Source organism: Castor canadensis, chromosome 12 (genome assembly GCF_047511655.1).
Source record: "Castor canadensis chromosome 12, mCasCan1.hap1v2, whole genome shotgun sequence".
Classification (NCBI taxonomy): domain Eukaryota; kingdom Metazoa; phylum Chordata; class Mammalia; order Rodentia; family Castoridae; genus Castor; species Castor canadensis.
In genome coordinates, this window is record NC_133397.1 from 33411604 (window position 1) to 33699961 (window position 288358).

General features: G+C 37.5%; 2 protein-coding genes and 1 pseudogene across 9 annotated transcripts; 1 reads left to right on the forward strand and 2 right to left on the reverse strand.

Annotated features, from left to right (window-relative positions):
- Positions 1-1366: 1366 nt before the first annotated feature.
- On the reverse strand, positions 1367-43893 carry Cdkl4 (cyclin dependent kinase like 4). 3 transcript variants are annotated; one of them, XM_074049554.1, is made up of 10 exons: positions 43693-43893; positions 35629-35847; positions 32591-32709; positions 27753-27825; positions 21940-22030; positions 18357-18554; positions 16182-16264; positions 13857-13913; positions 9998-10132; positions 1367-7661 (listed from the first exon to the last, which is right to left on the reverse strand). In XM_074049554.1, the coding sequence occupies exons 2-10, from the start codon at positions 35794-35796 to the stop codon at positions 7560-7562; spliced, it is 1026 nt and encodes a 341-aa protein (XP_073905655.1). In that variant the 5' UTR covers positions 35797-35847; positions 43693-43893; the 3' UTR covers positions 1367-7559. The 3 variants fall into 3 exon arrangements, with proteins under 3 accessions (XP_073905655.1, XP_020017564.1, XP_020017563.1); XM_020161975.2 differs by having other exon boundaries at positions 9982-10132; positions 32591-32712; positions 43693-43891; XM_020161974.2 differs by having other exon boundaries at positions 32591-32712; positions 43693-43890.
- Positions 43894-47440: 3547 nt separating this feature from the next.
- Positions 47441-217916, reverse strand: Map4k3 (mitogen-activated protein kinase kinase kinase kinase 3). 6 transcript variants are annotated; one of them, XM_074049546.1, is made up of 35 exons: positions 217518-217913; positions 165795-165852; positions 142725-142815; positions 132587-132651; positions 127702-127757; positions 126449-126496; positions 123529-123571; positions 122046-122118; positions 110646-110777; positions 110408-110470; positions 110241-110322; positions 110040-110150; positions 103405-103483; positions 99749-99807; positions 98450-98512; positions 90399-90457; positions 88826-88858; positions 84682-84720; positions 84405-84458; positions 82940-82982; positions 81506-81665; positions 80669-80781; positions 79830-79871; positions 68721-68805; positions 67180-67259; positions 64197-64257; positions 63315-63432; positions 62902-62960; positions 61684-61787; positions 57951-58122; positions 53825-53893; positions 53650-53742; positions 52240-52310; positions 49616-49671; positions 47441-48874 (listed from the first exon to the last, which is right to left on the reverse strand). In XM_074049546.1, the coding sequence occupies exons 1-35, from the start codon at positions 217611-217613 to the stop codon at positions 48787-48789; spliced, it is 2718 nt and encodes a 905-aa protein (XP_073905647.1). In that variant the 5' UTR covers positions 217614-217913; the 3' UTR covers positions 47441-48786. The 6 variants fall into 6 exon arrangements, with proteins under 6 accessions (XP_073905647.1, XP_073905648.1, XP_073905649.1 ...); XM_074049547.1 differs by lacking the exon at positions 88826-88858; XM_074049548.1 differs by lacking the exon at positions 98450-98512 and having other exon boundaries at positions 217518-217912.
- LOC141415350 (small nucleolar RNA U109) lies at positions 200983-201101 on the forward strand (annotated as a pseudogene).
- Positions 217917-288358: the final 70442 nt, after the last annotated feature.

Below are 288358 nucleotides of genomic sequence, written 5' to 3' on the forward strand. Positions count from 1 at the left end.
CAAAACCTGTGAGCCAAATAAACCTTTCATTCTTTGTAAGCTGACTTATCTCAGGTGTTTGCTATAGTGATGGTAAGCTGAGTGATACACAAATCATTCCAAAACTTAGTGGCCTAAAACAATCATTACAGTCCTATGGGTGACTACGCTTACCTAGGCAGTTATCTATTCTGCTTGGTGCTGACTTGGAAAACTCATTTGTCTACATTCAGCTGGTGGCTGCACTGAATTGGAAGGCCCAGGAATGTTCTCTCATGTGTCTGGCCTCTTGTATTCCTCCAGGGATCTTGTTCTCTCCATGTGGTGTCTTAGAGATCCATCCTAAGCTCCTTTGCAGCATGGTAGCTGTTCCCCAGGGACAGGAAGCAGACACTGCAGCATCACCTTTGCTGCATTCTCAGTGACTCAGGAGGTCACAAAGCCAGCCTGGATGCAAAGTTCGAGGGATGAAGGAGTGGCCAAGTATCATTGCAAGGCATGCAGGATGGGAGAAAATGCAGAGTCATGTTGGAAAGCACAGGGCACCATTAAAAATAACGAAAGTAGAAAGATTAGCTTGAGAGAAAATAATTGAAGGATATTTCACTAGTGACCCCATTTTTACTAATTGTTTTTCTCACTGGTCTGAGTTTGGTCTTGAGACCTTTTCACTTTTTAAAATCCACAGCAGAAACTACTATGAAAGCCTGGAATTGAAGATACAAGAAAATTTCTTATCTTGTAGCTTAAGTATTATAAAGGGTTGGAGAAATACTTTCATAAATTGAAATTAAAGGAATCTTACAGTCTGAAAGTAGTGTGAAAAGATATTCTGAGTATTCAGCTTGGAGAGGAGTTCATTGGTTTTGCCATTTGTAAAAATTCCAGTCACAGGGGCAAAGAATAGTTTGCCACATCTGCTGTTCAGATATTCCAGCCAGTAAGAAACTAAATGACAAGTTGTGGAATTTACATAAGAAGGTGACAGTGTTTCTCACTTAAGTGCAAAGTGTTAGACAGTAGACTATAAATTGGGTTGAACAGAAATTAGGAGACAAATATTTTTAGTTTTTATTAAAATGGGCTAAAGAACATAATCAGGTTAAGTTATATATACAAATAGAAAGTCACCAAATATATAATCCTGTATGTGGGTTTTCTAAATATCTTAAGCTACATTTAAAAAACACCGTATTATGTATATTTAACATAATTCAATTAAAACTACTTTATAGCAAATTGTTTTAATAGTCTAAATTACCATTATGCTAATTATCAAATGCTAATAGTTATAATTTTAAGTGATTTGAAACAGATCTGTTTCTACATAAATACAATCTGAAGTAGACACACAACATCTTCAATGTGACAGTATTTAGAGATATGGTCAGTGAGTGGTGGTCACAACAGAAAACTTAACTTTCTTTTGTTGTTTTTTTTTTTTTTGAGACAGGGTCTCTCTACGTAGCCCAGGCATGCCTCAAACTCGGGATCTTCCTGCCTCCCTCCTGAATGCTGGGATTGTGGATATGTACCAACATGCCCAAAAGAAAAGAAAACTTTTAACTTTAAAATTACAAATCAAGGCTGGTCATGGTAGCTTAAGCCTGTAATCCTAGCTACTTGGGAGGCTGAGACTAGGAGGATTACACTTTAAAGCCAGCCTGAGGAAAATGTTCTTCAGACCCCACCTCAACCAATAGCTGGGTGTGGTGGTGTGTGTCTGTCAACCCAGCTACACAGGAAACACAAATAGGAGGATTGAGGTGCAAGCTGGCCCTGGCATAAAGTGAGATCTTGTTTCAAAAATAAGCAACACAAAAAGGGCTGGTAGAGTATCCCAGTGGTAGAGAGCCTACTTAGTAAGCACAAGGCCCTGAGTTCAATCTCCAGTATGATCAAAACACAAACCAACAACAAAAAACCCCCCAAATCATATCTAGGTGTGATAGTTCATATCTTGGGAGGATGAAGCAGGATAGCCTATGCTATATATTGAGACCCTGTCTCCAAAAAAAAATCCAAACCAAACCAACAAAATCTCCAAATTATGTATGTGCCTGGTAGATAGGGTTACCAGTTCTTAGCTTGATTAAATTACAGGTTTAAATAAAAAGTTGACTGAGCCCAAGTCTCTGCTTCTAAAATATAAAATATGTATAATTCATATATATTTATAGAATTTAATTTATAATTTAGTAAGTTGTCATTTATTGAAATTACTCAAGTGTTTGCTAAAGTAGAAATTTACTAAATGTCCTTTGCCTTGATGGGTATCTTAATATTTTACAGCACATGTGTTACTTCTAACCTAATTAGAGTTAGATTAAAACATCACAGAATGATTACATATTACTCTGCACTTAAAAGCACACCTGTTTTGATACCTTAAAAGCAACTGAGACCAATAGGAGAAGGGGACCAGGAACTAGAGAAAAGGTTAGATTAAAAAGAATTAACCTAGAAGGTAACACACACGCACAGGAAATCAATGTGAGTCAACTCCCTGTATAGCTATCCTTATCTCAACCAGCAAAAACCCTTGTTCCTTCCTATTATTGCTTATACTCTCTCTTCAACAAAATTAGAAATAAGGGCAAAATAGTTTCTGCTGGGTATTGAGGGGGTGGGGGGGAAAGGGAGGGGGTGGGGGCAGGAGGGAGAAATGACCCAAGCCTTGTATGCACATATAAATAATAAAACAAACAAACAAAAAGCACACCTGTTTTATTTACAAGAATTAAAACCTTGTAAAAATTAGCTTCAAAATCTATTTTTGTTCGTGAGATCGATTCTGTTTAATGGCTGTCTGTAAACTGCCATTGTCTTGATGGGACGAGGGTGCACTAGTGTACATGTTTGTGTGAGGAGTGTGACAGAAAGCCGGGCGCCGGGGGGAGGAATGTGGATGGGCAGAGGTACCTTCTGGCTTCTGGCTATATCATAAACACCAAGATTTTACATTGGTATTGGTAATGAAAACATCACCTCTAAAAAGCGTCTTTCGGTGAGAGGCATGTCCAGGATACAAATGCCTTGTGCCGTGGAGAATCAGAGAATCACACAAATTTAGAGCTGCTGGGGGCCTACCCTCTTATTTTACCAATGAAAGATGAAGGCGCAGAAAATTACATGCTGTGTCAATGCTACACAGACCTATCTGTCCGAACTCCCAGAGCAAAGGACCTAACTACCACTTTTTAAAGACCTTTGGTCTTCTTTTAAAACAAGAATGGCCTTGTTCAGTTAATCATTTTAATAGAAAACAAACACATACCCAGCACATTAAGTTGTAAGTGAAAGTTGAAAGTTTTTATCTTTATTTCTAACTACATGCATTAAAAATCTGTATCTTGTGCTGGTGGAGTGGTTCAGGTGTTAGAGTTCCTGCCAAAGAAATGTGAGGTCCTAAGTGCAAGCCCCAGTACTGTCCAACTCTCAATCTGTATCGTTATGATTAAACTAACACCTGATATTCACGCCTTAATTTGTTTTGGTGGTACTGGGATTTGAACTCAGGGCCTCATGCTTGCTAGGAAGGTGCTCTACCACTTGAGTCACTCTGCCAGCCCTCCAATTTTTCAAGATATTACTGTTTATGGAATTTTAGGATCACTCCTCTTCTTGTTTGTTTTTTGATGGGATTGGGGTTTGAACTCAGACCTTCATGCTTGCAAAGCAGGTACTGTACTGCTTGAGCCACACCTTCAGTCCAATCATTCCTTTTCTTGAAGCATGTTTTTTGTTTTTGGTGGTACTGGGGTTTGAAATCAGGGCCTCACACTTGCTAGGCAGGCACTCTGCCACTTGAACCACTCCGCAAGCCCTGTTTTGTGTTGAGTATTTTCGAGATAGGGTCTCTTGAACTATTTGCCCAGGGCTGACTTCAAACCGAAATCCTCCTGATCTCTGCCTCCTGAGTAGCTAGGATTATAGCAGTGAGCCACTGGCACCTGGCCTTTGAGGTATGTTCTAATTTAAAAAAAAAAAATGGGTTAAGCAGAATGGGTGAAGTGAAGAGCAAGCATGGGAGACCCTGAGTTCAAACCCCAGTACTGCCCAACCAAAAAAGAAAAAAAAGACTTGGGAGACAGAGACAGGAGGATCTTGAATTTGAGGTCATCAGGGCAAAAAGTTAGTGACACCCTGTCTCAAAAACAACAAAAAAATTAAAACAAGGATTGGTGGTGTAGGTTGAATAGTAGAGTGCTTGTGTGAGGGCCTGGGTTCAATTTCCACTATTGCAAAAAAAAAAAAAAAAAAAAAGCAAGAAAAACTGCAGGTGGTGGTGGTGGTGGAATTCTGTGCCACTCAAGTTGTACCAAAATCTGGACTGGAAATAATTGTTGATGACAAATGATTAAGAAGGTGCCAACTTTTTGAAAATGTATACTACTATGGCAAGTAAGCTAAAGGAACATAAAACATCTTCAGAATATGAAATTTTAAAAAGTAACTTGTTACTGTTCTGATGTCTTATAGTTTGGAAAATGTGCCATGGGAATGAAGAGCAGTGACATAGCTAACTCAGAAGGAAGAAGATCTACTTCAACCCTGTGTTCCCTAACTGAAAGCTTTGTTTTGCCCTTTTGTTCATCATTTCCCTAATGCCAAGAATTGAAAAAAGCCCCTTGATCACAATTTTTTAGTGATTCAATCTACTTAAAATAATCCTTAAAAAGGGTGATGGTTGGGCATGTGGAATGACTACATTCAAATTTCTCCAGGATTGAAAAAGAGACTAAAGACAGTCCATGCACTTAGTCTTATAGGACTGAGAGCATTCTATGAAGCTCTAAGAACAAACAGTCTGCATTTTGTATAGCCTGTAAAGTGTGCTGAAAAAAAAAAAAGAAAGAAAGAAAAGAGAAGAGTCTGGAGACTCAGATACACGTGTTCTGGAAAGTTTGGGGAAAGCAGCAGAGAAGGAAGAGGTGGAACACAGAGGAACATTCAGGTGGCATCTCTCACCCACGATGGCACAGTGTTGGACAGTAATAAATGAAAAGGCTTGAAAGTTGGCAGGGGTGAGACAAGACCCAGGTGAGCCAGGAATTGTACAAGACTCTAAAGAAAACCCATGGCCACAGAATCCAGCAGGTTTCTGTGAAGAGCCTGAGCAAGACTATTTGCTGAAGGTCAGTTTTACAACAGTCTTACAGTCTGTAAGTGCCACTGAAAGTGGGCACTAGATATGAAGGTGCAACTGTCTTCCATGGGCTGAGAAGTGTCAGGAAACCTGTGCAGTACTGAGGGGAGAGATCTGTACTTGAAAGGGAAAAAAAGCTATAAGCTTGAGGGCTGTGTTCCCTCCCCAACCCCCAATGATACAGGCGCAGCACTGCAAGGTGGCCTGGGTCACCTAGGGACAATTAAGCTGGCAAATGTCATCAGAAGATTATTTTTCTTTATGGTAATATGACAACATGACCGAACCAGAACATTTTTCTAAGGTTAGATGCTTTTTTCTTTCCCCTTCCCAGTGATACCCAGCAACAGATTTGTCTGGGAGGAAGGAGGAAAGGTAAAAGAGAAATGATAGTTTGAATTAATTCTTTTCTTTTTTTGAAACAGAACACACAAAATTTATTATGTGCCTCAGACATGGAATATTAGATTTCTGAAATATTTAAGTGCAAGCAAAAATGGGGAAGATGGTCTTCCTGCCTGAAACCCCATCACTGTTAGAAACACAACTGCAAGCAAAATAGATAATGGAGCCACATGCTGCCTTCTTATTTTCTGCATTCGTGTGCACACTGCATTATATATGGATACACATGTATTATATGTATATATATTTAGGGGATCTAGAGTAGTTTCAGTGGTTTGTTAATAAGAAGGCTTAAGCAGGAAAAAACCCACTATGAACACCAAAAAGAAACCTATCAGTAAAGTTGCCTTTCACTTTTTCTTCCTTTTCCTTGCATCTGTTGTATCATCCTGTTAGAAATGCAAGACATGTAAATCTGAAGAGGCACACTCTTGACAAGATGAAACTAAGAAGACCCCAGCAGTGCACATTCACACTAAGAATGTGAAGTGGCCCAATAAATCCAGTTTTTAAAAGTTCTTGCGTAAGTAAGAAATTATCATTCAGATGCTATACTTCCTTAGTAAGTGGATTATCCAAGTAAAAGAATGAGATTCTCTGGAAGTTTACATAGCCATGTTTATAAATGTAATAGACATTTAGAGATGAACAGAGGGTGTTACTGTCTCATTAATAACACTATATGCTGTTGGTGCCAGACAAAAGAATTTCTGGAATATGTTTCTGCAAAATTTGACAATATTTAGGTAATATTTCAGGAGCAGAAAAGAGTTAATGAAACCTTCTTAATTGTAACTGATGGAAACATCACTGTTTTGTGCCTTTTGTCAGACAGGAATAGACAGCTCTGTGCTATTATTATACATGAATTCCTTGTTAGCAAACTGAAAGTATTTTAACCACTCTGCTTCATTTTAAGATGTCTGAGACAAAAGGCATCAAAATTTACAATTACGAATGTGTGTTCGCATGCGCAAATGGGTGTCAAGTTTACTTAGGAAAATATTCCAACATAATTCCAGATTACCTACTGAGGTATTTGCCTTATTTTTTGGTAGGAGACCCAGGATTAAATTAACTGAAAGATAATCTTCCTGCTTTTGTAAGCATTTACAAACCCAGGATGGTTATGATATACTCAGTAGTTCAGGACTTTACAAGTTCCATCCATAGAAATCCATGCATCCTCTATTGCATCCATGTAGGTTACGAATGCCAATACTCTGGAGAAAGTATTTGCAATGAACTGTTCAGACAACACTCCCAATAGGGAGATGAGTTAGCCAGGAGAAACGATAAGAACTCACGAGGTACCAAGGACAGCATTAGAGTTGGCACCAGCTACTCAAGGGCATCATTGAGGATGGTGACTCCTGTTATTTGCCTACTATTTGCTATGTATGGATTTTGCATGGAATTTCCTCTAGCTACCTTTAAAAATAAAATCGTCAATGTTTCATGAGACAGAGCAAATAGAGTCTGCCCTGGAATAAAGGCATAAACCTAGACAACCTTTAAGCTGCCCTTCCTGCACCAATATAACAACATGGAATAAAATGCCAGCATTGCTCAACAGTCCTGGTCACAATGAGAGTGAATTATAATGTGGGAACATAAAGTCATGCCCTGCTCAAACAGCAGCTAGTCAGGAGATTTGATATTGTTTTCAGATATTATGTGGTCAGCTAAAGCAAGATGATCTATGTAAGTCTTTTTCACAAAGTTCAAGCAGATGAATTCTCAATGTAAATTGTCTAAGCAGGGCTGCTCTGATGAAATTGAAAATGTCTCCTCCATATGTGCAGTTTCAGGCCTTAATAACATTTAAAGAAAATGTTCTAAAAGAAAAAGTTGGCATGTAAAAAGCACAGGGAAAGGAATCAGCAATGATCAGAGCAAAACAATTCTAGAAGGCATCTTAATTTTCATATGGCTCATTTGCATTTGAAACACTGAGAATTCCTATCTTGACTGTACAAAAAATATGTACATATTAAATTACTTTGCACTTGAAAGAACATTTTTCCTAAATGTTTGGAAGATGATCAAATTTTAACTGGAGGACTTGTTTTCTTCCATCAGGTGTGGGGGAGATGTAGCTTCCTGGTATGAGAGGCAACAGTTGATTCTAATAGCAGAACAAGACAAAAATAAGAAAGTAAATTGAAAACAATTCCTATAGGTACAATTTGAGTTAAAGGTGGTAAAACAAAAAAAGATACATACAGTACAAAGATGTCAAAAGACATCCATTTTAAAATTATGTTTGGTTACCTTTCCAAAAACTGTGATCCTCTGATACTTGAAAATTAGGTTCTATGAGTTATTCCAGGATTCTCATGGACATACTATTACTTATTTCAATATACTTATTCCTGAATATATAGTCAATATTTGAAAATCAGATATCCACCAGCTATTAAGCAATAACTTCAGGAAGCAACATTCTACCCATAGCAAATTTTTAAAAGCTAGGATATTGGCTGAAGGGCAAAGGCTTGGAACCTCTTGCCTATCAGCTGTATACACTGGCTTTAAAGAAGTTGTTCATCATTCACTCAGAGATCTAGAAGCAGAATCTAGGTAGAAATTTTTTTTTTTTTTTTTTTTTTTCGGTGCTGGGGACCGAACTCAGGGCCTTACACTTGCCAGGCAAGTGCTCTTCCACTGAGCTAAATCCCCAACCCCTAGGTAGAAATTTGAGTTTACAAATACACTGAATGAAAAGATCTTTCTGTGATTTTCAGTTTCTTTTCTGATATGGTAAAATTTCTAGGAATGTCAGAAAGATTAGGACTTGAAAGGCATTCCTGTCCTCCTCTTGGCCTTGCTGTTGGTAGGATTTCCTTGTGTAGAGTGGGCTGGGCCTGGTCTCTTGGTGAGTGCTACATGGGGCCCCCACCATGTACAGGTGGAGAAGATGCAGTTTATTCAGGACACCCACCAGAACATGAGGTAATCTTGATAAATGAGATTATCTAGTGCACGTCGCACTTGGTGTCTTTTCCTTCAGTTGTCCCTGGGTGTTTGGAAGTCCTTCTGTAAAGTCCTTGGTTGGTATTGGTCTTGCCCAGGCTAAGGAAGGAGTGGTACCTCTATAAGCCTTAAAGAGTGAGCAGTGCCCCGTCCAGGCCAGTATGAGGATAGATTCCTAAGTAGAAAGTGAATTAGGAGGACAAGGGGGGCAGTGATACTGTTGCCCCTCCCAGGCCTATGGTAGGGATTGGGAGAGGTACCTTTTATACACTAGTCACACTATATTTCAGATGCTGCTTTGGACTTAAGCCCTAATCTTTTTGTTATTGAAGTGGAAGCTGCATTGGGTTTGATTTGCAAAAGATTAACAGTGAAAGATAATAAAAATTTGGATTCCCAGAGATTTGATACACTGAAATAAATTAACATTTTATTTTTCTGATTAATTTGATCTTTCTCTTCCAACTAACTTCTGTTTTAACTATTAGGAGAGCAGAAGAAAAAAAAAGGACTGCTCTTTTCCTTTATGGAAGACATGCTAATGAGCAGATAAATGACCAAAAATTAAAGGTGGAGGATTAAGCAAGCATGAAATGTGACAAGTGTTGGCCTCTGATAAATTGAAAATTACCATCTTGGTTGATTAATAAATAATGCTCACTTATTTGGATATTAAGCACCTTCTACATGTAGGATATGGTTTTAAGTGCTGAGTTTATCAGAAAAAAAAGAACAAGCCTACTTTCATAGAGTTTATGTTTTAACTTCAAAGCCTTCTGAAACCAAGTGAAGGACAGTCCACCTGATAAACTGCAGAATTAATATTTATTACAACAGTATTGTAGTATTGGCTCATTTTAAGATAGGAAATGGTTCCTAGGTGTCTGGTTTCATCCCTTTGTATCTGCTAGAGCTTCTCTTTGGTTTCCAGGAAAAGCCTAGAAAAGGCAGATTTAGCTGCTTCCATGGGTGAAAAAATGGAAGAGTCAGGTTTCCTTTATTGTGTATCATGAGACTAAAGAAAGGGACAGGGATTCTTTTGTAATGGTGGCAAAACTCAATCCTATTGTAATTGAGGTTTTACTATATGAGGTGGTTGTTTTCTGGGCATGTAGTCTAGTGGGTGGCATATCCAATCAACACATGATCAGTTCAAGTATAAGGTGGGTATGTGGTACCCATGCAGTCCCAGCTACTTGGGAGGCTAAGGCAGGAGGGTCACTTGAGCCCAGGAGTTTGGACACCAGCCTGGGCAACACAGTGAGACCCCGACTCAAAAAAAAAAAAGTGTAACTGCAATAAGATTTTGCAACAATTTGGATATTTTCATAGTTCTAGGTTTTATTACATCAATCAAGAATATTTATAAAGATAAATACAACTTAACCAGAACAAAAAAAAAAGTGTTGGTGGTCACCTTGTTTCACTTTGAAAGCAGAAAATGAAAAAAATATCATTTTCATAGCACTAACTTTTGAACAGAGGTACCTGTGGACGCTTTCTGTTTCTTCCCTCATTACGTGCTTTTCTTTTCATTTGATCTTCTCGAAAAGAATCAAAGTAGGTGCTCTCCAAGAGTTGGGCACAAGTTAGTCTGTCATCTGGATTCATCTTCAGACAACCCTTTGGAAGAAGAGAAAAGCAAAACAAATCTTAAGAGAGGGATTTTTGTCACTGTGTCCAAAACTCTGAGTAATAACTTGACAGAGTAAACATGAGTTTAAGACATTGAGGGTCTGTTATCAGGTACTTGGAAATAGCCACAGCTACTTTTCTTTTGCTGCCTCAGACTTTGGAGAATAGAATGATGGGCACTCAGCGTCTCTGGAGGGGCCACATGTAGATCAGGTGTTCCCCTCAAAGACAGCTTTCATCACTGGTTAAAGCAAACCATTTGTATAAGTCTTCAGTGTGGTGTTGCTAGATTACAGGCATCAGCATTACCCAGGAACTAGTTAGAAATGCCAATTCCTGGTTTTACCCCACACCTGCCGAATGGGAAACACTGGGACTGGAGCCCAGCCATATGTGGTTCACAAGCCCTCAGGATGGTTCTGATAGCTACATGCTCAAGCCTGAGAACCACTGGTTTAAGGAGATGGTTGAGGAAGTGCAAACGTCAGTAGGAAGAAAGAACCTCACATGGGGAGAAATGAAATATATTTTCATATAAGGGTAACTAGAGGCTGAAAGGACAAAGTGGCATTAGGATACTTTATTCAAGGCCATTAGAAGCCTCTAGGTTTGCAGCCAAGAGTGTGAGCACTGCAGAGGGGCCAGCGGCAGTCCTGACACAGAAAGTTTTTCTCCAAGAAGCTCTGATATTCTGCCCAGAGCATGGGGCTTTCCCATCAATAAAACAGCTTACAGTCCACAAAGCCTGACACAGCTTTACAATACCTGGCACAGATGACCTGAAATTTCTTACCTTTGTTCCTAAGAGAGAAACATGGAGCTTTCAACATGACCAGTGTTTTAAAGCATTCCCATGTCCAGCCAGTTGCACTGCCTGAGGCTGCCCAGCCATGTAGCGTCTGCTCCTCCCTAACTCCAGCTGAGCTCAGATCTTCGAGCCCCTGAGAATGCTTCCTCTTTCTAAGCAGCATCATTTGCCCTTTGGAGCAGTATCTGCTTACTCCTGTTCTTCCAGAAACAACCTGCTAACACACCCACACTTATTTGTCCTTCTGTGTCTATGATCTGCTCCCTAATTTATTATCCATTCCATATATTAATGCAACAACTGCTTCTGGGAGGCAGTCTCCTCAAATTCTAACATTGTCAGGGCTCTAACCAGGAGAAACAGTTTTGAATACAAAAGTCTCTGTCCTCTCCTCTCCTCTCTCTTCTCTTCTCCTTCATGGGACTGGAATTTGAATACATGTCTTTGCACTTCTAAAGCAGGTGCTCTACCACTTGAGCCACACCTCCAGTCCATTTTGCTCTGGTTATTTTGGAGATGGGGATCTTGAACCACAATCCTCCCAATCTCAGTCTCTCAAGTAGCTAGGATTACAGGTATGAGACACTGGCAGGCAAGCTTCCAGAGCTTTATTTTTTGGTAACAGGATTTGAATTCAGAGCTTAGCATTGGCTAGGCAGGTGCTCTACCATTTGGAGCTACTTTTCCAGCCTTATTTCTTTCTTTCCTTTCTCTCTTTTTGGAATTTTTTTTTTTTTTTGATACAGAGTCTTGCTACTGTAGCCCAGGCTGGCTTTGAACTCTTCATCCTCCTGTCTCAGCCTCCCAAGTGCTGGGAGCATAGGCGTGTGCCACCATGCTAGTCTACCCTATTTCTTTATTACCTTCTGGCTTCTGACTCCATCATTCCACCTATTTGGCTCTAGTTGTTAACACTCATGGGCCTCTAAATCCAGTGGGCATTTTGAGCTCTGGTCTCAATAGTATTAGACACTATTGACCAGGTCCTCCTTAAAACTCTCTGTCTTCTCTGTTACCTCACTTTCTTCCTATCGCCTGACCATTCTTTCCAAGCCAACCTTTTCTAGTTTACTTTCTCCACAATAGTTCAATCCTGACTTTCCCTTTTTCTCATCTAGTTTTAGTTTCTACTGACCTCATTGATGTCCACTGAGCTCATTAACAGATTCAATTATCAAGATTTACCACAATTTCCACATGTATAATTCTATCCCAGATCCTCTGAAGTCCAGACACACATATGCAATTGCCTGCTTAATGTCTCTTCTCAGTCTTAAGGGCAGTTTTATGGGTTGATTTGTACTCCCCACCCCCAATATATGTTGAACTCCTAACTCACAGTACCTCAAAATGTAACCTTATTTAGAAATAAGGTTTGTGCAGGTATAATTATTGAAGATGAGGTCTTAATAGTATAAAGTAGGGCAGCCTTCCTAATCCAATTATGATTGGTGTCCTTATAAGTAGAGGGAAGATAGGCAGAGCAAAGTGGCTCATGCCTGTAATCCTAGCTACTCAGGCGGTAGAGATTGGGAGGATCATGGTTTGGTTTGAGGTCAGCTGGGGAGGAAAGGTTTGTGTGACTGACTCCATTTTAACCAATAAAAGCTGGGCATGGTGGTGTGTGCCTGTCATCTCAGCTACATGGGAAGCATAAATAGGAGTGCAGTCCAGGCTGGCCCAGGCATAAATGAGAGATTCTATTAAAAAAATAGCTATGGCAGAAAGAGTATGGCCATAGATAGCACAATGCTTAGTCACACAGAGAACAGCTGGGTCTTAGGTCAACACTGTGGTCTAAGTCAAGGAGCTGAATAAGAAATCCATCTTTATGTAGGAATCTTGGGCATGTAGAATAGGGCACTTCACATTTGGACATGAGGACTGAGAGCTTGTCCTATATCTTAGTGTTTTTGTGCCCTGGAGTTGCCTTCCAGGAAGTTTTCAGATTACTCTGAGGAATAACCATAGGTTGGGTCCAACTCCAACCTGAGAATGAGTTGGGTTGACCCCTCTCCTCTGGAGCTTTTGCCAAATTGCTGGTGGCTCAGAACAACCTGTCAAGAACAAGGGCAGGGAATTGTGCTTTTAGGTCAGGCAGGGCCTATAGATGCTGGATGAAAGCAGGCTAGAGCAGTGAGGCAGGGCAGACAGCAGCAGAGGATCGGGGGGAGCAGTGGAAAGAGCAGTCTTGGATCCATCATCCTGGAGAGCACAATGATAGCGACCAGTACAGAGAACAAATGCTGGTCTACAAAGTTGACTCTGGGTCATATAAATGGTTCCACTGCCTCAATCAAATGGGTCTCAAACTGAGTTGTTTACCATAAATCACCTACAGAGATGTTTTGTGACACTATTCCAAGGTCCCACTCATGGAGGTTCTTCTGTGAATCTAAGGCTAGATATTGGGATCTGTATTTTTTAAAAGCACCCAGATCATTCTGGTGATTAGTCACATTTGGAAACCACTGCTATAGATAGAAATTAACTGACTGTTAAAGACAGTCTGGTTTCCTCATACCCATCCCCCAAAGGCTTTGAGTATCCACGATGTATGAAGTGCTGCACCTTCTACTGTGGCCTCTATTGGTCAGGCATGAATGGAGTTATTCTGTCTTTATTAAAGTTTGTCTTCTGTTTGACAACCTCTCTTAGGCCTCATGTATGGGATAGATCTGGTACCTCCATGCTTCTGACTTTGCCTGGTCTTCTACTAATTTTAGTGGGTATGTTAGAACTGTTACTACATTTAGCTGTGATCATTTTATAGTTCCTTATTATTTTCATGACTGTATCTTATTTTGACATTATTCATTTCACTGTACACCCCTCCTCCCAGAATTACTAGCTTCAACCACTCTAATTTGTAGTCAATAATAGTTATAATTAAATCCAAAGTACCTTCATGAAATTCAAAACCACAGGATGAGCATCTGAGAACTTTTCCTCAAGAGTTTCCTGGAAAACAAAACAAAGAAATGTTACAGCTGGGCATCAGTGGCTCATGCCTGTAATCCTAACTACTCAGGAGGCAGAGATTAGGAGGACTGTGGTTTGAAGTCCTATCTCAAAAAAGCCCATCACAAAAGAGTGGAGTGGCTCAAGGTATAGGCCCCGAGTTCAAACCCCAGTACCACAAAAAAAAGTTACATAAAAAAAGAAAGTATATTTTGCACATATGAACAATAACAACACTTTGAAGAAATACCCCTTAGTATGTCAGATAATTTCTTTCCAATAATTTTTAAAATAATGTTTTTACATAATGTTTTTTCTTGGCAGCACTGGAGTTTGAAACTCATGCTTACTAGGCAGGTGCTCTACCACTTGAGTGATGCCACCAGCCCTTTTTTGCTTTAGTTATTTTTCAGATAAAGTCTTGTGTTTTTGCCTGGGCCAACCTGGACCTTGATCCACCTATTTATGTCTCCCATGTAGCTAGCATGACAGGTGCATGCCACCACACCCAGCTCATTTGCTGACTTTGCCTGGGCTGACTTTGAACCACGGTCCTCCTAATGTTTGCCTCCCAAGTAGCTGAGATTTTAGGCATGAGACACAGTGCCCAGCCCTATTTTTATAAAATTTTGTATTATAGTGTAAACATCAGAAAGACACAAATCAAGTTATTTTCTTAATTTCATGATGACTTGCAATTGATGCTAGTGATTTTGGGTGGGGGGGAAGGGAGAGGGAAATTTCAAATCTGAAGCTGAAAAATGTCCCCATGTGAAATCCTCCACAGGGCTATATCTGTGTCTAACCTATTTATAGGGATGCTTTGAGCATTTTTAAAACACAGGAAAATATGTTGAATTACATGTGTAAGAACACTACAGAAATCAGCAGAATGCTAAACACAAAATTCAGAATAGTGGAGAGGGAAGGAGATGGAGAGGCTTCACAGATAATAGTAACAGTCTACTTTTTTATGTGGCTCCCAGACTCCTGTGAGTTATTCTTTAAATTAAACGTGTTATATAAATATTCCTTTGTAACTTTTAACTTTGTAACTCAACCTCACATGTTAACTATTAAAGGCTTAAAATACAATAAAAAATAAGGCCAATATGTAAGTCGAGGTATTACCTGAAATAAATCAACTTAAAATGAGCAGGGTGTCTAGAGATACATAGGGCACTGGCACCTTGACAGGTTCTGTTACAAGACAAATCATGATATGACTCTTCAGACTTTCCCCAGCCCTGTGCTGCTCTGGCTCCCAGAGAGCTGGACCATGGATGTGTGGATGCATCTTCCCCTGACATCCTTTCCTTCCCTCGGCAGATTCTAGACCAGATGCAGTTGCAAAGGTTGCACACTGATCTCAGGCAACAAGACAGGAAAGCAATGTAAACAGAGGGCCAGAGAGTCACTTGGTCTTTCACACATTCCCAGATAAAGGCAGAGACCACAGCAAGAGCTTACATAGATGGTCACTGACTTGGAGGGTAAAGGACACAATGAGAGTCGTTTTGTGGAATGACCTTCCATGGGGAAATACAAGTTATCAGAAAGGTTTTACTGATTTAAACTTTGTTTCATAAGCTGAAAAAAGATAATGAACGTCTTCAAAATAAATAAGACTACTTAAGTACTGTTTATGAGAAAATAATTATTATAGGAAAAGTTAGCCTTTGTGCTTTGACGAAAAAGATCAAGGTATTGGGTTAAGATACTGGAATACTTTCATTTTAAATTTAACATTAGTCTTTGAACACATAGGACATTTAATATGCAACTTCCTGGCACATTTTAATGAATTTTTTTTGAGACAAGGTCTCACTGTGTTGTCCAGGCTGGCCTTGAATTCTTCAGCTCATGTTCTTCCCCCTTAGCCTCTTGAGTAGCCAGGACTACAGGTGCATCCACTGCACTGGATGAATGGATTGTTTTTCTTTTTTTGTGATGAGACTGGGGTTTTTAACTCAGGGCTTTGTGCTTGCAAAGCAGATACTCTATGGTGTGGAGCCATGCCTCTAGTCCATTTTGCTGTGATTTTTTTGGAGATGGTGTCTTGTCAACTATTTGCTCAGGGTGGCCTTGAACTGCAGTCCTCCAGATCTCAGCCTCCCAAGCTAGGATTATAGGCATGTATTAGTTCTTTGATCTGTGTCAGCATTTCATATTGAAAACAGAAGCCAAAAGCACAAATATTAAAAAAGAAACTACTCTTTTAAAGAAAGTTGCAAGACAAACAATAAAATCCAAAACAAAGCAGTTTACCATGACTTCTGGTTCAGGTATACTAATGCCGTGGAAAAACTGGTTACTTTTAAAGATAGACTGATGTCTTGGGATTAGTTTTCCTGGAAAATACAAACCACATAGCGTATGATAAATTTGGTTAAAAAATCATAATGTTAACTGAATATGTATTTTCCTGATCTATAGCTTATTTTTAATTTTGTTTTTCCTGTCTTTGGACGAGCAGAGTTTCTTAATTTTAACTGTTTGTTTTCATCCAATGATGAATAAATAAATAAAATGAGCATAATATTACTATCTAACTTACTGAGTTACATAGTAACCCTTTAGAGTTATACAGTGATAAAAGGATTGTTTAAAGAATAAGGTGTTTTAATATGATATGTAGGACTAATTTAATTACTCTTTAAAAGCACATGCTTTTAGTTTTTAATTGAAATGTCTTCTTTTGGAGTAATTGAAAGTTCATAGGTAGCATCTCATAAAACTGCTGTAAAATATCACAACCTTTTTCTCTATATGTAAATCTTTAAATTGAACATTATTTCAATGTCTCTTTACATAAGATCAACGTAAAATTAAAAAAATCATAATGTACAGAAATGGTTAACTTCTAAGATTTAGGAATGAACAAAATACTGTGCCTGATTGTTTCTTCCAGAGGTGGGAGGAATGGACCTGTGAAAGGTGTGTCTGCTCTGGCAAGGTCAATTCTCCCCTACAGCTCTCTTTACTGTGTGTGGTTTGGCCTGCCATTCAGCCTTCACCAAAGGACAAAGTGAGAAAATGGTGCTGAGGGCTTTACACACATTATCTCATCACTTTCTTAACACTCTCACAACAGTATTGTTATTTTTAATCTTGACTGCATCAATGAGGAAATGAGGCTCAGAGAGGTGAAATAGCTTGTCCCAAGTCACATGGCAGTTGACGGTGTCAGGATTCAAACTTAAGTCTAATGTCTACCTAATGTCAACTTCCAGAATCCTTTTAGGAAGTCAATCAAACAAGCAACACACACTTAAGGTACAGCTTGTAGTAATATAATAACCCACCTCACATTTTCATGCTGCTGAATTCCCTGAGAGAAAGCGTTGGAGACAAACAGGGAACTGTTCAGCAGCCGTGCAGCCCGGAGGGGTTCTGGGGAGGAAGTCGCATCTGTTTATCCCACATGCATAGGCGTCATTTTCTTTGCACCTGGGCTCCCAGAACGAAGCTGCAGCTAACATTTGGATCCTGTGCTCTTCTAGCCGGGGGAGGTAGACAACTACAAGACTCCTGGGGATGCTGAAACATGTGAGCACTATCCCATTCTAAGTCTGCACTTAATGGGATGTATGACATTAGGCCAATCATGGAGGCAACCTGAAACTGTTTCCTTCTTTATAGTAGGCACAACTAAACATGAAGCTTTTCTTGAGACTGAAAGGGCTCATATGTGTGAAAGTAATTTAGAAATTCTTAAGCACTATACAAATGAGGTGTATGTTGCTGTTTTAAATTCTAGTAGCCACTCTCAACCTGGAAATAAAACCAGACTGTTAAGCTCTAGGGCAGGGGTCTGCAAACTAAGGCCCTCAGGCCAAATCAGGCCCACTGTCTGTTTTTGCATGGCCTGAGACCTAAGAAGAATTTAGTATTTTAAATGGATTAGAAAAAAATCAAAAGAATAGTATCTTGTGATATGTGGAAACTACAACAAATTTTGTATGGCTGCCGTTTGCATGCCATGCAGAACTGAGGAGTTGCAACAGAGACTATATAGCCTGCAAATCCCCAAGTACTTGCCACATGGCTCTTTCTAGAAAAAAATTGCTCTAGAGTGAAGTAGGAAGCCTCTTCTACAGTGGGCAGAAATAGCATGTGGTCAAGTTCTCTTAGGTTAAATTCCAGGCAGTTGACTAGATCTTGCCCGTCTTATCCTGACATGGAGGGGATGTACAGCTTATTCCACTGCTAACTACTTTCCTTGGAAAGGCACCTGAACGTGCACTGAAAGCAGCTGTGGCTCCACATCCCGAGGAAAGGATGAGCTTTGGCTGCTACCCAGAACTTCACGGCCCATCCTGAAGAGCCTCTGGAGAAGCAATCAAGCTCTCTTTTCATGGCAGTTAACATGTGACTACTACACTGACACCAGTACTATTTACTTTAGCTTAGAGTCTGTGAGTCAGAAAATGCAGTACATACCCAGTGTTCTGATGATCAGATAAAGTTGGTCCACATCTGATTTGCCAGGCCAGAGTGGCTGGCCAGTCAGGAGCTCTGCGAAAACGCAGCCGACAGCCCAGACGTCGACGGAGGGCCCATACTTCGTATCTCCCACAAGAAGCTCTGGTGCTCGGTACCACCTTGTAGCAACGTAGTCAGTGTAGGCATCTCCTGGAACTGGAAAGGAACGCAGGGGAGCCAGGTGAGCCGAATCCTCGCAGCGTGTGGCCCTGCACCCTGCTGCCCAGCAGGGCACTCAGGCTCCTGTAACTTACAGAGGCCATGATCCTGCCGAGTTAATGGTGCGGGTGCGAGGTACAAAGTGAGTGAACAGTCACACTATGCACTGAGACAGTAAACTCAGCTTTCGAGAGCATGTTAGCTAGTTAATATCTGCATCATCCCAAACACAGAGGATGATGTAGATAAGAGGATAAGAATTTCTCTACTGCAACTTCAACTCTAAACTACCTATTGTTTGTTTCCACTTCCCAAGTGCTGGTATTATAGATGTGCACCAATATGCCCAGCTCAGGAGTAGTATTTATTTTTGTTTTTCAAGAATATCATTTTAATATACATTTCTTTGATATCAGTGTGGAGAATTATTTCATGTTTATTAGCCTTTTGTTTCTTATGCGAGTTGTCTGGTAGTATCTTGCTAATTTTTCTACTCAGCTTTAATAGTTTACTTTTATTATCAATTTACATAAGCTATTTTATATAACCTATTAACTGTCAATTTTGAAATATTCCTCACCTTGCTTTAAACATTTTGTCTCTGACCAGATGCAGTGGCTCATGCCTGTAATATTGGGGAAGTAGAAATTGGGAAGATCATGGCTTGAGGCCAGCCTAGGCAAAAAGTTAGAGACCCCATTTCAATGAAAACAAAAAAAGCTGGGTGAGGTGGCATACACCTGTCAGTTTGGCTGTGCCTTGATCTAGGCTGGCCTGGGCAAAAAATGTGAGACTCTACCCCAAAAATAACTAAAGCAAAAAGTGCTGGGGATGAAGCTCAAGTGGTAGAGTGCCTGCCTAGCAAGTGAGAGGCTCTGAGTTCAAACCTCAGTACTGCAAAAAACATTTAGTCTCTGTATATCTATATTATGTCTATCTACCTGGAGATTAAATTTGTTTTGTGATAAAAATATACATATGTAAGTCACCATTTTAATCATTTTTGGTGCACAATTTAGTGGCACTTAAGTACACCCACACTTGTGCAACCGTCACTGCTATTCACACCCAGAACTTTTTCAGCAGCCTAGCCTGAAACTCTATATCTATGAAACAGTACCTCCTCATTCCCATCCCCAAATCTCTGATAACCACTATTCTTTTTTTTTATCTCCATGAATTTGACTATTGTAGGTACTTCATAGAAGAGAAATTGTACAGTATTTGTCCTGGCTTATTGTGTCTGGCTTATTTCACTCAGCATAATGGTTTTAAGATGCATTCATATTGTAGCATGTATCAGAACTTCATTCCTTTTCAGGGATAAATAATATTCCACTATTTGTATACCCCCAACCTATGTTTATCTACTCATCCTTGATGGACATTTGGATTGTTTCCACCTTTCCACTATTATAAAGCTTCTGTGAACATGGGTATACAATCATCTTTTTGAATTCTGGCTTTCAATAGTTTTGGGTATGTATATATACATGGAATTGCTAGATTCTATAGTATTCCTCATCACCACTTTTTTTTGGTAGGACTGGGATTTGAATTCAGGGATTCACATTGTATAAAGCAGGTGCTCTACTGCTTGAGCCACACCACAGTCCATTTTGTTCTGGTTATTTTGGAGATGGATTCTTATGAACTATTTGCCCAGGCTGGTCTTAAACTGTGATCCTCCCAATCTCAGCCTCCCAAGCAGCAGAATTAAAGATGTGAGTCACCGGCACCTGGCTACAGGATCTTAAGTTTTTATGCAGTTAAGTCTGTTGATTGAGTCAATGTTAGAATTTTAATACATAGCATTAAGGACATCTTTTGTCAGCAGTGACTCAAACCAGCACTAATAACAGCTTGAGCCATACCCAGTGGCTGGGCTCCCATCCCATGGAGATTCTGGCTAATGTGAACGAGTTGGCAGTGCCTCCCACTTTTGCTTTGTTTATAATTGCACACTAGAAGCTACTGTTACTGGAATTGCCATAGTGGGTCACCATCTGAGACTTTGCAACGTGTTCGTGCAATAGAAATTTCTGAGGCAGTTGACCCTAACAGTGTACTCAGCACTGAGGTTCTTCATTCAGAGAAGGATGACTGTTGCTACAGGAAGACTCAGCAGGAAAGCAAGAATGCATACTCACGAAAAATCAAACACATTTGTATTTTCTGCAGAATTGCCAGTTGAAAAAGCCTTGTCAGCCCACGAAAAAAGTCTCCAAAAGGACCATTTATGAGGTGACTGGTACATGAAATGTTTCTTTTATGTTCTTAATGTTTACAATGGCATATATATATAGTTTTCTTCATTTATTTTTGTGACCAAATTGGTATCTTTGTAGTATGAGATGGATTTCCAGGAAAACCTCCAAGTCTGACATTGCATTTAAATGTCATACCAGGTGACTATTACACACTTAATTTCCTAAGGGTCACATGTACTCCCATCATTTTTTCCCATGAATTTCCTATATAGTTGAGATCATACTGTATATTTAAGTTTTAGCTTTCCTTTTCTGCTTACCATGTCTGAAACATTTTTAGTAGCACAGAAAGCTGTGAACATCACTTCTGATGGCAGTCTAATCTTCCAGGATATGATGTACTTTGTGCAGAGGTCATAGCTCAATAATCCTGTGTTTGCTTACTTCTCTTTTCAGCCATATGGAAAGGGACAATTATCATTAGGGTCCAATAGGTTTACACCACAAAGCACAGCAGCCTTAGAACACCTTTACCAGGTTTCCCAACTGACTCTTGCCAGTGGATTGTTGGTTCACTGCATTTGGATCCCGTCAGGATTCTGATTATGGCACTCCTGTACTGAGAAGTGTATGTTGCACATTCTGCCTGCTGCCCACTCCTAGATTCAGGTAGAAATAAGTATTTCTATTGTTTCCAGCCTGCCTGGGTTGAGTTTTCTTTGCAGTCTCTGAATTCTCGCTCCTTAATTTTCAGTTGAATCTTCTGGTCTCACCAGCTCCAAGAAGTTTTTTTTAATCACACTAGCCTACATTAATGACTCCCTCTGGGGAACCACCTGCATCTTCATATTAATACTTTTTGCCAGCCATCCTGCATTATTCTTTTGTTTTGTTTACTTTAGATCATAAGTGCATGGAGAGCAGAAGTGCATCTTATAATTGTTTTCCACCCCTATGGGGCAAAACACATAGAGATGTCATCCAATAAACTCTAGCTGAGTGGAGTGGAGAGGAAATGTCAACTAATGCACTAAAAAGCTAACGTGAAGTTTTCCTTTTTGAATAACAACAATAAAACATTTAGCAGACATTCAGTGTCGAGTAAGAATTTAAACTGCATGAGTTTATAATCATCTGAATTGGATACAGTGGGTAAAAAAATTGCGACTTACTCAGAATTCGTGCAAATCCAAAGTCACAGATCTTGATTACTCCTTGCTTTGTTATTAGAATGTTTTCAGGCTTTACATCTCTGTGGAGGCACTGTAAAACAATATTTGATTAATTTTTGGAGCCATCAAGATGACAAGAATAAGCATTAGCTCCTAGTTTAAATGATGGATACATAGCCTATGATAGAAAAACAAATATAGAGTTCCTTCATTTTTCTAGAAAAACTGAAACTGGCAATTTTCAGTTATAAATCCTGTCATAAAAGGAAAAAATATAAATGTTGTTACATCATTGAAGAAATTAAACTGCAATAGTTGCATGTAAAACTGTCTTTTTTTTGAAGGAGTATCATACAACAATTTCCTTCACTTTTTACTGGGCCTCTTTAAACTGTATGAACTAAAACACTAAATGAGAACAGACTTATTTAGAAGCACTCATGTGCCTCTACTAAGAATCACAATTTAGGTTGAATGTTGCAGATGTGAGAATTGGAAAAACATTTGAATGGTAATGAAAAACATTCATTTATAATTTGAGTGACCCTATTATCTGCCACCCAAATCAGGACACTTTCAGGTGAGGGACTCTGTTAGTAACCAGGCCAGGACAATAGGCACAAATCAGAACCGCCCAGAGTAAGGTGGATCGCATAGTTGTTCATACATTGGATTGGAATTTCCCCCACCATGCACAGACCTGGAATGATAAGCGCCACTGGAAACCCTCCCAGGAGGGCAGGACTCCACCTGGAGGTGCTCTCACCTCAGCCAAGGTCTGCTATTCTTTTTTTACATGCACCTCACATTGCTGCATTGTCACAGTGATCCAACAGGACACAGGTGCTCCTTCTGAACACACGAAAAGCTAGGCTAGGGGAGGGCGAGGGCTGGCTGAACGAGCCCAAGAATGGTGATTTCAGAAGTGGCTTGACATGTTGTGGAGGTGCTGTGAGAGAACAGCTCAGACCTGCTCTTCAGAGCTTTGTCATCTTCTCCATGGTGGCCCTCATAGAGAGCTCTGACTCTTCAGAGCACTCTGTCATGAATTATTTCATCCTTGCAGCAATCCCTGGATTGCAGGTGGCCATTGACAGTCTCTGGATTGTTGCAATAATTAGTTTTGTCTGCCTCACTTCTCTGCCATGCAGTAAGTCTCTAGGGATTCTTGTCAAATTGAAAATTCTGAAATGCTTTTCTTTGCTTCTACAGAAGCTTTCCAGGAAGTAAAAGCTAAACCTTAAATTCATTTTAGGGCACAAAATAAAAGCTAGTTTCTACTTAGTCTCAATGACTATCAACTTTTTTATAATTTGTATGGCTAGGAGTTAGAAGAAAATGTTTCAGGCCTCTTACAAGTTAAGGCCTTAGATATTAATTTTAAATTACATTATTGGGCTAGAAGACAAAACTGTCTTGATATACCATTTTTTAAGCAATATGTTTATTCAACTTACACTACTACTCCAAGTCAAGACTACTCATAGTAGCTGGTGACTTGATTAGAAGGGTCATGTACCTCAAATGTGTTTGTATCAAATTCTGTATTTTCTAGACTATGTGTGGCATTACAAAGTAATGATATTTTTCTGATGGCCTATTTAAATATTTTTGGCTCTAATGCATATGCATGTGAAATTTATAGCACTTATTTTTTAACCAAAAATTATAAAGACAAATGAAATATTGATACATATCAAGAAACAAAAAAATTTATTGGCATAGTTGTAGGTAAGAGAAACTACTGATAAAGATGGGCTATTGAAGAAGAAAAGGGGAATGATAAGAGCTGGGACAGTAAAAGACAGAACTGGAGGACAGAGACACTCAGACATACAGCATCTGTCTTCTCCACAGCCAGGCCACTCTTTAGTGCAAACTCTGCATCAGCTCTTGTGTGAGGGCTCTTGCAATTAGCTTATTTTCCACCAAAGAACAAGAAACATGCAAGTATCCTTAACAGAGAATTTTAATAATTTTTTTTGTTGATACTGGGGCTTGAACTCAAGGCCCACACCTTGAGCCACTCCACCAGCCCTTTTTATGAAGGTTTTTTTTTTTTTTTGAGATAGGGTCTTAAGGAACTATTTGCCTGGGTTGGCTTTGAACCATGATCCTTGTGATCTCTGCTTCCTGAGTAGCTGGGACTACAGGCGTGAGCCACAAGTGCCCGGCACAGATGGGTTTTATACACTGCTTTATACGTTGCTCAGGCTGGGTTAATACTGGTTCACAAGGTGGCATGAAGAGGTATATCTGTGTTATTTTTAACTTCACATTCAGTCTTCAGAATTAATTTCTGGAAACATCCACATCAGAAATTGTTTCTTATATGCCATGACTGAGCACTCGGTTTCTGTTGTCTGAGAAGGTAGTCCTCTTTGAGCTCTTGATACTTACAAACGAGTAGAGAAAAGGGGCCCTCCTGACAACCAAAACATGAACAGCAGCAAGATGCTGACGGATGCTGCAGCTGGGCATGCCCACAGCTTGGAAATAGCTGTGGCTTTACTTCTTTTTCTTTAATCAATGTATCGAATATAAAATCCATGGGGTCATAATGAGATTAAATTGATCACTTCACTTTACAAGGTGAAGCCGAACAAAGTGAGTAGGTATTTTCTTAAATCTATTGCTTCTCAAAATTTAATGTGCACCCTGATCACCTGGAGCTCTTATTAAAATGCAGACTCTGCATTAGCAGACTTGAGAGTGGGCCTGAGATTCTGCATTTCTAATGAGCTCCCAAGTGATCTCTATGAGTCACATTTTGAGTAGCATGGCCTCACGTCTTATTACTTTAACCTTCATTGTCTTGCTTAAGATCATGACTCTGGAGATAATAAGGTAAACATGGTGTCCTAGGTTGAAAGCTGGGAGTCTTCGGCAACACCAATGGATCAGATTGCCTTTTTTTATTTTTTGAAAATATCATGAGAGTTCCTTTAAAAATAAGGAGAGTATTAAGATTTCAGACATAGTATTGTAAATCTTTGAGTTAGATTTTTCTTTTGTATGCACTTTAGCTAATAGATAAAAAGGTACAAAAAGGCTTACCATAGCATAAGAAAATGAGTAAGTTCAGAAGTGAAGGAAGTTTGTCTAAAGATTATCCAATTTTAACTGAGGTCATAGATTGTCAATGAGAAGTTTTCAATATTTTAAACCTTAAGGTAAAGAATGTGAAGTTCTAAGCAGAGAAATGATGGCAACTGTATTGAGCTACAATAATATTCAGGTCTGCTGGAAATTATGTTACAATCAGGTAGGTAGGTTGGTTGATTGATTCATCTATTTATTTATCCACCCACCCGTTCTTCTGGTTATTCAACAGATATTGACTGAGCATCCCTTATATAAAAGTTCCCTACTAAGCACTGAAGTGATACAGGCACAAATAAGTCTCAGACATTGTATTTGATAATCTAATATGCAGGAGAGTGCCTGGTTCTATTAGAATAAAGCACAAATACTCATGGTAAACAGTATTTTAAAAAAATTTTTAAAAAGGTGGGTGCAGTGGCTTATGCCTGTAATTCCAGCTGCTCAGGGGGAGGAGTTAGAGAAAATAGCAATTTGAGTCACCCTGGGCAAAAAGTTAGCAAGACTCCCATCTCAACCAAAGCCGAGTGTGGTGGCATGCGCCTGCCATCCAAGCTACATGGGAGGCATAGGTAGGAGGACTGTAATTTCAGGCCATTCTTGGGCAAAAAAATGCAAGACCCTATCTGAAAAATAACTGAAGCAAAAAAGGGCTGGGTGACTCAAGTGGTAGAGTGCCCATATGGCAAGTATGAGGCCCTGAGTTCACCCCCAGAACCACCAAAAAAATTTTTTTTGCAAAAACTATCCATAAAATTCCTACATCAGCCTTAGGTGAGCTTGTTATTTTCTATAGCATGGTGGAAAGCAATAAATATATGGATTTAATTCAGCATCATCTTAACTAAGAATTTGAAAGCACAATTTGCACAAGTTTAGGTAGGTTGTGAACAATATCCCTCTACATTAATAGAAAATGAAGGTTTTTGACTTATTTTCATGAAACATTCACTGAGTTTCTTGAAACTAAAGAAAGCTTCCCTAAGTATTGATATTTAGTTCCATGATCTTGTATTTTCTTTCTCAGCAATCCTAGACTATCATGGTAGACATTCTGCTGGCATCAATACTGACCATATGGTTATCTGAATTGCTGTCTCTACACTCTCTCAATCTAGGCACCAACTCAAAGGTCTACAGCTATTTTTTAAAAGCTCCCATTCTATTAAAAGCACTCAAATCCAGGAGCCAGTGGCTCATGCTTGTAATCCTAGTTACTTTGGAAGCTGAGAATCAGGATGATCACAGTTCAAGGTCAGCCCAGGCAAATAGTTCTCGAGATCCCATGTCCAAAATAACCACAGCAAAATGGACTAGAGGTGTGGCTCAAGTGGTAGAGCACTTCCTTTGCAAGCCTGAAGCCTGAGTTCAAACCCCATTCTATCACACACACAAAAAAAGAGCACCCAGAGACAACTTGAGTAAGCTCCATAGGCCTAAGATGGGAAAACTTGAACACTTGAGAAAATAATTCCAAAGGATTGCAAACATCAAATACATAAAATTCATGTTCATAATAGCTGCAACCCCATCACTGTTCTCTGTTTGAGGATGCTGAGATAATTATCCATCAATCTTAAGTTATTGACTCATAAAGACATCATCATGCATTCATCTAACTATATTTTACAATAGTCAGAGCCCATGAGGGTAAGTCAATTTCCATACAGTTAAAATGCAGAAGGAATAACAGACTGGAAAACTGCCATTTCTTAATTGTAATGAAATACTAGATGCAGGCAATAATCATCGCTGGATGCTAAAACCATCAGGGAAACTGATAATGGAGGGATCAAACTAATAACTCCTGAGCTTACTACTAATCAATATCAACGTTATCAAAAGTAGGACAACCAGAGATAATATACCTCGTGATGTTGATGTGATAAGTGTACCACACCACATATGAAATATCCTTGTCTACAAAACTAAACCTGAATATGGTCAAGCCTGCAGATAGAAATATCAACTTACAGGAAATACGATGAAAAAATGAGTTAAATCACACAGGAAACCACCATCTGAAATGATTTCTTTAACACAGTAGTATTCAATGTGTGCTTCTTAGACTAGCAGCTTCAGTATCATGAAGGAAATATGTGAAATGCCAGTTCTCAGGTCCTACCACGGATATATAAGTCAGAAAGTCTGGGGGCAGGACCCAGCAAGCTGTGTTTTACCAGGCCCTCCAACTGACTTTGATGCATGCTCAAGTTTCAGAACTATGGCATGAAAAATTACATTTTCGAAAAAGTGTGGAGGGGAGGGGGAATTTACAGAATAAAAACTAAACCAAACCAAGGGCTGGATTTGTGGCTCAAGTGGTAGAACACCTACCTAGCAAGCATGAAGCCCTGAGTTCAAACCCTAGTACGGCAAAAAAAATCCAAACCAAGTGCCATAGTGGATCACAGTACTGATATGCTGAAAAATTATTTTAACCTAATTTAAAATATTAATAGGAATAATTAGTATTGTGGCAAAAGGAAACATTAAGTTGATACAAACTTTTAATTTACAAGACATTGGTAACTTGATTCTTACAGAAATTGGAAAAGGGCCATGGATAATGAATAGCTTTTCCTCATACCTGTAAAGGTATGTTTTGCTCTGCTGGTTCTTTCTTTCCTTTCACCCGTAGCCCTTCAAATAAATAATTAGGAGAGTCATTATGAAGAAATTAATAAAAACATTAGAACAGTGTTACTTACGTTATGTTTGTGACAGAAATTAAGAGCTTGAAGTGTTTGCCATAATACACTTTTGATCACTCCATCAGAAACTCTGGGGAGGGAAAAAAGGAAATGAAAACTCCAGGGATGAGGGTCCAGGAGCAAGGGAGAATAGAAGTGGAACAGGTCAAAAAGCATAGTGCAGAGGAGATCCCAGAACTGTTTTTTTTTTTTTTAATGTTTTAAGGCCAACTGCGATGATTCCTGTCTGCAGTCCTAGCATTGAGGAAGTTGAGGCAGGAGAACTGCAAGTTTGAGGCTGGGTGGGCTAGATATTAAGACTTTGTCTAAAAAAACCAAACAACCCCCCCAACTTTTAATTACCTTTCTTTATTATAATTATGTAATTTTCTTTTGTAGTTTGAAAATTTACGTGTAAAATGAAACATGCTTAACATGAAAATGTGCTGACTCTAATCTTGATACCTCAAAATAATTGCTGTAATTTAGTATGATTGTCTCTTCAGGCTTTTCTATTTTTCTGTCTGTCTGACTCTCTGTATCTGCTTTTAATTTTTAACTTTAATTTTAAATAAATATGTTCAAAATTATGGTTAAAATTTTAAAGTATAAAAGTATACCCATGAAGTCTTCTGACACCTGTTAGCCACCCATCTATCCTTTGCAATTCTACCCTGTCTCTTTCAGAAGCATTGAGTGCATACAGGTACAAATACTACCATGTACACATATTATTTCAGTGGCTGTGGGAAGCCTCATTTTATGGATGTCTTATAATTTACTCAGACCCCATTGATCATTGATGAGCAGTTAAGTCATTTTTTTTTTCTTGGTGGTACCGGGGTTTGAACTCAGAGCCTTGGGCTTGCTATGCAGGAGGTACTCTACCACTTGAGCCACTGTGACAGTCCTGAGTCAATTTTTATTTCTAAAAAAATTCCAGTGAACACCTGTAATCATTCATATTATTGCATTAAACAATTATCATCGCAACATAAAATCTAGAAGTGAGATTTTGGGGACCAAGGGTAGCACGTTACACTTTGATCCTGTAGGTACAAACTTCACATAGACCTTAGACGAAGTATTGCAGAAAAAAAAAGAAATTTGGAACAGTGGTAAACACTCAGGCATATGCTAGAGTTAATGTGTAATATGCATACATCTGACAAGCAGGTAGATTTACAGCCAAACAGGAGGCCAGGGAAAATAAAGGTCCCTTAAGAATGGGAGACTGAGAGCTTCTTGTACCTAGGAGAATCATAATTCTGTATAGAAAATTTTGGAAAGTACCACTGGCAGAACAGTTTCTATTGGAGAACGGAGATCTGGGAAACTTCTGTCTGGGAGCATTCTACTTTATGTAACCATCTCTGCAAATTCACTTTGATTTTTAACTTTCTGTTGGTGTCTTTCCATAACTCACATCACCATCCATGATGCCTTCATATTTGCATACTACCAAGCTGCCCTCTCTAAGGAAGGTAACAGCCATTTACACCCCCACCAAACATCTATGCAGATAAGTCCCTATCTGTATATCATCTTGCCAAGCTTTGATTTTTGCCAATGTTATATTTGCCAGTTTGTGGTTAGAATAAAAAACTATCTCATTTTAGTTTTTATTTGCCTTTCACTAATTTTTAGCAATTAATTTTCACATGATTATTGAACATTGCATTTTTCTTCTTTTGTGTATTTCTATTTCAAACTCTTTATCCTTTTTTTGGATTTGTCTGTTTACTCTTTTCTTACCCATTTACAAAGACACCATGTATATTAGTCTGTTAGGTGCTGCATATATTTTTCTTAGTGTATTGTCTTTCAACTCTGTTGATGCAGATGGGGTTGTTATGGCATATTTAAAAAAACTGAAACACAGGGTTTCTTTTACTAAATGTCTACTGTAAGGATTCTTTAAATTTTTAAAATGTAATTCTCCAAACATATCCATCACTCAGACTTAATATTTTATTGTAGTTGGGAATTTAAACCATATTAAGATCACTTTTGAGAAACTGAACTCAGGCAGACGTAGGTGGATTTATAGCACTCAGCCATGCCTGCACATGACTCAGTTATGGCACTGAGTGCCATATGATAAGGTGCTTCACCGAGAGCCTCAATGTGAGGCTGAAGCACATTCAGAGAAACCAGTACAGGGGTGCTTTTCTCAGAACATTTTCCTTATCTTGGGTTATAATTATGACACCAGGCATCTGGCAGCAACCCTTTGACTACAGTTCTTCTAACTATTAATATTGTGAAAGCACCTAATTCTTAGTACTAAACCTTTTCCCACTTAAAATGCTTATTTCTGTTTCTTCACTGAATTTTGATATAACTTTCTTCTTCTCCCCCCTTTACTGAGTGCCAAACTTGAGAAAACATTGTTTAAATATTTTTAAAAGAGGCAGAAAGAATATAGGCATTTTGAGACAGACTCTGACAGACTGCCAGAGTTCAAATCCCAGTGTGCTGCTTCCTAGTTTTATGTGACAAGTTAGCTAAGCTTCAGTTTTCCTCATGTGTAAAAATGGAATGATAATTCATAAGTTATTGAGAAATCTATTGCCCGAACACCTCGGCTTTAACACCCACATGGGTCCAAGAGATGAGGGTCTGAGATCAAATGAGGCCAGTAGAGGGGTCTGAGACACTGCTCAAAGACAAAATAGGCCCAAAAGGATAGAACAAGTGAGGAGAACAGGGAGTGTGGGGGACAGCAGGAGGCCATCATGGCTGAGGCATAAGTAACATGCTGAGAGGGTTCTTCAAAGCTCGCAGGGCTTGCTAGTTCTAGATCTTGGTCAGCAATCTGGATTCTACTCTAAATTCAAAGCCATTAGAAGGAATCAAGCAAGGATATGATATGAGAATGGATTTCTGGAGGCAAAGTGGATGCAGGCAGATTAATTAGGACGCTAATTCAGCAATTCCAGTGAGATTTCATGATTAGGACTAGGGTGATAGTGGTGGAGAGAAAGGAGAATGGTTTCAGTCCTTGGGAAGGACTGCAAGGATAATACCTGGCCCTATCCATGTAAGAACAGGAAGCTGAGTAGGATCTGAAAGACTACAGGTGCCAGAGAACTGTGAAACAAGGCAGGCCTTTGGGTCAGAACCCTGATTAGGAGCATTGATAACATGGCATCAAGCAGAGTTAATTCGACAGGACAGTCTTATGGAAAAGGATGTTTGAAGGCTTCTCACTGAACGTCATGACTCTCCGTTCAGTTAGCTCAGATTAAGGAGTTAGAGTCTATTCTTGGCTAAACACCATCTGTACCAAATAACAATTATGAACATATGTCATTGATCTTATCTCCAACAAAGGTGAACTATTAATCATTTCACTATTTTAGCTGTTTCTATATTTTTATTTTAAAAGTAATATATGCTCATTCACTACAATATTGGGAATATTCAAAATAAGTTTTCAATTATACTTAACATTCTACTGTTACCTTATTCTTACATATATATCATTTCATGAACATTTCTCCAGGGTATTAACTATCCTACAGCATTCTTTCTAATGGGCTAGATGCATATTGTATCATTATTTGGGTATACCAAACATATAACCATTTTTTCCCCTTCCTTTTCTCCTCTCTTCCTCCCTCCTTCTTTCCTTCCTCTCAGTTATTCCCCCCAATCCCTGCCTTTCATGAGACAAGATCTCACTATATATCCCAGGCTAGTCTCAAACTTGTGATCCTCAAGCCTTAGCCTCCCGAGTGCTGATATTATACGTGTGCACCACCATACCCAGCTTCTTTTTGAGTTTCAGTTATGGTACTTTTTTGACAAAGGCAATCTCTAAAACTACTGTGAGGTTGTTTTTTGTCAAGTTTCAAAAAAATTCCATTGGTATTCTGTTTAAAATTCTGTGCCATAAGCAAATAAGTTGATAAGGGCTATATTTGTATAATGAATATTTCTATCTAGAAACACATTGATTTAAATAAAATCTTTTATGTACTTTAGTTTTGTAATTGTCTTTATATAGAGTCTGAACAATTATTTTCATCTTTATTCCAAAGCATTTTTTGTTGTTATTAACATTTGAATGGGGTCCTTTATCATCAGATTTTCTAAAATGAGGATTTCCTAAAAAGCTTAAAAAAGCTATTAATTTTTGAGTATGGAATATGTAATGCTATAGGGATCCTATACTGAATTCCATTTGTTTTAGTAACTCTTTAAGTGATTCTCTAGATTTTGCATAGCAATAATATCATACAAATAATGACAATCTTATCTCATTTCCAAAAGCTATATTTTTATTTTTCTTATTGTATTACATTGGATAGAGCTCTCAGAACAATGTTACATTATAGTGGAGACAACTGATGTCCCTGACTTGTTTTTTAATTTAATGAAAGCTCCTTTAGTATTTTACCATTGAGTATAAAACAGGCTTTGTTCTGAAGAGGGTTTTGTGTGCATGTATATAAGAAAGTATTCTTTAATCCTGTTGTTAAGGTTTTTAAAAAAAATTAGAAAAGTCTGCTGAATTTATCAACATTTCATATTTTTAATCAATCATATGTATTTTTATCCTTTAACTTATTAGTGAATTATATGAATAGACTAATATTGAACCATGGTTCACTACTTGAATTCAGATGATCCAATATATAATGTATCCTCAAAATGCATTGCAATCTGTATTTATAGTATATTTGTCTTCCTAGGTATATTTCCTCTAGGTTATATCTGATTGCCCTTTGAGTACATCCTACCTGAGACTAGACAGAAGGGAGAATGGTGAATGGAATTTGAAATTGGTTAATTTCACAAAGAAGGAAACAGAGAACTGGTCACACAGAAGTTCAATCTAGATTACTTACCCATTTGGGTTTCTTTCCAGCTCATTTAAAAGTGTATGATCACAGTATTCAAAAACTAAGTGCATTTTCCTTTTTCTTCTGAACACCTCAATGAGGTTCACAAGATTTGGGTGTTTTAACTGCTGCAAAGAAATTGAAATGCACGGCTTAGTGATGCATTTTTATTAATAATTTTCTCTACACCCTCCCTTTACAATTTGAAGAAAGTCAGGTCTTTTTAAATCACTCTGTGTTCATTTCTTGTGCAGAATTTTATTATAGTTCCTTATAAAAGAAACTGATCTAAAAATCATAGAAACTCCAAGTTGGAAGAAATTTAAGAATTTATGTAATGACTATCAATCAAAGTAATTAAACTGCTTGAATTTCTTTGGTGATAACAAATAAAGTACATAGGTTAAAATACAAGCATTAAAATAAAAAAATTATGCATTTTATGGAAACTCAAGCCATAAACTAAACAAAAAATTGAACAAATAGAATTATTAAGTAAAAGATCATAAAAATCATCAATACCCACTTAGCTTACAGAGTGACATGGATTTAACGTAAATGCAACCTGGATTTAACTCAGTCTGAGTTCTAGTGTTGGGTCTCAGCAGTACTATCTCCTCACTCTTAAATCTGGTTAAATAGCCCATTCTAGAGTCACCATAGTCTGTTTAAAATTTTATATTTTATACTTTAACTCTGTTCTCTGATTCTGTTCTTTGCTCTTATGCTGAGATGTTTTGTGTGTTAAATTCCATTCCCAAAGTGAAGCATTTCACAATGCAGCTTCTGTTTAAGACTGTAAACCAAAGAAAAAATGATGATGAAATTAGATAATCTATCACTAGAGTGACTATTAAACTTATCATCCAAACAATTTAACAAGTAGGAGCCAGGGCAGTCCCAGGCAAAGTAGCATATATGGTCACCCTGCCTGTGGTGACCATACATTTTAGCACATACACCGGGGCACTTTTGAAAGTGATGGGGATGCTAACCAGACAAGACACTGGGACAAAAACTATGAAACAGGATTCTCTCAGGCAAACCAGGATATATGATTTCTCCTATTTATAACTCATTTTCCTTGTTGTTTTCCCAGTATAGTATACAAATCAGCTTTCTTATCTCATTTACCCAGAAAGAAATGTGAAGAGAGAGAACACAGTATTTTTGCATATACTAGCAGCTCAATTAATATTTTTACACATAGCATTGTACTGAGTACAGAGTCTTAGGTACATATAGGCCTTATACTGCATGCCTCTGTGTCAGTGTCTATAGCAAGGCTTGACATGGAAAAAAAAAAAAAACAGAAAGAAAGAAAGAAAGAAAGAAAGAAAGAAAGAAAAAAAAAAGGGTCAACCTACAACTGTGTGCCTTCTGCTCAACAGTTTCAAAAATGAGAATCTACTATTTGTGAAAAATGTGCTCAGAGCCCCAAATCAATCTGCTTTCTATGAAGCCCACTACCTTAAAGAGCAGAAGGTGAAAGAGTGGCAGAGAGGCAGAGACCAGGCTCAAATGAGCCAGCTACTTTGTGCTGTAGCAGAACCCCAGGATGGATGGAAAGTAGCTTCCCTACAAAGCAGGTGAGGGGTTCACAGATGCTATAGCTCAATTCAATGTCCACATTTAATCTGGTCAAATCTCTGAGTAGGCCAGAGATTTATATCTGTTTTGCAAATGAAGTTCACTTAGTCTAGATAAACAGTGACCTGCCTAAAGTAGAAGAGGCAGCATTGAGGAGGCAGCAAATCAAAGTTAAAAAGCAGGACTATTTGGGAAAGGAAGGCCCATTCATCATGGAAGGAATGTGTTCAGGACTTGCATGGGTGCAGCATACCCAAAGCAGGAAAGCTCATCCTGAGAGCCATCACCAGAGACCAAGCTGATTCCATACTCGAATTGGGCAGCTGTAACCTACAAGGGCCCACCTGAGCATTAATTTCATTTGAAAAATAGGGAGGGAGAAGAAGGGTAAAAGCATAATTCTTATTAAAAATACTGCCTGGTTCAGACCCACCCTGTTCCTTTGCCTAGTGACGGGAGCCAGAGCCGCCTTGTTCACCAGCACCCTCTGCTGGCTAAGAGGGAAAAATGAACTATCTTTATCATGAAAGATGGGCTGAAAATGGTCAAATTATATTTTAAACAAAACCCTATAATGTATTAGATAGTAAAACCTGCTGAAAATGGCCTTTGAAAAGAAGAAATAATATAATTATATATGCTTACAAACTGAGTTTTTTGGGGGTTTCCTATAAATGGAAGACACACTTTCAAAGTGAAGGTTGACTGTGTATAATTGAAGACACAGGGTCTTGTTAGTTAACGTGTGGTACACCCACCAACAGCTTCTCCACTCTCTAGGAGCCTGTTAGACATTCAGAATCCCAGGGTCCATCCCAGACCCACCCCAACTCCAAACTGCATTTCAACAAGATCCCCGGAGGATTCCTAGGCACATTCATGTTAGAGAAGCACTACTGCTCTAGATCTAAAAAGGTAAGAAATTGAGGAGAGGAAAAAATTTACATTGAGAACTCTAATTCTATCAGAGTAAAAATAATGATAACAAAAGCCTTTATGCAAAAAAAAAAATCTCTCCACCATATGGGGTGGTTTAAGAACCAGGGCAATACAGGCAGGTGGTCAACAATGTCAGTGTTTCCAGGGGCACTGGCACATTCCTGTGAGCAGTTGCTGGTTTGTTGGGAAAGTGTGTGGGGCCAATGTCCACAGGAGGGAAGGGCAGGAGCTGGGAAGTACTACTAGGGTTGAGAGAGTTAGGACAGCCTGGATATTTACCAACCACAATGGAAATAGTTTGGTATTTTTACCAACCACAGTTGTGCTCATATTTATCAGATAAACATCAGAGTGGCCAAAATCCAAGGTGATGGATGATTACCTTATGTCTCAGAGTGCAGATATAAAGGAATTTAAGTCCAATTGAAAAGAAATAACTTAAAACTTATTGGTAATTTTAGTGTATGTATTCACTCAATGCTTTGATAGTACAGACACATATAAAGTTAACCTACCTTCAACATACGTATTTCTCTTAGTGCTATTTTCTTAACAACAGGATCATCTTCAGATTCCACAAATTTTTTAATAGCTACTATTTGTCCAGAGGATTTGTTTCTGCATTTGAATACAACCCCGTAAGACCCTTCTCCAATCTTAGCTAGTTTTTCGTATTTTTCCATTATATTTAAAGTGACTTGAATTACTGATTGATATGCAGTATAATGTTGCACCTGGAAAATAAGATCAACTCATCTTAATCAAATTATAAAGGACAACACTGTCACAGCTTACGTACAAACAATTTGTCTGGGTTGCCAAAAGTTTATTTGCACTGATTAGTTTTAAATCCATTTAAAATTATTTTGTTAGTTTAGTTCTATGCAGTTTTTTCAGCTATCATGAGGATTTCACACATCATTCTCCACTTCCTTTCTCTCTCTCTCAGGGTAATGGAGTTTGAATGCAGGTCCTGTTTGCTAGGCAGGTACTCTGCCACTTGGGTCACATGCTCAGTCCTTTTTTTGCTTTAGTTAGTTTTCAGGGTCAGCCCCAGACCATGGTCTTCTTGCCTATACCTTCTGTATGGCTTCTGTGTGGCTACCAAACTTGGCCCTTTTCACATATGGATCTGTGTTTACCACAGTTGAATTAAAAGAAATTGTGGAAAGGAACCTCATCCAATTTATTGTTTTCATAATTCTCAAGTAAATTATTAAAACATGTGGCTATAAAATGCAGCTGAAAGAACATTTCATACTTTTAAATATGGTGTTCATCTTTTCCTTCTTAATTCACATGAATACCACAATGAGCAGGAAGAGCTGTGTAACAAGACATAGTATAAAATGCTATACTTCCCCCTGGTGGAGAAGAGAAACTGTGGGCTGCTGAATAAAGTGACTTTAAAAATAACAGACTCTTTTCAGGGCACCACTTATTGCTCTTAGCTTTTATTTGTGTAGGGAGTTAATTCTTAGATTCAATGAAAATAATGATAATGCACAATAAAAGGGCTAGATTTCTTTAAGTCTTCCTGAGTGTTTTCATAGCCATACTGATTTCTAAGGAAATACTAGGCTTAATTTTTCTGACTTGCATCATTCATTCCTGGTTATTTTTGTAAACTGGTTAAACATGAAATGCTGAATAAGGCCAGCATAATTATATCAGTCTAGGAATTAAAAACAAACAAATTTTAATTAGTCTAAAAAATCTCACCTTTTTATCCAGCAGAATCTTGTGAGTACAATCTAATACAATAGTTACACTAGTTAGCACTTAAATAACATTGTTCTGTTTACATAAAATTGGCACTAATATTCTATGAAGCAGGTATTATTTTTATCCAATTGTACAGATGAGAAAACTGAGGTGTGGTAAAGAATTAGAACCCAGACAGTCAGGTTTCAAAGATCACAATTTTAATCACTACACTATGCAGCCTCTCAGTTAATTTACCATAATGCACAATTTGAACAACCATTTTATTTAGGTGTTGGTATTAATAAAATGTTAAATGAAAGAAGTGACTGCTTATAAAATTTGTTTCAAACCAGTATACACTTTAAAAAAAAATTCACTAATATTCAGCCTTTTCCACAGATATCTCAATGGGGAAACAAACAATCCGTTCTCACTTGCTACCAAACAAATATACAATAGGGCCAGGGATAGAAGTGCATGCCTATTTCTCAGCATACTGAAGGCCGAGGCAGGACCACGAGTATGAGGCTAGCTTGAGCTACATGGTGAGACCCTGTCTCAAGACATAAAACAAACAAAAACATACAGCAGGGAATAGTATTTACCTGGGTAACTGATTACTGACATACCATTTTTAATGATTTTTAAAAAGTGGATTCTATTTCCTTATTAAAGGCAGAAAATTAGGCTGGGCACATGGCTCAAGTGGTAGAATGCCTGTCTCGAAGTGCAAGACCTTGAGTTAAAAATCCCAGTATCACCAAAAATAAAGAGAGAAAATTCAAGCTAGTAACACAGGGAAAATCTAACACAAATTAAGTTTTGGAAACCCTATTAATATTAATTATACTACATATTTACATAGGCATTAATATCTTAAAGTTTTTTAGAAATAAGTATGCATCCATTTGCCTTTCTCTAGTAATAGGTAGCTGGAAAGAGAATAAGAAAAAATAGAAGTTTGCTTGGTATAGAACTTCATAAATTTATGAATTTAATATACTTGATAAGTGCTACTATGATAACTGGGACAATCTATGAATATGACACAAAGCTTAATTATAAAGTTTTAGTCCATGTGTTATTTTCACATTTCCCTGAGGTAGTTATTCGATCTGGTGATCTAATTATCTATGCTTTTCTTTTTTTTTCCAACAGATTCAATAATGACTGGTTCCTCAGACTAATCAGATCTCTTGGTCATATCAACCAAACTGCTGAATACAATAAAATAAAGCTCCAGAAAACAGTACTTTACCTCTCAATAGTTCTGCTTTCTGGAGTCTGACATGTAAGCCAGAAGGTAGACAAAGGCAGGAATTCCACAAAGGAACTTATGCCTCCAATTCTAGCTTACTAGGACTCTAACAGAATTTTTAGACGTAGTAATTCCTACTCTCTTCCCTGAGGTCCAGGCCAACTATTCAACCACTCAGTAAACATCTCTACATGAATGAATGGGCAGAATCATCTCCAAATGCTCTAAACCAAAAGCCTTTTCTTCTTCTGTATCCATCCATATTCCTATCCGAAGTACATGAACATGTCTACATTCCACCTAAATGACTTGTCAAGATACATGTAGAGTGGAACTTAAAACAGGTAACCGACCAATTGTCTACATCTAATCTCTTTTTGAAGCTTACAAAAAACTGTATGAATCAACCCAAACAAATAAAACAATGTATATCCAATGCCTTCACCATAGTAGGAAGACAGCGGACTCTACAAATTTAAACACAAAAGCCCAAATTCTGGAAGAGATATTTCTGGAGCTCCCATTGTAAAGCATCGCATAGAACAAAGAAAAGAGTTGGGTAAGAGCTGTAAAAACTTGTGAGGAAGAATACAGAGGAAAGAGGGCCTAAGATAGACTCAAAATCACCCCCTAGAAAATAAAATGCATCACAAGTATATGTGCATGGAGGAAGCATTGGTCAGTGTGGCACCACTCTCCTGGGGGGAAAGAGAAGGATAAGAAGGAAGGGAGAGACTCCTGCTGGAGACTGAAGAGTGAAAGGAAAAAGAAGCACGTGGGACAAATTTAGGATCTTGCAAGACAAAGAGAACCCTGTAATACAAGGACATGCAAATCCTTCCCTCATAACTAATATAGAAAGTGTTCTGTTTTTTGGTCTTTCAAATGACCAGTATGAAAAAGAGAGAAAAGAATGAAGATGAACAGAGCATCAGAGACCTGTGGGACAAAATCAACAGTGACAACATACATCTAATAAGATTTCTGGAAAGAAAGGAGAGAAAAAGGCAAAAAAAAAAAATTGATGAAATAGTGGCCAAGACTTTCCAAATTTAATGGAAAACATCGTTCTACACATTCAAAAAAGCTAAAAAAATTCTAAGTAAGATAAGTATAATGTGATTCATACCTTGATACATCATAGACAAACATCTGAAACCAAAGATAGAATTGGGGTTTGAATTCAGGGTCTCATAGTTGCTAGGCAGGTACTCTACCAAGAAAGCCATGCCACCAGCCCTTTTATTGTGCGTCAGTTATTTTTGAGATAGGGTCTTGTTTTTTGCCCAGGTTGGCTGCAAATTGCGGTCCTCCTGATCTCTGCCTCCTGAGTAGCTAAGATTACAGGTGTGAGCCTCCAAGACAGAAAGTATCTTGAAAACAGCAAAAGAGAACTACTCAGTTATAACAGGACAACGGTATGCTTAATAGCTGACTCCTCATCAGAAAAACAATAGAAAAAATGAGTAAAAAATTTGTTCTTTGAAAGAAACCAAACTGATGTATTTTTAGAAAGACTAAGAAAAAAGAGAAAAATTCCTGACCACATTACAGACATTTTAAAAAATTCAAAGAGAACATTCATTATAAACAACTTTGTGCAACTACATTAGTCAAGTTGGCTGGACAAATATCTATAAAGACACAAAATACCAAAATTAACTCATGAAAAAATAGAAAATTTGACAATACCCATAACAAGTAAAAAAATTGAGTTAATAATTAAAAAACTATGCCCAATGAAAAACCTATGATCAGATGGCTTCACATGGGAATTCTACCAAATATTTAAAATATAATTAATACCAATCCTTCACAAACTGTTCCAGAAACACAACATTTCTGAATTTATCTTATTGGCCCAAGATCACCCTGGTAAGGAGTCAGACAAAGAAACCACAAGGTCAATATTATCATAAATATAAACATAAGAATAGTCAAACAAAATAATTATCAAGCCAAACACAGAAATATATTAAAAGGATTACATACCCTGACTACATGAGACTTAGAAATGCAAGGCTGGTTTAATACCAATAATGTAAAACATATGAATAAAGACAAAAATCACAGGATCATCTCAGTAGACACTGAAAAAAGCATTTGAGAAAACCCAATACTCAATCATGATAAATATTTCAACAAACTAGGAATAAAAGGGAACTTTCTTAAGGAAAAACCTAGCTAGTATCATGCTTAAAGGTGAAAGATTGTTTTACCCCTAAGATTTAGAAAAATATGTTTGCTTTCATCCTTTCTATTTAACATTGTATTGGAAGTTCTTGCCAGTGCAGTGAGGCAACAAAAATTAAAAGGAGATGATTGAAAATGACAAGTAAACTGTCATTATTTGGAAATGACATGATACTATAAGTAGAAAATACTAATGAATCTACAAACAATTATTAGAAGTAATGACTAAGTTTGGAATGCAGTAGGATGCAAGATCAGTCTATAATGATCAATTGTATTTCTATATACTGGCAACAAGTACCTTGAAAATACAATTAAAACAATTCTACTCTCAATAACATAAAAATACTTATAAATTTAACAAATGATGTGCAAGACTTACACACTAAAAATTATGAAACATTATTCAGAGAAATTAAAGAAGATGAAAGGAGAAAAATGCTATGTTCATGTATGGAAAACTCAATGAGACGTCAGTTCTATATAAATGTACCTATACATTAAATTGAACCCTTGTAAAAATTCTGATAGCTTTAAAAATAGAAATTGACAAGAGGAGCCAAAAATTTATATGAAAATGCACAGGGCCCTGAATAGCCACAATAACTGGAAAAAAAAGTTGAAAGATTTATATGGCTTGACTTGAAACTTTACTAAATTTATGGTAAGTCAAGAAAATGTGGTATTTGTATGAAGACAGACATATATACCAGTGGAACCTAACAGTGAGTCAAGAAATAAACCCTTGTATTTATGGGTGTTTCAGTCTATTTTGTGTTGCTATAACAGAATACTTGAGATGGATCACTTATAATGATCAGAAATGTATTGGTGCCATGAGCCAGTGGTTCACACCTATAATCCTGGTTACTCAGGAAACAGAGAATGTTTGAAGTCAGCCCAGGCAAATAATTTGAGACAACCTATCTCAAAAACACCCAATGCAAAAAAAGGTTGGAGGAGTGGCTCAACTGGTAGAGTGCCTGACTAGCAAGTACGAGGCCTGAGTTCAAACCCCAGTATCACCAAAAAAAAAAGAAAAAAAAGAAAAAAAAAATCTAAAGGAAAGGACTGGAAATGTGGTTCAAGTGGTTTTGCAAGCTCAAAGCCTTGAGTTCAAACTTTGGTCCCTCCATCCAAAAAAAGAAATGAAATGTATTGGCTCACAGTTCTGGAGGCTGGAAAGCACAATACCAAGGCACCAAAATGTGGTGAGGGCCTTCTTGCTGTAGCAAGTACATGACTGGAGGTGAGAAGGGAAGAGCAAGAGGGGGCTAAACTTACCCTTTTTTACTAATGGCATCAATCCTACACATGAGCCCTCATGGCCTCTCAACCTGAGTTTTGAAGAGGACAAACATTCAAACCATAGCAACTATCAATTGTATTTTGAGAAGTACCAAGGCAATTCAATGAGGAAAGAATAGTCTTTTTATTAAATGATGCTAGGATGACTGGATATACGTATGAAAAAATATCAAACAGCTGTGTGAGACAGCTACCTCATACACCAAAATTAACTCAAAATGAACCAGAGACCAAATTGTACGAACTAAAGCTATACAACAGAAAAAAAATAGGGAGGAAAATGTGTGACCTTCAGTTAGGTGAAAGTTTCTTAAAGACATTAAAAGCATAACACATAAAAGAAAAAAATGGTAAAATGGAATTCATCAAATTTAAAATCTGTTTCTCCTCAAAATATTGTTCCAGTCTGTTTTGCCAAGCTGCACAGGAGCTTGAGATCAGGTGGATCACGCCTCCAAGCCACCGCCGGCTCAAAGTAAAGCTATTTTAAAGTGTGTAATCTAACTTTTCGTCTTTGTATCTGCTTCCATTACACCAAAAATATCCTTATCAACATCAGTATAATCAGATACCATTCTTCCTCAAAACTGTTTTATGGCCCCTAAGGCCACAGAACACAGTTCAAACTGTAGCATGCAAAGGACTCTTTTCACCCTGGCCCCCACTTAGCTTTCCAGCATCTGCCTCTCAGATTCTTCCCCCAGCACTTTCAGGTCTCCAAGTCTCTATTTATACCACAGCCTGGAAAGTTCAACCCTGCAATCCTCTTCACTGTTTCACAGTTCAACTCCAATGTTTTGCTCTCATCCTTCCCCAGTCCCTAAAAGTAGGCTCTTCCTCTGGACGCATGCTGTGATAACAATTCCCCACCCCCTAGTTCTTTTTGAAAACATTACTTTTTTACTCTTTGAAAACCAACACTGGATTTGTATCCCTGTCTGGCATACAGTAGGCTTCTCTTTAAGTCCACCATAGTTTTATTTTCTAACCTTACTGAACATGTAAACTGCCTTTCTTTTTAAAGCAAATGCAGTATTAATACAGTATTTTGTCAAGATTAAATGGTGAAATAGCTATTAGTTGTGAAAAGGTGCAACTGGTTGAAAATATTTTTTCACTGTTATCAATGACTTTCAAACTGAAGCTGTATACCTTTTGGCTATAGGGTCTCTTGACTTCAGAATTTACAAAATACCTGACTTAAATTAAGGAAGTTCTGTGAACAAAGGCAAAGACAAATAGGGAGTTGAACCCACTGGTGATTAGAAAAAGACAGACATACATACAGGCAGAGAGACAGGTAGATAAGTTAGACACGTGAATGAATCATTAAGTTCTTTGTAAAATTTGTATTTCTTCACTCTTAAGGATTAGCAAGATCTTGTACATGGAAACAGAAAACAGTTAGAGGCGGATTTTTCATGATTGTATCTTAAATCGAGTCCTGTGGGCTTAGGTAAGCCTAAGGTATACGCAGAGAAGGAAAACAAAATTAATACTGGGAGAGGAAGTGGGGAGTAGGAAAGAAAAAGTGCAAAAAATTACGTTCCTAATCTACAGGGCCCTAGGAGACTGCACACAGGGGCTTCAGTCGTGACTGGGAGAGGGCAGCTCTTCAAGGCCAGCGTGGCCAGCCTGGGGGTTCTCCAGGCTACAGTGCTCTTCCGTGTCCCACGAAACCAAACATGCTCTTCTGTTTACTAACACCGACCAGGAACGCAGGCCACTGATTCGTTCTGATCCGTCTTACAAACGTGACGCCGAGTTACCGCATTTCAAAAGGACATACAGTTATCTATGAACGTGTCTTGGCGACACAGCCAATGTCGGATTAATTAAAACCATCCTCATCGCTTATGTAACTAACACTGTCAACAGTATCACGTTTCCTGAGTCGCATAGAAGAGCTGGAAGTTTAGCACAAACAAACCCACTTTATTTACGGGCCCCTTCCCCTCCGCGGTGGGGTGGCCGCATCGGTGTTGGGACGCCGCGGTCTCTCGCCGGTCACGCCCGTGCGACCCTCAGCGGGTCAGCGTGCGGGAGCCGTCTCTCGGTTTGCCTTCGAGAGGCCACCGCAGCAAGGCGCCACTCCTCTGCCTCGTCCCCTCACCTGGCAGCCTCCAAAGACTCCACTCTCTCCGCGGATCGCCGCCGGGACCCGCACTCACGGCGCGGACAGGGAGCGACGGTACGGTCTCGAGCCGCGGGGACCGCCCCAGCCCGGCCACCGCCCGGCTCCCGCCCGTGCGGGTCGCTCGGAGCCGGCAGCCGCCGCACAGCAACTCTAGAGCGAACGGATCCCCCGCGGCGTCGCCCGGGCAACCCGGACGCTCAGGCCGCGCAGGGCAGGCCGGGACTTCCGGTCGGCTGGGCATCTTGCCGGGTCACCTCCAGGCAGAGCCTGGGATGTCAAACGACGCGAAAGCGGCGCGGAAAAAATATTTTACTTCCTCAACTCTGATCATACTCGGGTCCCTTTCTTTTCAGGACCTCCAAAACCAAAGAAAAGGCTAGATACCGAGTATCGAGTAGTCCGTTTCCTCGCTGGGGCGGACCCTTAGTTTACAAGATCCTTTGTCATACGTTGCGCTTCGCTCTTCCCTTGGTGTGGAGCAGCTGTTCAGAAAGAAAACGTGTCTGCTTTCCGGAGACAGGCAGCTCCCCATTAGCTTTGGTTCATAAACGCCATTTTCACAATTCAGAAGAGTTGCTTAGCATCTGGGCCGACTCAGTAAAACATTTTTGCCACCCAGTAGGGAAGAAAGTCAAGCAAACACGTAAAAACGGCATTTTTGTCAAAGCTCACTCATTTTGTTTCCAAAAACAACTTTGGGCTTTTTATTATTATTTTTAGCCACACTGGGTCTTGAACTCGGGGCCTCACATTTGTTAGGCGCTATCTATCACTTGAGCCACTCCACCAGCCCTTCCAAGACTTAACTTAAAAAGCAATGTAAATGTTAATCAACATACAGTACTTTAAGTACCAATAAAAAGCTCACCAGGGCAACTTAGGATACCAAGATTACCCTTCTTCCCACACAGGTGTCTTTCTCTTCCGCTCACACAGCTCAATTCTCTGTCTCCTTCACTTGCTTAGAAATACGTTAAAATCCCCCACTTTAAGCAAAATTAAACTAGAAACGTTTTATCTCCTTCCTCTTCCAGGGCCAAACACACTTCCACTCCTAAACTCACATGCACTCACTTCTGTAAGATTCTGTCCACATCATGCTATCAGTTTCTCAATTACATAATCACATTATGTTCAAACCCAATGGTCTGTCTTCATCTTCATGGTATTTGATTTCTGTCATTTTTGAAATGCTTGTCTCCTAGCTACTTTTCTAATAGCTCATCATCAGCCCACTTTCTTGCTTGTCGCTCTGCTCCACGCATTTAATGTCACTGTTCCTGGAACATGCAGTTATTTTTATCAATGTCCAGACTACAGCTTCCCACTGGTTGTCCCCCTGCCTCCCCACCCCCAAAATAAGTTCTTTTTCATCTATCAACAACCTGGTCTACATATCTTTCTACCCAAAGGCTTTCCTTTTTCCAAAGCAGAATTTTTTTAGGTAGACTTTGGTTTCTTTTTTTTACCACTTACAACTATTTGACAGTATCTTTTTATTTTAAAAAAACTATGTTATTTTTAGACAGTCTTGTTATGTAGCCCAGGCTGGCCTTGACCTTGCAATCCCTCCTCTTCAACATCCTGAGAGCAGGGGTTATAGGTGTGTTCCACCAAGCCTGATATATACCTTTTTAATAGTACTTACTGTCACTTACCTTTATTCACCCAAGTATATTCCTTGGCTAAATACTGGCTGGGAATTCCATCTTTTCTCCCGGCCAGCAAAGTGCCTGGATACACTGTAAGTAATCAGTATTAGTTAAGTAAATGTCTCACAAAAGTAAAAAAGTCTTTGTTGAAATGAGCTTTGAGGAGACTTATTTAGTAAGTGTCATCTGTAAAGTCAACTGCATGTAAACTCTTTTATCCTTAATACAGAACACTTTGAATAAGAAAAATGCTTTTTGGTAAATCACAAAAGATAGGAATTTCTCTTGTGGCAGAGACAATGAAAATCATTATTTGCAATCCAGATCCTGGAGAAAAAAGTTTCAGAGAAAAAAACACTACAGTGCATTTCAGTGGGCAGTGAATGTAACTGTCTAGCGTAGTTGTTAAATACATGCCTAGGCTCCAATCTTAGCTCTACCATTACCAATACGGGCCTGGGCAACTTCTGTGCCTCATGTTTCTTCATCTGTAAAATAGAGTTAACAATACTTTCAGTGATTATCAGGTACCAGATATACTTTCACTGCTTTGCTAGCAATGGTACAAGGTGAAAGGTCTAAATACGAAGCTAACCCACAGGATACAACGATGAAAACTGATAGAACCTATCCATCTCTGTGAATCAGAGACACATGTGCAAGCTGAATGCCAATAGGCCCATAAACAACTGATTTCTTTCTTCTTAAAACCAACATCTACACAATTGGCTAACAAGATAGGTAGCTTGAACTTGAATGAAGATGACTGTTTCCAACATTTAAGTGAGTGATTCTCTGCCACTTGAGTGCATGAAGATCCATACTCAAAAAGTTCTTAGGTGGAGCCTAGAAATGTGCTTTCCAAACTGTCATTTAAGGAAATTCTCTCTGAAGCCAGTGATTGCACCAACTCAGAAACACTGATTTAAACTTAATCTCTACCACCAGAACTCACGCTGTGGTACACATCAGAATAATCTGTATTTTATAAAAATAATGGTTACCGAGTCTTATCCCCAATGATTATGATTTCAGGAATATTTTTTAAGAGGTCATAGGTAACATACAGCCACTTGTATACTTCTAAGTCATTGACAGTTAAATGTGACAATTAACATTTTTTGAGATACAATGACCCTTTATATAACTTGTAGGTCTTGGAAACTAGAAAAAATAATGGTCCAAAAAAAGGATTACCATCCTTGTCAATAAATGATAAGAACAGAATCTTGAGTTCTTGAAAGTCTTTTCCAAGAGTCTGTTTTTTAGCAAATTGATGAAAAAGGTACTAGTAAAAATGTGTTTTTAAATACAGTCACAAGTAGTCATCAATGCTAAGGTTATTCATAATGTCTTTTTTTCTTTGTTTTGGCTCTATCATGAACTTCTGTACCACTTTAGACATGCAACTTTAGTTGATTTCACTCATGTAAATGATTACGGGCCACAGTGATAGCTAGCTGCATAAGCTACAATAGAAATGGCACATACTTACCACCTAATCCAGTTCTTCCCACTTAATCTTTCCATTCCTTACTTCCAGAACTGTACCCCAACACTCTTTCTTCCTGTCTGTAACTCAGGAAGTTACCTTTACAGAAAGTAATGGCAAATTACTTTCTGTAAAGGGTCAGATGGTAAGCATTTTAAGCTTTGCAGGCCACGCAGTTCCTGTGACACCACTCAACTCTAACATTATAGTACAAATGCAGCCATAGACAACAGGTAAATGAATAGGTGGTGCTGTGTTTTAACAAAACATTATTTACAAAAACAGGTACTGGCCTAGATTGGGCTAAGGACTATAACTTGCTGACCCCTGTTCTAACCAAAACAGTATTGAACATTTAATTAATTATCCCGATTAGAAAGATGAAGATTCTATAGAAGGATACTCTTTTCTCAAATGTAGAAATATTACTGGTTCATGAAATTGAGATCACAGATCAAATAATCACGATTTGAAGGACCAGTATTCAATTCTTTAGGATTTAAGTGCCCCCCCAATATGTTTTAGTGTTACTATGTTACTATGTACAGTTTAAGCCAGATGACAATCTACTATACAACAGTATGTTAAAAACATGTTTATTTTACACTATGTACAATCAGGAACATATTTAAACCATCATCATTTAATTAAAATAATTTTAATTAAAATAAATGAAGACCATAAATCACAATTTAGTTTGTTCGTAGTGTGTATACTCACATTAAAATATAAAGAATATATACCAAAAAGAGCCAAAAGTGTGTTAAAACTTGGTACATACATATTCTATTGGAAAAAAAGCAATCAAAAATGACTAACTCAAACTAAGTTCCTGTGATGTGTAGTGACCATTATGTTGTTTGTATGAGGTAGTAACTAAATTATTTTGGCCATGTGTTAATGCTCTAAATCAAAAGAAATACGAAAGTGATCATAAAATGAGGCCAACAAAAGTAAAAACGCTATTAGAATTTTGAATCACTTTGCTCTGGAATGTTATAGTTCGTCGATGTGATTATGTGAAATGTCTAGTGTGGACTCTTTAATAATGCTAATTTATTCTTTGTGCATACTGTAATTCAAACAACAACTGCAGTTTTACCCCAAGGTACCGCTATTCTGTGATTTAAAACTCTTTCAAAGGTATATTTTAAATACAGACAGGTAATCTTGTAGGATTCTGCTTGAATATAAAAGATCAGTTACTACACCAGTGGTTAATTGGTTTGTTTCACATAGTAAACAATCCCAGACACATTTAGAAAAGATGTTGTGGAGCTGAATGCATATTGACAATGTCACAGCTTACTTTTGTGACTTAATACATCACATATCAATACTCTGTGCAAATATAAACACCAGTGTACTCGCATTAAAATTAAAAACAAGATTATAAAATGATTACAGTCTCCATTACAATTTTAAAAGTTACAAGATTTATATTCATATTACTAAATTACACAGAATAAAAATACAATAGTGTTAAATGTACTGTTTCATTGCTGGCATCCCATTTTGGAATATAACCACACCCAAGAATATACTAAAGAATTCTTAAAATATTAACCCCAATTGCATTTTATCAACATTTACATCTGTACAGATAAGACACTTGTACATCTCATAAAAGTACATTATCTACATAAATTTTTAGTGTATGTCTTCAGCAATATGAAGTTTCACAGAAAAATACTGCCTATATGTACAAAGATTACATAACAATGAATTAAGCACTTGTGTGGTTCAATATGCTAAATATATCCATACCACTTAAAACAAATATTTTCCCCATCTTGTCTCATGCCACAATAAATTACAAGGAACTGAAGCCAGGTTACTGCAGCTTTTGTACAGCTTCAAGCATCTGTTAATGTTGCAGCGGTAGTGTTTGTTCTTTCTATAGGTAACTGTCAAGCACAACATTTCTCAGTAACTGTTTTCATGACCCGCCAGGATGTATAAATTGCTATTTGCTGTTGGGTTATCAGTTGGCCTACTTTCCAAAACCACGACCCTAAAAGTAATAAACAAACATATAACAAAACAAAGTTATTCTTGAAAATTGTTAGCAGAAAAAAAATTCCATTGCTTCTCTATTAAATGCCTCTATAAACGGTGCTTATTGATTTGTGGGCAGAAATCATTTGCTATCACTACGATTAAAAGAGTCAGCTCCAGCTCTGGGCAGTATTTTGCTGCCCCCTACCCCACCACTAAGCCAGTATTCTTCTAAGAGTTGGGGGTTATGGGGACAATGTAACTAATATACAATATAAGTCTAATTGGAATTGTCACTATGAATTCCCCCCCATATAATAAATACATCCTAATAAAAAATTTATAAAAAATAAGAGTTGGGTGTTAGGGGAGGAGATTAGAGAGGATCATATAATATGGGAATAACTTGAAGGAACTTAAGTCTTATAAATTCTAAAGCAATTTGCAGTCTAAGAATCAGTAGGTGAATCAGAATAGAACTCCAAGACCTTATTTGGCACTAAAACTGAAAAGCTGTTTGCTAACATATGGTTTCCTCTATCTTCTGCTGTAAATCAGACAGCATGCTTCATGCAATAGTACTGACAGATGGACAGATTCCTACTATTTGAAAGGCCAGGTTTTTTGATAGTTTCAAAAACACAATGCTGAACACATTATTGCAGAAATTTCAACTTTGGAGAAAGAAACCAGTTTCATGTTGGATTTAGAGACTACGTTTAGTACTATGCCTTTAAATATAATCCATTTTTCATACCTGTCAGATCCGAGGAGCCTGAAAATTCTTGTGTTATCTGAAATTTCCTGTGTTACCTGTTCAATTAAAACATAAATTTAGTTTCTGAAATTATAGATGCAAAACCTTATATGGACATTTCATTTTGATTTTATAGAAAAAAAACCCAATTCCTAGGATGGAAAAATAATCCTGCATGACTATCTTATTTATTGTCTGCTTATAAATGTATCAATTCATTAGTTCAGGAAAAATGTGGCTAATTTGGAATTAATCATAAAATACAGGTGAAGGAAAACTACTTGTTAGATTATAGACTTTGAGGAAAAATTAAAATAAAAAGCACTAAATCCATTCTTTTAATCCAAAACAGTTTGCCATTTATGTTAATGCTAACGGCAAGGCTGCTGGTAGGAGCAAACCTTTAGATCTGGTTCTTTCACTTAAAAGGTTGCTACACGGTATAACAGAAAATATTCAGAAGCCAGACATGACTTGAGTTTGAATCTCAGTTCTCCCACTTACTAGGTGTGAAGGTGGGCAAGTATGCAATCTACTGCGAAGTGGGATGGGAAGGATCTAATTTGCAGTGTTCTTCAGTATAGGTGGGTACAAGGCCTAGCTAAGGAGATGCTCAGTATATAATAAACATCTTCCCCATTCTCTTGAAATATTTTTTTGATGAAATATATTCTTCAAGAAGTCCTCAGTGTGACCAACTAACCAGCTGAGTAAAGAATAAGAGTACAAAATACAAAGAAACCCAACGTTCACAGCTTATTGAACTCAAAATATTCCAAATTATAATGGCAGTACTTCTTCCCTGCAAATTGTAGGCTGAAAAAATTTTGATTTATGATTTATTCCATAAAAACCCCTCCAATTAGCTATTCTGGAAATGCCAGTGATTCTTCTGATGTAACCCAGCATACCCAAAGTAACAGTGGCTCATTACAATTCTGATTTCCAGAATATTTTGGGGGTTTACTACTAGAAGAATATGACATTTTTGAAGTGTTGTATTAAAGGGGTAGGTGTAGTTTGAAAACTCCCCTAGATGACTTTGTAGACAAAATTCTCTTTCTTCTTTCTTAAACCATTCTCTATCCTGCCTTTGATGCCTTTCTTTCTGATGAGTATTGTTTAGCTGTCGATTGTTCTTATTCTCCTGCTCCATTCCCTCAGGTGATTTTGAAACAGCTTCTAGAGGTGTAAGTCCTGCTTGTGGGAATTACTGCTAGAAACATATGAACAGGGACCTTTCTTCAATACTTATAGCCCAGGCACTGTGCCAAGTACATTACATGCTTCATTTAATTAATCTTCACGATTCTCAACTCACAGATGAAAAAGCACAAGGAGAGAAGTTAAGTGACATGCCATGGTCACCAGCTACTAACTGAGGTGTTAGAAACTTCAATCTGAATGTCTTAACTCCAGAATGCATGCTTGTGATTACTAAGCTATACATGCTTTTAAAAAAAAAAAAAAACAAACTTTTTTTTTGGTGGGACTGGGTTTTGAACTCAGGGCTTTGCACTTGCAAAACATGTACTCATAAAGCAGGTGCTCTACCACTTGAGTCATACCTCTAGTCTATTTTGCTGTGGTTATTTTGGAGATGGGGTCTCATCAACTATTTGCCTGAGCTGGCCTCAAACCATGATCCTTCTCTGATCTTCCAAGTAGCTAGGATTACAGGTGGGAGCCACTGGGTACTTGGCTTAATACCCGCTTGCTTTGTTAGAAGATCTGCTCTGAGCTTTTCCTTTCCTTTCAATAATCAAGTAATACAACCTGATGAAGTAATGATCAAGTGATACTAATGAGACTGGCTTGGGGGACTGGAAGAACAGGATGATTTTTACTTGTGTATACTATTCTAGGGGTAAGTACTTGCTCATGTTTACAACTCTAGCAATTTATGGCACAAATGCTGAACTGAATTAAATATGTCATATGGCTTAAAATGATTTCTATAAGGTAGGAAGGACTCATGAGATAAAGTTAAAGGCTAATAAAAAGGGTCAAAGAATCTCATCAATGTCAAGTGAATAAAGGGAATAGAAATAGGAGGAAAGCCAGCTTAAAGAAAAAAGTAGAACTCTTTACTTATTGCCTGCTTTGGTCATTATTGCTGAAACATAGGCAGAAAATGTGTCTCAGAAAAGAGGGCACCAGCATCAGCACTGGTTCCAGGTCCTGGTCTGGGAAAGGTGAAAGAAATCATAGCTGACTCGCTTGTATTAGGAAGCTCTTGTTTTACGGAAAATATTCCTGGTAGATGCACATGAAAGACACAATGAAGAGGGAAGAAGAGGGTGGGAGAAAGAGGAGGGTTCTGAAGTGAGTACTATCTGTCTTGTCATTAGTTTGGATCCAGTAGACATTAACAAAGTTACTACTGGTGTCATTGAGGAATTTTCCAAAGTGAGAGAACTGTGTAAAGTACATTTCATAATGTTTTCTATTTTAAAACAATTTTTTTTTCAAGGGGACAGGGTCTCTATGTATTGCCCAGGCTGGCCCTGAACTCCTGTACTCAGGTGATCCTCCTGCCTGAGTAGCTGGAACTAGGGGCACATGTCACTGTGGCAGGCTTCTTAGGACTATTTAAAGAACATAATTTAAAAAATATGACTTACCTCATTAGATCTAAAACTTCTACCTTGCATTCCATGTTTCCAGAAAGCTAGCACACTGTCTTGTAGACAAACTAGCAGACAAGAACAGCTCGGTTACTGTTAATAGTACAAAGTTCAACTGATAAGCATCATTTCATCTCTCTTTCTCATTTAGTAATGCTTTAAGTAATAGCTTATGTCAGCTATTGCACATGTGTATGGCATCTTTATATTTGGAACTAATAAAAGACTATACAGGACTTACTCTTTTTTTTGGTAAGAAAAAAGAAAATATACTGAAAATATTTGTTAAAGAAATTTTCATTTTGATAAAATAATTTTAAAGTTTAAAAATACAATATTGTGAACATACAGAAAAGCACAGTAAACAGCAGAAAAACACATGTATCTACCACCTAACTATCAAATCCCAACATCCTGCCACATTTGCTGCTGCTTCTTTTTTTTAGATAAAAGACAAATGTAGCTGGGCATCCTACCTGTCCCCTGATCTCTTCTGGCCTGCCTTTCTCTATAAGGTTCCTGCTATTATAAATTTACTGCTTATCATTCTCATACATTATTTCCACACTGCAAGCTTATGTTATCAATATCAAATTTATATTGAGTGTTTCCAGGTATCATGCGTTTGGTATGAACATTTAAGCTACTTGTAGTTTTCATTATTATAAACAATGCTGCAGAAACTATTCTTACTCATCTTCTTGAAAACATACATGAAACTTTTTCTGTGAGAAGGCACCTAGAAGAAGAAATACTGGGACACAGGGTGCATGTATAAATAAAACAAACTTCAGTTTGATTTTTATAATTGGGTGTCTGTGTGTGTGGTCAGTGAGAAAGAAACCTAATTGTGCAGAAAACTGATGGTACCAACATCACTTACTGAATAGTCTGTCATTTCCCCACTGACACATAATACCATAGTTTCCATTTACATATGGGCCCATTTTCCTTGAATATAATCATTTTAGAATACTGATCCTGTTAGAAATCCTTTTTCAGAAAACACTTTTACCAGGCACAATATGAAAATGGTAAAAAGGAACTTTCATATACTTAAAATTCTCTAACTAGAATATATCAACAGCAAAACACAAAAAAGTGTACTAAGTATCAAATTAAGTACTTATAGACAATCTATAAGAGTTCAGAGGAAATAGGCATTTATAACTATGTTGAGGGAAATAATATTTATTTTTTTGAAAATGCCAAATCTGTAAGGAAGGAAGTATTTACACTATAATTATTGAATGAGTATTTTAAAGTCTGTAAGAATGAAGGCTGATAGTGATCTTATATTCATATCCTATATTTTAAAGCCCTTATTAATAGACATTTCTAATTCCAGTAATTATTAGATCGCTTTAAGCAGTTCACAATGCAAAGAAATACAAAACATTGACTTACCTATAGATTCAATTTGGAAGTCAAAGGTGAGTTCTGATGACAATTTTCTACTAGATTTTAATCTGCCTTGGAGATTTACTATTTTTATACAACCTGGAGAAAAATAATAGTCACTCAAACACTAAGATAAAAGAAATCACATAAAAATAAAATATTTACAGATTAAAAAACTTACAGTCCAAACAGACAAGGATGGTATCTCTCTCCAGTTGGGTTACATGAGTAACATTTGTCTGTGGGTTATCTACAACACAAACAAAGGTCAATGAACTTACAGAAAAGTATTGTATTTATAACATAGAGACATTAAAAAAAGATTCGAAGGATGCTGCATCTGAAATGGATGCACAACTTCTGTAAAACATGTATAGTGGTTCGCCAGACCACTTGGGTTCTAATGCTGATAAGTGCTCCAAATAGTAAATATAAGCTCCCGTCACTGTTACTTGTAATGACATTATTAATTTTTTTTTTGCAGTACTGGGGATTGAACTCAGGGTCTCATATTTGCTAGGCAAGCACTCTAAAACTCCAGCTATGCCCCTACTCCTTTTGCTTTTTAGTTTGTTTTTCAGATGATGTTTCTCAGTAACTTTGCCCTGGCTGCCCTTGAACTCTGCCTCCTGAGTAGCTGGGATTACAGGCGTGTACCACCATCTCCTGCCTGTGATGCATTACTTTTATTTATATTTTAAGTTTGGAGTCTAATATTCTAAATTATGGTTACGATTGATTTCTAATTTTTAAAATCTGAAGGTCTGGACTGTGCTTTGTCCATCATTATATGCAGGTGACTAGCATATGCAATAAATATACATTGAGTGAATTGGAGAATCAAATTATTTTTAGTACAAATAAGTTAAAAAATACGAAAGCATTTTGAGAAGCATGAAATTTTACCAAATTGCAGAGGCACTATTTTTATTACAATAATTTATCAAGTTTTATAAAAACTGAAAATGTTGAAATGACTTGGTTTTCATTTAAGTGAAAACTAAAACTGTGTATCAGAGCTTTTTATAAACATCAAAACCAAATTGCTGAGTTGTAGTTCTTTGTTCCTGGTCTCATACTCCTTGGACAATGGGTGTGATGGATGTGCTGTACAGTCTACCCGGCCTGTTTTCTACTTCTCACTGTACTTAGGGAGACTTACGGTTAGAGCCTGTCACATTTTGAAGCTGGTACTGTTGGAACTATCCAGGGTTAGAAGGATATGGAATAGGCCTCCTGGAGGTCAGGCCAACCCGGTCAACTGTAGCTCTTACAAAATTGGAGAAAATGAAGACTCTCAACATGTTTAGAGAAGGTAGTCAGTCTACCAACACCAGACAGAAAGCCAGGAAAATGCAGTTTCGTTGCTTATAACAATTACCTCTACATACTAGAATCATCTTTAAAAGACCGATGTCTGGCTAGTGGAGTTTTTTTTTTTTTTTTCATTTAATTGGTGTGAGTTGCAGTATCGGAAGTCTTACACCCTAATCATTTTCTCTTATCTTTATCTCAGGATCACAGAGAGATGAATTACACTTGCCATATGTAGGAATTTACTGGGGTGAGGTCACGTGAAAGTTCTTTGGTAGAAGCTACTTATTCAAGCTATAAAAAATTCTTTTGTCAGGAAATGAAGCCCTTCAGTTAAAAGTTGGAAAGGGTTTAAAATTAAAATGTTTGAGGGAACGAAGATACTCGTGGGAACTCACTGACAACAAAGTACTTACCAGTAACAACCCCTTTCTGTTAAACAGAAGGAAGAGAATGGAAGACAGGCATGCACCAGCTGTCAGAAAGGCAAGAGGTTGGGCAGAGAGAATGCAGTCGAGACTGGGGGAGCCAACGTCAGCCATGTCTTCTTTCAATAGTGTGTCCCTGAAGGAAGCCTTGTTCAAGTTTCATGTGGTGTTTAACATCCTGGCTTCAGCATGGATTTATCTCTATGCTTTTGTGAATGCATTTCTAATTATTTTTCATTAGTACATAAAGCATCAGTTCTGTATTTTATTTCTTTTTATTAACCATCTTCCAGGTTTCCCACAAAATCCTGCCTAATCAATATCTTACTGGCAAATTGTTTCTTTAACATTTCCCTGACTGACAAGGGGCTTTTACATAAAGTCTGCCATTTGAAGTAGCCACTGTCTACTGTACAGAAAAAATACTTTTAAAGAGGATCAAAAAAGCAAAAAGGAAGACATTATTTTATTTTTAGAATAAAAGTAAAGATTAAAAAGACCTTTACAGGCTTTTTGTTTTAGGTATGTGTGGTACTGGGGTTTGAACTCAGGGCTTCACACTTGCTAGGACAGGTGCTCCACCAATCGAGCCACATCCCAGGATCTTTTTGCTTTTCAAATAGGGTCTCATGGTTTTGCCCAGGTTGGTCTGCATCACGATTCTCCTATTTATGCTTCCTGCATAACTGGGATTCCAGGCATGTACCACCATGCCCAGCCTAAGGTCATGTTGCTTAAAAGTGAGAGTACAGTTGATTTATTTACCATAAATGTTACATTTTACCTATATTATTTTGCCACAACATAGTAAGAAAGTTTCAAAATATAGTCACATTTTTGTAAAAGTTCATCATTTGGAATTAATATATGCTATAACAAGGGTAAACAGCTATGAAGGAAGGGTCTGCCATGCAACCTGACAATGTAGATCAATATTTAAGGAAATAAATTAGGGTCTGGTGGAGTGGCTCAAGCCTTAAGAGCGTTTGCCTAGAAAGTGTGAGGCCCTGAGTTCTAATCCCAGTGATGCTTCCCCCAATATATATATAAATTGTATAAGAAAATTGTTTTCAAATACCCTCATGAATACTTTGGAAGTAGCTGTTTACTTATAATGTGTATCTTAATTGTAAATCGTTAAAAAAATTTATCAAGGATATTGGATACCATCAGTAATTGCCATTGTAATCCCAGCTACTAGGTAGGTGGAGGCAGAGGATTGTGAGTGGCAAAATTAGCAGGACCCTATCTCAAAAACACACATGAAACAAGAGGGGTGGCAGCATGGCTCAAGTGGTAGAGTGCTTGCCTCACTTGCACAAACTCTGGGTTCAATTCCAAGTATATACCAGGTAACAAAATACACTTGAACTATCCTGTAATGTAGTTTTTCCTCTTTTTTTTTTTTATTCACTTGAGATTTGTATATAAGTGTAGTTCCCAAAGTATGACTGAGGTTTCAACATCACCAGCATCACCTGGGAATTTACCAAAATGGTAATTCTCAGGTCACACTCCTGGCCTACTGAATCAAGAGTCCTGGTGGTACACAGTGATGTGTCTTAAGAAGTTTCCTGGTGTTTCTGGATGCACACTCAAGGTTGGGAACCACAGATCTGTATTAAATACTCAATGATCACTTTTACAAACATTCTCAGTAAAGTGATGGAATGTGATTTTAAAAAGGTAAAATCACCTTATGGTTGTTGGAGAGGAAGGACAACTGGAGTTGTGTAATACGCAAATTTTCAAGTGTACACCACTTAAAATTACCACAAATACTGGAAAATCCTTAAAGTTATTAAGTGCTCAGGTTTTGTTTTAAATGCTCCCTTTATAATGATTTACTTTCCTATTAACAGCAGCATTAAACAAGGGGATGCATATAGTGCTTTAAAAAGTAATTGTGACTTTAATGGTTACTTATATAGTGTCCTTTCAGATAACCTGCTATTTAAATGTCCTACTGCAGCTGGGTGCTGGTGGTTTATACCTGTAACTCTAGCTACTTGGGAGGCTAAGATCAGGAGCATCATTGTTTGAGACCAACCCTGGCAAATTTGAGACCCCCATCCCCAAAATAACCAAAGGAAGATGGGACTGGAGGCATGGCTCAAGTGATAGAGCACCTGCTTTGCAAGCATGAAGACTTGACTTCAAACCCCAATCCCACCAAAATATAAGATAAAATAAAATGCCCTACTTTAGTCATACGTTTCTGTCAAACAATTCTGGTATGTATCTCATTTTACAGTAAGAGATGTGTTCTTGTAGAACTGTTTATTAATATGTACCAAACACAATTTCTTAGGATCAAATCCTTATTATACTCATTCCTAAATTTACAAAGTACATGCGGTCTCCACATACACAAGCTTTGCCAATCATTTTAAATGTGTCAAATGAATTAGCTATTTTAAAGCAAGCCATCTCTTCTTCCAACTTACTAATGTAATTTAAGACTGGTTTTCTAGACAGTTTTTGCTTACTGAGAAATATAGTAAACTAATTATTTATAAAACCAGAATATGCATTGGCCTTAATAATTACATAAAAATCACAAACCTGACTCTGTAAACCATGAAGAGGTAGAATTTGGATTGACAGTCTCAAATCGAACCACCTGGTTGAAGTCTCGCCCTTTACTGACTCCAACACAGACTAAAGGGTACTCCTGCTCAGGAACTACCAGCATCTCAAACATCCTGAGTGGACACGGGATAGGAAAGTCTATGTGCTAAAGAAAGAAACAAAAATACATTAAATAAAGGAAAACAAAAGCTAAAGAATCTTAAGCGAACAGTAGTGAAAGTTCTTAGCTTTACAAAAAATATCTAAAATAGCTTTCCACCATAAAGATTGCCTCTTGTCACAGAAATTCAAAAGTGCACAGACAAATCCAAATTATGAACTGTCTTTTACTACAGTACAAGTTTTAAGTTAAAATTATATAATTTTAGGATATTAGGGCTGGAAGGAAACTCATGAGTCACCTAGCCAACCCTCTCTTTTCACAGCTAGAAAGTGAGGTACAGGAAGTGAGTGGCCCAGCATCACCCCATCCTGTGTGGCAGTCTCCTGCCTCCTAGTTCTGTGCTTCCTCAGTTATATACCTCTGCTTTCCTTAACTGAGCAAACACAGACAAGAGACATGAAATGCTAATTAGCACAAGACATATATGGACAAAAAAAGCCACAAGAGAAATTTATTCCCATATATCCAGTGATTTTTATTCATTAAACTAACTTATAGTCATAAAGCAATCAATTTTATGTGACTTTATAATTATTTTTATATTGCTACAAAGACAACAAATAAATTCACATTTTGAAGATTCAGAAAAATAGAAAATACTAATTTCATCAGTAATCAAGGAATAAAACCATATGGCTACTAAGCATTACCTACGAGAATGGCTAAAATGGAAAAGAATGACAGTAACATGCATCAGAGAGGACTAGATGAATGCTCAACACTGATGCTGGCTCATTATTATGTTGAAAGATATATTCCTTATGAGCCAACAATAGTATTCACAGGCGTACAGACTAGATAGAATGGGTACAACGCATGGGAGACAAATGCACATATAAGCATTACAAGCATTACTCATAATCACACAAGACTGCAAACAACCCAAATTCCTATCAACAGTAGAATGGATACTCACACAATGGCAAATTACAGAGCAATGAAGACAAACTATAGCTATGGTCAACCACAACATAAATACAATGTTGCACAAAAGGAGCCAGACACAATAGATGAATGCTGATTCTACTTTTACACTGTAAAATCTGGTAAAATCAATTTTAGTGTTTAGGATTCATGCATATAAAGTAAACCAGAGTTAAGAAAAGCAAGGATTTTCTAGTTTTTTACTTTTTTTGTAGGAAGAGAAGGGAGCTGACCAGCAGGGAGTTTTCTTGGGGACTTAGGAGGAGGTTTTTCACAAAGTAGTTGTTAAAAAATCAGTCTCATACATATTTTGCTAAGTTCATTCTAATATTTTATTGTTCTTATAAGTGGGTTGCATTTTCAATGTCTTTTCCAAGTGGTTATCTAATATTTAACAAAGCTATAAATATGACTTAGTAGCTTCTTTTCAGTTTCGGTAGCTTTCTTTCAGTTTCTTTTCAACTGGGCAACTCATAAATTCTAAAGAAAATAAAGCACAGTCCCTGTGCCTGGAAAGCATAGCTCACCTGGTGCCCCAGAGTCCTCCTTCCCTGAGGCTGTGGGAAAGCCTCCAGCCCAGGGCACAGACACCTTACCAACACTCACCAAGCTGCCTCTCTGGAAGCTCTCCCTTTACCTGGGGCACTTTGAATAAAATCTGTCCTATTTTTAATAAGACAAAACAATTTAAAGAATTCACTCTGAAATATGACAAGAGCAATATTTTTTTTCTCACCATATAAGAAAGCCACTTCTAGTATTTAGCTTCTAATAATAACTAAGCAGTGTGTGTAAGACACCAATGGGATAGGATTCTTGCCTTCTGGTTTTAAATCCAAGTGCTATTGGGAAACTCCTATATCTTACTCAGTTTTTCTCTACCTAGCACCATGCCTAGTTTATAGTGAGTTCATATTGTCTGCTGGAAAGATCTTTAATTTCTAAGTTTTATTTATGATAAAAATGAAGCAAAACCTGCCAGAAATGTCACTAAAAGGAAGAATACGGAAAGTACAAGAATGTTTCTGAATAAATCTAATAAACATCATAAATGCTAACTGAAATATTATCTAATACAGAAACAAAACAGACAGATAAAAGTATTCAAGCAGAGAGACACAGGAAGGGATATTAAATTAAGGTAGGGAGCTAAGGGCATACAATTCAGGGAATTTAAGGAAATGGCAAATGTGAGATTGTCCTGCAGAAGACCCACAGATGAGCTTCACTGTCAGTCCACTGCCTCACTCAGAATGCTGACAGCAGGCCTCATTAGTCAGAGCCAGGCCAAGCTCACTGGTGCCATGCACTTATAAAAAGAGAAGGAATAAATGGGTGATTTTTAAGCTTTCCATGTCTTCAAAGTATATATTCTTTCCTGCATGCTCTTAAAGTTACTCAGTATATATGAGTTAACTTTAGTAAAAGGCAAAAGACTTATGCAATCTGAAGAGAAACCATACATGAATAACTGATTAATGAATCTGTTACATTTTACAAGAGTTAGGAATGAAAGGATTAGGAAGGATTTAACTAGTAGACTATGGAGGAAAAGAAGGAAGAAGAGAGGGCAGGAAGGGTTTGTAGAAAAATCAAACTACAGATTTTACTGCTCCATTTAGGATAGGACATCATTTTGTCAAGTAGGCAAAAACAAAGAAGAGCCGAGAACAAAACAATTTTTTTTTTTTTTTTTGCCACAAATGTGCTGTATTCAGTGGCTCTGCTATACGAAAAATTTTAAGGCTATTTCCCCTTCAGTTTTTGGTTTAAAGAATTTGTTTCAGTGTCTGTATTGGTGAAATCATTACATCAATATGTTTCAAGTTCTTGAAACTTTTTTCATCTCTTTAGCCCCAGTTAAGCTTAAGACTAATAATAATGTGAAACTAAAATAGACTTTAGTCACTACAAGACTTTAAATAACAGGAACTCAATTCTTATAACATCCTAGATCAATTTAGAAAGAATTCTACTCCAGTTATAGTCTGACTTCAATTTCTACTGAGGGATCAAATGCTCATGAAGCAAAGACTACTTAATTCATATACAAAAGCAAAGAAAACAACTTTTTAAAATCCAATTGGTATTTCCTTGGTGTAACTGATAGATACTTAATACATTTTAAAAGTTTTCCTCCCCAAATTAAAGGTTACTCATTAGTCACAGATTCTAAACAAACTTAAGTCAAACATCCAAATCTAAAAATATCCATGGGAAGACCCAGGCAAATTAATACACATATATATAACCAAAACAAATCATTTCCCCCTCATTATGGTCATTCCTTATCCTCTTAGTCAAACACTACCTTACAGGTTGTCTCTCTGTTGTGATGGAGCAAGTCAAACATTTCCTGGGTTGCTTAGCATGCCCTTTTGACACTGGGCTTCCAGCTCCCTACTACTGTTACCCTTGAGCTATTTCTCTAGTCTCAAAACTTTCAACAGGCCAACTGTGTTCTTTACAACTGGGCAGATTTTCAACACCCTGCCACATAATCTAAAATCATTAAGTTACCTTGAGAATTAGCTGAATAATTTTTTTCTTTTAAAAAACAGAAAAGTTGACAATTAAGCTTTCATACTAAGAATGTCACAGGTTGACTTTCATGCTTACCTTTATTAACATAAATTTCTGCATTGGTTCAACCCATTCTAATAGAACAATGCTAGTCTGAAGTGCCCCGCATAGATATTTATGGCCTGTATAAGGATTTCTCACTGTCAAGGCAAAAAAGTAAACATGAGTTCTCTTATAAAGTCCTTAAAATAATAGTTGTATGTTCCAAAAAAATAGAAATTAAAAAAAAAATCAAAAGCTAGTTGCCAATTTGATTTTAATTAGATAGCAGCATGAAAAAGAAATACTGTTTCAGGTAATAACAAGAAGTTCCCTCATCACTTCAAGGATTTTTGCTTGTATGCACACATGAACAGGGGGTCAGGAAGGACCTGAAGTGTAAGGAAGTTAGCTGAGGTTGCACCATTCTGAAGAAAGGGTCAGAGTGAACTTGGGGAGAAGTTGTCAAACTGACAGGACACACATTCAGATGGATCACAGGAGGCAAACAGGCAGGAATGTTCAGAGAAAAAATAACACTTTGTTTCTTAAAAAAACAAAAACAAAAACAAAAAAACCTGCCTATCTCTCCCCTTTTTATTAAACTCCTATGGGTCACTGGAAAACATTACAGATGTAAATGAAATCTTATTAATACAAGTTTACAGATAATGCAATTGAATCACCTCAGATTTTGGATTTTTTTTCTGCTTAAGATATTTGAAATAAAGATTTAAAACTGTAAAAAGGGTAACAGCAATAAAATCCATAAAGTTCATATAAGTCTGAAATAGTTAAATGGCAGAGAGGCAGTGAACAGCAGAATCTATTCAGGAAATTAAGTTGCAAGAAAATCCGGTCCCTTTCTCCTCATATGAGCCATTAGCCATTACTCAAAATACCATGTCTAAACTCAATTCTGTCACCCTTCTTTGCCCCAAATCAGCTGCTTTTCCTGCTTCCCATGAGCAGCAATTAGCCACTCTGCCAGCCTTCTGGGGCTCAGATGTTTCTGACATTTTCCCTTTTTCCCACTGTTGTTACTCCATCTCAGGACTTCCTTCCTCATCGTACAGTGAATAAAGTTCATGTTCACATGAACCTCCACATTCCAATCTAACCGTGTCTATAAATTTGTTTTACTTAGGGGGAAATAAACTATTCCTGGCAGGATGTCTTGGGGTATACTGTTTTATACTACATTTAAAAACAAGCCTCATAGGTTTCCATAGTGACTTTGAGAAAGGCAAGAGCTGGCAATGAAAGTTTACTTACCAACACAACACTTCTGACACCACTTGGTTTCAGGAATTTTTGCTGATACAGCAAATTTCCTAAATGTGAATGAAAAAGAGTATATAACACACGCAGGCAAAAACAGTACATGCTGTTACAGATCAGTGGAGAAAGAATGAGTTAAAAAAATGGTCCTGATAACTCATATATCAAAAATAACATAATGGATCCCTTTATTCATATTCCCAAATCAACTCCAAATGGACTATGGATTCAAATATTAAAAAAAAAAAGGAAAAAAAAACTTGCAAAGTACTTAGAGGACAGAAATGATAAGACCTTAGGACATAATGATTTCTATTAACTCAAACTGAGTATTCTCTTACTTTCTCTAGCATAAATATTTATTAGAATGAATTAATGCCTGGTTATCTCTAAGAATATACAGTTACCTTGGCAGAATTCTGTCAGGGAGTTTGTGTGCTGGAATAGAAACAGGTAACTTCTGCATTTGTCTTGCATAATCAAAAAGCCCTGGCAAATTATGGGAATAAAGCTGAGAAGCTTTACCTGTGAAGAAAATAAATACAACATTGGAGCAAGCTTTCTCTCACTTCTGTTACTACTGAACCTAACTGGGGGTGATGGGAGATGCAGAAAGGATAAAGGATAGACAGACATACAGAAAGTTGGGGCAGATGAGCTGGGTGCTCAGATGGAGATGCACAATAGCCTTGTTGCTTCTTTTCTCTATTAACACTTCTTTTACTTAGCTTCTTTTCTCTATTCTCTTCTCTATTCTTTAAGGCCTTACTCCTTTACAATTCTTTAAGACCTTGCTTCTAAAAGTCGTCTTTTCTATTCTTTAAAGTCTCTTTCCTTACACTTGCTCTGTCCCATGTTTTCTTTAGCTGTTCTTTAGCATAATCTCTCTTAGAGTCTTTGCCCTCAGACTTGCACTGTCCCATGTTCTCTTTAGCTTTTCATTTGCTTAGCTTTTCTAAAGTCTACATATAAAGTTCTTAGTGCAGAAAGCTGCTTTGGCAGAGACACACAACAGCCAGCATCAGTGGCAGCCAATCAAAATCCTCCCATCAAAAAACCTTGTGCCCTCCTATACAGTGGTAAACAAGTGGTGGAGCAACAGTTCTCCGAAGGGGGTGACATTGTAACAGGAGAAACTTGCTTTCCTACTTCTCTGAATGTAAACAACTTGAGAAAAGCCGCTGTGCTGCATCTCACCTAGGGTTCTCATAATCCGCTCCCCACACAACATAAGGGCTAATAACAAAGCAACGATAATTGTTTAAATATGTAACAACTAAAATACTTACCAGATATCGATAGCAAGCAATTGTTCATTACATACAGCCATGTACACTTTCGAGGGAAGAGCTGGTAAAAAAAACATACACAAAGTTTATGAAGGAAAACACCTAACAGCAATGTAAATACGTACATATTAACCAAGTAAGCTGTCATAGCAATAGGCCGGTTCTTTAAAAAGTAACTTTATTTTTAATGGAAATTTATTTTTAAAGTACTGTAAACAAGAAGATATACATACATACTTTTATGTGAGGAAAAAATTAGCAATACAATTTCAGTCTAAACATGGGATGATTAGCTCAAATCGCTCTTGTGATGAGGACTATGCAACCCCAAACATCTATTCCTTTATTTGGTTCTGGGGCTGAGTAATTAAGACTCTCATATGCACAAGCATGTAAGATACAGGAAAAAAAAGAGATGGTGATGTAGAGGAACACAGGATATGAAAACTTAAGTGATGAGAGGGAAAAAGGCTGAGAGAATCTGATAAAAATTTATCAACCATACAAGAGACACACACGAACACACATGCACATGTATACACACATGGATGCGCACAGAATTCATTACCAAAATCTAGTACATAAGAACTGAGAAGTGTATCTGGAAGCTTGAAAATAGTATTTCAATCAACAGACTTTAAAGGAAGAATGTAATCACCGTCATAAGACATTTCATTTTGAGTATCAATGGTTTCAGCAGCACTGGCATTACTGGCCACATGCTAGAAATGCCAATACTCAGACCTCATCCCATATCTACTGAAACAGAAATTCTGAAGGTGGACTCAACAATCTCTGTTTTAACCAGACCTCCTTGCAATTCTAATGTATACTGAAGTTGATAGGCACTGATGTAGGTAATTAGGTGTCTTGCTTGACCTAACAAGCTGGGTTGCTGGATTTTCTCTGGCAATTCCTATAGGTTACTCCAAAATGGACTGAGATGAGGGTAGAGAATAGGATGACAGATGAACGATGAAACATATAAAGCCCTCTAAGGACATCATTTTATTAAAACATGAAGTGATATTGTTGGGCCTGAAAAATTAAAATGAAAATGTAATAATAAAAGGGAGGAGAAACAAAGTAAAATTTACGTTAATATAATTTTTTTTGGTGATTGTACCCAAGGCCTCATGCTCCATACCTCTTGTGCCATACACCCAACCCTTTTGTTTTTGAGATAGGGTTTTGCTAACTTTGCCTGGGCCAGTTTTGAACTCTTAATCCTCCTACCTTCACCTGTACTTGGCATTACAGATGTGTAACACGATGCCTGGCTACATTAGTATAATTTAAATAAATAAAATCTAATTACCCACGTTTCATTTATTTGGAAGATATGCTCAAAAAAAAGCATTTCTCTGACCAAGGAGAATATGGCCATTGCATGTAGCTTAAAAATCTGCAACAAATGTCTGCTGCTAATTGTGCTTCAAACTGAGAAGATTTCAACACTCCCATGAACACTCAAACCTCACTGTGACTAACTGGAGGCATCATCACTCCTCTTGCACCAACTGCTCCTCTAAAAACTACAGTCTGTCGTGCACCCAGTCAGTCAAGTTGGAAACCCGACATTAATGGAGACTTCTCCTAAGCTTCCATGTTGAACTGCTCATTTGATTCGGCCAATTCTAACTCTTATCTCTCTCTAGGTCCAATGATTCTCTACAGGAGCCCGGAACAGGGAGAGGCAGTGCGGTGAAGTGGTTAAGGAAATGGACTCTGGAGCCAGCTTGCCTGGGTTTGTTCTCCAGTTCAGCCACTCAGTAGCTGTGCAATGTTTGGAAAGTTACTAGACACTTTCCGTGTCTCAGTTTTCTCACTTGTGAAATAATAATAATAATGGTATCTATCTCTCAGAGATTTCATGGAAATTAAATAATACATGACGAGCATTCAAAAACAATGTCTGGCAAATAAATAGTAAGTTTTTTTTTTTTAAAATAGGTATTTGTTATTAATCTTGTCATCATTATATCACTTTTACAGGCTGTCTTTTGTTTCTGACTCCTGGGTGCTAAATGTGAAAAGCTTCCATTAGTTATTTTGACAATGAAAAATGTCCTTCTCCCCCATATAATTATTATTCCAAACCCCATCTATTCTTCTCTGTCTTCTATTTCTGCCCACACTTTTACCCTTTGACCATAAGTCTCTAGTCTCATCTTCTAACACACTACAAACAGGTATTTCTAAAACATAAATATGATTATACGTGGTGCCCAGAGCTCTGGGATTGGCAGCTCCTTACCTACCAGTGGCACCTACTGTAACTGTTCTAGACTGCAGTCAAATTGTCCAGTCACAGCTCCCCACACTGGCCATGCTATTTTATAACTTCATGTGACATCATCTGTTCTCTTTTGTCTGTCTGGCAAATTAATCATCATCCCTCAAGGTCTATCTCAAACACCCTTTTCTTTTTTTTTTTTAATTTTTATTTTATTCATTTATGCATACAATGCTTGGGTCATTTCTCCCCCCTTCCCCCACCCCCTCCATTACCGCTCACCCCACCCCTTCCCTCTTCCCCCTACCTCCTCGCTACCCGGCAGAAACTATTTTGCTCTTATCTCTAATTTTGTTGAAGAGAGAGTATAAGCAATAACAAGAAGGACCAAGGGTTTTTGCTAGTTGAGATAAGGATACAAACACCCTTTTCATGTCCTCCGAGGAGGTACTGGTGACATCTACCTCCATGGCCTATATCTTGTACTCATTCTTAGTGTGATGCATAACCCTAAGCCCTGTAATTACTGATTTATATGTCTGTTTCCCTAGAACATCATGAGCTACTCAAGGGTAAGAACTAGTTCTGAAAATGTGTCTTCAGTATAACCAGATATACTTCATGCTCCATGAAGGTCTTATGAATAAAAAAGGCACCAAATCATAAAAATGAAACTTACTTCTGGCCTGGTGTCTATTTGTAATAACTTAAAAATAAAATAATGTACCAAGACATAAAGTAACATACCTGTTCCATTGATGTTTCATGAAGCTCATTAAGATTAAGGGTATAAATCCCTTCTTCAGCACCAAATATCAAGTACTGATCTGAAATAGCAAAAAATACTTTACTAATTGATTTCAATAAAATATTTTAAAAGAATTCTTTTTGTTGTTTTTGAGAGACTGGGGTTTGAACTCAGAGCTTTGCACTTGCAAAGCAGGAGCTCTACTGCTTGAACCACAACTCCAGTCCATTTTGCTCTGATTATTTTAGAAACGTGATCTCATGAACTATTTGCCCAGGCTGGCCTTGAATAGTGATCTTCTTGCTCCCAGCCTCCCAAGTAGTTAGGATTACAAATGTGAGCCACCAGTACCTGGCTAAGGAACTGTATAGTCTAAAACTCAGTAAATATATTAACTATGAGAAAATTAGTATATTTTAAATTTTAATGCAAAGAAGAGAGTAGACATTTGAAACTCAGGAGTTGAGATATATGTAAATATGAGCCTCAAAGGAGTGAAGAAAATGCTGTAGGAGGGAGCTTTTGTAGAGTGACAATAATGGACTCTTCACTCACCAGAGGGTGCTACTGACTGGCAATTCCTTGAAGAGCGGATTGTGTGAAAATAACATATACAATGTAAATCAAGAATGACTAATACATATTCAAAATATTTTTACAGAATATTATTTTTTCTAGGCTATTATCATAACTACTAACATCAAAAAACCAGGATCTGACCACTGCCTATTAAAAACCTGGGTACCTGCTAGGCTACTCAGTATCTTCTAGAAGATAACAGAAGCCTGATAATGTTCCTGTTTAAACAGTTTTTCAAGTATTATAAAAGAACCAGCCAAGGGTTTCTCCAGGGCTAAGCTGAACTATGCAGAGAACAACTTGGACTGTCAAGAGACATTTAAGATTAGTACTGCTAGCATGAGATTTGTGAACAGACAAGACTGGGTTTTAACTGCAGCTCTCTACCATCAACTGGCTATGGAAGAGTGAATCTCTCTGTCAGTTTCTCTGTCTGAAATAGAAGCACCTACCTAGGACTTTGAGGAGCTTTGATAAGAATACATGTGTTTTTATAAACATGTTCACTGTGTTTCTACATAGACAGGTACTGGAGATACAGATACATGACAAGAGCACAGAGTCCTTAGTGACTAATTATTCTGATTATGACCCTTTGCAAGTTACAGGCCCCTGAAGTGGTCTTTAGACCCGGACCTTCGGTGGCTAAATTCCTCCAGTAATGGCTATCTAAAACAAACAATAAATATACTGAACCACTGTGCAACAGGAGTAGAGGCGTTTCTGGAGGAAATCAGGGTGGCATAGAGTGTATGGTTTTATTATACTGACATGGTGACTACAGTGAAATTTTAATGATATGTCACCTCAAATACTGGTAACCTTAAAATTTAAACAAATAACAAAAAAGTTAACAAAACTTTTTTTAAAAAGATACTCAGAAAATGAATAAAGTGAAATGCTTTTATAGCCCCAGCTAGAAAAACGAAGAAAGATGACAGATAAAAACACATGGCACTACCTCTTGTATCTGGGTTTATCCAAGATGTTGCACAGTGAATTTTCAAGGGACACCCATTAAAAACCTTTGAAAAACATGCACCCATCTGAAAAACAAAGAATAATCAAAATGAAACACAGACAAACAATGTCCTTAATACAGTATAGAAAATACAGTTATTCTGTATTAGTATCAAAGACTACAGAGGATATACTAAAATTAAGAAAACCTTCAAGTTCATGAATAAATGTGTCAAATCAGTCACTGATTTGCAACTTTTTTGCAAGGTATTTTTTTTTCTGGGCTATTATTATCAATTTTTTTTAGTAGCACAAACTTTCTAGGTACAACAATGAGTTTTACTTGATACAAAGAGAAAAAATTCATTTGATTTTTTTCAATCTTTTCAACTAAGTTAAAAAACAGTAATCGATCCTGAAAAATAATTTGGTTGTAAGAGTATCACTTCCTTACATGCTCTCTATTAAGAGCAATACAATATTCTTTGATAACAAGGAAATAATTATCTCCACAAAGTTAGAATTTATCTTATTTGGTTTCATGATAAAATGATATTAATCATTAAAGCAGTATGGTTAATGTGAAATTCATGAATGTGCTGCAACCTTTGTGAAGAGCAATCTGATCATTTATTATTCATTAAAAATCTTTCTCTTTGATGTTATTAATTTATCAAGAATATTTAAAAATCAGATAACTATAATGAATATAATATTCATTTGAACTGCACATTTTCAAAGAAAAAACATTAATTTTGAAATTATCAGTTTGGTTACCTACTTCATGTAATCACATTTATTACTGACAACTTGAGGCAAAGATAGAACAAAAATATTTAGTCAGATGAAAGTTCCTAAATTAAAAGAGCAGCAATGTGTTTTCACAAACATGGAGGGAACATGCTGAGAGCTGGCTACCATGGATTTAAAATATTAGTATAAAACAAACAATCAAAACAAGAACCTAAAATTCTCTTTTTAATTACAGAAATATACTAACCAATATGCTTTCATATTGTAGAACCAAAAATAACAATGTGGCTTGGCAATACCATAGGTGGTGGAAGACCTATGCTTTTACGGCATAGGGCAGAAGCCGTATCGCGTAAGAAAACATAATCAGTACCTTTCAAGATGGCTAACAAAATTTGTACGGTTAGCACTGCTAACCTCTAAATATCTAAATGATAAAATAAGGAACAAAGCCATCAGGCCAACCTTAAGGTAGTTCATATAGCTGAATTCTACATGGCAATCCAGTTATCAGCTTTTTGCTGTCAAACTGCACACGAAGTCAAAGTTTTAACCAGAGAGGAAGTATGCTCTGTTACATCTATTTCTCTGCTATAATACAATATTTTTAAATTACTCTGAAATAGTTTGAAAATATTTATAATAAAAATATAATACAAATTATAAGTGTATATGCTTAATCTATACTAATTTTAAAAAGTAAAATTAAAAAGCAAAAAAGCTAAAAAGCAGAATTGGCATGCTTAAGGACATCTAAACTAGCAGATTTATAGCAATGGAAATGTAGTTCTATCTATACAAAAGCACAATGATTTAATATAACTTTATTTCATAAAAAGACAGCATGGTCATATGGTCTAGCAATTTTACAAACAAATAAATAAAAGGAAATGAAAAACCTATGTTGGAAAGACATCGACACTCATGTTTACTGCAGCATTATTCACAATAGCTAAAATACAGAAGCGACCTCCATGTCTATCAATAGATGAATGAGTAAAGATATTGTGCTATATACATTATGAAACACTATTCAGTCTTAATAAAATAAGAGAATTCTGTCATTTACAGAATGCATGAACCTGAGGGACACCATGCTAAGTAAAAGAGCCCAGTCACAAAAGGACAACTACTTATGACCTCACTTGTATGTGGAGTCTAAAAAACGTAGACTCATAGAAATGAGTAAAATGGTGCTAACCAAAGGCTGGGGGAGGGGAGAAGATTAGGGAGATATGGGTCAAAGGACATAAAATCTTAATTAGGAGGAATCCGCTTAGATCTATTGTATGCCATGGTGACTACAGTTAATGGCAATATATTGTACTTAAAAATTTTGTTGAAAGAAAAGATTTTTAAGTGTTGTAACTACAAAACAAACAACTCTCCAAAAATACATGTGGTAAGGTATATGTTAAACAGCTTTAATTTAGCTATTCTATGATGTATACATGTATCAAAATATGTTGTATGTCAGAAGTATAAGCAATTTTTACTTGTCAAATAAAGAAAATTTTAGAGAGGTAGGAAGCAGAAAGCGACCCTCCTATAGTGAAATCTTGGAGAGACGCTGGAGACACATTTTGCAGGCATAATCACCGAGAAAAGGCATAACTTTGACTCCTCCACATCTCCAGCCGGCGCAGAGAATCTCCACTTCACGCTAAACAGAGAACCCGAGGAGGCCCCCGGGCCACCAGTGGCCGGCGCCCATACGGCTTGGGAAGACGCGGACCAGGTGAGCTTCACGGTACCGCGGTTCCCCCACAGACAAGCCTGGGCCAGAGCAGCATAGCCCCCTGGACAGACTGACCTCCACCCGGGAAAAAAAGAGAAACTGAGTACTAAGCAATAAGAACAGTTAAGACACGCTGGAAAGAGGGTGGGGCGCCCTGAGCGCTGAAGATTGGGGGAAGGAAATCCTTCCCGGGACTCTAAATAAACGAGCCGGGCAGGCCGGAGAGGCTCTGGCGGGAGCGGGGCGCGCCAGCAACCAGGAGCGGGGACGCTTGTGAGAGGAGGGAAGACCCACTTCCCACGTGAACTGTAAATAAACACGCAGGCCTGACAACGCGGGGCAGTGTCGCCTTTCCCAGTGCTTGGAAAGGGAAAAGCCTGTAGCAGAGGCCCCCCTCCCCCGCACAGGAGAACTCTGAGCAAACAAAGCCTGTGGGACCAGGTGAGTGCTAAGCTCACCCCAGAGATCTGCATAAATAACGCCGCCAGCTACAGGCTGAGAGCAGCAGGCAGGTAAGCCACAGTTGCAGATACCACTCTCAGAACTGCCTCCAGACGCTTTTTTTTTCTTTTTCTCCCTACCTTTGATGAGAGAACAACCGAATTACACCTGCAAGCCGAAAAACTTACTGAAACTGTATTGCATTTGAACTGGGGACACTTGGTGGGGCTTTTTTTTTTTTCTTCTGTGTGTGTGCGTGTGAGTGTAGTTTTGTTCTACTTTATGCATCCCCTTTGATGAGACAACTACAGAACAACATCTGAGGCACCAACTGCAGGGCTGGAGATTGAGACGGACATCCAAATTATTAAGACTGAAATTGCATTGCATATAAACTTGGAAGTTTTTTGGTTTTTTGGATTTTTTTGTTTTTTTTAATTTTCTATTTTCCATTTTATTTTAATTCATTTTTATAAATAGATATTACTTTCATATACTTATTTTTTATTTTTTTTATCTTTGATTTTCAATCCTCTCTCTGTCACTCTATTGTCTGTTCAGCTTACTGTCGATTAGTACACTAACACTCCCTGTTTATACCTTTGAAACTCTCTTGTCTGATACCTTGTTCTGCTTTCTCCCTCTTGTCTGTATATTTGTTTTCCCCTTTTCTTTAACTTCTTGCTTTCCATCTCAGCTCACTCTTCCATTCTCAATATTACCATTGTTATTATTACAAGCTAGAAAATACTTAATTACACACAGTACAGGGACAGTAACAACACCAAGGACAATGACAGGAAGACAGAAAAAACAAGGAAACCAGTTTCCCCACAGCAAAAAATTAGTACAGGAACCAGAGGGGAATGAAGAGAACAGAAACTCAGAGCCAGACTCCAACAAAATGAAGATAAACTATGCCAAAGGACCCAATGAAGCCTACAAGAATAATTTAAAAGAAGACATACTACAAGTACTCAATGAGAATTTTATAGAGATGATACTGGATAGGGTCAACCAAAATGTACAGGAGACACTCAAGAAATTCCAAGACAATAAAAACAGAGAATTTGAAAAAGCAAAAGAAGAAATAAAGGAAACCATAGAAGCACTGTATAAACACCAAAATGAAAGAGAGAACACAATGAATAAATGGATAAATGAACTCAGGACAAAAATAGACAACAATAAAGAAGAAAACAGCCAGGATATGGAAAACCTCAGAAAAAAGAACGAAACAGAACTGCAAAACAAAACGGAAGGCCAATCCAGCAGAATAGAACAAACAGAAGTCAGAATCTCAGAACTTGAAGATGAAATGGTAATTAAAGGAAAAACTGAAGAACTACTAATTAAACAACTCAAGACCTGTGAAAAGAAAATGCAAGAACTCACCGACTCCATCAAAAGACCAAACTTGAGAATCATGGGCATCGAAGAAGGAGAAGAGGTGCAAGCGAAGGGAATGCGTAATATATTCAACAAAATAATAACGGAAAATTTCCCAAATCTAGAGAAATCTATTCCCATACAAATGCAAGAGGCCTCCAGGACACCAAACAGACCAGATCAAAATAGAACTACTCCACGACATATCATCATTAAAACAACAAGTTCAGAAACTAAGGAAAGAATATTGAAGGCTGCAAGAGAGAAAAAACAAGTAACATACAAAGGTAAACCCATCAAAATCACAGCAGACTTCTCAACAGAAACATTAAAAGCAAGAAGAGCGTGGGGTGAGATCTTCCGGGCACTGAATGAAAATAACTTCAACCCCAGGATACTCTACCCAGCAAAGCTATCATTCAAAATAGATGGAGCAATAAAAGTCTTCCATGATAAGCAGAAACTAAAACAATATGTGACCACAAAGCCACCATTACAAAAGATTCTGCAAGGGATCCTGCACACAGAAAGTGACACCCAACTTAACCATGAAAAGGCAGGCAGCACCAAACCACAGGATAAGAAAAAGCAAGACAGTAGAGAGTAACATCAAGTTAGGTACACACAATCAAACCTTCAAACAACTAAGATAACTAAATGGCAGGAATCACCACATACCTATCAGTACTAACACTTAATGTTAATGGACTTAATTCACCCATCAAAAGACACCGTTTGACAAAATGGATTAAAAAAGAAGATCCAACAATTTGTTGCTTACAGGAGACTCATCTCACCGACAGAAATAAGCATATGCTTAGGATGAAAGGCTGGAAGAAGATTTACCAAGCCAATGGCCCCCGAAAACAAGCAGGAGTAGCAATACTTACCTCTGACAAAGTAGACTTCAAACCTACATTGATCAAACGAGATAAAGAAGGACATTCCATACTAATAAAAGGGGAAATAGACCAAAAGGAAATAATAATCATCAATCTGTACGCACCCAATGTCAACGCACCCAATTTCATCAAACATACCCTGAAAGACCTAAAAGCATATATAAACGCGAACACAGTGGTTGTGGGAGACTTTAACACTCCATTATCATCAATAGATAGGTCATCCAAACAAAAACTCAATAAAGAAATCCAAGATTTAAAATATGCAATAGATCAAGTGGACCTAGTAGATGTCTACAGAACATTTCATCCAACCTCTACACAATATACATTCTTCTCAGCAGCCCATGGAACCTTCTCCAAAATAGATCATATCCTAGGGCACAAAGCAAGCCTCAGCAAATATAAGAAAATAGAAATAATACCATGCATACTATCTGACCACAATGCAGTAAAAGTAGAACTCAACAACAAAAGTAAAGACAAAAAACATGCAAACAGCTGTAAACTAAATAACTCATTACTTAATGAAGAATGGATCATCGATGCAATAAAAGAGGAAATTAAAAAGTTCCTAGAAGTCAAATGAAAATGAAAACACAACCTACCAGAACCTATGGGACACAGCTAAGGCAGTCTTGAGAGGAAAGTTTATAGCCATGAATGCATATATTAAAAAGATTGAAAGATCCCAAATCAATGACCTAATGATACATCTCAAACTCCTAGAAAAACAAGAACAAGCAAATCCCAAAACAAATAGAAGGAGAGAAATAATAAAAATAAGAGCTGAAATCAACGAAATAGAAACCAAAAAAACCATACAAAGAATTAATGAAACAAAAAGTTGGTTCTTTGAAAAAATAAACAAGATCGATAGACCCCTGGCAAACCTGACTAAAATGAGGAGAGAAAAAACCCAAATTAGCAGAATCAGGAATGCAAAAGGGGAGATAACAACAAACACCATGGAAGTCCAGGAAATCATCAGAGACTACTTTGAGAACCTATATTCAAATAAATTTGAAAATCTAAAAGAAATGGACAGATTTCTAGATACATATGATCATCCAAAACTGAACCAAGAGGAAATTAATCACCTGAATAGACCTATAACACAAAATGAAATTGAAGCAGCAATCAAGAGTCTCCCCAAAAAGAAAAGTCCAGGACCTGATGGATTCTCTGCTGAATTCTATCAGACCTTTAAAGAAGAACTGATACCAACCCTCCTTAAACTGTTCCATGAAATAGAAAGGGAAGGAAAACTGCCAAACACATTTTATGAAGCCACTATTACACTTATCCCAAAACCAGGCAAAGACACCTCCAAAAAGGAGAACTATAGGCCAATCTCCTTAATGAACATTGATGCAAAAATCCTCAACAAAATAATGGCAAATCGAATTCAGCAACACATCAAAAAGATTATTCACCACGACCAGGTAGGCTTCATCCCAGGGATGCAGGGGTGGTTCAACATACGAAAATCAATAAACGTAATAAACCACATTAACAGAAGCAAAGACAAAAACCACTTGATCATCTCAATAGATGCAGAAAAAGCCTTTGATAAGATCCAACATCATTTCATGATAAAAGCTCTAAGAAAACTAGGAATAGAAGGAAAGTTCCTCAACATTATAAAAGCTATATATGACAAACCTACAGCCAGCATTATACTTAACGGAGAAAAATTAAAACCATTCCCTCTAAAATCAGGAACCAGACAAGGATGCCCACTATCTCCACTCCTATTCAACATAGTACTGGAATTCCTAGCCAGAGCAATTAGGCAAGAAGAAGGAATAAAAGGAATACAAATAGGTAAAGAAACTGTCAAAATATCCCTATTTGCAGACGACATGATCCTATACCTTAAAGACCCAAAAAACTCTACTCAGAAGCTTCTAGACATCATCAATAGCTATAGCAAGGTAGCAGGATATAAAATCAACATAGAAAAATCATTAGCATTTCTATACACTAACAATGAGCAAACGGAAAAAGAATGTATGAAAACAATTCCATTTACAATAGCCTCAAAAAAAATCAAATACCTAGGTGTAAACCTAACAAAAGATGTGAAAGACCTCTACAAGGAAAACTATACACTTCTGAAGAAAGAGATTGAGGAAGACTATAGAAAGTGGAGAGATCTCCCATGCTCATGGATTGGTAGAATCAACATAGTAAAAATGTCTATACTCCCAAAAGTAATCTACATGTTTAATGCAATTCCCATCAAAATTCCAATGACATTCATCAAAGAGATTGAAAAATCTACTGTTAAATTTATATGGAAACACAAGAGGCCACGAATAGCAAAGGCAATACTCAGTCAAAAGAACAATGCAGGAGGTATCACAATACCTGACTTCAAACTATATTACAAAACAATAATAATAAAAACAGCATGGTACTGGCACAAAAACAGACATGAAGACCAGTGGAACAGAATAGAGGATCCAGATATGAAGCCACACAACCATAAGCAACTTATCTTTGACAAAGGAGCTAAAAATATACGATGGAGAAATAGCAGCCTCTTCAACAAAAACTGCTGGGAAAACTGGTTAGCAGTCTGCAAAAAACTGAAACTAGATCCATGTATATCACCCTATACCAAGATTAACTCAAAATGGATCAAGGATCTTAATATCAGACCCCAAACTCTTAAGTTGATACAAGAAAGAGTAGGAAATACTCTGGAGTTAGTAGGTATAGGTAAGAACTTTCTCAATGAAACCCCAGCAGCACAGCAACTAAGAGATAGCATAGATAAATGGGACCTCATAAAACTAAAAAGCTTCTGTTCATCAAAAGAAATGGTCTCTAAACTGAAGAGAACACCCACAGGGTGGGAGAAAATATTTGCCAACTATACATCAGACAAAGGACTGATAACCAGAATATACAGGGAACTTAAAAAACTAAATTCTCCCAAAACTAATGAACCAATAAAGAAATGGGCAGGTGAACTAAACAGAACTTTCTCAAAAGAAGAAATTCAAATGGCCAGAAAACACATGAAAAAATGCTCACCATCTCTAGCAATAAAGGAAATGCAAATTAAAACCACACTAAGATTCCACCTCACCCCTGTTAGAATAGCCATCATCAGCAACACCACCACCAACAGGTGTTGGCGAGGATGCGGGGAAAAAGGAACCCTCTTACACTGTTGGTGGGAATGTAGACTAGTACAACCACTCTGGAAAAAAATTTGGAGGCTACTTAAAAAGCTGGACATCGATCTACCATTTGATCCAGCAATACCACTCTTGGGGATATACCCAAAAGACTGTTACTCCAGAGGCACCTGCACATCCATGTTTATTGCGGCACTATTCACAATAGCCAAGTTATGGAAACAGCCAAGATGCCCCAGCACTGACGAATGGATTAAGAAAATGTGGTATCTATACACAATGGAATTTTATGCAGCCATGAAGAAGAACGAAATGTTATCATTCGCTGGTAAATGGATGGAATTGGAGAACATCATTCTGAGTGAGGTTAGCCTGGCTCAAAAGACCAAAAATCGTATGTTCTCCCTCATATGTGGACATTAGATCAAGGGCAAACACAACAAGGGGATTGGACTATGAGCACATGATAAAAGCGAGAGCACACAAGGGAGGGGTGAGGATAGGTAAGACACCTAAAAAACTAGCTAGCATTTGTTGCCCTTAATGCAGAGAAACTAAAGCAGATACCTTAAAGCAACTGAGGCCAATAGGAAAAGGAGACCAGGAACTAGAGAAAAGGTTAGATTAAAAAGAATTAACCTAGAAGGTAACACCCACACACAGGAAATCAATGTGAGTCAATGCCCTGTATAGCTATCCTTATCTCAACCAGCAAAACCCCTTGTTCCTTCCTATTATTGCTTATACTCTCTCTACAACAAAATTAGAGATAAGGGCAAAATAGTTTCTGCTGGGTATTGAGGGGGGGAGTGGGAGGGGGTGGAGTGGGTGGTAAGGGAGGGGGTGGGGGCAGGGGGGAGAAATAAACCAAGCCTTGTATGCACATATGAATAATAAAAGAAAAATGAAAAAAAAAAAAAAGATGAAAATAACCTTGAAAAAAAAAAAAAAGAAAATTTTAAAATGAGAAGAAAGGTACCATGGTCTAATTTAAAAGCAACCACCACCACTAACAAACCCTTTCCTAGACTATAATTTAGTTCATCTAAGTTCTGGTGAGAGTTAGTAAAGATTGAAGACCTGAGTATCCAAGATTTTAGGGACTAAGTTTTATTCATGGGCAAATAAAGGAGTTGGGCCAGATGTTCCTTCAATGTTTCTTCGAGTTCTGAAATTCCATGTTCTTGATAATTGAAAATATCTTAGAAAACATGTCTTTCTACACTTTGTACTTTCTAGAATATTCGTGTGGCTTTTCTGCATTTCCTTTTTTTTTTTTTTTTGCAGTACTGGGGTTTGAACCCAGGGCCTCACACTTGCTAGATAGATGCTCTACCATTTGAACCACTCCACCATCCCCCTGTCTGCATTTCTTTAAAAAAACAGTTGCAAATAAGATACTAACAAGTTTCACAGAACTTTCTCAAAAGAAGAAATTCAAATCGCCAAAAAACACATGAAAAAATGCTCACCATCTCTAGGAATAAAGGAAATGCAAATTAAAACCTCACTAAGATTCCACCTCACCCCTGTTAGAATAGCCATCATTAGCAACACCACGAACAACAGGTGTTGGTGAGGATTCGGGGAAAAAGGAACCCTTTTTTACACTGTTGGTGGGAATGTAAACTAGTACAACCACTCTGGAAAACACTTTGGAGGCTACTTAAAAAGCTAAACATTGATCTACCATTTGATCCAGCAATACCATACCATTTGATCCAGCAATACCACTCTTGGGGATATACCCAAAAGACTGTGACACAGGTTACTCCAGAGGCACCTGCACACCCATGTTTACTGCAGCACTATTCACAATAGCCAAGTTATGGAAACAGCCAAGATGCCCCACTACTGACGAATGGATTAAGAAAATGTGGTATCTATACACAATGGAATTTTATGCAGCCATGAAGAAGAACAAAATGTTACCATTCGCTGGTAAATGGATGGAACTGGAGAACGTCGTTCTGAGTGAGGTTAGCCTGGCCCAAAAGACCAAAAATCGTATGTTCTCCCTCATATGCGGACATTAGATCAGGGGCAAACACAACAAGGGGATTGGACTTTCAGCACATGATAAAAGCGAGAGCACACAAGGGAGGTATGAGGATAGGTAAGACACCTAAAAAACTAGATAGCATTTGTTGCCCTCAACGCAGAGAAACTAAAGCAGATACTTTAAAGCAACTGAGGCCAATAGGAGAAGGGGACCAGGAACTAGAGAAAAGGTTAGATCAAGAAGAATTAACCTAGAAGGTAACACACATGCACAGGAAATCAATGTGAGTCAACTCCCTGTACAGCTATCCTTATCTCAACCAGCAAAAACCCTTGGTTCTTCTTATTATTGCTTATACTCTCTCTTCAACAAAATTAGACATAAGGGCAAAATAGTTTCTGCTGGGTAGAGAGGTGGTAGGGGGAGAGAGGGAGGGGGTGGGGGAGGAAGCGGGGGAGAAATGACCTAAACATTGTATGCACATATGAATAAAATAAAAATAAAAAAAAAAAAGATACTAACAAGTTTTGGAACCAAGGGGTTTTAAAATGTATATATGTATTTATTTTGAAAAGTCAATCTTTAGATGTAGTCAAATAACATTTAAATGAGCAATTTTAAAGATTAAAAAAAAATAATGCAGGCTCTTTTTAAACAGGCAAAAAAATCTAACCAAAGATACATATTGAAGCACTTCTTTGTCACTGTACGTAATTTGAAACTTGGTACTTACATGCACTTTAGGTGTTGGGGGAAGACCATTACTAATTGGCTTCTAGAAAAAGAACACATGCATGATTATAATCCTTTTTTGGTGTTGTTTGGCATGAGACTATTATATTCCAAACACATTTATTAATAATTACTTACTAACAATAATTTATTAACATTATTAAAATACATAAATACATTCTCTTGCAAAGAAAACAACATGGGTCTTATAATTCTGCCACAGTCTACTTACTTCTAGTACTTGCTCCCTCCTCCCACTCCAAATCACTGTGATGTGCATCCTTTCTCAGGATTACTGATGGTAGTACTGGGACTAAACTATAGGCCTTACAAGCACTATACTACCTGAAACAACCTCAACCCCAGGCAATTATATATAGCCATACAGTTGCACAGCTTTCTAGGCTTCATTCGCTTACTGTTTTGTAGTGCTAAGGATCAAACCTGGGGCCTCTTGAATGCTAGGCAAGTGTTCTACCACTGGGCAACATCACCAGCCCAGTGAGAGGAACTTTTAAGAATCACTTCCCACCCATGAGAATAATAAGTTATTTTGTGAACAATAACAAAGTACTAAGTATTAACCTATGTGAAGATTATGATATATAATAGACTAAATAAAAAACTGATCTAAACTTAAACAAGAGAAAGCTGTTATTCAAGTTTACCATAGCAAAGTTACTTTTTAAAATGATTTAAGTAATCTACTTATCAGTATAATCAATACCCTAAAATACCCACATAGCAATTATAAAATACACAACAGCTATAGTTTCATTACTTACTAAGTGTAAAGCAAATAAAGGAAACAGGTATGAGTTTGTAAATATCAATACCTACTGGTACATCTTTCTTCTCTTTCCTTGAAGGGTTTGTGCCTCTATGTTCATTCTGTTGCTGATACAATGATCCATCACGTTCTCCATTTAACTGAAAGGAGCTCACTCCATTTCCTTCAATAAGATGTATTTAAATATATTGAGAAATGACTAATATTAATTAAGGAAGTTATCAAGTAGGGAACAAAAATACTGAGATAGTCTCTTTCCTCATTTGTGACCACCCAGTCAGAATATTTAGTTCTGAAGAAGTCTTATGTTCTTCTATTTAATGTTCTTCTATTTAAGCCTTTATTTCTGGCATGTTAGGCAAATTTAAATTCAGGCTGTACCTAAATACATATTTATTTTCATTAAAAAGACAAAAATGAAATACTGAATTCATAACTTCTTTTAGGAAGGGAACACTTTATATTATATACAGTCACCAAGAAATGTCAGCTATTCTTTTTTAATTACTTCTTTTGGATAAAACAGAAGAAACTTTACAATGCTAAAAAAGCACCTTCCAATATTAATTTGGAGGTAATACCTAAAAATGACAATCCTTAACTTCTATTGCTTACATTCTGTAGCTAAATGACAAGTATGCATACACCTGTCTCCCAAAGTAGGAAGAGTCATATGAAATGAGAAACAAGGGGCACAATATCCTAGACTTAGTCACAGGGAGTCCTGTCATTAAAAACATTTTGAACCATGAAGTAAAAAGCAGAAAACATCTCCATAGCCATTGTTCCTATCCTCTCTTCAAATAATTTTTTGAAAGAGTTCTTCCACTTTTTTCCACATAGTCTGAATACCTGGCAACATATCTGACTTTGCCCTTCACTATTACCTAAAGAAACAGGCTTGTGTGGGGGTAATCTGGGAGGTGGTGGTCGAGGAGGAACTTGGGATGGCTTTGCTGGGCTCCCCGATGAGGGACATCTCTTGATTGTTCCTTGATTATCATCTTCAGTAGAGTGGGTTTCCTGTGGGATGAAGATGGACTTAGGCTGAAATAAGAGAGAAAAGGAAACCAGTGGTTAAATATGAAATTATTTTCCTAAAGTAAATATTACTACATTTTAGAGATTTTCAAATTGTATTCATCAGGCGAGTTTTAAGGCTATTTAATTATCCAAGTCAGACTATTTTAATATACTATTCAAAAAATATCCTAAAAATGTATTGTTTTGCAGCAGAGAGAGAGAGAGAGAGAGAGAGAGAGAGAGAGAGAGAGAGAGAGAAACCCATAAAATATTCTAGTCTTTCTTACATCTTCCAACTTACATCAATTTCTTTTTACTTAAATATTCAGTTAATCCTTAGATTAATGCTTAATCTTTCAGCATATGGGCAGCAGAAGATACCAATTAAAATGTTCTCACACTGGAGAATACCAGCAGAGTAATATGGGATGCCTAGCCAACTTGTGTGTCAAGAATGGAAAAATCTCTGGTAGCTGAAGGTGTGGGGAATTTATAAATCCTTATAAATGTATCCCTTATTATGAAGATTGCTCAGGACTTATTTCCTTGAAATTCAGTTCTCTATATTCCTCTAATGCAAAATTAAGCAAGCAAGTACAGCATCATTTACTTGTATGAATCAAGATTTTTTGCAGTAGTATAAAATGAAAACAAAATATAGCAATAAATTAGATGCCAAAACTGGTATGATTCCTACTCTCGTTTATAATGCCCTGATTTCAAACTTTAAAACTTGCTAAACATATGAATTTACAAAATAAATTTTGTAAATTTAAATTTTGTAAATTTGTATTACCACTACCTATATTAACTCATTTTACACTTTAAGAAACCTAATAGTTGGACTTATTTTATTATTTTATGATGACTGGTCAAGGAATTTTGTTGTTAAAATTTGTATTTTTAGTTTGTAATTATCTTCTAAAAATTAAATATCTTTGATAATAAATTACTATTCTTTATCTATTCTCAGTAAACAGTTAATAGTAGATTGCAGATTTTAAGAAAAAAAAAACTTACAAAAAAGCGAGTTTCCTAACCTAAGTGAAATAGCACTAATCCATTAATGCAATTATTTTTAATGTATAGATTTCTAGAACTTATTACTTAGAATGACCATTAAATGGCAAGTTGAATATTTTTAAAAAGACAAAACTTTCTTCTTATATCATGGCACCTTCATAATTCTTCTTTGTGGACCCCAAATGAAAGGAAGCTAGAGTATAACTATCATTACATATTCACATGGCAGAACAGTGACACACACAGAACTCAAAGTAAAGAATAAACTTGTCTACCTTTGGTGGCAAAGGTGGTGGAACTTTTGCTTTCATGGTTGAACTAAAAACACAAAAAAGTTTACAGAATCAGAACTTTTCATTTCATAAGTGAATCATTACTAATACATAATATTTCTTCAAAGATATGGAAGAAAAACCTGCAAAAACAAGTACCATGTTCTAAGGTTATGAGATTTTTACAAAATATTTTGTGAAATGTTAACGTTATATTAAAGGAGGTATTATTCAGAAGTAATTGGGTTGACAGGCCTTCTTGGTTTCAAATATTATAATGAAATTATGTAATTAAAACTAGAAAGCATCACTATAATTCCAGTCTATTTCAATTAAAAAGTAAGTAAGAATGCAAACAGTAGTTGGTTTAAGAAGCGATGATAAGGCATAAAATATGTCATGTTGCCAGCTTCATTTCTGCTACTGGTAGCTATGAAATCTCTTGATGAAGTTCATCAAAAGCTACACATGTACTCTATGATGAGAAATTTTTGCTTCTGTTTTCTTGTGATGCTGGGGTATATGGGCTCTACAAAATGATAGGTAATATTTGAATGAGCCGGGTGCCAGTGGCTCACGCCTGAAATCCTAGCTAATCAGGAGGCAGAGATCAGTATCTTGATAAAACCTTTCACAAAAAAGGGTTGATGGAGTGGCTCAAGGTGAAGGCCCTGAGTGCAAACTCTTGTCCTGCAAAACAAAAAAACAAAAAACAAAACAAAAATATTTGAATGAAGCTAAGATTCATTACAACTCAGGATGAGTTTTAGAAATAGAAGGAATTAAATGATGACTAAGGGCTAGGTGTGACTCAAGTGGTAGAACTACAGCAAAAATGCTGATTGAGCAGAACTTTTCAGATGAGGATATGGAGGTCTAGACCAGTTAAATGACCTTGACCCAGGATCAGAGTAGTAGATGACGGCGAAGATGCCTTCATGTTAGTTAGGTGCTACTAACTACCTTGAAATTATAAATTTCTTTCTTAACAAACCAACAAACTCCAAAAAACTAAACTAACATTAATGCATACTAACCTTTAGCTATAGTAATAATTACAGCAGCTATCAATTACTGACTAAACTACAATTAAAATTTTTCTTAGAGGGCTGGTGGAGTGGCTCAAGTTGTAGAGCTCCTGCTTAGCAAGTGTAAGGCCCTGAATTCAAATCCTGGTACCACCAAAAAAAAAAAAAAAAGAAGTATAAGAAAAATTTTCTCTGGAACTGAGGATAAATTTTTATTGTTTAATCCACCTAGTCTTATGAAATTTGGTTAGCAAAGCCTAATCTGACTACTACAACTGGAATAGAAGAAATAAATGGTGAGACAGCCCACAATACTGTGCTAATCATCATATTTAAATGATCACAATATTAAGTTGCTGGTTTTATGCAATTAGGTCAAATGATATATATATATATCTGTATTTCTTTTTTTTTTGGCCAAAAAGAGAAACAGGACTTACTGTTTAGATTCATCATCATCCCCTTCATCATCTTCTAAATGTGCCACATGTCCTCTAAAGTAAAAAAGATAATGCCCTTGTTATTAAATGAACTTTATCAAAATAGCCAAGAAATCTTATAAAATTCAGAAAGTTCTACTGCAGGACAGAATTGTATTTCTTTATCTTTATAGAAGATTGCTAATTAAAACAAAACAATTACACATGAGGAAGGGCAACACGATTTAACTAATCTGTGACATAAAGTATTTTAATCTTAACTAAAAATCAAGATTACCGCTGATGTAATTCTTCTTCAACAGACTTCAGAAGACTCCTTAAAAAGAAAACAAAATCAAAGAAGTGTGAACAAATATGCTAAAGAATATAAACTATATATCTTTATCACTGAATCCTTACTCATATTTTTAATGATTGTTTTTACCATTGAGTGAAAATTTGTTACAAAAATCATCTCTGTACAATAAAAATCAAGCTATATTTAATGAGTTATCTTTTTACTGTTGCTAATGTCTTTATTTATGTGTATTCTAAATGAACAAAATAAATCCTAATGTTTATTGAAAAGTACCAATTCAAACAGAAGACAAGTCACCATGAAATGTCACAACAGTACTGACAAAACAATAATTGCAGGGTCACAGTCAGGGGTTTCCAGGATTCAAATTTTACCTGGAAAATTATACCTGACACCTGAAATTATATTTTCTTTTTCTTAAAGTAAGGAAGGTGACACACTTTGGAAAAAATCATGCTCTCAGGCAATCCTACAAAATGAAAGTCCACATGTTGGGTCTCTCTGCAGAAGCATGCATGCATGTGATGTGAATACATGAATGTAGCAGCACTTTGCTTTCACAGAAGACACTCACTTACCTGAAGGATTTGTTCTCCAGTGGTGCACTGGCAAACACATTTACACTTTTGGGAGACTAAGCCTGTATCAGACCAGGTGTGAGGATTTTACCATTAGGAGCAGTATAGAACACTTTAATTTTCAGGAACCTAAGAGAGAACTGAGGACATTCCAGAAGTTTCCCTCACTTCTTTTCACACTGCAAATTCATGCAGTGTTCTTCCTATATTACACTCTTCAAGCTTAAAACTCAATAGCCTTCTCAAAGCTAATGGGACAGAAAGAAATACAGTTACTGATAAATTACTGGGATGAAAGTGATGCAATAGGAAATTACTCTCCCTAAAAATCATAAGACATTACTTTCTAAACATTTTTACCTCCTAATATATACTGGGAAATACTGTTCTTTGAATTATCAAGACATAGAGGAACTAAAAGGCATGGTTATCAACTACAAACAATTAATAGAATAGCTTTCAGCCATCAAAAATTGTTTTGGAGGGGAGTACTGAGGTTTGAACTCAGGACCTTGAACTTGTTAGGCAGGCACTCTACCACTTGAGCCACTCTGCCAGCCCTTCCATCAAATATTTTAATTAGGCCAGCTTAATAATAATCTGTTTTTTTAAAAATGACAAAAGTAATGACTCTGGAATGATAACATAGAAAATCCTTAAACTAACTGCAAATACTATTTTCTATATGGAAATATTAAGGTAACACAGTCAAGTACCTTTTCACAAGGCTGTCCCAGAGCCAGCTTTAGGAAGGCAGGAGCTTTTGGCTAAGGGCAGTATCGAAAAATGACGATAGGTTTTGAAGCAAAGACTGCTGCTACATTAGCAGGCCATGTGGCCTTGGGTAAGTTACTTTGATTTGAACTGATAAGCTTTAGTTTTTCCTTACATGCAAAAGAGGAGTTATAGCAGTACTTATATCAGAGTGTTTTAAGACAGTGATTGTAAGCATCAACGTGCTTAAGAGAGTAATTTAGGACACAGCAAGTACTTGATTAGTGTGTTCATTGTTATTACTGATTATGCAACATTTGTGTGTGTGTGTGTGGGACTGGATTTTGAATTCAGGATTTCACATTTGCAAAACAGGTACTTTACCACTTGAGCCACTCCTTCAGTCCATTTTGTTCTGATTATTTTTGGAGATATGTCCCTCAAACTATTTGCCAGGGTGGATCTCAAATCATGATCCTCTTGATCTCAGCCTCTCAAGTAGCTAGGATTACAGGCATGAGCCATCAGCACCCAGTTAGCAACATTTCTTTAAACTAGCAAATTGTGGTCCAGGGATCCTAGAGGTCTTTTAGTCTCCTGTATGGGGTCTGCAACTGTCAAATTATTTTCACAATACATACTTTTTCTACTCTTATTTTCCTAGGAGTGTATATTGGAGTTTTCCAGAAATTATAAGATATGTGATATAACAACCGATAAAATGCAGTAGCAGACATGAGAATTAAGAATACAGCTGTCTTCTAGCAAGTCAATGTGAAAGGGATTTGTAAAAAAATGTAAAACGACATCATGATGTTACTGTTAGGAAAAAACAGCTATTTTTCATAAAAATACATTAGTGAGCCTCACTAAAACGTTTGCTGTACTGCAGTGATACGTAATATTTGCTGAGAGTGGCAGTATTGAAGGGAAGGTACTGCAATGAGGTAGCATTACAATCAGTCCTTTAGAAAGAACCAATTTTAATCATACAAACCATTCATGACACTTATGAACATATATGAATATATTATGTAAAAACTAGTAGGAATTTTGAAAAATTCCTCAATTTAATTTCCAGTACTACAAATCCTGGACAATACACCAAAGTTCTTTGGAGGCCTCAGTACTTTTTAACATTGCAAAGGGATCCTGAGGCCGAAAACTTGAGAAGCAGTGCTCTAAACCATTTTACCAAATAAACATTGTGTCTTCTGGGCTGTACAGTGAGCTTTCGTATTATTTTAGGTGACATGAAAAAATATCTTTTCTTAATCACATGACAATATGTTCTAAGGTATTTTTTTTTCACTAGTAGAGTCTATTAGGATTTGAAAACAGGAAGGGAATTTAAAATGTAGGTTTACTTTTGAGTTACCATATTTAATTGGTTTTATATGGCATTATACTTTTTAAAAAGGAATTTTGCTGGAGGATATCCAACTTTAAGAGAAAAACAGAATAAGAGAATGTGGAAAGGCAGCTAGCTACGGCTTAGGAAATCATGTATTTTTTTTTTAATCCTTTATTTGTAAAAATCTTACTACTGTGTTAAGATATTTTGTCAATAGGGTTATAGAATTCATAAAGTTTTAACGAAAAGCAGGCTGTATGGCTTACTTTTTGGGCTTTTAAAATAAAAGAAAACAAAACCTGGTTAAATTTGCTAAAAGGTCCATCAACAGTAAATGCTGTATCTGGAGAGTGTTGGAGAAAATGTGATACTGATCTGTACACCAAGATTGAGTGCACAAGAAATATCACTGTTCACTAGTCTACATGAACTCTTCTATTAAGGAATTGTCACAAAATGAGAAACAAAACAATAAAATTGAATTACTAAATCTAAAATCATGGAAATTTTGATGAAAAAGTTAAACATGGAACAATGTGCATACACTGATTTAACTGAGGAAGCAGAGAACTGACATAGAAGAAGTCTAAAACTGCTATCAAAATATTCAGCAGATTTGAATTAGCTAAGGAATTAGCTGCAGTTAGGAAAATCTTTTAAAATATCCTGACAATCTGTATACTTCCCTGATCATATTTAAAAGTAACAAACTCACTCTTCTTTAAAGAGTTTTATCCATTCATTTATATTATTCACTTCCTAATACAATCAGTAATTATTTACTGAGTAATTATTATAAATAAGGGCACTAATAAGTATTTACTAAGCCCTAAGTGTGCTAAATGCTTCTCAATGATTATTTCAGCTCATCCTTAGCACCTTATGAGGCAGGTACTATTATAATTCCCATTTTACAACAGATAATGATATAAAGGTTTCTCAAAGTCAAGGGCCAATTCTGACTAGGTATGGCATTGCCACTAATATACACAACTGTGTTAGGAACTATGTACTTCAATGTACTCTCTTCACTGTTATTGTTAGAATAATCTTCAGAACTTTTGCTCTACATTAAAAACAACATCAGAGTTTTCCTTTAAAAATATTTTGTTGACTTTTCAATAAACAGCTACAAGAGTAGATCCCAATGATACCAGAATCCAAAAGAAAATATGGCAACCTAGTTTAAATTTAAACACATGCCTTCTGTTAGAAAAATAAAGTTCCTATGTCACAATTGTAGTTGGACAGTCCTGCATGATCTGGAGTAGCTAGAAACCCATCAATGGAAATCTGTCTGCCTGATCACCTATGGAGAAAGCAGGAAATCCTGTGAGTTTTAAAACACTGCCTAGTCACAAGAATAAAGCAGACATATCAATACAGTAAGAGAAGTGCTACATCCATGCTCATGTCACATGTATGTATACACCTACACACGCAACACAGCCAAAGGTCAGACTTTTGGCCAACCTACCTTGCCAATGATTCGTTATATAGAATACAGTTCCTTAAGCAGGGATCCAATTAATCAGAAAATGAAGGTTGGGCAAATTATTAACATTTTACCTAGCCAAAGTAACTATATAACTATGAAAATGTCTAATAATCAGAAATCAGACAATGGGAATTCGGGAATCTGGAAAAGCATGTAGTGATGGGCCCATTATTTTATATTTTCCAAGTACATAATTCAAATATATATTTTAAATGAACCTACAACAGGTAAAATCAAATGTCATTTACAAATTATTCAATCTCTTAAAATCTATCAAAATTTGGTAATAAGGTCCTTAAAACCAGTGGCCTCATATGTAGAAAAAATAATACAAAAACAGTGACATTTTTTATTTGCTAACCTACAACGAGATGAACTGTTCTTTGTTGTCCACCAACAAACTAGATCAAGTGATAAATGGCAAACATTTAAGTAAAACTGCATTTTCTACCAAGGAAATTTTACACTTATTTTCCATTTTAAGAAAGATAGATAGATGTTAATAATAAAGGCTTAACATTATCAAGGCCAATAATAATAATAATAGTAAAAAATAAATCCCTTATATTTAACTGAAATTCAGATTAAATCAAAAATCAATGTACTGGTGTTTAGGCTGTCATTCAAAGCATTTTCTCTGTATTGAGAAAAGATTGTATATCTAAGTAAAAAAATATTTTAAAAAGAGAGGAAGACATTATTTTGCATTATTCTCTTTAAAACCAAGCTATTTATTGCTTATCATTATTTCTCAATTGCTTAACTTAAAATACAGGAATATATGTGTCTCGACTCGCTAATGTAAATGAAACTACATTTTGAAATTTTCAGTTGCGGTGGAAGATTTTGGCAAATTAAGTAATATTCCACTATAAACTAGCTTTTACTATGATAATTCATCCATGAACTCAGGAAATGAGGCCCTTAAAGGAAGGGTAGAGTCAGGACTCTGCTATCTTGTTAGCTGACGTATGAACAACTTAAATTATAGTTTGTAAACTACAGTTCAAACTCTCTCTTCACCACTGTGCTCCTACCACCTAGAAGGTGCCTGGTGTAGAGGAGGCATGGACTAACTACTAAATTTATTTCATGCATGAGAAAGTCAAACACGTTTTAGCCACTAGCAACTTTAAGAAAGACTAATAGTTAAAGAGTTAAGATGAAGATTTTTAAATATTGTGAATAATTCCAGCTGCTTCCAGTGGCCAGCACATTTGGAAAATTACTAAAGCCAGTTTTGTACAGAAAAACAGGTCCACTTTAGAAAAGAAACAAATTGCCGTATTTATTTCAGTTGGATCATACTTGGTATTCTATAGCAAGTAAGATCAGCAAAGTAGCTTGATACAAAAAAATTGAAGGTGTCCCCACATTGTAACAATTACTAGCTATAAAGTACAAGCAGGGACGTGACTGTGGAGAAGTTAAGGGGAATATAAAATACACCTACCAGCTCAATACAATTTACTAACTTAGTATTAAAATATAACGTTAAAGGCAACTTCAATTACTTTCAATTTAAATTAAATTTCAAAAGAACTTTACTTACTTGTTTCCTCCTAAAAAGTAACTTCCTTGATGTCCTTGTCCATATTCTAACTGCAGATCCTAACAGTACAAAATGAAATATTTAGAATAAGAGTATTATAGTACACATAATACATCAATATAGATTATTTGAAAAAGAAACCCCAGACCCCAAATAAATCTGTATTGCTATATGTTCTTTAAAAAAAAGCATGGTAGGACTTCCAACAATAAAAGATATATTTGTAGTCCTCATTTTTATTATTTGAGTATTTTCTGGGAACTTTTCCAAATGACATATGCAAGTTTCATTTGTAGCTACTGCTATTGTAAATAATATTTGTAAATCATCAATTTTTAGAAAGAAAAAGGCTGAAATAAACATTCTCTAGCTATAATGAAGCAAAAATGATCAGAGAACAAGCAGCAAGAAATCCAATTTAACTGTTTACAGGATCTGAAATAATTATGTATATATACACATTCACATATTTCTACTACTGACTTTGTGTAGGTAACTAATTTTTAAAGATATATACCTGGAGGCTCTTTTTAAAGTAAATTACAAATGTAAACTGGTACAAGATTAAAAACTGCACTGAAAGAATTTTAGGAATATTTAAGAGCAAAATAGCAAACCTTCAAATGAATATTGAAGGAATTTGTCAACTATTTAAACATTTCACCTGAATGAGTTGTCCAGTGTTAATAATTAAAATTCAAAGTAATGAACAATATGTGCTCCACTCAAACACCTTTTTGAGAAAAACAAACGTATTTTTCAACAACCAAGGAAAGAATGAAGTGGCCTTTTTTCCCAGTGACTCACAACTGTAATACTGGCTACTCGAGAGACGGAGATGAGGAGGATCACCATTTGAAGACAGCCTGGGCAAAAAGGTACAGACACATTTTCAACAAATAGCTAGGCATGGTGGTGCACTCCTGCAGGAGAATCGTGGTCTAGGCCAGCCAGGGCATAAAGCAAGAACCCATCTCAAAAATAACCAAACTAGCTTCCCCCCACAATCCCAAAACACCAACCAAAAAAATCCTTCTTATTTGAAGCACTATTTTAGTTTATAAAGGGGAACTCTTATAACACTTTAAATCAATTTATTTTCATTTGAATATAGCACAAAGTGCCACTTGATAAGATAAGGTCAGATGCAAGATCAGTACTTAGTGTAAAAGTCACCCTGGAGCAACTTTCCAAGGCTGGAAGACAGTTGGGTCTTTTCTATGTCTCCCCAGAATTTAACACACAGATCTCTTCTAGACACTAGCACATTTAAATCTACTTATTATAAGCCCACAAAACAGTAGCCAGTCTGAACTTCTCAAAGGTAAGAAGGTAAAACCTATCTTCGTTCCCTATAGCCATGGTCTAACCCAGTACCTGGTACACACTGACTGTGCCCTGAATAAATGCTTGTTCAAATGCCAACTGTTTATTTTCATATGAACAGGTAAACAGCACTCCACCTATGTTAAGATATTCAAAAACAATCAGATCCCATAAGAACTAAGCCTAGGAATTTGGGACTTTAAGCATCATATTATATCTAAAAGTACTTTAAAATTTAAGTACTCGAAGTCCTGTTTAAAAAAAAATTTGATGAAAACCAAAATCAAGATCATGATTTAGACAAGGCTCAAAATTTGTTTTCTTCAATATGTGTTCTTCTATGCATGATAATAAGACGTTCTTAGCAGTGATACAAAAGATAACGCATCATAAATAAAAAAGATCAGTCAACTGTCACACTGGTATTATGTGGAACTGTAATGAAAAAGATACCTAGTCTCTAACTTATGTCTTAGAAGGATTGAATCACTGGTATCGTAAGATTGCTGCACAATTATTTCAATGCACAAGTTAAGTGGTCATGATTTTACACATGTCCTTTTGTTTTTTGGCACTGGAGCTTGAAGTCAGGGCCTTGGACGTGCTAGGCAGGAACTCTACCACTTGACCAACATCCCCAACCCTTTTTGCTTTTCGCTATTTTGGGAATAAGGTCTTGCATTTATGCCCAGCTGACCTGGACTGGGATTCTCCTAATTACTCTTCTGCATAGCTGCGATAACAGGTGCATGCCACTACACCCAGTTTACTGGGGGTTCAAGGCTGGCTTTTGCCTGAGTTCCCCCTCCCAAGTACCTGGGATTACTGGTGTGAGCACCATGCCTGGCCTACACAGGAGTCTTTAAACCTTGTAATTCAGAAAAGAGGTACTAATCTTTATAAATGAATACACTTCTAAGTGCATTTTTGTTTTCTTTAGATATAGATAACTGAGCCTTCCACCAGACCAGCACATCTTTAGCCAATACAATCTCTTAAACCTTCAAGCAAATGACAGCTTCCCAATGCACACATTTGTGCAGCATGGCCATGGCTTCACTGCATAAAACACAGATATGTTGTAAGAACATCCAGCTCATTTGATACATAAAAACTGACAGGCTGAGATGATTAAAAATAGAAAATCAACTGAGTTCAGCAGTGTATAAGAAGGGAAAGAGAAGTATCTAAAAGAACTGAAGCAGTATTTTAATAAAAAATTGGGCAAAGGCTCAAATACAGAATAACATTCAGGCCAAGGGATAAATTCCAGATAAATCCAAGTCCGAAGATTAAATATGCCATATCCCAAGTCCTACCAGGAAAGCTAAAACTGAAGGAGGCTTGTTCTCTATTAACAATTTATCCTTCCTAAACCAAGTTATGTAATGCCAACCAGAGAGCAAACAATGTGCAAGCCATAATTATCAAGTGAAGTTTTCTAATATGCACCTAATCTCATTTAACACAACAATTATTTACTGTTCACCTATTACCTGACAGAAATTCAACCAGTAAATCAGACAAGGAAAAAGAGAAGAAATCTTAAAAATGTAAAACCAGGTCAAAGTCAGAAGTTATTTACAAATCTATAGAGCAGTCTAAGAAAGACTTATGTTCAGTACTTTTCATAAAGAATTTGGAAGATATTTCATATTAGAAAAGTGTTAACAAAATTATGCTAAGAAACCACTCAAAATAACTCAAGATGATGGTGTCATATGGCCATCCTTTATAAGCTAAATCAAAATACACTAGAGCATGTAAACATAAAAATTCATTAGCAGCATTAATTAGACATCAACTTATTTACGAATGACAATGCTTAATGACACAGCAATGTTAAATAAGTAACAACATGGACTGAAAACATGCAATAACTGCAGAGATTCAACTTGAAGTCTCAAACAAAAGTTCAAGATGGTTATCCTAGCACAATTGAAATAACTATTGGAGTAAAAAAGTCCTAATTTCAGTGGTTAATTTCAATGAATGTAAGAATTTACTAAACCTAGAATGGAAATTCTAAGAAAACATTCTGAGAAAAAACTTAAGAAGAAGAAAGGACGTAATGTGCAACACTGGAAAAGGAAAATATACATGGATCAAGAAAATCTTACTGTAGTTTTCTTTCTGAAATTCCCTTGGGAGATTACAAAGTCTATACATGAAAAAAACAAAAACCAAAACCAGTGCAAGTCAATAGAATTGATATGGTTTGCTACAAAAACACAAAAGAAAAAACACTTGCGCAATATATCTTAACCAGAAAAAAAGAAAGCAGGAAAGGAGAACATTTTTTCTTGTCCAAAAAAAAAAAAGAGAAAAACATGGCATGAGTAAGGTTGTTAGCGAGATACCTTTTAATGAAGTAGATGACATACAGAAATAAAGAGGAAGTGAATTTGGGATAATGCAAAGATTACTTATTTCTTTAAAAAATCAGAAAAGCAAGTGAGCCGTCAACTGAAGAACATGACTTCTGTACTATAGGCTTGGACATAGTAGCAATATGTTACATATATATAGATATCCATATCTACAGATATAAGCATATATTTATTTGATGGTACTGGGGTTTGAGTCCAGGGCCTCATGCTTGCCAGACAGGCACTCTGACACTTGAACCACTCTGCCAGCCCTCATGTATTCTCCAGAGAATGCATGTTGCTACTCTTTATGCACCCCCAGCAATTAACATAGCGTTTTATGTATCATTAACATTCAATATATTTTTCAAAAATCGGTAAAAGGAGGTATATTATTTAAAAGTAGTATCAGTTGAGATAGGGATGAAATACAATCTTTTAATTTAAGAAATTTTTAAAATCAGATAAACTCACTTCTATGGCTATGGACAAAATTTACACTAGTAAGTTTTCTTTAACTGAGACTTTTTTTTTTAATTTAAAAACTTAAAGTTTAAAGACCTAAAAGTCATTTTTCTGGGCTTACAAATTTTGATTATGTGGTGCTTTTAAAACCCCTTTTGGATAGCAACAAAAATTAAGGTATAATATTCAAAATTCATTTACAAAGTCACAAAAATGAATACTCTCAGCTCCTGAAATAACCAGAAATTACTGAAAATAAGCAACTTTTAAGCAGCAAGGTCTTTAAGGAGTAAACGTTTCTTTGGGTCCCAAGATTTAGGGCTGTCATCTTGGCATCAACTGCCTACTAAGATGAGAGCCAGGCATTTTGTGTTCATCAGGTTTTTGGTAGTTAGCAACAAGCATTTATATGAGTTGAAGTAACTATGGACACTTCACACACAGTAAGACAGCTGTTATCAAGCCAAAACAAAACAGAGGTGTTGATGAGAATGTGCAGAAGCTGGAACACTGCTGTGGGAATGTAAAATGTGTAGTGGCAGTGGAAAACAGAATTGAAGTTTCTTAAAAAAACCCTAAATATAAAATCACCGAATGTATGATCCAACAATTCCACTTCTAGTTATAGAAAAGCAAGGACTCAAACAGGTATTTGTACATCTATGTTCATGGCCAAAAGGCAGGGCAACCTATGTGTCTATGAATGGGTGAACAAGATGTGATATGTATATAAAATGGAATATTTTTCAGTGTTAAAAAGGAAATTCTGGCTGGTGAAGGGGATCAAGTGGTAGAGCACCTGCCTAGCAAGCGTGGGACCCTGATTTTGAACCCCAATACCACCAAAAAAAAAAAAAAGAGAAAGAGAAGGAAATTCTGATACGTTACAATGTGGAGAAATCTTGAAGATACACCATTATGTTAAGTGAAGTAAGCCAATCTGAGGTACCCAGAGCAGTCAAATTCAAAGGGACAGAATGGTGGTTGCCAGGGGCTATGGAAGAGAAGGAATGGGAAGTTACCATTTAATGGGTGTGAAAGTTCACTTTAGAAAGGTGAAAACATCCTAGAGATGGATGTGGTGATGGTTACACAATGTGAATGTACTTAAAGACCCTGAACTACACATTAAGAAAAGGTTAAAATGGTAAAATTTCTGCTATCCATATTTTATCACATGGGAAAACAAGCAAACTAAGGGACATATATGTTGAGAGAGAAAATGGAGAGATGAAAAAAGGAGAGCAGGAAAGAGAATTCACCCAGTATTAAAAAAAAAAAAAAGAACAAAACAACAAAGCAATCTCCGATGGTGTTGGTGGGAAGAGGCAACACAGCACAGGGGTTTAGGTTTGAATTCCTGAAGCAAGTCCCAACTCTGCTCTTTTTAGCTAAATAACAAATTTTAGTTTCTTTGCACCTGAAGTCCTCTTATTTATAGAACAAGAATAAGGCAACATTCTTATTCTGGGATACTTCTTAGGCAATTTCCAGAAATCAACATGGAGTATACTTATATAGACTAAGATGGCCATGCCCTTGTTGTGATAATCTCATGTATACAATTTGCATACTCTCCGTGGTTGACTGAAATGTCATTAGGTAGTACATGACTATACATTTGAAGTGTCTGGAATAATGCCTTGTATATATAAAACCCTTTAGATAAATGTTGGCTTTTATTTTCATTAGGAGTGAGATATTAAGATTGATTTTAGAAGTTGCAGAACGTAACAAATGTTTCATTCATCTCTCTTTTGCCAGAACTACAGGTTAAGGCCCCTCAGTACTTTCTCTGCCACAGGATCCTGTCAACTGCTCCCCTGTATCACAAGAAGCTCCTGATTACAGGGCAGGGAGGGGGGCGAGAGGGGTGAGGAGTTCTAGGGAAAGGAGCCACAATACAGTAACTTAGTCAAGTTACAAGGCTGGTTATGCATGTGGCAGAGAAAAAGAATACTTGTAACTCTGCATAGAGGATACTGAAAAAATACTAGAGTCGATTTAAACTTTTGATTCTGTGGTCTTTTATTTCTACAACAACTTTCACAGATTGTCATTCTGGCCTTCATATCTCTAATTCTGAAAAAAAAATTTCAACCCAGAAATCATTGACTCCTTTCTTCAGACATCTTCTCACTTGCCCCCTTGATGGTTAATTTTCAGTCTTCATACCTTTCTGTATTGAGGCCATATGACACATTCTTCCTGCTTTTGAGACAGCTTATCAGCTCACTCTCCTAGCTTTCCAACTGTTTCCTGTCTCCAATGCTGGCTCTATCTGGCTGCTCAGCACAGACATCCCCACTGTGGTAACCAATTTTTACACTTTCTTTCTTCAGATCTAACTATGGTGAGCACATGCAATTTCATGGCTTCACTATTTCTTCTTTTATGATTTTTACCTACCTCTCAGAGCTAATCCTGCGTATCTAGTAGTAGTTTGTCAATTTCAGCTATTTACTAAATCTCTCTTAAAACTGTGGTCTATGCCAATGACTGTTCCAACATTAATTCCCACAAACCAAAGGCAGCATCCATCCATTCCCTTTCTGAAGAATCTACAATGGTTCCTGAGCAATACTGATACAACTCTTAGCCCCTTCTAAAAACCAAATAAGCCACATTAGCCTGAAAATGGTTCTTCTATGATCTCTGTAGTACCTATTACATGTCAGCTTGCCCTCATCAGCAGTTGTCAGCTGGAAACATTTTGGCAATCCACCATACATTTTGGCAGTTCTGGGGTTTGAACTTAGGGTTTCACACTTGTTAGGAAGGTACTCTACCATTCCATTAGCTCACCACACATTTTGTTGCATGGCTAAGATAGCAACTTCTCCCTCAAAAGAAATTATGTCTAAAATTTCTTATGTTCTATAATGTCAAAAGGCAAAGATTTAAGAACTTATGTAAAAATTCATTTATATCAGCCAAAATTCAAAGAAGTATGTTATTAAGATGGAGAGGAAGAAAAGAGAAAGAAAATTCTGTTTAAAAGGCAGAAAAAGTGAATATGGGGGCAACTTGTGTCTCTGACTAGCCACATGAACAGAAAGAACTATTCAGTTGTTAGAAGTACTGTTTAATATTTTCCAGAATTAATTTCCTATTTTTTTCTTATATATGTATAATGGTCAATATTTCTATTGACCAAAAATTCTGTAACTCTATAACCCACTTTTTTCCTGAGAAAATTGGACATGGCATAATGCTACAAAACTATATATATAAATATATGTTATTTTTATTTATTTTTTTATTTTTTTGTGGAACTGCAGTTTGCACTTAGGGCTTTCTTTGCACTTGCAAAGCAGGTGCTCTACCACTTCAACCACACCTCCAGTCCACAACTAAAATTTTACCTTAGATGATTTTATTGTTAATGCAGGGTTAATCTATTTTAAAAATTACATCTTTTATATGTGTAATATTATAATATATGCAACATATTTATATATTATATGTAACATATAAAAGAATTATACATGTAGTATATATTAATAGTTTTATATATATATATATATATATATATATATATATATATATATATATATATATAGATGGCTTCTAGAGTTCACTGAAACAAATTATATCATTAAAACTGGACATTTTTACAGGGAAATGTCATTTCTGAAAAAGTTACTTCATATTTGAGAAATTTAAATGTTAATGTTTTTCATAATAAGGAAAAACATTTTCATTTATTGCTACTTTACATATGGGTGGATATACTTAATTTGTTATGGGAACATTTGCCATACTCTTTAATATATGGAAGCTTCCTAAATGACAAGCTCTTCAGTTTATAAAACTGGACAAAATGTTTGAACTTAAAAAAAAAAAGACTAAAACAATGCTGACAAAGAAAAATCAGAAGTTGAGAAATACCAGATTAGATCTTGCAGTGTAGTATATTTCTTCTGAACTGTCGAAAAAACCATCACTGTCGGGCTGTTTAGCAGAGAAACCCAAGAAACCCAGGTTATTTACACTTAGATTGAAAGCCACAAATTCACAAAGGGAAACTTTCACAGGTGAGGTTAAGTCCTGCTAACATAATTTTATTAAGGCAAATGCAAAGTCAAATTATATCAAGCGGCTTCTAAACAAGCAACATTGTAAGAACTTTGTAATGCAGTTACTAAATTAGTACAGACTCCAAATACATGTAATGGCAACTTATAAAGAAAAACAGCAAATGAACTCAAACTGCCTTAACAAAACATAATCAGCATTTATGAACATGATGACTACTTTTTCTTCTTAATCTTGTCCATCCCTCTATGTGAACATCAGACTTTTGTGTAAGAGGAAGATCATTTCAGACTTCTCCTTAACATTTTCTTCCTTCAGGCTGGTACTCTGAATTAGAGAAACTCATAAAATAAAAGCTAATACTAATGACTCCCTTTGTAGTCTTTAGTCAAGTAGGTTAAAATATACATTGAATTTAAGAAGAAAGTACCTACTTCAGTCTTTAATATTTACCAAATTTATTTATTAAACAGGAAAGAAAAGAAAAGAAAAACTGATGTAATTTGGAGTTCTTGCAAAATAGCTTCATTAGCATTAATTTGCTTGCTTTTTTGGGTCTTTTTATTCTTCCCAATGGAAATATTGAGTATTAACATCTCAAATATCTGCAAAGCACTTTGGCCTCTAAGATGGTATCAAAATATTATCATATATCTGGAAAGGAATATGTAAGACAACATCCAAGGAATCATGGGGATATTTATACAGTTGTCAAGTTTCATCCACTTAAACGGTAATTTTGATCTATGATATATGCCTTATCTTCCTAAGTTTTGTACTCTAAAACAGATTTGACTCTACTGTGGTATTTATAAAACCATGGCTCTTACCCTAATAAATATGTACACAAAAAGCCCCTTGAAAATTGGGAAAAAAAAGTGAAAAATTATTCAAGGTCCAGCATTAGAAAACATTTAATCAGCGAATGATAAAACTAGTAAGTTTCTCTTAAAATAATTTTGAAAATATTCCATCTTAGCAACACAGATTTATTTATTCATAATTTTGGAATTACTTTTCAGTTTGTTTCCCCAAATGCTTTTGAAAATATCAGTGACTAGTTTTTTTTTTTTAACTCAGTACCAATTTATCACAAAGAAAAATTAAAAACATTTATTTTCAGTGTTAACATTGCAAGACAATGCTACTTACAAGTTCATGATGTGGTTCTGTCTCCTTCCTTAAGGGTGGGTCAAATTTCACTTGACCAACTAAAGAAGAATAAAAGTTAATCCAGGATGATTCTATAACCTTAATGACATAATAATTTTAAAGTTACTCCAAGGAAAAACACATTTAATCTTACCACCAACCATACACAATGTACACAATGGTCACAATTCAAAGATTTAAAACTTAATCTGTTAGTCCTAGGCATTTACTTTTTTTTTTTTTTTAAATGGCACTAGGGATTAAACCCAAGGCCTGTTCTAGTGCACTGCACTACCAGTGGAGCCACACTCTTCCAGTGCATTTTTTATAGCAAAATGATATGCTACAGTCAGGATCTAACTTGTTTCTGTGTTGTGACCCAATATCACAGACAATTTAACTTGATATTTAGGTGTGTAGATAGCAGTTGGTGCTTATGGAAGACATCTTGCAAGATGACTTCAGTGACTCCTGTCTCCCGGAATTCATGAGGTATATAGTCCCCTTCCATGCCAGTTCAGGGCTGATGGGTTATGACCAAAGAACACACAAAAGTAATGGATGATCTTCTGAGATAAGTATTCTGTGGATCACTTGCTCTAGAGGAAGTCACTTTGTAAGCAGCCCTTAAGGAGAGACTGCATGGCAAGGAAGAGAAGCCTCTTGCCATCAGGCATGTGAATGAGCAGGAAGAAAACTTCCAGACCAGCCAAACCTTCCAGTGACTGCAGCTCCAAGTGACATCTTGACTGCAATGTCACAAGGGGCCCCAAGTCAGAACCACTCCATTATGCTGTCCTGGATTCTTGACTGTCAGGATTTATGTGACATAATACACACTGTTTTAAGCTACTAAATTTGCTACCCAACAGTAAATATGTAGGTAAAATATAAACTAGTCAGAGTAAAATTAACTGTACTACTGTCACCATTTCTTTTGGTATTCTAATGTATGGAATGCTTCACTACCTTGATCTTTGATTTCTCCATATCATTATCTATTGTTATAACCTAAGTTGTCAAGCATTTAAGACCACTGAGGTGAAATCAGAGTAATGTAATTATTAAAAAGAAGCTGTGTGTGGTCATATTTGCCTGCAATATCAGCACTTGAGAGGCTAAGGCAGGAGGATCACAAGTCCAAAGCCAATATATTATAGGTCAACTAGTAAGAGCTTCAGCCAAAACGAGCATTTTTGTGGTTTTTGTAAGAGAAAGAGTGAGGTCACAAAGTACAATTGCTTTTATAACATTTTTACTTTGAATATAAATTTCTTGTAAATGTTAGTATTAAGAAAAGGAAACCAATGAGATTTGAATACTTAGCAATAGGAGGGATAAATTTAAAAAGGTTGAGAGGCACAGACATACACTATCCCCACGTATGTGTTTACAAATGCATACTTTCTAGTTGTTTGGTTTTTGGAGTGGTGCTGGAGTTTGAGTTTTCTGGTTGTTAATGGCTCAGATATCAAATCATGCCCTGGGGAGATAAATAGGCTCTTCAAGAACAGGTCCTTCATAGCTGCTAGCATATGACCACACACCGAAGATTACAAACTAAGTTTTAGTGAGGTTTGAAAACTAATATATACCTCCTCATTTTTATTAGTGTTTAGTAGCTGTACAGGAGGGATTCATTGTGACATTTATATATTACATATGTGTTTATAATGTATCTTAATTAAGAGTCACCCCTCCATCATTCTCCCTCATCCCTTCTGCTCCCCACCCCACTTCTTAGAACAATTTCAACAGATTTCATTGTTCTATTTGCATATATGTATACAAAGTACCATATTCATCTTCTCCACTTAACCTCCTCACTCCCACTGGTACCTAGCCCCAGACAGGACCTGTTTTACCTTCTTAAGACTCTTTCATTTTTTAAAAAGTATATATACCTTATCTTGATGAAGCTCTATTGTATAGCTCTCACCTATACTAGTCTTCAAATTGCAAAACGCAATCTGTAGTAAAGTTACACAAGGACAGTTTTGTGCATCTACTTGCCTGTGAACATGCCTGTTTCTCCCACTAGACTATAATAATCCACGAGTTTGGGGATGCTGTCTTTTAAGAACCATACCTGTAGCAGGTGTTTAATGTCTCTCCACCTGTACTCTGTGGATGGAGAGTGTATTCCCAGAAAGTGGGTAAAAGTCCCTATGGAGACTCATTCTTCAGGCCTTACAGTATTATCACCTTTCATTTTCTCCAAATTCCCTAACATTATTATAATAAGCTTCTACAACAGAATCTTCCAGCTACCGTTTATACATCTGTTGATCATCTCACTCTGCAACACGGTTTATGTACTTAAAGTAAGGCCAAAAACTCCTATCTGTAATTGTCTATTGGTTCTCATTTGTTTTTTCTATCATCTCCTTGAATGAATGCCAAATTACTATGTCTAAAATTCTGTTTTAATATCAGGAGGAATCCTCTGTCTGAGTTTCTTTGAGACAGCTCCAATCAAAACTAATCCTACTATGGTAGACAAGAAGAGCCCCAGAGGGATTTCTTTAGTCAAGTCTTTGCTAACCACATTTTACTGAAGACAGATGGGCATCCTAAAGAAAAAGAGTGAATAGCCTTTTTTGCAAATGAGTAAGTTTTTACATGTGTTGCCTGAACATTTTCTACTTTAGTAAGGGAAAAAAATGGTAGGAGATACACCTAGTGTATTTTTTTTTGTTGTGTTTCCTTTTTTCCCAGTGTTGGGAATAGAACCCAGGCCTTGGGTATAGTAGGCAAGCACTCAATCACTGAGGTACCGCCTCAACCAAGTAGTTGTAAAAAAGCATTACCAAATGAAGAAATATATATACTGTAAGCCTGCTTACGACAAGAGCATTTCGTCTATATATAATGATCACATGTAGTAAGATACCCTAAAAAGTAGGTATTTGTTAAAACAATGAATAAGACTTGAAAGCCTCAAATACCAAATCCACAGATTATTAAAAGTGTTTTTTAATCCTGCGGTGACCTCAGTTTACCAGAAAGATACAACACCCATGTTAATGACAAACAGGGAGAAAGGACAATGTCCATTATCTGTCCCACAAGAAAGAAGCCATATGAAAATGTCGCAAAATTTATGATACAGGTATCTAGTTTCAAGTAGCATACATTTCCATATACACATAGAAGCTGAGAATCATGGATATAAACTTGTAAGGATTCAGAAAGGTAAATTCCTGGGCCAATCTAAGACCTACTAAATCAGGATCTGTGGATGAGTGAGATCTGAGAATCCATTTTTCAACCTCCCAGACAACGCAGACGCTAAGCCACTTTACAGACATCTTTTTCTCCTCGGTGGCAACATGTGACCCTTTGACCATCAGCATGTGTATAATCTGGAAGCTTTTTACAAGTAAAGAATCTCAGGGCTGGAGATATAGCACAGTGGCAGCACACTTGCCAGGCATGTACAAGTGTCTGGGTATATAGACACTTGCCCTAGCACTGTAGAGGTTGCAGGGACAAGCCTCAGACCTCATCCAGATCTACTCAATCAGAAAATGTATTCTAAAAAACTCTCAGTGAGATTCTTGTACATGTGTGTTTAAGACACACTGCCTTGGTTACTTCTATCCTCCACATTCCAGAGATCATTAAATTATGAACTGTGTAAAGCATATACTTACAGTTTATCTCTGAGCGTGTTTTCTCTTCTCTCACATTTCTACTTGTTGAGTGAATTCTATGTGGTACAACAACAAGGGGCTAGAAAAAAACCAAAATTAATAAAATGCAATTTGTGATAATCAACCCATAGTTTTAGCCACAAAATTATCCAAATATGAAAGAATATTTCATTTTACATAAATCAGAACAAAATAGCCCAACTTTCCATATTGTTTAAAGGCAATCACAAAAGCAGTTCAAGCTATGAAGGTAAGCATATAAGTTTTTTAAATTATGCACTCAAAATAAGTCGTATTTATATTGAGAACACTTTTTGGCTAAATACAATAACATGTTGTTTAATAATGTTCAACATGAGATTTGCCTAGATCAATTTTACAAGAATGAATTGATTGTACCAAGAACTTTAAATCCTCTCTGACACTGAGGAATTCTGAAAGCCAGGAGCAGTGGTGTGCACCTGTAGTCCCAGTGACTCAGGAGGCTGAGGCAGGAAAACTGCTTGAGCTCAGGAGTGTGAGGTCAGCCTGGGCAGTGTAATAAGACTCTGTCTCCCCACACCCAAGTAAAAAATCTGACAAGAATTTGTATCTATCATTTGATGACAATTGAGCTCAGATGCCTTTAAGGTTTATTCCTCAATTTATAAGATTTTTTGAAGTATGAAACATATACTCACTTTAATAGGGGATAATGGTTTGTGCTTCATTTTTTCCCCATAATTTGAACCTAACTGATTTAAGTTAGATTACTGAAAACTGTGTAACTTATAATTACATTTGTGGGAACTTAACTTAGCTTTTGGTTTTTTAGAAGCTTTTTTCATTAAAAACATGCTTTCTTTTCATCTCAGTTTCTCTGGGTTTTAGGTATAAGGTTATAATTTCTATGAACAAAAAAATGAGTCAGTATTCAATCCTTTTTCTTTAATTTGTAAAGGAGTTTCACACCTTGGAATTATTTATAGAACTTAAATGTTTGATGGCCAGCACAGTGGCCCAAGTGGTAGAGCACCTGCCTAGCAAGCATGAGGCTTTGAGTTTCAAACCCCAGTACTGCCAAAAAAAAAAAAAAAAAGAACATAACTAGTTAAAAAGTACTAGAAAACTTATATTCTGGATGTCCTTAATATGAGATACTAAGGCCTCCATTATCAGACAAAATAATGAATTAAAAAATAGGGTTTAAGGAAGCTCTTTGAGGATGGAACCTATACCATGTTAGAAACAAAACAGATACTTATTTCAAGAAGTTAAATGATAAGAAAAAAGACTATCAACGTATTCAGAGGCATATTTCATCATTTAGAACAGAGGTGAATTAAAGATGGAATTCTCCATTCACATGTATTGATGCAGGTGGTTGTATGAGAAAGGTTATTTCATGTTTGGTAGCAAGGGATGTCACAAGATTCTGTTAAATGAGGTCAGTAAAATGAAAGACACACTGAAGTGAAAGAGTGTACAGTAGGCACAACCTACCGTAATGCTAAAGAATGTGCTTTTCAATCATGGAAGATTTCACTTAACTTCTCTATAATATTTCATTTACTAGAACTTCAAATAAGCAGAATCATTTCTGAAATTGCTCATCTGATCTCAAAAAGGTGGACCTCTAGAAGGACATTCTTTAATATCATTTAATTTGAAAAAGGCCATATAATAGAGACATTGTCAAAATTAAAATTTAAGCTTTAACATCTAAATATGAACATTCTCATTATTCACAATAAATGTAATGAATATTAGTCATGGAAATCTGCTATGATGAGTTTCTAATTATACTAATAAATGACATTTAGAAAAGTGATGATGAATTAATAATCATTCTAATAAATGGTATTTAAAGAAAAACTACTCATAATGGTTTCTGACAATTTTTAAAATAATGCTTTTCATGAATTATGACTGAAATTATAACTTCCCTTATAAAAATTTAATGCTTATTCAAATTTATTAGTGTTATCATCAGATAATACAAATTACAAATAATATGTCTTTTGGGGAAGGAATATAAGAAAGTAGTAAAGGGGGTGAATTTGATCAAAGTAGATTATATGCATGTACATAAATATCACAATGAAAGCTCTTTGTACAATTAATATACACTAATAAAAAAAACACTTAAAGCAAAATCCCCAAAACCCAAATAGTACAACCTTGGTAATGGGAACTAGGTGAGAATGCAAAGTTTGTATCAATGAAGGAAAAGACACAGACAATATGATAAACTAGTTAACATAGCCAGTGGTTTCTGACTAGGAGAATTCTGCACTCAAAGAGACATATAGAAGTGTCTGGGACATATTTGGTAGTCACATGTCGGGAATCAAAAGGTGCTATTGTCAACTAATGGGAAGAGGTCAGAGATGCTGTAAAACATCCTACAATGTACAAGACAGTTGCTCACAACAAAGGATTGTCTGGCTCAAAATATCAATAATGTTCAAGTTGAGAAATCCTGATATAGGGCGAAAAAGCATTCAGTCTCTCCTTCCATGTTAAACTATGTCTCATGGTCAATTTCCAGTGCAGTCTGCTTTTGTAAACAAACTTTTATTGGAATATTGCCAAGCACTTTCATGTATTAGCCATGATTGTTTTCACTGTACAATAGTAGTTTCTAACTGTGACAGAGACCATGTGCCTCACAAAATCAAATATATTTCTGTTGGCATTTAGGATAAAAGTTTGCCAAGTTGGGCTGGAGGCAAGGCTCAAGTAGTACAGTGTCTGCCTAGCTAAGTGTGAAGCCCTGAGTTCTAATCCCAGCAACACACACACACACACACACACACACATATACAGCTTGCAGCCCCATGTTCTCGGTTAATGATCTAAGACAAATGAGTTCTAACACTTCTTTAGCTTCAGCAGATTTATTCTCAGATCCTCATTTTCAAAGCACATATAATTTTTATCACAATCAGAAGAAATTCCCCACAACTTTCTCCCTAAAGAAATTTTGAAAATATGAAAAGCAAAACCTTTAAAAATAGTTCCTTCACTCCATATATTTTGAATTTTTTTAGACTAGTAACTGCTAATGATAGTAAAGATCTAAGTAAAATATAATCTTGTCAAACTTCCTTTAATAGTCCTAATCAATATTCTAGATATTTTATAAGGTATCATATTGTAAGCCACTATTTAAAATAAAAGTAATCCATTTTTCTAATGCTCAGTGCCTAAGAACCTACTCAAATGGACTAACAGTAAGCACTCATATACCTGATGCTCTCTTAATCGTGTGTAAGCTTATCTTGATTACAGTCATTTTACATGCATCTTACTTAAGGATAAACATTTAAACAATGAATCCAAACATTTAGACATGGAAGCTGGCTATCATTTGTTAAATGTCTTGACAAGTTTTTAAAAGTTCCAAATACTTTAATTATCATTTTGATTTCTTTAACTTTGGTCCTTTCCTGTTCCTTCCTATTGTCACAATCATTTTGAACAGCTGTCTCTGACTTCCCAACAAAAACTGGCTGTTCTTTCTTCTCAGTCCTCAAATTGTGAGCTTCTCAAAATTAGGGAATATATTCTGCCCACAGCAGGTACCTAATAAATGTTCACTGAGTTGAATATAAATAAATATTAAAACCTGAATAACTCAATAACACAGCTTTTCAAAAGCTGTAGCTTGCTTTCTCTGTTGCAGAGAAAAATGGAATTTTAAAGAATCCACTTCAATTTCTTATATTAAAAGGGTAAGAGATAAATGTTATGAAATAATGCTAAAGACATTAATGATATACAGTCTCTTTTCTTAGATAAACACAAACATTTTTTGGCCTTTATGTTTTTTCTTAGAGGAGCAGCTCTCTATATCCTTCCTTTTTGCTTTATAAAATCATTCTAAATGGTTGCCACCTTCAGAAAGATTCCCAGAAGGGAATGGACAGGTAGAAACAAGTTCATCTATGTACTGTTAATTCATGAAGATTCCCCCAACTTTAGGAAGAAGCCCTATTTGAAACTCCAGGTACCATGGAAATTAGTTACATAGTGAACATGGATGATTATGAGAACAGTCTTACTTTCCCAGCTTAAGTGACATAAGTATAAATTATTACTATTATATATATGTAAAAAAATATATATATATGTAAACTTTTTTGCAGTACTGGGGTTTGAGCTCAGGGCCTTGTACTCTCTAGATAAGCACTCTACTACTTGAGCCATGCCCCCCAGCCCAAATCATTAAAATTTACAATGCTGTACATAGTAAATTGGTTAACATTTGGAGAAGAAAATTATATTAAGTAAAATTCATAACTACAACTACTCTATGTGTAGTTACTTCTAAAAAAGTCAAACTTTCTTCCACAGGTAGAATTTCTAATTTTGAACTAGACTTAGAAGATATGCTAAATATTTTTAAGGATATCAGTACAACAGGTACAGTATCACTGAAATACATTCACATTTTGGGGTAACAGCATTGTACTTAGCAATTATAGTTACAAATTGTTTACAAAAAAGAAAAGATTATGGGCCATGCTTGGTGATGCACATCTTAGCACTGGAGGAGCTGAGGCAGGATTGCAAATTAAAGGTCAGTCTGAACTATACAGCCAGACTCCGTCTCCAATCAATCAATCAATCAATCAATCCTAAACTATGGTAAGAAGAAAAGTAAAACACATTCCTCAGTCCTACACCTGGAATAAATAATTACCATTTTCATTACTTTTATCATTTATCATAAAGGTTTGAACAATATGTAATCTTAACATAATCATGGTTAAAAAAAAAAGATGAATTCCTTTCCTTGCTACAAAAAAAAGCTTAAGAAGAATCATCTTTCCATAGAGTGCTTCTGTATTTGGCTTTTTATTTCTCCTCTTTGAATGAATTTTAAAGAGGGCATTGTAATTCAGTATGACAAATAAATAGGACAAGAAAAGAGACAATAATGAAGAATTTATGCCTAAATTCCAGTCACCATGATTTAGTTAAATGACAAAAGTTCCCTACATCGTGGTTCCAATTTAGATGCCATGGCATAGCAATTATAACTGCATAAGGTGCAAACTTCACTGTTAGCTTTCCAGTCCACAAATCATCGGGTAAGCAACAGATGCATGGCATGCTTGTGATTAGCAGGAAAATGTGGAAAGGAATATGACAATTGGCCAAGACATAGAAAACAGACTAGCTCTGTCACAAAGTTACTCATGAAGATGGCAAGTACTGTGCAACAGTAAACAGACCAGCAGACAGGTGAACAATCTACACACATTCTTAATGAAATGAAGCATGTTAATTCTCAGTAGTGTGCTGTAAACACTATCAACCTTACTAGTTTTTACACTTCCTTATATATTTATAATTATCAGTAACAGAGTTTTTAATGTTTTGGCAAATTTTTTAAAATGTTATAGAAAAATCATAATTTCCCCACTGCTTATTAAGATTGCTTTGCTGGGTTTCAGCTTACATGGTCTTTTTTTTGGAGGCAGGGTTTCAAAATGCACAGGATGACCTTGAATTCAAGATGCTCCTGCTTCAACCTCCTGAGTGCTGGGATTATAAGTATATACTATGCTTTGCTGATATGGTCTTTTTATAGTCCTGGTCTACTGTACAAAGCAAGGACTGCCTATATGCTGAATACTAGAAGAATTAAAAAATATAGGCTTGTGAAAAATAAAATTAAGTGAAATAACAAAAACCAAATTTCTCCCTAGTATAAGGTCAACAACACATTCTTAAGATTTTATGTTTCCAAACTCTTTTCAGACCTTACAGACAGTTTATTTATCAGAGTTGCATAAAGATGGCAGGCTGGAAGAATGCTGAATTGACAGAAAGATCCTCCCTGACTGAAGAGACAATCTGACCATCTTCCTAGCCACTGAGAGGTTTCATTCCTTCAGTATCATCTCTGAAGTTTAATCCACTTTAAGTGCGTCTCATAAAGGCAGTCGAGTCCAAGGCAATCTGCTGCTTTAACAACCCCAGTAACAGAATTCTGCTGTACCACATGTACTGAGTTCACCTGAGGTGCTGCAACTATCAGCTGTGGTAGGAATGTTAAATACGCTGACAGAAGTGAAGCTCAAAAAAGATGTGAAGCCTCCATTAGTGCTAATGCCTCTGTCATAACAGGGTTATTTTATTCTAACAAATACACTGGCTCCTTTACTTCCATAGTGGGTTTTAGTCACCAACAAAGTCAATCACACCCTTACTAGCCACCAACACAAAGCTTGGTAGGAGAGTAAAACCAAATAGAAATTCTGAGTATATTCTGACATCTTGTTTTGCTGCTTTTCATTTGCTTTCTCTTTTATGTGGATAATTTATTTCACAACTTCATCTAAAATTCTGAAATGACTATGGTAACTGCAACAAATGAATAAAATGATTTTCCCTATGCCATTTCATACAACAGTGATCCATAAGAAGCCAAAAAGAAAAATTTAGCATATGACTTCCCAAGGCAAAGAATTAGTTATTCCTCAAAGAGTTTTTAAAAAATTTAAATAAGACTTCAAAATTTGATTCTCATTCTGTCTCATACACTCACACAACACACACACAGTTGGTATAAACCAACTATGGTATGTATAGTTGATATACACCCTCTCCTCTATATACCAGTGGGTAAAAACAGTTCTTACCTCAGGATCGTCATCATCAAAGTCATGGTAAGTGGAATGATCTGGATTATTCACTTTATCCAGCAGCTCTATTGCCAAGGATCGTGTCAAAGGCTGTGTAACAAAAGGGTGCTATAAAAATAAATAAAATGCTTATTGGAAATTTGATCAAGCAACAGTTTATCTCTGGAAAACATATGTCTTTCAGTGCAAAAATAATACCTGTAGCAACTTCTCAGCAGTAGGTCTTTTTTTTGGATTTTTGGTAAGTGCCATTTTCACAAAATGATGGAAACTATTTGACCTAAGAAAAATTGAAAATTAGGCTTTTATGTTTCCTTTTTTCACTCACTTTAACTATTAACATTAATTAACACAAAAATACTTACCACTTCATTTTATCTTTTAATTTAGGAGGCTGAAAATTACTTTTTGTCATTAGAAATAACGCTCTGAAAAAAATGAGTAAAACATTATAGAGCATTTTAATATTTCATACATTAATAATAATATGAACAGATCGGTATTCCCAAGTAAGGTAAAGCAAGACTAAGAAAATTATTTGCTCCTGACATACTAAATAATGCTAAGAGGATAAAAAGAATTCTCCAACTGGGACACACTGACCTCATTGGGTGCAGGTCAAACATAGGAGGCTGAAGCTCAGCCAGTTCTATGGCGGTGATTCCCACGGCCCAGAGGTCACAGAGCTGATTGTACCCCCCTTTTCTCTCAACAGCTGCAACTTCTGGAGCCATCCTGAGGAAATATGCCAGAAAAAAAACCCTTCTGTTTAGTGTACGCTCCTTCATACTCCCACCAGAGGCACACGGAGCGATCACTATCTAAATTAAGGCCTATTTAGGCCTTGATTTCTGAAAAGTAAATCTGCATTACTTAAAAGGTTCATTTTCCTACTCTACATCTTCCCTGCCCTCCCTCTCAAGCCTCCACGAGTGACTTCTTTCTTACTTTGCTATAGTACTTACTAACAATGTTTATAAAAACCAACAATTTATAAGAGAGCAACATGCCCAAAATTTGCTCACATTCCAATCTCTCTTGTACATAAATGTAAAAATAATACAAAGAAAAGCATTTTTCAGTAAATAGGCTATAATTTTTTTCAGTCTACACCTCTTATATCAATAAACTATAATCTGGTCACTGTTTTACTTCACCAAAACTATTCTTTGGGGCACCAATAATTTTCCTATTTAGTATTTATATTTACTACAAACTTTTGGTATTTTTTTCAGTTTTATTACAATGATGATAAAATTACAGAATGTCTAGTGCTTAAGAATGTTTTATTCAGAGGAAAGTTACTCAAGTTCAGTATTTTTTTAAATTCCTTTTAATATTGCTATAGTTTTATTCTATTATACCTTGACTGGTTTGAATGGTTACTTTTCAAATATATAGACACATTTTCAAATCCTAAACAATAGTTTTAGAAACAACTAATGAGATAAGCATTTCAACTCTTCCAGTTCAAAAAACTGATTAAAAAAGGTGGCCTTAAAAATACTCATTTGTCTTCTTAGTATGATTTCAGGAAAGTTAGGTCATGTTAAAAATGAAATAAAATAAAAGCTTTTTAACTTTGAAAACATTTGGCCTTAAGATCTCTTTATAGCTTAAAGAAACTCTTATGAATATTCAAATTACAGTAAGAAAAGGGAACTTTAAAATCCATTGTTATTACTTTACTGATGGTTAGATTCCAGCTAGCTGGTGGAAATGTCCTAATAGAGGCAAAGTGCACACAGGCTGCAAGCTCTGAATGCACCTGCTCTTCTAAATGTGCTGTATCAGCTGATGTTCTCCTTTCCTGTGTAAAACCCAGGGATGCTCCAACCAGTGACTTCCACTTCTGCCAGGTACACTGTGTCATTGCACTCACAGTCACTGGGCTCAGCTCTGAACCTATTCACTTCAGGTATATTTGCTATTGTAAATACATAGTCTAATTAAATGTTATCAAAAGTGATTTATTATGAAGATAAAAAGAGTAAATTGCAATAACAGCTAAAGTGAAAGTGTTAGAAAAATTTGTTAAAGGGAGTTTCTAAAGAAAAACCAAAAAGCCCTAGCAAATTAGGTAAGAACACGGTAATTGCAAAATACTGTAAAGGCTACAGACTATATGATCTGTATGACATTTGAGGGAAAGGCTAAATTATAGAAACAAAAATTATGTAGGCATTATCAGAAGGATGGGGAGAGAATTTACTAAAAAAGGGACAAAAGGAAATGTTTTAGGATGATAGAAATCTGCTTTATCAAGACTTCTACATTTACAGAATAGTACCTCATAAGTTTGTCCCTCATTTATGCCTCATAAAACCTGACTAATAAAAAGGTAAATGTTTGGAACATTATGGGTATGGCTGACATAATAAAGATGGAACTCTACTAAGTGATCCACTCAAAGGAAAAGCCTTGGTTCTATGTTAATGACTGCCAAATAAATGTACTTTTAATGTCTCAACTGAAATGAAATGTTTACTCTGTGTGTGTGTATTATACATATAATTTTCAGATTTGCCACTTCAGCATACTTTTTTCACTAATTGCCAAGCTAATCACTTTTATTCTGTTATCCTCAGGGGTCTCTTCTTGCTTTTTTGCATTACTAGGGATTGAACTAAGGGACTTGCACTTGCTAGGCCAGTGTTCTCCCATTTGTACCCATTCTTCCTAATCACTTTTGAAGAGAAGATTCGGCAGCCTTAGACTTAGGTAGGAAAGCCATAGTATAGTACTACAAAGAGATAGAAAGTGTGAGTGTTCTGTTAATTAACTTTACTTAACTCACAATGTCCCATGTTCCCAAGATACTTCCCACACTACTGTAAGAGAGATGACAGTTTTTAATCTCTGGAGCTAGAGGTGGAGATCAGTCCTCATCAACAAACAGTTATTGAGTATGTGTTACACAATCAGGCTAAACTCTAGAGGTTCACTCGTAGAGTTCCTCCAGAGGTTTACAATCAAATTGGGTAGACAGAATACTTAAAGTCAGTAACACAGCTCTTCAAGCCTTTACTCCTCTGGGGAATCAAAATGAAACAATACAGAGCAGAACAAAGAGAAATATAAAAACATAACATTTTTGAAAACCTAGGAGACATTTTACTTAGAACCTAACACATGAAGACTGAAAGGATAATAGCAAATGATACAGCAAGCAAAAGGAAAGGTAAACCTAAAGTGCAGAGGAAAAGAACAAGTAGCAAGCCAATTAGCCTCAAAGAATCTCTAAAATATGGACAAGTTAGGAATACAAGTTGGGCTAAGGTTGGCTGAAAACAGAAACGGTGTTTGAAAGTGTCAATGATTAGCTTCCAGATTTATACTCTCATGCAGCAGTTACTCCTTTCCCATTCCCATCAGATAAGCCTCAAGACAAATAGAAAGGGGTTTAGACTCAAGGATACCCGGAAGAAAGGAGAACAGAGGGTGGAGAAAGAAGACATGATTGAGTAGAAGTATGTGTACAGAACAATGAGCTCATCAACTTCCTCCATCTGCCCACTTCTGGAACTCTAACCTTCATACTTACACTCTACCTTTTAGTTTGTGTTTTGAGACAGGGTCTTACTAAATTGCCCCAGGCTGGCCTTGAACTCCTTGGGCTCAAGTGATCCTCTTGCCTCAGCTTTTTAAGCAGCTGGGACTACAGGCACATTTCATTAAACTTGGCTGTTGAGTCAGCCTGTAGTGAACCAAAATGTAAGGATTACCAAACCTCTGAGGGAAGCCACCATCATGAAAGTATTACACTAAAAAAATCAAGAAACTCTTTGTAGAAAGTAAAACAAAAAAGACTTTCAAAGTGAGAGCAAGCAAAAAAAATTAATGGATTAATTCAAGTGGCTGAAGATATAACGAGTTCCAGAAAAACAGTATAGCAAAGAAAGAATCAAAAAAACAGTAATATTTTCCAGGAGTAAAAGATTACAATCTCTGGATTAAAAGGCACACATGCCAAGTATAAATGAATAAACATAAAAACAAGGAAAAAACCAAAAACATATCTGAGGTATATTATTCAGGCATGATTCTGGAAGAGAGATTACACTCAAAAAGAGTATGCACCACATGGTATCACCCTTCCCATTAGCACCACAGGAAAAAAGCCAACACTACAAAATACCTTAAAAATTCCAACCAAGAATTCTACACCCACCCAAATTTTCCATGAAGTGTGAAGCTATAAATGCAAATTCTCAAAAACCGTACTCCCCATGTATTCTTTATCAGAAAGATACTAAAATGTGTTTCACAGAAAATAAAAAAGGGTGGGGGAGTGACTTATGAAAGAGGAAGACTTAGAAACAAAGAAAAGAATTCCCAGGGGAGGGGGGATGAAAGAGAGCAGTGGATAGGGTGAATTCAAGTATGATATATCTGGTACACTGTAAGAACCTTATATTCCAAACACAAAAATCAGTAATACAGTAATACTCCATCACTCCAGTCAGTGCTTAGCATCACACCTACCACAGAGGAAGTGGTCAAGGATGACTGAATACATGAATGGACAGGATAGTTTTTGTAAGGTGGTTAAAGACTACCTGGAAAGCATATATTGCCAAAAAAAAAAAAAAAAAAAAAAAAAAAGAAGGTCTGGAAGAGACTACTAAAATCAAGGCTAATAAAGTGGACAGAGACCTGACCTTGGAACAGAAGACTCAAAAATGCCGAGAAATCTGCATCTGTTCTTGTAGTCAATAGTAACTACAAAAAAACTGCCAAAGAAGTTTCAAGCAAAGAGAAACTGTGAATGAAGTAATGTTGAAAGATTAAATGGAGGCGGAGGAAGACACATATAAAAACATCTGTAAAAATACACATGATAAAGATGGCAGCTAGAAGGAGGAAGCAGAAAGTGTGCCTCCTAAAGTAAAATCTTGGAGAGACGCTGAAGATACACCTTACAGGAAAAACCATCGAGAAGAGGCAGACCTTTGACTCCTCCACATCTCCTACGTATAGTATCTCCACTTCACATTAAACAGAGAAACCAGGAGGGCTCCCGCGCTGTCACCAAACAGGAGCACCTGGACAGCTTGGGAAGACACCAACCACAAGCAGCACTTGGCACTCCCACAGACAATCCTGGGCCAGATCAGCATAGCCCCCTGGACACACCGAACCCCCACCCAGGGAAAAAAAGGAAAAAAAAAAAACTAAATAATCAGAAATAACAACAAAAAAGACATGTAGCAAAGAATGCGGGGTGCCCTGAGTGCTGAAGCGGGTGGAGGGGGAATCCCTCAAAACAAGCCGGCTGGAGAAGACAGGAGCAGCAGCACACACCCAGCAACCAGGAGCGGGAAAGCTTGTGAAAGTGGCAGTGGGAGGAAAACTCCACAGGAGAGGGGGGAAGACCCACCTCCCAAGTGAACTGTAAATAAACACGCAGGGCTGAGAATGCAGGTGCAGTGTCACCTCCTGCAGTGTGCTTGGAAAGGGGAAAGCCTGTAGCAGCGGCTCACACACAGGAGAACTCTGAGTAAACAAAGCCTTCTGGGCCAGGTGAGTGCTAAGCTCACCCCTGAGATCTGCATAAATAACGCCTCCAGCAACAGCAGGCTGACACCAGCGGGCAGGTGAGCCACAGTCTCAGATAGCCATTCACAGACCTGTCTCCAGACTCTTTTTTTTTTTTTTTCTCGCTTCCTACCTTTGATGAGACAACGGAACTACACCTGCATGCTGAAAAACTTACTGAAACTGTACTGCATTTGAACTTGGGACACTTTGTGGGGTTTTTTTTGTTTGTTTTATGTTGTTTTCTTTTTTCAGTTTTTTTCCCCTTTGATGAGACAATGACAGAACTACTTCTGAGACACCATCTCCAGGATTGGAGGCTGAGGAACTAACACTAAAACTAATAAGAATGAAACTTTATTGCATTTGAACTTGGAGATTATTTATTTATTTATTTTCAATCCTCTTTCTGTCTCTCTAATGGCTGTTAAGCTTACCGTTGATTACTACACTATTGCTCCCAGTTTATATCTTTGAAACTTTTGTTTTGTTTTGTTCTACTAGTTTATTTGTTTTTCCCTTTTTCTTTAACTTCTTTGCTTTCCATCTCCTCTCAACCTTCCATTCTAAATTATCACCACTGTTATTATTACAAGCTACAAAATACTTAATTGCACACAGTACAGGGACAATAACAACACCAAGGGCAGTGATGGGAAGACAGAAAAAAACAGGGAAACCAGCTTCCCCACAGCAAAAAATTAGTAAAGGAACCAGAGGGAAATGAAGAAAATAGATACTCAGATCCAGACTCCAACAAAATGAAGATAAACTATGCCAAAGAACCCAATGAAGCCCACAAGAATAATCTAAAAGAAGAAGTACCACAGGTACTCAATGAGAATTTTATAGAGATGATACTGGATATGGTCAACCAAAATGTACAGGAGACACTCAAGAAATTCCAAGACAACAAAAATAGAGAATTTGAAAAAGCAAAAGAAGAAATAAAGGAAACCATAGAAGCACTGTATAAACACCAAAGTGAAACAAAGAACCCGATTAATAAAGAGATAAATGAACTCAGGACAAAAACAGACAACATTAAAGAGGAAACAACTCAGGATATGGAAAACCTCACAAAAAGAATGAAACAGAATTGCAAAACAAAATGTAAGGCCAATCCAGCAAAACAGAACAAACAGAAGACAGAATCTCAGGAGTCGAAGATGAAATGGTAATTAAAGGAAAAACCGAAGAACTATTAATTAAACAACTCAAGACCTGTGAAAAGAAAATGCAAGAACTCACCGACTCCATCAAAATACCAAACCTGAGAATCATGGGCATCGAAGAAGGAGAAGAGGTGCAAGCAAAGGGAATGTGTAAAATATTCAACAAAATAATAACAGAAAATTTCCCAAATCTAGAGAAATCTATTCCCATACAGATGCAAGAGGCCTCCAGAACACGAAACAGACTAGACCAAAACAGATCTACCACACGGCGGTATATTATCATTAAAACAACAAGTACAGAAACTAGGGAAAGAATATTGAAGGCTGTAAGAGAGAAAAAACAAATAACATACAAAGGCAAACCCATCAAAATCACAGCAGACTTCTCAACAGAAACATTAAAAGCAAGAAGAAATTGGGGTGAGATCTTCCGAGCACTGAATGAAAATAACTTCAACCCCAGGATACTCTACCCAGCAAAACTATCATTCAAAATAGATGGAGCAATAAAAGTCTTCCATGATAAGCAGAAACTAAAACAATATGTGACCACAAAGCCACCACTACAAAAGATTCTTCAAGGGATTCTACACACAGAAAGTAAAACCCAACATAACCATGAAAGGACAGGCAGCACCGAACTACAGGAAAAGAAAAAGCAAGAAAGTAGAGAGTAACCTCAACTTAGGCACACACACAATCAAACCTTCAAACAACTAAGACAACTAAATGACAGGAATCAACACATACCTATCAGTATAACATTTAATGTTAACGGACTTAATTCACCCATCAAAAGGCACCGCTTGACGAAATGCATTAAAAAGAAAGATCCAACAATTTGTTGCTTACAGGAGACCCATCTAACTGACAGAAATAAGCATAGGCTTAGGATGAAAGCCTGGAAGAAGACTTACCAAGCCAATGGGCCCCAAAAACAGGCAGGAGTAGCAATACTTATCTCTGACAAAGTAGACTTCAAGCCTACATTGGTCAAACGAGATAAAGAAGGACATTCCAAACTAATAAAAGGGGAAATAGACCAAAAGGAAATAACAATTATCAACCTATATGCACCCAATGTCAACACATCCAATTTCATCAAACATACCCTGAAGGACCTAAAAGCATATATTAACTCCAACACAGTGGTCGTGGGAAACTTTAACACCCCATTATCATCAATAGATAGGTCATCCAAACAAAAAAATCAATAAAGAAATCCTAGATCTAAAATATACAATAGATCAAATGGACCTAGTTGATGTCTACAGAACATTTCATCCAACCTCTACACAATATACATTCTTCTCAGCAGCCCATGGAACCTTCTCCAAAATAGATCATATCCTAGGGCACAAAGCAAGCCTCAGCAAATATAAGAAAACAGAAATTATACCATATAGTCTATCTGATCACAATGCAATAAAACTAGAACTCAACAACAAAAGTAAAGACAAAAAACATGCAAACAGCTGGAAACTGAATAACTCATTGCTTAATGAACAATGGGTCATTGATGAAATAAAAGAGGAAATTAAAAAGTTCCTGGAAGTCAATGAAAATGAAAACACTACCTACTAGAACCTATGGGACACAGAAAAGGCAGTCCTGAGAGGAAAGTTTATAGCAATGAGTGCATATGTTAAAAAGACTGAAAGATCCCAAATCAATGACCTAATGATACATCTCAAACTACTAGAAAAACAAGAACAAGCAAATCCCAAAACAAATAGGAGGAGTGAAATAATAAAAATAAGAGCTGAGATCAATGAAATAGAAACAAACAAAAAAAAAAACCAAAGAATTAATGAAACAAAAAGTTGGTTCTTTGAAAAAATAAACAAGATCGACAGACCCCTGGCAAACCTGACTAAAATGAAGAGAGAAAAAAACCCAAATTAGTAGAATCAGGAATGCAAAAGGGGAGATAACAACAAACACCATGGAAGTCCAGGAAATCACCAGAGACTACTTCGAGAACCTATATTCAAATAATTTGAAAATCTTAAAGAAATGGACAGATTTCTAGATACATATGATCATCCAAAACTGAACCAAGAGGATATTAATAAACTGAATAGAACTATAACACAAAATGAAATTGAAGCAGCAACCAAGAGTCTCCCCAAAAAGAAAAGTCCAGGACCTGATGGAGTCTCTGCTGAATTCTATCAGATCTTTAAAGAACTGACACCAACCCTCCTTAAACTGTTCCACGAAATAGAAAGGGGAGGAAAAATGCCAAACACATTTTATGAAGCCAGTTATTACACTTATCCCAAAACCAGGCAAGGACACCTCCAAAAAGGAGAACTATAGGTCAATCTCCTTAATGAGCATTGATGCAAAATTCTCAATAAAATAATGGCAAACCAAATTCAACAACACATCAAAAAGATCATTCACCATGACCAAGTAGGCTTCATCCCAGGAATGCAGGGGTGGCTCAACATACGACTATCAACAAACGTAATAACCCACATTAACAGAAGCAAAGACAAAAACCACTTGATCATCTCAATAGATGCAGAAAAAGCCTTTGATAAGATCCAACACCACTTCGTGATAAAAGCTCTAAGAAAACTAGGAATAGAAGGAAAGTACCTCAACATTATAAAAGCTATATATGACAAACCTATAGCCAGCATTATACTTAACAGAGAAAAACTGAAACCATTCCCTGTAAAATCAGGAACTAGCCAAGGATGCCCACTATCTCCACTCCTATTCAACATAGTACTGGAATTCCTAGCCAGAGCAATTAGGCAAGAAGAAGGAATAAAAGGAATACAAATAGGTAAAGAAACTGTCAAAATATCCCTATTTGCAGACGACATGATCCTATACCTTAAAGACCCAAAAAACTCTACTCAAAAGCTCCTAGACACCATCAATAGCTATAGCAAGGCAGCAGGATATAAAATCAACATAGAAAAATCATTAGCATTTCTATACACTAACAAACTAAGAAAGAATATATGAAAAGAATTTCATTTACAATAGCCTCAAAAAAAATCAAATACCTAGGTGTAAACCTAACAAAGGATGTGAACGACCTCTACAAGGAAAACTATACACTTCTGAAGAAAGAGACTGAGGAAAACTATAGAAAGTGGAGAGATCTCCCATGCTCATGGATTGGTAGAATCAACATAGTAAAAATGTCTATACTCCCAAAAGTAATCTACATGTTTAATGCAATTCCAATCAAAATTCCAACGACATTCATTAAAGAGATTGAAAAATCTACCAGTAAATTTATATGGAAATACAAGAGGCCATGAATAGCCAAGGCAATACTTAGTCAAAAGAACAATGCTGAGGTATCACGATACCCAACTTCAAACTATATTACAAAGCAATAACAATAAAAACAGCATGGTACTGGCACAAAAACGGACATGAAGACCAGTGGAACAGAATAGAGGACCCAGATATGAAGCCACACAACTATAACCAACTTGTCTTTGACAAAGGAGCTAAAAATATATGATGGAGAAATAGCAGCCTCTTCAACAAAGACTTGTTAGCAGTCTGGACAAAACTGAACCTAGATCCATATATATCACCCTATACCAATATTAACTCAAAATGGATCAAGGAACTTAATATCAGACCCCAAACTCTAAAGTTGATACAGGAAAGAGTAGGAAATACTCTGGAGTTAGTAGGTATAGGTAAGAACTTTCTCAACGAAACCCCAGCAGCACAGCAACTAAGAGATAGCATAGATAAATGGGACCTCATAAAACTAAAAAGCTTCCGTTCATCAAAAGAAATGGTCTCTAAACTGAAGAGAACACCCACAGAGTGGGAGAAAATATTTGCCAGCTATACATCAGACAAAGGACTGATAACCAGAATATATAGGGAACTTTAAAAACTAAATTCTCCTAAAATTAATGAACCAATAAAGAAATGGGCAAGTGAACTAAACAGAACTTTCTCAAAAGAAGAAATTCAAATGGCCAAAAAACACATGAAAAAATGCTCACCATCTCTAGCAATAAAGCAAATGCAAATTAAAACCACACTAAGATTCCACCTCACCCCTGTTAGAATAGCCATCATCAGCAACACCACCAACAACAGGTGTTGGTGAGGATGCGGGGGAAAAAGGAACCTGCTCACACTGTTGGTGGGAATGTAAACTAGTACAACCACTCTGGAAAAAAATTTGGAGGCTACTTAAAAAGCTAAACATTGATCTACCATATGATCCAGCAATACCACTCTTGGGGATATACCCAAAAGAATGTGACATAGATTACTCCAGAGGCACCTGCACACCCATGTTTATTGCAGCACTATTCACAATAGCCAAGTTATGGAAATAGCCAAGATGCTCCACTACTGAGGAATGGATCAAGAAAATGTGGTATTTATATACAATGGAATTTTATGCAGCCATGAAGAAGAACGAAATGTTATCATTCACTGGTAAATGGATGGAATTGGAGAACATCATTCTGAGTAAGTTTAGTCTGGCCCAAAACACCAAAAATCGTATGATCTCCCTCACATGCGGACATTAGATCAAGGGCAAACACAACACATGATAAAGCGAGAGCACAGAAGGGAGGTATGAAGACAGGGAAGACACCTAAAAAACTAGAAAGCATTTGTTGCCCTCAATGCAGAAAAGTAAAGCAGATACCTTAAAAGCAACTGAGGGCAATTGGAGAAATGCACCAGGAACTAGAGAAAAGGTTAGATTAAGAAGATTAACCTAGAAGGTAACACACATGCAGAGGAAATCAATGTGAGTCAACTCCCTGTATAGCTATCCTTATTTCAATTAGCAAAATCCCTTGGTCCTTCCTATTATTGCTTATACTCTCTCTTCAACAAAAGTAGAGATAAGGGCAAAATAGTTTCTGCTGGGTATGGAGGAGGTGGGAGGGAGTGGGGGAAGGAGGGAGAAATGACCCAAATATTGTACGCACATAATAATAATAATAATAATAATAATAATAATAATAAACATATGAGATATGTCTAGGATCCAAGAGTGAGGATTTTCTAGCAAAGCTGGAAGGTTCCTGAAAATCATATCAATCTCTAAAGTCTTTTTTGAATAATGAAAAATAATAAGGGAAGGTTTTTTTTTTTTATGCCAAGTAATCCATCAACAAGTATACATGGATCATCACTTCACCTGTTGATGATCTTTGTAATCTCACTCCTAAGAGTTTTGATCAGTCTATTTTTTTTTTTTAGAATTGTTATATCCAATAGGATACAGGACAACAAAAAAATAAAAAATCAATTAAAATACAATTACCAATATGGTGTACCAATGAAAGACTTCCGTTTGGCGATTGTAGCTGTTATCTGTGCAGATACTCCAAAATCAGCTATTTTAAAAAAACAAAAAACAAACAAAGAAAAATGATACACTCAGCAAAAAGTGAAAATAAAACTGTTTATGGTAACATGAGAAGAAACTCTTAGAAATTATTTTTATTAAGCTAGTATCACCGAAGTATGAGATATTCTCAAATACCACATTAAAAATCTTAAGTTTGGTGGATTAGTATTAAAATATCAGAGTGGTCAGTGTGATCATGGTCAGTCAGATTTCCATATCTATCCATATGAATCAAATAACAAAGATCACGGTCAAACAACTGTAATGAGAGACAGCAGAGAAATCTAAATTGTCAGATTTCCTCAGACCCATGATGGCATGAAATAGACTAGTAGTACACGAGTGACTCCATCTAACTTGACGACCCCAAACACAAATTTACAAAATCTTACCTTGGCAGTAGATTTTAACACCAACATCAATTACTACTAGGAATGTGCTACTGCTCCTGAAGATAAGCATGCTGAGCTCTAATATTTTCTAGTGTACTTAGTAATCCTGACACTGACACAAAATACTAAACCACTATTAGAAACCACCAAGTCATCAACAGGTAACTGAGAAGAATGGGGCTTATCTTTTCCACTTTACTCATATTTACCAATCACTAGGAAAGATTTAGTATATGTTAATTAGCAAATAAGTATTTTTAATACGATTAGTTCTATAGTATCTTTAACTTTTATTTTTGTAGCTGAGGATCGAATCCAGGGACTTACACATGCTAGGTAAGAGTTCTAACACTGAGTCGATACCCCTAGCCCTACTGATATTTTTGTTTAAAAAAAAAAAACATAGTTTGAATTTTGACTTAGTTCAAAATTATTTTTTCATATTTGTCATTGCATACATATTTGTTACCACTTAATATCTAATAGAGATCACTTTCTTTATATGTAAAATTACCATATTGAACATTTTTCCTGTCTTAAACTTTAAAATTAAGTTATTATTTAGGTTTTGAACTGTATTTTAATCATAACTTGAACCAAAAGTTACATAATGAAATATAAGTTACCATTTGAAATAAAGCAACATTTAGCATCTAAATTATATTCTTATATAAGTAATACTGTATTTATTTTTAAAGTTCAAGTAAAGAATACAGAATTTTTAGAATTTTGAATTTTTTATTTTGTCTTGTTTTTTGGTTCCAAATTTGTACCTATTTCTTACTAGAATTCACATTCCTGATTTAGAGGTGAAAGAATTGTCAAAGGATATTATTTGAGGTAACATGCCCTGCAATTAGACTTCCATCTAAAAATACATAGATGCTGTCCTGGAGAGGGGGAAATCTATTCCTACAAAATAAAACAAATGAAAAAACCAGAAACATAAACTCAGCTATGTTTTGAATAGACTTGTGCATGTGACAGAAATCAAATTTACTTACCCAACTTCACATGGCCATTATCCGTTAACAGAATGTTAGCTCCCTTCAAAGTGAGAACATTTGAGTTAAACAGGAAACAGCCATTTTATCAAACAGGACATGTAATTGATCAAACACACATACTTAAAATAATCACAGCCATAGATCTAGAGATACTTAAAATTTAAAATACAGTCAAAATGTTCAATTATTATATTCATAGGAAAATTTACTATCAATTTTAGGTAATTTGACTATTCTTATATAAATGTACTGTCTTTAAAAAGCCATTAAAGTAGTATGAATGTTAACATAAAAGTGATGTTGTTATCTAAATGATATTTTGTTCCTGATAACACATCCTCACTACACTAAAATATTACCTTACCATGATATTTTCAATTGCTTGCATTATACTTTAAACTTGATTGCTATTTTCTGTTAAAACAAAAACAAAGAAACAAAGAAACAAACAAAAACCTCCCTCTGTAGGAACTTACTATCATTGAACAAGTGCTGTTGTGATTACCCTGCTGCTTGGTAGGTGAGGCTGTCTATCCTAATAGCCCTCCTAAGACTTTAGGGTCATCCAATATATAAAAACTAGCCACAAACCCACAGAATTAAAGTGTCACTCATCTGCATGCTTTGGTAGCATTTAACCACTTTTGCTTCTTGACTCAAAGTCAAGAAAGGATTAAAGGATTTCCCTCTTCTTTTCTGTAACTCTTAAATGAACAAACCAAAGTTGGTAGCTCTTTAATCCAAGGTGCTGTCAATGACTAAGCATAGGCTTGGGGGCAAAACAAATACTCCCCCCTCAAATCAGCAAGAGGAAGAAACAACAGAAGACTAGAGGAGAAAAAAGAAGAGGGAGATTTCCAGATTCCCAATGTTACCAGTGAAGGTGAGCTGCACCTACTGATACTATTTCAACTCCAAGGAATAATGGGGGAGGGAAGAAACGGGAAAGAGGAGTGTAGGGCAGGGATTTTAACTTATCTGTATCTAGCTATTGAGATTTCTGCCAGAGTCCTCAGATTGGCCTCTCCATAGCTCCAGATTAATTTCCCTAAATTGCAGCTTATACTATACCACATGTACATCATAGCCTTTGACCCTTCCTTTCTTCCATCCATACCTCTTTTCTTGTGAGACAACTAACAGCCAGATGCTATTATAAGTTCTGAGCTTCTATAATGAGTAAGTTCCAGTTCTTATGGGAGAAAAAGTAAATAAAAAAATGAATCTATGTAACTGTGAATGAATGTACCAAATGATTCAAAGTCAGGCACAGACAGACACTCAGAAAGAAGGGGAAGAAAGGCCTCTGTAAGGCAGTGAGTGATATCTAAGCAGAGATCTCAATGTGTAAGGGTACAAAGCCATACCCAAATCTGGAACAAGAACATTCCAGGAAAAGAGAACAGCAAACACAAAGATCAAGAGCCAGATGAGCTCAACAGCATCCAAGAACAGCAAGTTTACTGTGATAGAACAGAAAGAGTAAAACTGAGAGGAATGGACTGTGAGATGAGGTCAGAGAAATGCATGGGTCAAATCATTATTTTGGGGACCACTGTAAAACCATTTGGACTTTATACTGAGTATGGTAGCAAACCAATGGTGATTTATAAGCAGAAAAGTGAGAAAACTTGATTTTAAGGTTACTTTCATTGCCAAATGGCAAATGATTATATGACCACTCAAGAATGGGAACACAGAAACTAGTTAGAAGACTACTATGTAAGTCTAGGAGGGAGTTAATACAATGATGACTTAGACAAGGGTGGAGTCAGTAGTGATGGTCAGAATTTACTCAAACTCTAAAGTCTGGCACAGTCTTTGCATAATGGAGCACCAAACTACCTAGCCAACCTCATTTCCTATTAATCTCATTCTCTCTTCTCATTAATAAACAGATTTTGTTATGTTCTCTAAAGTGGTCACAAACTTTCTAGTCTCTGTATTTTTGTTCATACTATTCTTTCTGCTTGGAATGCATGCCATTCATGCAAAAATCTATTAGTCCTTCCAGATCATCTAAGCAGCAGTAACATGGAGCCTTTCTCAATTTATTTGTCTTCATATAATCTCTTTCACCTTTGAACTCCAAAACTCTTGCTTGTGTCTTTTAAGTGACTTATGAAAAATACCTGAAGAATGGGATCTCAGCAGGGGATCTGTGAGTCCACTGAAATTTCAAGGAACATTTGAGAGTACAGGTATACGGACATTTCCAGTCTATAGCATTCATCAAGATTCAAAAAGCAACATGATTCACCCCATTTCCAAAAAAGGTTAAGAAAGTTTCTGCTAGAGAAAACAAAAAGAGGAAAAAGAAGTAGGAGGAAGGATGAACAAAAGGAAGAAGGGACAAGGAAAATAAATGAAAAGAGGAAATACCTAGACTGTGGAGATAATACTATCTTTAGAAATATCCTCAGGAGTCCTGTCACTGCATTTAATTTACCACTGAGCAACCCCAGTATGTCCAGAGCACCGGCTCTCTTCCAGTGGAAAGAAAGACCATTAGAAAATGTCAAGGTTTAACTCATCCATCTTGATACATTACTAGTGATAGTTCCTTAAGACTGACAAAGAATACTAGAATAATCAAAGCATGAAACTTACTAAAAACAGTAATTTGATGGAAACAATGGTCATAATCTGTATTTTACAAATAATTATAAATAAGCTAAAAGAGCTATTAAAACATTAATACACTGAATTACACATTTTAAAGAGATAAATCTTAACATATGTGAATTGCATCTCAACAAAGCTACTATAAAAATTAAATTCTTCATAGTATCAATTATAGCAATGTTATATTTCAGAAAACAAATTTATCAAGAATAATCAAAACAATTTTGCTCAACAATTTGATCAGAGTATTAAAAAGGAAGAGTGAGTGATTAGTTAAAAATATAATATATACCTTTATATCTCTGTGCATTTTTCCTTTACTGTGAAGATAATATAATCCCTGGAGTTTCAAAAGACAGAAAAATAATTAAGATTTTATTACAGAGTACAATTTGGGATTTTAAGTGATTAACTGAGTAGCAGTCTATATTTTATTTACTCCTTACAAAGAGTCTAGTAGTAATCATTAACTTATTTTTAATGAAATATCCTAGAAGACAACGATCAAGGAAATGAGGGGATAGGAGCATGACTGAAGTGGTAGAGCACGAGCCTAGCAATCCATGAGGCCTTGGGTCAATCCATGTTAACACAAGAAAAAAAAATTTTTAAAGAAGAAGAAATAGAAAATGAGTAAGTTAAATAAAGATCTGTTGGAACCAGTAAACTGCAAATAGCTGGAAGTAACTTTTTTAAAGTGTATATTCAAATAGAGTCAGGAAGAATTTCAATTCTCATGACAGTGCTTAAGGTAAGCCCTTCTTTGCTACTGAAAGGAAGTGTTTGAATTTTTGGTTATATCATCACATTGAGACTTTAAACAGTATTTATTTGTAAATATAATTCAAGTTTATCACACAATTAAAAATGTATTAAAGGTCTTCAAGAATTTACCAAACTAAGCTGGTGCTGGTAACTCACACCTGTAATCATAGCTACTTGGGAGACTGAATTAGGAGGATCACAGTTAGAGACCAGCCTGAACAAAAAGTTAATCTCAACCAATAGTTTGGTATGGTGGCACATGCCTGTCTTCCCAAGCAAGATATGTGGGGAGACTGAGATGAAGAGGATTAGGTTCAAGGCAGCTTGAGAAAAAAAATTTACCAAACCCCATCTCAAAAGAAAAAGAGTAGGCAGAGTGATGCATACTTGTCATCTCAGCTATGGGAGAAGCCTAAAACAGGAGGATCACAGTGCAGGCTGGCCTGGGCAAAAAGCAAAACCCTATCTCCAAACAACCACAGCTGAGCTGGTGGAGCAGCCCACATGGTAGAGTTCCTGTCTAGCAAGCATGAAGCCCTGAGTTCAAACCCCAGTACCACCACCACCACCAAAAAAAAAAAAAAAAAAAAAAAAAAAAAATCCAAGCACAGCAAAAAGGTCTGAAGAGTAGCTCAAGCAGTCAAGTATCTGCCTTGTGAGTACGAAGTCCTGAGTTCAAACCCCAGCACCTTTCCTACCTTCCAAAAAAGTTTACGAAATTAGACTATTTCATCCTTACTTTAATAGACAATACGACTTTTTAATTAGCATGTGATTTACCTGTAGTGTTTCTCTGCTAACATATGCAATTTGCAGTTCTGAGAGAGGTCCAGTTACTATAAGAGAAGAAAATTAGTATTAATGAGATTAACTAATGCATACTTTTCAATAAGTGACAATGATTTACAAATTCCACTAAGCAACAGTCTTAATATACCTAGCCAATTTTACTAGAGTGCAAGCTCCGCAAAGCAGACCTTTATTTTCACTTTAGTCTTGCTTTGCTCGTTGTTGGCTCTCCAATGTTTAGAATAGCGCTTGGCACAGAAAAGCAGTTCAATGTTTGTGGAATCACTGTTTAAGAATCATTGCAATCAGCTGTGAGTTTTTCTACACCCGACTGATCCAGCATCACCTCCTGAACATTAAAAGAATGCCCAAGAGGGTTAGCAGGTGTTATCAAAGCTTTTTACTGATGTGTGACATGTTTACGGCTAGCTTTAAATCAACATTTTCCCCACAAACATTAGTTTTGTAGTTATAAAATTAATGTATGTTCACTATAAAAATTCTAATCAATAGAGAAGTTTGGAAAGTAGAAGTCTCTTCTTTATCTAAAATATTGCTCATAATGAGCAACATCAGTAGTTTGGTCTATACCAGATGATTTTATTCAGACACATTTCATATAATATATACATGATCCTCAACTTACAATGGGGTTAGGTTCTGGTAAACTCATTGTAAGTTAAAAAACCTAAGTCAAAAATGCATTTAATACACCAAATTTATTGAACACCTCAGCTTAACAACACAGTACACGTGGAGAACTGGTGGCTTATCCTTGTGACTGTGTGGCTGACTGGGAGCTGTAGGCACCAAAGTGAGAGTGTATAGTATAGGACATCACTAGCCTGGAAAGGGGTGAAATTAACAATTTGACGTATAGCTTCTACTGAATGTGTATAGCCTTCATACCACTGTAAAATTAAAACACTGTAAGTTGAGCTATCATTTGTACTTGTGTGTAGTACACATACATATACAGGAGCAAAAATGGAATCATATTACACACTATTCTAAAACCAGACATTTCACTTATCATGGACATCTTCCCACATCCACATTCATGGCTTAGTTTTAGAATATTTGCAGAATATTCCTATGTGTGCATCTGCTACAGTCTGCAGATGTGTCCTTCCAAAAGTTATGATGAGACTTGATCTTCAATGTGACAGGTATTCAGAGGTGAGGCCCTGCCTAGGTCATGAGGCTCCTTCCTTATAAATGAGATTAAAACCAAACTTCCATTCCTTTTTGCTTTCCCTCTTCCACTAGGCAAGGATGCCTAGATGGTACTATCTGCAGGAGTGAGCCTTTGCTAGACACTGAGACTGCTGGCACCTGGACATTGGACTTCTAAGCCTCCAGGACTATGAAAAATAAATTTCTGATGCTCATAAATTACCCAGTCTCAAGAATTCTGTTATAGCAGGATAAACAGACTAAGCATCTCTCCACTATGGAAGACATTTAAATAGCTTTCTCCTTTTTTGCTATTAAGTCACTTTAGAATATAGAAACACATTAGGTGAGAAAGGCTATCCTAGAAACTGAATTAAATTCAATGATGGAATACATTATGAACTTACATTTACCCATACTTAACTGCTTTATGTTTCATTTATTGTGGAATTTACAATTATGGGAGAGAAAGAAAGACCTATCTATTTTACTTAGATTCTTTTTTTTTAAGTGGGACTGGGGTTTGAACTTAGGGATTCATGTTTTTGCAAAGCAGGCATGCTACTGCTTGAGCTACATCCTATAGTCCATTTTGCTCTGGTTATTCTGGAAACAGGGTCTTGCTTTTTGCCCAGGCAAGGCTGGACCTGAATCCTCCTATTTTTAGGCTTCCTGCCAATACTGGGAGGATAGGTACACACCATCACACCCAGGGCTTTTTCACACCAAGCTTTTTTCCATTGAGATGGGGTGTCAACACACTTTTTTGTCAGGGCTGGCATGGAATAGCAATCCTCCTGATCTCAGCCTCTCCAGTTGCTTGGGATGACAGGTGTATACCACTGCACCTAGTTCCTGGTTGAGATGAGATTTGCTAACTTCTTGCCCAGGCTGGCCTTGAATCTCAATCCTCCTGATCTCAGACACTCAAGCAAGGATGTGAGCCACTGGTGCCCAACTACTTAAGATTCTTTTGAGAACAGGGGTAGGTTTAAATGTCAGAAAGTAAATCATATAATTCATTTCTATAGTTTCTAAATCCACTCTCATTCAGTAAAGGATCTCCTTGAGATTTCTGCTTCTACAATATGACCAATAAGATAACTTGATGTAATCCCAGCTACAAGGAATGCCAAAGTTGGCCTGGGCAAAAACACAAGTTCCTATGTGAAAAATAACTGAAGCAAAAAGGGTTGGAGTGTGGCTCAAGTGATAGAGCACTTGTGTAGTGAGAAAAAGGCTCTGAGTCTAAACCTCAGCATCACCAAAAAATCAAAACTAAACAAAAAGCCAGGTGCTGGTGGCTCACACCTGTAATCCTAGTTACTTGGGAGTCAGAGATCAGGAGGATTAGTTCAAGGTCGGCTGTAGCAAATAGTTCAAGAGACCCCCCATCTCCAAAATAACCAGAACAAAATGGATGGGAGATATGGCTCAAGTGGTAGAGTGCCTGCTTTGCAAATGTGAAGCCCTGAGTTTAAACCCAGTCCTACCAAAACAAAAACAAAACCCTAAAACAAACAAAAAATCCCTGATAAACAAAAACAAAAAACTTTTAAAGGCCTTCTTAAGCTTACCAAAACAGAAGCTCAGTCCTGTACCGGCCAGGCCAGGCTCTATGCTGAGTTACACACCCAGACCTTCTATGTAGAAAAAGAACTCACCATAAATGACAGGACAGAATGTGGAAAGCTGCCAAAGCACAGAATCAGACAGAAAACCCCAGTGGGAAACAGAAGGAAAATGTATCATGTTGGCATAATAAAAAGTTCTAATGTTAATTCTTTAAAGAAAAAAATAAATAGAAGAGAGAAAAAGAAGAGGAGAAGGAACTTACAGAAAAAAAAAACTCACGTTATGTCCCCTGCCATAGTACCTGAAAATATCTCCACAAGTTCTCTGACTCTTCCCCTCAAGAGATGGGACTTAATTTTCTTTGGGAGAGTGGCCTACTTGCTTCCAAAGAACAGATCATGGCAGAAGTGACAGTAAGCAGCTTCTGAGAGACCACATCATAAAAGGCTTCAATTCCCTCCTTGCTGTCTTTGGAATCACTGCTCTGGGGGACATCAGGTACCATGCAGGAAGACACTCAAGATGTCCTCTGGAGAGATCTACAAGGTGAGTAACCCCCTGTCAACAGTCATCAGGGACAGAAGCCTCTGGTGTTGGCCATGAAAGGAGAGCATCTTGAAAGTCAATTCTCTAGCCCTAGTCAACCTCATGAGGACCCATGATTTAAAATTACCCCACTAAGCCATTCTTGAATCCTGACCCACAGAAACTGTGAACAAATGTAACACAGAGCTAACTGATATTCCAGGAGAGCTAAGACTGGGGAAGAAATGAAGAGATGACAACTGATAACTGGGCAGTTCTGATGAAAGAGCTAAGCTGCCAGGGGTAAGCACACTAAATCCCAAGCAGGAAAAGTGAAAATAAAACCACACTTAGATACTAGAAACACTACAAAAGAACAGAAAAAATCAAGAGCTGTCAGAGGAGAGAGGATTCCTGCAAAAGGGTCAATAATTGGTCTGACAAAGGTTCTAGTGTCTATAAAAGCTAGATAATGATGACTAAAATCCTAGTGTTGAAACAAAATACTTGTCAACTGGAAAATATGTCTATGCCCCCTTAAACAATCAACTAAGAGTAAGAGGCAAACTTAGGAAAAAGGAAATTTAATCAGTGAGTGAGGGAAACAACAGTAGAGGAAATTAATTAGAACAAAAAATGGAGAACAGCTTTCTGAATTTATGGTATATAGGAATTACAATCCCACTATTACATCAGCCTTTATGTTAAATAAAATCAATGCCAAGAAGAGACAGTGAAGTTAAGCAAAACAACAGTAAAACTGTATCTAAAAGGTCCTTAACCCTCAAGTTACTTAAGAGACCTTACACCACAAAATTGAGTCCAAATTCTGTCTGAAAAAAATTCCAAAATATTTTCTTAGAAAATAACCTGTTTTGCTGTTATTATTTCAAGACATGGACTCCCTCTGTAGCCCAGGCTGGTCTTGAATTTGAGATGATCTGCCTCCTACCTACTGGGATTACAGGTGTATACCACTATAATTGGCTGAAAACTGACTTCTTAAATTACTACTAAGACATTCTTTTACATTAATCAAAAAGAACACCTCAAGAAAAAGAATAAGCCTACTCTTTAGTCTGTGACAATAATCCACTGACAGAACCAAGGTAGAAAAGGGACAGAATGATAGTAAACACTGTTTATTTTACCTTATAAGTCTCCCTTACATGCCATTGAATCCTAACAAGAAGTGGTTTAACCATTTTCAAATTCCCCAGATCTTAGCACTAACAGAATTAACACTTAATTGATGCTACTTGAATAGATGAGAATAAAATCAATTATCTTTGTGTTATCACTACTGATGTACCAACTGGGTTTCTATTGACCTAGTATGTACCACCAGGTTTTTCCATTTCTCAAGGCGGAGTTGATTTTGAACTGTGACGTGCTTCTTCAGAATTTGCAAATAACCCAATTTATAAAGCAAATGCTCCATCCGTGAATGTCTATCTTAAATAATTTTATGTATCCAAATAGCATGATGATAAAACACAACTTTCTTTCCTTAAAGCAATGTTAATGTTAGAATATAGTAAAATAGCTATATTTTAGGAAATTCCACTTAATCCTTGTAAAAATGTAACTTTGGTCTTACCGTGATATATATCCTGTAAAGAACCACCTCCACAGAACTCCATGCAAATCCAAAGTTTATCTCGCCTATAAAGAAAAAATATGCATGTGTCATAGCTTCATAATTAAAACTGCCTGTTTATGGTAAAAAGTATCTTAAGGTTATGTGGTATAACCTAGAAAAACCACACAAATGTAGTATCTATCTTTAAAAAAAAAGCTAAATGACTAAATGACTAATATGATGCATTGGTATAATTCAACTGAAGGTTTTAATACTTAAACCACACCTTTATAGAATATTAAGTTGTCATCAGGAATATCCAAATAATGAGATTTCCCTTTATTTAAGAACTTCCTCTCCCCCACAGCTTATCCATCTATTCAGATTCACCACAGAAAATGACAATACATTCCAAAGTGCTATCACTTTGATAGCACTCACATCAGCAGATAAGATGTAAATGTTAGTCCAATATGTAACGTCAACAATATTCTTCCCAAAATAATGTTATAATTGGTCATTTGTTTTTAGACAGCATTTCTCTCTCACACTCACAATCTAAGATATCATAACCATATTAACATGAGAAATAATTAGCAAAAATGTATATAGCTTATTCCTTGTACAAACATTCATTTCTCCCTTAAAATGTGTCAGAAAATGTACCATTCTCATGGTCAGGGATGGAACAGGAAGTCTCTGAACTCAGCAAGTTTAATCTAATGCAACAGAAAGCTTCTGCTTTACTGATTTATCTGCCTTACCACTGCATTCAAGATGCCTAGAATATCTAGCTAATGAATAACTGTTCCATAAGTGAATGAGTGAAAGAATAAACAAATCCATTAGAGCAGGGGTCAGCAGATAGGCCAGTGAACCAAATATGATCTGATGCCTGATTCTGTACAGCCCTGGAACAACAAATGGTTTTTATACTTTTAAGTGGGTGGATAACAATCAAAAGAAGACTATTTCTTGACATGTGACAATTATAGGAAATTCAAATTCTAGTTTTATTAGAACACAGTTATACTCATTCTCTTATGTACTGTCTAGGCTGTTTCTCACCAAGACAGCAGGGTTCAGTAGTTGTGACAGACATCACATAGCCCACAGAACTTATATTTACTAAATAGCTCTTGATAAACAAGTATCACATGTTTTCTCTTATATGCATAAACTAATACAGGACAAAATGTAGAAGAGGGACTATTAAAGAAGGGAAAGGAAAGAGAAGGGGAAACAAAGGGAGAGGAAGAGGCTAGAAGAGAGAGTGGACATGATCAAAGCACAATATATGAATGCATAGAAATGTCACAGAGAAACCCAATAATTTGTACAATTAAAATTAGGAGTACCTTATAAATTAAAAAAAAGAAAAAAGTCTGCTGAATTTTGGATTAGATTATAATTTGATTAATGTGTAATCCAGGTATGTATAAAGTGTTATGAGAACTCAAAGATGAAAATACCTAGGAAAATCAAGAGAAGATTTTGGGAGGAGGTAACATTTCAATTGGGTCTTGCAGTTAAAAGTAGAGAGATAGGGAAGGGACCCAACCAAAAGAATGGAAACATGAAAGGGGCCACATTTGAGAGATTGGGCAATAAATCATATGGTTGAAAAAAGACTGTCTGAAGAGGCAATGGCCAGAAATGAAGCTAGAATTGGCTGGGGTCATGTGGCCAAACAATACTTGGTTTGTAGACTATGTATAGTTACCTTCACCTGGGTGGTCTCTATGTTGGTGAATATCTCTTTTAAAATGTGGCACCCAGAATCAAGTACTATTCTGAGTGTTACATGAAATGCATGGAAAAGTAGAACTGCTGGTGCCATCAGTGGGTCAGAACAGATACGGTGGTAGTGGGTGGACTAGCCAGTCCTAAGAGTTGACATTACTTGGCTGGGTGTGGTGGACCAGGCAGCATACAGCAAGGGAAACAATCTATCAGAGTGTGAAGGTCAGCTAACTTAAGAGAATGCTGTAGCAAGGTACCACAGTTCCAAGAGAGTAGAAACACAAAGAAAGAAATCTGAAGCCACTTAAGATCTGTAATTCACAGGTAGATCACATACCAATGAAACTGAGGTGTAACGTTGTGATTTCTGTTATGGTTAGCTATCAACATATAGTGCACACATAATGAGAGTCCGATGTCCAGTGGCCGGGTTTTTAAGAATTCTCATAATGAATGTCTGGGGCTGGCAGATGTGTGTCAAAATGTGGATGGCACTTCTGACTAGTAACTGCTACACTAAGGCATTTAAATGCCCCAGAAAATCTAACAATTATCTTTATTTAAACACTGTATTTCTATTAACATTCTCTTAATTCCTCCTCTCCCTGGCCCTTTTTCACTTCCCCAATAGTTCCCCTTCTACTTTCTTGTCTTTTTTTCTACATTCCACATGAGAGAAAACATGCACTATTTGTCTGAGTCTGACTAATTCCTTTTAACATGATGATCTTTAGTTCTAGCTATTTTCCTGCAAATGGCATGATCTTATTCTTTTATGGGAGAATAATACTGTTGTGTAAACAGACCACATTAGCTTTATCCATTCATCAGTTGACAAACACCTGGGCTGATTCCCCATCTTGGCATTTGTAAATAGGACTTTGATAAACATGTGTGTGCAGGTATCTCTACTGTATGCTGACTCTGAATCCTTCTGATACATACTCAGGAGTGGTATGGTGGATCACACAGTAGCTGTATTTTTAATTTTTAAGGAACCTAAATACTGATTTCTCTAATGGCTAATTTACATCCCCACCAACAATGGGCTCTTTCTACTCTCTTCACTATCCTCTCCAATGTTTGTTTTTTGTTTTCTTGATGACAGCCATTCTGATCAGCGAGAATGTATCTCAACATAGTGGTTTTTTTTTTTTTTTTTTTGGTGGCACTGGGGTTTGAACTCAGGGCTACACCTTGAGCCACTCCACCAGTCCTTTTTTGTGATGGGTTTTTACAAGATAGGGTCTCATGAATTATTTGCCTGGGTTGGCTTCGAACCATGATCCTCCTGATCGCTGCCTCCTGAGTAGCTAGGATTATAGGTGTGAGCCACCGGTGCTGGCTCAACATAGTTTTGATTTGCATTTCCCTGATGAGCAAAGATGTTGAACATTTTTCATGTACTTATTGGTCATTTGTACTTCTTTTTCAGTTCACTTGCCCATTTATTGATTGGATTACTTGTTCTTTTGGTGTTTGGATTTTAAAATTCTTTATATAATCCGGATATTAATCCTCTGTCAGATGAATAGCCGGCAAAGATTTTTTTCCATTCTATAGGCTGTGTCTTCTCTTTTGCTACAATTTACCATATAGTATTTTTATGTAAATCATCTTAAATAGTTCCAGGAATTTAATGAAGATATAAATAAATAAATAAAACTTATCTTTTTCTTTTTTCAGAATAAAAAATAGAAGAACAGGACTGATTTGGCATGACTTCACTAAAGTCACGCTAATTACCACTTCTTTCTTACAAGTGCTCACTAATTACCTGACTCAAGAATTATCCTAGATGTTTGCTGGGGACTGATAATTGTCATCAAGTTGATAGGCTGTTTTTTCTAGAAATCACCTTTCCCATTCTTTGTCAACTAGTCACTGCTGACCTATAATCATTTATGCCTCTTCCATGTGTCAAAAGATATTCACAGACAGAGGATGACAACCATAGTTGCTAAATTTTCTGTATGAGATATAATTATATAATCTAAAAGCTTAAATGAATTTAAAAGGTCTGCTGCCCTATAATTATCTATTTAGCTACCTGTGCTTCAATTTTATCTTAATATTGCATTCCCTACCCTTTCCAGTTTGAAAACAATTCTCTTTGGTAGAGAAAATGCACATAGGAAATGATGTCCTGCTGTGTTACATACTTCGCTATTACATTGTCTTTCACTTGATATTAATTTTTGCCCTTTCTCCCCTTGCTTGAATACACAATCTCCAGCTTATACAGTTAGAAAAAAATCAGAAATATGTATGTATACTTTATTTTTTAAGATGCCTAAAATATTGTACTTTTACAACATTCTATTTAAAGTCTGATATTACCAAAAATACTTTAGTCAGAATTTATTAGAAAAACTAGTTCATCTGTTCACGAATGTCTATTCATGTTGATAAGTCTGCACTTGTGTGAGGTCATTCAAGCCATCTAACAGGAAAGAGCTTGAGTCAATTGCCCATTTTATGCAGCTCAACGAAGTACAAAATTTTTGTAGCTATGTATCTGGTTTAGAATAACCACTCGCGTCAATGTTCAGTGTGTCAGCACTACATTATGCCCACCTTCATTGTGGATTTATTGCATGTGGTTTTGACCAAGTGTGGTCAAATAAGCTAATAAATCAAAAGAAATTTTAAAAGCAAAAATTTTCAATTCTGTGTTCACATTACACACCTCAGTTGATGCAAAGAAGCTGTCAGTCCCATGTTATCATCAGTTGTGTTTAAATCCTTATGTGATTTATTGTTTCCCTGACCTTAATTTTGTGAAAATCTACCTCCCAAAAAGCAAATGGTGTCCCAACAACAAGGTAAACATGAATGTGCTTAACTGAAGTAATAAAGTGAAAATTTTAGGTTAGTGGGAAGGTGACCTGTCTTTAGCAGAAGTCGAGCAGCTTTATGTGAAAAATGAACCAAGCATTCACTGTGCAGTGCTGTGCTACGTGTATCCTGAGCATGTGTGGTTTTTCAACAATGCCGGTCTCCTTGGAACCATGTAGCCACAGATACCAAGGGTCTACTATAATCTCTTGACTCAACAAATCCTCAGAATTCTTTCCTCTTATTTTGTAAAATTGTCTTTTTCTTTCTTTTTTTTTTTTTTTTTTGATGGTACTGGGGCTTGTACTCAGGGCTTTACACTTGCAGGTACTCTACAGTTTGAGACACACCTCCAGGCCTGTAAAATTACCATTCTATTTTATGAAGAAGAGAAAAATAAGTGTGTGGATGGGGCAGAGGGAGTTCACTACTTAATCGTACAGTTGGGTATTTACTAGAGCATACTGGGACCAAAATTCGAATCCTTACTTCATTAATCAGGAAGTCATTTCTAAAACATACTTTTTAATCTCCCACTTTGCAATATGTCATGGACTTAAAACTGACTGAATAAACTAAGATCAATTTACATATTATTCCCAAATATAGTGTAATTTAAAAAGCCAAATAAACTATGTCTAAGATCACTAGGAAAAATCAGCTGTGTGTTGTCTGCTAGAAACTGGCATACAAGTCATTCTCCTTGGGACAAGGGGTCTAGCTCTGCACCAGAGTCCCCTGGTCCCTGTACTTTACTTTTCTTGCTGACCAAAAAGCACTAACCAATGGTTACTCCCTGATAGTCATCACAATAGCCTAACTTCAACCTAAACCATTAATGTGAAAAATTAAAAGTTCAATAACTGCTAGATTATTTTCAGATAGGATAACATGTGCAACCCCAACTGAAAATGTTTTGATTTATTTTAAAAGATACTCAAAACTCACTGCATTTGGAAAAGTTATAGGTAATCTATCCCATCTGCTCTCCCTCTAGAGATGAGGGTCAGCTGCCCTAGGGATATAAAAGGTGAGCTTTTCATCTAACTTACACCTAACAACCTTTAGTGCAGCCTAATGTTTCCCAAAGTTCTTCTCAAAATCTGAATATTAGCAGAAAACTGTTGAAATCCAAGGAAAGTGTCTCAGTTTAGCTAACAGTATTGTGTTGGTATCAATTTCCTGCTTTGACAAGTATGCCACTGTTGTGTACTAAGTTAACCTTAAGAAAAGTGAGTGATGGATCCCTCCAGAGAACTCTGCTATCACTGCAACTTTTCTATCCATCTAAACTATTTTGAAATTAAGTTTCCTTTCTTAAAAAAAACCAGAGATCACAATGAAATCCCCTATCCAACTATAACAAATAAAAACATTTTAAAAAACAGAAAATCAGTACAAATAGTGACAACTGTAAGCTTTATTGTTTTATTCTGAACATTCACAAAGACATTTATAAACGTGTCAGTTAAGATCCTGTTGTTTCCCTTCACAGTCTTATCTCTGTCCCTAGGGGGTGGGGGAAAAATTCTCTTGGTTTTCTACAACTCTAGAGACCACCGTCTCTTTTCTGAATTACTATAACAAATGTACAGGAATAAATTTGACTGAATTCCTTGTCTCAGTCCTCTCCCCTCAAGTCCATCCTCCACAAAACAAAATGCCTCTTTGTTAGAATCTTTCAACCATTATGTCCAGTCCCTACAGGTCCTAATTAAAGCATAAAAGGCTCATTTTTGCCTAAATTGTCAAATCCTTACCTACTCTGATGACACCCTCAGGATCTAACAGGAGACTATTAGCTGTTTCCTGAATATTTCATGAATGTATTCTCTTTTGTCAAAAGCTCTAATTTTCTACACACATATTCACCTACTAATCTTTTGTCAATATTTGGGAAGTACTTCATTCACAGCACTTTCAGACAAACCAGACATTCCACCATCTTTAGCACTCCCGTGTTTCACTTCCAAATTATTACTGAAACCAGTATGTTACACACTGCAATTATCTTCTCATGTCTATTTCTCCTGGACTGTAAACTGCTTAATGGCAAGGACTAAATTTTTCAAAAGTCAATATAGCACTCTACAGACTAAGAAATAATGTGAAGGCACTTTTTTAATGGTATAATAATATAATGATATAAATGGTGATTTACGGATATGTGAGATAAATTATGCTCAACTAAACTAGTATTGTATATTTCAAAGTTTGGACTATTTAATCTAAATAAAATTATTTTTGCTTATATGGATCTGATCTTCTACTGGCTTATCTTTAAGGACCATTTGTTAGTTTTTAACTTGATGTTTAAGAGTTCAAACTTGAGAAAAAAAAGGCTCAATTTTCTGAAAGCTTTTTTAAAAGGTACTCTGGGCAAAGGAATACCTGGATTAAAATCATCCTTAGCTAAAAAGAAGCAATAGTGAAGCTCTAATAGGAATAAAGACTAGGTCTGTGATTTTTTTCCTTTTTTTTTTTTTTAAAGGCAGAGTATCGCTATGTGGCTCAGGTGGCCTTGAACTATGTAGAGTAGGATGGCCTTAAACTTGTGATTCTCCTGCTTCAGCCTCCTCAATGCTGGGATAATAGGGGTACACCACCATACCTGGTGGTCTGTGATAATTTATCTGCTATTTTAGAGAAACACAAACACAAGCCAGGTGTGATGGCTCAAGCCTATAACCCTAGCTACTTGGGAGACTAAGATCAGGAGGACTGCAGTTCAAGGCCAGCCTGGGGGTGGGGGAATAAAAAAGAAAAGTTCACAAGACCCCCATCTCAACCAGCAGATGAGCAAGATGGCATGTACTTGTCATCCCAGCTATGTGAGAGGCTGAGATCTGGAGGATCGCACTTCTAGGCCAGGTGGGCAAAAAAAGTTCATGAGAGCCCCATCATCTCAAGGGAAAAAGCTGGGTGTGGTGGTGTATACTTGTCATCCCAGCTATGGCAAGAAGTGTAAAATAGGAGAATCGTGGTCCAGGTGAGTCTGGGAGAAAAGCAAGACCCTACCTTAAAAATAACCAGAGCAAACAGGGCTGTAGACATGGCTCAAGCTGTAGAGCACCTGCCTAGCAAGCATGAAGCCCTGAGCTCTGAGCCCTGAGCTAGCACTTCCTCAAAAATCCCACAAACATGAAAATTCAGAGACAATATACATCAAACATATAGTATGTGACTATTTAAATTTTAAACCTCCAGATAAAAGTTTTGTCTTTCTACTTCTTATTACACACAATGCTGGTCATACTGAAGAGCACTCTGTTTCTCATCTGTAAAAAAGACTGGGTTGGGTGATAAAATCCCTCAGTCCTTTCCAGTCTAGCAGCACACAGCCTAGTCTTAGGATTCCACACTGAAATTCAGTAGGGAATAAGGAAAGACTCTCTACAGAAGAAAACAGCCAGAGGAAGGGGAGCTTAATGGCTATTCTGTATTATATTACCTTTTGTTTCCGTATTATTTTGATTAGCATTCCCAGCTATAGAATAAAATCATCTATTTACATCAGCATTTCCTCATCTTAGACTATATAACACTAAAAGAACAAAGTTTTACTGAAAATGACCCTAATTTTTTAAAAATATGTGGTTTCTGGACAATTTTATTCTCTATATTTAGGTAAAATACAGTAGAACAATTTTAAAAACTCCACAACACTTATGGTAAACCCTCTCAAGTATCTTATTGGTAAAGTGGAAATAATATCTATGATAAAATGATATGGAAAGATGAAATGAAGCACAAGATGATGGTCCTTAAAACAGTAAGCAGTAGTAGCAGCACAGCAGGAGCAATAGTGGTAATAACAGTTATCATTCACCGAGCCTCTATCATGTTCTAAGCAAGGCTCTTCAAATTTCCCCATACTTACTCATTAAATCCTCAAAGCTATCCCATCTGTAGATATTCTCTTGCCCTGTTTTATAGTTGAGGAAATGAAGGCATGGAGTAGTAAATAACTTTCCATAAATCACACCATGAATAAGAGATGAAGCCAGGACTCTATCACATAAACTACTGATTTTCTGGCAAAGAGACCATGCTCATTTCACCACACCATATAAATGCATGGGGCTATCCTGGAATAAGAGGTTAGGCTTTGGATGTCCTATAATGCTGGAAGAATCAGACCATGATTGAGAACTTCTCTTCTATCAATGTCCCTGAAGAAATGCAAAAGCTCTCTTCAAAAGACTATACTGCCCCTGGGAAGAAAAACTTTGTAATGCCTCCCTCCACTTGAGGAGGATCATTTTGTTTTGACTAACAAAAGAAATTGTTTTAAAGTGGTAATTTTAACTGTATTAGTAGGAATCACTTATTTACACCAAAACTTGAATGATTTTGAGAGGTTGTTTCTTCGAGCTGATACAATATCTACCCTGTTGGATCTGCCTCCTCACAAACAAATGCAGAAACTGTGTTAGGTTGCTATTTGGACCACTCACCAGTATACTATTATTGAACTGGCTGTTTTAAGAACCCATTCAAAATGTGTAACAGTCAGTGACCTATTGCTATGTGAAGAGGGTTAGTGACTCCTTTAATATCTTTATTAAGCCCACTCCTCCTCCTTAATGACACTTGTTACAATCAAGAAAGAATGGGCTGGTTGACTTTTCACAAGATGGAAAGACAAGGAATCAGAATTCCCCAGTCTTTTCTATCTGCTGTGCCAAGGAAAAGAGGAAAAGTGTTTGGTAATACCTGGGGCATATGAAAATGGGAACCTGTATAAGTTATTCACTACATATAGAAGTGAGTGAAAAAACAAACAAAGCCAAGATTTCACTCTGAGGTGATCCCCTGTGGAACATGACCTGAGGAACAAAATCTCAGTTCTTCTAAGTTTACATTAGGACCTGGAAAAATACATTACTGAAATAACTACTGTTACTAGTCTTTTAGACTCTTTTAGACAAAATGAAGGAAAAGGACAAGGCAATACTCTGAGGCTAGAAGCACAAAACATACAAAAGTTTCTGATAAAAAACAGCAGGAGCAGGGCGCTGGTAGCTAATACCTGTAATCCTAGCTACTTGGGAGGCTGAGATTAGAAGGATCTTGGTTTAAGGCCAGCCAGGGCAAATAGTTCATGAGGCCACCATCTCCAAAATAACCAGAGCAAAATGGACTGGAAGTGTGCCTCAAACCTGTTTTGCAAGTTTGAAGCCCTCAGTTCAAACCCAGTCCCACAAAAACAAAAAAATTAAAAACAAACAAAAAAACATAGCAGGAAGAGATGCTCCTGACTGAATGAACCTAAGTTTAGAAGGGGCAACAGATGGCATGTTTAGAGCTTTAGTGACTATGAGTGTGAAGACTCAGCCTAAAAGTCAGTTTTTATTTGTCAGCCTCCTCACCACTTCAGCTCTCAAGTCAAAAGACTATAATATTCAGAGTTAACGTAATAGATCATAAGTAAAACCTCCATTCATTTGAAAATATCTTATCTTCAAAGCATGAAGAAAACTACAAATCATGGCATTAGAACTAACTTTATTTTGTTAAATAAATTAGGTCATGGAATCACTACTGCTTTTCAAAAGGAAAACAAACAATGTACCTGAGATAGCTTCCAAAATAAGCAACAATATTTGGGTGTTTACAGTCTTTCATCATAATGATTTCTTGCTGCACAACTGCAAAGTCTTCTCCTAGAATAAAAAACAAGCATGTTGAATAGCAGGTAAGACAGGTTTCAAAATGCTCATTTATCTCAAAACATAGTAAGACCAGGGCAGGGTGGGGGGGCAAACAATGTATACACATGAGTAACTGTAAAAGCAATAAAAAAATAAGATAATTACTTATAACATAATTAATTAGTTATAAATCAAATACCACTGATAAGTTAATGGTATTATTTTTAAGGACAATTTCAATCCTGACATGAGACAAAGTATAGCACCGTGATTAAAAGTATGAACCCTGGTCCCAGACTTTCTGGATTCAAATCCTAACTCCGTTCCTCACTAAACTGTGTGATGTTGGTAGATTAGCTGACCTCTTTGTGCGAATTTCCTACCTGGTAAAAGAATAATAACCTATCTCACAGGGCTGCAGAGATACATGCAAAATGCTTGGAAGAGTGCCTGGCACAGAGAAATCTCTATATTTAATGTAACTTTAGCATAAAGAAGTGACTTTTTTTTTTTCAAGTTTAGGGCAGAGCCCCTAGGATACCCAGTGGGTCGAATGTGTTTGCACAGGCTCTTTATAGTGCTGGAAGGCCTAGACTCTTGCAGCTCTGGGTTACTAGACGACCCACATATATAGGCCCATCTTGTATTAATGCCTTATTCCAACTGTATTAGAATGTAGAATAGCATTATATGTGAGCCTAGTCAGACTATCAGCAAATAATCTGCATCCTACTCCCTTCCTGTCTAAATTCTTCAAAGTAAAATCTGGCAATCCTACAGCAGTGTCATATGCTGTAGCTCCTGAAAGAACACTTGTCACAAAAGGAAACAGAACTGCCAAGAATGCAAATGTGGTGAACCAGAGACCAGCAGAGAGAGAACAAGAGTGCAACACTCAACCAAAGCAGCTTGTATTAGTAATTGAACTTTGATATTATAGTCTATGAACAGCCTGATAAAATGACACTAGTGGCAAAGTAAAAGACAGAAGGCTGTACCAAAGAGTGAGGTTCTTATGGTAGGCCCTGACAATTCTGGCCATGGCATTTTCCTACTGTAATTGTAAAGAGAATGAATTAGCCTAGCCAGGAACCATTTGAACCTAGTATCAAAACCTACCTTACGTTCCAGTTACAAAGAAAGAAACAATGGAGAAGATACGGTCAGTCAAGTTCTCAATTTCTGTAATGATGTGAGCACAAAATAAAAAAATCTCCAAAGAAAACATGGGACTTTCATGCTTTCAAAAATTCAGAAGGTGACTCAATTAGAATCCATTTCCCACTATTAAGAATTTCTGATTCTCAGTATATTAAGAAAGAATCCAAGTTAAAAGTAATAAAGTTATAACAGGACTATGGGACTAAGACCAATTTCTATGGACATACTAAATACTTTGAAAGTTCTGGACTTCTGTTTTTCAACCCACCCCAAAATTATACTTTCTGCAATCCAATGAAGGGGTTGTACACAATCAAGGCTGGTTTAGTCAAAGAGCAGCCATGGCTTTTAATGGTTGAAGGATAGGAGCTCTTTTTCTGGGTAAGCTAGAGAGTTATTAGTGGTCATCACATAACCTCATAGGGAGCCAACTATAGAGTAAAGCTGATCTATAAAAAGCATTGAGGAGAAATGGGTAAAAGAAGGACAGTTAATGACAAACCGAGCTACTTACTGCAATAGGCCTCACCTGCCTCTGTAATATTCAGATATACTGTGCATGACCAAAACCTCCCTCTATCATTTAAGCCACCTTCAGCAGAGGTTTCTCTTACTTATAAGCATCCTACGTACATGTCACAGCCCTTATTCTGCTATACCCATGTCTGAATGTCTATGTCCTCACTATAACAAAGTCCTCTAGGACAAGATTATGCCTTTCATCTTTGCATACTTAGCATTTAATAGGTAGCAGTTGCCTGAATGAATCTATAATATCATAAAATTACTCTCTGTAAAGACTATAGGGAATATCAGCTTGTAGTTTAGTTTTATCCAATTATTAGCATGTTTTATACAATTAATAGTCTGTTTGGTACTCCTTTGATTTCTATTAAAACCTATTATTGGCTTTAAGTCTCCAACAATTTTTCCTGTGAAATGCTGCTGATCCAAACTGCATCATTTTTCCTATAATAAGATGACTCTATGTGCTTATGAGAATAATTAAATTCCACATTTTAATGGGAAAAAATTCAAAGAAAATTTCCACTTACTGAATTTTTTAATGGTAATTGAAAAATATAAATTTAGGTAGAATAAAAGAAAGTAGAGTTTAACATGTTAGTAACTCAAAGAAGTTGAGCAGTTGATTTAAATAACTCATGAGAAATACATTCCAAAGATGAAAATTAACAAGCTCAAGGAAAAAATTCCTAACATGCCTAATTTGGGATATTGTACAGCAGAGTTTAACTAGGTAATCTGCACACCTTAAAGCAACTGAGGCCAATAGGAAAAGGGGACCAGGTACTAGAGAAAAGGTTAGATCAAAAAGAATTAACCTAGAAGGTAACACCCACGCACAGGAAATCAATGTGAGTCAATGCCCTGTATAGCTATCCTTATCTCAACCAGCAAAAACCCTTGTTCCTTCCTATTATTGCTTATACTCTCTCTACAACAAAATTAGAAATAAGGGCAAAATAGTTTCTGCTGGGTATTGGGGGGGGAGAGGGAGGGGGCGGAGTGGGTGGTAAGGGAGGGGGTGGGGGCAGCGGGGAGAAATGAACCAAGCCTTGTATGCACATATGAATAATAAAAGAAAAATGAAAAAAAAAAACTAGGTAATCTGCAAAAACTCTTTCCAATTCTAAGAGTCTAGGATTTTTTTGATAAAAATTTTAGATGTTACAGTGGAGAATTCACCTCCAAGAAAATACAGCCATCAAAAACAAAACAAAAAAAACAGAACTGGTAAAAACAGGCAAGCCTACAAGTAGAGCACATAATGAATGAACTAAGAATTAAACAGAAAAATACAAACTAATCCATATAAAGCTCTCAGAATATACATGGTACAAAGTAACTGTTCAATAAATGTTAGCTATTTATAATTAGCAAAAGGCTAAATAATGGTCCTCCAAAGTCTTGGCCCTAAAACCTGTGAATGCTACCTTACATGGCAAAGGGCCTTTGCAGGTATGATTAAACAAAGGATCATGAGACAAGGGGATTATCCTGAGTTTCTGTGTGGGCCCCACAGAATAAGCAATGTGACAATTAATGTAAGATACTACAAGGCAGCTTTGAACACTGCAGAAGACCCCCCAAAGTTAAGGAATGTAGCTCTAGAAAAATGGAAAAAGCAAGGAAACAGATTTTCCTTTTGAACCTCCAGAAGGAATATGGCCCTGCTAACTTCTTGATCTGAACCCAGTGAAACTCATTTCAGGCTTCTGAACTCCAGAACTTTGTTGCTTTAAAAGTTACCAAGTTTGTGGTAATTTGTTATATCAGCCATAAGAAATTAATTTATTATTATAACTAATATTATTATTGTGACAGAGCTGGGTAGTCATCCATTAATAATATGTGGTCTCTCTTCTACAGCTTGGAAGTTATTGGTAGGAGGCAGTCATCCAGTCAAAGACATTTCCCAGCCAGTAAGCACAAAGATGCCCCTCAAAGACTAGCTGCTGCCAAGAGAATGTGAGCAAAAGTCACATGTCCCTTTTTCAGTACTTCTTTCTCCATCAACAGGCTATATGACATTTTGAATCTTCAGATAATGCAGATAATATGGGTCCTTGAGTTACCAACAGAAAGAGTCATCCAACAATTTGAAAACCTGCATTGAACTGTTACATAAACTTGAGATGAAATTTTATTAAGTTAAGCCACTAGTTATGTTCTAGTTTAGTTTTTATAGCAAATAACATTATCGTAAAGTAATAAATTATTTTATTCAAAAGGTTGTCCAAAATGTAGTAGATGCTTCATAAATGTTTAAGTACTTAAACAAAAGACTCTGTATCCTATGTAACTAACAGAATGGAAAAATGAGTAAGATACAGGTGTTTTTCTTTATTTAGGTGTATTAAGTCATATGTATAAAAGCAGGGGAGTCAGGGCTGTTATGGGGGAGGTGGGGAGAGAGTGCCCTGAAAGCTACACTCTAACAGCTTATTATAGTGCCTTGTAGGTACAAATTGACAATCACTGTATTTCTAATGCTTTATAAAATTCTTTACTTTTTCTTTATTCTTTTCTTTACAAAACAACATATATTTACATTTTTGTGATGGGGATTGAACCTAGGGCCTTGTACATGCTAGGCAAGTGCTCTACACGGAGCTATATTCCCAATCCTACAAAATATAATCTTAAATTGCATGGTTACCCAACTGAAGTTAAAATGACTCTCTTTTTTGGCATGCCTAATTATTTACACTGGAGTCAGTTGTATTTCATTTATAAGACCTACTCTTATCATTAGCATAAGCATTTTGAATTAATGAACTATCAAGGGAGTTCATTAATGAATTAATGAGTTATCAAGGGAATGGCTTTGTTTTAAAAAAAAAGCAAGTTCTCTTTGGCACTCTTGTTCTTTCTCACCCTGGGATGATACCCTGTACTGCCTCAGGACTCCACCAACAAGAAGGACCTCACTAGATGTGTCCCTCGACTTTGGACCTTCCAGTTTCTAGGACTGTGAACTGAATAAGCTTTCATTCTTTACAAATTAATTAGTCTGTGATACTCAAGTTATAGCAACAGAAACTGGACATGGAAAAACAGTAAGCCAAAACATAAGTTACTATAACAACTGTTCTTAAAACAAAGATGACAAAGCTGCTAAAATCAATTGGAAGCAGCACAGTCATTTCTAAAGGCTTGTACCTAAACCTAAGTCATTATATGAGGCAGTTGACATGTGTCTGCACACTGAATGGAAGCAGGGATTACATCAGGTTATCCATATTGGGAGTGAACTAACATAGCAATGACAGCATGTGCATATCCTCAGGGAGCCCAGTCTTGGTCTACTTCTATACCATGTATCCTATTTCCTATAAAGTAAACATGAGCTACAAGTCCCCCTCAATTATCCTTTGTTTTCATCATCTTTATTTCTCTTTTTTAAATGCTTTATGCTCTATGCTCCTGATTAGCTGACATGGCCTTCCCTAAGTGTCTTGATAAATGCCACTATATTGAAATAATTCTTTGCAGTATCAAATAGCTACTTGGGGAGGGGGGTGTACTGGGGCTTGAATTCAGGAACTTGCACTTGTCAGGCAGCGCTGTCACTTTAGCCATGCCTCCAATCTCAAACAGCTGCTAAATATGAAAACTCACAACAATTGGTCAGATTCAACAACCACCATACACTGAGCAGCTAATATGCTATAAAAGAGAACATATGAGGGACTGACTGGTGTGTCAGAAATAAACTGGTTTTCTTTGTCTCTACGAAACTCACAGGGAACATAAAGTGTATGCAATCATAATAATAACAGCTTAAAGCTGAACCTTAAGTGACTGACACATGAAATCCATTTTTTGCTGCTTGTCATTTTTACATATCTAGTACAGTGCCATAGGAAAGGACATGCACTTTGGAATCAGAATATCTAACTATGAAACTGGTTTTACAAGCTCTGATTGTATGATCATGGGCAAGTTACTGTCTCCACAAATATATAGTGCACAATGACATATCATGTATCCCATGCATGTATAATAAGTGATATGTAATAGCAATTACTCACATTCACAACTCCTGCCCCTCCTTACTCTGCTTTATTTTTCTCCACAAATCACATCTAACACGTTTACTTACTGTTTCTCCAACACATTAGGAAATACAATACAAAACAGTTACTGAATGATTTTAGACCAAAAAATGTGGTGGTACAAATAACAGAAACACAAAATTCTCCCTATTTGCAATACATTTGATTGTATTCTTGGGAAAGCACACTCCTGGAAAAAGGTTTTTTTTTTAACCTTAAATTAACACTTTAGAATGTATCAAATTAAAGTATGCACCCAAAGTAAGTTTTAAAATGTCTAGACCCTACACAAAGTATTTTGAAAGATAAAAAGAACTGAAAAAAAACCAAACAAACATACACTTCACTGTGAATAGAAGAATTTACTACAGTTAAAGATGGCAACTGCCTCACGAATTAATCCCCAAATTGGTGCAATCTAAGTACCAATTAATTTTTTTTGGACATAAAACTCTACTTAAATTCATCTGGAAAAATAAACATGGGGAACAGTGCTATAGCTCTTATTTCAGAATTGATATGCACAGAGGAATTCTTATGTCTCTGATTGTTTATCTAGCTTCAATTACATGAAATGTCCTATGACCAGAATAGAAGAAAAAGAAGTAAAGACATCTAAATCAGAAAGGAAGATGTAAAATTACCTCTATTACCACAGATGACATGGTATTACATGTGCAGAACTCTAAAAGATCCCACAAGAAACTGCTGGGGCTAATAAATTCAGCAAAGTTGTAGGACACAAAAATCAGCACACGCAACTGGATGAGTTTATATACAACCAACAATCTGAAAATGAAATTTAGAAAACAATTCCAATTATAGTATCATAAGAAAAAATACTTAGGAATGAATTTAACCTTGGAGGCAAAAGACTATGTACAGCAAAAATTACAAAAAGTTGCTGAAAGGAATGAGATCCTATGTTCATGGAATGAAAGAACATTGGTAAGATGTCCAAATCTACAGATTCAATGCAATTTAACTAAATCCTCAATGATGCTTTGGGCCAAAATACAAAAAAAAAAAAAAAAAAAAAATCCTAAAATTCTTATGGAACCACAAATGATGACAAATAGTCAAAACTATCTTGAAAAAATAAAGCTGGAGCCCTCACACTTCCTTGTTTCATAAAATTTTACAAAGCTACAGTAATCAAAACAGTATGGTACTATCGCAAACACAGACATACAAACCAAAAGAACAGAAAAAGAGAGCCTAGAAATAAACCCACGCGTATCTGGTCAAAAAGGCTCTTTTACAAAGGTCCCAAGACTACACAATGGGGACAGTCTCTTCAACAAATGATGCTGGAAAAACTGTATATCCACATGCAAAAGAATGCAATTGGACCCTTAACTTACATGCACAAAAATCAAATCAAAAGTGGCTTAAAAATCTGAATGTAAGCTGGGCATCGGTGGTTCATTCCTGTAAACCTAGCTACTCAGTAGGCAGAGATCAGGAGCATTGCAGTTCCAAGAGACCCTATCTTGAAAAAAAAACCAACACAAAAACAGAGCTGGCAGAGTGGCTCAAGCGGTATACTGCCTACCTAGCAAGTGTGAGGTCTGAGTTCAAACCCCAGTACAAACCATAAATAAATAAAACTTGAATGCAAGACTGTAAACTATAAAACTCCTCTAAAAACCTCAGGCAAAAATATTTGTAATGTTGGTCTTGGCAAATGATTTCATGGATGTGACACAAAAGCACAGGAAACAAAAACAAATACAGAGAAGGGGGCTTGCAATCAAATGCAAGGAAAGAACAGAATGAAAAGACAAACTATAGAATGGGAGAAAATACTGGCAAACAATGTATCTGAGAACTCACTCCTACAACTCAACAGAAAAAAAGAACTTGATCAGGAAATTACACATGGTTATGAACATTTCTTGTCTTAACGTTTTTACAATGTATACATGTATCTAAACATCATAATGTACACCCATAAGCATATATAAATTTTGTCAATTTTACATTAATAATTCTGAGATTTTTTTAAATAAGCAAAGGACTTGAGCAAACATTTTTTCAAATACATACAAATGGCCAATGGGCATATGAAAAGTTGCTCAAAATTGCTAATCATCAGAGAAATGCAGCTCAAAACTGTAATAAGTTTTCATCTCACATCTGTTCGGATGGTCACTGCTTAAATTAAAAAATAAAAATAGAAAATAACAAGTGTTAGTGAGGATGTTGAAAAATTGGAACCCTGTGCATTGTTAATGGATCTATAAAATCATGTAACCATTCTGTAAAACAGTACTGAGGATCCTCAAAAATTAAAAATAGCAATAACATATTAATCTAGCAATCCTGCTTCTCAGTAGACATCCAAAAGAATTACAATCAGAAGCTCAAAGAAGTATTTGCATCCTCCTGTTCACTGCAGCGCTACTGACAACAGCTAAAAGAAACATCCAAATGTCCACTGACAAATACAAGGCTAAAGAAAATCACTCACACACACACTCACTCTCTTTCTCTCTCTCTCTCTCTCTCTCTAATTTTTTAGCCATGGAAAAGGAAAATCCTGTTACCTACTACAACATCAATGAATGTGGAGAAAAAAAAATGTCAGTTACAGGAAGACAAATACCTTATTTGGTATTTGGGAGTAGATACAATTATACTTTTACACAATTATACTTCTAAAAGTATACAGAGTAGTCAAACTAACAGAAACAAAAAGTAACATGGTAGTAGCCAAGGACTGGAGGGGGGCGGAGTGGAAATGGACAGCTTATGTTCAATGGGTACAAATTTCAGTCTTGCAAGATGAAAAGGCTCTAGAGGTCTGTTGTACAACATTCCTTTAATGGTCAACAATACTTACCTGTAATTCTTAAATTTGTTAAGAGTTATACACCGCAAACATAAATTTTTATCATAATAATTTTTTTGGCAGCTCTGGAGTTTCAATCAGGGCCTTGAGCTTGCTATGCAGGCACTCTACCACTTGTGCCACTTCACCAGCCCCATCATAATAATTCTTAAAATGTCCTAAGGTCAAAGACAAAAATTTATATTGGACAACAGAAAGCAAACAAAGTTTCTTATGTCCACATTACTGGTATTTCACTCATGAATCTTCTAACTTCCACACTATTTTAAACATAGATCTACACTAAATGTAAAGGTTATTTAAAGGCCAGCTTTAATTTAATTTTTCATTTGTAGTACCATTCAAAATATATAATTTCTAATTATTCAATTTCATGCTGTAGAAACAGTAAGTGGAATTAACAGTATCTCAATATCCATGGCTAACATTCCAGAGCTGTGATTCTCTTAAACAAGCTATCTCAAACTACCAAAGTACCAAGAAATACACTGAAGTCCACCAGACTACAAAATAGCCAATGGCTAATTTTAAAAAGATGAGACACTGGTTTAAGTACTTACAATATTGAATCAAATTTTTTTTCTAAAACCAAAGAATCATCACTCACTTTTTAGCACTAGAGATACATTCAAACCCTGATTAAAACCATACAGAATAATTCTATTGACTTCTAAATGCTTCAGTACAAATGGAAAAAAATAATAGCAGTATTAGTATTTTGAAAGAATGAGGATGAAGATGGGTGCTGCTGGTTCACACTTGTAATCCTAGCTACTTGGGAGACTGAGGTCAGAAAGAATGCAGTTCAAGGCTAGCAAATAGTTCGTAAGACCCCATCTCCAAAATAACTATGTAGATGATAAAGCAAGAGCACACAAGGAAGGTATGAGGATAGGTAAGACACCCCAAAAACTAGATAGCATTTGTTGCCCTCAATGCAGAGAAACTAAAGCAGATACTTTACAGCAACTGAGGCCAATGGAACTAGAGAAAAGGTTAGTTCAAGAAGAATTAACTTAGAAGGTAACACACATGTACAGGAAAGCAATGCAAGTCAACTCCCTGTATAGCTATCCTTATCTCAACTAGCAAAAACCTTGGTCCTTCCTATTATTGCTTATACTCTCTCTCCAACAAAATTAGAGATAGGGGCAGAATAGTTTCTGCCTGGTAGTGAGGGGTAAGGGGGGGTAAGGGAGGGAGTAGGGGGGCTAAGGGAGGGGGCGGGAGAAATGACCCAAACATTGTATGCAATATGAGGGCATGGCTCAAGTGGTAAAGCACCTGCTTTGCTAGTATGAAGCCCTGAGTTTAAGTCCTAGAACCTCTAAATAAATAAATGAATAAACAAATAAATGAGAATGAAGAAAATGACTTATCAGGCACATCACCTGATGGAAGTAACTTAAAGGTTATTTGTTTGGCCATCTTTTAGTAAGTGTTGTACATGACTAACAATGCATCACCTCCATTTGCATAAAATTGTTACTGCATGAACTTTGAACTTGGGTTCAACAAGGAGAAGAAATTCCCTTGTCCCTTGCTGAAATTAAGTAGCAAAAGACCAAAATACCCTGATTGGTGTACCAAAGTAGTTTATGTCAAATAATTAGTTTTTGGATTAAAGAAACCATGACCCGACTCCAAAAAAAAAGTCCTAATCCAGTGCAGTGTTTCTTAACCTTGTTTTCCTAATACACCTGCCCATGAAATTTAATGCCATAGATATATGTTTATGCACTGTGTTTATGTCCTGTTTATGTACATATTTGCTTTACACATGAGTACGATATTTTTTCACCTCAAAGAACAATTCTATCCCCTTATTTTAAAATAATATTTAAGAAAACATTCTCTAATGCAAACAAATTATGTGCAGGTAGACAGGGAAGAATAGCTTACCCAAGATTCCTGATTTAACCTGCAAGGTCTTTCTTACTTGGATCAGCTCTTCTTTTGAGAGCCAGGTTTACCTATGAAGCTGATAGAAGACTCAAAACAAGGCAGGTACTCATTTCTAGTGAATTTCTAATATAAATTCTCTCAGTTATATATCCCTTCTGCTCCAGTAAAAATTATGGTAGCCTATCTAGAGTTTATATATGTAAAACAGTAATAGAAGTTGGCTCAAAAAATGTTTTGGGGATAAAGACAGAATAAAGAAACAATACAAGAGTGTAGATTTTAAGGGAACTGAAGAACACAATATTTAAACTTGTACTGACTTTGAGATGTTGGAATTTTCTGGTTCTCTTTTACCAGTTTTGATTTAAAGATAATTTTTTTTGTGGCCCTGATGTATTACTGAGGCTACACAGGCATAAGCCACAGTTATTTAAAACCATGGAAGTATGAGTCCTTAAAACCAAACAATATAGCATAACTGTTCCTCTTATGAAGTCAATTTTAACATATTCTATACCTTTTCCATGTCTCTTGTAACTTATCAGTCACACATTTTAAGTTCTTGTACTCTAAAATCATATGCAGTCACCCCTTCCTTACCTTTGCATGAATTTCAAGTGTAACAGTAAGGTCTTATCAGGGTCTCTCTTCTCCCATGTGTCCTATGTACACTGACTCTTCCTATACTTTCATTCTGAACTGTTAGTATATATTACTGACCTTTTTTTTAAAAAAAAGAAGATAACAAAACAAAAAACCCCACTGTCCACAGAGTAAAATCTAAATCTTACAACTAACATTTAAGGTTCTCCAGAAAGTACCATCAGTCTGTTTTCCACGATGCCCACAAATAGTTTACTGCTCTAGTCAAATTAAACTACAATTTCCCAAACAGGCCTACTACTTCACAATCTGTGCTTTCACACTGTCCTTGTATGAATTATCCCCTATTCTACTAGCAAAATCCTAGCTAGCGCTGAAGGCTCAGATGAACTTGCTTCCTTAATTACCCAAGTGAAATAAGCCTTAGCTCTATATGGAGCCAAGAAGGTGAATTAGAATATACCAACTCCTTTGTCCTATTGATGTTTGTTCACTGATACTCGTTGCCTCGACTATTTCTCAGAGTAAACAATCAAAGGCAGTTACTCAATGACCTGGGAATAAAGTCTTTCTAATCAGTCACCAGCATTCCTTCCCACCACCATCACATCACAGGCATGCACGAGCGAGCACCTGTGCACCTGTGCACTGTTCAAAGGGTGAATCCCTATGCTTAGGCTGCTACTTACAGAAACACTAGTTTCACAGTGAGTTGTAAGCTCCTGGAAGGTATGTATTTATATCTTCCATTCTAACTAAATAAAGTGCTAAATAAGTATTTTTGAAGCTAAATCACTGATGTAAAAATATTTTAAAACATTTTTAAATACTGTAAAATAAGTTTTTTGTCATATACTGTTCTATCTTTGAGCACTATTCCTTTGAGTAAATATCTAATCTGTCCAGTATAGTCAGTATCAAGTCCATAATACAGACTAATATATTAAAGAGTGGCAAACCCATGACTAACCTTTGAAGAATATTATCTATCATAACACTACTCTATTCATGGTGACAATAAACATGAAGCAGCACTGAATAAAAACAACTAGTGGTAAGGGATCTGCTCAAGCACTCAAGGGAAACAGGAAAAGGTGTCAGATAATACTGTCCCTAGTGATTGCCACTCTATGATGAAAGCTACAGAGGGAGAAAGTGCCTGTTCTACTCTTAGGACAGGAAGCTGACAGGATAGGAAAGAAGACTCATAAAGCGTAACTTTGGAGATTCATGAAACATGGTGGGAGGAAGACTTACTGGCTCGTCACACTTTTTATATTTTGCTCTACAATTTAATTAATACATGCTGCTCTCATGGAAACAAAACATAATGCCCTGTTTTCCCACTGAATTTTCCTACTTATCAATCTCAATATTTTCATAGAAATACTATGTGAAAAAGGGATGAATTTCCCCATTTTGAAGAGCTTCTCCTAGAGGTGCTACTTAACTAATCACTCATCTGTCTGTGTTTATAGTCTTTTAATAACTGGTACTGAAAACAAGTGTATCATTCTCCTTTATCTCCCCTATCCCCATTCCTGGAATAGTTTCAACAGGTTTCATTTTTCCATTTACATATATGTGTACATAGTATTTGTACTGTATTCACCCTCCAATACATTTTCCTCATATCCTCCCCCCTACAACTGGTACCAATCCACCCAGACAGGACCTGTTCTACCCTCCTGTTCTATGATTGTGTTTTTAAAAAAATTACATTTTTGTTTAAAGTAGCTATACAGGGAGTTTCTTCGTGACATTTCCATGTATATATGTCACGATCCACCTGTCTCAGCCTCCCAAGCACTGAGATTACAAGCATGTGCTACCACAATATCCCTTGATCCACTTTAAATTTTTGTTCAAAATGAGTCTAAAGAGTTGGCAGTGTTCTTGCTCAACCAGACTGAAGACTACAGAAACAAACTTACAACCGCACAAAATCTGGTTTATTGAAAAAAAACTACATACCAGAGAAGTCTTGGGCCACCTCACCAAAAAAGGGAAGAGTTACTATAAGGTAAACACTCTATGGGGAAGAGAATCACTGAAGTGAAATTTAAAAGAAGTAGTGTTTTGGTGAGCTTAGCGTAAAGTTAAGCTGTATGTAGGACGGAACTGCAAGGTGAAGACAAGGTCCTCCTTCCCTATGGTCTATGAAGTTGAATGTGGGTACTGTGCCCAGAAACTCCTTATTTGTACCTCTGCATCTGGGTTGCAATCAACACTGCTCCTCTGTGTCAATGTAAATAGGATATTCCAGGAAAAGTGTGATGTTTTATTCTTGTTGATGTAATTACACACAGTCAAATTTATGGTAGTCTATGAGAGATTCTCAAGAACAAGTTTCTTAGTAAATAAGCAAGCCACAGTCACTCAAAAAGGGTCATTATAAAACTTTTCAGCTGCACCATTCTGGAGACGAACAGCTTCCCATTGAGCTTGGACTTTTCTGTGTCTGTTATCACACTCACAACACATGGCCCAGCAGATTTTTTTACTCCTAGTTACTTACTTGAGATTTCTGTGACCTAAGATTCCCGTTCTATTTTATTTCAGAGTGTGAAGAACAGCTTGGTAATATACTGAGTACATTCTACTTTTCAGAAAGGAGTTATTAGCTGGTTTATCTTTTGGTTTATTATGCATCAATTTCTCCAAGAATATCCAATTTGAGCAGAAACACTGGTTTTAAAGAATCTTTTATATCACACTACAATGAAATTCACTTATACATTTAATATACATAAAAATCACTTAGCTCATTAAGATGATTCTATCACCAAAGATTTTTATTTACTAAGTCTAGAAAAATGAGGGGGGAAGGGGTAGGAGAAAGGGAGGGAGGAAAAGAAGGAGGAAGAGAAGGAGAGATTTATTCAACATCACTACCAACCTCCCAGGGTGGAGAAAGCCAAATCTGGAGTTGTACTACCAGGGTTCAAAGTCTTGCTCTACACTAATTAGGACAAAGCACTGAAGCTTTCACTACTTCAGGTTCCTTAACTATAAAAAGAAAAGATAATAATGTAGGGATTAAGTGAGTCAATACAAACACTTGATTTGTGTCTGGCACAAATTAACTTTGAATAAATGTGATCTATCAAGTAGCAATAAATGTCATGGTTTAAACTTACTCATCTCCATCTTCCTAGCCTCTATACCTTCCTCATTACTTTGATTTATCCAGCATTTTCTGAGTGCCTACCAAGTGCCCAGTGCAGCAGGCACCAGGAATCTTATGAAGAAAAAGGATATGAAGTTCCTGATCACAAAAATGACTGCAGTACCACCACATTCTCACCAATGGTTCCTTCTATTTTTTAATGCTAAAAACATGCCCTCGTTATGAGAAAAAGATACCAAACTCCTCAGTGAATTGTCATTATGAGACAGTGAGCTCTTTTAGGACAAAGAACCATGTCTTGTTGCTGATAACAAGTGCCTAACCAAGAAGGGGCTTGTAACATAATAGTATTAGTGGCATATTCCTAATTCTTAGCTATGTAACATTTTTCAACTATATTTTACCCACTGATACAATATACCCCATCTACACAAACGCACAACAAAAAAAGTCAATAAATTAACAGCATATTTAACAACAAGGACAACCAACCTTCTCTGTTTGCCCAGAACAAAGGGAAAAGATTTCTCGAGAGATGGCATTTTCACCACTAACACAAGGAAAATCCCATGCAAAATGAGATGAAGTGGTCACCCACTTACAGCTGATGGTATTAGAAAAATAAGTGTAACTACATGCACAGAAAACAAAGGACAAGCAAAAGTTTACAGCTATACAAAGGAGCTATCTCCTAACACTACCCCTCCTAAGCCTTTCCAGAACCTTTCTCCATCATTTACATTCTCTCTCCAAGGACACTGACCTCTTCCACTCAGCCCATGGACAGTCTTTGCAGATCCACATGGGTCCCTTATCACTCTTCACAGCAGATGTCCTTCAGCAGTCAATCCTGTTGCCTTTGCCTCCTCCGTTCATTCCTCATCCCACCACAATCTCTTTTCACCTATGACTCTGCTGAACAAATTACTCTTGCAAAGGTCCATGTTATTCTAAATTCCAAATCAATGGCCTCTTATCAGTTCTCATTCTATCTGACATTTCAGCAACATGACACTAGTGACCCCTCCTTCCTTTTAGAAACTCTGATTACAATTATGATGGAACACCAGCGATTTCCAAATCCACTCCTCCAACAAAAACCTCCTCCTGAGCTCTAGAACCACATGAAGAGGACATGTATACATATCTATACTGTGTCTAAACACTTAATAATCAGCACACCCCAAATGAACATAAACATACACCTCCTTCATTTTACAACCATCCTCTTTCAAATTCTTCTAACAATCTTTGAATCACCTGGTGGGGCAGATTCCATAAGTACTATCAATAACCATCCTTTTCTTCTTGATCACATGGCTGCCCAGCTACAGACACACCTCCCATCCTCTCTTGCATTTGTGTGGCTGTGTAGGTCATTTCTCAGTGATGGAAAGCACTTCCTTTAAAGAAGAAGCTGCTTTTATTAAAATACTTCTGCCTCTCTTCCTGCATGCTAAGAATGGACACACCAGTGACCTAGCATCACAAAAGCTAATGAATGAGTACTCTACTACATGGTGGAAACAGTAAGACAGAAGAAACATGCGTGCCTGAATGACCCTCACTAAACAGAACTAAACTGCTGACCTGGGCTCACCTCAGAGCTATTACATAAGAGAAAACAAACTTCTATCTTACTGAGGTCACTTTAATTTCGGATTGTTTTGTTATAAAAGTTAACCTGAACCCCAGTGCCCTCCCAGTTTTTTGAGAACTAGAGAGAGGGTCTCACTGTAACTCAGGCTGGCTCGGAGCCTGAAATCCTCCCACCTGTGTCTTCTGAGTGCCGGGACTACAGTTGTACGCCACCACATATGGCTTAACACACCTCTTAACTGGTCTCCCTGCTTCCAGTATTAATTTTTAACATTTACTGTGTCTGCCATGTGACTGCCAGCTACCTTTAAAAATATAATCAATCTTCTCTCTAATCATCTCCCATGACTTGCACCTCAGACTTTCTGACATGGAGTAGGCGTCATGATACACAATCTGGCCCTAAGCATCCTTCTAGCTCCCATGTTTTATCCCTCACTCCCACCCCGCACCATCCTCTCCACACATAGACACTTTAGGCTCCAGTATCACTAGACTTCAATACTCTCCAGTATAATAGGAGAAAATAAAATATAACCCAAGTAAAAGATGAAACAAAAAGGTTAATGTTTATTTTAATGCACATTATCATTAAAATTGTAAGTCTCAAGGTTTCTTCTTCATGGGAAGAATTTGAGGAGGCATTAATTATCTAGTGGGGTAAAATGTCTGTACACCACAGCCAATGGGAAGGACAGAAATTTCAACAGCACTTATCCTTTCTCTGCCAAGATCCCAGCCCATCGTGAAGCACTTGCAACCATGTGTAGCACTTGCCTCTTACTTGCTGTGTTCATTCTTACTGGAGAGCACTGCACTTGCTTTGACTTCCTGGAGTGCTCTTCTAAGACTATAACATGACTGTCTTCTTACCACTCAAAGCTCAATCCAAACGTCATCTGCTCTGAGAAGCTTCCCAACACCATGACACTAGCTAACAGAGTCCCCACCACTTTCAACTACATTACCTATTTTAGCTCATGAAATTATTTATTTACATGTTTCTATATTTATTGCACCTGTCAACTAAATGCTAAGCTTCTCAAGGTTAAGACTCATCTGCCTTATTTACCACTATTTGTCTAGCACTTACACCAATGTGTGGCACCTCACAGACAATGAATAAATTCTAATTAAGTGACTGACATGAATAGTTTCATCACAAAATAAAAAGTAAAGGTAAAGAAATCCAATGACTAGAAACAAAGAAATGCTAATTAATAGAAAGAGATCAATTTCTACTCAACAGTAAAGATTTTGTTATAATGATTCCTTTTGAGCAAAAGTATGGGGGGAAATCTGAAAATGTCAGGCGCAACTATCCTAGTACATGGTATTCCAGACTATATCTTCTTAGAAATTTTAAAATGTATACTTTGACTAGCTAGGAATCTGCTGACGAAATATGTATACAAGGACAAAGGACATCCTTGTAGGTACACAGCAATGTTGTTTCTAACTGTGAAACTTAAATGTTCTCATCATGAGGGACTCACTAAGTAACTGATTTATACAACTGAATACTATGCAGGCAACTAAAAGATGGTAGTGTAGAAATACTAACATGGAAAAATATTCCTGATACACTTTCCAAATGAAAATAAGCAGACTTACACAATGAGCATATCAGATCTATAAAGCACACTCATATGCAGGCCTAGCCAGGCCTGTTCTAAGCCTACGGACATGGTAAGAAATGAGCATAAACGCAAACAAAGGCATCAGAGCAAATAACTGCCTTTCCTAGTAGCTGCTACACTGCTCACTGAGTGCTGGTAATGCCCCTTCCCTGTGCCCAGTGGCAGAAATGGTAGCCAGCCATATCATTTCCAGCACTGACCACCATGACGGTTACCACTGTGAGGCTGGTGGAAGCTCTAGGAAGCTGTTCCAGTTCAAGGCATCCTTGTCTTCCTTACTCTTGCGATGCCTGTTTACTGGTGTGGTAGAACGAAACAATCCATCTAAATCTAAGCAGTCTATTCTTGCTTGTTTTTAAATTCCAACCAGCCATTCCTGACTGCTTAGTTAGGTGCATATAATGAGCATGTATATGCATGTAGATGTGTGGCTGTTTCTACACACACACAAAAAACCTGAACAAAATCACCAAAAAGTTGACAGTGGCTACAGGAGTGACAGAGTAATGAATGACTTTAGTTTCTTCTTTTTGTTTAATTGTATTTTCTACAACGATCAATCATTGTTTTTGCAAATAACTCCAGAAAAAGTATAGATGGGCGGTTTATCAAAGGACACTTGAAAAGAGCAAATACAAATTTAAGCCACATGGGTAAGACTAGAAGCCACAGGAGACACCTTTAACCTCATATTTAAGCAATTCTGTTAATATGTCTTGCTTTCATTTAGCTTCACGTTAAAACTGTTCATTAGCTGTTAAAAAGAGAAAAAAAGAAGCTGAGGTGTAATTTTTTTTTTTCAGTCCTTTTTTTGGACTACTGGGGTTTGAACTCAGGGTCTCATGCTTGCTAGGCAGGTGCTCTATCACTTGAGCCACTCCACCAGCACTTTTTGTTGGGTACTTTCAAAATAGAGTCTTGCTTTATGCCTGGGCCAACCTGGACCTTGATCCTCCTATTTGTGCTTCCCTATGTAGCTGGAATTACAGGCACAACCACTGTGCCCAGTCATTGGTTGAGATGAAGGTCTCATGAACTTTTTGCCCAGTTTGGCCTCAAACTAAAATCCTCTGAATTTCTGCCTCCCAAGTAGCTATGATTACAGGTTTGAGCCACTGTGGCCAGCTTCAAAGTGTAAATCTTCAAATCTATCATGTTCTACCTATTTCAGATTTAAGTTTTAGTTTCAAAAAGGAAAAAGACTGGCAACCAAAATTCTAACTGAAATAAATGTGAGCATAACAGCACCCATGAAGTAGTCCTGTCCCCACACTATACCACCCGAGTCCCAGGGTGTGCTAAGAGTCAATGCACAGAAACATCACATGCACAAAGCAGGAGGCCATTGGTGAGATCCACGCTGAGGGACAAAGACCAAGCTTCCTCAACGATAGTGCCGAAGACTTGGGGAAACACAGGCACAAAAGAAATTTGAACCGTGGCGCTTATTTTCAATGTGCGGACCTTATATGAAGAAATTCTTATTATTCTGAGCACCTTGTCTCAAGCTACAACCCCAGCAAGGATCAAAGTTCAGGGCAAATTCTGGCAAAAAAGATAGCAAGACCCTATCTCAAAGAAAAAGCTTGGCATTGATGGTGCACACCTGTCATCCCAGCTATGGAGGAAGCATAGGTAGGTAGGATGATTGTGGTCTGAGGCAGGCAGGGCTAAAAACTGCAAGACTCTATCTGAAAACATAACTAAAACAAAAATGGCTGAGAGTGTGGCTCAAATGGTAGAGCACTTGCCTTGCAAGTCTAAGGCCCTGAGTTCAAACCCTAGTACCACCAAAAAAATTCTTACTGTCAATGGTACTGTGCCATATTTTAAAATCATGTAGCTCATCCATTTCGAGTATACAATTCAATGATATTTTCGATACATTTACCATGTTTTGCAACCATCACTATATATCTGTCTTAAAATATTTCCATTACCTCTGAAAGATTCCACATGTACACTGACTGCTCATCCATCCATCTACCCCTAAAGTTCTACAAGCTACATTTCCATTCTATAGATCTGCCCTTTCCAAACATTTCATATAAACAATTGCACAACAGGTGGTCTCTGCTGTGTCACTCCTTTCATTTCACACACTGCTCAGTTTATCTAGGCAAAGTATGTATAAGTAACTTCTTTTTAACACAAAGTTGTATTCCACTGTACAAACACAACACATTTTGTCTATTCATTTACCAATTAGGATATCATGAGTAACACTGCTAGGAACACGTCTATGTGGAAGGTGTGTGTGGACACATAGAGTGAACTGCTGTGCCATTATGGCAGATCTGTTTTAACATTTTAAGAAAGTGCCAAACTGTTTTCCAAAGTGGAAGCACCATCTTATGTTTCATCAGCAGTGTATTAGGGTTCTTGTTTGTGGTTATATTTTCAGTTCTTAACCTCTGTATATACTGAATTTTTTTCTCCCTTTTCTGGTGGTACTAAAGTTTGAACTCAGGGCCTTGAGCTTGCTCAGCAGGCACTCTACCTCTTGAGCCATACCTCCAACCCACAGGGAAACATGAAAGGCTGAAATGATCTGATTGAAAATAACCAGAGGGTGTGGGAGGGCTCTATGTATGATGAAGTGAGGACAGTTAGTCATTCCTGGGTAAATGTAGCAGTGGTAGTAGTAAAATCAGCCACTTACAAGACAGTGAGCATTTATCACATACTCTATGCCAGGCCTACTGGCTTTAGATATATTAGCCCATCATAATCCCTATAAAAGAAAGAAATACAGAAACCTTAAAGTAATGTGATGAAGTCTAGACTAGAGTCAGAATAGCCTACCTTTAGAGTCTGTGCTCTCAACCACACAGCCACACTTGCTAGTAAGTAAACATTTCTCTCAAGATAAAGCAAACTAAAACAAAGAAATTAAACATTAAAATTCAGGTGGCTTCTATGAAAATATAAGTAAGAAATCCAATGTTAAAGTTACATCTAATATATATAGTAAAAACCTTTGTTATTTCTTAGTGGTACAATATGAACAATTTTAATTTTCTTTCTTTTATTTAACTTTATATTCTACTTTTAACACATTGATCAATGTATTGATATTGAACATGTGGTGTTCAAGATTGACCGCATCACAACTCAAACATTACATGAATCAGAAACCAATGGACTTGATGAACAATAAGACTTTTAAAGTTTATAATATTGTAAAGGAAATTTTAAGATGTACTGGATGAGTTCTGTGGGCGAGGCCCAAATTTGATTAAAACCTGGAAACAAAGAACCATAAGTTCAGAATAACAAGAGATCTATTGTGAGAGCATCAACAGAGCTATGCCTTCAGGTGTCCCTTGTCATCATTCTGGGACAGAGGAGACTTCCTGAAAGAGAAGATACGCAACTGACTTGAGGGATTGATGTAAGTACTTCTGACTAGAACCATGCCATTCATTAAGTAATACAGCCACTTTACTGCCAAATCTCATTTCTTTTTTTTTTTTTTATTCATATGTGCATACAATGTTTGGGTCATTTCTCCCCCCTGCCCCCACCCCCTCCCTTACTACCCACCCCACCCCTTCCCTCTCTGCCCCACCTCCTCGATACCCGGCAGAAACTATTTTGCCCTTATCTCTAATTTTGTTGAAGAGAGAGTATAAGCAATAATAGGAAGGAACAAGGGTTTTTGCTAGTTGAGATAAGGACAGCTATATAGGGAGTTGACTCACATTGATTTCCTGTGCGTGTGTGTTACCTTCTAGGTTAATTCTTCTTGATTTAACCTTTTCTCTAGTTCCTGGTCCCCTTCTCCTATTGGCCTCAGTTGCTTTTAAGGTATCTGCTTTAGTTTCTCTGCATTGAGGGCAACAAATGTTATCTAGTTTTTTAGGTGTCTTACCTATCCTCATACCTCCCTTGTGTGCTCTCGCTTTTATCTTGTTATCTAAGTCCAATCACCTTGTTGTGTTTGCCCTTGATCTGATGTCCACATATGAGGGAGAACATACAATTTTTGGTCTTTTGGGCCAGGCTAACCTCACTCAGAATGATGTTCTCCAATTCCATCCATTTACCAGCGAATGATAACATTTTGCTCTTCTGCATGGCTGCATAAAATTCCATTGTGTATAGATACCAAATTTTCTTGATCCATTCGTCAGTAGTGGGACATCTTGGCTGTTTCCATAACTTGGCTATTGTGAATAGTGCTGCAATAAAAATGGGTGTGCAGGTGCCTCTGGAGTAACCTGTGTCACAGTCTTTTGGGTATATCCCCAAGAGTGGTATTGCTGGATCAAATGGTAGATCAATGTTTAGCTTTTTAAGTAGCCTCCACAAATCTCATTTCTTTTTGTGCCTCAGATTTCACCAAATCTGTGATTTAAGTACCCTGCTTAAATTTTTTGACAAATTGAAGAGTAAGATTCAGGGAAAACAAAGAAATCTTGTCTCGTGGAATTAGAATGTAATTAAGACTACTCAAACTCTGTAAATATCTATAACTGAAACAGTGCTCTTTACTCGTTGTAATTCAGTGTGTTCCATTACAACCAACCAACACATCCTTAAAACTGCATCTTAACAGTACTTCTAAGAGGTTTACTGATGATATAAGTCAAGGGTAGGCACATTATAATAATAGATGGTTGGTTTTCTAAGAATGGTTTTCCAGGTAAGAATGGTTTTGTATATTTTGGGAGGATCATAATGGCCCACAAAATCTAAAGTACTTGGGAGGTAGTGGAACGGGGTTTCTGATAGATGAATAGAAGTACTTAGCTCAGGAAGATGTGGGTTTTGATTCTCCACAGGAAGAAAAAGTTGAAGCAGACAAACTATATGAAGCAGTCCTAAGGGACTTTACAATAGTTATTTTTGAGTTGAAAGTTAATTATTAAGACATCACTGATGCATAGGTGTGAGAGCTAGGCGTGCTGAGAAAACTGAGTCAGAGGCCTGAAGTTTGGTGCCCAAGTTCACAGAGCAAGGCGGTAGGAGACAAAGGACTAGACACTTCTTAAATCCTCAAATCAGTGCTTCCCACTGCATCACACTGCCTCTTCAACACAGGACAATGTTAACTTAGTAACACTCCACTACAGACTTGTCACAAGTTAGTTCCATGGAATTCAGAAGGAACAAAATCTCTTCAGGAGCTCCCATCCTTCCCCCAATTATCAATTACTTTTCAGGAAAGAAACTGAGCAAGGTGCTTGCTAGTCTCAAAGAGGCGGAAGAAAGAGCAGACAATCAGTTCTATTTCCAGAAGATGCTGAGAAAAATAAGAGAATGTTAACCAAACATTATTAGAATAAGCCTTAGCCTTGTGGGTGGCACACACCTATAATCCCAGAACTCTAGGAATAGAGGCAGGAGGATTACAAATTCAAGGTCAGTCTATACTACATACCGAGTTCCAGGCTAGCCTGAGCTACAAAGTAAAAGCCTGTCTCACTAAACTAAAAACAAAACAAAATAACATAAGCCTTGAAATATTCAGTAACTTTTTAGCAATAAGAAATATCAAATTTCAAATAATTTACCTGGTTCCAATTTTATTACTTTAATTGCTGCTAATTCACCGGTGTTAACATTCCGTGCCTAGAAGAAGAAAAGAGATTATGATGAAAAAACTTTCTAAAATGGCATTTTAGCTTACTGTTTACTTTCAATTACACAGAAATATTTTAAAGCAAGAAATACAGAAGTGATTTATATTTACAAACAAACTACCATATCCTTCACAAGACTGCAGCATTAATTAAATATAAACTTAATATTGGCAGTAACAACAGCTAACACTCAGACCTTAGTATGTATGTACAGACACTATTCTAAGTGATTTTATATTAATTCATTTGATCCTCACAGCACTCTTAAGAGGCAGAAACTAATATTACACCTATGATGCAAAGGATGAAACAGAAGCATAGAGAAATTAAAGAGCTTGTCAAGGTCATATACTGGACGAGTGACAGTCCTAGGATTCAAACCCAGGCAGACTCCAGACTTTATAGTGCAATGCAATGCATTATAAGCACTGCATTACACAGCCATTCACTGTAAGTCTGGTAAAATTTTTGAGGTGATTAACATGCCTTAAATTTTTTTCATTTAAAAACCTTAATCTTGCTGGAGACATGGTTCAAGTTGTAGAGCACCTGCCTAGCAAGCACAAGGCCCTAGTTCAAACTCAGTACCGCAAAACAAAACAAAACCAAAAAGGTAGACTATGACAAGCTAATGCAATCACATAATTATGAAAAAATGCTCCCGTGCATCCTTTTAAGCCCATGTCATGTACGGTACAGTCAAATAAGTGGATTTAACACAAACATATTTTTGCAAGCTACATATTTTAAAAAATCAAGTCATAATATTAGATTTATGGTATTAACAACTGCAGAATTATATCTAAATAAGCAGAATCTATCTTTTGATTTGCATAAAAATGGCAATAATTCTTTGCCAATTTAAAATGCTTCATAACCGGATCAGAATTTTCAAAATGGTACTTTAAACTATTAAGTGAAATGTAAACTAGTTTTCATATCCAACCCTGCAGAGCCATACATGCAATTCCCTGGTCACAGAAAGATCTGCTCACATGACCAGGATTCCTCCTACTTGCAGTACTGGATTGGTGAAAAAAATCTGTGGATCACGTGACACCATTAACAAAGGAATCCTGCTAAGAATACCAGGGCATTAAAAATATCAGCATATACCTAAGAAGGTGGATAGGAAGCACAGCCGTCACTAAAAACACAAGACTTAATCTCTTAACTTGAAGAACAAAGACATTAAAAAGATCTCCAATCTCCCCATACAAATTAAAAAATCAAAATGTAATTTTCAGGGAAAACTCATTTTCAAAATTATTTCTTCCCCATAATTTATTTAAAAAAAAAACTTTTATGCCCACTTAGAGGCAATACAAGCCAAATCTGGACACTTATTTAAACTAAATTTAAATTCCCCTTAAATGAAACAGATGTTCCAAACAGCACCGGATTAGTAGTATCTGTTCCTTCCCTAGGATGAAGAATTATATAAACAATGCTCATTCTGGGAGTGCCTGTAAAGGAGGCAGACTATACCCAGAAAGCATTCAGCTCTAGTCAGAAAGCATCTCAAACACTACCACGTGCCTATCCTCCTCATCTTTCCTCCTCTATACTCCATCCTTCAAGCCACATCTTATTTAGGATTTGTTCAAATAAGGAAAGGTGCTCCTCTATAGTCGCAGCATTTTAAAATCAGACCATGGGTTATTTTTTGATGTTTGCTTATGTGTTAAATTCAAAAGAAGTTCAGAGTATTGGTGATTCTGTTATGCACAGTAGAGAAATATAAGCTCATACAAAGCTAGGGTGATTGTCTGCAGCTGAACTTTTACTCCCAGTGACCACAGGAGGGCACACTTTCTATTGACAAATTGTGTGTCCAAAATGATTGCTGTTCACATCATACTAGGCCAAGAGCAGACTTACTAATAGTTAATACCAACACACAATTAGCAGAAAAATAATGATTGATACATAGTTTACCAAAGTCAATGTTTACTACGGCTTGATTAGTGAATGCAGTATTTCAAATGATATATCAGGACTTTCTAAAGGATAAAAGTTTCAAAATTATGATTCTTTAGAGTGAATAAAATACTAGACAACTAAAATTATTACTGTTCTTTTTGCTTTCTATGCTGTCTGAAATATTTTCCAACATGCAATTTATTTGGCATTGAGACATTTCACAAAAAAAGGGAAGGGAGAGTTAAAAAAAAAAAAAAAGAAACCTCAGGAAGCTTCAATTTCTGAGCCTTACCTCATCAAAATTCATGTTTATTAATGAAGGGTCTTTAAAGCATTATTAATATTATGCAAAGCATGGTGGTACACACCTGCAATCCCAGCACTCCCAGCAGGGAAGATGAGGCAGGAGGATCTCAAGAGGGGTTTTCTTTTGTTTGCTTTTTTTTTTGTGTGGGATTGGGGTTTGAACTCAGGGCTTTGCACTTGCAAAGGAGGCACGCTACCAGTTGAGCCACACCGCCAAGTCCATTTTGCTCTGGTTATTTTTTTGCAGATGATGTCTCAAGAACTATTTTCCTAGGCTGGTCTTGAACTGAATCCTCCCGATCTCAGCCTCCCAAGGAGCTAGGATTATAGGCATGACCCACCAGTGCCTGGCTTGGAGTTTGAGGCCAGTCTGGGCTACATATTATTCTTACTTGCAACATGCTGGCACCCTGGGTTGGTGAAAATCTGAGAATCACCTGACAAGAGCTGTTAGCACCATTAACAAAGAAATCCTTCTAACAACACCAGGCTTGTCTTCTTTCAAAGAATGCTTACTCAATCATTTATTCCCATTCCACCTCTCCAGGGGCTGGAGGTGAACCCAGGGCCTTCAGAATGCTGGGCAGGCACTCAACCACTAAGCTACACTCCATTCCCCATCTTTTCAAAAGAAAAACTTTTTTTTGAGGTACTGGGATTTGAACTCAGGGCTGTGCACTTTGCTAAGCAGGTGGCTCTACAGCTTGAGCCACTCCCCCTGCCCTCTATTTCTTTTTTTTTGTATTAGCATATTATAATTGCATTAGAGGTACATTTACAAAAGTGCTCACAATGTATCTTAGTTAGATTCAGTCCCTCCATCTTTCTCCTCCATCCCTTCTTAGAACAGTTTCAATCAGTCTCACTGTTCCATTTTCATACATGAATAGTTCTTCCACCATATTTGCCCTCCTCCACCCTTTTCTTATGCCCTCTCCCCCTCCCACTGGTACCAACCCCCGGACAGGACTTGTTTCACCTTCCTGTCCTTCATTTTTTTTTAAAAAAAGACATTTTTCTTTGTTTATGATGATTACACAGGGAGTTTCATTTTACATTTCCTTATGTGTATACATGTATTATATCCTGAATTGGATCATCCCCTCCATTATTCTTTCCACATTAGTCCTCTTCTTAACATTTAGTTTTTGCATGTTCCATATTCATACTTGTATAGAGAGTACATCACCCATATTCTTTACTTTCTTCATTTACACCCCTGCCCCGTTAGTGCCCTCTCCTTAGGGTAACCTGTTTTACATTCTTATTCTTTACTGTTTAGGTGTCTGTCTGCTGTTCAGTGGGATTTTTGCCTTGGTATTTTACCTGTAATGTATTGTGTTTAAGTCAATTTGATCCTCCTCCAATGTACTTCCTAACCCCTTCCCCAATCCTGTATTGTTCAACAGTTTCCAGTGTGTTTTGTTGTGTCTTGTTTCTACACAGATATGGTGTATTTCATTGTTATTTGCTATCTTTCTCTCCTTCTATTCCTCCTCCCTTAGTCTCCTCTATTAGCCCCACTTTGGGATGCATGTTCTGTATATATTTATATGCATATATTGTATTGCTGTATTTGTGTAGGGCCTATATGCCATATGTGAGAGAAAACATGTAGCCTTTGGCTTCCTGAACCTGGCTAACTACTTAAGATGATGTCTCCAGTTCCACCCATTTATGGTTGAATAAAATTCCATTGTATATAAATACATTTTCTTAATCCACTCATCAGTAGTGGGGCATCTTGGCTGTTTCCACAGCTTAACTGTGAATAATGCTGCAATAAACAAAGGTGTGCAGGTGCCTTTATTGTTACCTTATGTTCCTTCAGCCCTCTGTTTCTTGATGGTGTCCTTTCAGGAACAAATTTTTTAATTTTGGTGAAGTTCAATCTGGCTTTTTTTGTCATTACTCTTAGTGTTGTAGTTAAGAAACTTAAGGTCACAAAGATTTCTTTCCTGAATTTTCTTCTAACAATTTTATAGTTTTAGCCCTTACATTTAGCTCTCTGATCCACATTTAGTAAACTTTTGTATGGTGTCAGGTGGGGCTCTGATTTCACTCTTCTGTGTATAGATATTGAGCTGTGAAAGTCAGCATTTTATCTATAAAACCCTTTATTATCTGGCCATCTCTACAGTCCCTCTGTATGCACTTTATGCTCTGGCCAAACTGAACAACTTGTTGCTCCTCAATGAGATCCCACACTCTGCCAGCTCCCTCCTCTGGTCTAGCTCCCAGTCATCATTTCAAGCTCAGCTTAGGTGATCCTGACCCAGGTTCTACACCTGATTCTGACTTAGCCCCCCATACCCCCTACACACATACATACACATGCACTCCTAAAGATCTGAACTCAGAATACAGGAGAGCTTATAAACTCCTATAATTTCAAAGCTGTTCCAGAATTTGGTTTGGGTCAGTGAGCCTCTGAAGGCTATTCAGATTAGAACCAGTTTGGTAAAGGATTTTTATACTGAATGCTAAGCTATCTTCAACTATCAGAAAAGTATTCCTTAAATGTGGGACTGCTGGTAACTAATACAACCAAAAAGCAATAACTAAAAGCCAAAAAGTATGCTAGGTACTATATAAGTGAGTTAAAGACAGTCATTATTAAAAAGAAAAAAAAAGAAAATCTAACCACCTACTATATACTGAGCACCTCAGGGTTATCTAAGCTTACTAGGTAGAAGGGGATGCTCAGTGAATACATGAAAAAAGGTTCTGAAATGAGAGTTAAGCAATGAATGCAAAAACCAGTATGGGCTCCCTAGGTAATAGATAATGGGATTCTCAGCAAGCACTTTCCTGTGTACTCTTCCAGATCCCTCTGCCCCAACTTAAAGACAAGAAGATGTAAATAGATTATTTCTAAGGTTCCTTCTCATTCTAAGATAATGCTTACATCAAATAACTTCAGTATGAACAGATTCCAAATACTAAACCAGATGGCAGGTTATATGAAAATCATAAGGAGTTTAAATACAACACAAAACACTGGCATTTATTCTGAATCAACAGATATAAAATGGGACTCAGGAATCTGGGTATTTCTGATACACAGCCAAGTTTGAGGACCTGAACTAAAGCACTGTGCAATTGGAGTTTTATAAAATCGAGCTACCAACTTCTAAGTCTGAAAGGGTGTCACAGATGGCTTCATGAAGGTGATATCATTTATGCAGAAGTTTGAAAGACAAGACAAACCACAACATAGGAAAGGGATGAGAAAAGAAAGGTCTAGAAAGAAAAATATGAGCAAAGGCCAATGGACAGCCAACAGAGACTATTTTGAGTGTAATGGGAAGGCAAATGACAGGGTGCCTCCCACACAAACATTCCCTTCCAAAGGGAGATGGGTAAGCCACTCTCTGCTTAAAGTGACAGTTTTATGTTTGCTTTCCACAGTTAATTGGACTAGATATGTGCCTGTTGCAAAGCAAACCAGTTCACAGGGATGACAGAGTGATGTCAATTCCTGATCTGCCCAGGACACTCCTAGTTTATGTGGACTTTCCCGGCATTATTATTAATAGTCATTCTCAAACTATTAAGATGTTATTTAATTTAGGTGATAAATTTTAAGGTCAATCTACCAATAAACCCTGAGATGACATGAACAAAGGAAACAGGACATAAGAATCTCTAAAAATAAGGTTATCCTGCTTTTATAAATAAACTTCTATTAGTACATGGCCATGTTCCTTTATTAGGTACTGTCAATGGCTGCTTCCACAATACAATGGCAGAGCTGAGTAGCTGAGATGGAGAGCAAATAGTTTGCTGACCCATGCTCTGAAACAGCACTGTCCAAAAATGTAATGTATCTGCACTGTCCAATATATTAGCTCTATGCCACATGGACCTACTTGAAATGAAGCTAGTATAACTGAATAACTGAATTTTGTTCAATTATATGTATATATGTAGTAAATATTTAAGATTGGGGGGGAGTTAAGTTTTTGGCAGTACTGCAGGGTTGAACTTGGATTACAGTAGCCCACCACCATGCCCAGACACTGGTTGAGATGGGGTATCACAAACTTCTTGCCCAGGCTGGCCTGGAACCATGATGCTTTTGATCTCAGCTATAATCCTATAGCTAGGATTATAAGGTTAAGCCACTGCACCCCTCCAGTTTTAAATTTTTTTAACCAGACAATAAAATGGATTTTTTTGGATACGGTTGTATAGTTTAACACATACATAGATGTCACCACCACCATTGGGAAACAGACAAGTCCTATCACCATGAGAACTGCATCTGTACTTAAATCTTCCCTAAGCCCAGGCAAGTACTCATTTGTTCTCTGCCACTATGGATTTTTGTCCTTTTGAAAATGTCATTGAAATCATTCATTATGTAACCTCTTCAGAGTCTTTTTACACCAAGGTGTTTATGTACAGTTAGTTTGTTCTTTTTTATTGCCAATCAGAGTTCCACTACATGGATATACCACAGTGTATCCGTTTACCTGTTAAAGAATATATGGTCTGGAAACAGTTGCTTTTTCATGTTTGCTTCTCTCTCCTATCTTCTCTCTTCCATTTGTCTGTCTATCTGTCTCTCTCTCTCTCATCTCTCCCTCCTCTTTTTCCTTTCCCTCTCTCTCTCCTTCCCCTACTCCAGTGCTGAGGATTGAACTCAGAGTCTCATGCTTGCTGGCAAGTGCTATACCCTCAATCTACAGGACACCTGTGTTGTTTTCAGTTTGGGGCAAGTATAAACATCTGTGTGTAGGTTACATAAATACTCAGGAGTGGAACTGGGTCCTATCATGTGGTTCATATGTGTTTAATTTTATAAGAGATCGTCAAACTATCTGGAATAGCTGTGGCATGTAGTCCCAGCTACAGTGGCTGAGGGTTCTAGCTGCCCGTCTTTGCAGTTGGGATTGTATTTGTTTTAGCCATTCCAATAGGTGTACAATGGGATCTCATGGTGGTTTTCATTTCCATTTCACTACTGGCTAACAGACTTTGAACACCTTATTCATGTGTTCATCTGCCACCCTTCAATGAAGTGTCTTCCAGTCTTTTGTCCACATTTTAATTGGGATGGTCATCTTCTTACTCAGTTTTGAGAAGTCTTATACATTCTAGATACAAGTCCTTTGTCAGATACATGATTTGTAAATATTTTCTCCCAGTCTGGACTTGTTCTTAGTTTTCTGAACAGTGTATTTCAGGAACTGAATTGTGCCCCCATCACCCCCAACCAAATTCATATTTTGAAAACCTAACCCCCAATGCCTTAGAGAGTATTAGGAGAAAGGGTGTTTAAAAAAGTAATTAAAGTTGTATGACATCACAGAGGTGGGTCCTAATCCAATATGACTGATATCCTTACAGAAGAAGAAGGAACACCAGAGATGTACACACAGAGAAAAGGCCATGGGAAGACCCAGCAAGAAGGCAACCATCTATAAGCTCAGGAAAAACCAATCCTGTAACACCTTGAGCATATGTTAAATGCTACACCTTCCAGCCTCCATTACCATATGAAAATAAATTTCTGTTGTTTAAGCCGCTCACATCTCTGGTGTTTTGCTATGGCAGCCTTAGCAAACTACACACAAAGCCCCCACAGTTTAATTTTTACTAAGTCCAATGTATCTCCAATTTTATTTTATGGGTTATGCTTTTGGTATCATTCTAAGACACTTTTGCTTAACCCATGTAACAAAGATCTTCTGTATTTTATTCTAAAAGTTTTTATACTTAGATTTACCACAAATTTTGACCTAATTTTTAAGATGTGAAGTTTAGGTTGAAAGTTGTTTTGCTTCCTTCCTTTTTGTTTTGGCATTATGTCCAACTGCTAGAATTCCAGTTATTGAAGAGAAAATCCTCCCTCCGCTTAACTGCCTTTCATCTTTGTCAAAGTCAATTGATTATATTTGTGTGAGTTTCTTTCTGGACTCTACATTGATTTATATTGATCCACTGATCTTGTGTCTATCCATTACCAATAACACAGTCTTGTCTACTAAAACTTCATTGTAAGCCTTAAAAATCAGGTTCTGTGATTTTCCCCAACATTTTCTTTTCAAAATTGTCTTGTCTATGCTAGATGCTTTGCCTTCCCATGTGAATTTCAGATTCACCTTGTTTTGGTTTAAAAAAAAAAAACATGGCTCAAGTAGCAGAGCCAAAAAAACAAAATTCCCATTTAATCTATAGATCAATAGATCAACTTGGAGAGAATGAGTATCTTTACTATGTAGAGTCTTCCAGTTCATGAATACAACTGGCAGATGTGTGTATTTAGGTTTTCTCTGACATCTCATCAGTGTTTTGCAGTTACCGGAACAAAGATCCTATACACTATTTTAGTAGTACATGTAGCTACTAACAACTGTTTTAGATAGAACAGCTCTAAAAAGTTTGAAATTGGAAATACTGAGAAATAGAATCGCCATGTGAAATGATGCTATAAACTGTTCCAGTATCACAGGCAGCAAGACTTTGGGCAGATTAGAGTTTTAAAGATGCAGAGAACAGATGTATAAAGAAAAATAAGAGATATGAGAAAAGAACAGATCTCCAAACTGCCTCAAGTTTCTGACAACTTTCCAATTCCATATCACATGTTATCTTTGCATTGCCTCTCTTTTCTTGGAGCAATTTGAATGGCTCTTTGTTTCTTGAAGCCAGATAATTAAAGATCGAGGACTATATGACCCTAATTTCAAAAGTGAAAAAAAAAATAGATTGAGACTCTTGTACTAAATTTAAAAAATGCACTTAGCAGACAGTGATTGGATATAAACATGGAAAATAATCTGTGAGTGATAAAACAGTACAAGCAGTTCCAAAATGTATCCAGTTCTATTTCAAAGTTTTATTTTGAATTAAAAATAGACTTGTCCTGTATTAATAAGACTTTTGAATGGTGTCTTGCAGATCACAAATAATCGATTTAACTAATAAAATGGGTAAAATTTAGCAGTGGCATTGAGCCTAGGAAAGGATAAGGGACCAGGCCACCAAATTCCACCTTCGAAATGCAGGAGCAGCAGCAGCAGCATCTCCAGCCAAATGGTGCCCACACTCCAGTGTCCATAAAAATCACCCAGACCTTTCCTTTGAAATATGTTAGACTAGTTACAAAATATGTTAGACTAGATACTTGAAATATGTTAAGACTAGATACTCTTCCACCACAAATACCTAGTTATGGTGGAGAAGGAACAACGAGCACTCTGTTAAAAGCACTGCTGAACTAAAAAAAAAAAAGTCCACAGGAGGCAAAAATCAGAGAATATAGTAACTAGTTAAAAGAAACATCTGTTGGGCTGAAGGTATAGCTTGGTGGTACAGTGCCTATATTTACTGAGTGTAATCAAGACTGGTAAGCAAAAGCTAAAGCTACAACCTTATTTTAAACTTAGAATCCAGACTTGAATTTTGATTTTCATTAGATATAGTGAAAGTTGGAATTGAGACTACTACATAAAATCATAATGACCTTGCAGGGTTACACACCTCAGTGAATGCATAGGTGAGAGAAGGCTCTGTGCACTGACGAGAGAGTGAATAAAAAGCAACTTGCCTGAATCAGGCCTTCACCAGAACAGGAGAAGTATCTCCCATAGAAATTCTAAATTATAAGCCTGTCCTTGGCTACAATAGAAGTTAAAAGTCATACTTCCTGTGAGGTACAAAAGTCTCAAACCAGGAAATGAATTGAAGCTATCTCTGCCAGAAACAGAAGCAATTTATCTGGAGAGAAATGTATCTTCAACTCACACATTCAGGAGATTCTGCTTAGCTCAATATGAGCATGAAACAAAATTACTAAACACAAAAGGAAACACACCAGAGTAGCAAAAGTTATGGAAAATCAAATTAAATTTGCAGAAGTTAAATTTGGAATTAACAGACACATAAAATAAAATTACAATTAAGTATTTTTACAAGTCTGTATTAATAAAAGAAGGTAATAAATACATGGGCCAGAAACAAGAGGCTAACAAAAATGACTTGGCAGGTAGCAGAAAAACAATAGAATTTCTGGGGGGAAAAAAAAAGTAATCCTTGAAATTAAAAACCTGATTGGAGTAGACACAGAGACAGAATTGGTGAACTAAGTAACCTATCTGAAGCAGCAAAGACAGCAAAAAGGAATTATGAAAGAGTAAAATAAGGGACATATTTAAAATATATCTAAAGTTTCAGAAGAAGAAAGAATGGTGAACCAGTATTTCAAGAGACAGTGGCTTTATCAAGAATGGATACAAGACTTTTAAAAACCTCAGATTCAGAAGATACAAATCCTAAGGAAAATAAACAAAAAACAGATCCACATCTAGGCAGACCATATGAAAGAGGTGATCTTTAAGGGCAGCTAAAGAAATGGAGTCAGCTATCTACAAAGGAACAGTTACACTTCTCAGAGAAATCTCTTTCAAAACATTATTTGCACATAAAACTAAAGGAATAGAGACTTCAGTGACCAACCTAACAAGGAATACAATCTTTGCAAAAACAGTTTGGAAAAGTAACTAAACATATGGACTATTATAGCCTTCAAAATCAAAACAACAAACACTGGGGAAGGGTGAAAATCTAATTTTCATTACAATAAACATTTTTCATTATAAACAATTTACATTATAATAAATAGTTTTTGGCAAAAATATCATAATGCATACAAAGAAATAAGTACAGCTCATTCAAAAAAACAAAATAAATTGATAAACTGAAAATAATACCGAGGAAGCCCAGACATTGGATTTACTTGACAAAGAGTAAATAGTTTTGTGGGGTTTTTTGTTTTTTTGGGGGGGAGGGGCCACTGGGGTTTGATCTCAGGGCCTCACACTTGTGAGGCAGGGCTCTACCACATGAGCCATTCCACCAGTGATTTTTTTTTTTTGAGATAGGGTCTCTGGACTCTTTTGCTGGGAGCTGGCTTCGAACCACGATCCTTCCGATCTCTGCCTCCAGTGAGTACCTAGGATTATAGGCGTGAGCCACCAGTGCTCAGCTAACAGCTTTCTTAAATATGTTCAAGGAGTTAAAATAAGGACAAAGAGCTAAACAAAATTAAGAATATCAATAAAAAGATAGAAATTATACAAAGAAACCAAGTAGAAATCCTGGAGTTGCAAAGTACAATCGAAATGAAAAACACACTAAAAATGCTCAACAGAATGCATGATCAGGCAGAAGAACAACTTGGAGAACGACTGAAATTATCGGGATGGGGGTGGGGGAGGGAAAGAGAATGAAGAACATGAGTAAGCCTAAGGACCTATGGGACACCATCAAGCAGGCCACCATATCATAATGGGAGGCACAGAAAGGGGCAAATGAAGAGAAAAAGGGCTTAAAAATTCCCAAATTTGATGAAAGACATGAATTTACAAATCCAAGAAGCCCAATGAAACTCAGAGATCCACATCAAGACTCCTTATATAATAAAAGTATTAAAAGCAACAAAGAAAGAATCCTGAAAGCAACAAGAGAAAACAAACTCATCACAGTCTAGGGATCCTCAATGACATTATCAACTGATTCCTCATTAGACTTTGAAGTCCAGAAGGCAATGGCATGATATATTTTAAATGACCAAGGGAAAAAACCTGTCAGTTGAGAATTACGTACTTGGCAAAACTATCCTCCAAAAATGAAGGAGAAAGTGAAGACATTCTTTAAAAAGAAGTCATATATTTACTTAGTGTTTGGCACAAAGTTTAACACTCTTGGATAAATCAAAAGAGCCAATCACATCAGTTATTCACAAACTGCCCTAATGAGATGCTTGCAAATGCTACTGAGGATGTACAGCTACTTGCCCCTCCACTAGACCATGGGTTTTTAACCTGGGGCCCAAGGCTAAGGTCAGTGAGCCCAAGAATCTCCTGATGCTTGATTAATACCAATTAATACCTTTACACATCTTTCTAAAAAAAGAAAAAGAGTCTACAGCTTCCATCAGATTCCTCAAAAGTATCCATAACTCAAAGTTTAAGATCCACTTCTCTAAATACAATCTGAACTCTTCTATTTATTTAATTTGAAGGGTTTTGGTTTTCTCCTCACACCAGGTTGAAATGCTTACAGACACTCCTACCTGCTTCTAATTTCCTGTGGGTTACTGAAACTGGTAAGTGAGCATGTTAGAAAATGCATTTTAATTAGATCACAAAGGGCTTCTTCACCTAGGAATATAGTGAACAAAAATTTAAAAATTGGCAAATATGTAAATGCAACTGAACACTTATTTATGGAGAAAACCAGAAGCCCAGATTAAGTATAATATTATTAAAACACATAAAATATTCCACCCAGTAAAATCTTTTGTCTCCTTACAAGCCTTTTAAGGTAATTTCAGCCTTACAAAGGAATACAGCACCCCACCCTCATCCACAGTTTTACTTTCTGTAACTTCAGTTAACTGTGCTCAGAAAATATTAAATGGAAAAATCCCAGAAATAATCAATCCATAAGTTTTAAATAATGCTTATTATAGCATATTGCTATAATTATCCCACTTTATTATATTCATTGTTCTTAATCTCTTACTGTGCCTAATTTACAAACTAAACATTATCACAAGCATGTATGTTCAGGAAAAGACAGTATACACATAGGGTTTGGTACTATCCAAGCTTTCAGGCATCCAGTAAGGGTCTTGGATCATCCACAAATACGGGGGGAACTACTATAGCTTTCAAATATATACTATAAAATTTAGCACCTATACATTTCAGAACTCCATTTTTGCTAGTGGTAATAAAAAAATCTGTCCATTAAGAAAAAGTTATGTACTGTATGTATATATGGAATTATCACAACGAAATTTCCTCGTACTATTAATGTATGATAATTCAAAGATAAATTTTTAAAAATAATTTTAAAAGCTATTTAACAGCAAACTTCATTTTAAATTTAGAGTTGCTTATGTTCAGATCTGGAATAAGTAAAAAATATATACATATACTGGAATATGTGCCCATACTTGAGGGCTGGAGATTTGTCTTTTATTATAAGCAGTAAAATGGCAAAGATGTACACATGTTTTTCCCTTAACAGAGAGCTCAAAGTCAAATATATTTACAAGACTAACTCAGTCTTTCAATGTTAATCAACAAGTATTAGTAGCAATGATATCTGAAACATTTTGTTATTATGCGGTATTAAAATTTTCTAATACTCCTCCTTTTACTAAAAGTTCAGCCATTATAAGAGGAAGAGCAAATGATGGAGAAAGGAAGAGGGCAGGTGAAAGAATAAGACAGGGAGAATGTGTTAAGAGGCCAAACACAAGACTAGACAGGCCTGGCAGCAGCTGGAGACCAGATCTTTGTTTGATGGTAACTTGAACTAATCTCACTGGCTAACAAATATTATTTTCAAGTATCATATTTTGATGCAATAACTTGAAGTTTCTCCAGATAATTCCACAGAGGTTTTCAAGGGCTAAATAAAGTAAGGAAATTGGAGTAGGCGATTCTATCACCCTAGGTCAGTGCTATATCCTCCTCGCAAGGTTTCTTTAGGCATGAAAAGAGACCTTCCTGTGGCCCACACAAATCTGAATCCATTAAAAAATTCTGAAATTATTTTCCCAGAAATACAGAACTCATCATATAAATGCCATAAAATCACACTTGTCTTTTAAAGAATCTACTTCTTAAAAATATTTAAAATGGACATCTCACAGAAAATAAAGAAAAGTACCATTGGCCCTAGTAACTTCAGGTTCCATGTCTGTAGATTCAACTAACTGTGGATTAAAGGTATTTGAGGGGAAAAACTGCATCTATATTAAACATGTACAGACTTATTTCTTGTCATTACTCCCTACACAATACGGTGTAACTATTTATATAACATTTACATTCTGATAGGCATTAAAAGTAATGTAGAGACGATCTAAAGTATACAGGAGGAGGTGGGCATCAGTGACTCACGCTTGTAATCCTAGCTCCTTGGGAGGATCTTGGTTCAAAGCCAGCCTGGGCAAAAAAGTTTGTGAGACTCTATCTCAAAAATACACAACACAAAACAGGGATGGTGGAGAGGTTGAAGTGGTAGAGTGCCTGCCTAGCAAGTATGAGGCCCTGAGTTCAAACCCCAAGCCCCCTCCCACCCCAAAAAATGCAGGAGAATGTGTGTACATCATATGCAAATACTATGCCATTTTATAGAAGGGACTTGACCATCTGCAGATTTGGGGATCCATGAGGGAAGGGAGTGCCCTGGAACTAGTCCTGCTCAGATATTAAAGGACAACTACACCACATACATTAAAAAGTAAAGGATTTCCCCTCTTTACTTTTGTTTGCCCTTTAATCCCAGGGAAAAATTAGAATATCACTGGAAACCCTTACTCCATTAAGATAAACAGGTAAGCAGGCAAGATGGAATAGATGCAAACTCAAGAATATACGAAGGCAGTAGAGCATAGTGGCTAGGAGTATGTTCTCTCAGTACGAATCCCAGCTCCATCATTTGTTAAGAACATAAATAATACATCTATTATTGCATGCATGGCACTGGAGAAAGCCCTCCACGTACCAGTTCTCTTGTCTGTAAACTGGAAATAGTAGATGAAGTAACTGTGTCACAGGGTTGGTGTGAGCACTGGATTAGTCAGTACTTATTAAAGAGCTCAGAAAAGTTAGCTAGATGCTAGGTGATCAGTAAGTATCAGTTATTATTTTATTATTAATCATACCCATACATAAAGACAAAATTTCATTTTAAACTTGCAGAAAAGTGAGTAATGCTTATTGTCTTTGTTGTAATATTTTTCCTAAAAGATTTTCATAATCAGTAAAAAATTATTCAAAAGTTTAAATCATTTCAATGTACATCTAAAACCAATCGCATCTTTTGTTTGCCACAAAAATACAGTATCAATGATTATTCAACAACACCTTAGATTTTAGAAAAAGGGACTTCTTGTAAATCTTGCAAATTAAATGAAATACTAGCTCCAAAAGCACATTTAACAAATGGTCTGTTTGACCTGTGTAAAGTGCATGGTAAGCAGCTAGCAACAATGAAAGGGATGACAATTAAGAAATCCAAGATCATGACCCAATGCACCTGCAAACTGTCTGAATTGTTTGTTTTCAGTCTAAAGGGACAGTGAAATCTATAAAAGGTTACCTGCTGTGCCCAAAAGCTGAAAAGCAGAGACAGAGAGCAAGTGGAATGGAAGTGCTGGTTGGAGAGAGATTGAGAGGAGAAACAGCTAAAAGAGAACAGAGCAACAGGCAGCAAAGGCAAGGCAATGACAGCCAGGGATGATAAGTCTGAGAGGACAGCATGGTCACAGCCTTGCTGCATAAGCACAGACCACCTGTGCCTGCAAAGTCCTATGTTTACAAACACCCAAACAGAGTTAAGGCCATGAGATCCCATTACAAGCATCACAAATTTTCTCTAGAAAACATGCAAAAAAGCATCTAAAACACATCTGAAGTGCAAGTATGTGAGAATAACCAAGAAATATTTTTCAAAAAAATAAAAAGGATAAATTGCTCTAGGTATCAAACATCCTAAAAGGGCCATAATCATTAGAAAAGAGTATTTCTCACACAGTAATAAATAGAGTTCAAATTTAGAATATGGTAAAGACAGCAACTTACATCAGAGCTAAAAAGATCATCAGAACAGCCTGAGGGTGGGGGAATGAGTAAGATTCCATGAGACAGGAATCTCATGGAACACAACAAAAATTATGATGTTTAAAAGACTTAAATATTAAAAAGAGAATCCGTGAAATACTACAAGAAAATATGGCACATTTTTATAAACATGGAGTGAAGGGCTCCAAATATAGCATGAACTTAGAAGTCATAGTGAACAATAACAACATACACATTAAAGATGTCATGTGGCAAAGTAACTAAGTAAAAAATGGATGCAATGATACTAAGCTACTTGGGAGGGGGAGATAAGAGGATCTCAGTGCAAAGCCAGTAAGGGGGAAAAGTCACTAAGATCCTATCTCAACAAAATAAGCTGGGCATGGTTTGCATGTCCCTGTGGTGAGGATTGAGGTCTGAAGCTGGCCAGGGCAAAAATGCATGCAAATTTTTAAATTGCTTTAGCTGTTCTCTAAATGTTCCCTATTTAGAGAACAGCTAAAGCAAAAAGAGCTAGGGCATCTATCTAGCAAGCTCAAAGCCCTGAATTCAAACCTCAGCACCACCCAAAAAAAAAAAAAAAAGACACTAAATAGCAGTATTTGACAATAAATACATTTTCTGGTATATCAAGTTGGCAAAATTCAAATGAATGTAGGAAATGAACAGGAAAGATATGCAAAAGAGACACCTTTACATATTTAATATGAAGATATAGATTGGAATAAGCTTTAAAAGATCAATTTTCAGTATCACCATTTTACCCACTTCCTTCCATCAAGAATTCCTGGTGGGAGGCAGGTGAACATTAGCAAATCTCTTTACATTAATATTACAGGGCTCCAAAATATAATCACTGGTTATTATAAAATACCCTAAAACCTTCAAGAGGTATCTCATTGTTGCTAATTATCTACAATGAATTACTAAAGCTTAAACTTTTTTTTTTTTTTTTTTTGCAGAACTGAACTTAGGGCCTACACCTTGAGCCACTTCACCATCCTTTTTTTGTGATGGGTTTTTTTCAAGATAGGATCTTGTGAACTCTGTGATCCTCCTGATTTCTGCCTTCTGAGTAGGTAGGACTGTGTGAGCCACCCAGCACCCAGGTTTCTCTTTAATAAAATATTATATATTTATTTAAAATATTATTTATTTAAAATATTATATATTTAATAAAATACATCAGTAATATATTTTAGTACCCTAACACAGTGGTAATTTTACAACTTTGCTATCTGAAGCTGTTTTGTCCCAAGTTCAACATACGAACCTGCATAATATGAGGACAATGGTGACAACAGGACACCACGTGCACAATAACCACAAGAAGTGCCCCACCAGGCTCTGTGACAGAAGCTCTGGGATCCCATCTATTCCACAACAACCCTAGCATGATCATTCTACTTTATAAATGAAAACAACTAAGATGTTAACAGATCTGAAGTCAGCCTCCTTGAGTCCAAAAATCAAGGACTTTTTGTGCCTAAATCACCAGCTTACCTGAGACGGTTTTCCAAAAATATTTTTGAAAGTGAATATTCATTATGCTGATACCATATATACTTTCAATTGTCACATGAAAAATTAAAGATTTAATTTTACGTCATTTGGGGAGAGGGGCAGTACTGGGGTTTGAACTAGTGAGTTTGCTAGGCTCTAGCCATTTTTGCTCTGGTTATTTTTGAGCTAGAGTCCCACTTTTTGCCTGGGCTGGACTTTAACTGTGATCCTCCCAATCTCTGCCAAACGCCGCCCCCCAACACACACACAATTTTTACCTAGTAATAGTTTCAATCAGGCTACATAACAAGTAGCCTTTTCCATTAACTAGTAACACTGGCTTTTGTTTACTTTATCTAAAAAAAATGAGCACAATTTGACCTGACTAGCTAAACTACTGACTCCCTTTTCTCAATATTAGGGGCCATCAATTTTTGTTTAACAGCTTGCTGCCTTTGGTTGGTTGGTTGGTGGTGGTGGAGGTGGTGTTTTTTGGTTCTGGGTATTGAACCTTAAGGCCTTGCACATGCTGGGCAGGTGCTCTACCACCGAGCCAGCCCTCCTTGTTCTCTTAGAATAAACTTACAGTCAGCTCTCTGAATCTACTGGTTCCACATCAACAAACTGAAAACATTAGGGGAAAAATTGCTGTACTGAACATGGACTTTTTTCCTCGCCATTATTCCCTAAATAATGCAGAGCATTTATATTGTATTAGGCATTGTAAGTAAAGTAAAGATGATTTAAAGTGTGCAGAGGGAAGTACATAGTTATATGCAAATAAAGGACTTGAGCATCCTCAGATTTTGGTATCTGCAGCAGTCCTGGAACCAATCACTTGTAGATTCGAAGGGAATGGCTGTAAGTTCCCAAATAGGAAGGCATTCATATTATTCTATTTATCCATTATCATCTTACTACTGTGACAGAACAACCCTGTTTATTGAAATCTACTTTGGTGGTTTATACTCACTTCAATTTTCAACTTACTCACTATACAAAGAATCAGCAATCCAAACATGCTATATTACAAAGGTCTCTGGAAAACACTTTATCAAATGAATTTTTTCATCTGTTTAGTTAAGGGAGAGGAGGAGGACAGAGACAGAGAAAGAACAGAATGAGATCTCATTTACTCCTCAAAATGTTTTGATACATATGCTTTGTTTATAATCTGAAAACTTTAGTATGCATAAGACTAGGCTATTATAAAGCTTGGAATAATACAGAATTCACTACATAGAAACACATATACTTAAACATGAAGTATCAGAAAAATAGGGAAGTATAAGAAGTTTTTTAACAGCCTAATACTCCAGAGTACTCCTGAGTAAAATAAAAGGGAATTCAGTTTACATTTCTGAATTTCTTTGAACATGTTTTACTTTAGACAAAGTGTTTAAGCTTCAGGCCTAAAATCTTAATATAGCAGGGAAAATACTTTTCACAGAACAATTTTAGCAAAAGCACTAGCCCAGATCAGCATCTCACTACTTTACTTCTAAAAACCAAAGAGTCATTCTTATCTCAGAGATCTAATACTCCAGAGTACTCCTGAGTAAAATTTCTAAAGGTCTCTATTTCTAAAGGTAAAAAATCAAAAAATTTAAAAGTATGGCCAACTGATGCAAAGTACTGACAAATCACCATATAACCCTGCCTGGAAACTTTTAAACTAGGGGACCTTACAGAATCCCTACCCTTGCTATTTGTATAAAGGGACCAAAAAAAAAAACCTAAACAAACATAAAAAAAAAAAAAAAAACTTGATGAAGCTTCTATGAGAGACATATTGTATCCTATTAAATCATTCAAAAACAAATACTGACTTCCTTTACTTGACCTAACCGAGCTGCAACATAAACCAGTAAATGTCTGGATTTCACATCAACCTTAACATAATAAGTAACCATTTTCCATTAAGTAAAAAACTTGGCATTTGAAGTCAAAAAAGAAAAAAAATCCTTTCAACTTGCTAGTGTTCATCATACTATACATATATACCAGGAAAAATGTATATAGTGCATTAAGTTCTCTCAATCAACATTTTGTTGCCCAAAAAAATCTAGATAGTATATACTAAAACTTTCAAATATGCTTTAAAACAATATTAAGAACTACTTACCATAAACACAAGAGAATTCAGTATAATGGCAGGCTATAAACACATATACAGAAATCAATACCCTACATAATTCATGAAAACAAAAAGGCAAACAAAAAAAAATACACTGAGATAGTATTTACCAGATTTTTGGTTAAATCTAATACAAGTCCAACCTCTCTCTCTGGTCAAGTTATAAGAAAAAGGGGTGCTCCAAGGACCCTCATATTTCAGTAGTATAGATGCAAAATGTATAACTCATATGATAAGAATACAATTCTATCTGTTAAGATTACAGATGCATTTACCCTTTCACCTAGCAAACACATTTAAACAATCAAGACACCTACATACACATGAAACAAACACATGTATAAGGTTATTCAAATGCAATTATTTCTAATAGCAAAAGATTGAACACATTCAAGTGCCTGGCAACAGGGGACTGGCATATAACCACAAGTGAACACTATTCAGTAAAAAAAGATAAAGAAGTCTTCATGCAGTGAAATGAGGAGAAAGCTTCAGGGTACAGAAATTTTCAAAAAGAAGCCAAGGTGTAAAGCTGCTATCTTTTGAGTAAAAGAAAGAGAAAACAAAAAATATATACATTTGAATTTGCTTTTTGCATTTAAAAAACTAAAATAAACAAATTATTTAAAAATAGTTACACAGTAGGCTAAGAACAAGGGGTAAACAGGAATAGGCAGAAGTAAGATTTCCCAGGGTATACTTTTTTAAAAATAGCATCTTGATTTTTGAACCATGTAATATATTCCTTATTTTAACATTATAAATTAACAGTTAAACTTGAAAAGCAAATATGAAAAGAAATTGGTGGCTTGGTTAATATTTGGCCAAAAAAATTTATTAGACCATGGTATAAGACTTTCCTGTGATCATCAGAGGAATGACTAAACTTAAAGAAGAATAACTATGTGGAACATCAACATCATAAATGCAATCACACTTGTCTGTGTGTTCATGCTGAATTTCTAAGCCATCTACTAAAACCAGAGAAGTGTTACATTTTGAAAATTTAGGTTATACCCTATGTAACAAAGTCAGACCACACTATTCACCTTGTTCAAGATACAGTTGTGTCCCATATGTTAATAAGAACAGCAAAAAGAATAGTGACTGTGGCAGCTAGCAGTAAACACTTTTGACAACATAAAGATTTTAATAATACTTCAGTGCAGGTCAGGCTGAATCGGATTACCCTAACACTTGCCAACCTGAGGTGGAAGGCAACAGCCTTAAATTCAAGAATGAAAGCGTAAGAGGAAAAGCTGTTTCCAATAAATGCCATATTGTCTTCTACAAACAACAGAAAACCCTGGAATCATCTTGCTTCCACCTTCGGGTTGACTAGCAGTTTTGTTTACGCCCAAGAGGAGAGGAAAGTCTACATTTAGCCCCTCGCTAACGTAAGTTAGCTCAATTTTAAGCAGTCTGGGAACTTAATTAGTTAAATGAAAGGCATTTGGGACCATATTCTAGAAAAGGCTATTCCAGCTGCCTAGGAACAGGGTCAGCCAAGTCTGGCAACGATTTCTAGAGAATCTGAATCTAAGTCACAGCCACATGCTCAAAGAAATCTGAGTACTTATATAAAAACTGTGGCCAAAAGTTAAGAGCTCCTGTCACAAATATACATTTTAGTGTTTATTACAAGAACACTGTTCTAAGTAGGATCTTTGTTCTTACATTTAAAATCTAGCTGGGTAACTAGTATTACATGGAAGAAGATTTAATCTGATTTTTTAAAAGGCATTTTATATTTCTGGAAACAAAGGTATGCTTATAAAAAAGAAAAGCATGCTGGCGGTGAGTTTAAGAACAGAAACCCAATGTTATGGCAACATAAGCACACACAGTTTACCCAGACCTTCCCAAGCTTAAGGCTCACAGAATCAACTACATGAGATCCCCAGCCCCATGCACCTCAAATTCACCCCTCACCTCAAAAAAAAACAAAACAAACCTGCTGCTCTTCAGTCACCCAACACCTTCTACCAGAACTCTTTAACCAATTCCTTAACCCTTCCATCCCTCCACACACTGAACTGCAAATATCTGCTGAGTCTTTTTACTTCCTTTTTCACGCCTAATGCTCTATAGTTAGGCCACCATCATCTCTTGTCTGGATCACCTCAACAGTCTTAATTCTACAATCCAAGCATGTAGGTTTTCACTGTTACTAGCTTAAGGTGTCCATAATATTCCCTTATGAGATATTAAGTATCTTCTATCTTGGTAGGAATGTCCTTTGTTGTTGTTCCTAATAACAATTAACAGTAAATAGTATTTATGCCTTCTCTTTTATTTCTTGGGTGATCTTGCCAGAGGTTTGATTTTTATATATCTTTACAAATGTCCAGCTTTAGGTTTTATTGATTCATCCTCCTTCCCCATCTCCTCTATTTAATTCCTACCCATTTTATTATTTACATTCCCAGAGGCTCCGTTCTTCTTCTCAATTCTTGGGGATGAATGCTTACTCATTTTATTTGCTGTTAATAACTTACAATTGTAAAGTAAGACCATTTAGTTCTACTTTTTAGCTATATATTTCAGAATTTCTCACCAACGTAAAGACTGGATAGTTTTCATTATAATTTCCTCTATGAGTAAGTATAGTGGGTTTTTAGCTTCCGAAAGTATGGCACCTGGCCAGCTTCAACTTCCACATGAAGAAATTAGAACATGAAGAAAGCATATTAAACAATGGTCCTTAGGCACTGAACATCAGGTAAGGCACCACAAGAATAGGAAAACAAAATCCTGAATAGCTCCACAACTGTCCCAACTTACAGCCTAGAGATAGTTTCCCAGGACCTAGTACAAAGCAAGGAAACTCAGATGGAGGCCTGATGATCCCCTGAGATGAGATGAAGCTAGGAATATGGAGAAACTGAGGCAACTGGAATTTTCAGGGCACAGTCAGAAAGTTTTGAAGATCTGCAGGGGGTTCATTTCCACCTCAGACTTGACTTGTATACTATAATCACCAAGTGCTTATAAGGAACAGAGCAATTCTAAGAGCTCATTAAGGACCAGAAACAGTCCACGTTCCCACCAGCCAGAGTGGAAAACTGTCTATAACAGGTAGGATATCACAATAATATTGTCTTAGTATTAGAGAAAATCATCCTTGAACTATAGGCTGTCCTGTAATCTAAGCTTCAAATGGATCTGTTTCCAAAGTAACTTCACTGCATCAGAGAACAATGCTCAATAATAACAGTAAGAATACAAAAATAAGGTAAAATTCCAATGTCTGTAATCTAATAAATACTACATGTACTTTTTTTTTTTTTTGGTGGTACTGGAGTTTGAACTCAGCACTTCATGCTTGCTGCCACTTCAGCCATGCCTCCAGCCCTTTCTGCTCTGGTTATTATGGAAACAGGGTCTTGCTTTTTGATCAGGTTGGCCTGGATCTGGATCCTCCTATTTTAAGCTTCCCACCCTGTCGGGATGATAGGTGCACACCTCCACACCCAGCTTTTTTCTTTTCTCTTTCCTCCTCCCTCCCTCTTTCCCTGCTTCCTTCCTTCCTTCCCTTCCTCTTTCCCTCCTTCCTTCCTTCCCTCCTTCCCTCCCTCCCTCCTTCCTTTCTTTCTTCCTTCCTTCCTTCCCTCAAATCACAACACTCCTGATCTCTGCCTCCCAAGCAGTAAGGATTAACATGTAATTTTTTTAAAGTTGCAGAAAAATACATGTAAAGCAGAAGAAGAATACAACCTATAAGATGGGCAGAAACATCAATCCATTAAATAGATCCAAAAATAGATAAAATCACACAGGGACATTCTATACATTCAACACAGTAAAGACTAAGCAAGTTAAAGAGAAACACAGAATATAACAAAAGTCACAAATCACACTGACAGAAGAAAACTAAAATACAAAGATTTAAAAATATACCAAAAAGAATCACAGCAATTTAGACCCTGCAGAGGCAAAGATTAATGATTAAAAAGAAAAACAGAAATAAACTATGAAAAATGAAATAGAAAAAAAAAAAAAAAAGACTGGGATAAAATGAATGGATAGCTTCAATTAGCTGGAGTACAACTCAAATGGCCTGGTAGAGAAACAGAAAAAAACCCTTTTTGATTGCCATATTCTTTCAAATTTGATGACAACTATAAGCCTACAGATCTAAACAAGAGAAATGTGCACCAAGCTTCATTAAGGCACACTATAATCACATTGCTTAAGACAGTGATAAAGAGAAAAATATTAAAAGTGAAAGGAAGCAGGTGGAGTAGCTCAAGCAGTAAGAGCACCCGCCTAGCAAGCAGGAGGCCCTGAGCCTGAGTTCAAACCCCAGTGCAGCAAAAAAAAAAAAAAAAAAAAAAAAAAAGAAGTGAAAGGAAAAAAAGGCAAGCTAGTACAGATGAACTGGATGAATCACTTCTGATAGGAATAATAAAAGCCAGTATATTAGTGAAGCAATATTTGTAAATAATTTAAAAACTAAGGGCTGGAGACGTGACTCAAGTGATAGAGCTCCTGACTAGCAAGTATGAGGCCCTGAGTTCAAACCCCAGTAGCACCCCCCCAAGAAAAAAAAAGTCCATCCTTAAAACAATCTTTTATAAATGAAGACAAAATACCATCAGACAAACATATGTTGACAAAATTGTATCAGATTTGCACTATAAGTAATACCAAAGGAAATTCTTCAAACAGAAAAGAAAATGACAACTCACAAAAATATGGACCACCGCAAAGGTCCAAAGAACAACAGAAATGGTAAATACGAGATTTCTTATTTTTCAAATCTCCTTCAAAGATAGTTGATTAAAGAAAAATAGTGACAGCATATTATGGGGCTTACAGTGTACAATGTATGAAAATAAGAGCACAAAAGAAAGAAATGAAAATACAGTTATTTCTTTATGTCACATGTAAAATGGTATAAAATTACTGGGCAGAAAACAAGGATAAATATATAAACTATAAACCCTAAAGCAACTACTAAAAATATAAAAGTAGTATAGCTATTAAACCAATAAATGAAATAAAATAAAATTATACAAAAATGCTCATAATAAAGAAGGTAAAGAAAGAGGGAAAAGGGAACAAAGAACAGTGGACAAACAGAAAACAAGCAGTGAGGCCCAATCACCTCAATAACATTTAGTGCACGTGGTATAAATACTCCCATTTAAGTGGCAGTCAGTGCTGCACTAAAATAACAAAAACTACGAAGAAGCAAACCCACTATACTCTGCCTACAAAAAGTACGTATTAAAGACAGAAATGAATGAAAATGTAAAATGAAAAAGACATACCATGCTAACACTAATCAGAAGAAAACTAGACTGTCTATATTAATATTAGACAAAGAATATTAGGACAAAGACCATAACGAGGGTAAAGGCAGTCATTTCATAATGATAAATTGTCAATCCATGTGGAGGACCTAACACCCTAAATGTTTATGAACTGAGCTTCAAAATACATGAAACAAAATCTGGCAGAACAACAAAAAAGAAACAGGCCAGTCTGCAATTACATTCAGAGACTACAACCTCCCTTCAATAATTGATACAAGTATAAAGACATTTTGTAAAGATAAAGACTTGAAAAATGCTGTCCATCTGACCTGATATTTATAGAGTACTTCATTCAACAGCAGCATAAGGCATACACATTCTTTTCCAGGACACACAAAACATTTACTGAGCTATACCATACTCCATACTCTCAGTTCTAAAACAAGTCTGAAAAAATATGAAAACATTCAAAATCATAAAAAGTATTATTTTCTCATTAGAAATTAAGATCTGTGGAAACCCCTCAAGTATTTGGAAATTAAATAATACATTTCTAAGCTCATGAATCAAAGATGAAATCAATAAGAAAATTAGTTAATTCTTAAAAGAATAAAAATGAAAACTGAACGTATCAAAGAGTCCATACAAGGAAACTTAAAAAACATCAAAAGCTTATATTAGGGAGGGAAGGACAAAGAAATTAGTAAGTCCAGCCTCCAACTTAAAAAACTAAAGCAGGACTGGTGGAGTGCCTCAAGTGGTAAGGGCACCTGCCCACCAAGTATGAGGTACTGAGTTCAATCCCCAATGCTGAAAGATAAAAAAAAAAAAAAAAAAAGTAAGAAACTAAAGCAAAAGAAACCCTTGATAAGAACAAAAAAGGAAATGAAATCAAAGGGGAAATCAATGAAGTAGAACATACAGAAATCCATGAAACCAAAAGTTGTGTCTTTGAGATCAATAAGGTGAAAGCTCTGTTACTCTGAATAGATAAAGCTCTAGCCAGATTGAAAGGTGACAGGGACACACACACACACACATTCACCAATATTCAGAAAGAGAGAGGTAACATCACTACAGATTCTACAGATATGAAAAGGATGATGAGGGGGAATATTATGAATAATTTTATGCAATTTAATTTCACCTTGGATAAAATGCATACATTCCTTGAAAGACACAAACTACCAAAGTTCATTAAATAAGAAAAAGATAACATAAGTACCCTGTATCTCTAAAAGAAACATCTGTAGCTTAAAAACTGGCTTCCTTGATAAATTCTACCAAATAATGAAGGAAGAAATAATACCAGTTCTACAAAAACTCTTTCAGAAAACTAAAAATACTTCTCAACTGAGGTCCTGCATTATTTTGATAATAGAACCAGACAAAGATACTACAAAAAAAAAAATAGGCAATATCCCTCATCAATGTAGAAGAGAAAATTGTTAAAATTTTAGCAAATCAATGTATATATGAAACAACACGGATGAACCTCAAAACTTCATGCTAGTTGGAGGCCAGACACAAAAGGCTGCATACATAGTTTATGATTCAATTTATGTAACTTAATGAAGCATTAGGGTGTGAACTTGGGCCTCCTGCTTGCTAGGCAGGTGCTCTACCACTTGAGCCCCACCCCCAGCCCTTTTTTGAACAGGGTCTTGCATTTTTGCATGGGATCAACCCCGGACCACAATCCTCCAACCTATGACTCCCTTATAGTTGGGATTATAGGTTTAGGCCATTGCACCCAGTCTCTTATACAAAAATTTTAATGAAAGAAAACTAAAAAGAGAAACAGTAAACCAGTGATTGCCAAGGGCCAAGAGTGAAAGCAGGAATTTAGTTCAAAGAGGCATAAAGAAAACTTTTGGGGGTGATAAAAACTTTCTGAATGAGACTGTAGGGATGGTTTATACAACTGTATAAATGTACTCAAGTATCAGGCTTTAATACAGTCCTTGGTAAATTTTACCTTTGTGAACTATATCTCAAATAAGTTGAAAAAGAAAATACTTCTAGAAGAAAGTCTTAAGAGATAATCTCAGTGACCTTGCATTTGGCAAATGTTTCCTATGTACAAAAGGCATGAATAAGAATTATAAATGAAGGTTGGTTGCAGTGGCTCATGCCTGTAATTCCAGCTACGAGGCAGGCAGAGATTGGGAGAATCATGGTTTAAGGCTAGCCTGGGCAAAACCAGTAAGCAAGACCCCATCTCAAGAGAAAAAAAGTGGGCATAGTGGCATGTGCCTGTCATCTTAGTTACTGCAAGAACTGTAAGGAGAATCACGGTCCAGGTCAGCCAGGGCAAAAACACAAGACCTTATCTCAAAAATACCAAAGCAAAAAAGGCTGGCAAAGTGGCTCAAGTGGTACAGTGGCTGCCTAATCAAGCATGAGGTACTAAGTTCAAACCCTATACTGTCAAATAAATAAATAGTATTATAGCCCTACAATGTAATAAAAGGGAATAAACTATTGATTTACTCAACAACATGGGTGAATCTCACAATAATTAAAATGACTACAAGAAGCCATACAAAAGAATGTACACTATGATTCCATTTATATAAAACTCTAGAAAAATGCAATGTAATTTTAACTGGCAAGAAATTGGTGATTGCCTGGGTACTAGAAAGAGGATTACATGGACACAAAGAAGCTTTGGAGAATTACAGATAGGTTTATTGTTATGATTGTGATGACAGCTTTATTGGTATTTGCATGCCAAAACTTACCAATTCATATAACAAATATGTCCAGACTACTGATGTTAAATATAACTCCACAGAGCATTTTTCTTTCCTTTTTATTTGTTTGGTTTTTTTGGTGGTACTGGGGTTTGAACTCAGGGCCTCACACTTACTAGGCAGGCACTCTACCATTTGAGCCATTCCACCAGCCCTAACATTTTTTAAATATTCTCTTTTAAAGCAAAGAGATTTATAGGGTATTTCTACATTGTAATCTACATCCTCAAACACAGAACTTAAAATATATTTCTAAAATAATTTTGTGTTATGCTCATTCGTCTTCCTGGTAAAGCTGTGAGCTCCTAGACCGTCTTATTTATATTTTTATACACAAGACATAAAGTAGCGCTTGTACATAATATGTGCTCAGTACATGGACAATTAGTGGAATTTATGTTTAATTGCAGCTAGGGAAAGGCTCAATGGTAGAGCACCTGACTAGAAACTGTAAGGCCTTGAGTTCAAATCCTAGTAATGGTTTAAAAAAAAAAAAAAGGCAGAGTATTCAATAAATGGAATGAAAGGTTCGAACTAGGTAGTATATGAGAGAGATAAGCAATGCTGCTAAACCACAATAAAGATCCATTTGAAGCTGGCCTACAACCCCAGCTGCTCAGGAGTTGGAGATCAATCAGGAAGATCAAGGTACGAGGCTAGCCTGGGCAAAAAATTAGCGAGACCCTCATCTCAACAAAAAAAGCTGGCCATGGTGGCACATGCCTGTTATCCCAGCTACATGATAAGTGTAAATAAGAGGATCCCAATCCAAAACACCAGCCTAGCCAGGACAGAAACAGAAGACCTTATTTAAAAAATAACCCAAACAAAAAGGACTGAGGGAGTGGCTCAAGTGGTAGAGCACCTGCCTTGCAAGTGTCAGGCTCTGAGTTCAAACCACAGTACTGCTCCACAAAAAAAGATCCATTTGAAGCTGGATCAGATTTTTCAATGTAAACAGTTCATGAATTTCTCCAGAAAAATATAGTATGCAGAAAGCAAAAGCTGAAAGAAAAAAAAATAGAATGGCATAGATATTGAATATACTCAGAGTTAAAAATTAAAGACGACAAGGCAACTTAATGTGCGGACAAAAGCTAAAAATAATTATCCAGGTTCTGCACACATTCTCTGTTTATCCACAATGTAATAAATACAGATCTCTATTTCTCTCAGTAAGATAAGATCAGTGTGATAAGAGAAAAAACAACTAAAGAGAGCCAACTGTAATCAAGTGGATGGTTTCTAAGTGATCACAATGGACTGAAAACAGCAGAAAGACATTTCTACTGTAGACAGTACTTTGAAAAACCGCTTCTCACGAGCCTGAAACAAAAAATGCTGCATTTGCTTATGCTCAATATTTGCCTTTTAAATATTCCTAAGATTTTTCTGATTGCATCAGAGAAAAACACTTTGGCAAATCCCTTTAGTTTCTAGTTACATGCAATTATGGGTGGGCATGTAGGTTTAGAGTGGTTGGCAGAGGGGAGTGTAACTCTATCATTAACAGGAGAGCTTAATTCCAGTTCAGCAAGAGGCCATTCATTATCTAAGTAAAGGAGGCAGCTGAACCCTTGATAGAGTGACAGGCTCTACCACAAATAGCCAGAATCATGAATTCAAGAGCTGGGCATAGGTGGCTTATACCTGCAATCCTAGCTACTTGGGAGGCTGAGATTGCAAGGATCATGGTTCAAAGCCAGCCTAGGCATAGTTTGTGAGACCCCCATCTCCAAGATAACCAAAGCAAAATGCACTGGAAGTGTGGCTCAAACAGTAGAGCACCTGCTTTGCCAGGTTCAAACCCCAGTCCCACCAAGAAAAAAATTATAGTCACACTTCACTGTAACAGTCAAGGACCCTATTACATGATTTTGGAACAAATACACGAGTATGTGAAGAAAAAAAGAGAATCTGTCTTCAAGAGACAAATGCTAAATTACTTATAATGAAATCAATATTTGAAAAATATTTTTAAAAAGTCTTTGAGTGACTGAAAACCACTTTCAGTAATACAAAGTATAAAAACATTTTACAAAATTCAATGAGCTTCCTAACTTCTCAAAAATGAAACTGTCTCACCAAAATGTACAGAATTGCTATTTTAAATATGTAAAAGGGCTGGGCACCTGTGATTCATGCCTAGCTAATTGGGAGGATGAGATCAAGATGATCACAGTTTCAGGCCAGCTCGGGCAAATATGTCCCGAGACCCCATCTCCAAAATAACTACAGCGAAATGGACTGGAGGTGTGGCTCAAATGGTAAAGCACCTGCTTTGCAAGTGCCTTTCTTTGTAAGCATGAAGCCCTGAGATCAAACCCCAATCCCACATATGTGTGTTATGTACATATACACACACATATATGTATATATATGTATATGTATAGAGCTACATGAGGCCAGGCGTGGTGGCTCAAACTTATAAATGTCAGCACTTGGGAGATGCAGTTCAGGAGGATGGCAGCTCAAGGCTAGCTGGAGCAAAATTTTCATGAGATTTTTATCTTGACCAGTGGCTGGGTGTGGTGGTGTGCTTGTCATCCTAGCCACTTGGGGGAGCACAAATGGAAGGATCTCAGTCCAGGCTAGCCCAGGCATAAAAAGCAAGTCCCTATGTCAAAAAAACAGCCAATGCAAAAAGGGCTAGCAGAGTGACTTAAGTGGTAGAGCACCAGCCTAGCAAATGTGAGGCCCTGAGTTCCAACCCCAGTACTATCAAAAAAAAAAAAAAAAAACGCTACATGGTATAATGTCATCAACTCTAGAAATGTTTTTTATGTTATTTTCTCATTCAAGCAAAACAGATCCACACCATATAATCTACATAGGTATTAAATATATCTTTTAGAAATACTAAGATGCATTTTTTAAAAACACAAAAGATGTTGATGTCATTATGGTGTTAAAGTTGGAGGTAAATGGACAGGTCCAATGTCTTCTTAAAAATAGAACAGCAATTCAAGTCACTTGAAAAAGCAAAATATAATAGAATTTTATTTTATATAATTTCACTCCTTAAATCTGAGTGGGTTTTCTGAGGAGGAAGTGGACACCTCCATCAGAGGAATGTATTCTTGGCCTCTATTTTTAGTTTAAGCTGTTGAGATCCAATATGAAAGCAGAGCACGGAGAGAGAGCTAGTAAGTTTACTTCCTCACTTCTGACATAAATGTCAGTGTTTTCCCCACATTTTTCTTACTTAAATTACACTATAAAATTGTGGCACATATTCCAGACACTTACATTTCCTCTCTAAACAATGACTCTATTTCACAGTGTGAGGATGAGGAAAGAGAATGGTATATGGTTTCAGCTACTAAACCTTAGGTACTAATTACATGCCAGGTATGATGCTAGGTGCAAGGGTACAAAGCTTTTGTTTATGTTTATGCTTATTGTTATTGTATAAGCATTGTTATGCTCATGTCTTCTTTGTATGGTAAAACTGTAATGTTATAGTTCTCAAAATGCAAACCTCTGAATAACCACCTGAGGTTAATGGAAAAGTGGGTGCAACTAATGAATTTGATTTAATGAGGGAATTCATCATTCATTCAGTTCTAGATATGTGAAGTATCTTCATAAGCAGAGGAGTCTACCACAATTGAAGAAAAAAATTCTACAGGAAAGAAAAAAAATGGATTAGCAGTGAAAGAGGCAAGCTAAATTCCTTGAACCAGAAGAAAATGACATGAGTAACCAAGTTCTAACAGAAAACTCTTTAGTTTAAGCACAACACTTAAGCAAGAGATGAGAAAACTAAGGCCCTGAATGGTGAAGTAACTTAACCCCAGTTATTTAATGAGGGAGGTAAGAACAGAACTAGTTCTCTCAATGTTTCACCATCATTATCCTTGATCATGAGCTCTAAAGATGGGGCCAGAATAGGGCAGAAATCTGGAAAGAGAAGTGCAGCCTGGAGAATGGATTGGGTACAGAGAGAATGGGCAGACACTGGTATAGAGAAAGCAAGCACAATTACAAAATAAATAAAGCTAAACAATGACAACCAAAAAATAGGTAAGTCAGTCACTACAAAGATTGGGACTAGCTGTGAGAATCTACTTGCACACTTGGTGTATAGGAAGGAGCAAGATGGTTGAAATACAGATTCCACGTAATAGTGAACACAACCGGAAAAGTCATAGGAAAAACAAGATTAGGTAGCAGTAAGCTCACTGTGCCACAGTCAAGAGACTACACACATGATTGTCTTCTCAGAGCTACCCAGACTTCTTGGCATGCATGGTGCCCACCTCCAACTCTTACATGCAAAGCTCTTGGGTAGGCCCAGTGTTGGATCACTTGCTTCTTATAGGAAATGTATGAGACTGATAAATTTCCCAAGTACATTATTCCTTTCCCATCATATCAGTGTCTACATATTTAGGTACCAGCAGACACAGTGATTCACAAACTACTGAACACTTTACCAAGGTGACCCACAAAAGAGTATCTGCTAGAGAACAGCACAATTACCACCAGAAGCTTCACAGCACTGTCAGTTAAATATGACTTGTTCCTCCGTCTTGATACTTTACAGTTAAGCAACACACTTCTAATCTCTACAGAAACAGTCAAGAAGTGGGGCAAGCAGAAACAGACCCTCAACCTCTCCATTAAAAGCCAAAAATAAGAAATGAGAGGCAGCACACTTCTCTGAAGACCAGTGCACCCCAGCTGCAGGACAAAACACCCTGCTCCTAACCTTAAAATTATACCTACTGCCAAATCCTAATTGGTATATAGGAATTTCAGAACTTGCAGTTTTTAGAAACTGTTCTGAGGAAAATAAGCAGCAAATAGCAATCCAAAAATGGCTTAGCTTACAATAATGCTAGGCAAATTTTTTAGAACATGTTTTCTTCATAAAGGTTTCAGTAATGTTTCTGAGAAACTGCCCCACGCCCTGCCCCCATGCCACCTGCTCACAAATCCCTATTTCCTACCCTGCGTATTGTACCTTGATTCTCTTAAGATGATGTACCAATCTAACACTTTGAATCTTGTATAAAAACCAAGTAGTATGTAAACTCTAACTCATTATATAAATGGTAATTCATCTATCCCAAATTAAAACACCAAGTTCAAAAAGAATCTAAAGTACTGTCACCATCATTTTTTTTTTTTTGAGAACTAAGAAGGTCAAGAGGCTATAAGTAATTCCACAAGAGAGGCACAATGGTCCATTAACTTCGAAAGGGCTCACAATCAGATTTTCTTTTCTGTGAAATGACAGCCTAGACTGTCAACTCCAAACTCCCCCTAGAAGTGAGATGCTATTTGAAGGTTTTGGTTCTCAAACAGCTCCAAATATATGGGCAGCCTTTTAAAAGTATGTAGTACAATTGGACAAACATCAGAATTCATGATTAAAAGCTGGGCACCGGTGGCTCATTACTGTAATCCTAGTTACTCAGGAGGAGGAGATCAGGAAGACCATGGTTCGAAGCCAGCCTGGGCAAACAGTCCATCATAAAAAAGTCTGGTGGAGTGGCTCACAATGCAGGCCCTGAGTTTAAACCCCAGTACCACACACACACACACACAAATTCACAATTAAAAGTTCCCTTCAGATTTTCTACCCTCATTTCACTTTGTTTAAGCAACAGGGGAATTTATAATGGTCCATGGTTTAAAAAAAAGGGAATTCTCAGCACACAAAAGATCCTTTCCCTTTGTGTTTATTGGTAAACAAAGTAAAAGAGTATCATGTACCTTCAACTTAGTTATGATGTAGTTGAAACAGGCTTATGGGGTTACATGTCCTTAACAATGAGGAGAAAGCCAGTGAAAAAGGAAGACAGCGAAAATAAACATCATTTCATGAGGACCAAACAAACCAAACCACATTCTAATAAATTCTACGGGTTTTTTTGTTTGTTTGTTTGTTTTTATTTGTGGTGCTGGGGAATTGAACCCAGGACCTTGCACATGGTAGGCAAGCTCTACCACTGAGCCACAATTCCCAGACCATAATTTCTATGGTTTTCAATGTCCCTCCAATCCCTATAAGTAAATAATGTTAGCCAATAATGGACAGTTTGGTGTTCATTAATAGAAGTTAATGTAAAAATAGAATTATAAATCAACACCATTTATAAGAACAGATTCCATCTATCACTCTTGTCTTTAAGATTCAAAATTTAAGTCATACTGGTTGTATAACTCAATTATAAGCTGAGCTTATGATTTATAAGTCATATACTAATAAAACTGTTAGAAATTTTAAGTCAGATGCTGGGGGAGGTGAAAGGAGGGGGCTACACAGTTTGAAAACAAAACTGCAGCATAACTAAGCTTTTCTCTATAAGCTAACCAATAAAACCAAGTGCCGAACAGGCTCTGGGAGAACAGATAAGATGTTTCTGGCATGTTAATAAAGAAATCCTTTCAGCTAATTTGGTTCTTGTCTTGATCAGCAGCCAACAAAACGCCTCTGCTAACTGCAATTCTGGCCCACTCCTTTCCCCTCTGTGCAAAGACATATGTGAGGAGGGTGAGGACCACAGGCTTCCACCAGAAGGAAAAAGCACACTTCTGGCAATGCACACGGATGATTGCGGTGGAGGGGTTGTCCGTGTTTTCATTCCAGAATATTCTCAAAAGCATATACTACTTTCCTCACGAGCACAGTATCTTCAACCAGGAGGAAAAAAAAAAAAAAAAAGAAAAGCACCACCTTTCTTTTCCTTTAGTGAGCAGACTACTTCTTTTCTAACCACTGTCCTCTCTCATATTCAGAGGCCAACTGGAATTCTTTCTGGTATCACTGAATCACTTCTAGACTTCCTTCCTCAGAAATAATAATAATTATTATGCTTTTTAAAAACTGAAAACCAATGCTATGGACATGCAGCTCCATGTTCCACACACCCACTTTTGGCAGTATAGCTGACTGTTTGGCCTCTGGAGGCTGGCTGTTGGAGTTCATCTGCTGGCCGTGCCCACTGTGGACCTGTGGGCAAAAAAAGCATTTAAGCTCTGTCTGGCCCTGTAATTCTCATCTGTAAAATAAGGATAAAGTACCTACATCATAGCATGGATTAAGATTAAAACTGGTTATTATATGTAAAAGTCCACAGGACAATGAGTAGTAAGTAGTATATAAGAACTTCATCATTTGTGCGAAACTTAAACATATTCAAACAATTTGGTTTGTAAACTTGTGAAACTGAGTTGTGACAATTCCTAAAAAGCTGTTCAGGTATTGCAAAATTGAACAAATATGTAAATGGATGGTAGGAGCTAGATTTTCTCCCGCTGAAGGAAGAGACAGATTAGCAATAGGGGAAGGCTAGAAGGAAATCATGTGGTATTAGATTAAAGAGACTTCATTATGAGCTCATGTTTACCTTAAAACAGACACAGATACAGAAATAATTTTAGACATTTGTGCACAACACATGGGTCAGTAATATAGACATACATGTCTAAACTACTCTTCTGAGAGAGGTCCTACAATAGCAATAAGTACACCCAATAAAAATAACCAAGGTACTTTGAAAAAATGGCTGACACCAGGCTGGGGCAGGGAATTAGCAAGACGAGTCTGAAGCAGCTTATAGTGCCAAAAAGTGTTAAAATAAATAAATACATAAATATATATATATATAGCATATGGAAATGTCTACCCCTCATTCCTTCAGGGGTAGGAATACATCCATAACGCTACATTTAAAAAGGAGTTTTCAGGGCTGTCAACCTTACAGTAGAGGTTTTCTCATACATAAAAGAAAAAAATAATAATAAGGTGCAACAATGTTAAAAACAAAATGATGGGACACAGGAGACAAATGGAAGAGCTCCCAACAGCTAGACTACAGCAATTTGAGAAATAAATCATGCAGTGCTAGATTATAACCCCAAAAATAAAATGAATAAATAAATAAGCTCAAAGACATAAAATTCTACAAAAGAATTCTATCTAAGTAATGTAGTTAGCTCCTGTTTTAAAAAGGTGAAGCGTAATTCCCCAGTCCTGAGTATGGGGCTATGTTAAGTGAGTGACTTGCTTCCAAAGAATACAACAGAGAAAGGTAGGGATACACTGACATATGGTATTGCCTGATAAACATGACTTCCAGATGATCAAGGTTAACATCACCAGAAACAAGTTCATGTTAATAGGACACATACTTCATCCTCCCAGAAGTCTACAACCCCAGTCTAACCTTGAGAAAAATCAGACCAACCTAAGTTGAAAAACAAAACACTCTAGAAAATTCCTGACCCAGCAAGGTTGGAGACATGGCTCATGTGGTAATATGCTTGCTTAGCAAGCAGGAGGCCCTAAGTTCAAACCCAGTGCTGCAAAGCAAACAAAATAACAAAAACCCCACCTGCCCAGCACTCCTCAAAAAACTGCCAAGGCTATCAAAAACAAAACAAAAAAGTCTGCAAAACTGTTTATAGACCAGAAAATTCTGCTTAAGGACACATGGTAACATAATTTAATATGTATCCTAGATGGGGTCCTGCAATAGAAAATAGAGGTTAGTTGATAGCAATATACCAATGCTGGTACTTAGTTGTCACAAATATACCATGGTAACACATGATGTTAACAAAAGGGGAAACTGAATTGAGAAGCCTTCCTGACTTTATAAATCTAAAAGTGTTTTAAGCCTAGGGGTATAGCTTAGTGGTAAAGAGCCTGCCTAACCTGTGTGAGGTCCGGGATGATTCCCCAGCTGGGTTGGTACGGGAGACAACACAGACCCACTAATCTAAAATAAGGTGTATTATTTAAATTGTAAGCACTATTAATAATAAACTAAACAATTTAAATATTAAATGTTTTGAGCTTTAAAAGCTTAAATCTTGGCCAGATAAACATAAAGGCATTTCTCTTCCAAAAGAGCTGATCTTATCATGTAAAGAGGTAATTTCGGGGGGTGGGGGCACAGCTCAGGGGCAGAACGCATGCCTGGCATGTATGTGAGACCCCAAGCCAGGGTTCATTCCCAGCATCAAAAAATTTTATTCTGCAAGTAAAAGCTAGATACTTTTACTGCTCTGTAAAATAAAATAAGGGTTCCAGAGTTTTTTCCTAAAGCCCGTCAACCAAGTTAAATTCTATTTTTAAAATACACTGCTTAAAATTTTATAAGCTAGTCTTTTACATCACTTCTTTTGAAAGCAATGGTATGTTATACAAATATTCCAAGTTTTATTCAACGATTGCATCATAACACAATAGAAACAGCTAAAGACACTCAATACAAATACTCAAACACAACACTATTTTTACATTAGTAAAAACAGTAACTCTGACCAGTAATTAAGAGAAACCTCCCATTTTGGTTTTTGAAAGAAAAAAAAAAAGTTGTCAAACTTCATGTAACCATAGTTTACTGGAAATTAAAAAAAAAAAAAAATCAACATTTCAAACCAAAGCATCCTATATGATTAGCAGACTTAGATAGTTAGGGAATAACTATCATAGCACTGACCAGAAATATAAAACCTCCAAAGAAAAGTATCAGCACAATGACTATGAAGCAAAAATAACAGTGACTGAATGTTCAAAGCAAAAGACATTCAAAACAGCAAACCTAACTGCGTGGGGCCTGTTTCTGCAAAAGGCTTTCTCTTAGTGCTCTTTGAAAGCTCGGGATTAGAGTTTCTTATGATGGGAAAAGGGTGGTAGAGGACTGGGAAGGGACAGCTAATAATGCAACGAATAGAGAATGGAAAGATGAACAAATTTTAATAATGTACTCCATATGGGTTTCCTATTGCTCTATACCTTCAATATGGCCACTTCCTTTGTTGCCTCCTAAGAATGACAGGAGGAGGAGGAGCATGAACCCCTTTACATAAGGACAGAGGGATACCATAAGGCACCTATTCCTCAGGCACTAAAGGGAATTCAGGAATCCAGGAAAAAAAAAATTTTTAAGGATATACAGATGGTAACAGAAAACTCTGATAATAGTTGTAGGTAATCTTACTATCCCTGTTTACTTCATTATTTTTATCTGTTTCATCTAGAAAATACTCAGTAACCTGTAGTATCAAACCTAAAAACTGTAACTTTCACATATAGGTGTACTTATAGCACAGGTCTTTCATATTACATTTCCTTCATTCACTCGAACATCAATCACACTGCAATGAAAAATCTTAAATTGTGAATTGTGAATTCCTTAGCTATTAAAAGCAAAGAGGAAGTTAGACAAGACCTTTTCTTCTTTCAAAAACTCTGGCAAAAAGATACCTCTTCTCGACACTGCCATCATGGAAGAATTCTTGTTCTCAGGTATGTTCTTTCCTTCTCTATCTCCCTACTGGTCTCTTCAAATCTGCTAGTGTCCCACTTCCTGAGAAAGCGGGAGGGGGAGAGGAGGATGGGAACACCTTTCTACTTGAAGATATCATGATCTGTCAAAAATCTAAGTCCTTATCTTGATTCACTCAATTTTCCCATCTGTCCCACTTGGTCATCTACATCCAAAACTTCCATCATCGATCTAGTTCACATCATTGCCATTCACTCTTAGACTGCTGCACCATCTTCCCAATAGCCTGGTATTTTAATCTAAAAGACTAGGGATTAAGTGACACCTTACACCACACCTATTTTAGCTCACTGTCTACACTTCTACTTAAACATCTTCAGTAGTTCCCTTATTTCTATCATATTTAATTTATATCTGGAGACAATTTCTTGACATATATTTGACACTCAGCCACCTCTCTATAATAAAATACAATGACTATATAACACAGAAGGCCTGCAGTTCAATCAGCCTCAATGCAAATCCTGGTTTAACTACCTACAAGATATATGACCTTGAGCCTATCTTGACCTCTCGTTTTGTGCTCATCTTCCACATCTGCAAAATGGAAAGAGCAATGTCTACCCTCATAGTAAGTATTCTGTATACAGTATCTGGTATAACAGTTGTTTTATTTATGCCCAATTTCCCCATTATTCTCTAATACAAATTATTTATGTAGTTTGACCTGTTCTCTGCATGAGTCCTTCTTGCTTATTTGCTCCCTCAACCAGGTCTTCATTCTGCAATAGTCACCTCAACTACTATGTCCTTACACTTCACCTGTTTATATCTAAATCACATTCTTTTTTTAAGGACAAGCTTTCATTCTATCTCATCTAAAAGAGATCATGGGCTGTAAATCATTTCCTGGTCTTCTTCTGAACTTTTTAAGGAAATCACTTAATACTTAATCATAAGTGCTCCATATCACATAATGCTGTAATTAAATGACTCCATACTATTCCCATATCTAGCCTCCCTGAGAAGAGGGAGCACAGCCTGTTTGTCCTGAGTCAGCCATGGTACACAGCTCAGCACAGGGTTTCAATAAAGAGTCCCAAAGAAGAGACCAACAGAAGGACAGGAAGCAACAGTATCAAACTCTTGACAATCAACTACAGAAGATGTCATCACCTCCTCTTATTTATCTATATGACTTGTAATTAGTACTTTTTGCCAACCACTCTATGAAATGACTCTACAGGCAGCAACGACAACCTTCTAACTAGACTCAGTATCTCCTAGGTCTTACCTCCCATAGTTCCCTGCTGTATCTGGCTCTACATTACTGCCTCTTACAACTTAAAAGTCCCTATTTGGAAGTACACAGTTATGAAGGGAACAGCATGCGAAGACACCAGAAGACAGGCATCAAAAAGCCTAAGGAAGAGGCCTGAGCAGAAACCAGCCCTGTCAAGACCTCAATTTTGGACTTCTAGCCTCCAGAACTGTGAGTATGGGTACTTTGTCACTGGTACTTTGCTATGGCAACTCTAGCAAACTTATACAAGCCAGAAATAGATCCACACAAAGACAGATATCGATTTTTCACAATACAATGAAAAAGGAGTCTTTTCAACAAATGGTGCTCGAACAGTAAGATATCATAAGCACCCTCATAACACACACATCTTATACTTTTCAACAAAAATTAATTCAAAATGGATCATAGGTATAAAATACAAAACTATAAAACTTCTAGAAGATAACATACAAGAAAATTTAGGTAACCATGAACTTGCAATGAGTTTTTAGAAACAACCCCAAAGGCATAATCCATGAAAGAAATAATTGATAAGCAGAACTTAATTAAAATGAAGAAATTCTGCTCTGTAAAGTCACAGTTAGGAGAATGAAAAGGCAAGTCACAATCAGGGAAAAAACATCTGCAAAGTATGTGTCTAATGCAGGGTATGTATGTACAATATAGAAAGAACTCTTAAATTTTAACAATAACAAAAGCAAGCAATTTTAAAATGGCTAAAGATCTGAACAGACAATCTTACCAAAAAACACAGAGATGGCAAATAAGCATTCAAAAGATGCTCAATATCACATGTTGCTGGGAGATGCAAATTAAAACAATGGCTCAAGTGACCGTGCTTAGCAAAGACAAGGCCCTGAGTTCAAACCCCAGTACAGAGAGAGAGAGAGAGAGAGAGAGAGAGAGAGAGAGAGAGAGAGAGAGAATGAGAATGAATGAGAATCATTATACCCTGATTAGAATAGCCAAAATCCAAAACAATGACAACACCATAGGAACTCACATTCATTGCTGGTGGGAATGCAAAGCCACTTAGGGAGACAGACAGCTTCTTACAAAACGAACAACAGTCTTACCATACAATCCAATGATCACTCTTTGGTATTTATTGAAATGAGATGAAAATATCTGTCAACATAAAGATCTGTACAGGGATTGTTTACTGCAGCATTCACAATGCCAAAACTTGGAAGCAACCATGCTATCCTTTAGCTGGGTGCCAGTGGCTCACACCTATAATCCTAGCTTCTCAGGCACAGAGATCAGGAGGTTCTTGATTTGAAGTCAGCCCTGGGCAATTAGTTTGTGAGACCCTATCTTGAAAAAAAAAAAAAAAAAACCCACAAAAAAGGGTTGGAGGAATGGCTTAAGTGTTAAGAGAACCTGCCTAGCAAGTATGAGGCCCTGAGTTAAAACCCCAGTGTCATCATTTAAAAAAAAAGGATATCCTTCAATAGGTGAATGAGTAAACAAACTGGTATACCCATATGTTAGACTATTAGTCAATAAGAAGAAATGAGTTGGGCTGGAGGCATGGCTTAAGTGGTAGAAAGCCTTCCTAGTAAGCACAAAGCCCCGAGTTCAAGTCCCAGTACTGAAAAAAAGAAGAAGAAAGAAGAAAGAAGAAAGAAGAAAGAAGAAGAAGAAGAAGAAGAAGAAGAAGAAGAAGAAATGAGCTGTCAATCCATATAAAGATATGGATAACCTTAAGTGTATATGGCTAAGTGAAAAAAAAAAAAAAAAAGCTACATACTGGATAATCCAAACTACATGATATTCTAAAACAGAAAGACAGTAAAAAAAGATATGTATCAGTAATTGTCAGGATCTAGGTTGAAGAGAGGGAAGCAGAGAGGAATAGATGTTAATATAGGGGATTTTCAGGGCAATGAAACTATTCTATACGGTACTATATTGATGGATATATTTGTCAAAGCCCATAGAACTATGAGACATAGTGAAGTGCAATGTAAACTACTGACTTCAGTTATAATAATGTAGCAATGTTATTTCATCAATTTTAACAAATATACATAAAAGCAAGATAGAAAACAGACCAGAGTTGAGGCTTGAAAGGAGAAGAGGACAAGTTTAAAGTTGAGCATGGAGGGAGGTAGAAGTGAGTCTGCAGAAGCACAGATAGATAATAACAAAATCTGACTCTACCTGAGATTTGGACAGGGAGAAAAAAAGACTTTTAAGGATTCAAAACCAAAACCCTGCTACTCATTTTTGAATGGGGTTCAAATTCGCATTATCCAAAGTTCCAAATTAAGAAATAAGCATAAAAATTAGTCTCAGACCAAGAAGACGCATGAGGTCTGGAAGAAGTAAAAGCAAAATTGTTTTGAAAGGACACACACACACACACACACACTCTTCCCCAGTATGTGCCACAAAGATTCTTACATGCAAAAAAATAGATGAATCAAAAATTAAGAAGTTAGCAGAGTGGCTCAAATGGTAAAGTGCCTACCTAGCAAGTGCGAGGCCCTGAATTCAAACCCCAGTATTGCTTAAAAAAAAAAAAAATTAAAATCTACCGTAAGAGTCAGCACACAGAACAAAACCAACAAATAATGACGTTAAATCCTCCAAAAATTTGAAATTACAGAATTACATTTTAAAAGAAAATGTTAAAGAATAAGTTAAAATAAAGTTAGAGAGGGAGTTAAAACTCTTAAGAACAAGATACTATGTAAAATATGTACATAGACTTGAAAAATAAAAGTGTCTAGAAATATAATTATTAAAACGTAAACGCAATGAACTGTGTCCTGCCAAAATCCATATGTTGAAGCATCTTTAAGTACCAAGTCAATATTTGCTCTTCTAAAAGGTCAACTCATCTTTCCCCTTTAGTTACATTTCTAGTATTTTAAAAGTTTTATTAGTTGTTTACTACCTTACACGTTCCTTGGATGTTCTTTTCATATGTTGTGTCCTTGTATCTGAGCATAAGCTCCTCAAGATTAGAAAGGAATTTTTTAGGATCTCCTAAACAATCTAGCATTGTTTAATTTTCATTTAAGGATGGAGCAAACTTTAAGTGTATTTTCCTCTCAATAGCTCAAAAAAGATAAATTTTGCAAAACATCAACATTTAAATACATCCCCTATCTCTTATATAGAAATAAACCAAGTTTGCAAGGTCATTGTTTTTCTCTTTGGATACATAGCAAAAGTGTATTTCTTTAAATAATCATTTTCTTTGTCTTTTTTCTTTTCACTTTGGCTAATTTTAAAAAGCCCATATGCTCATGGCTAAAAATGAACAAGGCTAAACCAAAGGAAGTTAGAGATTATTAGCACAGCAAGGATTTAAATAAAAACTGAAAATGTGACTTTCATTATTATTCTACTAACTTGAAAAAGTATTCCATAATTATTTTTTACTACAGTATTAGTAGAAAAGGCTACGGATGAAATTTATGAATTAAAAAGAAGAAAAGCAAAATATCAATGAGATAAAGAAAGATCTAAATTAAAAAAGATCAAATAAATGGATATTCTGTATTCATAGATCAGAAGATTCAATGCTGTTAAGATCTTAATTCTCCACAAATTGAGTTGTAAATCCTACACAATTCCAATCAAAATCCCAGCATGCTATATATGTGATAAAATGTCACAAACCTGTACATAAGACAATAAAACATGACATGCAATAACTAGTAGAACGCGTCTAAGATTTAGTTAACTGTGCCAAGCAAGTTCCTGGTTTTGGTAATGCACTACAGTAAAGATGTCACCACTGCGGGAAGATGGGTGTTGGTACAGGAGATCTCTCTGTACTCTTTGCAACTTCCTATGAATTTGCAATCATTTTTAAATAAAAAATTAAAACAAAACCCTGCAGGCTACGTTTAACTTAAAAGCTGATTCTGAAATTTGTATGGAGAAGCAAAGGACCCAGAATAGACAAAATAAAGAACACTGTTGGAAAACACGCTACCTGGTTTCAAGATTACTCTGAGCAAGTCAGTGAGGTATGAGTGAAAGTACAGTCAGATAGCTCAACTGAAACAAACAGTCCAAAAGAGAGTCCGTCTTTGTACTCACCACTGATTTTCATCAAAGGTGCCAAGAAATTCATTCATGATTCATTAATACCAGGTTTTAGAAGAGGCTTTACAGTGGTGAAAATCACAACAATTATGGGTATAGTGGGAGTGGCAGTGGTTTATGATAGTTGTGGTGAGTGGGAAGGGATACAGGAAACTTTGAGGTTAAGGAAATGTTCTACCTTAATACAAGACTGGGTTACACCGTTGTATATATTTGTATATACTCATCTAACTCAGAAGATCTTGCATTGCACTATAAGTAAACTACAATTTAATTTTTAAATATAAAACAGCACATAAGTTTTTTTAAGTATCTGTGTACAAAAAATGGAAAAGGGGATGTGGCTTGAGTGACAGAACCACTGCCTAGCAAATGTGAGGCCCTTAGTTCAAACTGCAAAAAAAAAAAAAAAAAAAAAAATTTAAAACAGAAGAAAATATATCACAATATTAAGAGTTTTTATCCTTGGAAGTAAAATTAAGCATTTTAATTTTTTCTTAAATTCTTTTATTGTTTACTTTTTAAAAATCAGGGTAAGACCAGAAGCATTTTTAAAATGTAGCCTGTGTTCTACTGTTACACTCACTTCTTATACAAGTTATCCCCCAAATCCACAGCATTTTTCCTCAGGAGGAGAACATATCTTTTCACGTCTTCCTGATAATCCCTCAGTAAAAATTCAGAGAAAGGCACACCCCCCTCCATGAGTTCCTGTTAGTTCTGAAGACATTGCTAAAGAATGCTATTTTCCACAGAAAAACATAGAAATACTTTATATATTAGTGTTTTATTAGAGTCACCACACAGCAAGAAAAGTGATATTTATTTTCTAATAAAATAAATGCAAATAAAATCCATCCAAAATTCATCACAGCTCCTCCTTCTCAACTTTCCTATAGTCTGTTAATGAATATCGTTCTCCCAGTATTAATTTATTTGAAAAGCACTTACTAAGTGCTCTTATATGAGGCTTAAAATTTTGATATTCTCTTTGAATAAATAATTGCTCTCCTCTCCCATATTGCTCTATAAAGCCCCACAATATGTTTCTCCAAGAAGCTTTTCATCTGGTCTCTCCTTTCCATTCTTTACTACTGTTTACCCTTTCAGTCACTTCCTTCACTGCTGTATTTGGACCACGAATGTCCCCCTAAACCCCATGTGTTAAAAGCTTGGATCCCAGACTGTGGTATAATAGGAGGTGACAGAATCTTTGGGAGGTAGGGCCCAGTGGAAGAAAGGTCACTGGGGCATGCCCTCGAAGGGGATATGAGTGCCCCAGGCCCTTCCTGTTTCTCTTTGCTTTTGCCATGAAGTGAACAAGTCTCCTCTGCCATGCACTTCTACCGCCATGATGCAAAGTGCCACCACGGGTCCAAAGTCGCCAAGCCAAATGAGCATGAACTGAAACTTCTGAGGCTGTGAGCCAAAAAAGTCTTTTCCTTTACTAACATGACTTTCTCAGGTGTTTGCCATAGTGATGAGAAGCTGGCTAACAGGCTTGCCCTTAGTTTACTCCATGCAATCTTCTAGCACAGCTCATGCACCCCTGGGAGTCCCTGGATTCTTCGTGGGGGTCTACAAGAGCAAAACTATTTTCAGAATAACACAAAAATGGTATTTGTTCCCTTTTACTGTGTTGACATTTTAGTATGGTACAAAACAGTGGAATGCCACCCACTCCCTCCCTGCCTCCTCCAAGCTATCTAAATATTACTCCTCCTTAGAGACCCCCAGGCAAATGAGACACTGCCCTAAATAATAGATTTTAAAGTTTGTCCTTTAGTCTATAAGCAATAATGAAAAGATTCTTTGAGCAAAGAAAGGTAGATAATTTATACAGAAAAAAATTGTCCTATTCTCAAGTTCCTAAGAATAGTTTAAACAACAACAAAAAAGTCTTATTTGAGCATGCCTAAATTTATGGTCAAATCTAAAATTTTCTAGACTTTAAGGACTAAGGTAGTCAGTCAGTACACTACTACATTAAGAACCCAAACCCATAATCTTAGGTCAAAGTAGGTGGTACTCTGAAATATGACATCTTCCAGATTCAAAAAAGACTGCAAAAAACAAAAGGAAAGCAGAAAAGAACCTTAATTTAATCTCTGGAACATAAGTCTTTTTGTATTGATGAACAAAGTCCTTTTTCTAAAAGCCCAATTTAGTTATGTTTTCAAAAAGCAACATGTGAGAGCCTGCCTACAGGTTGAGCATCCCTCATTCAAAGTGCTTAGGACCAGAACTGTTTTCAATTTTGGATTTTTTCAGATTTTGGAATATTTGCACATACATGAGACTTGGAGACCCAAGTCTAAACGTTAAATTTATTTATGGTTCATATATACCTTGTACACATAGCCTAAATATAACTTTATATAATATTTTTAGTATATCTGCATTCTGACTGCAAACCATTACATGATAACTTTCCATATGTAGCATTAGTTGGTGCTAAAACTTTTAGATTTTGGAGCATTCTGGATTTCAAATTTTTGGATTAGCAACGTTCCACCTGTAGTTCGTCAATTAGCACTCTTAGTTTAAAAAGACGCAGTGAGTTCGTATGTATATAATAGCTATGAGCATTGTTTAATACACAGAATATGCTCACATTAAGTATACTGATTTAATTTAGGCCCAATAATCCACAACACTTAACTCACTCTATTCACTACTACCAGAGCTCGGGGTCTAGCCCAATGCCACTTCCTCTCTAAGGCCCAGGTATGACTTCTGCCAATCAGAAACAATGACCTTCCTCTATACTCCTGAAGCTGAGGCTTATTCCACTCATGTCAGTTCATTTATTCATTCTACAAATATTTAGTTACACTCAAATGTGTATCAGGCACTCTTCTAGATTCTCAGGATAAAGCAGTGAACAAAGGAAAATCTTCCTGGATTTACATTCTAGTGGTAAGAGACAGGTAAAAAAAAGAAATATAATGAAAAACGAGATAAAAGAGCAGAGCTGAACTCTCTACAAAGCTAACAGAAAAGACCCCTGCACTTTTTCCATCCCTGGAAAAACAGAAAGTGGGGAAAGGAGTACTGTTTTTTACAGAGTGGTAAGAAACAGACTTATTAAAAGGTGACATCTGAGTTCTCAAATGCTGACTATAATTGAATAATTAGTCTTTTATAATATTAATCAGGACATCCTGAGACCTGAGAGAAATGAAGAAGCAAACCATGCAGATCTCAGGAAGGTAGCATAGGGGATTCTAAGCAGAGAGGTAAGTACAAAAACCCTGAGGCAGAGCATGGGGAGAAACAGCCGATCAGTAATGCTAAATACTAGTGTGCCAGGCACTGTCCTAAACACTCTGCTAAGCATTGCCACTTCACAACAGAAGGAACTAAGGGAAAGAGGAGGGATTAACCAGTTGGCCTGAGGTCATGGAGCTAGCAGATGGTGAAAGCAGGCAGTCTGGCTATAGAACCTTGCTCTTCAATTACTGTGATGCTAAAGAGGTTTACTGTGCAGAATATAGAGTAGCTAAGGAATCTCCCAGGTAGCAAGAGATTTACTATGATAGAAATGAGGAAAGGAAACCAACAAGGTTTTGACCTCAAGCTTTGACAGTTAAAAGCAGGTAAACATGTTATGTTCCATAAATACCATATACCAAGGCTTGTCATTTTTGCCACTCATAGTCCCTAATACGCTTGTTTTCACAGTATAGCTGTTCAGTGTATGACAGTTGTTCAATGTGCTGCAATAAGAGGCCTTACTATTCATTCTCAATACAAAATCATACATTAGATGTACTTTCCCAAATAAATACATGTATGGAACAAAGCTTGCAGGTAAGCATTTCCTTTAATGAATCAGCTCTACATCAAAGTTAGATAGGCTCATTTTTGTTTGCTTTCTTTGTAAGCTTTCTAGAGAAATTACTCCGCAATCCGTTCCACTGTTACTTTCCATCTCAAACAGCTGCTGATGCTGGGAAACTTAACCTTCAGGAACTTCAAATGACCTTTTGAAGTTCAGGATCTCTTCTGGTCTATCTAGACCTTACCCTCCACAGAAGCAAATGTGAGCATAACCTCAGCTAACCATGTTCTAATTTCCTTCAGCTGTTCCTTTCTAAATGCTTAAGGTCTTTATGTTCCTCATCAAAAAACAGGGTTAAGAACTGAGATTTCCAAAAAGGTTTTTTTGTTTTGGTTTGTTTTGGTTTTGTTTTCCCCTATTGGGGGCACCGGGCTCAAGACCACTTGAGCTATATCTCCAACCCTTTGGAAAGGTTCTTACAAATGCTAACTGTAATGGCAGAATTAGTCTTTGATACCATTAATCAGAACACCTAGAAAGAAATTAAAAAATAAACCAAAACATAATTCTCTAAATCCACATGACATAATTTCCTGATTTCACTGCTGTCCTCAATGTTTCTCCTGTCTGCTTTCACAGACTCCAAATCTACTTACACAGACTACCAAGTGAATGCTGCCTCAGAGGTTAGCAACAACCACAGCCTCTGCTTCAGAGGAAATGGCTTCCAAACACATAGATTAAAAAATATATATATATATCAATATCAACACTTCCACAGCACATTTACAAGACACTCGTACCAAGGAAGAGCAATAGGTATTACAGAAAAAATAGGATCCCATAATCAAACTAAGCTTGGAGTTTGCTAGATTAAGCAAAGTTTAGCAGGTTTCTTCACCATAGGACTTGCGTCTGTAACACACCCATAGTAAGGCATTCCCTGAAGCATCCCACCACACTTTCAAAAATGCCCATGTACAGTTTGTAGCAAATGCCTATTAAGTCCAGTTCAGAAGTACAAGATCACTCCAGGGACTCAAGCCTTAGCAAATTGTCAATACTGGGGCTTCTGACAAAAGTTGGTTTGGAGGAAGCTGTAAGTCTGTGATGAGGTCAGCAGGAAACAATGGGCTAGAGCTCAGGAGAGAACACAAGGCTGGCTGGTACAGAGCTGGGAAAAGCCAAGAGACTATATAATTGGTTTCTACTAACAAACCTAAAAAATGCCAGGACAGGAAGACTTCAACAATATTAATTAAGCTGAAAAACTGCCTGAGAAAATATGGTACAAATGCAGGTACAGATCATACTAAATGTTGACATATGATCCAGCATAGAACTGCCTAATTTCTCCTGAAAAATTCTTTCAAATGACAAACCTATATAGATCATCTGTTCTTCTCTCCTTTTGTTTCTTTTTTCTTTTTTGGCAGTACTGGGGTTTGAACTTAGAGCCAGGCAGATGCTCTACCTCTTGAACCTCTCCCCCAAGCTCCTTCTTCTGGCCTTTTGTATTGTAGACCTCTTTGAGAATATAATGGGTACTCCAGAAAAACATAAACATGCAACATAAAGCCTATTAATTTCCAAACACTCATGTGCCACCTGAGGCCTACCCATAGTGCTCAACTTGTCAGCCTATTCTCCGTCCCTAGGTCACCCAGCTGTGGATACTTCATGACAGATAAAGTAAAGCATGACTTTTTTTTTCTTTTTTTTTCCTTAGTTGTATCTTCAAGTAATCTATAACAGTGTAGATGAAACAGATATATTTGCACTGGTTTGAAAAGAAAAAAAAAAGCAAGGCTAAAGATAACTTATTTGTTGGGTAAAACTCAAATCATTTAGTTGACACCAAAAGCAGAAAGGGATCTGATGGTAATAGTAGCTTCACAACAAAATGGCTCTAAAAAGCAAAGTGGTCTTACAAGGTCACATGGCTAATAGATCCCAGATCATACCCATTTAGTTCAGTGCTCTGTAACCAAACTATAAACATAAACTCTAACATAGTATGGATGTTCTAATGGTAGGTAGGATAGTTTCAAATAAAAATCCCCTAAAACACTAACCTTCCAAGAATTACTATAAATAATTAGATCTAATTTATGTAATCCAATCATTCCATTTTTAGCACCTAAACACTGACAAATTAAGAAGCAAATCATATACTTTGACTTTTGAAAACGAAATGCACTCCTCTCTAATCAGCACAATTTGTACAAACAGGAAAAATCTACAAAAGCAAAACAAATGTGAAAAATAGGTATCTTTATAGCATGAACTTTACTATACAAAAGCAAAGTTTGTGCTTTGGATTATTTAGCAGGCAGGGGTATGATGACAAATGCCACAATGAGTTTCTCTGTTTTGGGCCCCTGGTATTGGAAGAGTTTGCCAGGTAGGGATGGAACATCAATTATCTGATGTCCACTTGGCCAGGGGACTACAAAGCAGTAAAGCCTGGCTGCATTCAGGAGTTAGGGAGTCCAACCATACTTAAAGATCCACACTAACTCAGAATGTGGTTACTCAAATGCTGAACTGCATGCCTCGGTCTCTCCCCTGGAAATTCAGTAATACATCAATACCCATGTTCTATCTTTAGAGAAAGAGTACTTCCTATTGGTTGACAATGCCACCTACCAACTTTGACGAGTTACTCTAACCTCCCTGTACCTCAGTTTCTTCACCTGCAAAATGGAAGTAATTAACAACAGCATCCATCTCATAGGGTTGTGTTAGGCTTAAGGAGAAAAATCTTAGAAAAGCACCTGCCAAATAATAAGCACTCCATAAATGTTAGCAAGTATTGTCATTAGATGTCCTTAGGAAATTACAGGCTTTGTTTTGTTAGTTTTTTTATCAAGTGGCTTACATGCCAACTGTTTTAAAAATATATAAAATAAGTGTATGGCCAATTATCCCTGTAAGAAGAACCTATTGTACACACTGTCACCTAGGACATGTTCGTGAAGTTTTAATTAACCTGTCATCTGAAATAACTGGACTCCCTCAACCAGTCATTAGCTACTTGGATCCATTCATAGTCATCACCAAATTCCAAAATACCATTATTCTTACCAGAACTATGCCAATGGCCTCCTAAATGCTCTTCCTCTCCAGTACACTCCTCATCCTGTAGTAGGAGAGCTTTTAAAAAATCCAAATCTAATCTCACTCCCTTTGTCAAGAGTCCCCTCTATCCTAAGAAGTCCAGTCTTGTTACAAAAGCTAATAGGCCTGCAAGATCTATAGCCATCCACTCAGTGCTGAGGTCACACAGGCCTCCTTTCAAATCCTTACCAGGTTTCTTCACACTCAGGATCATGCTCCCTCATGTGGCACCATCATCCCCCCTTGTCCCACTGCCCTAAGCAATGCCTTGTCATCTTCCTATCTCAGCTAAAAGGTGATAAGCATTTGAAACACCCCCCAAGACAAGATCAGGTCCTCCTGTTCCATGCTCTCACAGCCCTATCCCTCTTCTCGGTAGCACAAAATAAAACTGCAATAAAATGATTTCAACAGTTGCTTCATGTGCTTGTCCAAAAAATACAAATGTCAAATAAGATCTGGGACCATAACTACCTTTTTGCTGCTACAACTCAAGTACTTATATGCCCAATAACTTATACTCAATACACCTGTATTGTCTTTGGGGGAAGAAATGAGTTTCGTGAGGGTGAAAAGCAAATCATTCACAAAACAAGACTACCAGAGAACACTGTTGCACTGTATTAAATCTCTTAGTTATGCATTTCTCAGAAGTGAGGGTAAAAAAAAACCTAGCACTTGAACGTGGGCAAAACAAAGTTATGACTAAACTTTCCAGCATAAAATTAAGTTTCTTTGTGCATCCTCAGGTGTTCAGTGGAACAGGAGGAGTTCAACTTCAGTCACCAGTAAGAAGATCTGCAACTAAATCAAGATTGCTGCCACATTTGGCACCATCTCCTCGCTCCTTGGCAGTCTCTGCAAGGCCAAGAGTTGAGCTGGCCAGGGAAGAGTGATTTTCCTCCCACATTTAGAAGTGGTCCCTATAGGACACAATGCTGTCCTCCTCCTAGACGTTGACTCCTAACCTTGTCAAACCAATAATACCTTTACTAAGTATTCAATTCACTGAAAAACAATTAAAAGCTCATTCCTATCTCGCTAAGAAAAACAAGCATCACAATTCAATTGCACTTGGAGAAAACAAAGTTGCTCTTGCCTCCAAAAAAAAAAAAATGCTAACGATCTCTTTTACAGAAGAAAGTCATTACTTGGAAAATTAAAAGGAACTGCTAGGAGGCTAAAGGCTGAGGGCCTTCAATGCAGGGTGCCCGGTGCCCTAAGGACCAGCAGGCTGGGTGGGCAACCGCTCCCAACCTTCAGGGGAGGATTCCAGGCCAGCTGGCGAGCAGTTCGCAGGTTTGACAAACGCCAAGTCCCGGCCGTCCGGAGCGCGGCGCCCACCGCCGTTCTGCACTCCGGAGAGCCCCGCCGCCCGCGCCGCCCTTCCCCGGAGGTGTCAAAACACCGCGTCCAGGGCGGCGGCCCAGGTGAGGACCCCAGGTCTCGGGTCACACATTTGGCCCTTTGTTCGGCCGCAGGCAGCGCAGCCAGGGCGCCCGCTGCTCCTCCTCCTCCCCCGCGGCCAGGCTCCCGGACACCGGAGCGCGAACCCGAGTCCTGGCTCGGCGGCACCCCGGGCCGTGCCCGCGGAGGGGGCAGGGGCGCGCGGCCCCCCGCTTTGTACCTTGTAGACGTCGCCGTAGGTGCCGCTGCCGATGCGCTGAATCAGCTCGAAATCTTCCTGCGGGTTCCGGCGGGACAGGTCGAAGCCGGGGTTCATGGCGGGCCCCGGGTGCCCCCCGCCTCCCTCCCGGGCCGGGGAGGGGGGGCGCTCAGGGGGCCACACGGAGAGTGTGCGCCGCGGCCGGCCCCCTGCTCGCCCGGCGGTCACAATCGCCCGACTCCACGCTGCGGCCGCCGCTCCCCTCGCGCCGCCGCAGACGACGACGACCGGCCTAACGTCCCCGCCCCCCGCTGCCGCGCTGAGCCCGGGTCACACCCACAACGAGAGGGGAGCGCTCGCAGCCCCTCGCTCGGGGTGAAGCTCCAACATGGCTTCCGCCTTCGCCGCTCCTGTCCCTCCCCTCACTCCGCTCCTCCGCCCTCCTCCCTTTCCCGGCTCCCGCCCGACTGCGCAGCCGCGATCCCGGAGGGAGCGTTCCCAGGCTCGCGCGCGCACGCGCTCCGGCTCCGCGCACGCCCGCCGGGCTGGGGGCGCGCGGGTCCGCGTAGGACCAGAGCCACCGCGGGTCCTCGCAGCGCGCTGCTGGCCTGGGTCTGCCTGCTCCAGGGACCGCGGGACGGACAGGCACACAGTGTCCCCTTTATGCTTCTCATTCCCTTAGTCACAAAGTTGGACGCGCTGTACCTGGTCCCAGCCCTAAACAGGTAGTGTAGGTTCAACTGCAAGACAATTTCCCAAACTTTTTTTTTTTTTTAGGAGCAACTGCACGTAGGATACATGCAGTGGCAGTGGAGTGCCCCAGGGTCTGTGGGGTGGAGGTGGCCCAACACCCCGTGAGGAAAGCCCCCGAGGAAGTGAGCTGTGCTTGCTGTAATACTTGACACTCGGTTTTTGGCCTGCCAGAGTGCAAAAGAAGGCAGGCCAGGAAGGCAGCCAGGGAGGCGCGTGGAACGGGCAGGGCGTGGGATGCTGGGGGGCGGTGGAAACGCCCAGCTGCCGCCCACCACCACGCGTGGAGGGCGTGGAAGGCAAGCAGTGCAGAACCCAAGCGGTGATTGACCTCTACCTAGAGGCTGCGCGAGCTGTCAGGCCACCTAGCCAAGGAAATGTGGTGGTGGGCGGAGCGTGGACTAGATCCATTCTCGCACCCGAAAGATAACTACGTAATGATCCCGACGCTCATTAGCTGCTACCTTCTCTACCGAAGGCTCCACCCTGCTCAAGAGACAGATTGCCAGCCTTACATACAAACTTTATGGACAGCAGCTCCAGCTCTGAAATACTTGTTCAAGAGAGCCCGTGGATACTGAAGCATTAATTTTCTGTTCGCCATAAACTGTCCAGTAGGCATTTCCCAAAGCTTTAATCAACGTGGGGATGGCCACTTCGGCAGTACCACGTTGGATTTTTGCTTCAGAAATGCTTTCCTAATCCCTTTAGGCACACACCACCAACTACAAATATTCCTCTAATGCCTGGCGGCTCCTGAGAAACTGGGTCTCCTCAAACCTGTTAAGGGTAATATAAATAAGTAATAGTCAAGCAAACTACTAATAGTTAACTGTATTAGACTTTTTAAAAAATCTTTTCAATCATTTCTCTTACAGTAAAATTGCATATTTACTAAATTTTTAAAGAAATTGTTTACCCTGTGTACTGACTAAAACATATTGGAAAATGGTACCTATACAAATAGCCTTCCATTTGTCTAATTTTTTAGTTAAAGCATCAGGAATGTGAGAGCATCACTTAAACTATTGCCCTCGGAGGTGCATATCACTGGGTTTCTTCTAGATAAATCTACCTGAAACTTCTAGCATCTTGAGAATTAAAGTCCTGACTAGAAATGCTATCCCATGGTTACCGATCCTGCTCCCTGGCAGGAAGCCCATCGTGCAGGCCGGCCTTCAGCTGGTCCACATTTGGGGAACTGCTTGAACTCTTTCGGCCAAACATGCAGTTAATTAGCCCAGGATTCAGATAAGCAGACCTAGCCAACTCTCCCAAACACTAACCAGCTCTGCTCTTTCTCAAAAGCCAAATTCTCAGGAGTGAAGGCTGCCCAACAAAGTTCTAATGGTTTCACTGTTTTGTTTGCTGGGATTATCATCTGTGCAGATAACTTTGCATTTACATCACCAATAGACTTCTTTCAAAGGGAAAAGACATTTCAGTAGGGCTGGAACAGTCTTTAAACTTTTGTTTGTTCCATTTTGGCAGGACCAAACGACTCCTTTTTGAAAAGAGACAGATTTTCATGCAAGGGCCTGATTTGCCATATGGGTTACACCATAAATAGAAGGGCTCTTGCAATTAACTGCTCACAAGGAATAAAATATTTTGTTCCTTGTGATATAGTCATACAGCCAAATACAATGTTTTTCTCCTTCTGCTATTCCTCTACTTTGCTAAAAGTAACACTAATGATCACACTTTCCTTGACGTAGAGAAAGGGCTTTCCTTTTTCTATGATTAGAAACATGCGTACAAGTAATCTAATCGTTTCGACTCAGGAATTACTCTTACAGCATCTCTCCTTGGCTTACTGTTGCCCAAATACCCTCCATAAAAGGGAAAGGCACTGCTGTGCAATCCGCTTCATGGTGAGATAGTGTCAGGGAATGTCCATGGTAACTAGTAGATAAAATAGTAATATTTAACATTACCAAGTGCTTACATGATGCCAGGAACTAAGCCAAGTACTTCTCATTTAATTCGCACAAAAATATTCTCCATTTTCTGGAGATATGGGAAGATTAAGCTACTCAGAAGGCTCAATGTTGAACAGAGGCAGTATAACACCAAAAGTCACAATCTCAGTCACTAGTCTGTTCTCTGCTTATATACAATATACCTTTTTTTTTTTTGGTGGAGAGGGTGGTTGCGATAAGGTCTTATTATGTGCTCAGGCTGGTTTGGAACCATCCTCCTGCCTTAGCTTCCCAAGTGCTAGGATTGTAGGCATACGTCACCATATCCAGTTATGATATACTGTAAACATTTTCTCTTATGCTAAACAAAAATCTGTGTTCCTGTAATTAATACTTTTAATTTATGTTTTCGCTTTTTCTTTTTTTGGGGGGGGGTATGGGGATGAGACTGGAGTTTTATCTCAGTGCTTGAGCCAAACCTCCAGTCTATTTTGCTCTGGTAATTTTGGAGATGGGGTCTGGCAAACTATTTGCCTGGGCTGGCCTTGAACTGCAATCCTCCCAATCTCAGCCTCCCAAATAGCTAGGAGTACAGGTGTGAGCCACCAACACCAGTCTCTTTTCCAAATTTAAATTTGCTGGTAAAGTATTTACAAGCGATGATTATTAGATTCTGGTGGCATGCATAGGGAAGAAAAGCCAGCCTTACAAAATGAGAGCACAGAGGAGCATTAATGCTAACAGGAAGACTTAGGAATGATGCTGAAGTGAGCCTTGCAGAATGTATTGGAGTTTGCCAGACAGACAAAAAGGAGATGGTATACTCTGAGGAGGGTCCCTCAGCCCCAGCCCCCTAAGGCACCTCCCCCACCACCACCATGTAGGCATCACACAGCAGAGAACACAGGCTAAGAAGATGGACACTGGCCCCCAGTTGCCAGCATATCCAGACCATCAGTTAGTCAGTTGTACATGGGCTCTTAGTTTAGGGATTCCTTCATCCCCTGCTCTAATGGGACCTCTAATGGGTCCACTTCTTTGGCTTATTGACCTCAGTCCTCCCCATTTAACATAACCACCACACACATTTGCAATATGCCAGCAGCTCTTGAAAAGGAATACTTAGCAAGCCTTAACTCGAAGAGACTACAACCAGACCATCAACCAAGGAGGAGACTCAGACACAGAGATGTATGTGAAATAACATGGCATATAAAACAGTTACCTGTGTGTGCCTAGACGGTGGGGACAGGAGGAGGGAGTAGCAGTGATGCTAAAAAGTTAAATTTGTTGCAGGGAGTGGGGAGACTGGGATTTGAACTCAGGGCTTTGTACTTGCAAAGCAGGTATTCTACTTACTTGAGCCATACCTCCAGTCCATTCTGCTCTGGTATTTTGCAGATGTAGGTCTCACAAACTATTTGCCTTAGCTGGCCTGAGTCCTCCTAATCTCAGCCTCTCAAATAGCTGGGATTACATGTGGGAGCCACCAGTGCCTGGCTAGATTTTTTTTTAATTTTTAATTTTTTTCTCTAGCTTTATTGAAGTATAATTAACAAATAAAAATGATATATTTACAGTGTATAACATGATGTTTTGATATGTGTATACATTGTGAAGTGATTACCAAAACCTCATTAATAAAAAATTCAAATATCCTTAAATAAAAGGTTATACTTAAAAAAAAAAAAAGTTAGGAATTGGCATCTGATGTGGCTAGTAGTTGGGTTATCATCTCTTAAGCAGCAGAGAATTCCAGAAGGGACCATGGCCTGGCCTAGCACTGCTTTGAGCCAGGCTACCTGTGTTTGGATCTTATTTCTGTCCCCTTACCTCAGGAAGTTATTTCAAACTAAGGTTGTTAGGAGGAGTCAGAAAATGCATGCTAAAGTAGTGTGGGTACCAGAGTAAGCTCACAAAAATATTAACTACTATTTTTAGAGTATACTTAAAAATGTTTTAAAGGGTGATAACAATGAGGATGGGGATGGAGATGTGCTTTAGGAAACAATGCAAGAACATGTATCATTGACCCTAAATGAAGACCAGGAGGGCTGAGGACAGAGTCCAGGAGATAATTGGTGGATTGGTGCTGGTTTTGTTTTTGTGGTACTGGGGTTTGAACTCAGGCCCTCACACTTGCTAGGCAGGTGCTCTACCACTTGAGTCACTCCAGCACCTTGATAATTGGAAGATAAAATATCTTCCAATATGGCTTGGAGAGGTGAGGGACCAGGCAGACCTGGATGACATGCAGGCTTCTGGCTTAGACAATTAGGAGGATGGTGCTGGTATTTGCCATAACTAAGGGAACTGATGTTATTTGGGGGTGGGGGTTAACACTGGATCGAAGCAGATTATTCTGTTTTATACCTGTTAAGTTTGAAGTGGTTAACTGGAAATGTATGATTAGTGATAAATAGGTAGACTTGAAACTTAGAAAGGATCTCAGGGCTTACTTTTAGATTTGGGGAGTCATCATTCAGAAGAAATTATGAGCATCTATCATGTGTCAAACACTATACTAAATTCTACTTATGTAGTAGGGCATGGCCCTACACTCAAGTTGGGACTATTGCAGGTACTCACCTTACAGTAAGAAATGTGGGGGAGCAGAGCCACGGTAGATATTATATGTCCCTTGGGCTGAAAATTTTGGCTCTTTTCAAACTAATGTATAGTTTTTATTTTCTTTAAACAAATATTTTTAAACATACGTACTCAACATTAATTTACAGGGTTGAGGGTGGGGTAGCACAGTGATAGAGCACTGCCTGGCATGCATGAGGCCCTGAGTTCCATCTCCAGCATCCCCCCACCAACAAAAAAAGAAAAAGAAAATGACAAAACATTTATTTACAGCTGAGACAGACAGCTCTATCTGAGACTGGGTAGAGCTGGGAGTCAGTCCTCAGTTGTCTGTTCTCAGCCTCCACTGTGTTTATTCTAAGCAATTCAGCTCAGCTCCTAGATTTGCATATCTCCTAACACTGTTTCTTAATGAAGGTTTTATTAGCATTTTGGGTGTAACAATTTTTCCTTGTGTGGGACAGTCCTGTAGTAAAATATCCCAATCATAATATAATTGACACCCCCCCCGCACCCACACACACACTCCATGTCAATATTGCTCCCAGGGATACTGATATAAACACCCATTTTTAACACACACATTTTCCAAGTCCTAGGGTTTGGGTGGGGAGTCTATGTGTCTGATGTGTCTGCATTGAGAATGTTTACCTCTTTTTTTTTTTGCTGTACTGCGGTTTGAACTGAACTCAAGGCCTACACTGTGGGCCACTCCACCAGCCCTTTTTGTGATGGGGTTTTTTTTTTTGAGATAGGGTTTCATGAACTATTTGCCTGGGCTGGCTTTGAACCATGATCCTCCTGATCTCTGCCTTCTGGGTAGCTAGTATTACAGGCCTGAGCCACCGGCATTGGCTGAGAATGTTTACCTCTAATGTCCCTTGGAAGACTATCAACCACAGCAAACTGGTTATCAAAGTTTTCCTTTCCGTTTCATACAAGTACATTTCCTGAGAGAAGTTCTGATATGTAAAATATTGACCCTCATTATATTCCAGTGTTTTGCAATTGTGTTTCAGTACCCTGTAGAAACATCTTAGAGGGAGGAACATCTAAGCTGAGACCTAAAAGACAATCAGAGAATTAAGCAGGAATGAAGGTGCGGTCCACACAGAGTGCTGAGGTTTGGATGTGGTTTGTCCCTCAAAGATTCATGTGTTAGAGGGTTGGTCCCCAGGGAAGCAGCGTGAGAGGTTATGGAGCCTTTAAGAAATGGGGCCTATGGGAGGCCCTTGTGTCATTGAGAGTGAGGGTGTGCCTTAAGAAGGGATTGTGGGAGCCCAGCCTCCTGGGCTTCCTGTTTTGAGATGTGATTGCTACCTCCAGCTGCCAGGGGCCCTCACCAGAGCCAGTGCTATGCTATTTGAACTAAATAAACCTCCTTTCTTTATCAAGTTAGTCTGCCTTGGTTATTTTGTTATAATAATGGAAAACTAATACACAGAGGGTAGAAAGGCTACAGAGAGCCACAAGTAGTTCTGCTTGGGTGATTAACAGATGAGGCTGAAGTGGTCAGCAAGGACCATGCAGGAGTCTATGCAGTCTCCTGCATGGAGTCTATGCAGGAGCACAGAAGTCAACAAAAGGGAACTATTGATAGGTTTTCAGCACAGGAAAAGCATGACCTTAATTGTGCCTTAGAAATATCCCAGTAGCTGCAGTGTGAAGAATGGACTGGAGATGGTAAGACTGGAGATGTGATGGGAGAACAGTTAGGTAAATGCTGCAGTAGGCCAGCTGAGAGGAAGTAGTGGCCTGGATTAACATATGGAGTTCAATATATGGTGAGGGTAGTACTTGAAATTGTGAGTTGATGAATTCTCAAAGGGAAAAATATATAGAATGGGAGAAAATGGGATCCAAGAGAACCCTAGAATTTAGGATGTGAGAAAAGGAAGGAAGGCCAGGAAGGTGGGCCCCGCATAATACATGGGACCAAAGTGGCATGGTAGCTATAGGTAGTCCCTCAGGACTGCCTTCAGGGAAGCACCTGCTGTGAAGAGTGTGACTGGCTGACAACCTCTAGCCACTACACCTTTGGGATCTGACATAGCATTCATGCAGAGGTCTCCCTGCTTCTAGCCAATGACTAGGTATGGCCATTCCTGCCCAATCTTTCCTTCCCAATTTTTCTTGCAGTCTTCACCTCTTCCCTCCTACTCCTGCTTCCTTTCCTCTTAATCCTTTCCAGGTGTTTCCACAGATGAGTGTCTTATACTGCTAATTAATCTACCATCTGCTGAACTAGTACAAATGGTGTGAATGAAACAAAGGAGGAAATTTTAAAAAGAAACTGGATCAACAATGTTAAATGTCAAAGAGAGACTGAGAAAGGGGAGATAAATGTGGCATTGGACTTGCTATTATGGAAGTCAGTACTGATGTCAGTAAAGGTCATATTCTCTCTTCTGCTCTTGTCTTGTTTTCTCCAAAATCCCCCAATCTTTCTCTTACATCATGATCTCCATACAGCTCATCTGGACCCCATCATGTCTTTAAACTCTGAGACTAAGAATTGGGCTCATGTTTCCAAATTCAGTCTGGGCAATGTTGACCACATGGAGATTATAGTTACCTGTTATCTAACCACTATATTGTAGCCTAACCTTGATTCAATGTTTTCTAGCCTACAACAAAGTCAAAGTCACTGTAGTGCCCAGTTCCAGAGACTGCCATTCAGACTATAATACTAATTATATTGATATTATTATTATTATTTTGGTGGGACTGGGGTTTGAACTCAGGGCTTCACACTTGCAAAGCAAGCACTCTACCACTTGAGCCACACATCCAGTCCATTTTTCTGTTTATTTTGGAGTGGGGTCTCACAAACTATTTGCTTGGGCTGGTCTCAAACAACAACCCTCCTGATATCAGCCTCCCAACTAGTTAGTTTCATGGCGTGAGCCACCAGTGCCCAGATAATATAATTATCATTGACATAATACTCATCTTCCACCTGGCTCCTGGATCCTGATCAGGACACAGCTCCAGGGCTGGAAGTGTAACCCAGTGGTAGAGCACTTGCCTAGCATGCATGAAGTCCTGGGTTCAATACCCAGCACTGCAAAACAAAAACAAAACAAAACAACTGAATCACATCATCACTGGTGTTGTTGAACCCTCACTGTCATAAAGTGCCAAGAGAAGAATGGTGTTCTCATACTTTCCTGCTGTTCCTATCCTGTTCACAATTTATCAGATAGGGATCATCTTCCCATCACCAGGCAGATATAACATCACTAACAACAAAACCGAGCACAAAGTACCTTTGTCTAGTATTGCTACCAAGTGAGATCTTGAAAAGACAAACAGATAATCTAATCTGAATCCTTCTCGGTAACTGATTTTTTTTTTCTTTTTAATGATCTTTTTGGAGGCAACCAGTCCTTGAGGATGTAGGCTGTGTGAAAAAGACAACAAAATATTGAGGAACTGTAAGGAAGTACAGACTGGGTAAGAGATAGACTGAGAGATGGCTGAGATAATCTTTTTGATAAAAATTCCTGATTATTGCAGTGCGTCAGTAGTTTATGCCTATAATCCCAGTACTCCGGAGGCTGAAGCAAGAAAATTAAGAGTTCCAAGCTAGTCTTGTCTGCAGAGTAAGACTCTGTCTTAAGAAACATCTGTTATTCCATGATAGGCTAGAGGATAGAGTTCCTGTGCTCTCCTCTGGAAGTCCTCCCAGATGCTCCCAGGTAAGGGGTCTTGTTCCACATCCTACTTCCAAAATATAGACTAAAGCCACTGTGGGCTAGACCAAGCTGGCCCAAAATGAATATAGTTGCAGTGGTTACAAACATTGTGTTTCCAGAGTAGATTATCATATACTGTGCCCCAGTCTGTTACCCTGGTGGCCTTACCTCAGAAGCCTTATTGTTTGCTTCTATCGGTCCTTTAAGAGGACTCTGCTCCCCGCCCCACATACACACACACACACAAAACTTGTTGTAAAGCAAAGCAGGCAACTCATAATCTAGAAATTATCCACTAATGCAGTTTAGACCTCAAGTTTTCATGACCAAAACAGATCAAAACTAGAAATAAATGCTCAGTTAAGTATTCAAATACCATGTCTGGCATTTTCCCTTATTTTATACACTGTATTCCCAGAGCAATGTGATGAAGGTAACCCATTTCTCAAATTGATCCAGCTCTCTGCCCCAGGAAAGGGATCCACTTTCTGGGTCTGAGCTAATAAAGATATGCTCTAAAAATAAATAAAGATAATAATAATAAAGATAGATCTATATATGGCCCCTTAGTGTTAGAATAAGACTTTCAGCCTGGGACCTAACCCTCTAGTGTCTTAAAGATGCTTTCTGTGATAAATTAGGGTCTGGAAGAATGAACTTTCCCAGCTGAGCATTTGATACCATCAAAATAGTTTTAGCATGTGGCATGGAATAATTGTTCTCATGGTAAAAGGAGGAAAAGGAAGGAAACTCATGAAAATCTCCCAGCTACTTTGTATTTTATTTATAAATGGGTAAGCTCCTACATGAATTTTGTGAAGAACCTTTTTAAGCATAAGCGTGGAGCTGCATACAGGCAATCTAGTTCTGTCTCAATGTCTGGAAACACTTCCACGAACTTGTAATGCCAAAAAAGAACACTGTTACCCTGCTGGCGCCAATATTTAGGGTTCATGTATCCTCTCACCTAAGGATACATATTCCACATAAACCCCAAACACCATGTGTGCAAATCTGAGTGCATTCTGTTTTCTCTATGCGGAGCGAGCCTCTTAGTCTCTCCAGCCTCATTCTCCTCCTCTTTTGTTAATACCACACCTGGCCAATGAAAGTACTTCCGGAATGCCAACACTAGAAATATGGAAGTCCTGAGGGGAAGCTAAATGGGGAACAAATGCAAGTTCACATATAGGCATGTTGAGTCTAAGGAGAGGAGACGGCACTCAAGGAACTATTATACGGGTAGTGACAGATTTAGACACAATGTGCAAGAGGGTAAGTTTGAGTAACATAGAGACAATAGTTGGTGTTATGACCTCTCAGTGAGGCACAGAGCAATGGTAAGCTAACTTGTTTTCTAAAAAAGAGCCAATTAAAATGAACAGGAAAGGATATTGTTTTTTAAACATCCAAAGTGAAAATAGTGAGGCCCTAAATTCAATCCCAAGCATTACCAAAAAGGAAAAAATGTTACACAAAGGGAAAATAATGTTACTGCCATCCATGACAAAAATGTATGTGGGATGTTTTTTAAAGGAATGAATATTCATTCTTTCCCCAGGCAAGTGTTTTCCCGTTTTCCTTGACATATTTGAGATGTAGAATTTAAGGAATGGATAGCAGACACCTGGGCAAAGAAGAGAAGGGAATAATTTGGCCAGAGAGGGACTAAGTCAACCTTTAAAATGTTGAGACAAAGCAAGAAGGGGAGAAAATAAACAAAAACCTTAAACTGGTTACTAGAGAAAGAGATTGTGGGTTTACGCTTGAAACTAGAGAGAATAGAATGGAATTCAAATTGGTTTTGTACAATAAATGGGTTCCTTTTTGATGTTCTTTGAGAGCTGCAAGTAAAATTTAGAAGATCTTCTTTCAATTACTATGTATCTTTATATGTGACCCCAAGCAGGTAGATGGGATGCCGGAATTTATTGGGGTTACAAGAAGAAGAATGCCAATGAGAAACCTCACGATGCTTTTATTTATTTATTTGAGGTACTGGGGATTGAAGCAGGGCCTGGCACAAGCTAGACAAGTGCTCTACCTCTTGAATCCCAACCCCAGACCTTTTGTTTTATATTTTTCTTTTGAGATGGGGGTCTCTTAACTTTGCTAGGACTGGCCTTCAACTGCAAACTTCCTGCCTCCCCCTTCTGAGTGTCCGGAATTACGGGATTACAGCTCTATACCACCTTGCCTGGCTCACAATGCTTTTATTTTTTTGTGGGGGGCAGTACTGGGGATTGAACTCAGGGCTTCCCTATTGGTAAGTAGGCACTCTGCCTCTTGAACCACACTTCCAGACCCCCTCACAATGCTTTTGAACCACCAAAATATTACCAGGTTTTATCTAAGAAATCACAACACAGAAGCAACTTTCTTTTATAACTTAATTTGCATTTCTCTTTATAAATGTTTTCGCACACATAAATATATACATAATTTTATCTTTAGAATGACTCCTTGAATTATTATCACCAATAATTTGCAGATGGGGAACTTGAATCTTAGAGAAGTAAAAGTCAAAAGCACTTGTAGTACTTTCAGTCAATTTGATATCTACTGAGCCTTGGTTACAGAGTTTCCGTGTGCATCTAACCCTCAAGTACTGTTGCCATTCCTTTCTTCCCTCTTCCCCAGTTCTTCCCAGAGGTTTGAAGCCCTTGTTGGTTTGAGCTGGGCTGGTTCATGGCAAGACTCATCACAGAATATCACCTACATGCACAGCCAGTTCAGAGGCAATATTAACTCCAGGGCATGCCAGCAGTTCCAAGCCTATGGTGTAGTAATGCCAATACAAAGATAAACTCTTGTAAACTACTGAGAGTTCTATAACTTGGTACAACCACGCTGGAAAGCAAAAAGATCTATCAAAGCTAAGGATGCCCATATCTTATAGTCCAACAATTCTACTTCTTCATATATTTCCCCAAAACTCCCCCTTACATGCCTAAAGAGACATGTAAATGAAGTACTGAAGTATTGTCTACAACACAAAAATAATCAGAAGTATCCTAAATGTTCATCAACCTGAGAATGGATAAGTAAATTGTGGATTCACAAAGTGCAATACTGTATACTAGTTAAATGAGCTAGATCACATGCACGAGGCCTTGGGTTCAATCCCCAGCTCTGCAAATAAATGAGCCAGAGCTGGAACTAGAACATCCAAAAGCTATATACTGAGTGAAAAAGAAAATAGCAGAAGATACATAAAGTATGCTACTATTTACACTATGTATAAACACATGACAAAGTACTGAATATTTCCACGTGTAATAAACATTTTCAAATATTCATAGTAATAATAAACTCTGTCTTCAGGATAATAGTTACTTGTGCTGAGGAAGAATGATAATGACAGAGCATGCAGAAGATAAAGCCAATCAGTATTGTCTCTCTACTAATAAAAAAAAAAAGGGAGGTTGGGAACATGGCTCAAGTTGTAGAGCACCTCAGTTCAAACCTCAGTACTACTTTAAAAACAAAAAAGGGCCCAAAGCACATATGACAATGAATTCATATTTCACAGAGCTGTGTTGGGAGAACAGAAGAGTTTGTTATGCTAGTCTTGAAGCTTGAAATATTCCACTTAAAGGTATATATGGACTCTAGATTCTGAAATTCCAGGCTTTTTTCTTAGTACAGAATTTTCTTTCTTTTTTCTTCTTTATATTGAAATTCCATTCATTCTTTGATAACTAGCACTATTCTCACTATTTACTGAGCATTTCCACAATGACTTCATCAACCTACCCTGCGTTCTCCCTTTTCTAAAGTACTATGAGTCTTGTGCAGTATGGTTGTGTGACCAACTTCTTTTATAATGTCCTTTAAATATAGTGGTCTTCATTAGAATTTGACTTTATGGTACACAAATCTTGTTTCTTCAGTTACAAGTGTTATAGGAGCAGGTTCAATGCCTTAAACTTTAATTTGTCTTGTGTGCCTAGCAGAGCTTAGTCAAACACTTTAAAAAATGATGTATTAATCAACAATCATAACCCTTCCTACAAAACCTTTATATAAAAGTTGAAGATATGAATTGAGCTACACTTGCTGCTATTTTCTCAGGGAGAGAATACTAACAAACTGTGAAATGGCCAAAAATCTAGCAGGAGAAGGAAAAAAGAAAAAAAATAGCATGTCTGTATATGATACATTCTAGATAATCAGCTCTTGAATGATTAAATACAGAAGATGTCTTATGGGGTAAAAAGCACATTTAAAAAACCCATTTTAAGAATATGGAATTGCTTGGTTCATCATTACCAGACTTGTTTTATTTTTCTGTGGTGCCAGAAATGGAACCCAAGGCCTTGTGCATGCTAGGCAAGTGCCTGGGCACCGAGCTATAGCTGTATTATTTAGAAGAATCACCTTAGAAAAATAAAGTGCTCTTTTGATATTGCTCCATAACAGCACACAGACACCTTATGTTATTGTTCTGCCTTCTCTCCAGTATTTATTGAACCAGACATGGGAATAGTGGTCCAAAGAAACTAAACAACAAAAATCATTCCACCTCTGGAAACCAGGAAGGGGTTTTAGAGGAAAAAAATTACTTTCAATTCAATTTAGTCTTAGAACATCTTAAGGTTTGCCTGCGACCTCAGAGTGAAAGGTCCAGAGAAAGCTAGTGAGCATGGGAAACAGTAAGAAGTCTCAACCACATTGACTCTCCTTGGAATTGAAAGTTGATGGTATCAAGGGAGATAAATAAGCAGTCAGCACAATTATTTTCAGCAAAAGCCATGATTATTATGATCTAGATAAAAATTACCACCATTTAATCCCTGGAGATCTTCCCAATGTACCCTTGTGATAGTTTATTAAACCAGGCCACCACATTGTCATTTTTTGGCCTAGGATCTACAACACCCAAAATATAATTCCTAAATTAAACATTACCTACATCTGTATTTATAATAGTATAAATAGAATAAATGTAACATTATATATATATATATTTTTTTTTTTTTGTGGCAGAGGGTTTCAACTCAGGGCTTCACACTTGCTAGGCAGGAGATCTACCACTTGAACCACTCTGCCAGTCCTGTTTTGTGTTGGACATTTTCAAGATAGAGTCTTAAAGTACTTGCTTGAGCTGGCTTTGAACTACAATCCTCCTGATCTCCACCTCCTGAGTAGCTAGAATTATAGGTGTGAGCCACCTGAGCCTGGCTTCTAATAGTATTTTTAATTTCACAGTGTATCTTGGGGAAATATTTACTTCTATCTCTGTGTCATTTGTATCCTGGCAAAGAAAACTAAAGGCACAAATCATCTTGCCATTTGACAAGAGATTGTGTATTTCCTCATGTTTATTTCATTTGTTGATGTTAATGTTGAAGCAAAACTTGAAAGTAAAGTGACCTGAGTATTATTATAGTTATGATGACCCTTGTTATTCATCTCTGCAATATTTTTCTTTTCCAAAATTAAGAAAGATAAGAAAAATGGTAGTATGTAGAGAATATATATTAAGAATATATTGGATTTCCAAAGTTCCTAAAGTCTGTCTATAACTTAGAATTAATTTCTCCTGGAAATGTGTAATTAGTTATGATTAGATCCCAAGGTAAGGTCACAAAACCTAATATAATTTTAGTAGGTGTGTCAGGATAAGCTGATTAAGAAACTATTTTTGTGTGTGTGTGGTACTGGGGCTTCAACTCAGGGCCTACACCTCGAGCCACTCTGCCAGCCCTTTCTTGTGAAGGGTGTTTTCAAGATAGGGTCTTGTGAACTATTTGCCTCAGCTGGCCATGATCCTCCTGATCTCTGCCTCCTGAGTAGCTAGGATTACAGGTGTGAGCCACCGGCGCCAAGCCAAGAAACTATCCTACGTACTTGAGAGGCTGAGACTGGGAGGATTGCAATTCAAGGCTAGCCTAGGCAGACAGTTCATGAGACCCCATCTCCAAAAAATATCTTGAACAAAATGGACAGGAGGAGTGGCTCAAGTGGTAAAGCACCTGCTTTGCAAGTACTAAGCCCTAAATTCAAACCCCAGTCCCACAAAAAAAAAAAAAAAAGCTAATTTGTTTTCTTTTCTATTGGCACATCATGGAAAAACAAAAAATATTTTCCTCCTTTGTAGAGGGAGGTTTAAGATATGGTGATGTCTGACTACCAGACCATAGAGGCAGAAGACTAATGATCTGAAATGGGAAGGGCTGCAAGAAAAGGGGAATGGCCCAACTGTAGGAGAATTTGGATCTCTTGGGCCTGGGGGAAGCCAATGGAAGTCAATCTCTACAAATAATGAGGACCTATGTCAACCCCCAACAGACCAGAATGGTATAGACCTCCATGAGAACGTCTACAAGGACATCTTGCCTCACAAGTGATAAAAATAGTAATTCACACTAGGTTGTAAGAAGCCCAGGGTGCATATTGTAAAGTCTAGAGTTGCTACTAAGAGAATAGTAAATATATTCTCTTAATAATTTTGAGTGTGGGGGAGGAGAGGGATATAAATAATGCATAAGTAGTAAAAGGGAGAAAGCATAATAATAATAAATAAAACTCCATTAAGCCAAGAGAAGACAAGAAAATGAAAAGAAACAAGTAATAAGTGTGACAAATGAAAAAAATAGTAAGAGAGCAAGAAGGAACCAAATATGTCATTAATTATCTTAAATAAAAATGGCATAATATTTCACTAAGAGGTGAAGATTGCCATACTGGTGTAAAAATTGTATATGCTTTTTACAAAAGGTAAAAGCTATAATATTAATAAAATAACACAGAAAGGTTAAAAAATAGAAAAAGAGGGGATGGGGGTGTAGCTGAGTGGTAAGCCCTTGCCTAGCATGCATAAGGCACTGTGTTTAATCCACAGATCCCAAAAAAGAAAAAAATGAAAAAAAAAAAAAAAGAAAAGACATGCTAACGCTAATCCCCCCAAAATTTGTATAGCTGTATAATAACATACAAAGCAGACTTTAAGAAAAGAAATATTATTAGAAATAAAGTGGCATGTTTTATAACAATGACACTAACAGTCCATCATGAATATAGAATGTACAATTCTAATTCTGTACATAACTACCAATGTCCTTAAAGCAAAATGTTTCCAGAACTACAAGAAGAAAGAGACAAATCTCAATAGCAGTAGGAGTTTTGACAGGTTTCTTGGCAACCAGTAGAACAAGTATAGTAAGAATACACAAGCAATAAACAAAATGACTAGCAAAATTGACATAATAGAGATAAATAGGACTATGTCTCCCAACAGCTGCATTTCAAATGAACATGGAACATTTACTAACAATGACAATAACTTGGGCCATATAGAATGCCTCAAAATACTTCAAAAAGTTGAAATCTTGAAAAGCTGAAATCTTCCAGTATGTTCTTGAGACCAGGGGAATTAAGCTAATAATCAATTAAAAAAAAAGGTAGAAAATTACTTAAAAATTAAGCAATATACTTCTTAAAGTATCCATGGATCAAAAAGAAATCACAATGAAAATTAGGAAATAATTCAAACTAAATCATAATGAAAGTATAACACATCAAAAAATTTTAAGATGCAACTAAAACTATGTTTAGAGGAAAATTTAGAATCTTAAGGACTAGAATTAATAGCTTTAAGCAGGATTTATGTAAGTATAAATCTCAAGAAGTTAGAAACAATACAAACTTGAGAAACACCCAAGAGAGGAAACAATAAAGACAAAAATTAATGAAAAAAGTGTAAAGTCATTGAAAAAAATAATAAAACTGATAAATTCCTAGCAAGACTGATCACACACACACACACACACACAAATAAGTAAAGCTGAATGTAGTAACACATGCCTGGAATCTCAGCACTCAGGAGTCTGAGACAGGAGGATTGAAAGTTCAAGGCCAGTGTGGGCTACATGGTAAGACCCTTTTTTTTTTAAAGGGTAGAAAAATAAATAATATATTAAAAGGAAGGGGGTGCATGTTATATCTACTAGACTTGAAAAAAGGATTGTCACAGTGGACACCACAGACATTACAAAGTTGAAAAGAAAATATTTTTAACAACTTAATGACAATAATTAGAAAATTGAAGCTAGACATGGTGGTGCATACTTGTAATCCCAATACTTGAGAAATAGAAGCAGGAGGATAGAGGGTTGGAGGCCAGCCTGGGCTACATAGTGAGACCCTATCTCAAGAGAAAAAAAATTAGAAAATCAAGATGATTTAAACTCTTCTTATAATAAATCTCCATATGCTGCTGGCTTCTGCAGTAAATTCTTTTAGCCATTTAAGGAAGATATAATAACAATCTTATATAACCTCTTTCAGGTAATAGAAAAAATGAACACCAACTCATTTTATGAGGCCAATGGAACACTAATCCCACAACCTAAGTTCAATGCAAGAGGTCAATTTCTTCTTATTGCACATGAAAATACAACCCTAAATTAAACATCAGTAAAGCAAATTTAGTGATAAACAACACATAAAATGTATGTTTCAACCATGCAAGGCTGCTTTTATGTTAATAGCTACATTACACACCTACATATATAGAATGAAAGAGAAAAGTTAAATGACCATCCTTACAAATACAGAAAAGAGATCTGATAAAATTCAACATCACTTCTTGATTAGAAACTCTTAGCAAGCTAGAATTTTCTTTCCTTTTTGGTATCCTTTTATTGCAAAATAATTTTAGAGTTACAGAAAAGTTGTGAAATTAACAAAAAGAACTCTTGTATAACCTTCACCAAGATTCTATAGTTGTCTACATTTTATTTGTTTTTATCATTTTTATTCTACCTATACTATTTTTTTTTTCTGAACTATTTAAGTTGTAGGTACCATGTCACTTTATCCCCAAAATACTTGAGCATGTATTTCTCCCATCCAAGTACTAACCAAGCTCAACCCTGCCTAGTTTCCCAGATCAGATGAGATTGGGTACCTTCTGGGTGGTATGGCTGTAGACTTGAGTGTGTATTTCCTAAGAAAAAGGAAATTCACTGGCAGAGTGTCTCAAGTGGTAGAGCCCAGCAGGCATGAGACCCTGATTCAAACCACAATAGTGCCCAAAAACAAAATAAAATAAATAAATAAATAAGGAACATCTTTAGCCTGGCGCCAGTGGCTCTGTGATCCTAGCTACTCCGGAGGCAGAGATCAGGAGGATCTGTTAGGAGCCAATCCAGGCAAATAGTTCATGAGACCCTGTCTTGAAAATACCAAACACAAAAAAGAGTGTTAGAAAAAAAGGTGCTAGCAAAAACCAAACAAATAAAAAAGCATAAGGTCTTGAGTTCAAACCCCAATACTGCCAAAAAAGTCACTTACATTGTTAATACTATCTTTTTTATTCCTTTCTTTCTTTTTTTTTTCTTTTGGAGACAGGGTGTCCCTATGTAACCCAGGCTGGTCTGGATTTGCTATGTAGCCCAGACTGGCCTTGATCTCTTGATCCTTCTTCATCTGCCTCCCTAGTGCTAGAATCACAAGTATGTACTACCATGCCCAGCTTCCTAATATTATCTTTAAAAAATTTTTATTAGCATATATTAATTTTATAAAATAGGTTTCTTATGACATTTTCATACATGCATATAATGTACTTTGGTCACATTAACTTCTATTATCTTCTCTTTTCTCGTCCCCCTCCTGCTCATTCCCTTCTTCCCAAATAGTCCCTTCTACATTCATGTCATTTTTTTAAAATCTAGATTCTGCATCTGAGATAAAATCACGTGATATTTGTCTTTGAGTTGCTTTTTTCACTTAGCATGATGATCTCCAATTCAATCCATTTCCCCAAGAAAGTCATAATTCTATTCTCCTTTATGACTGAAAAACTTTTGTGTCTACACAACACATTTTCTTTACTCAGAATCCATTTGTGGACACACAGGCTGATTCCATAGTGTGATTACTGTGAATAGCTGCAGTAAATGTGGTATGCACGTATCTCTCGTATCCTGACTTTAAATACTTCAGGTATATACCTGGGATTGGTATATCTGGATCATATGGCAGTTCTACTTTTAGTTGTTTGAGGAATCTCCATCCTGATTTTCATAGTGGCTGTGTTAATTTACATTCCTATTGACAGCGTATAAGGTTTCCTTTTTCTCATACCCTCACCAGCATTTGTTGCTGTTTATTTTCTTGATGATAGGCATTCTGACTGGGGTGAGTGGGAATCTCAATTTAGTTTTGATTTGCATATCCCTGATGGCTAAAGATGTTGAAGATTATTTCATGTGTTTTTTGGCCATTTGTATTTCCTCTTTTGAGAACTGTCTGTTCAGTTCATTTGCTCATTTATTGATTGGATTATTTTGGAGGTGTTTAATTTTTTGAGTTTTTCATATATTCTGTTTATAAACATACACACAGACACACACACACATATATATGCATATTTGTGGTACTGGGGTTTGAACTCAGAGCCTTGCACTTGCTGGATGTGTCCTCTACCACTTGAGCCACAGCCCATATATTCTGGATGTTAATCCTCTATAAAATGAGTATAGGCAAAGATTTTCTCCTATTCTATAGACTGTCTCTTCATTCTGGTAATTGTTTCCTTTGCTGTGCAGAAGCTTTTTAATTTGATGCAATCCCATTTGTCAATTCTTGCTATTATTTCCTGACTAGTACTATCTTTTCTGTTTTATTTGGTTTTTTGGAGCTATTGTCTCTCTAGAGCCCAGACTGGCCTTGAACTCACAATACTCCTTCTTCACCTTCCCAAGTGCTGGGGTTATAGACATGTGCCACCATGCCTGGCTTTAATACTATCTTTTGTAATTATTTTATTTGTTGACAGTGTTGGGGATTAAACTCAGGATCTCTTCCTTGCTAGGCAATCACTTTACCACTTGAGCCATGCCAAAATCCTAAAATTTTTTGAAAAGCATTTTTTTATATTCCAGAATCTAATGTAGTAGCACACATTGCATTTAGTTGTCATGTCAGTTTAGTCCTTTTTAGTCTTTTTTTTTTTTAAATCACCATGACATTTTGAAGACTTTAGGTGTATCAAATGGACCTCTACTTGGGTTCAACTTATGTTTCCTCATGATTAGGTTCAGGTAATGTATTTTGGCAGAAATACCACAGAAATGCTGCTGTCTGGCTCTGTATTCTACATCAGAATGTACATGATGTTGGTTTGTCCAGTTACTGCTAGTGTTATCTTCAATCACTGAGAGAAGGTAATAACTCTTAGATTTCTCCTTTAGAAACTTAATATCTTCCCTATGTGATTAAAAGTATTTTATGTGGCATTATTTTTAGACTGTAACTGTCCTGTTTTTCATTAAACTTTCACCTACTAATTTTAACATATTTTGATCATCCTTTCCTGAATTAATGAATACTGAGATGAATGCAAAATGTTTTCCTAACCGAATCATCCCTTATATTTATTACTTAGGATTCTAGGATAAAGAAGAGTTTCTTCTTTTTTCTTTTTTTTTTTTTCAGTGCTGGGAACCGAACTCAGGGCCTTGCACTTGCCAGGCAAGTGCTAAGAAGAGTTTCTTTTCTCCTTTATCCATCTAGCCATCTGTCTGTCTATTGGTTAATTAATTCATTTAATATTTAAAATTTTATATTGACTCATGGATTTTCATTTTACTCAATGAGTCTTTCTCTGGTACCATTATATTTATTTTGATGTTCAAATTGTCCCAGATTTCATGAGTTGGAGTCCCTTCAGTCTGGTTCTGGTGTCCTTTTGTTCTGTCCTCAACATTTTTTGAGCATTTACTCACTTTCTGGGACAAAAATATATTCCAAGCTTATTTTGTGCTTTCTCTACTCCAAATTTATAATTAGTCATTCTCTCAAAGAACTCTACTTCCTTTTATCGAGCAATCATAGTAAAAGACATTTGGAAACCAAGATTTAAGTTACAGGTATGCTTGTTTGTCCTGGGTGTCAGTGAACAGATCTAGGAAATACACATGTAAATACATAAACATTTTATATAATGCACATATGTACATTTAGATTTATACACAAAACCATCATTTCAAATTAATAGCTCCAATTCTACCATAATACCACCATATTCATTCTAGTTTTTGTATTTCCATATATTGGAATTCCCTTTTCTGACAGTGAGCAGCCTGGCTTCTGTCTTTTAGAGTGTCTTAAAACAATCCTCTTGCAAACAGGCACAGTAGCTCTTGCCTATAATTCCAGTTTCTTGGGAGACAGGGAGATGGGAAGAATCTAGCCCAGTCAAAAAGTTAGTAAGACTCCATTTCAATCAACAAGCCAGGCATGGTGGTGTATGCCCATGGTTCCAACTGTGCAGAAGCATGGTCTGAGCTGACTCGAGGCAAAAATGTGAGAACCTGTCTGAAAAGCAACTAAACCAAAAAAGGGCTGGATCATGGTTCAAGTGATGGAGCACCTGCCTAGCTGATACAAGGCCCCAGTTCAAACCCCAGTATGGCAAAAAACAAAACAAAACAAAACAAAACCCAGATCCCCAAAACAACCCCCCCACACAAAATAAAGCAACACAACAACAAAAACACCAAAGAACAAAAACACTTTCTTGCTAATATTATCTTCATAGTGAAATAATGGTAGTTTTCCCCTCAGACAAGGCATGAAATGAGAGTTCCTGTTATTATGAGTTCTAGTCAACACTGTACTAGAGATACTAACCAATAAAGAAGATAGAAATAGTAAGGATGTGAAAAGAAGAATTTAAACTGTTATTATGTGACACACCATACATCTATGGGCAAATTATTAAAACACAGAGTAGAATGTTTGTGACTTTCTATCTCACCAATATATATAAAATAGGACACAAAATATAAAATACAAAAAATTTTGATAAATTCAAATAAAATGTTTTCTCTTCATAAGTAACCATTATGAAAATGCAAACTAAGAATAATGAATGCTTACAGGTGTAGGAACTCAAAAGAACTTGATTTACAAAATGATAATAGGCATTTCATGAGTGCCAATAAATACATGAAAAGATGCTCAACGTTGTTAGTCATCAGGAAAATGGAAATTAAACCAATAATGAAATGCCTTTGCATGCCCACTATAATGGCTGACATGCGCAAAACTGACAATACCAATGTTAGTGAAGAGATGGGGCAACTGGAATTCTCATAGGTTGCTGATGGGAATGTGAATGGTTTGATCACTCTGGAAAAGATGGCAATAACCCTGTTACTCAGTAATCACAATCCTAGATAGCTAACTTAGGAAAACGAAAACATGTACATATAAACACATATAGCTAATGTTCATTTCAGCTGTATTTGTAATGGTTCCAAACTGGAAATGACAAAATGTCCATCAAAAGATTCATAGACAAGCAAATTGAGATAGATCCATCAGTAATAACCTACTTGCTGAAATGACAAGAGGTGAAATTTCAAAAGTATGTTACTCAGTGAAATAAGCCAGACATGAAATACAACCTATTGTGATTCCCTTTATATAAAATTGTAGAAAAGACAAAGTTATAATAATAACATAGACATATACTGTTGTACTGGTCAATAGTCAAGGGTGAGAGAAGAGAACAGACTTCAAAAGACACATGGGAACTTTATGAGAAATATTCTATATATCATGATTAGAGGATGGTTACATTACAGAATGCATTCGTCAAATTTATATAATTGTATTCAAATTGGCAAGTTTCACTGGACCTAAATTATATCTCAACAAAACTGACTAAAAAAAAAAAGATCAAAGATCTTATAAAGAGCAGGTTCTTTATAAATGAGAGTATCCAGATGTCTAAATACATATGAAAAGGCACAAATTAAAATCAGACTGAGACACCATTATACACATATTGTTATATCTAAAATCAAAAGTATGGAAGATATCAAGGATTGCTGAGACATGAAGCAACTGGAACTGTCCTATGCTGCTGGTAAGGATATAAATTGGTATCCCATTTTGGCAGCATGGAGGTTCAAACTCAGGGCCTCACACTTGCGAGGTAGGTGCTCTTATCAGTTGAGCAACTCTGCCAGCCGGTGTCTCTCTTTGGATACTGGTGGTGTGGAGGAAAAGTTGAATATATGCATAATCTATACTCAGCAATTCCAGTCCTACTCGTACTAGCCAAAATTTGGAAATAGCCCAGTATCCATCGATAGCAGAACGGATAAACAAATTAGGGTAAATCTGTACAATGCAGTACTACACAGCAATGAGAACAGGTGAGCACTGTTACAGATAAATGGAAGGAGCTTTTAAACATAATATTGATGGAAGAAGCCATATACAAAAGGTACATTTGTTTAAAGTCTGAAAACAGAAAACATTATGTTATGGTGATTGACGTCAGCATATGATTACCCAACAGAATGCACTAATTGGTGAGAACTTAGGGGCTCCTAGCACACCAATGGTCCTTCCTGAGCTTCAGAACAATCATATATGTAGGTCACTTTGTGAAAATTCACTGAGTTCCCACCCTGTGATTTGTACCATTTTCTTTGTCACATTTAACAAAAGTTTTATTTAAAAAATTATAATCACACGAATGCCCATGTAACAGTCACAACATAGAGACACACTTTGTAATCAAGTAAATTCTATTAATCTGAATTTGCCTGATATAATAATATCTTATAAATGGAAATCCAAATATACTAGACAGAAAATTACTTCCAGCACAAAAGCACCTTTCACTTTATCATACAACATATCAAATGCATGAAAGGAACAAGGATAACACTGTAGCAGATCCATTTTTCAATTTTGTAAATTTGTCCTAAGGAAAGAAATAACTCAACAAAAGCACACTGCTTGCTAAGAATAGGTTCATTTTAAACATCACATCTGCTAGCAAAACACTAAAATCTGTCCAAATATCGAACCACTGGATCAAGATTTAATAAATTATGATATACCATACAAGATAATAACACTCATTAAAATGATGAATAGAAGGCCCTCTAGAAGTACTAAACATTTTTTGCAGGTAGAATGCAAGGTAGAAAAAACTAAATGTAAGAGGATATGAAAATCACGATTCTAATTGCAAAAAATGTACCATAGGTAATGTGAATAAGTAAAAAACTATTGCACCAGAGTGACAAATGCATGGATTGAAGTGAGGATAGAGGTAAGTCCCTCTGTCCCTCAAGTATTCTTTACTATTATTTGAATCATTCACAATTTTTGTTGTTGTTGCAACTGAAACTAACTTAAAAGTACTTATTGAGTCATATAGAGAAGCTTACAGAATCTAAGTAGTTAAAGAATGAGAGGAAGGAAGAAGAACCAAGGTGGTTATAGAGGTTTTAGAAAAAAAGTTCTTTAACCAACTCTTGGGGTTCTGCCTCCTGATAACTAGCTTTAAATGCCTCTCTATGTGTGCCTCCACTCAATATTCAAATTATTTGAAGAGAAAATTTTATTCTAGTCTGAGTCATATAGCCACCTTGTCCTTGGCTTGGCAACCACATCTGAACCACCTGGAACTGAGCAAAGGCACTTTCCTAAAGGAGAGGGACAGGGCTATGACAAGAATGACAGGGAGTAGAGAGATGCTGAGTGGACCAAAACAATGATCCAAGAAATATTATACAATTTTTCCAATAAGTAGAACATTTCTACCTTTTCCCTTATATTAAATGAAAACATGATTACTGTAGAAAATTTGCAAAATTTAGAAAAGTATAAAGTAAGAGTAAGGAGCAAGACACTGTAGTTCACCCCTATATTCCCAGCTACTTGGAAGGCAAAGGTAAAAGGACCAATGTCCGAGGCTGACCTGGGCAAACAGGAGACTCTACCTGAAAATAAACTTAAAAAACAAAAAAGCAAAAGGATTGGGGCATGGCTTAAGTGGCAGAGTGCTTGTGTGAGGTCCTGAGTTGAATCCCCAGGTCCACCTTTAAAACAAAAGTAAAAGTAATGAGAAAGATAAGATAGATGTCTAGAGGTACAATTAGTGCACATGACTTAAGCATCTTAAGATTCTAGTTACATATTACCAAAATGCTTTTCTAATACTTACAGCTTATTAGATGCACATTTCACCATGCCCTTGCTAGCCTCAGGTATTACTATTAGTAACTGCCAATTTCAAGGTGAAAAATCGGATTGCCTGTTTCAGAGTTCCTTTTTAACAGTAATGTTGAATTTCCCCCTATGTTTAGTGGCTACTGCGAATAAATTAGCATACAACAGGCCATCAATCCTTCTTAGAAATATTCATGCATTCATTCAATATTTATAAGAACAGAGAAGTATCCTTGTTCTCAAAAATGCTCACAGTCAAGTGAGTGAGACAGACAAGGAAACAATTCAATACATTCTAGTTGCTAATGGAGTCTTGGAGCAGTTCTCTCTTGCTAGAGCATCGAATTGATAGGCAGAGGATAAGGGAGGGTTAAGATAATCAGACTAGATAGGTGAGCTCAAATCATATCTCATTGGCCTACTTAGCCCTCTTAAGAACATTGTAAGAACCTTTGTAAATGCTACAAAGTACCCCCACCCAGCACAATAACAATTTAAAAAAATAAATCCCTTAGCATAATAATAATCATAAAAAAAGGTTAGTCCCAATCCCTGAGGGCAATGAGAAAGCAAAGAAGAGTTTTAAACAACCCAGAGTGAAGAGATGAAATTTGTGCTTTTGAACTATTCCTCTGGAGAAACTGTGAAGAAAGAAATGCAAAGGAGTAATTTTGTTTTGTATATGAAGTGTTGAAGGTGTTAAAGGCTTGGTTCTCATCTGGTGGATCTAATCATTGAGAGGTGATTAGATCATGAGGACTGTGACCTAATCAATGGATCAATCCATTGATGGATTCAAAATTTAATGGCATTCTTGGGAAGTAGTGGAAACTTTAGGAGGTGGGGCCTAGCTGGAGGAAGTAGGTCACTGTATGCCTTTGAAGGGCATTTCTTGTGTCTGGTCCCTTCCTCTCTCTCTCTCTGCTTCCCAGCCACCATGAGGTGATTGCTCCACCACGATGCCCCTCCATGAGATTCTGTCTCACCACAACCTAAAAGCAATGGAACCAACCAACTATGCCCTTAAACCCCTGAAACTGTGAGCCAAAATAAATCTTTCTACTTTTAGGCTGTTCCTCTCAGGGATTTGTCATAGCAATGAAATCTGACCAACCCAGGATGATAATAGAGACAGGCCAAACAGTTCAGGAAAGGGACAAGGATGACCTGATCTAGTGGAGTAGTGGGAAGATGCTGAGTGTTTTAGGGTCTAGAGCCTAGGCCTCTAGAAAAAACAAAACAAAACAACAACAAAAACCTATGAAACAAAGGATTGACGGGTGAACTCCAAAATATACTATTTATTGCTGAAAAAAGCTAAAATGAAGGACTTCAGGTGAGACCAAAAGAGGTGGTATGTAAACCCCTAGCTCAAGGCAGGTGCCTCTGAGGTGAATGTTGTGGGTGTCACCTGGCTCCTTTGTCAGTAATGACTTAGTCTCCTGGCTGCTAGGAATGGTGCTAGCGGACACCCTAAGCTATTAACCCTCTGTGGAGATGAGAGAGTCATAAGCCCAAAGTCGTGCCCCCTTTCCTGGGGTCATCCAATGACTGATTAGATTAGAGTGAGGAATACAAGGTCCTAGTCCCCTGCCCCTAATCTGAGATAACTTGAAATGGTCACCTAAGCTTTGGAGCTACACAAAGTGCAGCTAAAGTCTGCGCTGAGTCTGAATCTCAGCTCAGCTTGTCCCTTTGCCCTATATTGCTTTTTGTTTTTCCTGTTTTTAACCTCCCCTTCATTCACCCTCCCTTCCACAGGTATTGACCCCAAGGGAATAAAACTTCTTACATACCAACATCCATGTCAGAATCTGCTTCTCAGAAACCCTGACCTATTCCACCCTCTGGGAAAGACTACACCTAGAGAATTATTAATATGTGACCCCTGTGGCTAGCAGCCGGGAGGAGTAGGGGTGGCTCACAGCTAGCAGGCCCAGTTTGTCCTTTCCAAATTTACAAATCATGGGTCACTCTACCTTCCCTGAGATAGAGTGGTCAGATGTGTGGGGAGACGCCAGCATTTACACCACCTATTCCTACATTCCTCAACAAAATAGGAAACACTGGGATAGCACTGACTGACATTAAGGAGCTAGATTCATCAGGAATAATGTGTTGGGTAGAGGCAAGGGAAAATAGGGATAGTCATGGATCACTCTTAGATCTTTTGGTAGTTGATAGTACCATTTACTGAGATGAAAGTAAGAACAAGTTTTGAGGATACTGAGTTTAGTTTGAGGTGCCTTAGGATGTCAAAGTAGAGTTGCTCATTAGTCAATTAAAGATATAAAATTTGGAGATATAAAATTTGGGATCTAGAGTATGGATATAAATATATATATTTGTCAACAAACACCAAGTAGTGATTAGGATCCCACAGGCTGACAGAGAAATAAATTTAGCAAGCAAAAGTCAATTTATTAGAAACAAAACCCAATGACTTCTAATTAGTATTTTCAGAGATTTAGGAAACTATTACCTGTGTAAAACAAGAGCAAGGGTGCTGGCCAGGTGCCAGAAGCTCATGCTTGTAATCTTCAATGCTTGGGAGGCTGAGATCAGGAAGATCATGATTTGAGGTCAATCTGAGCAAATAGTTCTTGACATCATAGCTCCAAAATAACCAGAGCAAAAGGGACTGGAGGTGTGGCTCAAGAAATAGAGCACCTCCTTTGCAAGTGTGAAACCCTGAGTTCAAATCCCAGTCCCACCAAAAGCCAAAAAACCCAGCAAGGGTGCTATAAACTGAATGACATCAGAAATATGAGGAAATCTTGAGAATGACTGGCAAGATAAAAATTTCACTGGAAGGATTTAGAAGACAGAGTTGAGAAAATGTCCCAGAAAATAGACTATGAAGAAAAGGGATGATGTAGAGCCTGTCCTCCTTCCTTTTTAATTACTCATTGTGGAAGCAGTCTCAGCAGGAAGTTTTACTGTTAGACTGACAAAGGATCCAGCAGGGGGCAGAAATGAAGGGGGAGGCAGATGGGTGCCCCCCTGAGAAGATCCGAGGAGCTAGAGCCAAAGCTGTGATGCAGGGGCTCCCCTTAAATGGGAAGACACTCTTTCTTTGTGCAGGGTGGAAAAAATATCTGAATGATGCCTGTTTACCTCAAAGGTGGAGCAATTGGAAGTGGATGGAGTTTTTTTCTGATGGCTTCTATTTTTCCCAGGGAACTATAGCTACTGTCACCTGTGGAGGTGTAGGGGTAAATAACAGTGGTTGGGATGGGATGAGGTAGAGAACTTTCAGGAGTATGAATATTGCTTTTTGTTCTGCTTTGTTTTCTGTTTTTTTTTTTAGATAAGGTTTCACTGTGCAGCTCAGGCTGGCCTTGAACTCGAACTTGCTACATAGTCCAGGCTGGCCTCAAACTTAGTCCTCCTTCCTCACCTCCTTAGTGCTGACATTACAGATATGTACCACCATGCCTGGCCTATGAATATTGTTTTTGAAACAGCCCAAATGAAGGATGAAAAACAACAACAGCAAAAAGCCAAGCTGTTTAGGGAAATAAGAATGATTGCTAGGCCACTGTGAGGGCCCAAGTGACCTGGAGGTCCATGGGGGGTTGAGTTGTGTGTGGGGGTGATTGCTGAAAGAAGTTGACCATCAGCACCAGAGTGAAGAATCAATCAGTACTAGAGTGGAGACAAGCCAGTCTCAGAATGAAAAGGCACAGAGTTTCTTCTGAGAAGACAGTTGTATAATGAAAAACAGAAAAACATCCTCCTATGAGTCACTGGTCTCATTTTCAATGACTCCCCCTTCCTGCTTATTTTCCTTTGATGTTTACAAAGGGACATGTGATTACATAGGGGAAAGGTGAAGGGTATAATAAACCAGGGATGTAGGAGAGGAAAAAGGAGGGAAGGAAGAGCCTGAAGCCCAAACAAGGAAAGGAACAGCATGAACCCAGCTGTGGGGGAACAGACTAGGGGGAGGGCTTCCTCCAGCTCTCTTGGTGTTGAGTCTCCACGCAAAACCTCTTTGAGAGGATCCTACTTGTCTTTGCTGCTGTATCTTCAGCGTTCACATCAGAGCCTGGCACAGCATAGGTGCAAAATAAAGATTTGGTGAGTGAATGAAGTCTACAGTCCTTGGCTGTTCTAGATGGTTAGCACACAAATGCCTCCTTTTTTTTCCTCCTCCTCGTTTATAAAAAGTTTTCAGGCAGTGTTTGGGCCTGCTGAGCCCTTTTCAAAAGACAAATAGTCCCACTGCTGCTCCCAAGACCCACCGCCCACCTCCCCATCAGAACCTAGGCTCTCTGTTCTCACTGGAAAGAGGCACAGCTTGCTTTGCAAGAACCTCACAGAGGAAACGGTGCAATCTGCGCTTTTTCATCTTCTTTCAACCTCATTTTCTAAGTTAAAGAATGAGAAATTTAAGGAATCTTTGGAATATGAAACTTCTCTGGAATGATATTTATTGAGTTGTGTTTGGAACCAGCTGAAATCCTGAAGGGCTGTCAAGCCAGCCAAGAATAAAAGAAAATGAAAAAAGAATTTACACAATCCTAGCCAAAGTCTGAAGATGATTTCTAGAGCAGCTGCTATTTTTTTCTTTCCCAGAATGGTTTGCCTTTCCCCCAGTTTGTAATTGTTATAGAATTGTTTTAGATTACTTTGAGGGTAGAAAAGGAAAAAGGAGGAGGGAATGTAGTGTTTTGGAAGTAGTGTGGTGTGGTTAGTTGTATCTTTCAAGCTTTATAATTTACAAAGCTGTTGTACACATACTAACTTCTCCTATCAGTAAATTTTTTTTTTATTATTCATGGCATTCTCTTTAGGAGTTTGTTCATGGCATTTGGGGCTCCCCAGCTCCTTCCCTTCCAATTCAACCTATCTTTGTAGTCTTTGGATCATCTTCTCTTGGCTTCACCTGTGGAGCAAAGGGCCATTTTGTCTGCCTTACATTTACTCAAACAGAGTGTAAGAAAAACTGTCTGTAGTCTGCCAGATGGTCAGGGAACACTTTGCTGCACTAAATTTTTTCAGCAATGGTATCCCCAGCTTGCCCTTTTGCTGTGAGCAGTGCACAAAGTCCACAGCATTTTCTCTGAAATCTCCACCTCCCCCCACTGCCAAAACCAGCTTGGCTAGTTACCAAAGGCATTGGGGAGACTGGAGGAGATGCTTGCACCCTCATTCCAGCCCCATGGTGAGTAACTGCCCCACAAATGAACTAGGTCTGAGAGAGGAACTGAAACTGATTGGCCCAGGGTCTGTCTGGGTAGACGCTGAACCCAGAGTAAAGCACACAATTGCTGCAACTGGGCCTGGCCCAGGGCAAACCCGACTGAGTCACAGCTTCCCCAGGAATGCAGCTAGTCTGGAATGCATAGCAGGGCCCAGATGCCTGACACAGACCCGGAACTTCCAAAATGTCATGGAGACCTTTGTTCACTGAAGCACTGAGAGATCTTTAAGGAAGAATGAAACTATGTGGTTTGAAGGTAAATGGATGCAATTGGAGGACATCATGTTAAGTGAAGTAAGCCAGGATCAGAAGACAAAGGCCACATGTTTTCTCTCATATGTGGGAGCTAGATCCAAAAGATAAACATATACACAAACCAAACCTGATTATATACAAACCCATATGTAGAACATGTTTGTAACAGTGGAACTACTCTTAGGATCTCAGGGGAAGAGGGAAAGGAAAGAGGATGGTAGGGCATCAACGATATCATACGTAACATCTGTGCAGGTAGAGGATATAACGATAGGTATTGAAAGCTGTTCAATAATGGGGGTGGGAGGGAAAGGGTAAGAGAGAACAATGGAAGGGGTTGAACAGACCAAAGTTAAGTATATTCACAGCTGAGACACATCAAAAAAATCCTTTGAACACCTACTTTGGAATTAAAAATGAAAGAGAGGGCTGTAAAATAGGTACTCTGTAGGGGTGGGAAGGGGGAATGGAGGAGATGAAGGTGAGGGAATATGGTTGATGGACTTCGTATACTACATGAAATAGAAAGATGAAAACTTTTGCAACTGTTTTAAGTGGGGTGAGGAGGGGGTGGCAGGTGGAGGTGGGGGAGATGGTGAGGGCAAGCTAACCAATGTACAATGTAAGGTTATTGGGAATTGGCACAATGAATCCCCCTGGCACAACGAATATGTGCTAATAAAAGTGAAAAAGAAAACAATCAGGAAAAAAAATCACACAATACACATAAATAACATTTTTTTTTTCTTCCTACTCCTTTTCCCACTGCCATTTCAAGTTTCTCATTAGGGACAAACACTGATTTCAGTTTGAAGTGTATTTTTCCGGTTGGGCACTTGTGGCTCACGCCTATAATCCTAGCTACTCAGGAGGTAGAGATCAGGAGGATCATGGTTTGAAGCCAGTCTAGGCAAATAGCTCACAAGACCCTATCTTGAGAAAATCCATCACACACACAAAAAAGGGCTGGTGGAGTGGCTCAAGGTGTAGGCCCTGAGTTCAAACCCCAGTACTGCAAAAACAAAACAAAAACAAAAAAATTAAATGAAGTGTATCTTTCCAGATAATTACATATTTATATTATCTATCTATCTGTCTATCTGTATTTGCATTTGTATGTATCTAAGAACATATGTGGACATCTGAATATATGTCTGTCTGTCTATCTATCATCTTATTTGTTTTGCTTTGACCTAAATGGTATGAGATAGTATAGATTACTCTCCAACTTGTTTTTTTTTTTCATTTTAGCCATGTCTCTTGGAGATTTTTCTGTCAGTGTATACTCTTTTTATCCACTCCATACTTTTCTATAACTCATATGCACTATTGTTTACTTAGCGGTTTCTCTTTTGATGATCATTTAGGTTGCTGTGCTGTTAATTTTTACTACCACAAGTAGGACTATAGTGGATAACTTTGTACTTGCTTCTTTTTCACTGATATGGAAGTATCTCCCTAGAGTGAGCTCCAAGGAGTGGGATTTACTGAAAGGAAGGATAGGTTCATCTATAGAGAGAACTACTGCCCAGTTTGTTCTTCAAAAGCTCGGAGGTTATATTCCCAGCAATGGTCAGAGAGCACTTGTCAACACTTGATACCAACCTTTTTGATCTACTGCCAATCCAATGTATGATAATGATATTCCCTGTTTTTATTTGCATTTCCCCCACACTAACTGGTAATCTTTTCAGATATTTATTTGCCATCCATATATTTTCTTTTGTGAATTTCCTGTTTATATTTTTTGCCCATTTTTCTCATTTGTCATTTTCTTGAGAAAATGTTGTGAAGTTTCACCCAGTTTATCCCTGGAAATTTAATCACAATTATAATTTCTTTTGTTGGATGAACTTAAAGTTTTGATATAGTAAAATTTGTTAAACCTTTTCTTTATAACCTTTGCATTTTGAGAATTGTTTGAGGGCTTTTACCAACATGGTCTTCCAGCAATTCTGGGTAATGTAAAAATTTTAAATGAGATATTTTTATGGTGGCTCAGCACCCATCAGCTTTTTTCTGAATTTCTGCAGTAGCATCCTAACCATCCTCTTTGGCTCTTCCATTGCTTGATTATAGTCTGTTCTTAGCAACCAGAGTGATTCTTCAAAGCATGTCACTTTGAATCAAATCCTTCAGTGGCTTTTAGGTCACTTCCAGTAAAAACCAAAGCTCTCATATTTGCACCTCCCCGACACCTATCACCTTTCTGGCTTCATTTCTCACTATTCTCTCACTGTGATTGCCACATAGTAGGTCCTCAGAAAGCATTGGTAGAACTCATGAATAAATTTTATCCCATTTCTTTGAAAAAAATCTAGAAAGTGCTGGGAATGATACAGGGACACAGAAACCCTCACAAACTACTGGAAGGAGTGTGAACTTGTGCAAGCCTCTCTGATTATAAATACTCAAGGAGGCCTGTATCCTTTCCCTAGGCAATGACTCTCCTAAATGTGCCTAAGAGACATTCTTTTAAGTGGATACTTTATGAAAATATCTACTGCAGCCTTGCTTGTAATGAGGGGAGGGGGTGAATACAATGTAAGAATGAATGAAGAAATGATCATGGGACAAAATACCCTGAAAATATATGCATAATGTACTAACTCATAAATGACTTCACTTTTGCAGAAGTGAATGTCTTTTCTGATTCTGTTGAGGTTTTGAGGTTTTGTTTTGTTTTCCTATATGTGGTTAATATTGTCAATAGACTTATTGATCAACACATTTTTGTATTCTTGGGGCAAGTGCTCTTTGATTATTATGCATTTTAATATTATTAAATGCATTCCTGAATTTAATTTACTAGATTCTTTTTTCTGGTCCTGGAGATCAAACCTAGGGTCTCACACCTTAGGCAAGTGTTCTACCACTGAGCTACACTCTCCCTAGCTATTATCTAGCTATTATTTCTTTTTGTTTTGTTTTGTTTCTTTTTTGAGCCAGGGTCTCACTATATGGGTCCCAGATTGGCCTTGAACTCTTGATCCTCCTGTCTCAGCCTCGCGAGTGCTGGGATTACATACCCAGCTATTATGTGTTATTAAGGTTTTTGTGTGTGTGTGTGTGTGTGTGTGTGTGTGTGTGTGTGTGACTGAGGTTTGAACTCAGGGTTTTGTGCTTGCAAAGCAGGTACTCTGCAGCTTGAGCCACACATCTGGTCCATTTTACTCTGATTATTTTGGAGATGGGATCGCTCAAATTTCTTCTTCCCTTCTCCTGGGCTGGTCTCCAATAGCCACCCTTAGCATCCCAAGTAACTAGGATTAAGGGGTGAGCCACTGGCACCCAGCTTACTTTCTTAAATTGGATACTTGTTACCCATCTTTTAAAAATATAAATGAATTTATTCATCTCCAAATACCCTGTGTTTCCTTCATCAGGAGGTCCTGGTAGTGGTATGTTGAGATCTCTCCATCTGTTATAGATCTCTCTTTCTCTCTATCTCTAGTAGCACTGAGGTTTGAACTCAGGGCTTTGGGCTTGCAGAGCAGAAGCCACACCTCCAGTCCATTTTGCCCTGGTTATTTTGGAGATGGGGTCTTGTGACTATTTGCCTGGGCTGGCTTCAAACCTCAAACCTCCCAATTTCAGCCTCCCAAGCAGCTAGGGTTACAGGTTTGAGCCACTGGTACCTGGCCTAGTGTACATATGTTTTACCTCTGTGAGTGCCTCTTTAGTTCTGGTTCAGTTTACTTTTCTATTTTCTGTATTTATATCCACTTTAAGGTTTATTCTGCCTATTGTTCTTTTTTTTTATTTTTATTTTTTTATTTTTTTTAGTTTTTTATTCTCCCCCCTGCCCCCACCCCCTCCCTTACTACCCACTCCGCCCCCTCCCTCTCCCCCCCTCAATACCCAGCAGAAACTATTTTGCCCTTATTTCTAATTTTGTTGTAGAGAGAGTATAAGCAATAATAGGAAGGAACAAGGGTTTTTGCTGGTTGAGATAAGGATAGCTATACAGGGCATTGACTCACATTGATTTCCTGTGCGTGGGTGTTACCTTCTAGGTTAACACTGTTCTTTCGTCTTCTTTTTCTTTTTTAAAATTTCAGTAACTGTTTTTAATTCCTAGGATTTTAAGTGATTCTTTTTCTTGATCATTCATAGATAGTTGTTTCATTTCTGTCTGACTGTGCTTCATAATTTTTTGGATGTTGCTTTTTGGCTTAACTCCTTTGAAAATCTTAAACAGACTGATTTTAAAGAAGCAGTTTTCAGATATTCTATTATTATCTTTTTGTCTGGTGTAAGTTCTCCACATTGCTTCTATTTTTGGCTGTCATTCTTAACATGAGTTCTCTTCCTCCCTTCCTTTCTCCTTGCTTCTGTCCCTACATGCTTAATCACCATCTAGTAGTTTTGTGGTTATCTTCATTTACTGTCTAGGACTCTCAGATCAGACCCAGGTCTTATCCTATATTAGATCAAGTTCTTCTCCAGTCAGATTCTGGCTTCCAGATGAAGACTGATTCTTCCACCAATGTACCCTAGGTATGAAGATTTGTACAACCTTGTAAGCCCTAGGAAGCTCCTTTCAAGGGGTAGCCTCCCCACCTCCTCAGCTCCTGATATGATGAGAGTCTTCTGCCTCACATGGGGAACAATTAGCTTCCAATGCCCTGTATGAGTCCAGCTCTGAATGTCTCTGTTTACTTTTGGCAGAATCCAGCAGGTCTACATCTTCAGCCTACTTACCTTATTGTTTCTGTTCCATTTCTGGGCCATGGAGATATTTTTGAATGTAAACATGCCTGCCATTTCTCCCATTTTATATTTCATCTGTTATCACTGTCATTTTGGATTAGAGTGGTCCTTGAAGCGCCATCTTGGCTGGAAGTCCACTCTCATTTGCTTCTGTACTGTTTACAATCCAGCTTTCTCTTGGAAATTGCTCTTTCTGATGTCACCATTGCTGTTTCCCAATTGTTGAAGGCAATCACTTTTTCCTGCAGCCCCCATTGCTCACTCTGCTACAGCATCCAAGATGCTGCTCTTCCTTTTATCTCTGTCTCTTTGGGGCTGACATGATGTCCCACTATCCTGGTTTACAACCTCTCTGACTGTTCTCTTGCTATTTGAAACTGCTTTCACTTCCTCCTTTTGTCACTGTGAGTGTCTCATAAGGCCAAGTCCTTGGCTATCTGGCTTCATCCCTTTTCCACTTAATTTTGTGTATCCTCATGTCTTCAGTGGTACATCTCTACCTGTAGGTATCCCAGGACTTCCTTCCCACCCTCATCAAGAGCTACAGATCTGCATGTGGTACATTCCACTTGTACCATCCTATCTATCAACTTCCTTCTTGGAACCTTTCAAACTCCATCACTGGTTGGGGACATGGCTCAAGTGGTAAAGCACTTGCTTAGCATGCATGAGGCCCTGAGTTCAATTTCCAGACTGCACACCCCCTCTTCCAAATTCCATCACAGATGTCATCTTTTTTTCCAGTTTCTAAGGTTCATAATTGGGCTCTCCCTTTATTTCAATTAGCCAATCTATTGGCTCTCTTTCTTTGAATTTCTTTCCTTGCCATTACACTGTTCACACACATGCTGAGATCACTTATCATTCTTCTTGGACCATTTCAACATTCCCCTAGTGAAGCACGTTAAGTTAAATGTGGCTTTATTTTTATTTTTATTTTTTGGTGGTACTGGGGTTTGAACTCAGGGCCTCATGCTTGCTAAGCAGGTGCTCTACCATTTAAGCCACTTTACAAGCCCTTTGTGTTGGATGTTTTTGAAATAGGGTCTCATGAATTATTTGTCTGGGTTGCCTTCAAGCCACAATCTTCCCTGATCTTGCCCAGTAGCTAGGAATACAGCACCTGGCCACACTTTTTTTTTTTTCTGATGTGTTCATGTTAGAAATTTGTGATTTGGATCCCTTTACAATCACTCCCAATAATCTTAGGTTGTAAATATTCATAGCTTTCTTTCCTGCTTCACCCCCTACTACTAATGAGGAAGAATCCTTTTATGGGCAAAACTTCAAGACTAACGTGTTTGTACAAATCTGAGCAATGGGTTCAGTCCAGAAAGGCAAAGTTGATTTATATTAGAAAGATCAAGATAACTTTAAAAGAAAAATCATATATTTGAGCAGAGATTTAAAGGATGAGCAGGAGCTGTCCAGGTGACCAAGGGAGAAAGGGCTGTATTCCAGATAAAGGAGGAAGAACAAGCAAAATAAACAAAATACAGTGGGGTGCCTATGAGTTTGCATGTGTGTTTGTGGTGGGGTCTACAAAGCACTTCTATGAGCCAGATAGAGGAGAGAAATGCTAGACAAAAAAGCTTTACATGTCAAGTGAAGGGAAATCATTTGGGATGTCACAAAAGCATTGAGGTTGGGATCACATGACCCCACGTACAATCAAGTTTCTAGCTAGCTTTGGATGGCATCTTTCACCACACAGGACTTAGGTGGGAAAGAGTTATTGGGGTTCTGGTGAGAGTGTCTGTGCTCTTCGGAGCTGCTTCATTTAGGGCTGCTTGTGATGCTCAGAAGAGCCAAATAGGGGATTCTCCATGGGCCAGGAGCAGAGAGCAAGCACTCAGAAAGGAGGGTCCTGGGATTTTCAGGACCTAGGGAGGCAGAATCAAGGTAAGGACTGGAGGAACTAGCATCACAGCAGGGAAGGTGACCGCATGAGCTATCATATCCAAAGGAGGTTTCACAGATGCAAACTGGAGCAGGAGGAAGTTGAGATTTCAGCCCTTTATTTCACTGTTCCCTTCCTTGTGACGTACTTTGTGATGTTCAGAGCTCATCAGGATGCCAGATTCTCTCAAGTTTTTTCTCTAGGCTCTGGCTGGCAGGTATCTCTATTTCTTTGGAAACTATAACTTGTGGTTTACAAGTATTTTCTGGCTTTGATTTCCTACTTAGGTGTAAAATTTCTGAATATTGTTTTGCTTATATTTGTATCCCCCTGAAACTGTCCTGACCAGGCTCTCTACTGACAAAATAATAATTGAACTGAGTCTGCACTTTCATGGGAAAAGTACAGCCTACAGGATTTAATAATATGAATCTTAAATAATGAAATAGTTCAAGGAATCTGAATATTTCAAAGCTCCATCCACATAAAGGCTGAATAATTCATGCAAATATTTAAGGAAAAGAACAAAAGCTGATCTAATAATTCAGTACACTCTTCTTCATTTTTGGTCCATAAAAGGAGGCCTGTGCTTAGTCTTGGTGGTAAGCTCAGTTTCAAGAAGCTTTGAAATGAAGATTAGGTGAATTACATCACAATTATATTTGAAAATTAAAAGGAAGAATTATCCAAAAGGCAAATTCCAAATTTATGCCTTTTCAAAGGAAGTGTCATTTGGAAAGAAACGGATTCACACCATGAAATATGTGGCATTTCTCTCAGCTTCCACTCTTTTCTGTAGTAGTGGTGGGCTCATGTGATAAGTAGACGTGGGCTTCATCAAATTTAGCTTGACTTCTGGAGTTAGGAAAATGAATATGAAGTAATTCTGAGATAAGCAGAGGCACATGATTTTTTTAGCACACGTTATCTCCTGTGCTGCTGCATTTTCTTATTCCCTTACTTGAAAATTTGACTTTGTGTATATGATCTACAAATTCCTATTCACTTAGGACGGAGCTAGAATATCATGTGCTCTGTGGAGCTGACTGGTATTTTAGAGTGCTTACTCTCATTTTCCCTTCAGTGAACAACATAACACCATGATCTGTGTTTACCTTACAGTACCCACATTCAGGATTACTCACATTCAGAGACTGGGACCCAACTTCCGGTCACAAGCCTTCTGTTTACTGAGCTGTGTGATGTTGAACAAGTCACTTAATCTCTAAGGCAAAATTGGGGAGACTGTTGCCTACAACTATGATTTTATAACTTAGGTGTATAATCCACCCAGATGTTTAATAATCGCTGCAAATTGAGAAGAAAAAGAAAAAGAAGAAAACAATGACTATAATAAATGTGTACAACAGTGTCCTGGGTTATATTTTTGAAATAAAATAAGACAGGGAGAGGGCTGGGGGAGGAAGTCACTTCCTATGTTTGACATGTAATTTGTTGTCCCAAGGAGCACACACCTAGTGTTGCCTCCTCCTCCTTCTTTTGCTGGCACTAGAACTTGAACTCAAAGTTTTGTGCTTGCTACGCAGGTACTCTACCAATTGAGCTATTCCCTCAGCCCACAGAATTTTCTTAATTTGAAAAGTTAAACAAGCAGAAGTGAGTTCCTAATTTATTGTAAATAACTTGAAGGACTGAAAATGATTGGACTTCCTTACATTTTTACATTACTAAGCATTACGCTAAAGAAAGGATCAGTTACAGCATAGTAACTACTAAGATTAATCTTTAAGGAGAGTCTCATTTTTAAGAGCTCATTTGAAGGGCTGTAGATTTTAAAGCCAATTAGTTATTGTTTCTTGGTCTGTCCTTTATCCTGAGAATCTTCTCTAGTGGTGTATGAAGGAAATATATGTGATCACCTTTGCGATGCATTAAAATTGAAGGAAATCTAACTTTAGTAAGAAAAGTCATACCAGGTGCAGGAAAAAAAAATAGACATTCAAAGATATCAGATGATACGTAACATATAAAGACAATGTAGTAAATTTTTTCTCTCTCCCCACCCTATAATGATTTTTAAACTCAGATGTTAAGGTATGGCTTTTAAAACTTTTACTTCATATTCATTGAAAAATAATTGTATATGTTTATAATGTGATATTTTGATATTTTGTGAAATGATCAAATCGGTTACTTGGTATACTTATCATTTCTTTGTGGCAAGAACATTTAAAATAAAGATACAGATTTTTCAAATGTAACAGAGAAATGAAAGCAATGTATTTGTGGTGGAATTTAAAAGTCACATGTGAGTGCTGGGGTGTGGCTCAAGTGGTAGAGTAAGGTCTCTAGGCTCAGAGTTCAAACCCCAGCACCAGGGCTGGGGGGCATGGCTCAAGTGGTAAAGTGCCAGCCTAGTAAGTGTGAAGCCATGAGTGCACCAGTACCACCAAAACCAAAACAAACCCCAGCACCACCAAAAAAAAAAGTCTTATGTATATATTCACATTTGTACTAGGTACAAATGTCTGTATATGTTACATATATTATGCGTACATAACACATGCACCTTTATAAATCGGAGTTCTTATCTTTCTATAGAAAGAAAATGCTACATTAAAAAATCTCTAGCATTCAGTTAGCTCAGAAACAAATATCACATAGTTTCGTTGCTTTTTGTAGTTACTTCCTGTTGGTTTAGCAGAAGTGATTCATTATAATGTCATGTAATACTTATAGTTTCTAGTATAGTGTGGCAAACTTCAATGATTATAGAAGAAATCTGAAACAGTATTCTTACTTAAAAAATGTGAAACTTCAATAGAAGCCTGTTTGCCTGAGAATCTGGTGTCATTAAATACTAAATACTTTGATTGCAATAATACTAAAACCCTGATAGAACTGATCTTCTGTGAAGAAATGTAAAATGTGACTGGATTTTACTTTTAGCTCATATGTAAAAATTTTAAAAAGCTTCTTAACATCAGTTCATTTTCTCTTTCTGCAAACAGGTCTCTCTCTCTGCAAATACATCGCTTTTGTTATATCTGTTAAGGTACATTTTCTTAAATATTAGGCACATTTGATAACAGGTTCTCAACTTAAAGTTGAAAAAAACTAAGCCCCCAATGATTAAGTTTAGTGGGAGTAGGGGAAGTAAAAAGATACAAACACAAAAGAGCAAACATTTTTGAGTCAACAATCCACTAATAAAGGTGGCAGAATCAGATGAAGAAAAAGTTTCCATAAAGAAATTCTCAAGAGTGTTTTAATCTACTAATTTAATGACAATGGAATTTAAGAGCTGGGAATGTAGCACAGTTGTACAGCACAGGTGAAGAGGCCCAGTGTTCAAAGCCCAGAACTGCAAAAAAACAAAAAGAAAAAGGAAATTAGTGAATTTGAAGAGTCCAGAAATTCCCCAATATAACATGAAAGAATGAATAGAATTTTGATAGAGAAGCTGCTTTGTTTTTGTAACGAAGAGTTAAGAATTGAGGAGTAAATGAGGACAATCACAATTACTTATTTAATAGTATGCAAGATACATAAACTACCTTTGCTGTAGGTAGCAATTTTGTTGGCTTTTATTCTCCCTAAGCCACCTCAAAGGCTGGAGGAGAGGCTCTAGTTGTATAATGTCTGCCTTGCAAGCACAAGGCCATGAGTTTAAACCCCAGCACCACCACCACCACCACCAAAAAAAAAAAAGTTCCTATGCCACCTCAAGAACCACTACCCAATAAATTTGAGTTCCATCATTGAGCTTTCATGGCCTTTTCATTATTTGAATAATACTTCTAGTATTAACCTTCATTTGGGGCTACAAGCATTTCATTAAAATCAGTCTGTTGGTAAATAACGTTATCTATTTACATGAGCTTTATTTGTTCCCTTGGAAATTTGTTTTCAATGACAAGGCGATGCTTCCATTATACATTAAAAAACGTGATGCAGCTGGGGCATGGCTCAAGTGGTAGAGCACCTGCCTTGCAAGCGTGAGGCTCTAAGTTCAAACTCCAGTACTGCACCAAAAAAAAAGAGAGAAAGAAAAAAAGTGATGCAATCCTGTCACTAGGGTTGAACTTTCACCAAGTTTCTGCACTGTAAATGGCAAACCAAGAAAGATCTAGATTCGCAGTTCTTCTCCCTAAGGGTTAAGAGTTTCTGGAATTTCCATCTTTTTTCCCCCATCCTCAGGGCTGGGGATGAGGGCTCAGCGATTTCTAAGTAGATTTACTGCAGTGGTACTCATTTCCTTCTCAATAAGATTCTATTTTCCTTTCCCTTCCTTTTCACTCTGTAACTTAATGTAGCCCCCAAATACGTTGTAGCTTTCCCCAAACCACTGCTTCCATGAATATCTTCATGATGAAATAACCAAAGATTTGGGGACCATATGTGTTACTTGTGTTCCTGGTAATTCTTTGCTTCTCACCCCACTTCTGATTTAATAGGTTTCATGTCTGGCATCAGATTTTCTTGCCACCATTCTGACATTGAAACATTGGGCTGTCCCCTTCTCTGTGAACCAAGAGTAAGCCAGAATACAGTCTTAAAACAATGAGTAATCTATTTGCTTCATGTTTTTGACCTTTGGCTTAGTAATAAGGAACCTTAGAAAAAACCAAGGTGACCTTGCCTGGCATTTCAAGAGTGTAATGAATCAGGGCAATTCATTTTCTTATTCTTTCTCTCTCTCTTTTTTTTAACATTTTTATTAGTATATGATAGTTATACAGAGGGTTTCGTTGTGACATTTCCAGATATACATATATTATACCCTGATTTGGTTTATCCCCTGCATTATTCTCCCTCCTACTCCATTCCCCTTCTTAAAATGACTTCAACGGTTTCAATGTTCCATAGTCATAGCTGTACAGAAAGTACCTGTTTTACATTCTTATCTTTCATTGTTTGTCTGTTCATTGTTCAGTGGGGATTTCACCTCGGTATTTTACCTGTATATATATTCTACTTTAATCGGTCTAACTCCCTCCACTACTTTTCCTCATCTTTTTCCACCTAGCTTGTGTTGTTCAACAGTTTTCAGTGTTTCATTGTGCCTTGTTCCTACACTGATGTGACATATTTCTTCATTATTAACTCTCTATCATTCTTTTCTTCTTTTCCTCCTTCCTTAGTCTCCTCTAACAGGAATCAGGACATTTCTCGTTCCCACATTTTCCCTGATGCCCATCCATTACCTCACAAGGCAGTGAGAGGTCTTTGACCTCTGTTGCTCCATTGACTCCAACCCTCTTCCTTGCAATCCTCTCTTTGGGCCACTGAAGTTTTGGATGATTCCACATATTTTAGAATGGTGGTTAGGAGCTGTGGGGGAGGTAATTTGATTCTGAACCTCCGGGAATTTAGGCTCTTTCCAAACACTCAATACTTCATTAGGCCTCGATGACCTTATTTTCTTTCATTTTTCCAATGGAGAAAAGAAAGCAGGTAATTGAGAATCCATTTCTTCCCTGGGATAACTTCTGGATGCAGCTAGGACTCTCTATCCAGCAGGAATTCAGCAGAAATAAATCACTGCCCACTTACCTATTTGATTCCAACCCCTTAATTCTTTTTTTTTTTTTAATGGTGGTACTGAGATTTGAACTCAGGACTTCCCACTTGCTAAGCCCTGCTCTACTGCTTTAGCCATGCTTCCAGTTCCCCCACCCAATAATTCTTAATTGCTTTGGTAATTTTTGTTTTGTTTGTTTTTTTTTGAGACAAGGTCTCACTATGTAGCCCAGGCTGCTTTGGAACTCAGAATCTTCTGCCTCAGCCTCCCGAGTACTGGGATTACAGGTATGTACCACCACACCTAGTAATGCTTTGGTAACTACTGTTTTTGACCTTTATTTCAGATGAGGACATGGATTCTGTAATGAATATGAATTAACTAAAGAGCAGGCCATATAGCAAATTAGAGGCCCAAAAAAGGTCCTCAGTAATAAATTCCTGGTTGGGACAAGGAAGGGATTGTGGCAGATTCTGGAATTTGGGGGCTGTGTGCATTCTTTGCAATTAATTATTTGATTACTGTCAAATCAGTTTGAGTCCTGGTGACATCAATATCTCCTGAAATTCATTAATTCATTTATTGAGTACCTTCTGCATGCAGTGTAGTATACTGGGTTCTGTTTTGGGAAATTGAAAGAAAAAGATATACCCTCTGACACATAGTATCTTATATTCTGTTTAGAAAATCAGATGCATTATGACATTAGAAAACATATGACAGCATATTTCCTTCATCCCACTAGCAAGATGAAACTCTTTTCCCTTTTCAGTGGTCTTAACTTTTCTATAGCATTCTCATTCTAGTCCAAACCTCTCTCTCAGTCTCCCTTTTTTTTTTCAATGCTGGGAGATGGACCCACAACCTTGCACATGCTAGGCAGGTGCTATACCAGTGAGCTACATCTTCAAACCCCAAGCCTCTCTTAATATGACCCCTCACATATTTTACTTGCAATGTGGGGTCAAATAAGAATCCATTTTCCATGGACCTGGAGATCATCATGTTGAATGAGATAAGGCAAACTCAAAAGGCCAAATATCCCATGTTCTTGTTCATTTATGGAACCTAGATCTAAATTGATGGCAATGGTAGTAAGATTGAGACATGAATGTATATGGGGCCATCTAGAGGGAAAGATCAATAAGAGGGGGAGGAGGAAAGGAAAGGATACTATGTGGTAAAGAGATGGAAGTACATGACATATTTATATCTGTGAAGACAGCACAATGACATCCACCAAGCACTGTTCACAAAAGTGAGGAAAACAGAGGGAGAATGAAAATATAATGCAGGGGGTGAACTTATTCAAGGTACATCATACACATGGATGGAATTATCACAATGAAATCCCCTTGTATTACTAATGTATGCTAAGTCAAAAATAAAATTTAAAAATTATTTTTAAAAAAGAATCCATTTTCCACACATACCTTTTGCAGTCATTTCTCAATTCCTTTGTGTTTTTCTTATCTGTCACATTTCTTCTTGGGGTACGGACTAGGTTTCAATAGCAGACCTTATGGGGACTGGGAATACTGCTTGGTTAGAATGTATAAGGCTAGGTTCAATCCCCAGCACCAAAAATTTAAAAAATAATAATTAAAAAAAAGACCTATGGGCCGTTTTGAATTAGACTTGACTGAGCGTGTTGGATTTCCATTCACAAGTCTCCTTGTGGGGACCTGACCACATCATTTCTCTGGCTGTTCAGTATGAGGGCCTCTGAATTCTTTTCTTCTTGTGTACCAACGTGCTTTTCCTCCTCTTGGGAGGATGGGGCTGGCCCCAGGGACGCCATTCCTTTGCACTGCAGCGCAGAGCACAGTCAGCTCCATGACCTTCCTGCCTTTGGGGAACTCTTGCTTCAGGAAGTAGAGCAGAAAGAGGAGCCAGGACTGCTCTTGCCTGGCAGGTGATCTGGCCTACTTCCAACCCCAGCAACCCATTTTTGGCTCTTTGACTCTGCTCTCTAGAGGGTGAAGGAAGGCAGCCCTGTTGTCTGCTTTAGTCTACAGTTTTCTTAGAGTGGGCCAACTTGGAGCAGCAGCCCAGAGGGTGCTATACTTGGTGGGACACACACACACACACACACACACACACACACACACACTCCTTGTTTGTGGCTGCTTCTCTCTGGCTTTTAAAAGTATTATAAAAGAAAAAAGAGGGGGTAGTGATGAAATGGAGGGAGGGAGAGAAAAAGGGGGGGAAGGATAAGAAGAATGAAAAATTAATTTTTGTTATTGGGTAAAATAAGCATCTCAGTTGCTAGGTGTCTCCCCCTTCCCACCTTGGTCCAGGTTGTGCCCACCCTCAGTCAGCAGGTCTGACGGGCCGAGAAGCTGATCTCTACCAGGCTCTCAGGTGATGCCAACGCTCCGTAGTCTAAGTAGCAAGTGCCAGCTTCTTAAGCACTTTTCTCTCTCTCTCTTTTTTCTTTTGTGGTGGTATTTGGTTTGAACTTAGATCCTAGCATTTGCTAGGCAGGCGCTCTATCTCTTGAGCCATTCTCTCAGCCCTTTTTGCTTTACTTTATTTTTCAGGTAGGGTCTTACACTTTTTGTCCAGGGCTGTGATCCTCCTATCCTTGCTCCCACACAGCTGGGAATACAGATGTGCACCCCTCCGACCCCCCCCAGCTTCTTTTTGAGATGGGGGAGGTCTTGCTTTTTTTTTTTTTTTTTTTTGGTGTCTCAAACTGCAGTCCTCCTACGATGCCTCCTGTGTAGCTGGGATTACAGGAGTGAGCCATTACAACTGCTTTTCATACAATATCTGACATTCGTATACTACCTACTATGTGTCTGGCACTATTTTAGTGCTGTACGTGTGTCAACTCATTCAAGCCTTACCATAGTCCTATGAAATGGTCAGTCATCAACCCCCATCATTGATGGAGAAACTAAGGCTCAAATATCACATAGTCAGTGTGGTTCCAGAGTCTGTTCAGATAGTGGACATACCTCGTGTTTTTAATATTTCCTTCCTAAGGTGAAGAGGCTGGCTGAAAAGCAATGGTCCCGATGGGCGTGGCACCCATGCACCCCTGGAGTAGCCACAGTATCGACTTCCTGGCCCTGTAAACTTGATAATTAGAGCCAGGCCTCAAGAAAGAGTTACAGGAGCTGAAGGCAGTGGGGGTTGGGTTTGACTGATTTGGAGGAGTAAAGGCAGAAAGAGCCACTGAGATAACAGCTCTGCAGTTGATCACTATAGGAGGACAAGCAGCTCTAAGACCAGCCAGAATCAGTTGTTGTCATTGTATAGCCTTGGGGGAGAAGTCAAGTTTGGAAGGGTGAACTGTGTAGGCGTGGGGGTTAAGGGTGAAATAGGAAAGAATACAGGTGAGATGGTTGGGGACACTCAGGGCAAAAGCAAAGTGGAGAGACTGGGGCAAGCTGTAGCATTATAAATGAGCTAAGTCTGGATCCAGAAGTCAGAGAGCCCTTCTTTCATTCAATAAGCATCATGTGACAGCCTAGCGTGTTCCAGGCACTGTGCTGCATGCTGGTGGGACAGTGATGAACAAACCAGACCCAGTTCTTGTCCTCTGCCAAATCTAATTCTTCTGGAGGAGATGGATCAGACCAAACCAAATGAGAGATCAGACAAATAAGCCAGTTGCAGGCTGTCATGAGCGTCCTGAAGGACATGGATCAGAGATGGTGAACCACCCGTTTTAGATAGGATAGTCAGGGAAGGCTTTCAGTTGAGACTTAAAATCAGAGATGAGCAGGGGATAAGGGCATTCTAGGCAAGAACCAGATGTGCACAAGCCGAAGGGGAGAAAAGAGTGTGGCACAGAAGAGAGGGCTGGCAGGACCTGGGAATCCACAGTCAGCCACTGGAAACTGGTACAAAGTCATGTCAGGATTGAAGCCAAGAATAACAGATATGAAACAATAAGCTTTGACAGCCTGGTCAAACCTCATCTGGAGTATCGCGTTGAATGATGACACGCCAATGTAGAGGCTCAGGCCACCACAGCCTCTGAAATTGGGAAATATGTTTTTCAGGCAAAGCTTCAGGTCTTTTGTGTGGCCTTGTTTGGATTTAAAAGCCCATCTCTGAGTTGTGGGTCTCCTGGAAAGAAGCCTACATTGAGGTTATTATAAGGGATGACGAGGTCAAAAAGAAAGCACACAGGGCGGTGCTGGGGCCCATCCAAGAAGAATCGGAGCTCCTGTGAGGGGACGTCAGAGAGCACAGTCCTCTGAGCTGTTTCTGATCTTGGAATCCTGTAGCCCCATCACAAGGGGAGGAGGCCTTTTTCTAATAGACCATTAGTGACTCTAGTGAAGGATCAAAGCACACATTTGCTAATGCCCTGCTGCAGCCAGTTTGTGCTGCTATAACAAAATACCCCAGACTGGATGGTATTAATAGAAAGTAATTTCTTATGTTCTGAAGTCTGGGAAGTCCAAGACCAAGGCATTGCCATTGGGTGTCATCGAGGGCCCCTTGTGTCCTCACGTAGTGGAGGAGCAGAGAACTCCATAAGGGCTCTCCTCCCATCTCTAACCACCTGGATCACCTGCTAAGGGGCCTCCTCTTAACTATCACAATGGCCATTGAGCTTCAACCTGGGAATTTGGGGTCATGTTCAGACCATAGCACATCCCCTAAATGGCCTTCTGCAGTTTTCCAGAGAGAGAAAGGTAACTCACTACTCTGAAATGTCTAGAACCTGTCCATTTCTGCCTTTGAGATGCAGAACACTGGCCCTAGTGGAGGCCTGTATCTACTTTTTGTTTGGATAACTGCATTGGTGTTCGACAGCACTCCATCACCCTCAGAGCTGCCAGAGAGGGCTGCTAAAACTCTCTTGCATCTTGTCTCTCTGTCCTTTGCTTCAAGTGGTTCCTTATTACCACTAATAGCTCTCCCTTTGTGGGCATTCAGTACCTTTCACGAGCTAACCTTTGCTTAAATTATCAATCTCATCTGCTATACTTACTATGTAACCACACTAAGTGACTTGCTCTTTATTGAAATAACCATGTTCTCACGTCACTTTTCTGCCTTGTCATATGGTAGGGGGTGTGTGTTCTACTTGCTTCTTTTCTCAAATAATCCTTTTCCATCCTTTAGGATGTAGTTTAAGTCTCACTTCCTCCAGGAAGCCTTCCTTGATTTCCCTAGTCAAGATTAGCTACTTTTATCTGACCCTGTAATATATCATACACTCCTTTGTTACAACAATTAGACTTTAACTCTCTTTCTGTCTTCTGTATAAAACCCTGAGTTTTTTGAGGGCTGGTACCATATCTTTAGTGATAAATAGTAACTAGTTGTAATAGCTTCAGAAAGGTTTGTGGAATGGCTGCATTTATACTTCCCACTTGGTGAATTTACTTCTCTGTGATTTCTTGCATGTTATAAGAAATGTTAATCTCTGCATCATATATATTCTTCACCATTACTTTTTTTTTTTTAGAGAATAGCAGAAATGATTAGCTTAAACTTAAGCCTAGAGACATTTCTACCTCATTTATCAGAATTATGATAATCTCTAATGAGATATTTTTAATCATGCATGGCTTGATCTAAGTGCACCTAATGTGCTATGATTTAGGACACCAAAATTATAGACTTGCAGGCCCAAAAAAGGACTTCAGAACAATCAAATTCAACATTCCACTTTACAGACAAGGACATTAAGGTTCAGAGAGATGTTATGTGAATATCCTAAATTTACACCGATATTGGTGGCATTTAGTCCTGGGAGCAAAGGTCTCCATCCTTCCAGTCCTGGGCTCTCTCTCTGCAGCACCGCCACTCTTCATATCCTCAGCTTCTTTCTTTTTCTTTCTTTCTTTCTTTCTTTCTTTCTTTCTTTCTTTCTTTCTTTCTTTCTTTCTTTCTTTCTTTCTTTCTTTCTTTCTTTCTTTCTTTCTTCCTTCCTTCCTTCCTTCCTTCCTTCCTTCCTTCCTTCCTTCCTTCCTTCCTTCCTTTCTTTCTTTCCTTTCTTCCTTCCTTCCTTCCTTCCTTCCTTCCTTCCTTCCTTCCTTCCTTCCTTCCTTCCTTCCTTCCTTCCTTCCATCCTTCTTTCCTTCCTTCCTTTTTGTCTCTCTCTCTTTTTCCTTCTTTCTTTCATGGTACTGGGATTGAACTCAGGGCCTTGCTCTTGATAGGCAGGTGTTCTATCATTTGAGCCACATTCCAGCCTTTTTTTTTTTTTTTTTTGGCTTTGTTTATGTTTTAGGTAGTGTCTTTCATTTTTACCTGGGTTAGTCTCAGACCCCATCCTCCTACCTATACCTTCCATGTAGTTGGGCTTACACGCACAAGCCACCACACCCAGCTTAGTTGTTGAGAGGGTCTTGCTAACTTTTTGCCCTGGGCTGCTCTCTAACAGGGATCCTCTTGTTCTCCTGAGTAGTTTGGATTACAGATGTGAGCTCTCATCAGCTGTTGCTGTTTTTTGCTAAGGGACTCATATATTGCCCTGGCTCACCTTGGCTCAAGGAATCCTCAGCCTCCCAAGTAGCTGGGACTAGTGTGCCTGTGATCCTCCCCAGCATCCTCATTATCTTTTCACATCAGAGACCAAATACTGATTTGGATCTGGTTGCTTTATTTAGTAACCTGACTGAGGTTTCATTTTGCCTCTGAAATGAAATAATGTACTATTAGCAAAAGAATTAACATTATTTTTCTTTGTCATTTGGAGGCCTACTAAACTGTGGACATCCTTCTTACAAATTCTGAAAAGAAAAAAGCCCCCAAAGGCATAACGAAGTGTTGAACAGGTCGTCAATCTTTCCTTCCTTAGTCTCTCAGGAGTGCTTTGATCAAACCAAAAACTGGTTCAGCAACAGAGCAGTTAATATGCACCAGCTGTTGCCTTTATGAGCTCAAGACATTACATTGGTCTTTGAGGATGTGCTAGAAGGCCAGCAGGGAAGTGACACTGTAAATATTATTTTCCACAAATGCAAAAAAGTTTGTTTACTAGTACAACCAGAGAATGGTATGTGCCATTTGCTTCAAAGGTTTTGTCTATTAGATTTGGTTAATAACACTGTGAATGAATGTGATAAAGGTGAGAACACTTTCATTTTATTATGAAGACTTCAGACAGGACGTATACAGAATAACAACCAAAGCATCACGGTCTACCACCCAGCTCAGCTAAATAATACAATTTTGCCATATTTACTCCAGATCTCTTTCTTCCTCCTTCTCTTTCCCCATCTCTCTCCCTCTTTCATCCCTTTCTCCCTCCCTTTCAAGTTAAAGTTCCATAGATGCAGTTAAAGCCTCCTGTAACCAGCCTTTCCCTTGTCTCTCCTGCTACTTGCAGAGGTAACAACTACTCTGAATTTTGACTTTCAATTCCAGTGTGCATTTACATGTTACATATGTATCCATAATTAATAGTGTTGACTTGCCTGTTTTCCATCTTTTTAATGTCATAGATACATTTGTCATGCCATGAAGTAGCTGCTACTTAGTAAGTGTACAGCCATGTGTGCGCTCGCCTAACGCCTGCAGCAGACTGACACTCATCTCACGTGTTCTCCAAGCACAGCTGGTTAGTGATCGCCATCACCAGGGCAGGGTTTTATCAGCATTCCTGAGTTTAGAAACTGAACTCATCGACCCCATTCCTTCCCAAGTCTGCTGGTAAACTTGGGTATAACAGCTTCACGGGATCCAAACATTTTAGATAATGCTTCGAGCACCTCAGCCAAAGGCCAATGGCTCAAACCCCACCAGCACGCATGCCTGTCTTCCTTCTATGTTAAAAGATATGTTCTATGCTTTCTTCTCAACTTCTCTTTCAACATACATTAATATACTTCTTTTAGGCCATTAAAAGTGCCAGACAGTACTCCATCATATAAAGAGATCACAGCAGAGTCTGGGGGTGAGGCTCAGTGGTACAGTGTGAGCTAAGCATGCTGAAGGCCCTGGGTTCAATACCCAGCACCAATAAAATAAAATAAATAAGGACAAGATGAAATAAAACAAGCATACCACAATTTATCCATTCTCTTGTTGGTGGATCTTTAAATTATTCTTTTTCTCTTATAAACTATGCAGGAATGGACATGTCTGTCTGTCTCCCTGTGAGACCTGGATGTGGCATCACTGTGTTGGGTCTTGTCTTTTAAAAATCATTTTTACATTGATTCTAAAACAATTTGACTAGTTACTTTAAAGGAAAAAAATGAAGTGTAGGATTTCAGAACAGGATGTAAAACAATATGAAACAATAGATAAACTGAACACACAGTCCTGTACCACGTAGCGACATTTGGGTCAACAGTGGGGCACATATAAGATGACAGTCTTGTAAAACTGAAATGCGACTGAAAGATTCCTTTTACCTGATGATGTGAGTCACAACCAGCACAGCGCATTACTCATACAGTCGATGCTTTGAGTTTCTCATGTGTGTGGCCCTGGGTGAGCCGACCTGCTGCACCGCCAGCTGTGTAGACACAGCACACAGAGTGGGTACAGTACATTAATCTGGCCAATGACACTAAGCCATTATGCCATGGTTTATGTGTGTGCTCTATATGCTTTCTGAGTGTATTCCTGTATTCTTTCTACTTATAAAAAACCTACTGTAAAACAGTGTTCCATGTGACTCCGGCAGCAGCCTCACGTATCTTTGGCTTACTAGTCTTGATCGCATCAGGTCAGGTCAAGTGATTGACTGATAGCATCTTGGTTTGTGGAAGTGAGCTCTGCGACATCTGACAATGACAAAATCACCTAGTGGTGTGCTTCTTGGAGTGTATGAAGCAACACATCACTCCATAATCACACTCTACCTCACATACTTGTTTTGTGGTGCCTGGGATTGAACCCAGGGCCTCACACATGCGAGGCAAGTGCTCTACCTCTGCAGTGTATGCGCCTCCCAGGCCTTGTATCCCTTTTTAAAATGGAATTTTTAAAGTACAGTGAACATACAAATAAATTGAGCACTCATGAATGCCACAGATTGGCATCTGCATTTAAGATGCTGATTTTGTATCACTGCTTCTATGAACTCTTCCAAAATTTTCCTTTTTTTTGGCGGTACTTGGATTTGAACTCAGGGTCTACACCTTAAGCTACTCCACCAGCCTATTTTTATGATTTTTTTTTCAAGATAGGATCTCATTGGCTTCAAACTGTGATCCTCCTGATCTCTGCCTCCTGAGTAGCTAGGATTACTGGTGTGAGCAACCAGCACCTGGCAAGAATTTTCCTTTTTATTCTGTGAACATTACTTCCTTGTTTGGACCGCCATTCTACCCACCTGTACTGTATTGCGCATTATATTTGCTTTGGTTTGTTTACACAGCTCTCCTAATAGACTAAATGGTTTTTGTGGGCAGAGTTCATGTCTTATTGGGTCCCCAGGGTGTGGTGCACAGTAGGTAGTTAAGACTGAGCCATGAATGAACGGCCCAAATCATGACAGAGCTTCTGGAGTTGGCAGTGTGTTCCTGGATAAGATAAGTTAGCAAAAGTTAAGGTATGGAAAATGAGTAAGTTTCATATAGAAACTGAGGTGAATGACTAATAAAGCAGAGAAATCATTTAAAACTTGACTGTAGACACTTGCAGTATATGTATCAGTGTGCAGTTAATTTTAGGAAAACTTTATATAAATTGCCAAAGAATCACCTGAGAAAAATCTTCTATTCCCATTTGGGACTGGTGGAGTGTATCAAGGGGTAGAGTGGCCTGCCTGGCAAGTATGAGCCCTGAGTTCAAGCCCCAGTGCTTCCCCCCCACCAAAAAAAAAGAAGCCAGAAAAATCCTTTATTCCCATTAAGGGATTTAATTATTTCTCAACCATTAGGATTTTCAGGTCCCTCAATTCTTTTTTTTTTTTCTAACATTTTTATTAACATATATTAGTTGTTCAGAGGGATTCATTTTGACATTTCCATATGTGCTTATAATATGTCTTAGTTAAGTGTGTCCCCACCATCTCTCTCCCTTATCTTTCTCCCCACTACTTAAAACAATTTTTACAATCTGGTTTACGCCTTTTTTTTTGTCCTGCTGGAGTTGCTGATTAAATGTAATAATTCTGCTAAAGCACGAAAAACAATGTTTGGCAAATAATAAGTACTGAATAAACATTAGCCTTAACACTATTAGCGATTTCCACCCTTACATTTCTCCAGTTTACACTACACGCTTCTTTGGTAGTATTTGAAGGAGCACCATTTAGATCTTTGGAATAGCAAGCTACCAGCTCAGAATAAACAACCCATCTGAAAATTTATGCCTTCGAGTTCAGCACATAATGGAAAGTTCTTGAATATTTTGTGAGTTAGGTATCAAAATATAGGATGAAACTATATTAAGTATATTTCCCAGAATATAGAAGGGCCATTAGAATATTTTAAGCATGCTTTCTCTCATCATAAGTGCTTACTTATGAATAACTGACCACACGCATGAAAGGTGGCTAGTTTCATTTCCCCAAAGCACTTTTTTAATGGTAAATGTGAAGCAGCTGTGGCTTACCCAAGAATAAACTCAGTGATGTCCACCAAACTAGTCTATCTCTGCATTTGACTCACAGTGTGTGCTAGGCTTTAATCGCAGGGGAGTACGCAATATTACTCAGACTTTATTGTTTTCATCGTCCATTCATTTGTTTTTCAGCTTTGTTTCAGTCTATGGGAACAGCATTGACTGCAACATGCCACCCTGATTTCTGTAATTTATCTTCATCTGCCGTTTTGCAGTGGCTATGAAAAATCCTACAAACAGCTCCTTATTTCCCAAATATAGGCATATAAGCCTCATTGAGTTAGAGTCATCCTGACCATATTTTGAAATCACATCAGCACTGTCAGATCATCAAAGTTACTTCTTAATGTTAGCTTCTATGTTAAAATCATGAAAGAGAGCTGTTTCCAAATAGTAGTAGTGTAACTACTTCCAGAGAACAGTAAAATGAGCATCTAATTAAATGAAGGTGCTAAATTTTTATTGTGCTGTCATTGGATATTTGAATAACTAGCTGCAAAAGAGTTCTGTTTGTGCAAAAGTGATTTTCTAAATCCAATTGTCCCTGTTTCAAAATACAGTTCTAGTTCCTGGGCAAAACTGGAAATGAAGCGGTCATGTGTCCATGACTAAAGCACACGAGAGAGTTGCAGCAATAAAGGAACTCAGAAACAGAGAATTAAATCCTTTGAACCATGTGGGGTTTTTTCCTCTTGCATTGGTTGGGTAATTTACTCAACTACTTTTGCCCAGTCATTTTGCTATGGTCTGACTGACCTCTCCATGTACTCAGGTTAAAATTTAATTACCACTGTGATGGTATGAAGAGGGTGACCTTTAAGAAGTGACCAGGTCATGGGGGCACCACCTGCCTGAATGGATTAAGACCTTATCAAGGGAGTGGATAAATCATAAAGGGAGGAGTGTAACACCTTCCACCATGAAATGATGTGGCATGAAGGCCCTTGCTGGATGCTGGTCCTAAACTCCTGGACTTCCCAGTCTTCGGAACCATGAGCCAGATAAACTTCTGTTTATAAATTATCTGGGCTCTGGTATTCTGTTATAGCTGTAGAAAACGGACTAAGACAAATTTAGAAAGTCAATTCTCCACTCTAGAATTTCTTCCACTTAAGTGAAAGGGCTTCACCCTTGCTAGGCAGGTACTCTACTGCCTGAGCCATGTCTCCAGCCTGTGATGCATATAATTCAGATTGAAAGTATCCCTCTATATTGAGTTCAAATCCTAGTACCACCAAAAAAATAAATAAATAAAAAAGAAAGTATGCCTCTAGATACTTAAAATATCTGGATATAAGCCATGAGTAAGTTTTCTCATTTAGGTCATGAGATTTATGGAAAGAAAAACCAAGATAATAACATTGGCTACCATTTACTGAGCATCTCCCGTGTAATGGACTTTCCAGTATTGAAGTATAATCTACAACAGAAATTATGTACACTTAAAGTATATAATTTGATGGTTTGATGTGTAGAAGTATTTTGTTAATCACCACAATGAAGCTAGTTAACATGTCCATTTTTTCACATAGTATTGTTTCTCCCTCCCTCCCTCCTCTCCTTTCTTCTGCCCTCTCTCCTTTCTTTCTTTCCTTCCTCCCTGCCTCCCTCTCTCCCTCCCTCCTTCCTTCCTAACTTTCCTGCGGTGAGAACATTTACGGTTTATCTTCTTAGTAAATTTCCGTGCTACCCTACCATTCGGTATTGTTAACTACAGTCCCATTGTTGTGCAATACATCTCCAGACTTCATTTGTCTTGTATAAATAGACCTTTGTCGCCCATTTACCAACACCTCCCCATCTACCCCTACTTCTAGTTCCGAGCAACCAGCATTCTATCCTCTGCTTCTGTGAGTTTGACTATTTTAGATTCCACATACCAGTGAGGTCACACAGCATATTTCTGTGTGTGTGTGTGTGTGTGAGTGTGTGTGTATTATTTATCTTAGTATAATAGCTTCCAGCTTCATTCATGTTGCTGCAAATGGCAGGATTTCCTTCTTTTTAAAGGCTGAGTAATATTCTTTGCATTTATGTGTGTATATATAGTATTTTCTTTATCCATTCATTTGTTGATGGACGTTTTGATTGTTCCCTTATCTTGCCTATTGTGAATAATGCTACTGCAAAAGAAGAGTACAGATCTCTTCAGAGCCCTGCTTTCATGTCTGCTGGATGCATATATAGAAGTGGTAGTGCTGGATCTTAAGGTAGTTGTATTTTTAACTTTTTGAGAGACCCCTATACTATTTTCCATTAATGTCTGCCCCAATTTGCATTCCTGCGCATGGCACAGGCCTCTGTATTCTCCATATACTTGACGTCCCTTATCTTTTGCAACAAAACTTGGACACACTTTAATCCAAATTTCTTGGTGAGGCTGTTCTTTAAATTTTAGATATGAGACTATTTCTGCTCAGATTGATTAAGTAATGTGTCCAGTCTTGAACAGCTGGTAAGTATCAAGGCTCATATTAAAATCCCAGCCCATCTGGTGGTAATGCCACCGGGTGAACTCTTGTTCTTTCCTTTACAAAATCATTTTATTATCCCTTTGAGAGTCTTGGCTTTTTAGAATAGCTACAAGACATGAATTAAATAGTGATAAAATACATCCAATAAGAAGGCAATTGATCCTTTTTTATTTAACATATTTATAGAATTTTACTGTTAAACTCCCAGCTTCCCCTCCCCCTTATTCCACCACTCCCCCCCACCACTTGCTGTTAACATAAAAGAATTCCTTTCAAATTATGCAACTAAGTTTATAACTCACCTAAACAATTATCCCATAAGTAAATTTCTTAACCTAAATGATGGTACCTTTTTTAGCAAGACCCACCAGCTCTAAAGTCAGTTGCCAGTAAAATAGATTTCTTCATGGTTGGTGAGATCAAGTAGCAAATTACCCAACAGATGAAAAGTAAACAATTACTGCAGGTTCTGTTGACGAATCTGCCCAGCTATTCACTGAAATTTCCAGTGACTTTGGAAAAATCAGCCAGAATGGCCCCAGAAGATCTGTACTGTGACCTCATCTACTGATGGACCAGAACACAAGTGCTGTGCATGCAACAAATATTCAAGTGGGAACCTAAATAGCAATGCCAAAGTCTCAGATGTATAGTATATGTACATGTACAATAGCTACCAGGTATAGACTGGTTTTTTTTTCAATTTCTAGACATTGCTAATAACTGTACAGGCATTACTTCCTTCACCCTTGTTAGAGAGGCCAGGCTGCATAGCTGAACACAGAGCCAAACTAATAAAGGCTCTTGATCCTTGATCAAACAATGGAAACCATGTTTCAATTTCCACATCTGCCAGATGGGAATAATAATACTTCAGAGTTGAAGTAAGAAATGAGTTATAGTGGCAGGCATGGTGATGCATGTCTGTAATCCCAGCTATACAGGAGGCAGAGGTAGGAGAATGGTCATCCATGGTCCACCCCCACAAAAGCACAAGACTTTATCTGAAAAACAAACTAAAAACAAAAGGGCTGGGAGTGTGGCTAAGTGGTATAGCAGTTGCCTAGCAGATGCAAGGCTCTGAGTTCAATTCCCAGTGCCTCAAGAAAGAAAGAAAGAAACGAGTTATACTTAGACTAGAGCTCTGCATGGAGCCAGCACTCTGTACGCTGGTCACCATCCTCCTGAGGACCATATGAGGGAGGTCCTCCGTCATTATGATCATCTTTTATAGGTTAGAAAGTTGAGACGTAGAGGAGACATATGGCAGAAACAGGCTTTGAAAATAGGCCTGTTTCACTTCAAAACCTGCGCTCCTTACCCCTGGGCCCTTCTCCTCTCAGTGCAAGATAAATAGAGTGGGGTCAGTTTGCGAGGCCTTTTGCTACCAGTGATGCCTGTGTCCTGGATGATTTCCAAGGGATGAAGCAGAGGAAATCTGGCACAAGGCGGGCTGAGAAGTTCCAGGCTTCCTCTACCCTACTGGGATCTCAGAAAGCCTTAAGCATGGCCAGGAAGGTGATGAAAGTGTACCAATGAAATGCAGGGGCAGGGGAGCCTCTGCAACCCCTCCTCAACCCTTGGTCCTTCCTCCCAGCATACTCAGGCACTTTGACAAAAACCAGCTGCCCACTAACTCCCAGCCTCCAAGAAACCCACAGTGGACTTTCTTGTCCACTGGATGACAACTAGAGTTCCTGAGATGCAACTGTGTGTCTTTTCAAAATATTTTATGGATTAGGTGCTGTTGTCCCATTTAAGAAACAAGGAGTTGGGCTGGGCATAGTTGTTCACACCTGTAGTTCCAGCACGTGGAAAGCAGAGGCAGGAGGATAGCAGGTTCAAGGAGAGCCCAGGCTACATAATGAGACCCTGTTTCAATAAACAAAAACCAAAACAACAACAATAACAAAAAAAAAGGAAAAAAGAAATGAGGATATTAAGACTCAGAGGAATTAGGCATTTTGTCTGTTATTATACAGCTTGTACCCGGACAATATATATTCTTCTCACTATTTGGGGTTGTTCTTCAGGCATGGGAGTATTATAAAAATCATTGTTTTTCCTGAGTTTCTTGTTAGTTTTTGCTGCTTCTATTTTTGTCCATCTCATTTCTTACTGCTGATCTAAGAGCTTGAACTACTGATTGCTATTCCTTGTTATGATCTCTTTCTTCCTCCTCTTTCTTTATGTGCTTGAAATCTGATATAGTTTTCCTAAGGGATCTTAAGCATACTCACCGAAGGAAAAGTGCTAGTTAAAACTGTACAGGCAGAAATTTGGGTTCTTATAGCCTTACAGTGCAGGGAAGGAGGTAACTTGGCTCACAAAAAGGAGAACTGCAAACGTTTTCCTAATAGAGTTCTCTGCCAGGTGTGCATAATGTCACAAATAAAATAAGTAGTCAATACAGTAGCCGTTCAAGCTGTAGCAATTGTCCATTTTTGTACAACAAAGCCTTCAGGACAGTTAGAGGATTTGAACTGCTTCCCTATCTCTCTTCAGTGCTGCTAAAGAAGAGATTGAAGCAAGCATCCCAAATCCAGTCTCTTCCCCAGCTCTGAGCTCCCTTCCTGTAGGTGATGAACATGCTGTCTGCAGTAGGTGTTGGTCGAACCTGGGCAGAACATCTCATCGCTGTGATTATCTGTCACACGTGCTCCGAAAACCCTTTACAGATAGACACACTTTGAATCATCTGATTTAAATCCTGGCCTGGCTTTGTATGTGTGGCACCAGGATATGCCACAATCATACTGAAACACAGATGGTGACCTCATCCTTACTTTTTTCCACCAGCAAGGATGGCTCAGAATTGTCTTGCTGTTGTTTTTATAAGTTTATACACATGATCACATATGTGTGTGTGTGTGTGTCACATTTTGAAGTTTGAAAGCATTGATTTTCATAACCAATTCATTTCAGGAATAAATCATATAACCATCCATGAGTCTCTGCCACCTCTCTCTCCAGTGACCAGCCCTATCTCCAATGTCATGTAAGTAACAAATACTCTAGCATTTTATCTAAAGGAAACACCATCATTGAGTTGCAGATATAGTAACCATATTTGCTTATTGTTTTACTTGAGGAACTTTGTTTTTTATGCTTTTAAAACAAAAATCTAGAAGCACTTTTATCTGTCATGACATCATCCATAAAAAAATGATTTTAAGACAGCTCTGGAGAAACAAAGGCTTCAGGGTTTGGCACTCAGCTCTCACTTGCATTCAACAGAATTGCTGTTGGAGATGTAAACTTTCCCTGGAGACAGTGAATCCACCAGGGGAAGCAATATGGGAAGTTTGCGTAAGAAAGTTTTTGTGTGAAATTGTGACTCCTGCCAGAGATGTCATATGGTTTAGTTCACTTTCTTCCCAGGAACGAGGAAAATTTCCCAAGCCCCAGATAAATACAGTTGGAATGCAATTCAGAAGTCAGTAGCATGGGGCTGAAGAGAGACTGCCTTTTACACACTCCATTTGTTTCTGGTTGAGATAAAGCCTCCATTCTATTTTCCTTAAGGTGAAAGTCCAATTCACTTTGAAAATCATTAAGCCTTTTTCCACTGGAAAAAATGTCTAAGACTTCTCTCACTGCTATTATCATTTATACCATAATAAATTTACCTCAGGGAAGGGATGGCCTCTAGTGAGTTCCTCCCACAGCTCTGTAAGGAAGAAAACACACACTGACAGCTGACAGGGCTTTGTGCTTCTAGCTCTTTCTTCTCAGCCCTGCAATGTGGCAAGCTATCTCTCACCAGGCTGTTGATTAGCAAGCCTGCATGTACCCAGTGCAGTGTAATTAACGTTCCCCATGTTGACTCTCAGGAACTACAATACCATGAAGTGCCCTTCAAAATTATCACAGAGAAATTAAATTATGTTAACACAGCTTTTGAGCTGTCTTCCTCATGATTTAAAGCACCTCTGTAGGGATGGGCTGGCTTGTGTGAGCGATTGTTAAATGGTAAGAAATTTGGGGGGCCAGATCTTAAGCCTGTGAAATTGGGTCATGGTGGGGATATTTATATTACAGAAATTGCCATCTGATAGAAATCAGGGGTCTCCCCTCCACAGATAACTGGTTTATCAGCATATCATTGTGTGTACCTATGAAACTGCATAGTTCTATGAATATAGACATCTCACTCACTCTGGAAAATAGTTTACTGATGAATCTTGCTAGGTTGAAAGGTCAGTTAACACCTGCATTCATTTTCTGTGGTTGCTATAACAAGTTACTACCAACTTGACAACTTAAAACGATCTAACTGTGTTCTCTCAGAGTTCTGGAGGGCAGAAGGTGAAACCACTGGGCTGAAATCCAGGTATCTGTAGGAATGGGTTTGTTCCAGAGGCTCCAGGAGAGATCTGTTCCTTGCCTTTTCCAGATCCTGGCCAACGCTGGCATTGCTTAGTTTATGGCTGTCACTCCAATTGTTAAGGCTTGCGTCTGCCAATCTCTCTCTGTTCTGTCTTCACTATTTTCCTGTGTGTATATGTGTGTGTGTGTGTGTGTGTGTGTGTGTGTGTTTATGTGTGTGCGTATACACACAGGATATGAAATCTTCCTCTGCCCCACTTTTATTTTTGTTGTGCTGGGGATCAATCCCAGGCCCTCACACACACATGCTAGGCAAATGATCATGATTCAGCCCTTAATTTTTTTCCCCCAGCCCTTAAAATTTTATTTTTATTCATTATTTTTTTGGGCAGTACTGGGGGGTTGAACTCAGAGCATCACACTTGGCTGCTGAATAAGCTGACACTCTTACCGCTTGAGCCACTCTACCAGCGCTCTACCACTTGAGCTACAACCCCAGCCCTATTTTTATTTCTTTTCTTTTCTTTTTGTTTTTTAATTTTGAGGCAGGGTCTTGGCAAGTTTCCAGATTGGCCTCAAACTTGTGACCCTCCTGCCTTGGCTTCCAGAGTCGCTGGGACTACTGGTGTGCATCACCACTCCTGGATCTGTCCCTTTCTTATAAGGAGACTTATGATACATTTGGGGTCCATCCAGATAATCTAGACAATCTCCCCCATCTCAAGATCTTCAACTTGATCTCCCTTTGAAAAGACTTTTTTTCTTTTTCCAAATAAGATAGTATTTACAGGATCTGAGGTTCAGGATCTTGTTATGATTTGAACCTAAAAATATCTCTGGAGAGCTCATGTATTTAAGGCTTGGATGCCAGCTGGTGGGTTTTTGGGAGGAGATTGAATCATAAGGGCTCTGACTTCGCCAGTGAGCTAACACATTGATGGATTCATAATTTGATGGCATTGTTGGGAGGAGGTGGACAATAGGAGGTGGGACCTAACTGGGGGAAGTAGGTCACAGGGAGTGCCTTTGAAGGGCCTATCTTGTGCCTGCCCGGCCCCTTCCTGTCTCTCTCTCTCGCTCTCTCTCTCTGTTTCCTGTCTGCTGTGAGATAAACCACTTTATTTCACCACATAACTCCCCACCATGATGTCCTGCTCCACCATGCATGGGCTCAGCAACAATGGAGCCAAGTGACCATGAAACTGTGGGACAAAAAAATCCTTCTCCCTTAAGTTGTTTCCCTTAAGTTGTCACAGTGATGAAGAACCAACTAACTCAGCCCTGGTTTCTTTGGGAGGGCTATTTTTCAGCCCACCACAATACCTTCTTCAGTGTGCACACATGTGCACATGCACGCATGCACACAGACATGCTACACTTGTGTACTATCCTTCACAAACAACAAGATTAATGGTAAAGAGCAAAGTCTTAATGGTAATGGTGGCTCTTCTTTATTGAGTACAGCCTATGTGCCAGGCTAAGTGCTTAGCATATAGTAATCACTCCATGTCATTATTAATCTTTCCCTAATCAAGAAATATGTCCTCAAATGTCATAAATGCTCTTTTTGGAGTACCAGAACCTCAAGTTATAGGTCATGATGCTTATGCCCTGTTCCCTCACCATCCACTTCAAAGCCAGTCCCTGCTGTTCATAAAGTTGGTCCAGGTTCTTATTTTATGTAGTCTACTTTTCCTATCTGAGTTTCATAGTTTCTAACCCTACCTCTTGGTTTCTCTTAGCAAGCTTATCTCTAACACCAATATAAGACTTAATTAAGGGCACTATGGAAAGTGTATCTGTTGAGTGCTAATGACTCTCTGGTCAAGGTCAGGACTTGGGCAAAGTCATACAGACAATTGCATTTCTCAAGAGGTGGTTTGGAGAGACATGAACCTTGACTGTGGGTGATAAGCCTTTAATTTTCTATCCTGTTGTCTTTGGATAGTATGTTCTCCTGGCCTGTCTGCACAGTTTACTGTTACATTTCTATAGCTTGCAGCAAAAGAAAAGAGGGAGAAAAGAAGTAACATTTGGTGACCACCCACTCTGGGCCAGGCTCTGTGCTAGGAGTTTTACATATTGGGCTAAGAATGGTATAAAATCTAAGAACATTTTCTTTTGCAATTCCTTTAGTTGCAATAATAATCTTTTTTTTTTTTAAGCAGTACTGGAGTTTGAACTCAGGGCCTTGACCTTGAGCCACTCCACCAGCCCTTTTTTTGGGATGGGTATTTTTGAGATAGGGCCTCGTGAACTACTTGCCTGGGCTGGCCTTGAACCTCGATCCTCATGATCTTTGCCTCCTGAGTAGCTCGGATTATAGGCGTGAGCCACCAGTACCTGGCTCTGCAATAATAATCTGGCAGAATAGTTTTAGAAATGTAATTTAGGAAGTCCATTTGGTTTAGGTAGCTCATCTGTATTTCTGCTGAAATGTAATTTTCTGTTGTGAATAAAAGCTGACTAAATCTGACTTATCTGGTAGCTAATTCAGGTCAGGTTTTCTCAGGTTTAGAAATGCTCCTTGGGTCCTGTGAGATTTGGGGTACAAATAGAAAATTGATTGCCAGAAAGTGGACAATGTCAACACGAGGAAGGTGGCATTGGCTCCAGAACTGTGGCTGGAAAATACATAATCTCTCAGAGCTCCAGTTTCATTATCTGTAAAATTATGATAATAATTTTGGCCTTTCAGGATTTCTGGGATGACCAAAAATGCCTAGTACATGCCAAGTATTTGATAAGTGGTAACTATCCTTGTCAATGTTAGTAGATCTCCTACAGTCTGAATGTTTGTGTCCCCTTCCAATTCATATATTGAAATTCTAACCCCAAGAAGTGGGGCCTTTGGGAGACAATTAGGTCACCTCAAAAGAGGAGCCTACCATTGGGCTCAGACCCCTTATAAGAGATCTCATACAGCTAGTTCACCCCTTCTACCTCCTGAGGTTATGGTGGAAAGTGGCAGTCTGCAAACTGTGAGGATCCTCATCAGAACCTGACCACATGGACACCCTGATCGTGAACTTTGGGTCCCCAGAACTGGAAGATATTTCTATTGCTTATAAGCTATTCAGTTGATGGCACTTAATTTTGTTACAGCAGCCCAAATGGACTAAGACAAGCTCAAAATGAACAACTAACAGCAAGTTTTAGACAAAACACCATCTTGCTCTATCTAGTCCCCTGAATACGTTTACGTGTCCCTTCCCACTTTTGCAGTGGAATAGAGTACAGATACTACCTTTTCCTCTGGAAAGGAATCTCTGACCTTGCAGGTCCCTGCCTTCCCTCCTGTAGAGCCATGGACTCCACCTCAGTTGGACTAACCTTCACTGAGAATAGCCTTTGTTCTGTTTATATGTTTATCTCTCTACCTCAAGACCTTCAGCTGCTTTCGAGCAGGATGGGAGGATATCTTATTTCTGAATCTTTACTACCTAGCATAATTTCTGGAACATGGAAGGAACAGTAAAATATTCTCACTGAACTGAATTTAATAACATCTCAGTTTTTTGAAATGGAAAAAACCTCAGATTGAATATTTCTTTTAATTCAATCTTCTCTCATTGCTGTTTTTTACATTCCTTCTTAAACCTTGTTTACTTTGGCTTTCAGTCAGCTCTTGGGACAGAGGAAAGCAATGTTTGACTGTTGTGAGTTTAGACTAATTACTAACATAATGGATTTTGGTTTTTATTTCATCCTTCTGCCTCAGACTGGGGGAATGTGGGGCCAAGGAGAGTGACTTTAGCTCATCATCCTAAACTGACAATTGAGAGCACCAAACTAAGTCCTTTATACACTCAATCTTATTTAATCCTTTCTACAACCCTTTTAAGTAGTTATTATTATTATGTGTATTTTTCAGCTAAAGATACTGAAGTGACAGAAACTTGACCAGAATCACAGTAGGACTAGGATTGAACCTGGGTTTATTGAAACTTCAAAATCTGTAACACTTTGAAGTCTGGTTTTTGAATACTACACTATACTGTGTCTAGACCCAAATGTCTTTTCCTCCCTCCCTTCCTCCTTCTCTTTCCCTCCCTCCCCTCCTGTCTTTCTTTCCCTTCCTTCCTCTCTTCCTTCCCACCCTCTTTCCTTTCTTTTTTTTTTTTGTCTATAGTATTTTATTTTAGAGATATAGTTAGATACACATTGATCCTTAAAAATGAAAGGATGGAAAAAGTCATGTGCAAAAGTTACTGATAGAAAGTTATATTAAAACAAGTTATATTTATTACCATTCCATTAACTGTAACAAATACCTGACATGAGGAATTCAGAAAAAAGGATTATTTTGGCTCTCAATTTCAGAGATTTCAGTTCATGATTGATTAATTCCATTGCTGTAGGACTGTGATGAGGCAGTATGTTAAGGTGGAAGCACATAGTAGAGAAAAACTCATGGCTGGGAAGCAAACAAGAGAGGAAGAGGACCTCCTTCCTTTCTTTTGCAATGTTGAGGATTAAGCAAAGGCCTTGCACATGCTTAGCAACCTCAGTCACTGAGCTGTACCCTGACCCCCTCATAAATAATTTTTTTTGTGGTACTGGGGTTTGAACTCAGGGCCTCATGCTTGCTAGGCAGAGGTTCTATCGCTTGAGCCACACCTCCAGCCCTCAAATATTTTCTTCAAATACATCAAGAAAATGATTCTGAGAAAGAAAAGGCAATTTGGTCCTGACTAAATGTTAATTGCAAACCTACTAGAATTCTGTGGAGGTGCTAGCTTCTCTGAAAAGGAAAGGGGGGCAGGAGAGAAGAGAGAGAGAGAAAGAGAGAGAGAGAGAAACAGTAGGACAAGAAAAGTGAGGGCTCTAAGGCACAACATGCAAGGAGTCACTCACCATCAGGTGCTGACCTTGCATGTGACCTACAACTCCACAAACTCTGTGCCTGGTTTGTCTTGCCCTAGTCCCAGATCTGTACACTGAATTTTGCTTTTGGGGAGCTCAGTGTCTAGCAAATGTCCCTTATCAATATGGGTCAGACCAGGAGATAGAAACCACACAGTGATAGGGAACTTTTAATATAAGAAATTATTAACTAACAGCCTATTGTTTAGAAATTCGTGAGGACCCAGGGGAGAATATGACAAGTGAAGCCAAGGAGTTTTGACTTTCAGGACAAGAGTGAGGACTTTGTTTTTCCCTTAGGGCTGTGCCTCAGTGAGCCTGACTTGCCCTATTTATTAGGCAACATTAGACTCTGTAGCATTTCCTTTCAGATCACCCCAGGCATTTAGGCTATTCAAAAAATCTAAATAACATCTCAGTCAAACTAACATTCCAAGAGAGAGATGTTTTAATCTGTCTTTTCCCAGAACAGCCTTTAGGTCTTGGAGGAAGTGCACACAGGCTGGGTGATGGTTGATATACTGTATCTGGAGACTTATGGGAACCAGAGATTCTGGCAAAAGTTCATATAAATCTCAAGGAAAAATTAAATATAATTTGATATCATACAAACCACATAGTGGAATTTGAATGCAGGTCAAATCACAACAGCTATTTGTTATGTCTTATTTAAACTACAGTAATGGGATTGCTTAAACAAATTCCCTTCCTTTCTAGAACTTTCAAAGTATTTAATATTTGTATAATGATAATCTGTAGCTGCAGAGGAAATTCCCAAAGGGAGAGACAACACAGAAGCATTTTAAATTGCAACAACCACCAAAAAAAAAGAAAAGAGTGAGTGTGCCAAGTCCTCAGTTATGGGACCCCCTCTCAGGAGAATTGTAAATAATGGTGGTCATCTTGTTGAATTAGGACAAGATGGCTGAGAGAACACAGTCCAAACATTTGGACAGTACAGATAAACTAGGCCAAAGATACAGCAGCAATTAAGGAACTGTGCCACCCCCATATTGATGGAGTGGTAGATCTTGAATATTTCAGGAAACTTTTATTCTGTCCTTCCAAAGGGCTAAGTTTTTGTTCTCAGAAGTCTGGAAACTCCTCTTCTACTTCTGGTCCCCCATCCGAGAAACTTCTGAATATTTTCTTTTGCATAAAGAGCTTTTACTGGCTTTTTATTTACTGTGATTTTGAGGGGTTCTGGGAAGCTCTTGGCTGTGAAAGATAGCAGACTTGAAGTGCACTCCTCTGTAGTTGACCTGTACAATTAGGGAGCTGAGCACATCAATGACTGTCATCTGGGAAACTTTAAAATAATACGTAAGCCCAGACCCCATCTCAGGCTAATTAAATCAAAATCTTTGGTAGATGGGCCCAGAATGTTAGTATTTAAAACAAAGCAAAACAAAAAAGCAACTCCCTCCCCCCAAAAAAAGCAAAACCCCCCACAAAACTTAGCTAGGCATCTATACCAGAGAGGTATAGATTGGAGGATCAAGGACTGAGGTTGTCCTGGGCAAAAACCTGAGACCTTATCTGTAAAATAACTTAAAGCAAAAAGGGCTGGAGGTGCAGATCAGTGGTAGAGCACTTGTCTAGCAAGTGTTAGGCCCTGAGCTCAAAGCCCAATACCACCAAAGAAAACAACAAACAATGAAGACCTTCCTCAGTGCTGAGGTTTGGACATGGCTTGAATGTCCTACAAGGGTTGGTTCCAGTGCTGTGATTTGGGAAGAGGTGAGACCTTTAAGAGGTGGGGCCTAATGCCAGGTCCTTAGGTCACTGGAAGGGTGCTGCCCTTAGTAGGGATTAACGTAACTCTTATGAGATCCCCCGAGCTGTTGAGAATTGTTATAGACGGCAGCCCAATCTCCTGAATCTATCTTTGGCTTCCTGTTTGGAGATGGGATTTCTTCCTCCCACATATTCCTGCTGTTGTAATGCCATCTCCCCATCTGATCTTCACCAGAGGCCAAACCAATGCCTCCCACTCCATTTCCAGGATTGGGAGCTAAATAAGCATCTAAAAAAATTAATATAAAGTTAGCTTTCCTCAGGTATTTCTTTATAGTAACAAAGGACAGACAAATACACCAAGAGACATGAATGTGCAGCCAGGGCTGAAACCAGTTCTTGCTCTAATACTTGACACATTGGTACCTTGATGATGAATGTCCTCATGCCCAAATCATTGTGCACATTTCAAAACTAGTTCCTGGTCAGATAAACTCTCACTGAGAGTCTACTGTATGCAAACATTTATATGCATCTGACTAAGATAGAAATATACACAAAAATAAAAATGGGGATGAGGGAAATTTTTCTTCAGAATTTCTAAAATATTGTGTCATTTTCATAATAAATATATTAATTATTAAACACTCCCTCCCTACTCTCCCTTTTTGCATTTTTGGGTGTGGTGCTGTTTTTTCTAAAGGCCATTGCAGCCTGACTTCTGAATATGAAAAAACATCTCTGTCATTTGCTTAGAGCTTGGTTTCTCAAAAAACTTTCTCTTTGCCCTGAAAGAGTTTTTCATGAAAGAAGTTGAAAGTTCTATGTGAGTATCCACATTCTTATCATCGAGCACTTGAAATAAAGTGGCCATTCAGTGCATATTCGGTTGACAATGACTAAACATATCTCATGACTAGTTGTGAAACCCTGGACTAAATGCATAGGTCACAGATAGTGTTCACCAACCCTGGCTGCCATTCATTGACTGTCTGTCTTGATCAGGAGGTTATTAATGTGTTAAAGATATTTGTTGAGAAAATGAAAGTGACACATTCTGTTTATGTTTACTACTATTAAAAGGCTGATTCATTTTTAGAGCACTCTTGGATAAAAGCCTTCAATAAAGGGAAGTATCTCTTAAAAAGAGGTCTTCTGTTTTCAATCTAGTACTAATGTTTTGTTTGTTAACTGGATATTAGCCATTGATGGACTACATAAATAATCCAGTTCAGAGAAGAGTAACATAAGGCAGTGTTCCTAAAAGTTTAAATTGTTGTCTTACCAATTGTACTTTGGAGTTGTTTAGCTAATGTGAAAAGATGGCACCGTTACTTTGTCTCCTGGGTGATCAGTAGGCATCCTAAATATTGTTGATGGGGTTGTCTATAGAATAGAATAGAGCAGGATTAGCAAACCTTTCCTTAAAGGGCAAATAGTTTAGGCTTTCCTATTCAGCTCTTGTATTGAAGCATTAAAGCAGTCATAGACAATATGTAAATGAATGGATGTGACTGTGTTCCAAAAAACTTTATTTACAAAAAGAGGCTGCAGAGTGAATTTCACTTGGGGGACATAGTTTGTGCCCTCCTAGAATACTGCAAACCCAACATGGTATTAAGCTGGCTCTTAGGTCACAATGGAAGGTGGCAGATAGGAGTGGGAATAGCGTGTTAGGGTTCCACAAGAGCAAGTAGGTCTACTGTGTTAGGAAAAGTCCTAAAAAAACAATAATATTGAATAGTAATAGCAGTTAATGTTTACTGAGGACTTAGTACTTTATATGTCTTATCTTATGTAAACTTTTATTTATTTATTTTTTTGGTGGGACTGGGGTTTGAGTTCAGGGTTTCATGCTTGCAAAGCAGGTGCTCTCCCACTTGAGCCACACCTCCAGTCCTCATGTAATCTTTAGAATAAGCATGAAGGCAGGTATTATTATGTTCCCATTTTGTAGATGAGGATATTGGGGCATGGAGAGGTTGTACACCTCTCCCAAAGACACAGTTTTGTATTGTACATGAGATATGAACCCAGATAGTCTGACTTTGGAGACTGCTCTTAGCAATGGTGTGTTGCTACCTCTCCCCGCAGAGGGCAGAACCAAGTTCAGTCATCATGGCTGGGAGGGAATAGGAGAGTCTCTATAGGGATGCTGTGGTGTCTGTTCAGATTGTAGTTCACTAGGAGTGGACGGGCCACAAATGGTGCCCTGGGTAGTGCCCTGTGGGGGAGACAAAACTCTGTGGGTCTCACATATTTCTGCAAGTCTTCAAGAAGAATTATTGGCAGCCTTCTGTTCAGGACTGTTTTTCAAGAATGCATGCATTTTGAACAACCTTAGAAGACAGGATTAGTAGTCCCTCTGGAACAAAGAGAAGGTTTATTTGCTGCAGAGTATAATAAAATAATGTCTTCATTTAGGGCAAAGTTGGGCAAGTTGGCTTGCAACTCATAAAAGGATGGAGCACCTGTGTGTGCAGTCAACCTGGGCTACTCTATGGTAACCCCTTGGAAATTTGGTGGAGCAAATAAAGTGAATGTCAACACAAATTTTATGTCCCTTGCTGTGTTGAGGTTAATAAAGTCCTTTGTCTTTGGCCTGGGAGTCTCCTATCTTCTGCTATCATCCTTGAACCTTGGCAAGTTAACTTGTTACTGTGCAAGCCAGGTAAAATCTCAGAACCATCACAGTACTTGGCATACACAGGAGGCACAATGAAGGCTGAACAGTCTTGGCTTGGTCTGGGTATCCTTTTTAATTACAGATGAATGCGGGTCAGAGACCTGCAATGTAGCTGGAGAGAAGTAAATCTTTGCAAGCACCTGTAGTTCTTGATTACATGACTATGATCTTCCGAGAAGTCCTAAAACTGGCCACATGGAGTTAAAGATGCACTGTGGACTCACTGGAATGATTTTCAATGAACCATAGCTGTAACACAAACATTACATTCCAGCCATCTATTACAGGGTAGTGGTGCCCAAAGTTAGACTCACCAGAATCACATGGTAACATTAAAGCACCTACAACAATAAAACAGATTCCTGAGCCCCACACCATATACAGTGAACCAGTATACCTCTCAGGCTCAGAAATCAGTATTTTACAAAGGTCTTAGATTATTTAGATGTAGAAAAATTTTTATGCTGTTCTGATGATAAGGACTGAATTCTACCATTGAAAAATCCTGCTTCTCTGGACTTAAGTTTCTCCATTTCTTGCACAAGAACTGTGCTGTCCCATATGGTGGCAACTAGCTACATACATCTACTTAAAGCAAAATTAATACAAATGTAATTACACTTAAAACTCAGTTCCTCTGTCAATAATCTTATTTCCAGTAATTTTCTTTTTGGTACTAGAAATTGAATCCAGACCCTCCAACTTGGTAGGCAAGCACTCTACCACTTGAGCCATACTCCCTGTCCTTTGTTTTTATTTTGTTTTTGAGACAGGGTCTCACTAACTTTGCCTAGGCTGGCTCAAACTTACGTTCCTCCTGCCTCCTCCTAAGTAGCTGGGATTACAGGTATGGAACCACCAGTAGTCATTTCCAGTACTTAATAACTACATGTGGTTGGTTACAGTATCATATGGCACAGATGCAGTTCATCCCCACCGTCACAGAGAGTTCTGTTACATAGAGTTGCTTTAGCATATTTGATCCTATCAGAAAGGAAGGATGAAACAAAGACTACTAGGGTTGCACCAAAAAAGACTTAGGAGCCAATAGGAATAAGCTTTCAATGGCCAAAGGTGGGATTATTTGAGCATTAATTAGGGGTAATAACTGCAATGAATTGAGATATATTAAGTATATTTAAATTTATGAGTTCATAGTTATGTTATTTGAAAGCTAGCAAATAAAGGCTTATGAGGCATTTAAGCAATAATGCTTGTAACGGAAAGGCTGGCTAAGTGCGTGTGGTAGTACTGACATGTGGAGCAGAAGGCTCATTAGCAGGTTCCAGGTCTCAGCACCTGTTGCCCTTTGCTGTTACCACCTCAATAACACATCCTCTTATTGGCTTTCCTTCCTGCCTTCTTTCATTCTCCATATGCTGCACTCCTGTTATCTGGGCCCTGCAAATAATAATTGCATGCAAATCTTTATTTCAGTCTCCACTGTGGAGTATAGGTAAATCAGGACAGCATTCTAGTTCAAATTCTGTTTTTTTTTTGTTGTTGTTGTTGTTGACACTGGGGTTAGAACTCAGGGCTTTGCACTTTTGCTCTTGCTAAGCAGGCACTCTACCACTTGACTCATACTTCCAACCCTTTTCCCTGTGGTTATTTTGGAGATAGGGTATTGATTTTTGCCCAGGATGACCTGGACTGCGATCTCCCTCTTTTATGCTTTTTGCTGTTTCTGTTATGACAGATGCACACCACCACGCCCAATTTTTTCCATTGAGGTGGAGTTTCACAAATGTTTTTC

What these genes read in the sequence shown, in the direction of transcription:
- Map4k3 (XM_074049546.1), bottom strand. Translation starts at nt 217,613, where the DNA reads ATGAACCCCGGCTTCGACCTGTCCCGCCGGAACCCGCAGGAAGATTTC. An exon ending in TTAAAAGATAAAATGAAGTG is followed by an intron (nt 110,323 to 110,407) that starts GTAAGTATTTTT and finishes AATTTTTCTTAG; the next exon opens with GTCAAATAGTTTCCATCATT. An exon ending in CATCCTTGTCTGTTTGGACT is followed by an intron (nt 53,743 to 53,824) that starts GTAAGTTTTTTA and finishes ATTTTTCTCCAG; the next exon opens with GTTGTATAAAAATAGTAAAT.
- Cdkl4 (XM_020161974.2), bottom strand. Translation starts at nt 35,796, where the DNA reads ATGGAAAAATACGAAAAACTAGCTAAGATTGGAGAAGGGTCTTACGGG. An exon ending in GAGAAATACGTATGTTGAAG is followed by an intron (nt 32,713 to 35,628) that starts GTAGGTTAACTT and finishes ATTTCTTTGCAG; the next exon opens with CAGTTAAAACACCCAAATCT. An exon ending in TGGTTTTGAATTTCATGAAG is followed by an intron (nt 10,133 to 13,856) that starts GTACTTTGGATT and finishes CTTCTTCCAAAG; the next exon opens with GGTTGTCTGAAGATGAATCC.